This window comes from Lissotriton vulgaris, chromosome 8 (genome assembly GCF_964263255.1).
Source record: "Lissotriton vulgaris chromosome 8, aLisVul1.2, whole genome shotgun sequence".
NCBI classification, from domain to species: Eukaryota; Metazoa; Chordata; class Amphibia; order Caudata; family Salamandridae; genus Lissotriton; species Lissotriton vulgaris.
Window position 1 is genome coordinate 1,431,005,459 of NC_141696.1, and position 288,358 is coordinate 1,431,293,816.

The following is a 288,358-nucleotide window of genomic DNA, read 5'->3' on the forward strand; positions in this document are numbered from 1 at the left end:
TACCTTTAGGGTTTTAGTTATTAGGGGCGACAGGCACGCTGCTAGTGTGGTCAGGCTGTAGCCATTTGCAGGGGTGCAGGGTAGGGGGCTGGACAGGGTTTTTTATTTTGCCCTTTTTTATTTTCTATGGCCTTTCTTTTCCTTCTCTCTCTTTCCTTAAGGATCAGTATAGCTACGAATCATTCGGATTCTTATCGTGTGCTTGAATTTAGTGCTTATGCTTTTATGCTATCCTGATTTCTGGGTGGGCAGGCCCCGAGAACTGGCGCAACATGGAATGTATATTGTGTGTTCGTTTGCACCGATCTATATGCTTTGGCGCCAATGCTCCATTATAGTGGTTATTACATGCATGTCCCGTCTCTTACCCTGTCCCCCGCATTCTTCTGTTTGATTGTATGGCACCTGATCCTCTCTTATACAATATAAAATGAAACCTCGGTCTCATCCTGGAACCCAGTTGTGCATTCTAATACAAGTTTTATCCTGAATCGCTGCCGGACCTCTGGGTTGACGGCTGATGAGCTGTGTTGTACTGTAATATCGGCGGTCTTAATTTGTATAGCGGCCGGCCCCCGCGGTTGTAGGCCCATGCTTGTATTTTTATTGAATGCTAAAATAAAGGTTTTAAAAAAAAAAAAAATTAAAAAAAATACTTCACAAGGTGGTTAAACCAGCTAACCTGAAACGGAACCACTTCTTCACAATTAACATGTTGTACTGGACCCCTCAGAAACTTGCAAAGTTTGTATTAGCTACAACTCCAAGATGTTATAGATGCGGTATGTTAAGCACCGATCTACATATATTTTTCGAGTGCCCAAAATTTCAGTAGTATTGGCATACTGTCGAGAAAGTGGCCAATTATATTTTTCAGGTCAATGTAACAATGAGTTTAAAGTTGATACTGATGGGGCTGGAGGCTAGCCTACTCAGCCCCTCTCGACAAATAGGAGGGATCTTCTTTTTTATGATGCTCCTTGCCAGGAGAGAGATCTGCAAGAGATGGACAGACCCCACTCCATCTCGGGGCTTTGACTGGCTTCAGGCAGTAAAACTATTTGTAAAATAGACACTGGTGTTGAGGGAGGCCCTCACAGTAGGATCTGGGACGATTGTTTGAGCTGGTGTGGAACAATAAGAACTTAATGGAGATGTCCTATGTTTGCACCTGCTTGAAACCAGTAACCAGTTAACTGGATGGACTGGATCGCAGGGCTAGATGTTTAATTACAAATAGCCTGAGGCAGGTACCAGGCTTGGCTTTGCAAACACTGGTGATATGAGGACAAAAAACAGAAAAAAAGGCAGCTTGACTTTTTGTAATGATTTCAAAAGGTAGCAGTTTTACATAATGAATCAAAACCTAGACTTCTAATTTGAAGCCCAATGTTTTTCTTATGAGAACTGAAGTGTTTCGTTAAAGTGTGATTTATATGTTAACTCCACACAAGGTATTTGTTGTAAATGAATCCAGACGTGTAGAGGATCTTTAGATGTTTATTTGTAGTTATCAGTCATCCAGTTAAATCCAATTCAAGACCCCACCAGGAGCAGCCAACATGCTGCTCAGCCCTTCTCAACTGACATCTCTGGCTCCCAATATTCTGAAACACATCATCCATTGAACATTCCACTGGCAGAGCAAGAGATTGCATGAATAACATCAATACCAGGATATAACAGTATTATCTTGCATTAAAAATATAAAAGAAGTACACAAGTAAAGGGTCATTCTTAAAAACAAATTCTAAAGAAAAATTGGTGTTATGTTGTCCTCAGTGTCGCAAGTAGAACGATCATAGTGTTGCAAGAATGTAGCAGAAGGGGGAGTGTAATGCACATGGCAAGTCTGAATATTCTGTGTGCTAGAGTAAAAACCGATAGGGTTGAAAATATTGTTGATACTATTTATGACCAGGAAGGTACTTGTGACATTGCATGATTTTTGGCATTGTATATTTCTAATACTGGGTCTTTCTCATAATGATAAATGTATCTTGGGTTTTCATCATGTGTGCCAGATTAATATGCTATTTAACTGTTTAGATACACACAGCAGAATAACCAATGTATATGGATTTCTGGGTAATTCAATGAATGCAGACCTTGGTGATGAATTATAGTGAGAAAATATCAGAAATATCATCACAAGAAAATAAGGACAATTTAATGGAATGGTTTTATCCCATGGACAAATGGTTTCAAGATTGGTGACTGAAATTGAATGAATGGATTGGTGCCAACAGGAAAGACCATATTTGGAAAGCAAGTGGGGGGTGGGGGGCTTTCTGAGATCCTTAAATAAAACTTTGATGGCACTAACACAAACTAGGAGCCAATCTACTGTTGTGTAGTACCTATATAGAATCTGCACGTTAGGTCAACATACACTGTAGGATTGATGTCCAGACTTATTCTATAGACCCCTACCGGGTATGTTAGCCTGTATACCAGCTACCTCATAGTGCCACTAGAAACCCCTCTTACCAAGGAGAAAAATAGTTCTTGGCAACTATCTAACAGGACAACCCTGATCCCTCCGAATCGTGGAAACGGTGCTATTTGTCGCAGTCACTCGTGCTCACTTTGGGGATATTTTTCACTAAGCATTAATTGAACCAGCGTCATTCTAGTGTAAAATAGGTGTGTTCAAACATCCATTAGACAGTAACAGATATAAATGATTATAAGCACTAACAGAGTAAAAGGATGGTAGATTCCTACCATCGTGCTAAAACAATAAATACAGGCAAGTATATAAAATACATGACAGTAATAAATGTGTACTCCTACGATGCGACCTAAACTAGATGTATCTAAATGTACCTAGCATGTATGTGGGTGTAAAGGCCAAGTATCCCTCTAGGATAAAGTGAGAGACGGTGGGACCCCATCTTGGGCTCGAGATGGACACCCCGCAAGGGATGTCAGACCACTGCGAGCTGGAATGTCTGCATGCAGGAGCCTCAGCGTCTCGTGTGAGTGTGTCGGCAATGAAGTCCTGGTCTCCTCTGTCTATCTCAGCAAGAGATGATGTATATATACCCAAAGTGGTACCGCCTGGGGTTATACCTGGCTGTGTAATGTCAGGCTAGGATGACGGAAGGAATGACCCTTGTACATAGTTATTATGCAGGAGATGGTAGGCCTGCTGTCCTACTGCGATTCCAAGAATCCTCATACATAATTAATGAGGCTTAAACCTTTTGGAGCAAACCCCATGTCATCTCTGGACATTACTGTAACTAGGTAAAAGTTCAGTTCTCGGGAACCATTATGTAGTGTAATGGTACAAAGAATATAGGTGAAAGGTTAGGGGACTAACTGAGCCTATATTGGGGTACCTATACGGAACATAACACTACAAAGTTTTAGGTAGTCACATATTTGAGATGAGGTAGCATGGAATGCATTTATACCGTTAGATGGTTAGAAAGCAACAATTGATGGACGAATGCTGGACAATGCAAACATTCACCCCCCAGTCACAAGGATCTGTGTTAAATCCATCATTGTTTTGCTCACCACACCACCCCAGTTTGGACTCAGCCATATGCAAATCAGTCTTGACCCTGTTCCTTGTGGGAACAGTCCAGCGGAACTGCCATGCCAGGTCCTCCCTGGACTGGAAACAAACATCCTGGGACTGGTTTCTAGGCATCACCCTTCTTTTGTCAGGCTAGCTTAAATCCTGTGGTGTAGTGAGCACGGGACCTATGTCTGGGCATACCCTTTCCACTTAGGGCAACATATGCAAAAGAAACAATTGATGGACGGAATGCTGGGCACAGCAAATATTCACCCCAAGTCACAAGGATCTGGGTTAAATAAATCATTCTTTTTCTCACCACACCACCCCAGATTGGACCCAGTCATATGCAAATTAGTCTTGACCCTGTTCTTTATAGGAAAAAGTCCAGCCCGAACTGCCAAGCCAGATCCTCCTTGGACGGGAAAAAGGCATCCTGGGACCAGTTTCAGGGCATCACCCTTCATCAGCCAGGCTAGCTTGCATCCAGTGGTGTAGTGAGCACGGGACCCACGTCTGGGCATACCCTTTCCACTTAGGGCGATATATGCAAAAGAAACAAATGATGGACAGAATGATGGACAATGGAGATATTCACCCCCAGTCACAAGGATCTGGGTTAAAAACATTATTTTGATCACCACACCACCCCACTTTGGACTCAGTCACATTACAAATCAGTCTTGACCCTGTTACTTGTGGGAACAGTCCAGCCCGATCTGCCATGAAGTAGCTTGGACCATGCAGAAGTATTATGATTGACATTAGTGTAGCTCATTGATAAACTGAATGTGAAAGAGGATTAAGCTTCGTTATCGAGTGGTGAGAGGCCTCACTAGGACAACAGTACTCACTGGAATAAGGTAGTGAAAGAGGAGGGAATGACTAATCTCTACATGCCTGTGAACCAAGATGTTGGCAATTACAGAAAACATCCATATCCTAAACACACCACCAACTCATTAAAATCACCTTGATTTTTCACTAAGGGGGCTAAGGTGCTGCCTGTGATTGAGGCTGCAGTAGACTAATTCTAGTTGTGAGTATTATGTTAAAAACTGTATTTCACAAGAAAATTGATGAGCTTAAAAATCTCCTGGAATAAGTGAACAGGTAACTCCTGTTGCAGAGTTCCATAACTTCCATGAGAAATATATGAAATAATATGAAATATGAGCTTTTCACCATTTCACCTACATCGATTCAAGAAAATATAAGATGTTGGAAATTCATCTTCTCTTTGGAGAATTCATATGTGCTTAGACTGGTATCATCAACTCCATGTTTGGTAAAGATTCCCAGGAAGAAGTTGAAGGCATGAACAACATCGGCCTCACCCTAATTCACCAACCCCACACAACCGAGGACACATGCTCAACCCTATTTTCACAGCCAGCAACAGAGTCGAGTACAGCCATGTCACCAAGCTCACCTGGACAGACCACTCCATCGTCCATTTCACCATCAGAGTATCCTCCAGTACTGCCACCTAGCTGCCCAGCACCTCACACCGAAGCCGGAACATAGCATCTGAGAGCCAATGAACCAACGCCCTCAAAACCTCCCACCCGACAATACAATCACCCTCAAACAGGCAGTCAAGAACTTCTCCGCCTGGATCACCGATTGCACGGACAGTCTACCCCACCAAACCCACTATACTCAGGAGATCAACTAAACAAGCCAGCTGGTACAGCTCAGAATTGAGAAACATGAAATGCAACTGCAAGCGTTTATAAAGGAACTGGAGCAACAGCAAGGAGCCCACAGACCTTACCACCTCCAAGACATCCCTCAACCACTACCAACAACTCTAAAGGAGAAGAAAAGGAATGCCCGAGCCAACCACATCAAAGCCAGTTCTGACCACTGCAAAGAACTCTTCAGCATCGTCAGGGAGTTCTCCAACCCCTCAGCTAGAGAAAACATCTCTACCATGGCGGACTTCTCCACCATCTACAAACACTTTGAACCCTAACACGCCGCAGCCGACATCCTCAGCATCCCTGCTCGCAAAGACAAATGTTCACCACCGGATCACCGCTTGGGACAAACTCAATACTCAGATCACCACATGCACTCTGTCCTTTTAGGAGCACCCATGGACCCCTGGCACCATAGCATGTACAACCAACCCATCCATCACCTCCACCACTTTCCCAGAAGAACGGAAGCATGCAGAAGTAAAAACTCCTCAAGAAACCGTCAGTCGACCCCAATGAGCTCAAAAACTACAGACACATCTATCTGCTCCTCTTTCTCCCCAAAGTCTGTGAAAAGACCTTAAGTGGAGAAGTGTGGCTCACTGGTTAGAGGAGGCAGACCTGGAAGCAGAGGTCAGCCCGGGACCAGGATTCAATTCCCGGCTCGGCGGGGTCTTGAGTCCTAAAATGTCCATGGACTCGACAATTCTCGCTCCGGTGCCTACTCGATTCACGGGTTCACACTCTGCGACTCTGGGCAATAGCTTGCTTAATCTCCACAACGGCCCCTCGCGGCGGGATGCCTGGCTTTCACCTTGCGGATACCCTGCCGGGGTTATCTCACAGGGGAATACCAGGATGGGTTCCCTAAGCAAGCGCTTAGAAACCGCTCGGTGATTTGCACTATATAAATTCCTGTACATTTACATTTACAAAGGCCATCAACCAACAACTCATGGAATACCCAGAGAACAACAATCTTCTGGACTCATTCCAATCCAGATTCCTCATTAACCACAGCACTGAAACTGCCCTGATCGCTGTCACCGATTTCACCAGAACCCTCCTAGACCAGAGAGCAACAGTGGCCTTGATCCTTTTTGACCTCTCTGCAGCATTCAACAGTGTCTCACCAAACCCTTATCAAGAAGCTCCATCAGATCAGAATCCAAGCTGACAAACTCAATTGGGTACCATCCTTCCTCACCAGCAAAGCCCAGAGAATCCAGCTACCACCTTTCCCCTTAGAACCCAAGATCATCATCTGTGGCATTTCCTCAAGGTTCATCCTTCAGCCCTATATTGTTCAACGCCTACATGACCCCCCCAGCCAACATCATTAGAACCCACGACCAGAACATCATATTCTATGCAATCAACACCAAACTCATCCTTTCTCTATCTGAAGACCCATCCACCTTGATGGCCAACCTCCGCCTGTGCATGACCAGTGTCACCGACTAAATGCAAGACAACTGCCTCAAACGCAACACTGACAAAACAGAACCACTGATCTTCGGGACACCGCCTCCCGGTGGAACGACTCAGCGGCCTGCTAAAGTAGGACTCACAGACCACATCCGAAACCTTGGCATCATCCTGGAAAGCAAGCTCACCATGAAAAGCTAGATCAACTCAGTCTCCGCTGCCTGCTTCCTCACTCTTCGCATGCTTCAAAGGTTCTTCAAATGGCACCCGAAGACTACATAGGAATTACCACACTCCTCCTGAAGAGACTGCAGACCATACACAACTCATCCTCGACCTCCCCAAGTGGACCCAGAGCACCCCACACCTCAAGATACTCCAGAGTCCCCGTTCACAAGAGATGTGAATTTAAGATACTGAGCCACGCCTACAAAGCCCTGTACAATCAAGGACCAGAGTACATTAACCAACGCTTTAGCTTCCACCAACTTTCCAGACACCTGCGCTCAGTTTCCCTCTCCCTTGCTCACAACCATCGAAGCAACAAGGAAGGATCCTCCTTCTCCAACCTCATCGCTAAGTCCTGGAACAGCCTCCACCTCCGATCCTCACCCGCTCTTCAGGAATTCAGAGAGGGACTTAAGACTGGCTGTTCAACTTATTCCACCTTCAGCAGCAAGGCCCTCTGCACCTGTATACCCTCACAGGTGACGATCAGCCTGTTATAAATCCTATTGATTGATTGTCAACAGGTGCAGTTCTAATAAACAAACGACTGTCTTCTAAGTATCTGTGCAATTAATGCTACTGTGGTATCTTCTGCTCAACAATCTTAAGCAAGCATGCATTACTACATCTCTTTTTTGCCTAGGTGTCCAAGGTCATCATTATCACAATGTTTCCCAAGACGGCATTAAATGCGCAGGCAGAGGTCATGGAAGGTTGAAGAGAAACAATGCTTCTAATTCTAAATATTAAAAGATTTCCGTCATGATCTAAACCATTTACTTCAGCACAAAGCTAATAATGCAGTGTGGATAGATAATTTAACTATGAAGAACTTCAGATTTTCTTTTCAGTACTGAAAAACACAGAAAAATAAAGAGTTAACTGTGACGTCCTACCAACAGTAGCTCGAGTTACGGCTAATACTTATGATAACTACATGCATGTGCACTTTTGTGAACACGGTTGATGCTTCTAGGTACTGCCGGTAATCTTCTTTACTCTGAATTCAAGTCTTCCTTTCCACAGTAATCACTGAATGCGCAATAGCTTCTCCCAGAACCTTTCAAGCGTCACAAAACAGTCTAGTTGTCCTTATCCCTTGCCTAAGTTGACTGACTTCCTCTCCCCTTAGAATGGTCTACAAAAGTAAACTCCACCATTACCTCTGCCTGTTCCTTGCCACGCCTCCAAAAAAGTTATTGAAGCCAAAAAACAGAGGAATGGGAAGGATGGGAAACCTGATTGTGGCAAGGAAGACTTGGAGTAATGAAGATTACCGGTAAGTAAATGGGGCATTACTTCTTTGCCAGTCTTCCTTGCCACAGTAATCACTGAATTAGATGATACCCAAGCAAAAAAGGGCTTTAAGTACAGCTACAAAGCACAGGCATACTAAACTTGGTAATACCATCGCAATCCATAAATTTTAATGGGCAATGCACGTATTATCACACCAGGACATATGTTTATTCTTCACATATTGCAGGTATCTGCAGGCATGCAACACAGCTGAAGCCAATTCATTTGAGGCATCACCAGTATATAATGATTCATAAATGTGTGGCAGCATTACAGATGTTATCCATAGACACCCCTTTGAATGAGACCCAAGAAGTTGACCTATACTTTGTACATCTTGCCTGGACCTGGCCATCCAAGTCAGACCCTTGCATACAATAGCTAAATAGCTTGCATAAACCACATACTCAGACAGGAATTAGAAAGTTTTTGACCACTGCCAACTGGTCCAAACATCACAAAGATATCCAATTTTCTGAACGACTGTTCTGTGCAAATAGCATAAAACAGCTCTCCTCACATCTGACCGTCTAATCCACCGATTTGGGAAAACACTGTTAAGACCACCTCCTGTGATCTATTGACTACGGAGGGGATTTTAGGTGTAAAAAAAAAAAAATAGGGCTTCTGAATCTCAAAATAATCTTATCAGGAAAGATTCTCAGAAGCAGTTCACATTTAAAAAAAAAACAATTCTCTAATTTGATTGGCTGACAAAATAGCCACAAAAAATAAATCTTAATCACAAGACACTTCAACTCTACTGTATGGGGGCTCAAAAGGTGGGGGTTGGAGTGCTCTAAAAACTACAAGATCCCAAGCAGGAGAGGGACATAAAACTCTAAGTCTCTTTTGAAAGAAAAGTTTTAACAGTCTTGAGATCAAAGGATCCAGATGGTCAAGAGATAGACTATAGAAGAACCTAAGCACCGTCCACTGTGCCCTTAAGGTGGACGGGGCTAACCCTAATGAGAAACCATCTGACAAGAAATTCAGCACTCTAATAGGTTCAACTAAAACTGGGTCTATTTCTTTTCCAGTTCCCCATTTACAAAGCAAATACCAATGTCTGGAATAGGATCTCAATGTTTCAAGTCCTCGGGAATTTAGTAGTGAATCCATGACGTTGGATTTGGGCCCAGATCTTTGGACTGGGGTGAGTGTGTGACATTGATCCACATTCGGTCCATCACCTGTTGTGTTTGCATATTCCGCCCTAAGTGCGCTGGGGATGCCCAGACGTGGGTCCCAGGCACTCCACACCACTGGAGTCAAGCTAGCCGGGCTGATGAGGTGTTACCTCGAAACCGGTCTGGTCCTCGGATGCTTGATTCCGTTCTGGGAAGGACATGGCTTTTGTAGTTCGGACTGGACTGTTCCCATGGGGCACAGGGTCAGAGCTGATTTGCATATCGCCATTGTCTAACCCAGGGTGGTGTGGAGTGCAAAAAAAACGATGGATTTGGGCCCAGATCTTTGGACTGGGGTGAGTGTGTGACATTGATCCACATTCGGTCCATCACCTGTTGTGTTTGCATATTCCGCCCTAAGTGCGCTGGGGATGCCCAGACGTGGGTCCCAGGCACTCCACACCACTGGAGTCAAGCTAGCCGGGCTGATGAGAGGTGTTACCTCGAAACCGGTCCGGTCCTCGGATGCTTGATTCCGTTCTGGGAAGGACATGGCTTTTGTAGTTCGGACTGGACTGTTCCCATGGGGCACAGGGTCAGAGCCGATTTGCATATCGCCATTGTCTAACCCAGGGTGGTGTGGAGTGCAAAAAAACGATGGATTTGGGCCCAGATCTTTGGACTGGGGTGAGTGTGTGACATTGATCCACATTCGGTCCATCACCTGTTGTGTTTGCATTTAGTGATCACTGTGGCACGGAATACTGGCCAGGAAGTAATGTCCTAAGAACCAAGATGTCAGTGTTGAGGTCCGCATACACTAAAGACAGAGGTGGCTGGTGGCATTATCAAGCTCTGACTAGGTGTTACAGCTGTTGAAGGAATGTGTGAGAATGGGTTACTGCATGTGAAGTTATTTATACCATGCCATGTTTTAGAGCTGAAGTAATGATGCAGAGAAAAGTGGGGCTAGTGGAAGGGCATATTATGTATGTGTGCAAATATTAGGTTATGCACAAGAGGAATGGAGGATTGGGTCTGTCATTTGTTTGAGGGAAAGGTTGAATATCGAACCCTTACTCTTTTTTCTGGTAATTTTGAATGTGAGAGGAGCTAAAAGGTGGGCCCAAACCTGATAAGGGATACAAACAATAGAGCATTAGCTGCACCTAGTTGCTTTTTGTCGAGGGATTAATTGCACCTACCTTGTGTGGGGAAATATAGATTATCCACATGCTGGTGGGTAGAAAATCTGGATTTTATTAAAGACACGGAGGGTAAGATTATGCACTACCTCTTTTATTGTTCCACTCACAGCACGAACAATGGAAATAATTTTGTTTACAGAATATAAAGAAGGAACAAAACTGCATCCCATTGCTTAGACTAGGAATATGCTTACAGCAGAAATCCTTTTGCTCAAATAGTATTCCCAAATACTTCGATCGAGGTCCACCCATCTTGTTGACATACCTTACTGCCAACACATTGTCAATGTTAAGCATTACACAGCACTGCATCATTCCCTGAGAAAAAGCAACACATTGCAAAGGAGCCTGCCAACAATGGATATGCAAATTCTACACTTGTTCTGTCAAACGTCCAACCGTGGATACGTTTCTACATCCTACTCCCCATCCTTCTACTTTATGAGAATACACCCAACTCTGTTTCAAACACCTCATTTTACACCTCTGAAGGGCCCAGTTGTACAGGGGTCCAGCAAATACTGCCCGAATTGATTAAGATAATAGACCTAGAATCCTTATCAAAATCCTCAAAGATACTTCTTCCATCCTTATTACTCTTCTCAGCTCATTTCTTAACCTCTTCAGCTTCTCCGCTGGTAACCTCAACTCTGTCCAAAACATATCCAAATCAAAGTCTAGAAATTGAGCCTCCCTGACTCGGTATTAAACAAGATTTCTGCCTGCTATCCTAGCAACTACAACAGTTCCATAGCCATTGCTGTGTGTCCTAAAACAACCTCCTGGTCCTGATCCATCATTAAAATGTCATCCAAACATATAATCAATTTCCCTCCTCTCACCCATAGTCAAGCTGTTACCGTATGAAGCAGCTACGTAAAACACCTAGTTGCAGAGAAGAGACTGAATGGGAGTGTCCTGCATTTGCACAATTTTCCCATCCATTTGATCAGAAGGTATGTCTGAATTGGAACCGTCAAATATGCATCCTTCAGATCTAACTTTGTTAAAGAATATCCTTTACTTAACACATCTCTCAAAAGATGGATTCTTTCCATCTTGAAATGATGATGCACAACTCGCTCATTTAAATCTTGTAAACGTACCGCTGGGCGCATCCCTTTGTCTTTTTTCTCTACCAAAAATATGTAGGTTATAATACCCAGAACACCATCTTTCACTTTTGCTATTCTCTTCGCAGTCAAATCCTCCACTGATTGTGTTACCAGCCTCCTCTCTTCTTTCGAAAATTATTTCTTCTGAGGGGTGCTACTCTGTATTGGTGTATCTACAAATTTCAATCTGTATCCCCTGGCAGTCTCTAGAACCCATGGGTCTTGAGTCGCTTTCCTCCAGTCCCTAGAAAATAGGTGTAGTCTGCACCTAACTTTACCGGGATATCCAACTGTCCTTGTAAAATTCCTACATGTTAAAAATGTTCTTTGCCGCCTCCAAATACCTTCTTTATAGCTTTTTGTGATTTTTGTTTTCGAGTTAAAAACTCCAACATATATTGCCATAACTCTAATAGAATCGTACCAAAAAGACAACCCTGAAAGGTTGGACCATATACCTTAAAAAAGGATTGGCCTCTTTATTTGATACTGCTGTATTCACATTACCCAGTAAACAAAAGGCTCTCTGGACCCACTGGTATAACACTCCTGGATTTAAAGGGCTCTCATTTAGATGAGCCTCCTCACCAATTTCACAATTTCTTATTAAGGGCCCGACAACATCTGAAAGACGGGCCGGACTGGATCTTAATCCGCAACCTAGACCTTTTCAAGGAGCCTTTACATTTTTACTTATGAATACTTAGCATCCAAGTCCGGCAACCTTATATTGTAAAGATGGTTGCAGAAATTCTGATGTCAAACAAAATCTGACATCTTTCGGTATTTCCCCTCTCAACCAGAAGGTGATATAATTTGCCACATGTTGGAATGGTGCCCACTCAGGGGGCAGAGGATGTTCTTTCAACAGAGGATCAAACATTTCATCCCCTAATGGATCAAATATTGCTATCTTTGATCCTGAGGCCTTACTTGCCTTGTCTGCGGTACCCTTTTTCTTGACCTCTATTACGCCATGGTCAGAGTCAAAATCCGATGAGTACGACAAGTGAGTCTCTGCCTCTGAAACCACATCAGAATCAATTGTCTGTGAAACATCTTTCGGGGCTTTGTCGTGCCCATCCTCAGTGCCTTCTGCACTAACCATTTCATTCACATCATCTTTCAAAGTGCTTTCATCTCCTACATTTACCTTCTTTGGTTTTCGAAGGTATGCCTTCCCTGACGTTCTTTTCCTCTGAACGTTTCCTACCCAACCCGAACATTCTGCTACTTCACTACTTTGGCTTTCTTTTGAACCTGCTGCCTTAAAAATAAGTCTATTTTACGCTGGTACATAATGAATCAAACTTTTAATCAATGGTGTCTGATATCTATTCCCATTAAGCTTTGTTCACCATTCCCTCACATGTCTTTCTTTCTGCCCTCTAACTGCTCCTCCGACATCCTTTTCCAGTTGTAAAAAATTATAATTTATTATAGATCCTATAATACGTATCAAATCTCCCTCTAAACCATATTACTGTTCTGTTTCTAAATAGGACAACTGCCAATATTCATCTCACAAGCGGTTATCTTATTAACTTCTCCTCAAGCTATCCCAGTCTTCTAAAATGGTTGCCAAATTGTTTTGTTTGACTGTATACCAACCTTTTAAAATGGCTGACGTGCTGGTCACCTTCAGCAGTGCAAGTACCTTCTTTATTATACAGTTAATAAAAACCGTAATGTACAAACAGAGCAATGCATGTTAAATTAACATTTTAAAATATATAAAAAACATGATCAGGTTCTTAGTGCTGGGTGTTTATGCAGTGCAGTTAAAATAGTATTGACAAACTTCCCAGCACTTGCTAATGCCTGGGCTGAATTGTTGCTAAAACACAAAGTCGATGCTTCGCTGCAGTGTCTCAGTGATTGTTCCCGAAAGACGGGGATCAGTAGGCGACGTCGATCGGGGGCAAAGAATGGGCAACAGCAAAGCAGGTGGAGCCAGGACTCATGATTATAGTTACAAAACCTGCAAGTGGGCTGCTCATTCCACCGGGCCCACTGGGGGTTAAAGTCAAAGATTGGTAGGGCTAGAAGCCTCATGTATAGTATTTTGTTACGAGTCTGGGGGTTGAGGGAGTAGTTGAAGTATGTTTGAGGTTTTCCCTTGATATATGATTCGTTCAAGGCAGTAAAAAGTTCGTTTTTAGATAGCCCGGCAACGTCGGTCTGAAATGAGACTGAGATGATTTGTTTTGTTATTGTTTTTTTCCATGTTAGCAGAGGAATGGTTGGGTTAATGATAGAGGTTGGTTCAATCTTTAATGTAGAGATAGCAAGATGCAGCTGTTTGTGCAAAGGGGAATGTTCGTCTTTAAACACAGCTTGTAGTTGTTCTTTCAAGGATTGTCCTGGTGCTCGTAAGGTGTGTATATAGTATTTGATTAGGTCGCCCAGGCAATGGAGGTTTGCACATGTCAGGCCCAGCTCGAGTCTCATCCTCGACCTCCTCACGTGCTGCGGGACGGAGAAGATTTTCTTATAAGCTTTTATTTGTAGGTTTCCCAGAAATACGTCCATTTTCCCGGGAAAGGCCAAGTGGCCATAGGTCACTGCAGGTAATAGTTTGGCCCGCAGCACCCTTAGGATTGGTTCGGCTGAGGGACTGTGCAAGTGACGATTCAGACGCCTAAGGCTATGAATGATCCTCGTGCCCTTGAACCTTAAGTGTCCGAGGTGTACTGCTTGGTTTGCCCTGGCGTTGAACCAAACTCCTAAGTAGTTGTAGCTGGTGCAAGTCGTTATTTGTGATCCCCCTGCTCTCCAAGTGAGATTTTTCTTTTTGTAGCTCCCAAAGATCAAAATTTTGGTTTTTGATTCATTCATCACAAGATGGTTCTTTGTGTTGTATTTATTGAGAGCGGTGAGCGATCTTTGCAATCCTGTTTTCGTATGGTCCATGATGATGATGTCGTCGGCGTATTGCATTGTCTGTAGGGGGCAGCCAGGGCTGCGTCAGCCAGTTCCTTTGGTAGATCCGCGGTGTAAAGGTTGAATAATAGCGGAGCAAGTACACAGCCTTGTTTTAGGCCATTTTCAGTTGCAATTTTTTTAGATAATGTTTGTGCGCTGGTTTTAACTCTAACCCAGGTGTTATGGTGCAGGGATATCAAGGCTGAGAGAAGAGAAGATGGTATTCCCCAGGAGTTTAGTTTGTTCCACAACGTCCCTCAATTGACCCGGTCGAAGGCTGCGCTGTAATCCACGAAGCAGCAGAATAGAGGTAGTTGGCGAGCCAGGGTAGCTTTCCACGACAAGTAGGACAGTGCCATTATGTTGTCCATCGTGGAGCAACCTGCTCTGAAGCCTGACTGGGAGTGAGGAAGGATGTTGTTTTCGCTGGCCCAGTTTTCTAGTTCCGCCAGTAAGACCCGGGCGTATGCTTTGGCTTCGAAGTCTAGCAAGGCGATCAGTCTATAGTTGGCCGGATTTGAGAAGTTGCCCTTTTTATGAATTGGATGTATAATTGAGCCCTGCCAAGAAGGTGGAATTTTAGCTGTGAGAAAAGTGTGTGCGAAAAGGGGTGAGAGGAGTTCTGCCCAAAACTGCCGGAATTTTTTAAAGACTGCTGCAGGTATTCCGTTTGGGCCTGGTGCTCCGTCGTTCTTCATGCGACTAATGAGCTTACTTACTGCGTTCTCAAGTACGACCAGGCCGGAGGTATTTCCGTTGAGTGGGGCTGGGGGCGTAGGGGTGGTAGAGCGCTCCCGTGCCCCGACATTATAAAGTTGATTAATGTGCTCCACCCATACGTTTTCAGGGACTCCGTTTTCTCTGGTGTGGCCGTTGTTGCTAAGCTGATTGATATACCTCCAAAAATTGGCTGGATTTCTATCCTTTAAGAAGAAGAACATTTTTAACCAGGCTTCCTCTATGCGTTTGTTCCGTTGGGCCCATGCGCGTTTCTTGCGAGCTGCCCTGTATGGCCCTTTCGTGGATAGCTGGGCAGCTCTATCTGCTTTTTTCCTGCTATTTGGGCCATTTTCCCTCTTTCGTTTATTTTCAAGCATGTCCTCATTAGAGGGTTGATTAAGAGTCGTTGCATTCCGTTTTTTTAGAACGGCGGATGAGCCCCCCAGAGCCTGATGCAAGTCGCTCAAAAGAGTGGGCCAGTGATGCAAAATGGCTACTGGGCCGATAACGCTTTTTAGTTGGGCGTTTTTCGTTACCCAATCGGCCAATTTTGGATCTAGGTTAACGGACCATTTAATCCTGCGTGAAAATTGCTCGTTTTCCTCGCCTGTGGGTTTGCCTGTTGGTGTAAATCTGCAGGACGCGGTGGAGGAACGACCAAAGGAAGCTCTTAAAGGCCTTTGGTCGCTCTCGGTTCGATGATCGATGTTAAAGTCCGTTAGGTGGTGGGCAAGCGTGTTTCCAACTAACAGATAATCAATAGTGGAAATGTTTCTATAAGTTGGAAGGGGTGCCCATGTGTGGTCATTTGCTTTTCTTAGGCTGGAAGCAGATGATATAGAACTAGCTTTAAATAGGGCTTGTAGATGCGCGATCTTTGGCGGGAGTGTTTTCGTTTGATGGTTTATCGAGCGATCTGTTGTTAAAGTCCCCGGCTATAAGAGGGTTGTGGTTGGGGTATTTGATGAGAAAGTCTCCAATTGTGGCAGCCAGGGCGTCCAGAGCTTGGTTTCTCGGATGTAGGGCAGGATTGAAGTATTTTCCTTTAATGCTAATTGATCTCACAAAGTGGCTTCCATTCCCAAAATAAAGGGAAGCCTTCGCTCGCACATACCCACAAGGGCGGACTAGAGGGAGTGTAACAACTAACTGTACTCGCAGCTGTGAACGCTTCAAGTGTGAACACATTACTCTGCAAACCACCTTAGCATGAAGACGCGCTTGCCCATTTGAATGTGCAACAACTGAAAGGAAGCACAAGACCTACCGCCACCCTCTACCTAACCCTGCGTTTTCAGATTCACACCTCAGGAAAATTTTAAACAACAATTTATTTCTAACACAAACCCTTGTTAATAATGATATATAATTTTCAGACTGTTAACATTTCAATGCAATCTAATTAAATCTAATGCCCCTGAACGCAACGCTTGAAAAAACGTAACCAGTCATGCTGTTAATTAAACAAAATCATTAGCTACAATCCAATATCAAAACATACCCTTTTAAAAAATGTCTTATAAGTATTCTAAATAAAGAGTACTTAACTTGTGAGCAGCAGCAATACAAGGAGTTGTGTGTTCTTAGGCTTTACAGACTGTAAGAATGCTTAAAGATCTTAATTCTTTCTATTGTTGCATTGTGAGTGGAGCAATAAAAGAGGCACTGCTTAATGTTAGCCATTGTAGCTTGACATAAAATCTAAATGAAGGACTGAGACAAATGTAGCCACATAGGGGTACAAAAACAATATAAAAAGGTGAGAGGCATGAGAAATGTAATTACTATTGTGTCAAAAAATGACTGATAGTAAGAGCATAATTTCAGATGCAACAACTCCTTTTCACCAGTGCTTAACTGAGAGCTTACTTTTGTTTACTTTTAAGGTGAAGGTTGTTTTATTTTGCTCCACTTGGGAAGCCATTCCTGCTGGTCCTTATAAGTGGGTCAGTCTGGAGGGGAATCCAAGTGAGGATCTACGCGGGTAGAGGTGAAGTTAAGGTAAAGATCTGCAGAAAAGAAACATCAGATATGCATGTATATAGAAAAAGTGCAGAGGTTTATTGCTGCAATTTGTTTTAAAGGTAACAATGTTCACTGACGTTTAGCAAAAAAAATAGAGGTGAAATTGTGTTACTTTTGCTTAGTGTTGTAAGTGGCAAGGTCATTCACTTTGTAAGTGCAAGATGAGAATAGAAATTTAATGGTACCGACTAACACTACTTCTCTTCCTCATTGCTTTCATTACAGTAAGAATTTCTTCAGGTGAACAACCTACCAAGACAGGTCTGGTACCGAACCCAGTGGAAATTAAGTGGAACAGGTCTTTCTCTTTTTATAAAATTCACCTTACATGAAACTGTTTTACAGGACTGTATTTTACTCACTAACGCAGACTTTCCACAAAATTGACATTGAATGACACTAGCCATCTCTATCCTAACTCTAATGCTAGCTTTCTGCTTTCATCTGAGCTTCCATGACTTGTTAGAACCTTTATTTAAAGTAGGTTGTTGGCTCCTGTTACTTCCTGGATTTGTTTGGCACAAAATAATACTCGGCCTCAGCAAGTGACATCACCCAGTCAACATTCTCCAGACCAGTATCTGAGGAACCAAGGTGGCAACTGATGGGCATAGTGTAAATACAAGGGTCTGCTGGTCAGCCAAAATCAACAGACACAATTGGTGTGTGGGTCATACAAAAGCACCCTCAGACCCACTCACCATCAGTACAAATTAAAGACTGCATGATCAACTTTGCTTTTTCTTAAGGACAGTTCAATTTTCAAATCATGCCAACATTCTCAGCAGAATCTGAAAATTAAGCTATCTCTAATTAAGGAAAATGAATGCTCATACTGAGGTTAGCTTGGCTGAAATCAAGAGTACCTTAAACCATTCCGATTTACAAGTTCAAGATACCCTCCGTTTCGATATTTAGCAACATCCTGGAGGAACATAAGCTCATTCTTCTACGATGAATGAGGCCATAGAGATATGGACCCCTTGGAGGAGCCTATAAAATGCATAATGCTGCAGGCACATACGGTTGAGTTTAGGAAGGAGCATTCCGCATTTGTCACTTCTGAACCAGATGTGGTTGGAAAGGTCATCAGGTACTACTGGACCTCAAATCTTGCAACAGGTCATTTTCCTTACAGAAGTACTCCCCTCAAATGGCTCCAGAATTGGAAAGATGGCAAATTTCAATTATACACATGCAACAGCTTACCGTCCACCACCAAGTTGTTCGCAGCCCCCTTTGGGGGCAACCTTTCATTTGACAGTGACCAGAGATGGCCCCCTCAGCTCTAAAGTATTGAACTCCAGAAAAAACCCAAGAACTCCACTATGCGATACACTAGGCAGAAAAAGTACCCCAGCACAAAATGCACCTGCTGAAAACTATGTGCTGCATTAAATGTACTGCCTGACCTCCATTGTTAACAGCAAGTGCAGCAGTGAGAGGCGAGGTCTGTCAAACCAGTCACATCTAAACTAAAACAAAATCACACACCTTACAGGAAGAGTAAACACTGAAAAATAATGGAAGGTGCCAGAGAAGTAAATTCTTGTGTCCAGCCGGATAGAAAGAAAAAAGATGGGTGTAGCGGTTGTTGTTGCACAGGTGAGGGTGGTACTCTTGCAAATGTTAGAACATAGATCAGGACTGGCCATTCTGACACTCTGGAATTTCCTCAGTAGGTTAGACAGCTGTTTGCATAGCAGGATGGGTTGCCATGTGCCAACTATACACTTTGACCTCATTATAGTTGCAGCGGTGTGTGGCTGGTTTGAACATTGCTGCCAGACCTGAGGGATGCTCTCAAATAGAGGGCTCCAAGATCATTTTAAAGTGACAGTGCTTTTTTTTCTAAGAAGAGTTTTCTTGTCCTGGGAGACGTAGAAATTTCACGATTAGTTGGGAACCAGAGAACAGGGCAAAAAAGTACAGCTTGAAACAAAACTCCTCAAAGAAATCAGTTATCAAATATGTTTTCCATTAAAAAATGTTGCTGGAATACAAAATGGCCGCTTATATTTTTGTTTCTTCTTTGGTCACGTCTGGCTCGGAACAAATCTCTTGGTATTCTCTGGAGGTTAGGACGTACCCTGAGATGGCCCGCAGAAAGTCTTCCAGTGGGCAAAAAACAGATCTGCATCCTCTCACCCTTTGCTCCTAAACAGAAAATCAGAATAAAAACTTGAAAAACAGGATAAAAACTTGAAAAACAGAACAATCACCAGTGAAAGTAGTAACAGGTAGTATGTGAAAGGTTCCCATCTTTTGGGACAAGCTTTTGTTATTTGGTACAGATATTCATGTCACACACACAGAAGCTAGTAAGAAAATGTATACTGATGCCCTGGCCTCCTATCACAAAAACAAAGATGGCCAGGAGGAGGGGTCTTGCTTCACAACTGGCTGAAGCAGGCAACTCTTCCAGAGAACTCTATAAGATCCTACAGTCCTTTGTAAAGCCAGTGGCCTGTGAGAGCCCGGATGACTTTTCCCAAGCCCTGTGTGACAATATATCCTTGTTCTTCGAGAATAAAATAGAGCTTATCTATGAGAAAATTAAACAGGCAGTGATTGTTGGGAGCAATACCGTCCAGCAATACCGCCAGCTCCTCCCCATTATCACCTATTTCACCTTAGCTACCCGTGCGTGGTAATATTTTATTTACCACGTTCCCGGAGGTCAATCTTCCGGATGTCATCTACCTGGCCAGTCAAATTAAAACAGGATCCCCTATGGATCTTCTGCCAGCAAAGATGATGGGCTATCTAGGGAATCTGCTCCTACCTGGAATTCAAACTGTGATCAATCTCTCCCTTAGAGAAGGGCATGTGCCAGGTGAATCGAAGAAAGCGGTAGTGAACCCTATTCAAAAGGATGCAGCCCTGCTATGGTCAGACCTTTCCAATCTCCGTCCTATCTCCCTCCTTCCTCATATCAGCAAGATGACCGAGAAACATGTAAACACCCACCTGTCTAAGTTCATCAAGGCAGCAGGTGGTCTGGACCACTGTCAATCTGGGTTCAGACCTAACCACAGCACCGAGTCAACCCTCCTCTCCGTGACCAATAACATCAGGATGGCACAGGATAGAGGGGGTTCTATGATCTTGGTGCTGTTGGATTTGTCCACTGCCTTTGACACAGTGTCTCACGATATTCTTCTCGGTCGTCGGCGGAAGGTGGGGATAGGCGGCTCGGCTCAGGCCGATCACAAGCTGTCAGGTTGGGCTCCCATCAGTCGATCTCTAGGGAGCTCACTAAGGGGGTTCCACAGGGCTCATGCCTAATCCCCACACTCTTTAATGTGTTTCTGGCCCCCCTGGCGGACATTGTTAGAATATGGGTTCACTCCAGTATCGTATGCTGACGATACTCAGCTTTTGTTTCCCTTCCATACCCTGACACCGGCAATTAAACACGCATTTGCCACCGGTATGAGAGCAGTATCTGACTGGATGGCCTCCAATTGCCTACAATGTAATGTGGGCAAGACGGAGGTCATGCTTTGTGGAGGGGCCCCCCTCTTACGGTCACCTGATTGGTGGCCCCTGGATTTAGGATCTGCTCCCTGTCCTAAGCAGACAGTAAAAAAAACTTAGGGGTACGGCTTGACCAGGCGCTACTATTAAAGGAGCATGTGAATCAGGTCGCGGGAACCTGTTTCAGGATTATTGGACTCCTGAGGCGTATGTACCCGTTCCTGGATGATTGCTACAGGAAAACGCTGGTTCAGACACTGGTTGTCAGTAGATTGGATTACTGCAATGGACTGCTCTTATCTGCCAATGAGGAACAATTGAGCCGTCTGCAGGTGGTCCAGAATACTGCGGCCAGACTGGTTCTTGACGCTCCTCCTAGGTCCTCTTCACTCCCCCTTCTGTATAAACTCCATTGGCTGCCCATTCGCCAGCAGGTTGAGTTTAAAGTGTGTTGTGTAATCCATAGATAGCTCTATGGATCTGGCCCTAAATATCTGGTTGAACTATTTCAGTTGTATATTCAGACCAGCTCGCTGCGCTCTAGCAACCAATTATTGCTTCAGGTTCCTTGTATCAAGAAGGCAAGACAAGGGGGTCGTGCTCTGTCCTACAAGGGCCCTACCCTGTGGAACACTCTTTCCCTTATCTTGAGACAAATCACTAACCTTTATGCTTTCAGGAAATCCCTGAAGACACACCTGTTTCTGACTGCGTAAGATCTAGGGCACTCTAGGATTATGATTTTGATCTGACACCTTGGAAGATCACAAGCGCGGAGATACCCCTCCGGGGTCGATTCCTGCGCTATAGAAGCATATAAATAAACTTAATAAAATATCTTAGAAATCCTAAAGCATCCACAATCACTAGATCAAGGAGACAAATTTATGTTCCAATTACAGTAATCATACATTCTGCCCTGATATTTATACAAGCATTAGGATAGGTCTAGTCCATAATTCAGTTTTACGTGGGCAGCATTAGATGACATATGCAGACATCAGTCGCTGAGCAGGCCTCGAAAAATCAGACCTGCAGATCTAGTGACTTAAATAATCTACTTGACTTATTTGAAATGCTCTTGACCCATTAACTGGTTTCAAATGATGTAATCAAGGGCAAATAATGTAATTCATGGAGCCGCCATTTCCTTCATTATCGCATATGAGCGCACCATCAAATGTGCACGTTCAGCAGGTCTGCTGTACAAAAACTCTTGTTTGATTTAATAGACTAACTTTCTTTCCATATATAATACAAATCTAGCCACATATAGGATACAGGTGACCCCTGACTTGCCTCTTAGATCATTAACAATATTTTCATCAGGGCAGGCATGTTTCTCAAATCATGTTTAAAAACGATCACTTTTAATAAATACATAACGAAAGCATGAAGTGGTAGCACACTAATTTGTAATCAGATTTTACATTGAAATGGTCAACTGCATGCAGCTTTACTGATAAAACTATATGGTGTACAAACAATATTTGGAAATTGAGTTTCTACAAATATGTGTCTTTTGTACATCACCAAGTGTTCTGGTTTGTTTTGCTCCCGTTTAAATCTTTGTTTACTCACACTTCTTAATTACAAAAAACATTTGCTTTTGTAATTCCAGACATATTTTGAAATATTTGTAAAATTAGTTTACAGGCTATTTATTTAATGTGTGTTAGAGAAAAATAAGTGATATTTTCAGACAGCTCACTTGACAAAAACCTCTAACTCTACTAAGAGAGAAAAATAAACCTCATTTTCCAAGTAGCAATTAGTTAAAAGCAAACTGACATTTGACCTCTTTCCATGAACAGACATCAAAAGTGTCAAGATAAAAACAAGATTTAATGGCATCTTTATTGCTCATTCACTTTCTGAATGAACAGAACACCTGCTCCTTCCCAGCCTAGGTTTACTCGCCAGATGGGACTAATTAGGTGCTAAAAATAGCTCGACCTGATAAAAGTTTACCCGCAATTGCGAGGGGGTGAGTAGATATTTCGAGGCCTGCTAGGGCCGTATAACCTCAGCAGCTTGCACCCCATCTCCCAACCAAAGAACCCCGGAGCACTAGAAAGAACAGATCTAGGGGTGAGGAGCAGGCAATAATCCTACAATTTCAATCTGCATTATTACCCACATGTATCTTGATGAGAAAGACCTAGAACTGGAGGAAACAGTTATTGGCATATTGTGCCATACTTATTCACATATATCTTCTTGGTAATAAACAGTGCTCCCAATTTGATGAGTAAATGTAAAATCACATTGTTCAGCACCAGCTCAGAGATGAAACCTGTTAGACCAGACAGCCTTGGGGTGGTCTTGCCTCCAACTTTTTTACTTCTTCCTCTATTTTTTGACCTCATTTTTTGCTGATATTAGGACTCTAGCACTGGTTAGTAGGGGTAAAGTGTGCAAAGAACATGTTACTTCCCTTCGGTACCGCCTTATCTGGTAGAGATTATATCTAGCTGCAGATTCCTTATTTTTAAAAATTCCCAGGCATCAGACTGGATCCAGAAGATTTTTTGAGCAGTACCCTTGCACGCTGGTAGGTGTCTGTGTCCGTCGTCGTCCATGCCTGAATGACGTTGCAGTACCTATACAGCACAACCCAGGCGTGCTGACATCAGTTACTTTTTCACAACTTTCGATCAACCCTGACCCCAGAAATCGGTCCGCAGAGTGGTGAGGACTGATGGGTCGGTAAGGAATCTGCAGCTAGATATAGTCTCTACCAGATAAATTGTTACCTAAGGTAAGTAGCTTGTTGCTTTGATAGAGATTACTAGCTGCTGATTCCCTGCCTTTGAATAGATATAAGCAATAACATCTGTAGGACAGAACAGGTGAAGTGCCCATCCCTGCAGACCCGACTGTCCAGGCAATAATGTTTACTAAACATGTGCAGGGATACCCAAGTTTCTACCTGACAGATATCAAGGACCAGAACTCTGTGTGCTAATGCAATGGTCGCAGCTTTCAGCTCCAGAAGAATGAGCTCATATACCTTTAGGAGGTTGCTTCTATGCCAATGCGTAGCAGATCCTGATGCAGAGTATAACCGATCAATAGATGGTGTGCTTCAGCGCCCCTGACCTTTCTTTGCACCAACACACCCTACGAACAGTTGGTCGTCCACCAAGAACTCGTGAGCAGTCTAAGTAGAACGCCGCCGCTTCTTTTTGGGTCTAGACTGTGCAGACGCTCGTCTTCTTTGGAAGGATGTTAAGAAGCATAGAAGGTGGCCAAGGTGACCGACATGAAATGGTGTAACCACTTTTGAAAAGAAATAGGCCCTAGAGCAAACCGAAAAAAGGGAGACTTGGATGACAAAGCCTGCAGCTCACCCACACTCTGGGCAGATGTAATTGCCACAAAGAAGGGTGTTTGAATTGTGAGCAGTCAGAGGGAACAATTGTGAAAAGGCCAAATGTAGGGCCCACTAAGGCATATTAAAAGGATAAGGGGGAAACATATGTACAAGGCCCTTCAAAAATCTATTCACAATAGTGGACTTAAATAAAGAGTAGCCGGAAGAAGGCAGTCAGAGAAGAAAGATAACCTTAAGGAGTGCCCAAAGCAGAGTCCTGCTGGGCACGAGTAAGAATAAAAAGTTAAATATCAGAAAGAGAGACAAAGTGGGTCAATGGACTTTTCTGTACAATATGGTACAAATCGCTTCCAACAGCAGGAGTATACCGTCTCGGTGGAGGAACGCCTGGCTGCCAGAATAACACTGCAGACTTCGGGAGAAAGGTCAAAAGCTATCAACTGCCGCCACTCAATTTCCATGCAAAAAAGCAGATGACAGGTTCAGGTGGAGTACCCTCGCCCTCCCCTGTTGCTGCGCCAGAAGATCCTCCCGAACGGGCAGCCTGATAATATAATAATAATCCACATTTGTAAAGTGCACAATCACCCATAAGGGTCTCTAGGCGCTGGGGGCAGTCGGGAAGATTAAGCAAGCTATTGCCCAGAGACACATGGTGCTGGGCTAATCTGCCGCCGGGGATCGAACCGTGATCCCCAGATTCCGGATTCAGTCGCCCTAGCCGCGGCGCCACACCGATAGGAGTATCGACGGTCATGCTCAGTAGCTTAGGATACCAGACTTTCCTTGTCCAGTCAGTAACCACAAGTATTACCTGGGCCCGGTCATTCCTGATCTTCTTAAGAATTCTGGGTAGGAGTGGAATGTGTGGAAAGGCATACAGGAGGCTAAAGCTCCATTTGAGTAGAAAAGCATCTGCAAGCGAGAGCCACCTTGGAAACTCCAGCATGCAAAACTGCTGACATGACGCGTTCTCCGCGGCGGTGAACAGATCTAACCAAGGCTCTCCCCACTGCTGAAAGAGACCATGTGTCACTCCGGTTGGAGACGCCATTCGTGATCCACCAGGCATAGATGGCAGAGTTTGTCCACCCTGGCATTCAGGGAACCTGACAGGTTTTGAACCAACACAGAAAAGTCTTGCTGTGCCAGTCATGTCCAAAGACGCAGTACCTCTTAACAAAAAGTCCATGACCCCACCCGCACATGGCAGTGGTGTTGCCGTGAACACTTGTACCGGCTTCCCTTGATGGAGTGTAGAAAGGCTTTCAATGCCAAAAGGATCGCTCGGAGCTCCAACAGGTTGATGTGGATTTCGCATTCCGCCAGAGTACTCTGATCTCCACCTCTACCAGATTGCAGCCCCATTCCAGAAGTGACGCATCGGGCACTACTGATGTCTGGTTGGGTAAGGGAGAGGGGTCTGCTTTTGGCCCAATCGCGGTTCGTTAGCCACCACTGCAAATCCTTTGCAGCCCCTCCAAGATCTGCACCAGGTCAGAGAGATTCCCCGGATGCTGTGCCCCCTGGAACTTCCCAAAATACGTGCATATGCCATCTGGCATGTGTGACCAGCAGGATGCATGAGGCTGGGCAGCCACCGGATCAGTCTCACAAAAATCCAGGATAGAGGCTTAAAATCTGCATCATAATTAAGGCTCCCTGTTTTCAGTTTTTACAGATAAATACAGATAGAAAACATTTTATTTTCTTGTCTGTATTTATTTTTAAATGTGGATAAAAAAGGAAATTGGGTGCTTTTTGAGTGATTCTAAATACACTTAGTCATGACTGCCAGGCCAATAACTGTGTGGATTGATAGGTAAGGGTGTTAAAAATGAAAGGTATTTTAGTGGAAAAAAATCTCAAACAGCAGGAGAAATGCACAAGGCTGATATTGAAATGTGCATATTTTCATTTAAGTCCATAGATTTATCTTCTGCGGGTGTTCATATCACTATAACCTGGCAGGCATTCAAGCATGACTGCATATTTATTGGGTAAATAAATGTTGAAATTACCAGTCTCAGCTTTATTTTTTTCACAATGCCCATAATAAATATGGGTAAATGCAGATAAAGTTGACAAAAAAATAAATATTGATGAACACAGACGGAAATGACAAAAAACATAAATATCCTGAAACCGGGAGCCCTAATCATAATCTGAATATCTTGGCCGCTCTGGAGTTTAGCCGAAAACTGCACTGTGTCCAGAATAGCTCAGATAAAAGGGAGCATCTGAGAGGGAATCCAGTGCAACTTCAGCACGCTGATAGTGAACCCCAGAGAATGCAGGTGGTCAGTTGTAGTCTGGAGGTGGGAGACAACAGTCTGGGGCAAGCCAGCCTTCAACAGTCAGTTGTCGAGACCGGGGAAGGCTGACACCCCTGATCTCTGAAGATGAGCTGCAAACACCACCATCACTTTTTTGAATACTGGCAGGAAAAGTATCTGGAAATAAGTTTCCTGCTTGTCCAATGCTACCATCCAGTCTTCAGGATCCAAGGCAGACAAGAGCAGAGTTAGCGTCAGCATCTTGATTTGGTCTATTTGAGGAAGAGGTTGAGGCTTGAAGGTCTAGGATAGGAAGAAGGCTCTTGTCCTTTTTGAGGACCAGAACATAGCTGGAATAAGAACCACAGCCTACCTCTGGTCCTGGAACCCTCTCCATGACTCCCTTGGCCAAGAAAGCCATGACATCCTCACGGAGCAAGGACAAATGATCCCCCGTTAGCAGAAGATGGAGGCATGGAGGGAGGGGTGTTCTTGAAGAGGAGGGAGTAGTATCTACTGGATGCCCATTATATAATAGGGTAAGATTAGAAAGGTTTATAGGCCGTTGGAACCGGGCCCTCACAGAGGTAGCGAAACTTGCACGGCTCGGTGGCAGGGATAGGGTTGGCTCAGTTGAAAACCCCTTCCGTAGCCACGAAAGCAGCGAACAGCAGAAAGGGGATGACCTGACGCAGCCGAGAGGCCCAAGGATTTGGTCGCAGCCAACGAATCTTTGAAGCACTCAAGCACCAAGTCTGCCTGGTCTCTAATGAGACAGTGCCATTGAAGGGCATGTAGATAAGGAAAGCTTGTACATCCCTTGAGAAGCCAGTCGTTCTCCACCAGGTGTGGCGCCTCAGGGCCACCATCGAAGAAACCATTCTGCCCAGCGAATCAGTTCCGTCTAGACCCAACAGGTCATGAACTTTGCGGCATCTCTCCAATCAGCAACAGAGTGTGACAAAGTGGCCCGTGCCTCTGCCAGGACCTGCGGCAGCACTTGCGCAAACATATCCTACAGCGTGTGGGAATAACGGGCCAATAGAAATACTGTGTTCACAGACCACAAGCCCAGGCTGGCAAAAGAAAACCTTTCCATCCCCAAGGAGTTCTACCTCTTGGATTCCCTGCCCAGGGGTAAATGAGGGGAATGCGCCCTGCGATATGGAAGCATGGACCAACAAGCTCTTGGGGTAGGGTGATGGGAGGGGAACTTTGGGTCCCCAGAAGCGGGGCAGGGGCAATGAGCTGGGTTTGGGCCAGGCTCCCAGAAAGACGTCGGAGAGGGCCTCATCAAAAGGAGGAGACTCCCGGCTGCACCACCTCAGTCAAGAGATTAGTCTTGAAAGCAAACGAGGGCAGCTACATGTCAAGGACCTCAGCCGCCCTCCACACCACCATAGCTTAAGAAGCTCCCTTCTCCGTAGCCACAGTAGGGGGAAAAAGCATGCCTGGATCTGCAGAGGTATCCAGTCCGCTGGCATCATCCATCTCCTCACACCAGGCCACTTGAGGCTCATATGGCTGGTATTCTAGAGGGTCTAGCGGCTCCTCCCACTCCTCCCTAAGGCCTAGCTCGTAGGAATAGGGCTCTAAATCTGACATAGTTCCCAAAAGGCACTGTCGGCTTTGTCGGGCAACGCAGTTTGGGGATGAGAATGGGCTGCCATTGGCAGTGCTGGGAGCATCAGAAAGTGCGACAGGGAAGGTCAAAGTGGTACGACTGGCACCGACCTGGATTCATTATCAGAACCACAGGAGTCCACTAAAGCCTGGACCGGAGCCACCAGTGGGGAACCAGATGGCCCCCCCTTCCACCCCAAGGGTCAGACCACCCAAATATTACACACAGGGCCTCATAAAACTAAGTTGGGTGGGGTTCACTAGTAGCATTAATTAACCGGCCCTGGGCACAGGGATATTCGGGGAGGCGCGGAGCAGGTACAGGTACAGGTACAGGCTTCAAAGAACCAGGCCAACGGGCAAGGGGAAGCCAAAGAGCACTTCACCTTCTTAGTCTTCTTCTTGTAAATTTTACATGAATATCTCGACGATCTAGAATGGGATGAAGAGGACTTTGTACTCCGTGAACGATCCCCGGACCTTTTTCTCGTCCGGGACTTAGATTTCTGTGGAGTTGCATGCCTGGGTGCGAGCAGCTTCAAAGACCACTCCCTCAAAGCCTTCAGTACCATGGTCCAGCAGCCAGAGCATGACTTGGTGTCGTGGTCTCACTCTATGCACCACAAACAGACAAGGCGCGGATTTGTCACCGACACTGTCCAGTGACAAGCTCCTCAGGGCTTAAAATCGGTCATCGGCACACCATGAGGAAACCTAAAAAAACAGACAAAAAACAAAAATCACAAAATTCGTTAAAAAATATCGGAGGTGTAGCTCTTCTCCAGATGGCTGGTGCGGAAAGAAAACAGCCGTCAGCGCGCCTCAGGGTTATCTAGATAGGTACCACAATGTCATTCTCGTACGGACTACTCAGACGATGGCCTGATCAACACCACCTACAGGCACCCAGGGGTACTGCTTGAAAAAGATTCTAATGGAGTCCCACACCTGTGAAATTCAAAGATAAGGGATCTTCGGTTAGAAGTTTCTATCAGATGTGCTTGTGCTAAACATGGTAATATTGGCTCACACCCAATTGGCATATTGAATTTTCTTATACTACCCTAGAAAAAAGTGCACTACATGTGCCCAGGGCTGGGTAATTAATGTTACTATTAGGCCTGCAGAACTGCTTTTGCCACTCACCTAAGTAGCCCTTTAACCATATATCAGGCCTGCCATTTCAGAGCCTCTGTGTGCAGTTTACACTGCCATTTAAATCTGGCAAATAAGCCTTTTGAATGAAAAGTAATCAAGAGAACGCTCACTTGATACCCCGTGTGCACTACAGCGAAAGTGTCTGTGTGGTAAACATTTTTGACAATTTTATAATCCAACCAGTGTATCAAAGTACACAAAAAAATGTATTAACACAAATGCGATTAAACTTAAATTTTGTTATTAGCACAATGGATACATGAATATACTTGAAATCACGAAGTTAAATCATCAACATTGGTTTTTTTAATACATCGTATTTATACAGTTACATCTTTATGTTCGACCCCAAAACATTTCGAATGAGCCCGATGCATTTCGGGACCCCAGTCCCTTCTTCGGGGGCCACTGATATTCAAAACAAACATTATTTTGTTTCAAAAAATATCCAAGAAAACATCATAAGTTAATGCTACCAAATCGTAAGGTCCCAGGAAAGGGTTGCAATGTGCTTGAAGGATAGGCACGTACCTTAATCTCCTCAGCCATGTGGTAAAAAATTATAATATCGAACATGTGACACACCAATAAACAAGACGCACATATAACGTGAAAAATGTAGCAGCGTGAACCTGTGACAATAATAGAATACAAACAAGAGAGCAACCTGACGGAAACCACAGGACAACAAAAAATGAAAAAAAACGAAGAAACACGATCAGTTCAAACCACAAAGTACCTGGATGTTGAACGTATGTACCAATATGCTGCGAAAACCAACATGACAAGTAGTCAATACTAGATTGCTGACATGACCGTGATCTCCCGCCAAAACACACCAAACTACATGCATACCTGTTAGCGTTAAGAAATGTAGCCACGACAGCGGCTGATTAAATATCCGGTTTCCTGCAAAAAGACCGATAATTCTCAATAACCACACGCCACACTGCTTTAGTCTAACTGGATATCGTAACACCATAGAATAGAAAAAAGCTTACCAACAAATGCACGCAGAGCGTTGCACTCTGAGACGCTACACCAATCTCTGAAAAATAATTTAGAGCAACAAGACTACCGTTACAATCACGGACACATTCCCGCTCCATATTAGGAGTAAAAAATATGAGTAAAAAATATGCTACACAGCTTACTGATTAATCCCAAACGCTAGATGTCTTCTTAACCAAGGTCTGCACCATACTGATTGTTCAAACGTCAGCGTATCGACAAGAAAAACATACACAGGGGCGGTCATGTGACCGAAGCAGAGAAATAGACTGAAGACTACCGCGACTGCCCGGAAATGAAGCTACTCAACTCCAGTACTGTGTAAAGGCTATGAAAAACAGACTAAGAGTATCCCACTGCAAACGTTTAACACTAAAAAGTACGACATAAAAACCTTTGCACACATAGAGGGTTACAAAACGCATACTAGAAAATAATAATGAATAATAATCAGTGGTCGTGCACAAACCGATAGGTGAACAAAAAATAAATAAAGAGGTCATGAATAAACACTGTTGCCAATATATACACACATCATGGGCACAATATGTCATTTTACACATTTCTTCAAGTGGCTGCTCAACGTGAATGGCGTGTTCTGCGTTTTAGTGAACCTGTCACTATTTATCTGTGTTTTAGTGAACCTGTCACTATGTATCTGTATGAGTGTATATGACATGAAAGAAAAAAGGTAAAATGTGAGAGATAGATACGCGCTCTGCATATTGCCTCATATATTTACAAACAGCAACTTAAGTCTAATTTGTCATTCAGACCATCTGGCATCATAGTCTGTAGTTTACGTGTCCAGAAAACCTCTCTGTGAAAGCTTCTTGCTGTTGTCAACACCCTCCTTGGTGATCACTTTTTCTATGATTACGAATCTGAGTTGATCAACGTTGTGCCCTTGTTCCAACTAGTGAACTACGAAATTGGAATTCATATTTTTGTTTCTGATCGTACTTTTGTGCTCGCCTATGCGGGTTTTCACTTTTTTTCCGGTTTTGCTGACGTACATTAAGCCGCACGGGCATTTAATTCCGTAAATGACATTGGTAGTATTGCAATCGGAAGTGTGGTTGAGATGGATGTTTTCTCCGGTTGTGGGATGCGTTATGGATTTTTGTTGCATGACATTGTTACAATTGACACAGTTTTGAGACTTCCTCATGCCCAAATGGTTAAGTGTAGAGGTAGATTTTTTGGATGATAGTAGTTCCTTCAGATTTTGACTGAGAGTATAAGAAAATAATGGCTGCTGTGAAAAGGAAGTTCTAAAATCCGGTTCTTGGGATAACAATTCCCATCGCTTCTGAATGATCTTCTTGATGTTCTGCGAGTTTGTGGAGAAATTAGATACAAACACTTTTCTGGTATTTTTTGTTTAATCATTAACAGTGTATTTATTTCCATCTTAGAGATCCTGTTTTCAGCATCCTGGAATATGTTGCGAGGATATCCTCCTTGTGAAAATCTGTTATGTATCCTCACCAAATCTATCTCAAATTGTTCGTTTGTAGATGATATTCAGTGCGATGCTTGTGAATTTTCGGCAACATATAAATATGCGGCCGCTTGGGATTAGTTTGCCATAAGTAAACTTTGGTTCTTCCAGATATCCAATCCATGCTTTCAGCTTTATCCAGGATTTGTTGCAATATAGACAACATTTCCACAGTGGGATCATTGTCCAATTTCAGGTAAGTGTTTTTATCAGAGAGATGCTCCTGGACTTTACGAGGATAATACGCTGAGTCCATCATAACTAGTGCTCCTCCCTTGTCAGCTGATTGAAATGTCAAGGTATCATTGTTTGCCAATTCCTTGAGAAGATTCCTTTCTTTCCCGGTCAAATTGTGTTTTTTGTCAGGTCGATAGTTGAGTTTCAAAAGATCCTGTTTCCCTAAAGATTCAAAACAATCTAGTATTTTCTGGGAGACAGGAGCAACGAAGGTGCTTTTCGGTCTAAATTCCAAATATTTTTTCTCTTCCAAGGTGATAGGATTGGTGACCACATTATCAAAGAAATGCCTCAATCTGAGTGTACGCATAAAATCGGTAAAAAGCAACTTCCGTTTGATGAAAAGTAGTAAAGTGCGTAGGAACAAATGAAGTGCCTTTATTTAGCAGACGTATTTTTTTGTGAGTTGAGAGTCTGTGAGGAAAGGTTGATGATTATTTTCTCCGACTCCGTATGTTTTGCCTCTGTTTCTCTTTTGTTTTTTCTTTTTCCTCGCCTGGTTTTGATACATTTCTACTTGGTGGTGCTGTTTGTGGATCTGGTGGTTTCGATGGCGGTTAGCCCTTCAATAAAAAAAGCAACATTCATAGTAGAAAGATCTGTTAACTTCGTGCTAATGGTCTCGCTCCTTTCAATGTTTGAAGATAGTGGTGGCCTGGTTATTTGTGTCTCTCGATCTTAGACAACGCTTTCCTCAGATGAGGGGTTAGGATTTTCATGAAGATTTTTGTACAGTCTACGTTGTGCGTACATCTCAGCCCATGTATACACTTCGTTAAGGCGGCAATCGATTGTGTCCCTTTTAAATTTTCTTAATTTGCGTTCTTGAAGTTCTTTTCCGTAGTGATCTAATTTGGTGTTCAATTGCTCCAATGTTTGTGACCAATCCTCAGCTTCAATTCTCCTAGATAGATCTTGTTTTCATTGAATATTTCTTCCTCTATGTCTTTAATGGTTTTAGACAATTCTTCTATTAGTAAATAAGATCTAATGAGCATTTGTTTAGGACCGCACACCAGCAAATATGCTCATTAGATCTTATTTTACTAATAGAAGAATGGTCTAAAACCAAGGGGGCGTGGCTACGGCGCGAAGCGGAATGGCTGCCCTGTGAGGGAGCTCCGCTCGCCGGAACCTTACACTAGACAAATACCATCCTAACGGCGCTGAACACCGTCGCTGAACACGGCAGAGGATCCAGAGGGGCCAGCGGCGTGACTTGTGGCAATGTTATAGGTGTGGGCGCTATGTAATCGCCCTGAATATTGTGGTGCTACAGGCCGAGAGGCATCTGACAAAATGGCGGTGCTGTGCCCGGAGTGCTGAGGCGGACCGGGCGGCTCCATTACCTAGAGTGGAGGAAATTGGCGGCTAGGGCTGGAAGCGGGAGGCGACCGCTACTGGTGACCTGCGGGGCAGCGAGGTGCAGTTGGGGAAGTTGAGTGGTGCCCTGCCCGGAACCCTACCACGGATGCAGACCGGCTCCAGGCTTGGGCTCTGAGCACCAACGGGGTGACGATCCAGGCGCCGTGCACAGTCTCCTGGAAACAGCGGAGCGGAGGATCGCGGACGGACTACTAGGAGGCCGGCACCGGTGAGTGCGGCGCTGATCGTGGCTGGGCTCGCGGGGTTGGGTGGTGTGAGGCTGCCGGAGAGCGCTGCGGGCCCTAGGTGGCAACGCTCTGTGGGCCTTGCGCGGCAGGGCCCCTGAGGGAAGGTGGTTGGGTCGGCGCTGCCTGCGGCGCCCTGCAAGGTGCTGTGCTGGCTGCGGGGCCGGCGGGGCTCTGACTGCGAGCCACAGCGTTCCTTCCTTAGGTCGGTAGAGAACGTGAGAGAGTGGGTGGTCGCTGGACGGGGGCGGCAGTGGGAGGAGGGCCGGCGCGGTGCTGCGGGCGCCTACCGGAGGTGCCTGAGGTGGAGGTCTGCAGGAAAGAGGTGGAGTCCTGCTGGGCTGCGCCGTGCGGACGGGTCGCTGCAATCAGTAGCGCGGGCGGCGCTAACCACAGCGCTGGGTGGCGCAGTCGACAACTGTGCGAGTGACGACGCATGAGGATATTATAGTGAGATGCCTTCGCTGCCTGCTGCTTACCGGTCTGTTGGCATTGGGAGACTGTGGAGCAATATCATGGGAAAGTCCGAGCCCAAGCAGGCCAAGCTGGCCTTTGCGACTCAGAGGCAGTCACGAGCGGGAGAGAGCTAGAGAACCCAGAGCAAGACTAGAAGGTCATCCTCTACACCTGAGGATACTGAAGATGACACTTGCACCGCTCTCCTGGAGCTATGCGCTGGATGAAGTCTATTTATAGTAAAATAGACGCCCTGGCGACTGGTCTCGATGTTGTGAAGAAAAAGGTGGAGAAACATGAACACAGGCTGGATGTGTTGGAAGCCGAGAATCGCACGCAGCTTCTTCAAATTGAAAAACTCTTGGAGGTGATTAGCACGAAGAACGAAGACTTAAAAGCGTGCTCTCGGGTCATCAATGTGCGCATTCTTGGCCTATCGGAGACAACGCCCATATCCCGGATGGAACTGTTCATTGACTGCATGCTGCGCGAACTCTTCGGGACTGCTCTGTCCAGTGTGATGATAGTGGAGAGGGTGCACAGGTCGCTGGGGTCTAGGCCAAAACCGGGAGCGCCGCCGCGACCGATCATTGCCAGACTGCTTAACTATGCTGACAGGGATTCTATTCTCCAGGAAGCAAGGGCAAAAGAACCGGTGGTGTACAAGTGCGATACCCTCTCTTTCTTTCCGGACTACACCCCTACAGTCCAAGCTGCACGTCGGGAATTTGTCCCGTTAAAGAAGTTGCTGCGAGAGGCCGCGGTGCCCTATGCTATGTTATACCCTGCCAAGCTAAAAATTACACATGAAGAACAGTCTCATTTTTTTATGGACGCTAAATCTGCATTAAAGTTCACAAAACACATATGTAAAGTAAAGCCTCGGAAGCAGCGCGCAGATGAAGAGCAAGCGGAATCGGGGCTGGATGTCACGGACTGACAGACTGACTATAGCTCTGTTTTGCTCTTGAATACTACTGCACTGTTATGTCTCTTTGTGTAGCATGCGGAGCACTGGGGCTTGAATGGTGCATGGAGTAGGGATGGGCGTAGGGTTGTTGAGGTTATAGCTGCTCTCCTTGGGGCTCCTGATGGTGCGATGTAAGGATTCTGCATTGTTTGTTTAATTCAGAATCAGCCATAGAAGGATGGAAATAGTTCCGGCGGCCACACTTCGGTGTGTATACGCTGCTGTGCTTCTTCCCCCAGAGGGTATTACCCATATGGTTAGAGTTAGGTGGGTGGTGAGGGTGATGGTCTCAACCTAATTGGGAGGTTGGAGTGGGAGGGGGGTGGAGGGTGGCGGGGATTTTGTGTGTTGTGTTTGTTTGACCTTCACCTTTAAAAAACTGCAATCACAGACGCGACACGAGATGTTTGATGTGCTTAATATTGGAGGTGTTCTGCTGTGAATTGCATGTCTCCCGGGGTATTGTCGTTTGCGAGCTGCTATGTTTACCCTATTGACTGTTTAATGGCTACTGATTGTGCCCTATTGACTTGGAATGTTCGAGGCCTCAACTCTCCCAAGAAAGGGCGCCAGGTGCTTGCATATTTAAACAGACATGGAATACAGGTTGCGCTGTTGAAAGAGACGCATCTCGCTCCAAATGCGTCATGTGGGACGATCGACAGGTGGACGGGCTATCGTATGGCTGCCTCGTATTCTTCCTATGCATGGGGTGTGCTGATATTGATAAAGCGCGGGGTGGAGTGCCAGGTGTTGCATTCATATGCAGACGATGAGGGGAGATGCGCTATGGTATGCGGAAAGCTGTGTGGAAAATTGGTTGTCATTGTCTATATGTATGGTCGCATAGTGGACAATCCGGCATGTGTGGCGCGTGTTTGTGAGTGGCTGAGGGACTGGCCTGATGCCCCTGTCATTTGGGTGGGGTGGGGGGGGGGGGGGGGGGATCTGAATACGTATTTGAATGTACAGTTGGATAAATCGAACCCTGAAACGCACCGCACCCAAAGAGTAGCTGCAGATGTGCTGCGAGTTATGGAGGAATTTGGGTTATGTGATGTATGGCGGCTTCGCAATCCGGGAAGAAAAGAGGGTATGCATGCTACGCCCATGCATGGGAGTTGGTCACGACTGGATTACTGGTTGATTGGCGATGAGATTCTGGAATGGGTTGCTGAGGTGGCGCCTCTAGCTCGCACACTGTCTGATCATAATCCGGTGCGGCTGTTGTTGAAAATTCCGACCGGAGTCCGACGTCCTTTTACGTGGCGACTGCGCACTGAGGCACTTTTAGATCCTGTGTACGATAAAACTATACATGACGCCATCGAACAATATTTTACACTTAATAAGGGCACGGTTGATCAAGCTGCCACACTGTCGGAGGCCTTTAAGGTTACCATTAGAGGAGTGTGTATTGGGACAGCTGCGGGCATCCTTCGTGACATTTGGGCGCGCTTGCAGAGACTTGAGGCGGAACTGCGGGATCGGGAGAGGGATTACGATAGCCGCCCCGATTTATCCACGCTGGGAAGAATACAGGAATTACTGGTGGAATATGACTCGCAGGCGGAAGCGGAGATAACATACATGTCTTGCAGACCTGCAGCTAGGAGATACGGGGAGGCGGGCAGGACGTTGGCGTTCAAGATAAAAGCCAGGTTGGAGCACACACGCGTGGATAGAATAGTGGATGCTGACGGTGGTGATCATTACACTCCGGAGGCCATAACGGAGCAATTCTCAATTTTTTACAAGGATTTGTACAGCACGCGAGGGCCGTTGCCGACGGAAGAATTTGAAGCGTATCTGGACGCTATAGCGTGTGCTTGGTTGTCGGATGCGTGCAGCAGCGGTAAGTTGGCTATTGCGGCGTTGGCTAATGGCAAGGCGCCGGGCCCTGATGGGCTACCGGTGGAATTTTATAAGAAATATGCTGATCTTATTGCACCGCATCTGCTGGAGTTGTATGCTGAGGCATATGATGCAGGGGTGCTCCCCCCATCCATGAGAGAGGCACTCATAGTAACTTTACTCAAGAGAGATAAGCCCCCGGAGCGCTGTGATTCCTACCGTCCATTATCACTGATCAATATTGACGCTAAGATCCTAGCGAAAATAATAGCAACTAAGCTACAGCCCCTCATGCATGGTCTGATTCTTCCGGATCAATCCGGATTCGTGCCAGAAAGATCCACTTCGCATAATTTGCGCACATTATTCTCTATGTTCCATGTGCTGGAGCCAAAGCTGGAGGCGGAAGCAGAGTTACGGGATGCTGCCAAAGCGTTTGATTCTGTTGAGTGGCAGTACATGCATGGGGTCTTGCGGCGTATGGGGTTTCCTCCCCAGATTCTTCAGTGGATAGCTGTGCTGTATACGGCACCGACGGCACAGGTGCGAGTTGGCGGGTTGACTTCTGCCGCGTTATGTATTGAGCGTGGAACTCGGCAGGGATGCCCCCTATCACCTTTGCTATTCGCGATCATTCTTGAACCACTGGCCTGCGTAGTTCGGCAGCAACACAGAGAGACGGCCTTGAATTTTAACTATCGGCCGGTCTCGATTTCACTATACGCAGACGACATGGTCTTGTTTGTGCGTGAACCGTCGAGATATCTAGCGCAATTATTGCGGGATTATGTGGGATTTGGCCGCATATCTGGGCTGTACATCCACTGGGAGAAGTCGTTCATAATAACGCTGACGGCTGGGACTATATGTCCGGATCTGGAGGTTCCGCTGGTCTGGTCGGTAGACCCGGTGAAATATCTGGGAGTGTAGGTGCATCGTGATCCGGCTGTGGTGATTCGTGAACATTATGGCAGGGCGTGTTCAAAATTAGAAAGCGCGGTCGACACCTGGTTGAAGCTGCCGTTGTCGCTGGCGGATCGTATCGCACTCATTAAAATGGTAGTCTTACCCAGCTTCCTTTACCTTTTCGTCAATGTGCCCATAGTGCTCAATTTGTCTTTCTTTAAAGCAGTGGTTCCCAAACTTTTTTGACCCGTGGCTCCCTTCACCTAATTGGCAGTTGGCCGTGGCTCCCCCCCATTTTATTACCGGTGGACAGGTGGGTGGAGATTTAAGCCCGAACTCGGGAGTACTTCCTGTTGTCTTCCTTAAATTAATTGGGATGCAATGAAGGTATTTAATCATATTTGTAACAAAATAAAAAGATAACAGTTGTAAAATGGGGAAAACTTGTTTTATGTGCTGACATTTTTTCTCTCATCGAGAATGTAAATGCATTGTGAACTCAGGCGTTGGAGGCTGTATTGAAGCCAGTGACCATACTGATTTTTCAGTAATATTTGAATGCCTTCCCCTTTCAGGGACCATCCAAGAGTTCTACTGGGTTTGGTCTAGAAAACATTAGAAAAATGACGATGGCCCGTCTGTATACGCACATTTGAAGATGTTTTTTAAACAAAATACACTTTCTTTTTATTTAATTGTAAATGCATATTCCCTATTGAATATATGGAATATGCATTTACAATGAAATTTAAAAAAAAGTGTATTTTGTTTAAAAAACATCTTCAGCTGTGCGTTTACAGACAGGGCCATCGTCATTTTTCTAATCTATTCTAGACCAAACCCAGTAGAAATCTCGGTTAATCTGGAGATAAATTCCACCAAGTTAAGACGGAGGCACTCTGTGTTATCATTGCATACTGGAGGAACAAGTATTTACAATGCAATGGTTTCGCCTTTGTCAAAGTTTGAGCTTTTGGTATTGCTTTTGACAAATGGTCTTTTCTAACTTCTTTGAATTATATGTAAAACGTTGATGTGTTTTACTTTACACAGAAATATGGATTGCATTTATAATGAAATTAGTTGCAGATGCACAGTGAATTAGAATACACGTTATTTCATAAAGCATGTTAGCATGTTAGTGAAGCCAGGAGTGTGAGAGAAGACAGGAGAGAGAGGGCAAGAGGGAGAGAGATGGAGACTGAGTGCAAGAGAAGAAGTGATAGATATAGAAGTTAAGGAGTAAGAAGGAAGAAGGAAGAAGGAAGAGAGGTCTAAAGGAAGAGAGGGCAGGAGAGAGGGAGGGCAGGAAGGAAAAGAGGCAGAAAGGAGAGGGAGGCTATTCGTGCAGGTGCATGCATACATTTGCTCATTTAACTATATGCACTAGAATTTAGCTGTGGTGCATTGTGACAGCATCGTCCACACTCACTCTTTAGCTATTCTTAAGGGTCTCTTATCTGTAGAAGAGCAGAGGGAAGGCCTGAACTTCAGAACTTACTATGGCCAGCGGCAGAAAACTACTGCCAGACATCCGCTCCACCCCACAGCAATGTGGCTCATGTAAGATGTTCTATAGAAAAGGTGCTATAATGTAGTGCTAGCTCGCATACCAGTGTTCGCTCTATAATATGCTATAATGTGCCCATGGAAAGCAATACAAATCAACAAAATGTTCCAAATTCAAGTTTTGTACACAGCAGCTTTTAGGCCTCAGGTCGGGGGCGAGGGGGGGTGGGGGGGGGATTTGGGGGGGTACGCGAGGTATGGGAATATGATTTTAGGGCAGGAAGGGGGGGTTGGGGTAGTAGTCATCTTTACCAACCATATACATTTACCAATTGTGCCTTTACCACGAAATTGAAAGTGGTTTAGACGCTTTTGTGGTTAGGACAGCGTTGTAGAGGCCCGCGTGGTTCAACCATGCGTGCTTTGTCATACAACCGTGTAGTGCATGCACAAATGTTACACTCACACTTTGGCAGCATGGGTCTGAGGCAGTCACTGCTTGCTTGTGGTAACTGTATATGATGATTTATATGTGTGGACCGGTCGCAGTTGGTTGTTGTGTTAGACGTGAATATGTGCCAGTGATTGGCATCCTCTGCAGAGCCGTGACGTGTGTGATGGACGGCGTCTCTCCGTCTGAGAGTAAACGGCATCCGCTCTCGAGCAAAGCTTACTGCGTTTGACAGTCTCCCTCCGCCGTCACTGTGTTTGCTGGCAGCATTTGCTGTGCTTGGGAGACAGACTCACACTTAGCGCTTGCTCTGATAGACAGGCAGCCCTTGCTGTGTGTCACGCACAGACTTTAAGGCCTCACTCGCTCAGTGTGGCGTATATCAAGGAGGCGGCAGTCCGTGTGGGTAACGGGGAGCCTCGTGAAGTGTTCAGAATATGTGATGGACAACATGTTGGAGAATGCGGCTGCTCGCATACTTTTTGCCCTGGCCTCCCTAAGGACTGTCACGCCTTTCATCTTTTGCACCGTCTTCACTGGTTGCCTATTGAACGGTGAATTCAGTTTAAAACTCTGTAGCACCCATAAGACCCTACATGGCAAGAGAACACACATTTTATGTCCCAGCGCGAGCGCTCCGCTCCGCAGATCTGTACCTGGCGTGCACTACTCGGGTGCGTGGGAGCAGGGGGGAGGGGGTGCTCATTTAGGTCTTTGGCCCCCACCCTATAGAACTCCATTCCTCTTGCCATTCGTAGCACACAAGACCACTGGGCATTCAAAAAAACAGATCAAAATATAGTTGTTTGCGTCCATCTAGCTCCATGGTGTGAAGGCATGGTGCACACATGTCCCCTGGGCATTTAGAAACTGATTATACCTGGTCGACGTTTTAGCTGTCTAGCTTCTCCTTCCCTGACTTTCCGACCGCCAGCGCTGGGATGCCACGGTGTTGTGGCAGCCATGCAAAAATATATAACATAACGTACGCGGCACCTGCTGTGCGAAGGCCAGCCTCTCGCACGCAGCGCTCTCATGCAACACTCACGATATGTGACGCCCAGCCTTTCTAAAACAGGAAGTAGCCCCCGTGGGAAGAATAGCAGCTGTCAGGCAGCACTCACAGTATGTCAGTCAGCCCTCGCAATATCCGACTGAGGCTCTCAGCCAGCGCTTACATTATGTGACTGCCTGTCTGAGGCATTCAACACTCACTCACTGTGAGCGCAGTAGACTGTCTAAAACAGCACACTGTTGCTGGCAGACTCTTACCACTCTTGTGTGCCGGCTAGCCTAGTTAAAGCAGGTGCCGGCCTCTGTGTGAAGGACAGCTTCTTTCAGGCCGCACTGCTTGAGACGGAGCTCGCAGTATGTGAAAGAGAGATTCCCTCGAGCAGCATTTTGTGCGTGAGACGGACAGCCCCTTAGCCAGAGCGGTGTTTCTTGAACAGTCTCTGCGACCTTCACTCTCTGGAGTGCCACGTATTGCAGCAAGTGTGTGATGGGCAGCCTCACAAAGACTTCACTCGCGGTTCGTGACGGAGCCCCTCAGTGGCGGCTGGAGCTCGCTGCTTGTGATGGACAGCTCTTTAGGCAGGCGTCAGTCGCAGTATGTGACAGAGAGGCCCTCACAAGCAGGCAGCACTCCCTGTGCGCTAGACACGGATCTCCCTGTGTGACATGCACGCCGTTTCAGGCATGCAGAATTCGTGGTGTGGCGGGCAGCGTGAGTGTGGCGGGGAGGCGGCCCTCACCGTGTGCGACAGAAGCCGCTCTCGCAGTGTGTAGAGCAGTATGCCCCGGGGCCTCCTTTATTAAGTGTGCGCTGAGCGCTCCATGGAGCCGGCTTTCCCTGTAAAATGCATCACTTCCCGCAGCACATCTCAGGGCCTCTGCGGAGCCGGGAGCGTCACATCGAAAAACCCTTTAGCTCCTGAATTACAATCACCGGTGGGCCTGCTCTCTGCATGATTAACATGCTGCGAAGAAGGCGGCTGTGCGGCCGTGAGGACGGTAGCCAGCGCCTTCTGTTCCCGGGAGGAGACGGAGAGTTTCACAGGGCTGCACCGGCAGGGACGGGAATGCCTATCCAGAGGACTGGCCTGTATGCACATGGAGAGCGGGAGGGGGTCGGGCACACGGAGAGCGGGAGGGGGGGACGGGCACACGGAGAGCGGGAGGGGGGACGGGAACGACCAGCACTCACCTGGACCTGGACTTCCTCTGGCGAAGTTCTGCCGCACAATGACCAAACGGACTAAAAAAATAAAATAAACCCCGCCCACGGCCTTGATGACGATGCGAAAAGGCTGGAGATGGAAAAAATCTCGGGAACGCCCACGAATCTGGTCCGGCCATGACAGTCAGATCTCTGTTCCAATGGCTAGCCTCCATTTATGGAGCTAGCCAATGGAACAGAGGGCGGATTCAAGTCCCCCATACTGCAAAACTAAAGATTTCTCCTGGGGGCGGAGCTAGGAGCTCCGTGCCCCAGGCGAAACCTAAAAATGCACCCAACAGGCAATCACACATGCCGAAATTCATTTAATACACCCCTGTCAACCCTCTCCCCCGTCTGCCAGAACCCTGCCAACCCACTCCCCCCTGCCACCTTTCCCCCTGCCTGCCAGAACCCTGCCAACCCACTCCCCCCTGCCACCTTTCCCCCTGCCTGCCAGAACCCTGCCAACCCTCTCCCCCTGCCCCCGGGTGTCTCCCTTGCTTTGTGCCTTGTAGCTGGCTTTGCGCTAGGAGTGCCCGTTCTGCCCATGCTTGCACCCTTCGTGACCTCTCCTGCCCCCTCTACCCATGTCTGTCCCCTTCGTGCCTTGAGACTGTCACTTCTTTCCATGCCTGCTCCCTCCATGTCCTCGGACTGTGTCTTCTATCCATGCTGCACCCTTTGTGTCCTCAAACTACCCTACTCTTCATGCCTGCTCCCTTCACGCACTTAGTCTGCTCCTAGTGTCCATGCCTGCTTCTGTTGTGCCCTCAGACTACCCTTCTGTCACTGCGGATTGAAGATGTGTGAACGCAGGCACATGACTGCAGGTATTTTGAGACAGATGTATGACTGCAGGTGTATGATTGCAGATATATGACATCATTGAAGGGTCATAAGAAATGTGAGCTGAGTACGCATGACTAATCTAAAATCTACCACTGCAAGGAATGTGCAAGGTGTATCCTCAGACAAAGGGGAGGTAGTAAGGAAGTAAAACACAGCAAGTGATGGATTGCACCACCATCCACTGGGCATTCCTTTCAACCTGGGACCTTGTGGCAGGCAGCATATTATGGTGGTGTCAGAACACATTCAGAAAATACATTTTATATAGGAAATTACACAGACGGTGCGACAGATTTAGATGCAGAAAACAGCTCAGAAATTAAGCGGAATTCACAATATTGCATAGTGCAAGTAGTGCAAAATGCAAGTATGAGAAGCCAGTAATCAAGCAAGAATGTACCGGCCAGTCAGATTTCTTGGAACTCACATTCCGTGTTTTTGTGTATCAAAAAAGAAATGTGATGGAATCAATACGTGAATTAATCTCAGCTACATGTATTGCTTGTTTTTCATTACGAAAAACTGAGAGGTGGGAAGTGGATTGCATTAATTAATCTCAGTGACCGGTAATTATTCTAGCACATGTGCCTTACAGATTAGGCCGGATACTGTTCCATTGGGAGCAGTCCAGGTTGAAGTGTCAGACTAAGTATCTTCTGAATGATACGTGTCCTCTGAACGAGAACACAAGCAACCCCAGAAAGTATCAGCCTTGTCGGGCCTCGTTAGTGAGGTGCAGCTTAGGTACCATGGCACACTGACCTACTGGATCCACGTCTGGACACACTTTGGGGCATGACAGAAAACAACGGGATGAATGGAAGGCTTGAAAAAGTCTTGTCACAGGTAATTAGTCTGGGCAACATTCCAGTCCAGTTTTTCTTTGCTGACCCAGCCACTCTAGGTAGGAAGCATCCATGTGTAAATCAGCCTTGGCCCTACACTTAATGGAGCAGTGCCACCGGGACAGCGTGTGAAACAGATATATTCTCTGTGGCTGTTGGCAGTCCTCTTAGAAACCGTCTCTCTCGTGCTGCCTCGTGCATTATGCCCCTTCTAGTGGAATGTCTCCCATTAGGCTGCTTATTCTGCCTTTGAATCATTTGTTTATTCTACCATATTCTCTACAAGATTATGCAGGTGGCTTTTCTAGTGCTTCCACTGCAATTTCCCACATCGTGCCGCGGCGGCCCTGGCAACTCATAACGGCGCACCGGGGTGCCGCGGCGCACAGTTTGGGAACCACAGCTTTAAAGCGATCCGAGGCCATCTGCTCCGACTGGTGTGGGGAGGAAAGGCGGCAAGGGTGCAGTGGTCGGTGCTAACAAGGGGGTATGAGCAGGGAGGTTTTGTGGCGCCAGATTTGTATGCATATTACTTAAGCGCACAGGCTCAATACCTGTACTACTGGTATAGACCGCATGCTTTCACACCGCACGTCGAGGTGGAAAAGGGAGACACGGCTCCGATTCCTCTGCATAGTTTGGTCACTCATCATTCGAGGGGTACTCCGAAATCAGAGATCAATGTGGTGGACGCTACGGTGTCAGCCTGGCAGCGGATAGGGAAGCTGGCACAAAAGTTACCATTATATTCGCCGGACTTGCGTCTAGAGTATCATGCACACTTGTCAGTCACACACGAGGCCCCGTCTCTAAGGGTGATGAGGGAGGCAGGCATTTCTCATATGCGGGACGTGTACCCCAATGGCACGCTTATCAGCCAGGATGACCAGAGTCATATTGTGAATCAGTCTGCTCTTTCAATTTGCGATAAAATTGCTTGTGGCGCGCGAACATTACACTGCCTTTCCTGGTGAGACCCCTGCCCTGGTGTCGTTACAAACGGTCCTCACTGTGCCAAATAACAAGAGATTAATCTCCAAGCTCTATAAACTTATTAAAGATAAAACAGTGCTGGGCGAGGATAAGAGCTGGGAGTTTATCTGTGGGCTGACTGGCAGGTTATGTATGAATGGCAATTTCAAGATCATCCATTTTAAATATGTGCATCAGGTGTACTACTGAAGCACTGGCGAGAGGCGAGGTGCAAAATGGGATGGTAGCAGCTGGTGAGTCCATTGAGGGGAGCAACATGATTGCCGCAGGAATACGGGGTGTACAGACTGGCTCTGTGGCTGCATTCTGTGCAGGACAAAGCATTGTGATTGAGGATGTTCTTTCCTTATAATTTTTAAGTTATCATTTCTTATCCTTTTCTGTTGCATTGGGGTTTTTTCTTTATTATTCTCGGTTGTGGGGATGGCATCCCCTGTTTTGCATTTGCTCTGGATTGTTTTCATATTACTGGCATGTATTGCATTTACATGGGAAGTTTTTATGACTGACAGACTGTTGCTGTAGGGAATACTGAGATTTTTTTCCGTTTTGTATATGCTACACTACTGTTGTGGATGTATTTTTTTCTTTTTTGAAATATTTTTTTTTTTTTTAAAGAATGGTCTAAAACCATTAAAGAACTAGAGGAAGAAATATTCAAGGTAAAACTAGATTTATCTAGGAGAATTGAAGCTGAGGATTGGTCACAAACATTAGAGCAATTGAACACCAAATTAGATAACTACGGAAGAGAACTTCAAGAACGCAAATTAAAGAAATTAAAAAGGGACGCAATCGATTACCGCCTTATTGAAGTGTATACATGGGCTGAGATGTACGCACAACGTAGACCGTACAAAAATCTTCATAAAGATCCTAACACCTCATCTGAGGAAAGCGTTGTCTCGAGATACACAAAAAACCAGGCCACCGCTATCTTCAAACATTGAAAGGAGAGAGACCATTAGCACTAAGGAAACAACAGATCTTTCTACTACGAATGTTGCTTTTATATTGAAGGGCCAACCGCCATCGAAACCACCAGATCCACGACAGTACGACCAAGTGGAAATGTATCAAAACCAGGCGAGGAACAAGAAAAAACAAAAGAGAAACAACGGCATAACTTACGGAGTTCGGACAATAATAATCAACCTTTCCTCACAGACTCAACTCACAACAAATACGTCTGCTAAATAAAGGCACGTCATTTGTTCCTACGCCCTTTACTACTTTTCATCAAACGGAAGTTGCTTTTTACCGATTTATGCGTACTCAAATTGAGGAATTTCTTTGATAATGTGGTCACCAATCCAATCATCTTGGAAGAGAAAGAATATTTGGAATTTAGACCGAAAAGCACCTTCGTGGCTCCTGTCTCGCACAAAATACTAGATAGTTTTGAATCTTTAGTGAAACGGGATCTTTTGAAACTCAACTTTCAACCTGACAAAAAACACAATTTGATCGGGAAAGAAAGGAATCTTCAAGGAATTGGCAAACAATGATACCTTGACATTTCAATCAGCTGACAAGGGAGGAGCACTAGTTATGATGGACTCAGCGTATTATCATCGTAAAGTCCAGGAACATCTCTCTGATGAAAACACTTACCTGAAATTGAACCATGATCCCACTGTGGAAATTGTCTATATTGCAACAAATCCTGGATAAAGCATAAAGCATGGATTGGATATCTGGAAGAACCGAAGTTTACTTATGGCAAAATAATCCCAAGCGGCCACATTTGTTGCCGAAAATTCACATGCAAAAACCACAGGTGGACAGAATGCAGATCAATTCAACATTCACCCCAGTACAGAGATCTGGGCCTAAATCCATCGTTTTTTTTGCACTCCACACCACCCCAGTTCAGACATGGCCATATGCAAATCAGTCTGACCCTGTGCCTCATGGGAACAGTCCAGCCCGAACTGCCAAGCCATGCCTTCCCTGCACCGGAAACAAGCTTCCGAGGACCGGTTTCTGGCATTCCAGCAGTCTTCAGCCCGGCTTGCTTGAATCCAGTGGTGTGGAGTGCATGGGACTCACGTCTGAGCATACCCATCCCTCTCGGGGTGACAAATGCAAAAACCACAGGTGATGGACAGAATGCAGATCAATGTCAAACATTCACCCCAGTACAGAGATCTGGGCCTAAATCCATTGTTTTTTTGCACAAGCATCGCACTGACCCCCTATTCAGGCACATCGTGTCTGGGTGCGGGTCACTGTTTGAACCTTTGGGAAAGTATATTGACCATTTTTTCAACCAATTGTTCGCAATTGGAAAACATACATAAGGAACACTACTGATTTCTTGAACCAACTGAATCCGATAGATTTAGTCAACATTCCTGAGTTTCTGTTATGCACCATTGACGTGACCTCATTATATACATCCATACCTTTGCAAGAAGGCTTAGAAGCTGTAGAATGGGCCTCACTAAATCAACCTGAGATCCAAGCACACAAGGTATTTTTGATGGAGCTTTTGGAATTTTGTCTACAGCACAGCTACTTTCACTACAAAGATAACTACTTTTTGCAAAAATGGGTTTTGGGGGAGCACCTACATATGCCAATATGTATATGGCATTGTTTGAAGAAACCCATATTTTGAATAACCCTGATTGGAGGAACCATTTGAAAATGTATCGTCGTTATATCTACGACATTTTTCTTATTTGGTCTGACACAGAATAATCATTACAAAAACAGATTCAAATTCTGAATACGAGAAACAATCGCATTCAATTCACGTTCAACATCAGTTCCACTTGTCTATCATTTTTGGATGTAATGTTGGAAAAGACTGGTTCAACCATCAATACTAGGGTGTTTATTAAACCCACGGATCGGAATAACACTCTACTATTTCGAGTTTTCATCCTCCCAAACTCAAACAAAACCTGCCATATTCATTTATGGTTCCATTCAAAAGAATATCATCTACAAACGAACAATTTGAGATAGATTTGGAGAGGATACATAACAGATTTTCACAACGAGGATATCCTCGCAACATTGTCCAGGATGCTGAAAACAGGATCTCAAAGATGAAAAGAAATACACTGTTAATGATTAAACAAAAAACACCCACTACCAGAACAGTGTTTGTATCTAATTTCTCCACAAACTCGCGGAACATCAAGAAGATCATTCAGAAACTATGGGAATTGTTATCCCAAGAATCGGATTTGCCATTATTTGCTTATACTCTTAGTCAAAATCTGAAGGAAGTACTATCATCCAAAAAATCCACCTCTACACTTAACCATTTGGGCATGAGGAAGTGTCACAACTGTGTCAATTGTAACAATGTCATGCAACAAAAATCCAGAACGCATCCCAAAACCGGAGAAAACATCAATCTCAACCACACTTGCGATTGCAATACTACCAATGTCATTTACGGAATTAAATGCCCGTGCGGTTTAATGTACGTCGGCGAAACCGAAAGAAAAGTGAAAACCTGCATAGGCGAGCACAAAAGTATGATCAGAAACAAAAATATGAATTCCAATTTCGTAGTTCACTGGTTGGAACAAGGGCACAACATTGCTCAACTCAGATTCGTAATCATAGAAAAAGTGATCACCAAGGAGGGTGTTGACAACAGCAAGAAGCTTTCACAGAGAGAGGTTTTCTGGACACGTAAACTACAGACTATGATGCCAGATGGTCTTGATGACAAATTAGACTTAAGTTGCTTTTTGTAAATATATGAGGCAACATGCAGAGCGCGTATCTATCTCTCACATTTCACCTTTTTCCTTTCATGTCATATACACTCATACAGATACATAGTGACAGGTTCACTAAAACACAGAACACGTCATTCACATTGAGCAGTCACTTGAAGAAATGTGTAAAATGACATTGTGCCCATGATGTGTGTATATATTGGCAACAGTGTTCATTCATGACATCTTTATTTATTTTTTGTTCACTTATGGGTTCGTGCACGACCACTGATTATTATTCATGATTATTTTTTAGTATTTGTTTTGTAACCCTCTATGTGTGCAAAGTTTTTTATGTCGTACTTTTTAGTGTTAAATGTTTGCAGTGGGATACTCTTAGTCTGTTTTTCATAGCCTTTACACAGTACTGGAGTTCAGTAGTTTCATTTCCGGGCAGTCGCGGCCGTCTTCTGTCTATTTCTTTGCTTCGGTCACATGACCGCCCCTGTGTATGTTTTTCTTGTCGATACGCTGACGTTTGAACAATCAGTATGGTGCAGACCTTGGTTAAGAAGACATCTAGCATTTGGGATTAATCGGTAAGCTGTGTAGCATATTTTTTACTCATATTTTTTACTCCTAATATGGACCGGGAATGTGTCCGTGATTGTAACGGTAGTCTTGTTGCTCTAAACTATTTTTCAGAGATTGGTGTAGCGTCTCAGAGTGCAACGCTCCACATGCATTTGTTGGTAAGCCTTTTTCTACTCTATGGTGTTACGATATCAAGTTAGACTAAAGCAGTGTGGCGTGTGGTTATTGAGAATTATCGGTCTTTTTGCAGGAAACCGGATATTTAATCAGCCGCTGTAATGGCTACATTTCTTAACGCTAACAGGTATGCATGTTTGGTGTGTTTTGGCGGGAGTTCACGGTCATGTCACCAATCTAGTATGGACTACTGGTCAAGATGGTTTTCGCAGCATATTGGTACATATGTTCAACATCCAGGTACTTTGTGGTTTGAACTGATGGCGTTTCTTCGTTTTTTTCATTTTTTGTTGTCCTGTGGTTTCCGTGAGGTTGCTCTCTTGTTTGTATTCTATTATTGTCACAAGTTCACGCTGCTACATTTTTCCCATTATATGTGCGTCTTGTTTATTGGTGGGTCACATGTTCGATATTATCATTTTTTACCACATGGGGGGCTGATTAAGGTGCGTGCCTATCCTTCAAGCACATTGCAACCATTTCGTGGGATCTTACGATTTGGTAGCATTAATTTATGATGTTTTCTTGGATATTTTATGGAACGAAATATTGTGTTTGTTTTGAATTTCAGTGGCCCCCTAAGACGGGACTGAGGTCCCGAAATGCATCGGGCTCATTCGAAATGTTTTGGGGTTGAACCAAAAAATTTAACTGTATAAATACGATGTATTCAAAAAAACAATGTTGATGATTTAACTTCGTGATTTCAAGTATATTCATGTATACATTGTGCTAATAACTTGTGTTAATAATTATTTTTGTGTACTTTGTTACTCTGGTTGGATTATAAAATCGTTGAAAGTGTGTCAAAAATGTTTACCAGACAGACTTTTTCTGTAGTGCACACAGGTTATCAAGTAAGCGTTCTCTTGATTACTTTTCATTCATATCTAATGTGGATTAGGCAGCCCACATATACTGCGTAGCACACTTACAACACTTGTATTTTGACTAAATTGACTGCACAAAGATTGAGAATATATCAGATTTCATTTGCTAAAAAAGGTGTGCTCTGTTTACCTTTTTCTTTTTTACTACAAGTCAAAATAAGCCTTTTGCCAGGCGCAAATCTTCCCTTTTCATACATATAAGTCACCCCTATGGTAGGCTCCAGACAAACTAGAGGGCAGGGTGCCATGTATCTGAAAGGCAGGACATGTACTTTTTGGTTTAACGTGTCCTGGTAGAAAAAAACGTTTACATTTGTTTTTCACTACTGCCTCACACAGAATAACATTGGAAATACCTTCTACTTTTTATATGTGTAATTTCCAAAGGGGAAAAAATAACGGATTCAAGTTTACACTCTCTGGAATCGTCATTTAAAATTGCAAATGCTACTTACCAGTATGCATCTGTTCTTGGCATGTAGGGCTGCTGACATTCATATCTGTGCATAGATCGCCGCCTAGTGTTGGGTCCGGATGATTGCACATTGTTGTCCTGGAAGAGTCTTCGAAGTATCACGAGATAGGTGGCTCCTCCCCTGGACTACAGTGCGCATGGGCATCGACTCCATCCCCAGATTGTTTTTAGCCATTGTGGCCAAGATGGAGTGAAACTTCGTGAATGATGACCGTGCCATGAAATGATATGTGAACACTGCAGCTGCTACAGGCGCCGGGGAGGAGGGCGGGCGATATGAATGTCAGCAGCCCTACATGCCAAGAACAGATGCATACTGGTAAGTAGCATTTGCAGTTCGAGGCATGTGGGCTGCTGAATTCATATCTGTGCATAGAATACATAGCAGTCCCTCCATTAGCGGCGGCCGTCCGTGCCAGCTGCAGCAGTTTGGAAAAGTGTCTTGAGAACAGCCTGCCCTACAGCTGCCTGCTGTTTGGAGTGTACGTCTACACAGTAATGCTTGGTAAATGTGTGTGTGGTAGACCATGTGGCTGCTCTACATATGTCCTCTAAGGGAATGTTACCTAGAAAAGCCATAGAGGCCCCCAACTTTCTAGTGGAGTGGGCTCTTGGTGGAATGGTAAGAGTGCATTTGCCTTTGCATAGCAGATTTGAATACATTTCACAATCCACCTAGCAATACCAGCCTTTGAAATAGGGTTACCTTTGTGATGTGGCGCAAAGGCAACAAAAAGCTGCTTAGTCTTCCTAAAATCTTTGGTCCTATCAATGTAATACATTAGGGCCCGTTTAACGTCAAGGGTATGGAGCATCCGCTCCGCCAGTGACTCTGGATTCTGAAAGAACACTGACAACTCAATGGTTTGGTTGATGTGGAATTGAGACACAACTTTGGGTAGAAATTTAGGGTTAGTGCGGAGCACTACCCTGTTTGAATGAACTTGGAAGAAAGGCTCTTGGATTGTGAGGGCCTGAAGTTCACTAACCCTCCGTAGCGATGTAATTGCTACCAGGAAAGCCACTTTCCACGTTAAGAACTGGATCTCGCAGGAATGTAGTGGCTCAAAGGGAGGACCCATTAGTCTTGTAAGAACCACATTGAGGTTCCATTCAGGAGCTGGTTGAGTCCGTGGCGGAATGACTCTTTTGAGGCCTTCCAGAAAAGCTTTGATGGCAGGCACCTTGAAAAGTGAAAGGTGCTGTCTATTTTGGAGGTAAGCGGCCATCGCAGACAGGTGAATGCGAATGGAAGTATATGCCAAATTACACTTGTATAGATGGAACCGGTAACAGACGATGTTCTGAATAGAAGCATCTAGTGGATCAATGGTGTGGTTTGCGCAATAGATGACAAACCGCTTCCATTTTGCCGCATAACATGCTCTAGTAGTGGGCTTCCTAGCCTCCCGAATGATGTCCATACAATTGGGAGGAAGGTTGAGGTAGCCAAACTCTAGGACTTCAGGAGCCAGATCGCCAGGTTGAGCTGTTGCGGATCTGGGTGCTGAATGTCGCCATGGCTCTGCGTCAAAAGGCTGGGTGTGAGATGAAGCCTTTGATGCGGTACCACGGAAAGTTCCAGAAATGTGGTGTACCATGGTTGGCGAGCCCACGTTGGAGCAACTAGGATGAGAGTCATCGAGTGCTGCCTGAGCTTGCGCGCCACCAGCGGTATCAGAGGTGCTGGGGGAAAAGCGTACGCAAATCTGCCTGACCAGTTCATCCATATCGCATTGCCCTGCGATTGCGGGTGTGGGAACCTGGCGGCGAAGCTTTGGCATTTTGCGTTCTCCCTTGTGGCGAACAGGTCTATCTCTGGATGACCCCACCTTTGGAAGTACGGTTGGAGTACTGATGGATGTATCTCCCACTCGTGCATTTGGTGGCTGTGCCTGCTGAGCAGGTCCGCCATCTGATTGTCTTTGGCCGGGAGATGCTCTGCCATGAGGAAGATGTTCCTCTGAATGGCCCACTTCCACATGCTCTGAGCCAGATGAGACAGCTGTGGAGAGTGTGTTCCTCCCTGCTTCTGAATGTAGTACATGGCCGTCATGTTGCCGTCCGGATCAACACAACCTTGTTGCACAAATGTACTTTGAATGCCTTTAAGGCCATGAAGATCGCCATCAGTTCCAGTACATTGATGTGCATCTTCCTTTGCTGTAGCGTCCATAGTCCCTGCACCGTGTATTGGAGTACATGCGCTCCCCATCCCTGGAGAGAAGCGTCCGTCGTCAGGATAATCTGCGGTACAGGCTCTTGAAACAGTCGGCCCTTGCAAAGGTTTTGTGGATTCCACCAATACAGAGAGTTGTATGCCCGACCGCTCACCAACACTAGGTCTTTCAACTGCCCGTGAGCCTGAGTCCACTGACGTGCTAAGCACTCCTGAAGCGGACGCATATGTAGTCTCGCGTGTGGGACTATGGAGATGCAGGAGGCCATCATGCCCATCAACTGCATGAACACTCTTGCTGGAAGCGAGTGTTGAGGACTGAATCTTTGGATCAGCGATTGAATTCTGTTGATTCTCACTGAATTCGGCTGCGCTGTGGCCGCCAGAGTGTTTATGGTCGCACCCAGATACTGCCGTATGTGGGCGGGCTGGAGATGGGATTTCGGGTAATTCAGTGAGAACCCCAAATCGTGCAGAAGGTGAATGGTGTGGGACACGTGGTCGGCGCACTGCTGGGCCGACTTCGCCTGAATGAGCCAGTCGTCCAGATAGGGGTAGACGTGGATGTTTTGACGTCTCAGATGCGCCGCCACCGTCGCCAGGCACTTTGTGAAAACCCTGGGCGCCGTGGTGACCCCAAAAGGCAAAACCTTGAACTGGTGGTGCTGGTTTTGAATGGTGAATCTGAGGTACTTTCTGTGTGAAGGATGCAGTGGAATGTGGAAGAACGCATCCTTTAGGTCCAGAGTTGCTAGGAAGTCCCCCTACCGAAGCAGTGGGAGAACCTGCTGCAGCGTGAGCATATGGAAATGTTCTGACAGAATGTAAAAGTTGAGCGGTATGAGGTCTAGGATGGGCCCGAGGGATCCGTCCTTCTTTGGAATCAGAAAGTACAGGGAGTAAACTCCCGTACCTCTTTCCTGCAGGGGCACGAGCTCTATTGCCCCTTTTTGCAGCATGACGTTGACTTCTTGCTGCAACAAATGCAAGTGCTCGCCGGACATAGGACGGTTCTTTGGGGGTATGTTGGGTGGAGTGGATGTGAGCTCCAGACAATAACCGTATTGGATAAGAGATCTGACCCACCTGTCCGTGGTGATGGACTTCCACATGGGCAGGAACCGCTGGAGTCTCCCCCCAACCGGTGTTGTGTGGTCGGGGGGCAGTGACAAGGCGTCACTGTTTGTTGGCGGTGGAGGACCTGGAGCGGTTATTTCCACGTCCTCTGCCCTTGACGTTGTTGCCACGGTATCCACCCCGACCCTTGTTGGTATAGGAAGGTTGGGTGTTGCTCTTGTAGAATTGCGTTGACTGTGCCAGTTGACCCCTCGAGGTGCCTCTATTATTGGAGCGACGAAAGGAACCACCCCGAAACTGCTGGGACAACAAGGCACACATAGATTTTGCAGTGTCGGTGTCCTTTTTCAATTTCTCGAGGGTGGTATCAACCTCTGGGCCAAACAGGTGGTCTGGGTTGACAGTCTGGTAGTTTGAATGTTTGGCTTGAAACCGGATATTCTGAGCCATGCATGTCTACGAAGTAGAACGCTAGTGTTAATTGCTCTTGAGGCGGTGTCAGCCACGTCCAGAGCGCACTTAATTGAAGCATTGGTGATGAGCTTCCCCTCCTGTATCAACATTTCTGCTGCTTCCTTATATTGATCGGGTAAGTGCTGTAAAAGGGTCTCTAGAGTGTCATAGTGTGCCATGTCATATCGCGCCAGTAGCGTCTGTGTGTTGGATATGCGCCATATGTTGGCTGCCTGCGCAGCCACCCTTTTCCCCGAGGCCTCAAAAACTTTGGATTCCTTATCTGGGGGAGGAGCATCACCCGTAGTTTGTGAGTTGGCTCGTTTGCGTGCATTGGAGAAAAACAGGGAATCCAGAGGCAACTGTCCTTTGATGTAAGTAGGATCAGTGGGCGCTGCCTTGTACTTCTTGTCGATACGTGGGTTGATGACTCTTGCTCGGGTGGGCTCCTTGAAGACTTCTGCCGCATGTTTCAACACCCCTTTTAGCATTGGTAAAGTTTTTACAGTTTTTTCAGACACTGAAAAGGTGTCAAAAAGGAAGTCGACGTCCACTGGGTCAGCATGGAGATCGACGTCATGATTGGCTGCCGCCCTTTCAATGAGTGCATTGAAAGCTGCAGAGTCTTCTGTTGGGGAAGTTTTGGCTGAAAAAAGCTGAGGCTCCTGCCCTGACTGCGGGTCCCCAGGATCGCCACCAGCAGACCATGGCTCAGTCACATCTTCTGGGTCTGAGTAGACTGGATAGGTATACTCATCCTCGTCGTTGCCGTCACCCTCCTCCACATGGGAATGAGTGGGTGGAAGTTCATGTGCTTGTGGTGATACAGGCTCCATAGAGGCAGAGGCACCAGCAGAGTCCATCTTTTTCTTAAGTGGAATTTGGTAATGCTCCAATTGTGGTTCAGGGGTGATCTTTCTCTTAAGGAGAGAGAGCTTGCCCGTGTTGGCGTCGATGATCACCTCCTGACGCTCCTCTTCTGCTAGCGGCTGGCGCCGTGGGCTTGGGACCACTAACGATGCCTTCGGCGTCGAAGCGATCTTCACGGGCACTCCGGCCCCAGGTTTTGTTGTGAAAGCCTTCGGCGCCGTCTTCGGCGGCGGCGTGAACAGAATAGGCGCTGGCGTCTTTGCTGGTTTTTGAAGAGGCTTGGGCGGCACAGGGTCCTTCGGCTCGACTGCTGCGGCCCCCTCAATAATACGTTGAAGGGACTCCGTAACCTTCTTAGTGAACGAGGCGGAGGGACGCACCGGCTCGAGAGAGTCTTCTGAAGCTGGTTTCGGGACGGCGACCAATGACGCGGTCTTCGGAGCCGACGTCGTTGCCCCCTTGGCCTTGTCGAGTGGAAGCGAGGCAGTGAGAGACTTGGGGTCGTCCTGCCGCTTCTTCGGGTCGAGAGTGGCCTTCTTTTTTTTTTTTTTTTAATTTTTGAAAACCTTTATTGTGCATGAGAAGGAGAACAAATACGGGCCTACAACCATCAGGCCGGCCACGATACTGTAGGCACAGATGTAAGCAATGCGGTTCCCCAGCGGCATCAGGCAATATAGCATCAATTAGTAGCAGTTACACTATGTGGGAACATGTCGCCAAGGAAGGAGCAATGAAGGTTTAAGTTTTTTTAAATTTTGATCGAAATATAAGTCAGTGAAGAATAGGTTCGAGGAGAGCTGAGTCCATACATTAGCTTCACAACATGAGTAGGCAGCATAATTAAGAACAACAGTAGCGATAAACACCCCACCAGTATGGCCGTATAATGCAAAACAGCAGGAGTATCAGCACACATTTACGCACCACCTACAGCGCCACCCACTCCCTACTAATCCCATGACAGACCCAGAACAGAAAACAGAACAAGAAAGCGCAGAAATTTTAGAAAAATAAGGCCCATAGAAACTAAGAAGAAAAACTAAATCTACCCCCCCACCCTACAACAATCCGGAGGCTACGGCCTACCCCCCCCCCCGGTAAAGTGCCTGTCGCCCTTTAAAGAACCCGAAATATAGAGAAGAGAAAAGAAGAAACGAAAAGAAATAAAGATTCTCACTCTTGAAGAGGAGAAAAGGCAAAGAAAAACATTCACTAGTGATAAAGGGAGCAAGGAAGGACAGTCCCAGATCTCCCAGTAAAGAAGGTGGGGAGGAGCCAATACAATAACAGAACTCCCGGGCACCCAGCCAATATCGATTCCTACGCCATCGGAATCTAAAAGACAAAGGCCAAAAAAGCAAGGGGGGTACAAATGCAGGTATACCCAGAGCGTGGATCGGACCCGTAAATCACCACCCCACGTGTAAAGTAGACAACAGGATATGAGCAGCTCCAATCACAGTCGAAGGTGTCAGGATAGACAAGAAGCAAATTAGATGTGAGGAGCTGAAGCGTTGATACGCGCCAAAAAGGCGCCGCATTTATGAACCACGTCAAAGAGGCCAATACAAGTTGCCACCCGGAGCCCCCTAGCTCTATATAAGTCGTAAGCGATCATTACACCATGGTACCCGCCCCAGCCAGAACAAAGACTAAGATGGCCGCCCCAGGCATTGCAGAGACAAAGAGAAATAAAATGGACGCCACCCTTCACAGGCAACCCCCCGTCCCACCGAACGTTGCTGGCAAGTCAGGCACCCAAAAGAAAGTCAACAGAGCCGGCGGCTCACTAGGTACCAGGATAGCCTGTTGGAGCGCCGACTATGCCGTAAACAAGAGTGCAATGACACAAAGGATGCTCTGAGAGCGAGAGCTGAGCCATAGCCAATAACATCCAACCAGCTGGAAAAATCAAGTTACACCCTGCGTGTGGTCATACAGCCCCCCCACATAACATCCTAAACCCAACCCCCTTCAGGTATGAGAACCGTGCAGCAGAGAGACTGCCTAACCCTGGCCCGATTTCGGACGCCCTTCAGTACATAACCCTCCATGAGTGTCGATCCCCTCCACAACAAAGGAACAAGATGGAAGCAAAAAAGAAGGGGTAGACTCACGAATACAAAATGGACGGCGCCACATACCCATTAATGCATCGGTCACAATAAAAAGAGTCACAGAAGTACTCTGAGAAATCAGATACAACAGGGGAAAAGGCGGAGGCTCTGATGAAAGAATTTTCATGGGGGCCAGGAGTAGAACAGACAGCAGTCCCATCTTCAATAATAACAGCGAAGGTGATAAAACAGTAGCCGAATGTGGGAACAATGTATCACAGGCAGAGTCGGTGTTCGATCGTCCGCAAAAGCCAGTCATGGCAGAACGAAACTCAGTCCCACTGGAAACACTCGGCAACACAGTATCATTAGCAGGAACCATCCGGGGAGCGATCAGTGGTTGCTGAGAGCAGCCCTTCCGAATCTGCGCCAGGTCCGAGGCAATGTCGTCGAGCTTGGCACTAAGCCCCTGGGATTCTCGCAGTAGCGTCGCCCGCAGTTCACACAGGGCAAACAGGACATCTCCATAGGACAGGGTAGGCAGCTCGCCCCCCCCGCCCGTATCACCGGTGGGTGCAGGCAAGTCAATCTCCGGCCCGGCAACGGCATCACAGGCAAGGGGCAATGGCGGACGTCCATCTTCGTCCCACGGGTCAGCGGGGACATCCATAGCGCCCACAGGCCAGTCACAGGAGCCTGGGGGGTGCGACATGGGCCAGCTGTTGCTCCGTCTCCCACCGCTGCAAGTTACAATATAGCGTCGCCAGTGAGGAGCCCCCGTCAGCAGATTCAGGCAGGTAGGGCAAACGGGCGGTCAGCCAGAGTCGGGCGAGTCCCACAACGTAGGCGAGTTGTCCCCTCTCAGAACAAACAAAGGAGCCGGAGTGCCGTGCGGTCGTCCCTGCAGTCGCGTGCCGATCGCGATGTTTAGTACTCCACGGCACCCGGGACGCTGTTGACCACGTTCCAAGGAGAGCTGCCTCTTTCAGGGTGCGGGCGCTCTGCAGGCAGGATGCTCGTCCCCACTACGCCGAGGTCCGGTATTGAGCGGCGAGGAGCGCTGGGGCAATGGCGTCGGGACGGGCACCAGGTTATCTAAGCCTTCCGGACGAGCTGAGAGTCCGGAGGAACATGTACGACAGCAGCACTTCGCCCCCGTCAGAGCAGTCGATGAGTCGGGCAGGATGGTAGGCAGGATAGCTCGACGGGGCTCAAGGGCTGGCGGAGCCGGGAGCTTACGCGTCCGCTCCGATCGCCATCTTGGCTCCTCCTCCGAGAGTGGCCTTCTTATGTTAGTCGGCCTTCTTGGGATCGAGGCGACTCGTATGTGCGTCGACCGTCTTCGGCGCCGATGCAGCTGCGTCGGTCTTTTTAACCTTCGGCTTCGATACAGTAGCCTTCGGGTCGGCCATTTTGGCGTGGCCCTTGAGCTCGACGGCCATCTTAGATTTCTTTGGCGCCGAGGCCTCCGAAGTCTTCGATCCGACCAGTGTGACTAGCGCTTTCGGTTTCGATACGTCTGGCGACTGGCGTCGAGACCGATGGTTTCCCTTTCGGTTTCTGTACCGTGAGTGGTGCCGTACCAATGTCCGTGGCCGGGCCGGATGGCGGAGCCGTAGGACGGGAATCAAGGCTTTGGGTAAGGCCCGAAGGCGATCCCTCGACCTGGGCCTTAGAATGGTGGCTGGCCCTGGAGTCAGTCCGAGGAAGCTCCTCGTCCGAGCTATCCTCTACGGTGGCAAGGGCCCCGTCGTCGTCCCCTACCTCCTCGACGAGTTCATCGAAATCCTCATCTTCCGCGTCGTAGTCGTCCTTGACCTCCGACGCCGGGTTAGATTCTGTGATCTCCTGGATAGGGTCGTCGCCGACATCCTCCGTGTCGAAGATGTCTGTAGGAGGTGGTGCCGATCGCTGGGCCTCCAGGCGTGCAGCTCGGCGGAGCTTGAGTGTCTTCTTTGACCGGAACTTGGAGCAGGCCATTCACTTGGCCTCGTCGCGGTCCGGCGACAAACACTTATTGAACACCGGGTGTACGTCGATATGCGGATACTTCGAGGCACACACCGTGCACCGTTTAAATGGACTTCGTTCCATGATGGAAGTAGGTTGGAGCGTCGTGTAGGCCCGTCCGCGCCGAAAGCACGCGGAAGGGCAGTGTCGGTTCGGAGCCGAGGAAATACGAACCCGAACGATAGACAATACCAACGCAAGTCCTAAAGACATTTTGGTCTCGAGCAAAGTAAGTTAAACAACTATCGATTCCGACAGAGGGAACCGAAACACATCCGAACCCAATGGCGGAAAAAAACAATCTGGGGATGGAGTCGATGCCCATGCGCACTGTAGTCCAGGGGAGGAGCCACCTATCTCGTGATACTTCGAAGACTCTTCCAGGACAACAATGTGCAATCATCCGGACCCAACACTAGGCGGCGATCTATGCACAGATATGAATTCAGCAGCCCACATGCCTCGAACCCTAATTTATGGTAAAGTCGTATTTTAAATTACAATTCTGAAAATGCTACTTTTATAAAGTTCGCATTTTTTTGCTTTAGCCATTTGGTGCCTGACTCTGATCACATGACTGGGTGTAGTTGTGGGCTTTGTGTATTTCCTTAGACGTGTTTCAGTGTGCCATCTCCAGCAGGATAGTAGGGAGGAGCTGGGCAAAGCTTCACTTACACCTGAATAGGCTGTGTCCTGACCTCACACAAAGGGCTGCATACCCCCTGCAGTGGGTCTGGAAACAGGGCAGGACGGAATGACCGCTGAGCACGTCAAAGGCATGTCTTTGAAGACTTCCCCGTTTCAAAGGCACCACTGGGTAGAATTACTGGACCTCAGGCACCACCAATTCAGTACACTTCTGGACTAGTGGATACTCTGCCAGGAAGAAGGACTGCTCTGCTGCCAAAGGACTGTCACTCTGCTGGACTCCTGCTTTGCTGTGCTGATCTACTGCCCTCTAAGCTGGGTGAGAAGGACTGAGCCTGAATCTCTTGACTCCAAAACACAGAGTGACTACAAGAGATTTTTGCTGGCCTCCTGATCTGAAACCTCAGGGACTTTAAAGGCTTCCAACCACTGCACCTGGACTCTGCCTGCTGCCAGTCTCTTCTGACACATGGTGCCACCCCAGTCCTGGACCCTTGGAAGTGGGCATAAGTGCTTGCCAGCGGAACCAATGCATTTTCTCTGCTGAGCAATGCACCCGTGAGCAGAACTGATGCATCACTGTTGTTGCGTGTCACAGAAAGCTCATATCGTGGCTACCTCCCGCATCCTTGGACCTACACACTGCCTTTGGAACCGTCACTGCACGATGACGCAGAAACACTGAATTGCACCTTCACCACTCACTCATCAGAACTGATGCAACACCTCTGCTGCGCCTCACATGCTCAACACCGGACTTGACATCGCAAGCCCCATTAACAGAATTCACGATGTCGACGCAAGAGGACCTTGAACTGCACTCTCATTACATCTTGGTACCGAAGCATGGGGCATCTTCAACGCCGATCCATGCAAGGCTCCGGAACCAGGATTTAAGGTAGTCTGTTGAGTGGACCTAACTAGGTCCCTTTAGCTGACCCGCACTCCATCGCGGTCAGCCTCAACTTGTTACTTTGTCCTGGTCCGGCGCGACCAGATATCCCAAATAGCGTTTTCTGCTTTTTGGTGCTATTTTTCACTACAAACGTTAAAAATCAATTTTTTTTGTTCTACTAACTCGATTTTTGGCGTTTTGGTCTTGTTTTATTTAAGTCAGATCTATCTTCTTCTATCTATCTATCTTCTAACTTGGAATTATTTTGTGTGGTGATTTCCCTGTTTTACTGTTTGAAGTGTTGAACAAATACTTTACACATTGCCTCGAAGTGAAGCCTGACTGCTCTGTGCCAAGCTACCAGAGGGTGAGCACCGATTAGTTTTGGGATTGCCTGCCTCTGACCTCAACTAGGATTGCGATTGCTCCTTGACCAGGGTTCACCCTAGTCAAACAGTAACCCAATTTCTAACAAAATCTAAGTACTGAAACCAAGCAGCTGCTATGCAACCTTTACTTCTGTGGATCAGTTGTTAAGTGAGTTACTGGCATCTTTAGTATTTCATGTTCACTGAAGACCTGGCTAAATACTATGAAATCAAGCTGCTTGCCAAAAATGTAGACAATGGTAGCTTCATCCAAGAAGTAAGACTTGCAGGCATTGAAACAGCATGGATAAATAGTAAGCATCAGTAAATCATTTCATACCCAACATGCCAATTACATAAACTTGACAGGCCCTTAAACAGACACAGAAATAAAAAACTATCTTAATCAGCTGTGTAAACAGACAATATACAGTGGAATTTACAGACTTCAGTTTGTGACAGAAAGTTCAAATAACAGTTAAATTGAGCATCATTGGATATAAAAGTCTTCGTTCTTTACCTCTCCATTGTAACACAGCCGTGTAAACCACTCCTGCGAACGCTTGTGCTGGTACAACTCCAGGGTCAAGTCGGAGGCATATGGAGGCCATTTTTTGTCAAAAATTCCAAAGACCATAAGAATGGGGATGATGGTAACATCATGGACAGCAAAGAGGAACAGTTTTCTGCAGGGATAGAAAAGACCAACCGGGCTGTCATGGCTGCGAGTACTGTTCACATGAATATTTGTTAATACATTTATAAGGAGACTGATCATATTATGTTTTCATGCACAAAGCACTATTTTACATGCATCCACTATAGAGGGACAACAAAATAGCAGAACACCAGAACGCATTTCGATACAAAATAAAATGAAACAAGGTGTGAAGGAAGATATGGATCAACCAGATTCAGTTACTTGGTCAAGTTCCTTCACTACTTTAAACATATGCTGCAGTTTGATATCCAACCTTACGCCTTGTTAATCAGTGCCTATCCCTCTTCCATTCTGCATTTGTCCATTTTGAGCTTAGCAACAGAATTTCCCATCGACGTCTGTAGCAACATTAAGATTCATGCATTTACTGATTGTTTCTTTGAATATGAGAGGAATTTCAGATGTGTGGAAGGTCCACTCATAACTGAATGACTTCATAAAGCTGCAAACTTTTTGATGAATACAAAATACGTTTGGTAATTTTACACCAATGTCCTTCGCTCTTCACGAAATGCAAGAATACAAGAAAAACATAATGTTACTAAGGTCAAACAGACTTACTGAAGCTGGAAAAGCACACTGGAAGAGACTAGGAGCTGTGGAAAAACCTGGCAAACAATCTAGAATAGGAGGAAGGCCATATGGCTGATTTTTAGCTGCTACAGGCTGATCGCTGTACTCGTCGAGGATAATTTTAATTAGCAACCTTGCTGCCTTCATTAACTTAGGTGTGGGTTAGATCATACCCTCACTGAAAACACTATTCTCCTTGTGAGAATGTGCAACACACTAAACATATGATATACTTTAAGACGAGGAAACAAACACCCTTTTGTGAATAGGATTCAGCACCTATCCAGGTCTGATTTATATATATGTATATGAATATGTGTCCTAGCTAAAAGACAATGCTATTGCAGTATTATTTCTTTCTACTTGCTTACGCTGTAAATAATCTCACATACTGTCTTACGATTGTAACAGCTCATATCTCTTACACCCGAAACAATACTGTTCAATAAATCCTTTTATTGAAACGGCAGTCTATCTCCTGTGTAACTCTGAAGAAACTAAGCATGCACGATTGACTAAATGAAACTGTAATTAAGTTTAATGTACTCAATAGGGGCATACTGACCTCAGTTCTATGCCAAAACTATAGTGTATATTATTCGAATGCACAGAGCCTATTAGGGAAATAGGAACTACACTACAAGGCGCCCAGCGGTTTGGTAATGCACTAATTTAACAATAGAAACAGAAGTAACTCAGTCGTGCTTTTCTCAGAGACCCCTACTCATAAGACTCGATAAGACGTCTGGAGTGGGTAGGGTTAATATCCGCCAAAGCGGAGTCGGACGAAAATACTATGTATTAGCTGTTTGGTTTGTTCAATGTTGAAGGATACAGAGTTCCAAAATATTGTGCACTGTATCTTGGTTTCCTTGAAAACTTGTTCTACATTTTTCAAAAACAATGTCCCAGAACGGGGAAACTAACACCGAAAAGGTGTAGCTGCGGTTGACCAAGTGGTAACAGCTTTTAATCTTACAGGTTTAATTGAAACCGATGTGTTATAAACATCCATCCGAAATTAGGGAGAGCAATCACTCTAAAACGTATCATTATTAAAGAAGATGAACCACCTGAGGAATAGATTCCTTTCGAGGATATTGAAATTCCAATCACATACCAGGAGCATAATCTCTGGTTTAAAGGCGCCCTAAAACATTACCCTCACATTACCAGGTTCGGTCCACTAGGTAGAGCAGGAGCAACATGGCCGATTTTAGCCGGCTACACACCTCATTGAAGCAATGTCAGATGAGGAATTACTTAATCAAACACAAGAATTAATAGAATTACACAGTTGATTCCATAACTGTCTAGAGTTCCTGAGAAGGACTCTAATAAACAAAATCCTACTTCTTCTAAAAAGAAGTGGGAAAAAAACAAACACCATTCAAAAGAGAAATGTTCTCAATCCAGAGGTAGGTCTCCTCAAAGGGAGCCTTCGGAAATGAGGTTTAACCTCAGGAATAGGGATAATTAGAAAAAACGTGACAGGTATCAGGATACTGATACACTTTCCTCTTGTACTTTTCAGATATTGCCACAGACATACGAAAGAAAATGAACATTCAGACCACAAAGAAGAACGCGTGAAGCTACAAAGGCTATCAACACGAAAAATAAATAAAAACCTAAATTCACCAAGAAGGTAGCAGGTCTGAAGATCAGACAAGCCGAGAATTCTGAGAACACAACTAAAAAATGGAGAATGGGCTCAGACAACGCTGGACAGTGCAGCAGAAGTAACAATAGCTCACCAGAACCTGAAGGAACTTCTGGAGATAGTGGACTTGAATAAGTAAATCACAGTTGAGACTGCACACACCAGAGTTAGTTCTCCACAAAGGTTATATGAAATAACAATCGGGATGAGGGGAGACATACCAAGAACAGTAAGAGCACTTTTTGGGGAAAAACTTTCAAGGGGTTAGGATATACTTCGAGCAGAACAGGACTGGCCACCAACATTTGTCAGGGAGTACCCACATGGTGAAGACATCATCATGCCAGCTTTCTCCAACTATATTCCAATTCACTTAAAATATACTTATGCCAAGAACTGGGCAGTTGCCCAGGCCCCAGCATTATACAACAAGCATTTGCATTAGTGAAAGTTGGATTTATTGGTGTTGCAAATTTTTTTTTGTTTTAATCTATCCCAGCAATAGCAGAAGCAAGAAAGACAAATGCGCGAAGCAAGGAAAGGGTGCAGTAACATTGGCTAATAATATGGTATCCCTGTGTGGGCAGTGCCTTATGTGGTTAATAGGGGTTTGTTTACAACTCCACAGGGACACCGAGTAACAGCCTACGGTACTACATCCTTTCCTTGTTTTAGGGATGGGGAGAGGTAGCGCCAAAGCTGCAAGTAAAAGCTCGAAAACGTAGTGTTGGGTCAAAGGAAAGTCCTGGTATGTTATGAGCCTCTGGGTAGGTACTTTCCCATCTCACAATATTCTGTTTTTTCATTCATATGTTGCTGCTTTTCCCTCGTCTGCAGCCACTGTCTGTCTCGTTACTTGCCAGGGAGCCTTACACCCTTCGGGCCCCAAGGACATGGCACGAATTGGGAATTAACTTGGGGCCAAACCCCCTTGTCGCACAGAGGAGAGGGTGATAACAATGCTGGGTGTGTTCCATGCCCAGGTACCTAGAGGGCCCAGGTGAACACATACTTTTTCTGTCCCTTCCCACACAGCTGTGCAAGCTTACAAGTTTAACTAAGTTTCCCTCGTTCTCTGAAGACGTGGTGGGCACACTGAAAACAGCAACAAAAGCAGTGTCTCACGGCACAGTACCGCCCTGACCTATAACAAACTGAATGGACCGAGTTTATTTTAGTGATCCAGGGGGGTGAAAGGTTGAGTCAGGTTCTCATGGAAGAGAACTAGTGGCATACAGGCTACAGCCATCTGCAGCAACACACAAACCAGCTCAGCTATCTTACATAAATTAAATCTCCATGTGTACACCTGGTTGACCCTCGTGAAAAGTACTCTTCTCAAATGCACTAAACGCTGTTAAAAGTGCAGTTTACTGACAGGGTTACACCCTGCTGCTGTCACTCAGCTGCAGCCCCGCCCTGACGCTTTGTTTGGGACAAGGAATGAGTTTCCACCTGCCATGTCTCAGTTTCAGGCCTACCAAGCCTCGGTATTCGCACCTGCAAGAAGTCACTGCTGCCTCAAAAGCGTTTGCAGCAGCCAGATAGTGGTGTCCGTGTCCACACCGGCTAGAGATCTTGAAGTCAGACTCTTGTGTTTACAAACACCAAACCATGGCTTGCGCACACAGGCCTTAGCGGTTGCACCGGCCAGGCCTTGGCATTTTTCCCTTTCAGACCTCAATGGTGTAAACAGTTGGCACACTTCACCTATGCTAGCACCTGTCAGCAGTTAGTGACTGCACCAGCCGGGCAGGCCTCATTGTTTGCACGTCAGGCCTCTTTGCACCAGCCAGTCAGGCCACTGTGTTTGCACGTGCCATGCCTCTTTGCAGCAGCCAGTCAGGCCTCAGTGTTTGCACACATCAGGCCTCTGTATTTGCACAGGTAAGCCAGGTCTCAGTGTTTGCATATGTTAGAACTATTTTTCTGCACCAGCCAGTCAGTTCTCAGTGTCGGCACACATTAGGCCTCAGTGTTTACATATGTCAGTCAGGCCTCAGTGTTTGCATATATCAGTCAGGCCTAGTTGTTTGCACACTGTGCCTATTTAGGTGCACCAGCCAGTCAGGGCTCGGTGTGTGCACCAGCAAGTCACAGTCAGGCCTCGGTGTTTGCACACGTCAGGCCTCATGGTTTTTACATATGTCAGTCAGGCCTCAGTGTTTGAATATGTCAGTCAGGCTTAGTCATTTGCACAAGTCAGGCCTAGTCGCCTGCACACGTCAGGCCTAATTGCACAAGCCAGTTAGGCCTTGGTGTGGGCACCAGCTAGTCACAGTCAGGCCTCTGTGTTTGCACTGACAATGCCTCCGTGTTTTGCAGCTGTCAGGCCTCGGTACTTCCAGTGGCCTTCACTACCCCACAGGCTGGCAGATTAAACGCCAATCCGGCGCAGACCGGGGCTTGATCCATACAGATTAGTGCGCTTTGGGGCAGCTTTAACGATAATTCCGCTGCAGACGGGATCAAGTACATGTCAATAACCCAAGATGAAAGCAGCATCACCCGGGGGAGGCGGCTGACTCACAAAACATCTCAGGCCATCTTTCAAGGCCTGGGCAGGGATGCTTGGCGGCAGAGAGGCCGCTGGGCACTGCTGCTGTGTCACACACGATTGAGATTGCGGGATGTGCGAGTGCATGAGATGGGGCACAGGGGTGAGGGACAGTGCGTGAGAGACAAAGCCGCAGAAGGGTCACGGGGAGAGAGTCGTGAGTGACAAAGTGACATGAGTGTTGCGCGCGCCCCACAGCGAAATATGTAGTTTCGATTATCTCGCTCATGCCTGGGCTCGATAATTCAAACCACATGGCCTTTGGTGCGTGTAATAGACATCAATAGGCCTAAAGCGGAGCGATGCGCCCGCCTTTGGCCAATTGCGTGCAGTCTTTTATAAAAAGACGCACGCAAAGGCCAATCGCTTCGCACAAAAGGAAAAGCACACGCACGAGCGTGTGCGATTCCAAGGTTACTGCTGAAACACCATTTTTCACCTACTAAATGTCTTGTGTTGCACGAGCAATGCTGCGCACTGCACCGCTAGGGGCGAGACCTAAAAAGCACGTAGGATGGGATGAGGACTTACCTCACCACAAAATACAGTAAATAAAAATAAAAAATAAATCAACCTACTGCACAAAGGCAGTACCCAATTTAGCAAGACGCTAAAAAACAGGTCAAGGAGATCTTAGATCAACTTTAATACCAAGGGGTGATTGAAACATGCACCTCCTCAATGAACAATCCTTTGTTTCCTGTATCCAAACCAGACAATACATATTGACTAGTTTTGGAATACAGACACTTGAACACTTGTTCTAAAACATTTGCAGTGCAAAATGCACATAGTACAGCATTAATGACTAACATTGTGCGTAAAAAATATAAAACCACATTAGACATTTCAAATGGTTTCTTTTTCCAAAACATAGCACCTGAAAGCAGGTACCTAACAGCTTTCTCAATAATGGGAACCCAGCGTCACTTTTGTCGACTCCCTCAAGAGTTCAAAAACAGCCCAGGGTTATTCTCAGCAAGAGTAACTGAGTTACTACAAATTTATGATGACGAGGCATTGTCATATGTCGATGATATATATCCGACAGACGATGACCTAGATAGGCACTTGAACAGGGCGAATACCATTATACTGGGCTTCGTCTCTGAGGGCTGTATATTCAACTTTAAAATATCCAGAATTGCCCACCTCAATGTCCTTTTCCTAGGATATGAGCTTTCAAGTGAAGGTAAAAGCTTGGCAGCTAACTTTTTAGAAAAGTGTGCGCCGCTCCAACCTCCAAAAACACTGAAAAATGTACAGTCGATTCGAGGTTTTGTGAATTTTGGAAGAACTTGCATTCTAAATTACACAGAAAGGATTAAATCTCTCTACGAATTAATCAAACCTTGGTCTCAAGAACACACAGAAATATCCAAGCTAACATGTTAGCAACAAATCACTTACAAACACCGTAAATACACGCAAGTTAGTGATCCGAAAAATTTCGGGTCAATGTGGATTCACCCATTTAACTTTTAATGAAGGTGAAAAATTACCAATTGCATACAAATCACATTTGTATACACAAGCAGAAATGAGCTTCACTTTAACAGAAAACATTCTGACAGCAGTTCAAACCGCTGTAGCAAAAGAGCTCTAGCTCAGGGGTAACACATTTTTGTGACACCAGGACCAGCCTTAGTGGCAGTTACTAAAGCGAGCATTCCAAATGCAAAAGCTTTACATCCAAGATGGATACAATGGGTTAATTCTCTTGCTGCAACAGATGTTAAATATGTTTTTGATCCAGATTTAAAAACACAAGCATGTCTGCAATATGAACATGAATGTCCTCTGCCTATTGAGATTCTCCCTCTTGATCAGTACGAATTTATATTTTGTACTGACTGATCAGCACAACCCGATACGGAAAGTAAGCAAACTTACAGTGCAGCGTGCGCAATCGTTAAAAGGTTGCATGCGCGATGGTAAATTCCGACCTATGGTCACTAAAACTCAATCTCTAGGAGATTGAAAAGCTCAGCGAGCTGAACTACGAGGTTTCAAATTGGCACTTGAAAATACGGATCGCGTATTCCCCACACCTATAGTGTGCGATTCTTTACTGTGTTCAATCATATAATGAATATTTACAGAATGGGCTTCAAAATGGTTTCAAAGATGCAAAAGGTGGCACAATCAAGCATAAAACGCTTTGGGAATAAATAGTTCAGTTGCGAAACGGACTACAAAATACTCACGTGCTACACACGCCGAGTCATCAACGTGATGGCGTTCTACGTGGCAGTGAATTCATTTGCTGACGAAGCTGCGAAGGGGGCTGTGCAAACTGCTTCCGTAGCTGTGATCACTTGTTCCAAAACGAGAATAGACAGTGAGATATTGTTGGCTATCTATCCTTCAAGCAAAGGCAGTGGTGAAGCGTTACATAAAAAATTTCCACCCAAATACTCGTATGTAATTGATGCGAACATCATTCTGTTTGCTCGAATCCCTGGAATGGGGGAATAGGGTAATTCCAAACATGGAATGCAGATTAGGACTAATCCTAGCAGCGCATGAAGGGTTAGCCTCTGCCCATGCAGGTGTTTCCGCCACAGTATTTTTGCTAAAACAAAGATATTGGTGGCCTGGTATTAGGAAACAGACTAAAAACTATGTTTTGGAATGTGAAATATGCCAACAGATGAAAGTCTCCACAGTATAACGTCCTGCGCAGACGACCCTGTTTATTTCAGATAAACCATTAGCTTGTGTTTATCTGGACCACTGTGCTCCCTTGCAAAGGGATGGTAACTATAAATATATCATGGTCGCAGTGGATTCGTGCTCAAGATTCCTTTGGATGTGGCCTCAGCGCTCGGCTGACACTTGAACTGTTATAAAAGATTTGCAAGTCTTTATCAGTACATACGCAATTTGCACACTACATTCTGACCAGGGCCCTGCATTTAGCTTTCGGGCTTACAAAGAAGCCATGGTCATTCTGGGCGTAGCATTGGGGTACTACTCTCCATTCCATCCTGACGGAAACTCTGCTGTGAAGGAAAAACCGGGACATAAAGCCGTCTATAACAGCTACAGTATTAGGTTCGGGTGATGGGTGGGTCAAACATCTTTATGGGGTCCAATGCTCATTAAATAATTTGCCAAGAAGTTCTCTAGGGGAGGGGTCACTCCACTTGAGGTCCTATTTGGGACAAGCATGTGGGTTCCAGATCTTGAATGTTAAGGCACAGTTGTGGAAAATAAACTGTTTGACATCAAAGATAGTTTGGCTATTTTACAGGACTTAAACTAAGATCAAAACAAAGCTACGTGTTCCTGAAGCCAACCACCACTGGGGAAAAAAAAGCCGTCCCAGCAAGGCCTGTCTGGATCCCAAAGATTGGGATCTAGCCAGAGAGAAGATTGCGGAAAAGAAGGAATTTGGGCCTTCTTACAGACAACCAGTACCTGTCCTAGCAATCCACGGAACAAGAACAGTACTTCTGCCGCCCCTTGCTGGTAAACAGGAGAAAAGATTTGTGTCAATCGACCTCATCAAACCAAACTATGTGGCCAATACTAAGCAGTAGGCCTTGTGGACTCCGACCTAGTAGCAAACATACTCTTCTAGCTACTATCCAAGAGGTTCAGACTGAAAGACTCATCACCATTGAGAATTCAGCAGAAAGAAATGAAGGACTCAGCAACAATGCTATGGAACTAATTTCTCTTGAAACCCAAATAACAATTCGTCCTGATACACCTGTCTACGCAAATGTAACACGTGATCAACTGGCTATTTCATTAACTTTGATATGTTTTCCGAGAATCCAAGAGAACCTGAAACAACGGCAGCAAAAAGAACTTTCAAAGATCAAGTACAGTCTTTTTCAAGAACTTAAAGTCTTGATCTGGTTTCACCATGGATTGAACTATGGATAATTTCTGGAATATTTGTCTTTCTACTTTGGCTAGCTTTAGTAATGACTCTTTGCATGCTGATAAATGGAAGATATATTCACTTGGACACTGCAAGTAAAAATGTGAACTTACTTTTGAAACCACACAAATCCTCACATCACTGCTGACATCACAGCTGATATAGTTTGGGACAAAACGGATTAGGATATATTTGGCCCGTCTAACTTTTGAACATTCCACACTTGTTCAAAATGTCATTAAGTGACTTTATTACCTCTAGTACCTACTCTGATGATTGGGACTTATTCTGGGAATAACATGATGTCTGATCTAGAAAATCAGCTGCATTCTCGAACCATAAAAACTTAGAGGGTCCATCAGACTATGAACAGCTTTATTGTTATAACCACTATGGTCATAATTTCTTGCATAAATCTGCAACACCTACAAAAGTAATTATGTATAACCAATGGGAACACTGTCCTACAAAAAAAAGTATTTGGGGAGGGTCAAGAAAATATATTTAACGACCTACCATTTCATTTCCCAACAGCATAAACCAATAAACACAAGAAAATGGTCGGTCAAATGTGAGTTGCTGCACAGATAATCGTGAAAACTAGAGAGTGTGAACAATAAAGAGTATTCGAGCTGGCTGAGATATTCCCATCAGACCACCCTTTGGCGGAGATTCATCATATGGGATGTTTGTAACGATTATCTGTGCAGCAACACACATCTGACCGACCATTTTCTTGTGTTTATTGGTTAACACTGTCCTACACCACCAAGGGGAAACTCAAAAACGTTTGCGAACAAATTTTTATATTTTTCAGGGTAGAATACATCCAATCCAGAAACGTTTTACTTGAAAAATGTGAAGAAAACAGTTACAAAAAATGTTAGCCAATACAAAACAGATTTATTCTGCAGCCTTCATTGCCCAAATGTCTAGAGAAGGGTTCGACTTTTGGAAAGACACAATTGACACAAAATCTGTCTGGGGTTCAAAAGAGTGGCAAGTGCAGGGGATAGAAGTGTTTAGCGCCTGTATCATCCCACAGCAAATAATGGTTTTGAATGACACTGTCCAAAAAAAAGTCTTGCTTTGGATTAGCCAAGATCAAAGATATGAACACACCTTCTGTACCAAAACCTGCATGCAATTACACTACACCGGATGCGGTCTCAGTAGACACAATTTTACAAAACAACAAATCAGATCCTGAATTAGAAAAATGGTTGCTCTGGCCCACAGACACAAACAGGTGTCAAGAAAGATTCCTGAATAGAATTCAGGGTTTTACCATCAATAGGCCAGACCCTGATATGTTCAAAGACAACATCCGGGATAGTAACATACAGTGCAGAAAAATTATGCCTCGATCGGCTACAGAAATCTACACTCGAGGATGTGAAACAACACATATCTTGACTTGAAGAGGACACAGACCTTAGGGATTGCTTGCTAGGACCAAGGAAACTGCTTCAAAAAGGTTTCATATATGCAGACATCTATGCTGCTTATAATGAAATATAGAAAGTTACACAAGCAAAAGCCACAGACAGAATACGAGAAATTGATAGTGTTAATTTAGAGAAATCTCTCGCTGTGGTCGACAATGGGTTAAAGACTCGGCCATCCAGGATATATTCACTGAGAAACATTGTATCCTCTGCTAAAGACATACTGGAACAAGATTTGATCATGCTGCGACAAGGCCAGTCTCAAATTACGTTCTATTATGCTATTGGTCTGGACGCTACAAAACTTGCGTTCAGGCTATGTGCCTTGGCATTTTATCAACACGTCGTCTGTTTACTTAATGCAATCTCACTGATAAACTGATTATAGGTATTGGTTCAGAGACTACTAAAACACTGTTATAAGCTTACCACACACCCAAGGTGTACCTCAACACCTATATAATGTGATCCATGACTTGTGCAGTTTTATTACCTGTTCACCTGACTATATATATTGATTTGTTTATGTATGTTGTTTTCTTATTATCCTTCATGTTGTGACTACTACATTGCTCCCATTACCACTGTCCTTTCCTACTGCCACTACCCTGCCATTGTGAAGCGCTCTGATATCTGTAAGGATCTTGTTCGCGCTATATAAAACTTTGAATAAATAAATAAATAAATAAACAGATCGAACTGGGACAAAGGGGAGCGAAGTATACAGTGCTGAGCATTGAAAAACTGGAAAAATTGCCATTTACTGTAGCAGAAAAACCAGCTACAGAATGGAACATTCATGGCAAAATAACTCTGCCTGTTACAACTTTTTATTTTCAGTATTGCCTCAAACAAATGCCAGCAAGCAAATATGAAAAGTTGGGTAAAGAATACATTAAGACATCCTGGGATTTACCTTACACACATAGATATTGGAGTGAGGGGCGTGAAGGGTTTCTTTATCAGTACACACTGTGAAAATGCACCGAGCGGTTCACTCATATGTCGGGATATTAGTTTACCTGGGGCTTATAGACGGTCTGTGGCAAACCTCTCCTGCCACCTGCAAGGTTCACCAGCCACTGTGAATAAGAAAACAAGTTACTTACCTGTAACTTTGGTTCCCCAGTATTGGTAACTTTCATAGATTCCCATGCTTTATATCATTCCCCGTCGCCGGAATGGGAGCCTCGGTAAATACAAAATACCTTAGTAGTGAGCACAAAGTGAAAAAATAGGCCTAGGCCTCATCTCATTTTGTAGCTTATCCACCTCTTTTTGTAAAAGAGACCAAATTCTTGCAGTAGCCAATCAGAGGAGCCTCACCCCATAGAACCTTCCTGAGAGAGCCTCAGATTTTCGTAGCCGTTGTGAACAGCAACATCATAGGACAATAAGGCTGAGCTTTCCCATGGGAGGAGGGTGGGCGCATGGGAATCTATGAAAGTTACCAATACTGGGGAACCAAAGTTACAGGTAAGTAACTTGTTTTCTTGCCCCAGTATTGGAACTTTCATAGATTCCCATGCTTTGTATCAGAATAGCTAGCAGTAAAGAGAAAAGCATATTTTGTAATGTGTACCTGAAAATGTCATACATAATTCTGATAAGAAAACCAAATACACATTAGCATCACAAAGCAAAATAATAACAAGTAATACAAAATATGCAAACAGGAAGGCGGGATAGTAAGGAAAGCTCACCGACTTATTGGAAAAGGTTCCTCAAAACCGCCTGGCCCACTGCCGCATCCTCTTTCACAGAAGAATCCAAGCAGTAGTGGCGAGTGAAGGTGTGGACACTGCTCCATGTCACAGCTCTACATATGTTCTTGATCGGAACACCTGAGAATAGAGCCACTGATGAAGCCATTGATCTCGTAGAATGAGCACGAACTGCTCGTTGAAGTGGTTTCCCCGCTGCTTGATGGGAAAAAGTGTATTGCAGGGTTTAGAAACTGGACACCCCTTTCGAGGAGCGCTGAATGAAACAAAAAGCTGGGAAGATTTTCTGAATAGTCTTGTTCGCTCCAAGTAGAACTTAAGACATCTGTGAATGTCCAAAGAGTGCAAAGCCCTTTCAGCTGGCGTGGAGGGCCGCGGGAAGAAGGATTTTAAGACCACCGGCTCATTCAGATGAAATTCTGAGGGTACCTTCGGAATAAATGTAGGATTTGTCCTTAGGATGAGAACATCATTTTTGAATTGTAGAAAGGGTTCCTCAATTGTGAAAGCCTGGAGCTCACTAACTCTTCTAGCCGATGTCGGGGCCAAGAGAAGAGCCAGTTTCCATGAGAGAAACTTAAGGTCGGCCCTATGAATAGGTTAAATGGGGCCTTCATTAGATGTGACAGGACCAAATTAAGATGCCAGGCTGGTGGTGGAGGCCGGACTGGTGGAAAAACCCTGAATAAACCTTTCAGGAATTGTTTACTGATCCTTGCAGACCAAAGGGAAGGACCGGATGATGAACGTCTAAATCTAGAAATGGCCGCTAGATGTACCTTTACAGAAGAAGGAGGCAATCCAGATTTCGCAAGAGAAAGGATGTAAGGCAAGAGTTGGTGCGGTGCAGAAGTATATGGATGTAGACCTTCCCTCCGACACCAAAGGCAGAATCTTTTCCACTTAGCCCGATAGGTTTTGTTCGTACTAGGTGCTCGGGCCTGGGCCAAAATGTCTGTACATTCTCCTGAAAGATTTAAACCCTGGAACTCTCAACTCAGGAGCCATGCTGTCAATCGTAGGGACTTCAGGTCTGGATGCAGAACCTGCCCGTGAGCCATTGTCAACAGTGACAGAACAGGACGCAGGAGAATTGGTTGATCTTGGGAGAGGAGAAGAAGTTCTGTGTACCAAAACTGCCTGGGCCATGCTGGTGCGATCAGAATCATCCTGCACGGTTCCGACTTGAGCTTGCGGATCAGTCTCGGGATCAGTGGAATGGGAGGAAAGGCGTAAACAAATGCGCCGTACCAGGCAATCAAAAGCGCATTCCCCAAGGATTCCCGATGGTGAACCCTGCTTGCGTAGGACTGGCATTTGGAGTTCTGGGGAGTTGCAAACAGATCGATGGTTGGGGTCCCCCAACGTGCAAACAGTTCCTCTAGAATGGTCTGATCCAGTTCCCATTCGTGGCTGATCGTCTTTTGGCGACTCAAAGCATCCGCTGTGGCATTGAGTGTTCCCGCCAGATGTTCAGCTGACAGGGTGATGTGTTGGATCACCCAATTCCAAAGCCTCTGTGCTTCCTTCGAAAGGGTGCAAGATCTCGTTCCGCCTTGCTTGTTTATGTAGTGCATGGCTGTGGTGTTGTCTGTACAAACCAGCACTGAACGGTTGCGGATCCTTGGAAGGAAAGCCTGTAAGGCTAGACGAATGGCCATAAGTTCCAGTAGATTGATGTGGAACTTGACTTGGACTGGGCTCCAATGACCACTGACCTTTAGTTCTTGGAGGACCGCTCCCCATCCTTCCATTGAAGCATCTGTCGTCAATACCATGGGAGATGGTGGAAGTTGGAATGGTAAACCTATGGAAAGATTGTCTTTTAGCAACCACTAGCTGCTTGCCTTCCTAGTTTCCGGAGTGATGACAATCCTGTTGTCGAAGGAGCCTGTCACCTGACGCCATTGTTTGTCCAACTGTTCCTGCAGTGGACGCATTCGCAGCCTGCAGTGTGGTACCAATGGTATGCAGGATGATATCGATCCGAGAATCGATTTGTATTTGCGAACGGACAGAAACTTCTGTGTCTGTAGAAGGCGAGCCGAAAGAATTAGCTTGGACTGGCGCTCTTCCGAAGGAAAAGCCCGGCAGCACTCAGTGTCTAGGATCGCACCCAAAAACTTCGCTGTTTTGGAGGTGCGCAAAATCGATTTTTCTCTGTTGAGCCGAAGGCCCAGTTGCTCGAACAGCTGTCTGCAGCTCGTGACTCCCCTTAACGCCTTTAGGAACGAAGGAGCCTTTAGCAGCCAATCGTCCAGATATGGGAAGACTTCGAAAGACTGCTTTCTGAGAAAGGCTTCCACCAGAGCCAGTACCTTTGAAAAGATCCGGAGCGGACCGGAGACCAAAAGGCAGTACTTTGAATTGAAAATGGCTCTTGCCTACTGTAAATCGAAGATATTGCCTGTGAGCTGGATGAATGGGTACATGGAAGTAAGCGTCTTCCAAATCTAGGGTCGCCATGTAGTCCCCTGGATTGAGAAGGCGGAGGATGTCCTGAAGAGTAATCATCCTGAAGGACAACTTGATGAGATAAGTGTTGAGCTGCCATAGATCTAAAATGGGACGCCACTTGTCCTTTGTCTTCCAAACCAGGAAGAACCTGGAATAGAACCCTTTCCCCTTTTGGGAGAGAAGTACAGGTTCTATTGCCCCCTAGGTGAAGAGTTGGTGGGCCTCGAGATGAAGGAGTTTCAGATGTTTGGGTGTAAAGGCGTCTGGAGCTTTCGTTGGAGGAAGATCTTGGAACTCCAACGTGTGTCCTTTCTTGATGATGTTTAGGACCCACTGGTCTGTTATGACCATCCAGTTGTTGAGGCAATGGGCAATCCTGCCCCCACAGGTGTTAATGAGGGCAGAGGAATAGTAGAAAAAGCCACCTGGCCACTATTGTCTCTTGGTATTGTCCCTCCTCTGCTGCCCTTGTCGTCCTCTCGGCGGCTGACGAGAGAAAGAATCCCTCTGAGAATACTATGTTTGGCCAGGTTGTGAGCTGGAAGAGTAGCAGTGCTGATTGCCGCCTCTATAGGAGGAGAATCCTCTTCCTCTTTCTGCTCTGAAGGGCACTTTGCGATATTGTAAAGTTCCTAAGGACTTGGCCGTATCCATATCTTTCTTTATGCCCTGTAGGGCATCATCCACGTGTTTGCCAAATAACATCTCTCCATCTTATGGCAGATCTAGAATCTTATTTTGTACCTTCTTTCTGAACCACGTGGCTCTCAACCATCCCTGGTGTCTCAGAACCGCCGAGCCGGCTAGCGCTCGGAATGCCGTGGTCGCTATATCCATAGCACAGTCGATTACCTCCGAAGAGGCTTGCTCTCCCTCCAGTAAGATCTTTTTTACCTCGTCCTTAGATGTATCCTGAAGTTCTTCCACAAACAGAGAGGTCACACCACATCTGGCGATCGTATCTCCCCAGAATCGCCAAAGCATTAGCCGCCCTAACGATGAGGCTGGCCATTGCGGAGAATCTTTTTCCAACATTGTCCAAATGCCTGCCCTCTTTATCCGGAGGCGTCGTTAGCGGCGTGGATGGGTTTTTAGATTTGCTCTGTGCGGCCTGGGAAATGACCGAGTCCGGTTTTGGCTGACCTAGTAGACATGCCGGGCTGCCATCCGGCGCCTTATATTTTTTCTCCAGTCTGGGGAGCACCGGGAGGACTGTGGCCGGATTCTGCATAGCCTTTAGGCCTTCAGACCAAACATGTTCAATGATGGGGATTGAACGTACGGATTTCCGGAATGGTTCTTTGAAATCGTACAAAAAACATTCGGACTGAACTGTGGTAACCGGGAGACCAAATCTCTTGGAAGCTCGTTCCATCAAGTTGTGAAAGCCTCCGACATCTGCTGGAGGAGAGATTGCGTTATCAGGCCCTGTGACGTCTGGATCTCGAGGGTCATCCTGATTCCAGTCTACATTCTGGTCTTGGATGTTGATCCACATCTGATGATGCATTATCATCATCTGTATCGTCCTGAATGGGCACTACCTCTTGTGGATGCTCTACGGGCTCTGTGTCACGCCCTCTTGAAGGCAAAGAGTGCCCTGCCACAGGCTGTGATAACTGAGGCGGAGGTGTAGGAGGGCGCACCTGTTGAACCTCTTGAGGAGTAGGAAATCGCCTCCGATAGTCCTGCAACATTAGCTGTAGATCCGAGATGAGAGTGGATGGCATCGCCACCATCTCCTGCCGAGATTGACGTGAAGGTTTCTGCAAAGGAACTTGCATGCTTGGCATTTCCTGTTGTTCATAATAATCTTGTGGAACATATTGTTGTTGTTGTTCCATTTCTCCTTCCTCAGAACTGATGTCCTGAATTTTTACTTGTAAGTCAGAAGGGCTATAAGCCTGGCCAAAATCGCTATAAGCCTCCTCTTCAGAATCCTCATCCAGCAATAGGTTAGGAGGAAACTTTTGGACTTGCCGCGGAGATGTCATTTCCGGTGTTATTTTCCTCCTTCTGCGTGAAAAAACAATTTTTTCAGTCGTTGACGACGTCGTCGACAAAGTCGTCGTCGACGGTAGTGCCTTCATAGACTGTTTCGTCGACGGAGGCGCCGACGAAGAAACTGCGCTCGTCGTCGAGGATTTCGCCGTAGACGGGGAGAAGGTCATCCTTGACGATGGTTGGATCGTCGACGGGACCGTCGACGAAATCGTCGTAAGCAGCAAGGTCACAGGTGTCGTCGACATGGTCGTCGTCGACGTCGTCCTAGTCGTCGAAGCGACTCTCGTCGTCATCGTCGTCGACGTGGAGAAAGTCATTTTTGTCGACGACGAACAGGCATCAGGCGTCTTAAACATAGTCGACGGTGCAGGTGCCGTCATCGCAGCCGTCGTCGACGAGCCCGTCGACGAAGCTAATTTCACAGACAAGTCTTTTTCAATAGAAATCGTCGGCGTACCTGTGGTTTTCACCGTCGACGAACGCTGTTTCTTGTCTGAAACGACCTCCTGAGTCGTAGTAGAAGGCTTTTTCACCCCTCCATCCCGGTCAGAGGATGGTGAAGTCACAGGGACAACCTTCTTTGCCTTTTTTGAGGGTTGCGACTCCTCAAGCTTTCCCTGTCTCTCCTTTTCACCGTGGTGAGGAGATTTTTGGGAAGCAGGACTATCAGACCTATCAGATGTCCCTGGCAAGGCCTTGACAAAGGGGAGACCTACCCCTCTTTTTCGACCTTTTTGATGACACCATCGACGAGGAGCCCTCACTGTCAGAAGACATAAGTTCTTTGAGGTCTTTTATTTTCTGTAGCCAAGTGAGGAGACGTCCCTCTGTCCCTCAAGGTCTTGGTGGAGAAGGTTCTGCAAATCTTGCAGTCCGTGGCTTTATGATCAAGATATAAGCAGTATATGCAGTCTTCATGTTTGTCCTCGACAAACAACCTCTTCTTTGAGCAAGTAGCACAGGCTCCGAAAAGTGCTTTCTTCTCCTTGTCAGACATGACAAAAAAATAGACACAAGTTGAAGAAAATATACTAAGAATTGAAGAAAAATGAGCAGAGCTCAATGGAGACTCCCTTGCACAACGTGCGGTAGAAAATCTGAGGCTCTCAGGAAGGTTCTATGGGGTGAGGCTGCTCTGATTGGCTACTGCAAGAATTTGGTCTCTTTTACAAAAAGAGGTGAATAAGCTACAAAATGAGATGAAGCCTAGGCCTATTTTTTCACTTTGTGCTTACTACAAAGGTATTTTCTATTTACAGAGGCTACCATTCCGACGACTGGGAATGATACAAAGCATGGGAATCTATGAAAGTTCCAATACTGGGGCAATCCAATATTTGGCCAATTTTCGAATGGGAGTTACCACATGTTGAAGGATCAGAGCTGCTGTGGCATGTTGCCAGGCATCCCATATCTGTGAACGGTTAGTGCTAGGGTCCCTTGTTGTATGCAAGTTTTGTTCCCCCAACTAGACACAGTCAGGGAGTCGCTGTTATGGCCTTCACTGAACGTTTCTTCTACACGATTTGATACTTTAAGCAGAATGAAAGCCATTCTTTTACAACAAACCGTGCCTTTGACTTTGGCCAAAGAAACCTATGATCTACAAATTGCAAGGACTTCGGCTGAGATACAGGCTTTAATACATACAAAGTGCCCTATACATTTCACAGAAATGATGGGACGTATCTTAAACATGTCTGATATGAGTGGTATTGCGCATGTATTTAAGAGCATCTGTTCGGGACTGTTAACACCTTTTCAGGCAGTACTCGGATTCATTCCAAACTTTGTGCACTCTGTGTTTGGTGGTCTGACACTAATTCTAGCACTCTTTTTATTCCTACTGCTACGCTATGGCAAGCCAATCCACTCGCATCACTCCCAGCACCTTGGAGAAACCTCTCCTAGAACGGAAGTGTTGTGAGCACATAGTACAACTTTTGGCTTACCTCGTCTACGAAAATTAAATACAACATGGTTTCGGTCATTCAGACCAATCTGGCAAGAATGTGCGCTAGACATCTGTCTAACACTCCCATCAGTCATGCCAACAGGGCAACTACTCTGCTGGACCCGGTAACGGCCCATGCTCTGTGTTGTTTTTTATAACAAAGACTTCTTTACTAATGTTTTTAGCAACATATGATACTCAATTTTAAAGGTTTAGCATTTTATTGTTTAGCTTTTAGTATTATTGTTCATTCGTAAGTGGAGGGGGTGTTGAGTTATGTTCAGATGTCCGTATATAGGTTTTCCCGATACATGTCCTTATATAGGCACAATTCGTATTGCCATATAGGCACAAGATCACATCCCTTATTTAGGCATTAGCCATGCTCTCCAAATATGGCATGGTCACCTACATTCATCCACCCAGTCACAACGAGTTCTTAGAAACCAGACCCTTAAGCTATTGGAACTTTCGCTAGCCCAGCACTATTGATTTCTCCAAGAACTCATCTATTATGCATAAACCGCTATTCCCTAAGGGTTCATTCATGACTTCTTCCTCTGCCCGACTTTACGTCAATACAAACATTCCTATGCACCTTCCAGGTATAAATATACCTTCTCTTGCCACAGCACAGCTCGACTTGGCTGCACGGTTCGCCTCGGCAAGTTCAGAAGAGATCGTATCCCAGCCTGATGCACTGACAAGACGATGTCATCCCTGCTTGCAGAGAATGCAGCTTTCAGTGTTCCGACTCCCTTCGCAGGTTGTTAGAGTTTGAGACCCGGAAAGAGATTCCCACCTCTCTCATTCTAAGGTATGGAGTCGACTAGAACCTAGAGGGACTCTTGGCATACCAAACTATAGCTTACCATACTATAGAATACAGCACCTACTTCTTACCTTGTACTACACTTAGGTTAGGTACACTGGGGTAGAACTAATTAGAAGCATCAGGCGAGTATCCACATTTTTGTCTGCGTTATTTATGAATATGAATATCGGTCATAGCTAAAAGACAATGCTATTGCAGTATTATTTCTTTCTACTGCTTACGCTGTACTTAATATATCTTGCATACTGTCTTAAAATTGTAACAGCTCAGATCTCTTACACGAGAAACAAGACTGTTCAATAAATCCCTTTATTGAAACGCCCGTCTATCTGTGTAACTCTGAAGAAACTAAGCATGCACAATTGACTGAGTGAAACTTATCTATTGTTTCCACTAATCTGAGACATGTTCCGATTTTATAGGGAAACAAAGTTATGTTTATGCGGTTGCCAGAAACTACTCCCTTCTTGTTCTCCAAGGAGTTTCTAGTGACCTCTGAGTTAGCTGGCACACAAAGTAATTAATTTTAATGTACTCTATAGGGGCATACTGACCTCAGTCCTATGACAAAACTAGTGTATATCATTCCAATGCGCAGAGCCTATTAGAGAAATAGAACTAAACTAGGCAATATTTGGTTAAGTGGAAAGGGCTGAGAGAAAACTAAGCATTTTGAAACAGACCATTAATTAGAAGTAAGGACATTAAAGGCAACCCTAAATTTTACTGCCATGAAATCATCAGACTTAAAACATGCACATAAATAACAGTGGGCACTCAAATAGGTACATTGACTTCAGGACTCACTATCCAAGTTCAGATTCAAGCAACTCGCTCGGCCTTACATGGATCCCTTGGCCCCCTGAATTTTCATTCTACGAGATCACTGCTTGATCACAATAGTCCTGTTTAACAGTCTAAAAAGAGAGCAGATTTTAGTTCCACTTTTACCTGGACCGGTTGGGAGGATTGGAAGACTCTACAACATCCAATATATTCTGTTGCACAGTATGCAAAAACGGTCCCACGCTCATCTGGAGAAGTTCCCTGGAAGACATCAAACACACAGAAACTTTAAGCCACATTTTCATCATGGTGGTTCATGTACACTTAGCATTCCCAATGGCTTTCTTTGTTCACAACTTGAAGTGAAACATGAGTCTTGTTGTACTTGACCCTCTCTTCAGGGTCACCTCCAAACGTTTTGCCTTCACCCCTCCGGTTTTCTGAACTGGTTTCTGTTGGCTTTTAGGAGTTGGCTACTTTACCAGTGCTAACAAGTACTAGTGCTACCTCCTAATAACATGATACAATTGGCTTACACCGAATTAGAGCATTTAATTTTATTATAAGTCCCTTGTGAAGTGGTACTACCTGTACCCAGGGCCTGTAAACTAAATGCTACTTGTGCACCTGCAGCACGTATTGTGCCACTCTATAAGTAGCCCACATAACTTTCCTGCGATGTCAACGCTGCAGATCTAAAACATAAAAAGTTTAGAACTAAGAAGTGTATGTTATTTACTCTGCACAATAGCCTATGTTAACCAAATAGTCACCTATTTTCCATGATGTAGGACACAATATCAATGACTCTTTTCTCGGTTCGACGCAACAAGTTCTTCAGCATTGGTGTACCTGACAGACCGTGAACCTTGAAGTAACAGGTAAAGAGAAAAATATATCAGCATTAGACTTACTATTGCTACATTGTCACCAGTGCACAGATGCAAACATTCCAGGGAGCATTCTGTGCCATGCTTTACACCTTGGCATGTTCAAATTCATTCATCAAATATTCGGCGTATCCTACCAGGAGGCCAAGCGTTAGCATGTACAGCTAATATCAGTGCACAGGAGGCACTACAAGGAAACATAGTACGCTTTACCAGCGTAACAAAAGCTCTGATCTCCTAAGGGCCATAGAAGAGTGTCAATATGTAAACAAAAGAGAGAGGACATAAGGGAATCAGGTCCCCACAATAAATAGTAGAAGGACACAAGTCACATCAATAGAAGCCTGGTCATACTTAGGATTCATCCTCAAAAGTCTTTAGGTGTAAAGAACGTGTATATATATGTTGTATATATGTATTGTGGAATCATAGGCAAGTTACAGTGCCACACATTGTCCTAAATATTCTTACACAAATTATTTTGTATTGTCACAGTGCAGTATGTAAACACCCCATGTATATGTGAAAATGTGTATATAAAATCCCAAAGAAAAAAGATAAAGATCAAATTAGGCAAACTCCTGGCATGAGAGAGTTTATATAAAAAACATCACCCATGTTTCCATGCCGAAGTCCCAGTCAGGTCGCTATTGGTAATTCTATTGCGATAGCTCTGTTGCCGAACAGACAATAACAATCAGCAACATTTTGCGCAATGAACTTAGCCTTTGTACAAAATGTTCAAGGTATTTGATATGCCCACGAAGTGGAAATGTAAGCAAAGCATCTTTTAGAGAATATTATCCTGCACAGGCACGCAAACAAATGTGTGTCGAATGTCATAGTGTTTATGAAAAGAAGGCAACTTAAAAACGACAGCATGTAAAATGGTAGTGTTTCTACTCTGGCCTATAATGTGACCACATCACAAGTAGAGTAATCTTTTTAAACATGTACCCTTTTCGAGATCTCAATTTAATTTCCCACTTATAGAAAGTACCTCCACACCACATTTGAACGGTGGCCGAATCATCCCCTTGTATGCCATCAATAATCAGCGAAGACATCTAGCTTTCTCTGTAGAGCGATTTCTGTTCTATGATCACTAGATTGTTTGCATAGAAAAGACAGCTTATATGAGAACCGTTCATTATGGGACTAAGACGGTTAGGTAGAGCTAATATTTTTGGTAAATATGTTTAAAATATAGAGAACAATATGGGTTGTAGAATGCAGCCTGGTCTAAGGCCATTTCTAATCTTTATTCTCCGTGAGAGAGAGACCCATCGACATCCACTTCCACCTGGACCCAACTGTCTCCTGCAATGTCAAAAGCAAACCATGTGGGATATCATGCACTTAGTGCTTTCCATAACAGGATCCGGTCAACTGTATCAAATGTCTAGCAAAAATCAACAAAACTGCAATTCTCCCTCCACGTTGCTCTAGTGCTTTTTTAGCAACGGCCCATAAACTGAAGAATTGATCTGCTGTTAACTGTCCCCCCCCTTAAAGCCACCTAGCTCTATAGGGATTATTGAATTTACTTCTGTCCATTCTTTCAATAAACCCAGGAGGATTTTAGAGAAAACTTTTCCACCCACGTCCAACAAGTTTATTTGCCTATAGCTTCCTTGGGAAGACGTTTCACCTTTCTTATACATGGGTTTGATCACCGGCCCCTACTAACTGTCTGGGAACATGCCCAGCGAGAATATTCTGGAAAAATAGATTAAACATACTCAACTACCTGTCAATATTTGTGTTTATTATTACCGATAGAGTTAGACTTTACTACTCCTAAACTGAGAAAAATCCTAACTTTAAGACTTTCGGTATTCACAGAAGGCATTTAGGAGTCCTAAAGTTAGGACTCCTAACTTTTGTGAGTAGAGAAATGAGTGAGTGCCTTCTGTGAATACCAAAATGGTAGAAAGTTTAGGATTTTGTCTTAAGTTAGTTCTGTGAATCGGGCCCACCACCACTTGGTTTATTATATACTAAAGTCCGTGGATAGCTCATCTACTTTAAACTCCTTATACTTATATTGAAAAGCCTTTAACCAATTTAAGTACTTCTCCGATATCCTTGTACTGAAACGTCTCGCAAAGCCGATCTTTGTGGGGAGAACTTGATTTCTTTTACGGATAGTGCCTATGTTTATCGTTGTACTCCGTGGATAACGAGTATCATTTGTTTGAATATGTGCTGTTTTATTACCATTTTTAAGACCATGCATGTTCCAGGAAGACGTTGTGCATTGAACACCATCCCTAATTGAAGTCAGTCTAACTTAATTTATTTGAAGATCCCCATCGCACTGTAGAAAGCTCACACTGGGGAAGGTCTTAAGTTCAAGCGTTCTTAAGTTCATCCGTATAGATCGTTCTGCCCCGTTTTCAATTCTTTTCTGGCATTTTGAAGGGCATCTATAGTGCTGAAAATAATAAGACCCTTCCTGCTTTAGATCATTTGATGATATTGTGTGCAGGCTAGGCCATTTTAAAAATATCTTGAGTTACCTGGACCTAATTAAAGGGTTTCGTTTTCTGCGCCTTTTGCCACTAACTGTCTAGGTCAGGTTCCATAAACACCCATAGTCTGTGTGATTTTTTTTTGGGGCTTCTCCTTTTAATTTTTGCATACCACCTACTTCACAGCCCCTTGCAGTGTTAGGAATGGCCTACATCTTTGGTTCCAGACATTTCTAGCTATCTTATTAATAATCCTTCCTCCCGAGGCCCCTTCCACTTTGCCCCATCCGATTGCCATTCTGTTTTCTGATTATCCTTGGCTTTCTTAGCGTGTTAGTCCCTGCTCTTACCACATCCCTCCGCTTATTATAACATGCCTTCTTGGGCTTAGTAGTTACACTTTTAGTTGAGATATTTTCTACATCTATTCTCATGCATGTGAATAAGCCTGGGTCTGAGCCTGTGGCTAAATTATGGTTGGGTGTTCTTTTTGTGCTTTTAGTTATTCCTTCTTCTCCGATTCATCATAGATCACACTAAAGCATATGGAAAACAGGTGGGGTAACAACCCCACCTCTTCACATTGGGCATGCCGTACCAACTGCGGAATGCATCTATGTATCTGTTGAAATTCTGTCGCTATTGCCTGTAAATAGGTTTTATGGGACTGGAGTATCTGTATTCAATAATACGGCATCAAAAGCATCTTGAAGTGCTTTCTGCATCAAAACCATGTTATACAGCATGGAGGAGGAGCTGGGTGGTATATCCAAGTCAATATCCAAGTTAGAGGGTAAAGTTTTCTTGGTATTTGCGGGATGTTCGAATGATTTCATCTTCTCGTTCTACTGTGATCGATGCAGCCTCTGTTAAGACTCTAGTAACCTGTACCCCTGAAACGCCCTGCAATATATATGCAAGGCATTCAGACTTTTGACCCCACTAGACTTATACCCGAGGTGCCTCCTGTTAATCCTTTAGCTGGGCAAGGCGACAATGACAGTCTGGGCTCTAAATGTTGTAGACCAGCCTCCATTATGTCCAAGATCTCTGGCATGTCCAGGGATGAGAAGAATGAGTCTTTAGTTTTTGGGAAAGCAAGGGAAACCTCCGTATTTTCAATCCTTGCCTTTCTACTCTTGAAGTTCCTCCCCACAAAGTTTCTCAGAGTTTACCTGGGGGGGATGCCTTAGTTGTTCCCAGTACAGTATTTTCCAATCCCGTATTTAGTATACTTGCTTTTTCTAAACCACCATGGACTTTCGGGCTGAGCTTTGTCAGCTACATTCTGCAAACACTTCAGGCCAGGCAGGCCGTGGTTTTATCAGTTCAAATCTACAGCATTTCTTACCCCTACTACTGCGTCTGTTATTAAGTCCACCTCCAGATCCCTAAACTCTTGTATCAATTATCCTTGGGTATCTTTTTATTATGGCGTTATAACTTTATGGTTGTTATTATAGCAGCTGCCGCCACCACCGCCATAGGACCAAAGTAGCAGGATTCTCCCCTCACGAATCAATAATAAGCGTGATACAGGCCGAACAGATGGACTAAGTTGATCACGGTACTCCGGGAATCTCAGGAATAATCCAGGTACTGTTTAAATGCCATCCACTAGAAGCAGGGCTGGATCTACATCAGAAGGTCCATCCGGCCTACTATAAACTGGTTTACACTAGCTGGCTTATCTATTCCAGGGGCCTCAGCTGATAAAGCACTGCCAATTATTCACCTTTTTTAATACAGAGGGGGGAACCTAGGGGTGCTCGCTGCCGTACTGCCACATGTCAGAACCCCACCCCAACACCCCAGAGTGTGTTGGCCCGATTAAGACAGCCCACAAAAGTACATTCCCTCAGACAATAACAGTTCACTCAATGTACTTGATGGCTGATGACAGGCCTGGACAATACCTGCTTGCCTGCACGTCATTGAGGCGGAGGTCGTGGCCTGTCTGTATGAAATGAGTGTAGTTACACAGCTTCAATCAAGCAATCACACTGCCCGTGAGGTCTCCAGCCGAGGAAGGGTGGAGGGGCGAAGGGGGATGGGGATTTGTCAGGCCATTAATAGCCCTCTCAGGCTATCAAAAGTAAATTCGGAAGGGCAGTGATTCCACCCCCTTGGGTGAGCCTCTGGATGTGCTGCGCTCTCCCCAGAGCGGCGGCCGATGTACTGCAGAGACGCTGTCCTGTGGTAGGCATGAGCACGGCCTAGTAAGAGTGGGGGTGCACTCTCTCCATCTATGGTCACAAATGAGTTGTGTGCACACTGGTTACTCGTCAATCTTAACTGAGGCACCTCTTGTGGCCACAGTTATTGGAGTGGGTGATTTTAATGAGGTAATGGACAACCTCTTAACAGCCATTCTAGAGTGCTGACCCACCAAACATCCCAAACACTAAGATCCATTACAGGGCCCTATTGTTTGCTTCATGTGTGGTGAGTGCAACATTAACAAACTACACGTTCTTCTCAGGAGTACATTCATCTGCGTACTGCTTATATTTTTGTGTGCTTTCTATCGATCTTGAAGGAAATGTTCCGACATATATCCACATGAATGGTCTTCATATAATGCCCCGTTAGAGCTCAAAACTCTGTATGTAAGGTGCTGCAGTGACGGACTCTGACCATTAAAATAATGGTGGCTTACAAAAATAGAGTTCGGTGATCCTCTTTAAGGACAAGAGCAATATTTTAGGTTGAATACTGGGTCAGTTGACTCCTGTATGTTGGAGGCCTGCAAAACTGTAATATATGATGGGGCCAATAGAATATATTGTGAAACTCCAAAGCGAATAAATACATGACACTACAACAGCTAGAGACAACTCTCCTAATCTTGGACGAGCAATACCAAGATGAAGTGACAGAAGAGCTCCAGGAACTACAAACTACCAAACTGAAATATAAACAGTGTCCTAGAAGAAGAAAAAAATATGTAGAAGCATTGCAACAAATCAGGGAAGTACTCTACTTGTTGAAGTACGATGAACAAAAGGGGAAGGCAAATAAGGAAATTGACAAATTAGATGGGCAATAACAGACTCTTGGACCACAGCACAAGAATTTGCTACTACTAGAACAAGATATAAGGCCATTATTTGGTGGCTAATCTCTCAGCAGCCCATGTACCAGACCCAGACCAAGTCAACCTAGAGGGCTAGAGACAGATTACCGAAGCAGCTGATCAACCAAAGTAGGACAAAACACCAGGCCCCAATGGCTTCTCATTAGACTTTATTAAGCAATACTCAGACCACTTAGTAACGCATTTGCATACCATGTATGTAGCTTCTGGTCAAAAGGGAGCATTACCAAGGAGTATAAAACGAGGCAGTCATTAGTTTGATACTAAAATCGGGGCTGGGAGATGTGGTTTATTTAAGCTATTATCCCTACTCAATGTGGATGTAAAAATGTTATGTTATATTAGGGGTTTGGTAAAGCGCAACAGCTGCCATAGCAAAGAGGCGCCCCGGCGCTGCTAGATCAAAGAGACAGGTACCAAGGTAAGCCAGATGTAGACAACAGCCTATGATGATGAGGAGAGTTTTAATGGCTTTGCAAAAAGCCAACAGGTTCGCTATTCCACGGATGTGGGCCGGCAGGGAGTTCCATAGTGTAGCCGCCAACACCCGAAAGGAGCGCCCTCCAATGCGGCATAGTTTGGTTCGTGGAACATTCATCAGGGGTTGTCCCAGCGAGCGCAGGCTACGCCGGGGAACTTACCAGGTCAACAATGGGCGCAGTCAGACCGGTCTCCGGTTTTAAGGATCTTAAACGCCATGACGAGGGCTGTAAATTTAATCCGAGAGGCAATCGGGAGCCAATGGAGTCTTCCAATCGTTGCTCTGACAGGGCATCTGCGAGGGAGCGCAATCAGAGTTATCGCTGCCTGGTTTTGAACCCGTTGGAGTCACAGTACCTCAGCTTTATTAGCACCCAGGAGCAATACGCTGACATAGTCCAAACGAGAGATAATCATGGCTTGAACAATAAGCTGACGTACTCTTGGCTCAAAATACTTCAGGATAGGTTTTAGCCTCTCAGCAGGCCCACACAGGTAGCTGCGACTCTCTTTGTGCGAGTCTGAAAGCTAAGTGAGGAGTCCATCCACACTCCCAAGTTCTTAACTAGGGTCTTTGGCGTTGGCATCGTGCCCAGCGAAGCCGGCCACCAATGCTCATTCCAAAGGGCAGTGTTTTTCCCTGCTAGCTAGACCTCTGTTTTGCTAGCATTGAGCTGTAAACAATTGTCTGTCATCCACTGGGCAACAGCTGCCATACCATCTCTAAACCTAGTAGCTGATATAGATGGCCCTTCAGCTAGGGTGATGACGAGCTGGGTATCATCCGCGTATGACACCAGTGGCCAAAGTACTGGCAAACGGTGGTGGGAGTAACAAAGTCTCTTTTTCATCAGGGTCGAAGTTTCTTTTTGCCAGAACAGTCCACCAGACATAATATCAGATAGTCATTGCTTTGCCTTTAGTAGAGAAAAATCGTTGATCCATTAGAGACCCTGTGATTGGACTTAGACAAGGCCTTCGACATACTGTCATGGGATTATTTATTCCAAGTTCCGACCTAGATGAATATCTGGGCTATGTCTGTAGCGTTCATATATTTACTATGTAGAGAACTCAAGACAAGAGTGAGAGTAAATGGAGAGCTCTCAAAACCATTCACTATAAGTCGTAATACTGGACAGGGATGCCTACTGTTACCCCTGCTATTTGCCTTAGAGTGGGTGCCGTTGTCTGAATGGCTGTAGGAAGCGTAAAGTGAAGTGGGGGGGAGGTTCTGGTGAGCCCTTGATGTAATATGCGCCACAGATGGATGTGGATCTATTTGGGCCACCTCAACAACCCTGTCCAAGTTTGGCAGGAATCCTTTTAGAATGTGGTTGATATTCCAACCTCAATGTGAAATGAATGACAGGCTAAATCCTCCATACTCCTGCATCAAATTAAGAGAGAGTCTGAAGACTGACTATCGAGTTCTGCCCAGGCAGAGGTAAAAGACCAGCTTTAAATGCCCATCTGAAGCTAAGGTCTCGACAGAGTACCCTGTCTTAGGGAAGATCGCCTATTCAAGATGGTGACTCTGCCCAGGATTCTCTATCATGCAGAATTATCCAAATGGCCAAACCACCAGTTTTTGTCTGACACATAACATCCCTGCACTGCACGTTTATATGGAATAATGAGGAGGGTTAGGCTATTGCATAAATGAATAAATAAACAATGTATTAATTGCACAGCTACTCCATGAAGTGTCCAGGCACTAAATCTGCAGTGGAACCGCTACACAACCTGCTTACCGGGAAGCATAAAGAAAGGTTTAAGATCTCTCATGAAGGTGAATTCATGGGCAATGGCCCTCAATGAGCGCGACAGCCGAATCCACTCTTTTATTGATGGTCAAATGCTATAAAATGACTTCTAATGGAACCTTGCTCTACCACAGACCCTCCCACCTGGTGGCTGCAATTGACCATCTATGGCTCAGGCTTAGACCCGGCTTACAGGAGTAAGCAGTGGGCAATGAGTAAAGCATCCCCTCTTCACATATGGGCAGAACTCCACCTGGATTCCCCTAGCGAGGGAATCACAGACACAAATAGGATAGCACGGTAAAATGACTCTGGAAATATTCCATTATGGATGGAAATACAGCTAACGCAAGTAAGTTCAGGCCTGGAGGGCTTCCAAGGGTAAGACTCCTTAAGAATGTACACAGAAGGGTCTGTGACCACTGCGTCCCAAAACATATGCAGAGCCGTAGGAAAAATTTGGTCTGGCTGCTATACAATTCTTTTACTACCTACAACTTTAGGCACGCACGGGCACCCGACCTCACTTGAAAGAGGAAGATAGTTGAGTTTAATCTCATTGAGGCAACGCAAATGATGGGGAACCTACCCAATAAAAAGAGGTCAAGGATTTCCAAGACATTAATAAGGAATACCCCTGGCACTACGTTCTGCATGGGAGGCAGATGTAGGTGCACTGGAATATGACGACTGGTAAACTGCACTACTGGCCCATCAATCACTTCTCTCTTAAAACTCATTGAATTCAATTACTAACACTGGGAGACTTTTAGGAGATCTAGTATGTGGTGGGCGTGGCAGGACTCCTCATCAAATCCTTATATTTTGGGAGACTGATGGAAATTTTCGCCACATGGTGTGGGGATGCCGGGAAGGCCAGCAATCCGGGGAAGGGTGACTGACACATTCGGTGGTGTTGGAAGTGAACACATTCTGACCCTGTAAATAGTGTTAATACATAAACTAGAAATCGCTGTAGCAAGCCATGTAGGCATTAGGTCTAGTCTTAGTCACAAGGGATATCACACAACAGTGGTGATCAGCGGTGACACTCATGAAATGGAGGTAATGGAGGGCAGAACTAAACTACTGTAGGATGCTGGAGATACCAAGATATGAAGCTATAGGACGCCCAGGTGTGTAGGGTGATTAGACGTTTTGGATTTCCGCAGACAGTCCTGGTTTTCAGACGACTGTGCCGGTGTCCAGATAGTTTTCCTAATATTAAATACATGTGCTGGTTTTTGGGACAAAGGTCTGGTCCCTTTGGGAAGCATAAATAAAATGTATGCTCTCCTTTTACAGGCTCCTCTGAAGACTGAAAATATTTCAGTTATTTATTGGTTTCTGTCACGCAGGACATGAGGTCAGCCGCATGTATCCAACAGAGGGGAGACAGACTGGTGAGGAAGGCTAAGAGGGGCGTTGGGGGGTGGGAGTCCTGATACATATATATGCACATATTTACATATTTAAAAGGCACTGCAAAAAATGGGGCAGGCCAGGTATAGCAGTAAGGCTAAAGGCGTTAGTCCTACTTTTATGTCTGGCCTTACCTAGTTTTTACTTCTCAAAATGTGGTTACCCTACAGGTGTGTGGAGCATGGTTGGTATCCCTTGAGGTTGCACAGATTGGGTTACGTTTATAAGTACTAGCAAGAGGCTTGGGTTTCAGTGCAGGGGCTGGTAAATATTGTACTGGATGTATTTTAACTGGATTCTTATGAATGATTTGTATCAATGGGACAACATTCACATACTACTGCTGTTGGTTGATATTTTATATTGTCATTTCAAGAGTGCCAATAACATGTTTTATATAAACAAACATGCACTATTCTAGAGTTACAATTCTGACAGACAAGCTCACCAATGCACAGGCAAACTCACCTACATAGAGATGAAGTGGCTTCGAGACTGAAAAGATAACGCAAGTAATATATGTAATCTTCTGGAAAGGAAGATACACGCATACCCATTTGCTTGTTAATTAATTCAGTCTTCTCCATACTTGTGGGTACAAGACGAGGCTAAGGGTCTTGCGAGATGCACTGAAATAAAAGCAGAAAAGTACTCAAAAGATGAGCTTTATTTAGCAACTGCTGCCAAGCTGTGGGAACAATATTCTGCAAGGGGCTTGGAAACCCATGGGATAATGTGAAGATTGTGTTCATTGAAAAGACTGACTGTTCACCTTATCGTAGCGCTAGAGTCTGTGAATGAGCTCCCTCTCCTAAAGACAGACCGACCGTGGAACACTTCCTATCTAAGTGAAATTAAAGTGCAGGAGTCTGCAGCCCTGGGCTGTCCCTGGAGATAGGGCTGACTTGGAATACGAAAGTCACACAAGCTTCCTGCTGTTATTTACATCAATACCCAAAGCAATGATATTACTGCACAGTTAAAAGGTGTCTTTTGAAAAAGGAATGTGTAACAGCTAAAGTCGCCCTTGATGTAAAAGCATACTTAAGCACCGATATACGCCTATTACTGGAAATGCCTTAACTCTGCACTGGCTGTACTTTCACCCCATATTACTGCGCCATCTCAAAGTTCCACTCAAAACGACCAACAAAACACACAATTATCTGTCCGGAAAATTCATAAAGAAATCCAGCGCCCAATCATTTTAGAAACTGCAAGTCACACAGTGAAATGCGGTTCAAGTGGGCATCTCAAATGTTCACAATTTTGAAAACATGAACTACACAGGAACTAAATGAATCCAAGCAAGGTCCACTTAGGTTTGTCCCATTTTTCCACACATTCCCAATACACTTTTGTTGAATCCAAGGGCCTAATTATGATGGCAGTCGGATGAGCATCCGACCTCCGTCACCTCGGGCCGGTGTCTGACCGACTATATCTCAGCGGTCTCACCTGCCCGGTTATAATGCAACCGCCGTGCAGGCGGTTGAAACACTGCTCTCTTCCACTGCGGTTTGTGCTGCAGCCCCAAAAAAGATGCCGCACAAGCAAACAAACATCCATGCAAAAGCTTTTATCACAGGCATTTCCATTAATCTTTGTCATGTCGTAAATTGCAAATGTTTTTTTTTTAACCAAGCAATCAATAAAAAACATTATTATTATTATCAAATATCCATACACAGTGTGCCAGACACACAGTGAATAGATGTTTAGAGGGCACCACATGTGCCCCCCCCGAGCCCATAGTGGAGGCCCACTCGGGACAGGGGCCCTGCTTGGGACCCCAATGGGCCATTCTGTCTGACTTTGCATGACAATCACATGCCTTTGTAAAGGCAGAGGGAAAAGAGACATCGTAATCCTACTGTTGTGCCTCCGCAGGCACTGCCCCATTGTAAGGAAAGCACTCCGATCATTGCTCCGACGGGCTCCTTGAGCCTGTCAGAGACGTCAGTCAGTCCATCCCCCGCTGCGCCCCGACAGACCGCACCATTATGCGGAGGGCAGTCTGCAGCCTCAGATGTCAGATTGACCGATACCGACGGTCTGTCGGTAACAAAACCGCCCAACATCATAATCGGGTCGATAAGGCCAGGTTCCATTTCCAAAGTGGTCTGTCCCGCTCATTCGGCAGTCACCCACCGTCTGCTCTCCTTCTGAATCCTAATGCATTAACAGTGTGGCTTCAATAGTCAGGTTGGAGGGCACATTCATCCTGGAACTCTAGCTGCTACCCAACATTCACATCTGACAGATAATCGCGTATCCACCGTTGGCTGAGGTAACTAATAAACACTTTCAGTGGTCTATTCCAAATCGGATTTAAAGTTGCTCTGGCTTGAAAAGCCTAGAAACCAATAATTGTCCCTCATAACCTGCAAGAAACAAGCAATAGCATTATTCCTGGGTGCATAGCTGCTTCACTGGCAATTTCCTAAAGACCTCCAGGGCAGAGCCCATAGGGGTGATAGAATCAGGAAAGCCATCGGAGATTGCAGGAAATCACAAGAACAAACAGATCAGTAATTAACCACCAAAGAAACAAAGTGACCAACAATGTATCTCCATCCCCCAGAATACAGCGCAGCAACAACTCCCATATGGACAGCGGGCATGGAATGGGGAGGTTAAGTATAGATCCCATCTCATGGTGTTTTACTTATACAACAAGGTATACTGAGGGCACAAAAAGATTAAATCAGGATATCATATAATTAGTATGGACTATTCCAAAACTGGAGGCCACAATGGCACACGTTAGTATGCTGAATAATGAATCATGGGCCTTTAAACCTGGGTCACGATGAATTACCCTCAAGATGTTCAATTACATCAAAAAAGCAGAAAATACCTGCTGACATTTCGATGGGTACAGTTCCACAGGTACACAACCCTGCAAGCTTCACCCTTCCTTTTCACAAATGTACTACTCCATAGGTTTCATCCTCGGTCTTCATGAACTCCTTTGTGTGTGTAGAAAAGTAATACAACCTACCTTTCTTCCTGTTCTGACTCTTCCTATACAACACTGCGCGCCTGCTTATTCCGCACCATACTTCCTCTGTATGGCCTCCCACACTCCCTACCACATGTCCTCATCAAGATCCAGGATGCCCATAAATAGCAACCTACAGACACATACATAGTCAATCTAAACAAAATCAAAAATGACCAACAGCCAAAATATTTTTGGGGGTCTTAAGAGCACACAGTCCCACAGTAGTTCTTGCCACTGAAGCGAACTACTTTGTGTGTGGCTGTGCACCATGTGAACTGGTATATTACTGTCACTCAGAGTAACGTTAGCCTATGGCTGAAGTGGGCTGACCTGTCGACCCATGCAGTATGCTGTAGTGGGCAAGAAAAATATGTTAATGACAATAATGGCTGGCTGAAAACCCCTATAAATAATATTAGTAAATGGAAACGGTCATGGCTTATGCCAGACCTAAAAATGTATTTCCCCATAGGAAATACAATCTGTAAGAAACAAAAAACATATCAGGAATAATTTCGCAGAAGGCTGCCTTGGCACAAACGTAAAGAGAAGCCTAGTGCAAATTCATAGATGGCTTCGGAAAACACCATGCAAACAGACTAGCAATGTGTGGCAAGCTAGCATGGAGATTTAAGCACTCGCTATCTACATTTTTAGGTCGAGCCTATGCAGCGCGCAAGCGCTGCTTAGGAGATGACCTCTTGGAATTAGTCTGTACTTTTTGGAAAACCCGTGCATGTACTGCACTGTTTCCAATGAGCACTCGTGCATGTACGGCATCCACCTTGCGGGAGCGAGCAGCAGCGCCATTCGTTTGCAATTATCGCGCCCATGCTGGTTTACATTTCCCTGTCTCGAGGGCGGGTTACTAGGAAACAGATGGCGGGCGCGTTCACTTTTGCGGCCTCACGTTTCTTTTAAGGAGAGTGGCCTTCCACGAGTTCGGTTTTGCTTCAGTGGCATCTAAATGAGAGAGGCGCCTAGAAAAGGTCATCCACTGCAGGGACGGTTTGCTGTTCGGAAGCACCACAACGTGAAAGCAATGCAGAGACTTGTAAATATGGTGAAAACTTTTCAGCTAGCACTGGCAGATATAAGTGAGGAAAGTCAAACACCCATTTTCGAGCATTCATATGCTCAGATATCATCCAGTTAAGACCAAGGCACCAACAGTATGAATACTCTGTATTTTCATATAAATACTGACCCATTAAAGTTAATGCACCGGCCCCAAGGGAGCGTGAGGAAGGCGCGCAGACCTGCACTGACGTTTCTCTGGCACCCAGGTGAGGCGGATTATCTTTGTGCAGCTGCCACTATTGCGAATCTGGTGTCACACGTCCTCTTACATAAGCTGAAGCTACGAACCGGACCTATTTGCTTGCGATCGCAGGAGCAGTCGTTCGAACATTTATTGAAATCCAAAACACCACCTCCAGGTGGCAGCCAGTGGATTGAAATTCACATTTGGGCTACCCCCCATTCAACTGAGCCCTTCTGTTTCAATCGTGCCGAGAAAGTTTAAGGGGAGCAGAGTGTCTCTTTCAAAGGGAGTTAGTTGTGTTGACCAGAGGTCCCGGGTTTTGCAGGACAGTCCCGACAGATTTCAGAAAATGTGTCTGATGTCGCAATTTTCAGAGAGAGTCCGTTGAAAATAGAGGGGAGAACATTTCTCTGTGTGCCAAACCAGGACTACTTAGCAGCTGTTATCAGAAAGCTTTTTAAATAACTGGCATGAAACTGGGTTTAAAAATGTACTTCTGTTCCTTGCCTTACTATCTCGTATGTGATTCTATGTTGATAATCACCGTCACTCTGTACCTCTCGTGGATTAAAATTTTAGCATTTTATTTTTCGGAACAGTTTTTACATTTTCCATAGGGGATGTTTTAATTATACAGACCTCTCCCCAGTCGACTTCACATGTTTTTATTAATTTTAGGTGCACTACTGCTTGTATCCCACCTAGCTATACAGCGTGGGTCCCACATTAATCACTCCCCCCTCCCTAGCAGTTAAACATATACACAATACGCTTCGTTAAAGGGTTAGAGCAGGGCTGCAAGGTTACCTTTCTCTAAGCTAAGCTTACGTGTTGTTTTTCCAAGGGTTAAAATTTTAAAATGCGCTTAACCTTAGTCCACTCAGTATCTTTATTTCATGTTGACTTGAGCCTCTTTGGACGCAGCATCTTTTCTGCGTTGACAAATAGCCTCCCAGGTTTCCCTACAGTTAGTTCTGAAATCTTCTCATCAAACCAAACTATTTGAAATGCTAATGGCCCATTGGGGGTGGAGTAGGAGGTTGCATTCAAGCATTTTGTGTCAGCCAGCCCCACAGGCATGGTAAACGCTCTATTACTAAGGAGAGTTCACACGTCTGTGTTGGTTTTGGGAAGGTGCAACTAAATAGAGACAGACCTGCTGTGACTAGACACAGAGTTGCAATGCGGTCTCTGGCTTCCAGTCGGCTTTGTTATCCAAAGCAATAATATAAAGGTTAGCATATTACTCCCCTTTTTACAAACAAACCTCGACAGTTACAATCACTCCGTTTTTTTATTATTCCGGGGAACTTTTACTTATAATGCGCACAACTGCGTGGTTTAATGCCTCCTGGTCTCATCACTAATATTTTAAACCGAGGCATCTTTATTTATGCCTTTTTGGATGCTCAGTTTCCCTTTTGTTTACGGACACAAACCGTTCCCAACATTTCCTCACAGTTTATTTTATCATGCTTCGTGTGCATTTTAAATGTATTTATGATTGTAGGGCCGAGTAGTTTTTTCTTCCCAACCAATGGTTGCTCAGCTTAATGACTATTTCACATCCAGCTGTTTAAAGTGAAGTATTTAATCTCTATTCAACACATGTCACTGTAATAAAGAGTACAGTCTTTACTCTCAGGGCACTTGTACTTAGTGTCTGCTTTCAGTAGAAGTGCAATTAAAAGGCTACACCAACTCAGACTCTTTGTTTATTTGAAAAAATGGTAACAGTGCATTGTAAGCAGCTTTTATGGTACAACTAGTTGAAAGAACACATGGCACACAGTTGTGGTTATTTCAAACACTTCCTTATTACTAATTTAGTTTCTTATATAACTAAAGTATTTGGCGTTACCATGGGTTTTGCATTTTATCTTCCAACTGCACAATAGTTATCCTTTTTTTAATTAGTCTTACATTTTATTTCTATGTGCCTTTTTCCATCACACCTTCATAAACATTCATCTACAAAGGAGTGCTACAGTGTCTAAACTTACCAACAGAGGCACTGGTATTCAGCATCAGTGCAGCACCACATCAGCATCACTACACCAAAACAACTCATCACTGCACACTCCACTACACCTAAGCACCAGTACAGCACCAAAACCTCAGTATCACTAAGCATCATAGCTTAAAATCATTGCCAAAGCTGTGGCTAAACACTTATAAGGTCACAAAGGCGAGACCTATTGGCTATGGCAATGCTTGTTAACATCTGCAGTGAGCTGCAGATCTCGAGTTCGTAATCTGGGAATGCCAACTCGTTCTTTAAAACCCCCGAGATCGATAGACTGACTGCTGTTTTACAGAGCACCTGTTATTTACAGCTTGCGAAAGTAGCAAAACAGTGACGAGGAGCGTTATGTAAAAAAACAAGAACTGGCAAAGCCAAAAGGTCTCACCTATGCGAGATCTATTGTCTTTGTTAATGTTATTTAGCCACATTGTACAGCAACACAGCTGCTGCACAGAATGGCTGAAAGTAAAAAAGGAAAAGCACTATGACATGGTCAACATTGGCCGGTCAATGCTGGTACCATCTCAGTGTACAGCAAGCAGCGCAATGCGACAAACCTCGATACAGCATGCATACATTATTAAGATAGACCAGTAGGTAATGCACATGTTGCCAGGACCTGTGGAACCAGAGGTTCAAGATTTGAATATATCTGTGTGCCAAATATCTGTGATTCTAGTGTCTCCAGAGTTCCAGCATCTGCAACGTTCCTGCCCAGGGTTACACTGAAAGTCCACACGTTAAGGTACAACCATGTACACACTTTACTATGAGAGTGCAAATTACAGGATCACTACTTGCAACAGAAGTAGTGATGCCCCAGGTGGTATCTTCATAGCTCCTCAGGTAAAGCAATACAAGAGACTACAGGCACTCTGCAAGCAAGGAGCACAGACACACTCACACTGCAAATATAATCAGCACAAAGGTGCCAGGCTCTATCACAGACGGACAAACTCACAACACAGTACGTAACATATTTGCTTTGCTTCACAAAGAAACCAACAAAAGCAACAGAGAAAATATTGTGACAGCATTTAAGAGGATGGTAAGCAGCGCATTTGGCAGCAAGCTCCAATTGTGTAAAATATCAGCTGATGGAAGCCATTTAATCAGCATGATAAATTAAATAAAGACAATGAAGAGACTGTATACTTTGCTGAAAAGGTCACTCAAGCTGCAGATATCTCAACTCATCTAAGTGGCCTGAATTTGAAAGGAAAAAAAAAGTACAGTGAGTTCAAGAAGTGGAAGGACACCAATAAATCCATTAATCAGTAGTTGGCCCATACTCAACTGAAAAGACGAACACACGAAAAGGAAGTCGAGTCGGAATGCACTGACCAGGGAGTAGAAAGGAAATGATCAAGCCAACCAAAAGGTAAGTAAAGGGAAGGCTCTACTCTTTTATAGGGTCGAGCATGCAGACGATGCCCTCGCCACTGTCCCCCGCATCCGAAGAGTGATCGCCGACGGCAGATCATTCTCCCACCTCGCCACCAAGACATGGAACACCCTCCCATCCGCCTACGGCAGACCCAAGGCCTACTGACCTTCAGAAGACTCCTCAAAACCAGTCTCTTCCAACAGAAGCAGTTTTCTCCCACCCCATAGCGCCTTCAGACCCTCACGGGTAAGTAGTGCGCTTTACAAATGATTTGATTGATTGAGCATGCGCTGGCGCATTAGTCTCACTTGTGAGACACTCTTGTATACAGAAAATGGTTTGGAGCCCGCCCATTGCTTACCATTTTTTGGCTTGCATGGCACTCTTCTTTACAGCCTAGCAATTTGTCAAGAAAGTCCTCATATCATTTCCATTCCTCAATCTGGAGCAGGGACCAACCATGATTGAGTCAACGTAATCAGTGCCAGTCCTTTGCTCCTGATGTGATTGAGGTACTACTTTGTTCTTTTGAACTTTTAGTGCCCTGCAAATAGAAGATACTTGTCTGGCAAAAACGTGCCCAGCAGGACAAACAAAACTGGAAAGATTAATTTTCTATAGTTAACTTTCTAACATTCTACTAAGTTTTCTTTTCTCACTTTGCACCTCCAAAACGCTTTTCATCAAATCCTGCTTCCAATCCACACCAGATTACGCCCTTGACTCCAAGGAGAGAGAGGGTGTGGAAAATGGCCAAGCTGTCGACTTTGGAACTGGGGAACCAGTATTCAGTCTTCGTACTTCTGGTATGCGAGATCTAATGGCTTTGTCAATGTTTATTTTTAAAGCTATTTTGACAAGCATGGCTTAAAGTACAAAGAAATTCTATGATACAGAAATCGCTTGCTGCTTCATAGTGCTTTTTTGGTACTTTCAACCATGCTGAATTCAGTATTTTCTTTGCCATGTTGTGCCATGTGGCTAAAAGTAAAAAATAAATATAAAACGTTTAAAAAGCACACTAAAGTGGCTAGCATTGTGTGCATCATAGCATTTTTTTGTATGCTCATAGCATCATAGCATTTTTTTGTATTTTTAGCCATGTTACAATGCACCTACGCTAATATACAGCAGGTCTAAAAAATATTCACACCACCAATGGATCTGGTATAGGAGAGACGTACTGGCTTTGCCAAAGCTTATTTTTTTACGTTATGTTAACAGGCACACAAGTGACAGAGCAGGCGCTGAGTAGGAGCAGGTTGCCATGGATTAGCGTGGCACTACTGGAACCAGTAGGGAAGTTCCCGCTACATCTTTTTCCCGTTTTTATTTTGTTGAAAGCAAGCTCTTTCTTTCAGGATTTCTCTGGAAAATACACCTTTTGAATCATGCTTTTTGCTAGGTAACAATGAAAAAGAACACTGGGTATCAGATATAAGCGAGGTGCCCCTGGCATTTTCTGCCAAATCTTTTTGTGTTATTGGAGAAGATACGACAGAGGAGAACTGCTGAATTTAGTCTCTGAAACATGCGAGGATAAGGGGAAGACGACTCTGCAGAGACTGGACAGATGGGAAAGATTATCAGGCGTTGCATTGGCCTGCTTTCTTATATGTTGGTGTTTGGGAACGCCTCTACTCGCTTGACGTCTCCTCAGTCCTCTACCCTGCACATCTCCTAGTCTGTATAACGTATAGAAAAGAGAAACTTTGAGCTGTGCTCAAGAAAACATCAACCCAAGAGTGGCTCACCAGGGCAGAATGAGATTAGGGATTTACTGGCCAGTAACATCTAGAGCACACACAAGAGAGATTTTGGAACAAAGAGACAGGGAACCAAATTTGCTTGTTCACTACAACTATTACAGGTATAGGAAGTTTTATTTTTAATTTTTAAATCAGCCATTCACTGTATTATCTTAACCGAAAGGAGTGTAGTCATGCACAGGAATACATCACCTGTACATCTGATAGTAAGATTGCGCAATGGACTACTGCATCCACTGATGAGATCAGGAATAGCATAAAAGGTGTTTCAATGCCAGCAGGGCTCCCCCCCCAAGACTACCACCCTTCCAACTTTCCATATTGCCAATCAGACAACTGGTTACGGCACACAGGTATACAAAATCACTACGCAAAAAGCCAGATCTTGCCTCTAACTGGCAACCCATGCTGTTACAGCCACTCACAGCAGTGAGTCTGCATCAAGGCGCTACATGAGTGTACTGACTGGCCGTACGTTGTCATATACCAGCAGGCCATTTTGCTAAGCATCTTTTGCATTTCTGAGTTACTCTGCTCAAACTTCGAACCCCAACAAAGCAGCACTAGAAAAATTAACTTCCCTGTTTTGATAGCTGCAGTGCTGAAAAGAAAGGGATCCCACCAGATTTTGGTTTCAGCAACTGCTTCTAGGCCGGATCCGGCTGACCCAGGGAAACACGCTGAATTAGTCCTGGTACTATTTAACAACATGGTACATAGTTCAGCAACACCCACACACTCGGAGTAGCAGTGTAAAGGCAGGAAGGGTGGCTTTCATATTTTAACATCCAACTGGTCACAAAACAAAGGCCTGAATTAAAAGACCATCATCGTGCCTGGGAGAGACTGGAGCTTAAAACCTAGACGCCAATGGAAGGAAACGAAGGCGCAAAGCTTATGACTTCACAAGTACTTAAGAGAAACTATTGGAGACAGGTTATTAAGTTTGTTCAGCTCCCAATGTAAACGATATGCCTCCACTGCAATAATGCAAGATTAATCGGGCTGTATGTACAAATATTTATTTAAAAAGACACAGACTATTTTTTTTTTCTTAGACACACATCCCAGATTATGTTGCCAAAGCACATTGCATCAAGCACAGAAACACAAGTCATATCAGCGTATAGATCAATGTGCAGGAAATATTACATAAGACAATAAGGGTTATTACGTGTATGAATCAAATATCAACCATAGTTGTAGAATATGCCAAGCATGAACAGTTAGGAGAAACACAAAGTCAGGATATACAAAACATAGAATTCTCCCAGAACTGTGTTAACCACTAGAGTTATCACACCACTGTTATAATGCTCTCAAAATTGTTGGGCATATAAAGATCTCTGCAACTGATGTATTAACCCTGTACAATAGTTAAAATGCAGCCTCTTTGCGACCAAATTAGTAATCTAGAACAGAATTACTGTCAAGTATGTCCGTGTTGCTTATTTCTTTGCAGCACTTTAAAAAACCAAAAAAACATGTATAGAACATACTACCCCACTGGGTTTCAGTTCGGATCCCCGCCTACTAAGGGTGGCTACACAGATGTGTGGGACATGGAACGTAGCTCCTTCCCACTTAAATGTGGGGCAACCCTTTCCAGATCTTTGGCACCCATTTCTTTCCCTGTTGAACTCAGAGCTCCGTGAGCTTACCAGCCCGAAATAGCTACGCCTTCTATGGCTTGGAGGGGGGTTGCGGGGGTCTGAGGTTTGATGCAGGGGAACTATTGCATCACCATAAGACTGCACTTATGTATTTATTTATTTATTATTTATTTATAGCACTTGTAGAGCGCGAACGAAGGCCCTTGGGCATCTCTGCGCTAAAATATCTGCTGTGTTCAGCCAAAATGGGGGGAGGGGGGGGGGGGGGGGGGCTGGGGGGGGGGGGGGGAATCACTGATTAAAAAGCCAGGTTTTAAGTTGCTTTCGAAAAGACCAGAGAGATGAGCTGGTTTTAATGGCCAGTGGTAGAGTATTCCAGAGTTTGGGTGCTGACACGAGGAATCTTCTGTCACCCCATGACACCAGTTTGGTACGGGGTACCACTAACTCATGTGAGTTAGAAGATCGCAAAGATCTAAGGGGACGGTAGGGAATAAGATTTTGAGTAAGAAAGGCTGGTCCCTGGTTATGCAAGGCTTTATAAACAATGCAAAGGGTTTTGAATTTTATTCTATTCCTGATAGAAAGCCAATGGAGTTCTCTGATGGTTCCTGACACTGAGTGAAATTTGGGGACACCTCCCAAAAGCCTGGCAGCTGCATTTTGGATGGCTTGCATTTTATTAAGAACTCTTTCTTGTGTATCCAGGAATAGGGCATTGCAATAGTCCAGGGTGGACAATACCAGGGACATAATCAGAGTTTTGCCTGCTGAGGCCGGGAGGAAGGGGAGAATTTTTTTTATAAGTCGTAACTTATAAAAAGCAGAGGAGGTGATCTGATTGGCATGTGGGAGGAAAGTAAGACGGTCATCAAAAATGACTCCCAGATTCCTCACCCTACTTACGGGTGTGGGGGGGGGGGGGGGCCTAATGACAGCGGCCACCAGCGGGAGGACCATTCCGGGGGTCAAGTTTCCGAAGATAACTACTTCGGACTTATCAGAATTCAATTTCAGGCAGTTGGAGGCCATCAAGTTCCCTATGGCTTGCATGCCCAGATTGAATTCGTCAGCAATTTTTTGGCCATCATTCCTGATGGCAAAGACCAGCTGGGCATCGTCAGCGTAAGATGTAAGGCTCATCCCATGTGTTCGAATGATATTAGCAAGGTCCGACACGTATATGTTAAAAAGTGTCGGACTCAGGGATGAGCCTTGGGGTACTCCACATGGCAGTGATAGGGTGGAAGACTGGAAGGGTCCTATGGTAACCACCTGGGTCCTTTCTGCCAAAAAGGAGGCCAGGAGAGTCTTGTCCTTTTGCTGAACACCCATGCTTTCGACAAGGTCGATCAAGATGGTATGATCGACCGTGTCAAATGCTGCTGACAGGTCCAGCAGTATAAGAACTGCTGTTCCCCCAGCATCCCGAATGGCTCTAATATCCTCCGCAGCCTTGATCAGGGCCGTCTCCGTCCCATGATATTGACGAAAGCCAAACTGGGAATCACCCAATAAGTGATGTTCCTCTATAAAGGCTGAGAGTTGAAAATTCAAAGCCTTTTCGGCAATCTTCGCCAAGACTGGGAGGTTGGCAATGGGCCGACAGCTCTTAAGTTCATCCATGTCGAGATTCGGCTTTTTCAGCAAAGGTCTTATTAGAGTTTTTTTCAAAGTAAGTGGGTAAGTACCTGTGGTAATCATGATGTTACAAATGGTGGTAAAAACAGGAAGAACCACTTCAGTGACTGAAGATAAAACTTTGAAAGGACATGGGTCAAGGGCGGAGCCTGCTTTAATGGAGGACATAATATCCCTAATCTGGGCTGTGGAAACCTCCGCAAACTGGAGGAGCGATGGGCTAATCCTGGGGATACAAACCAACTCAGAGATGGTTTTAGGAGTGGTTTTAACACCGTTAGCGAAGGCTGCATAAATATCATTAGCTTTATTAAAAAAGAATTTTGCCAGCGCATCACAAAGTGGTTGGGAGGGGGGAGGATGTAAGTTGGGCGAGTCGCCTGCTAACTGTTTGGTGGTCTCATACAAGGCCTTGTTGGAGTTTTTAGAGAGTTCTATTCTCTCACAGTAAAACTTGTTCCGTACCTTCTACACAATTGTTTCTGTGTTCTTAAGGTCTCGGAGTACCAGGGGGCTGACGGGGAGGATCTGTTGCGAGAGCGTTGTTTGGCCTGAACCAAAGCGGAGGTCGAGGATCCCACCCACTCATTAAATTGAGTAATAGCAGTATTTGGGTCATGTGAAAGGAGTGGTTTGGAGGTGGTCAGGAGTGATTCTAGACTGTCGCTGTCGATGTCGTTCCAGGCCAGATACGTCTGGCGAGGGCTGGCACTTGCCATAGGTGCTCCAGTGTCATTGGTGATAAATGAAGCCATTACGACATAGTGATCTGACCAGGTGAGGGGGAGTACTTCGGTAACATGTTTGTCCTCCAAATTAGTAAAAATCCCATCAAGAATAGGACCTCCTTCGTGAGTAGGGAACTTTACCAGCGAGGAAAGGCCAAAGGTTGTCAGGTCTGCCAGGAGGGTAGCTGTATCATTATCTTCAATTTTATCAAAATGAAAGTTGAAGTGAATGAATGAATGAATGAAATGGCATTTGTAACGCGCAACTATGCCCAATGGGCGTCAAGGCGCCTAACTCAAATAACTAGCTGTCAGCAGTCAGAATCAGAGCTTACTGGTATGCTTTAATGAAAAGCCAAGTTTTCAACGATTTCCTAAAAAGGTCAAGAGAAGGCAATGACTTGATCTCAAGCTCATTCACCTAAGATGGTGAATGAGCTATCAAGGGCAGACACTTCCAGAACAGACCCAATGTCGGAAATGAATCCAGACCTATGCCCTGGTGGACGATAAAGGAGGATGCCTTTAAAATTCACCGAAGGAGTCAGTTTAATGGAGAATTAAAGAGCCTCACAGGAAAGGAGCGGTATCACATTGGTTCTTACCGCATATGAATCGCGAGCAATGATTGCTATCCCACCCCCTTTCTTGCGTTGTCTATCCAGTCTATAAATAGAGAAGCCGTGAGGAACAGCAATAACTAAGTCCGGGTCGGACGCGCTGTCCATCCAGGTCTCTGTCAAAAATAGTAGATCTAGTTTATTGTCCTCTATTAGTTCGAATATTTCCTGTCAGTGTTTGCCGAGCGATCGGACATTAATAAGGGCAATTGAATAAGAGCTCAGTGTATTGTTAGGGTTACATCGAGGGTGTTTCAGATATAAGGGTATTGATGCGGAGCAGTTCAAACAAGTTCAAACAACAGTGAGCTAAATTTCCAGTAAGGAGGCTAGGATCGAATATTGTACAAGATTGGTCTTGGGGGAGGCGCCAGTGCCGAAGCTGACTAGCTGTGTAAGTCCCTCCTGGGGGCAAGGGATGAAAACCAGGGGGAATGGCCCTAGGCTCGGTCCAGGCGCGGACGGGCGCAGACGGGCCCGCCTTCGGCACGCCGCCGGCGCACCCGCTGCGCCCGCCCGCTGCGCGCACCCGCTGCGCGGACGGGCGGTTCGGTGGTTTAAATACATCTAAAGGAGTGGGAGGAGGGTGGGAGGGACGGAGATCTGCAGCGGGAGCCTTCCCCAGCCCAAAATGGCGGCTCAAGTTAACATTCCACATTTCTTTACCGTGAGGTAGTGGTTGCACCCCAACACAGACTATACCCAAAATGGCTGCAGCAGCAGATCCTTCTGCTGTGACCCTGCACGTAGTGCTGCTGAAGGAGGCTGTGAGCCCTTGTGTCGTTTACACAACAAACTGGGCTGAGGCTTTATGTCTTTGCTTAGCCCCTTCAGTGCTGCGAACGTCCAACGGTCGTCGCGTGCACTACCTCCCCAGTGCTGCGCACGACCATTGGACGTCCATTCAGCACTAGTTCCAATGGACAGCGCAGCACTGGGGAGGGATATTTGCGCCGCATCAGAGGGGTTAAGGAGCTCGTACACCACATCAAACTCCCCAATCATTAAAGGTGCTATCCTACCCATACTTGTCCATGCATGACTCAACCACCGCATAGTCATCACACCTTTCAATGAAAAGTGGCCAAAATGGAGGAAAGCTGTACTGCAGACCACAACATCCTTCCCTCAATAAGACAGCACGTATGTCGCTAACCACACTAAACGGACATAGATCAAAGTAAGGGCAGCAAAAAAGCATGATCTAGAAGTGCTTTAACACAGTGAGACAGGGTCCCACTTCCACCCTCCTAATCATGCACAGGTTTCTACACATCATAAACATTGGATGTTTTAATTGCCTAAAGCAACTAGACTGCATGGGTTTGCACAACCTACGATGCATGGTGGAAGGGCAGCAAATATGACCATGACAGACCTTCATGAATGAGATGACAACGTGGATAACAGTCACATTATCGAGAATTTTCAGTGAGCTTGGACTGAGTGGCTCTTCCCCAGGAGATTCTCTGGGTTGTCAAATACCAATTGAAAAGGCAGGTCCTGAAGCACTGCAGGACTCCCAAGTGCCTCAAAATAAAAGAGCAGACCAAGCACTGGACTCAACATTGTGTCCGGTTAAATACAATAACTGGCAAAATATTTTAGGCCACAGGATGTTGAGACCATCTCTATACAACGGACCTTTAGATGAGCGGCCCAAACACACTTTTCAAAATACTGCAATTGTCTATCACATAGAGGACATGATGCAGTCGAAGATTAAATGCTCCAAAATATGAACCAAGCGTTGTGTTCTCATCTGTTAATAACAGGACATCCAATCTCAAGCACCCACAGCTCCATGGGTTCGGAATATGGACAAGATAGGCCACTGAGTTGTGCACTTTACCAGGAGGATTTGGTGACGTTGGTGGAAGGAATGAGGTAAAAGAAATATACAATATTGGCACCCCAATGAAAGAAAAATTGCCCCTTAAAGAATCTCTCCTAATTACCATCAATCGAGGCCGATCAGAGGGGTGTTCCAGGTACTCCCAGTCTGCATTTTTCTGAGGCCAGTAATGAAGCAATATCACCACCAGGTAAGTTGTAGCGTATAGCCCACACAAGACACCATTACACGATTACACATGTAGGAAGCCTCACTTCATACAGTTCAGTACCCACCACCAAAAGAGCTTATGTTTAAAAAAGAATCAAAAAGCAACAGGACTTCACCACGTATTGGCCAGGAAATCAGAATTCCATAATGAGCCTGGCATTTAAAATCGGCCTATCCGTTCATCAGAAATAGCTACATGCTCAGCAAGCCACAGTTGCCACACCATAAATATGGTAGAGATGCTAGAAAGCCACAGCTGCAAACACAACCTCCAACCTCATTGATTCAACACAGAAGTAATGTATTTACTACCATTAAATATTGTACAGTACGATTCTTCAAATAGGAGAAAGATCTTTTTCAACATGTATAGCTCCTTATAACGGATAAATATTACAACAAATGTTCTGTTTTCCAAAGTCAGCAAACAGTTGCACGTCAATGAGTGACAATGAATTGAAGGCCGATTAACATTATGAAAGGAACTTCTAAAAACTAATAGGAGAGGGGGGTGAGCTCGGTGCCATGTCTGTAAATATTGCAAGAACTCCAAGACTGCTAATGGTATAGAGCACTGTTCCTCACTAGAACATGGTAACACTGAAGAAAACATTGCAACTGTAAAGTAAGCACACAGCAAACCAAAGTCCTCAGGAGCCTACTGTGCGTTTTACAAGGAAACTGCTAAACTTACTCCAATGTATCTGCCTTAGACAGTGTTGTTAAAATAATTTCTTCTCATGTTTGATAGGACAGGGACCTATGGAACCTGCCAAAATACTCAGTTCAAAAAGACATGGACTACATCTACTAGTTTAACACAAAAGACAGATTTCCTTATGTAGCTCTAAACTTCCCTAGTTAAAAACAGTTCTGCATACGCCTGGTTAAAGAGAAATTTGGCTTCCTGATATACAAGTCAAATCTGAAAAAATCCTTTCTGTGATACTTTTACCTAAAGGCACCTAAAGTTTTTACGCTGTAAGGTGCATCACATTAGACTGAACGGTATGGGAAGAGCTTGAAAGTTTTTCTAAAAACTGTTGATGCTGCAATTATTAGAACAGCTAAATCCCTGCTTTACTTAAAAATGTGTACGCGCTCATTTACGGACATAAAGGAAATATCTTGGGTTCTAACCACATAGGCATGCAGCTTATCTGGTATGCCAACGGTCATGAGGAGGGCAGCTCAAAAGGCGAATTATGGTCTCCTCTACAATTGTTGTAATATCCAGAAAAAAAAGTAAATAAGATACCTGACATAATTGAACTTTTTTTTAAGTGGAATTATTTTCGGTTTTTCTAGCCACTACAATGCACTATGGATCTATGCACATTAAAAGTATGCTTTAAAAATCACCACTGTGCATTCAGAGTCCACCAGTGCTTTATGCAAATTGGAAAGGTGGAATTTCTGTCTTAATATCATTTTAGTACTGCTACTCACAGCACGAAGATAATGACAGGCTCGGATTACAAGTCTTAGGTTACTCACCTCTTGAGAATGAAGGTTGTCAAAAAGAAGAAAGAAGCCCGAGTTGTCATCAATGTCAATGCCCAATTCTCGTTGAATGTCCTTTAGCTCCTCCGACATTCCAGGTCGTGTGGATGCATGTAACATCCGATTACTGAAAAGAAATGGGAAACTCAGCTGAATATAAGGAGAACTTATAGCGATGGCACAGAAGTAATGAGTGTTGGATACAGCAACAATCGACATGTGAAAACCACACAAAAAAAAAATGACAAAAGGAATATTTTACAGAGATAAGAGGATCTGAAAATAAACCTGGTATAAGTGACAACCAATCACTTAGTAACTCACTGGGATGAGTGGGATGTTTAGTCTTCAGCTAGGAGAAAATGTTTAAAGTAAAAGAGGAAAACTAGTTCAAGATGTACTCCTTAGGAAATAAGGTAACATTACTGTGAACTGATCATGTACATGATGGTTATACATGTGCAGATTACATACTACACAATAATGAATACAAATCAATTAACACCATCTCGAGGAGGAGCTACGCGGGCGTCCATGGTGTAAGCAGAGGGCTCCCGAGACCCACGCCGCCCTTTCGCGACTATCCTCAAAATATCCTGGTTATTATTATGGGCTTTTGAAGATCTACTCTTGCTGACTACTATCCTTTCAAAATTTGAATTTGGACGTCGGGAGCGGATTCTACGTCAACTTCATCTTTCTGGCCTACCCCGACCAAGACAGGGGACTCAGCTACTTCGGGGGCCGGGGAGTAAGTCAACAACAACGGCCGGAGGGACGTCTCCACAGTCAGTCTCATTGTAGCTTTCGGTTTCGTTTTCTCCTCAGCCCCTTGAGTGACTATTCTACGAGCGGATCCCAAGTCGGTGCACCTCCGACCCGCTGTGATGTCCTGCCACGTCTTTCTATCCTTGATTTATCCCTTGGTCTGCACTCTATTGTTTTGGCCCTAAAATTTCTGATCCTGTATCCCATCAGCACCGGCCATTTTCACCAGGTCCAGAGGGCCCCTTCGGGGCACGGATTCCAATATGGCCTCCAAGCCTGAGTTCGAGAGGCGCAAGACAAAGACGCCGGTCCGTGGGGGACCTACTCAGACTAATGTTATGGACCGCTATACTCAACCGAGGGGTTCCCCCGGCGGTACCGGCCGTTCTCTTCCAGACCCCAGGACGGACTCTACTGCGCCATCGGAGGTTTTGCTCCAGGACCTTATGAGCGCCATTACTGGGATGAAAGCTGCCATGGGACAACAGTATGAAGCTCTTGCCTCCAAGATCGATACTGTGGCTATCGATGTTACACTTATCAGAGCTGATCTGGCCAAAACTAATGAGAGGGTCAAGGCCTTGGACTTAAAGACCTCTAGTCTTATCACTGATATGGCGGACGCACAGTCGGAAATCGGCAACCTACGATCGTCGCAAGACTTGATGGCCAAACGACTGGACGAACATGAAGATAGGGCTCGGCGGAACAACATACGCTTGGTGGGAGTGCCGGAAAATCTAGAGAACACCGCGCAGACCTTCTTGTAGAGGACTTGATCCTCAACCATCTTGCCCCCGCTGGACTCAGCAAATTCTTCGCTGTTTATCGTGCGTATCGCTTCACAGGTGGGAAGTTGCTGTCCTGGAACGTTAATGGGTTGGGGGACAAGATAAAATGTGGTGTTGTGTCTCAGTTCCTTCGACGCCAGTCCCCTCATATTGTTTTGTTGCAGGAGACCCATCTGATAGGAAATGCTTGCCGGGCTCTAGATAGACGTGGGTATAGGCTGGTTGCTCATGCTGGATTCACCTCCGGTTCCAGAGGGGTGGGCATTCTGATTACATCCTCTCTGCCCCTTGCAATAGAGGAGATAACGCTTGATGATAGAGGTCGATATGCTGCTATTTCAGGTAGATGCGGGTAGATGCGAGGGTAAGATGCTCTCTATAGTCAATATATATGTCCCTCCGGGTCTGCAGGCCACTACCTATGCCGACCTTGGTCGGCTTCTGCTGGGGCTTCTCGATGGTTTCCTTATTCTTGGGGGGGATTTTAATTCTGTGGTCTCTGGTAACTCTGATCGCTACCCGCCCAGAGACTTACCGAACTTCCAGAAGTGGCTTTCTGAACTGCTGGAAACTTTTGGGTTAGTGGATGCTTGGAGGATGCTACATCCCGAGCATTTACAATACACGTTCCATTCTGGGGCCCACGGTAGTCTCTCTAGAATTGATTATCTCTTACTGCTGTCGGCCCAATCTTCCTTTGTGCCGGAGGTTCGTCACCTCCCCAGGGGCATCTCTGATCATTCTCCCCTGTGGCTAAGAGTTGCGGCTGGGGTAGGTAGTGAGGGGAGAGTTGCTCCTGTTAACCCTTGGCATTTGCGAAACCCCAAGATGCGCTCTGAGCTGGTCAAGGCCATTGATTACTACTTTAATGAAAATGTGGGGTCTGTTTCTTCTTCTGTTTCATTGTGGGAAGCTTTCAAGACTGTTATTCGGGGTTGTTCACTGTCATTGATTGCTGCCGCCAAGAGAGTCAAACATGAAGAATTAGCGCGTCTTGAAGATGAGATAACTGTACTCGAGAATGACCTGGGCGGAAATGATACCCCTGCCATTTTACACTCCCTAGCTCGTAAGCAGGCTGACTATAGAGCCCTGGTGACTGACGCTGCTAAAGTCATGAATAGAGAGCAGCAGGGTAGACTCTACGATGTGGGTGATAAGGCGGGTAAGCTCATTGCGTGGTTGGATAAGTCAGAGAGAGCGAATCGAGTTGTGCGGTGATTGAAAAGCCGAATGGGGATCGTGTGACTGACCCGATTGGGAATGTTGATTGCTTTGTGGAACATTTCCAGACGGTCTATGCCTCGGTGAGCCATAGAGATAAGTGTGACTCCCGCCTGCTGTTGCGCGATATCGCGTTACCCTGCCTCTCTGATGAGGATAGGGCCATGATGGATGCGCCCATTACAGTGGATGAGGTCGCCGGTGCCATTCGCGCCCTTCGATCTGGTAAGGCAATGGGGCCCAATGGCTTGCCTATTGAGCTTTACAAATTACGACCCAACAAAATGGCGCCCTATCTGAGAAACATGTTTCTCGAGGCATTCGATACTGGTCTCCTCCCTATTGATCAGCGCCTGGCTACCATCGTTGTCATTCACAAGGACGGTAAGCCGCGCAACTGTTGTGCCTCGTACAGGCCTATTTCACTGCTTAATGCTGAGCCCAAAATACTTGCTAAATTACTGGCTAATCGACTTGATCCATCCGGATCAATCCGGTTTCATTCCGCACCGAAATACCGCCCTTAACCTCAGGAGTCTCCACGGAGTTCTCGCGAGAGCTGGAACTCTGACTGAGTCGGCCATTTTGGCTTCCCTCGATGCTACTATGGCTTTTGATACGATAGAATGGCCGTATCTCTGGGCAGCTCTCGCTAAGTTTGGTTTCGGCTCTAAATTCATCGCCTGGGTATGGCTCCTTTATGAACGACCACTTGCCCAGGTGGTTGTTAATGGCAGGGTGTCCGGTACTTTCACACTTGGACGGGGCACAAGTCAGGGTTGTCCGCTGTCTCCGTTGCGCTTTGCCCTCGCTCTGGAGCCGTTGGCAGAGTGGCTTCGCTGGGAGCCCTCAATAAAGGGTATCCAGTGGGCCCCTGACTTGGAAGATCGTGTCTCGCTATATGCAGATGACATTCTTCTTTATCTCACCTCCCCCCGGAAGTCTCTTAATGTGCTTTTCGATGTTCTTACCTCCTTTGGGAAGAACTCGGGACTTGTTATTAAATGGACCAAGTCCCGCGTCTACGTTCTGGCCGGGGATCTACCTCCGTTGCTCCGCAGATTTCCGATTCGGGTGGCTGAGACTGGTTTTAGGTACCTGGGGATTCATGTCTCGCTGGACCCCGCCGTCCGCTACAAGCGTAACCTTCATGCCCCTCTCCAGCGGCTTAAACTTGACGTCCCACGGTGGCGACGACTGCCCCTTTCCCCATTGGGGCGTGCGACTCTCTTTAAGATGATGTCGCTCCCTAGGTTCTTATATACCCTCCAGAACTTCTTTGATCCTATACCACCGGGGTATTTCCGTGAAGTTGAGGGCCTTCAGAGGCAACTGATTTGGGACGGGAGTGCTCGTATCTCCTTACCCAAACTCACTTTGCCTTGGTATGACGGTGGCATTGCCCTCCCTGACATCAGACGCTACTACTGGGCCTCACAGCTAAGCGCAGTTAATCATGCGACTTAAGCCCCTGGTCATACTCCCGCTTTTGCAATGGATAAACATCTTCTGCCAGGCGGGAATTTTAACAGGGCACTGTATTCTAAGAAACCGTTTGGCGGCCTGACTGGCCCCACAAAATGTACTGTACGAGTGTGGCGTGACGCGAATGCTGCTATGGGATGGAGTGATACGTTAACCCGAATGACACAGTTGTATGAATCTGACAGTTTGGGCAACCTGTGGAAAACGAAAGGATTTGATAAATGGGACATGATTGGTATAAGCAAGGTGGAGGATCTCTGGTCCAGAGGTAGTATTAAGACTTTTGAGGCGCTCAAAATGGAATATGAGCTTGATGATAAGGAATACTTCAGGTACATCCAGGTGTGACACGCCTTGACCTCCGTTTTCCCTCCGGGGACAAAGATTCCACAATCCTCGACGCTGGAGGATCGTATCCTTGACGGCCATGTGCCAGATAGTACAATATCACTGATTTACAAAAAGCTCATTAATAACAGGGCTGATTTGCTTGAGCGCCTCAGGGCTTCTTGGATCGCGGGCGGCTTGGAACTAGATGACGAGGATTGGCAATCAGCCGTCTCCTCCCCTAGGGAGGTGGCCATACCCGCCCGCCTCAGTTTCATACAGCTGAAGATCCTCCATCGTGTATATGTAACTGGTACGCGTCTGGTGCGAATGGGTTACTATCCTAATGGGCTATGTAAGCGCGGCTGCGGTATGAGTGGCACCTTCCTGCATATCATTTGGGAGTGTCCGGAGGTGGCTGCCTTCTGGTCTAGAGTACATGCGATTATGGAGAGAGTCACCGGGGTCTCTCTATTACCTGAGGCCAGACGATGCCTCCTTAATGTCTGGGAACCTACGGACTACAACACGGCCCAGACTTTTTGGGCGACTCTGGGTAACATGGTGGCCAAGAGGGATATTGCCCAACTCTGGGGTTCCCACAGACCACCTACGATAGCGGCATGGAAGGAGAACTTGGACTGGTGTATGTTCAGAAAAAAGACAGTCTATGTGGCCCGGGGCCGACCTAAGAAATGGGGTAGAATTTGGTCCCAATGGAACACTTACCGTGGAAATATAGCACTCCTCCACAGGACTACACTATTGATATCTCGCTGTCCCCTTAGTTGGTGTGCCAGGCTTAAGTTTGTAATTATATGTGCTGACCAATCTCCCTGCCGCCCTTCATCTCAAGACATATGCTCCATCATAGTATATTAGTCTGATTCTATTGCCCTCTCCCTTGATTCCCTGTAATTGATTGCCATGTGTCTGTGTTTTCTGTTAGTTCAGTTCATCAAAATTCCAAAACTAAACCTACAATACTTGTCTTTTGATTCTACGCCTTGTATATGACTATATTGCGGGTCTCTTAACCCCTAAACAGGATATCGGGGGGCCCGATTGTGAGACGTCAAAATGTTCCTGTGTTATAGCTGCCGGCCCGCTGGGTTGTAGGCTGACAGCAGTGTATTGTACATATATATAATAATGTTTTTTAAAAAAACAAAACAAAAAAAACAACAACAAAAAAATTAACACCATCTCCTTGTGTAAGTCAAAATAACAGTTGCAGGCCGAAGAAACAGGCTGGAAGAATAACATCATAGTTACTGGATGACAAATTCGCTCCTAGCTAGCAGAGAAGGGAGTTTAAGATTCAATGCCATGCGCACGGGCAATGACTACATGTCAAAAGCTCCTAAGAATTGAATAAAGTGAATAAACTCCACTTTTTAAGATGGATGTTTGGACTTGAACAATCTTTTAGAACGGGAGCTGTGCCCTGAAATTTTTGGAGCATAGATCTATGAACCCTTATCGAACAAGAGTCTGAAGTTTACTCTTTCATCAAGCCTTCTGTTTAATACTCTTTTGATCCACCTGCTCCCATTATCAACAATTTTCCTGCCTCCTGCCCCCTTCCTCCACGACACTGTGCCCTGAAGAAAACCTTGAGAACAGATGGAATTCCAAACATGCATATGAAAACTCAATAAAATAGTGCTTCCACATGCAGAATGTAAACACTGAAGAGAAATTATGGACTTCTGGACGGGAGTGAATTTGAATCTACAATAGGGAAAATAAACATCAGTACAGAAAAGTCAAGGTCGAACTGTAAAGCTTTATGTCTTAAACAAGAAGCAGAGCAGCCTGAACACAACCATCTGAACTTCGGTATCACCAGACTAATTTGCAGGGAAGATTATCTGTTAACAAATCACAACAGAATAGTTCCTCAGAGCAGGGAGAAACAATCCAGAATACGGGTAAAGGCTGTCCCCGAGAAGGAAAAACTTAACCAGATGCAGGGAGGCGATGGAGCGGGAAGATGACGGGGACCCCAGAATATCATAAATGAAACTAGTCCTGTGTGAGAGCGAAGGATATTAAGCATGAAAGTGGTTTTAATGACTTTTCATAAACCAAAGAGAGAGGTATGCGCTCTTAGTGGTAGCAGATGCAATGCTTAGCTCTAGAAATAAGAACGTTTGCTTTGTGAAAAGTACAAATTTCACATTTTTCGAAGGAGGTCTTATTGTCGTTGTCGGTCGGCTGGAGGCAACACCTTGTAGACAGGAGACTGCTTATGTGCCGGAATCAATTTCAGAAAGGAGGTGTCCTTAAGGTATGTGTTGTATTACATTACCTTATCATCCGAGAAATGACATTGTGCAATCTAAAAGAATTCTACAGAACTATGTACTCTACAGTCTTAGCCACAACATCCCTCACGAGAGAACAGAGGTCATGTTGCAGTGTCTTTCAGTCCTGTTCTATCGTAGACACCACAAAGAACCAATAAGCAAGCTGTGTCAGTTACTTAAAGGGTGACTTACTTAGTCAGTCGCTTCAGGCCCCGGCAGCCATCGTAGTTGGGAAAGAGGATCTCAGTTGCTGTCTCAGTAGTGAAAATAGTGACAGGTCCTACGGAAACAGCAAACATATACGCATAATTGAGAACACGTGTCTCAAGGAGGGACAAGGCTTTCATGCAAACAGGCTAGTTATATGAAAAAACAAGATTTTTGCCCAATCATCATGGCAATTTACACACAAGAAGCCAACATTAGCAGAAAGGCTGAAGGAAAAAAAGAGAAGGAAAAATAAAACGAGGCATACAGATGTGATGCATTTGTCTTTGAACGTGTAGAATGCTTATACTAAAGTCATATAAATACAGACAATCACTGGCCTGAGCAAGAGGACACACAATAGCTAAAAGCTTACATGTCACTGAACCCATGTAGACAAATCTTGTGGAGGTCTGTGGCCTGTGTAGTCAGGGAGTGAGAGATGCAATGCAAGCTTAGCATGAGAGAAAGCAGAGACAGAAGATGAGCATCAGGGGAGAAGGTTTGAGCCATAAAGTTAACAGTAGCATTGAAAGTTTCTGGTGCAGTGGACATTTGATGAAATGCTCCTCATTTTATCATTTTGGGAGACCCAGTATGTTTTCTTGTGCATCATCGAAGTGGTAGGCTCAATTGGGTGATAGGGTACATCTAAAGGTGGTACAGCCACTGCCCCTGGACCAGGCCATGACACTACTAGTGTTGGTGGCAGCTTCTATGGTACAAGGGTTTTTGCCAGTAATCAAGTGGGAGTCTGCCCCGGTACATCTGGGCCATATCTGGGCCATGGCTGGACTCCGACTCCCTTAATTGTATGTGGTGGTCATGAGAGGCACCTTTATGACCCCTAAATTGTAGGCAAGCCATGGGGTTTTGCGTATGTCAGTGCTATTGTCTTCCCTTCTCTGTGCTATTCTCCAGATTTGCTTACCCGGTAGAATATTTTGTAGAACCAAGTTCAAGTATCTGGCTTTGATTTCACATCATCACAATGAAAAAGAAAGTGGTTTCAGCAGGTCAACCTATGGTCTGACAGGAGCAATACCTGAACAAGGACTGTCAAAGGAAAGCTCAAGTACTGCAGACCTTAGACAAAGGGATGGACACTGACCATACTATTCAATGCCCTTCCTATTCTGCTGGAGAGAAAATTCCATGACCAGAAGGAGATTGGAATGAGAGTCTGTAAGCCAATACACACCAGAAAGTGACAGTTACCCTTCAGCCATGGCCCACTGAAAAGAAAATACACTTTATCATGGCTGGCTCCCTTGAAAGTTTGGGGCCAAATTTTTATCTGAGCGGACAGTTGGCTGTAGTCCAACTTGCACTACCCTGGATAGAAAGCGGACCAATTTGCTGGATTCAGTATTCACCTCTTACTTTAGGGTGCACTCTGCAATCTTTAGCCTTCACCCTTTTCAGGGATAGAACCTATACCCACAGGACAGAGGAAAAGACTTTGTGTTGCTACACAAACACAAGCAGGAGAGGAGGAAGTAGAAATCTCATCGACCAGAGCCCTTGCCCTAATCAATCAGCATCCAAGTCCAGAGTTCCAGTGTGCTGATTTGATTAGGACTGAGCATGCACTGATCGGAGGTCCCCAATGATTGCTTAACATGACTGTGGTTCCCCGTTAAGAGCGCTTCTGTCCCTTTGCTGCTCATGTGGAATCAGTCTTCAAAATGAGACTCTGTATGCCTGCATTGATGAACTGCCAATTACATCAGGTTTGTCAGCAACATGAGGGCCTTGTGCCTGTATCCACTGCAAAACTGTGTGCATTGGCGGGGACCGAATTAGGTGATAAACTGTGCAAATGAGAACACTAAAAGTAGACCTTTGTATTGGCTATAGTGTAAGCTTGAGCACTTTACGCAGCACCTCGAAGGCACTGAGAAGGTCCAGATTAACTCGATAAACATGCATAGGTATTAAATATGCCGTAAAACTACTTAATACTACTAAACATAATTCCTTCAAGTAAATAAAGACCTTTAGTTATTGTTTTAAAGGAATAGCACTTCTTCAACATTATATGTAATGAGAGAATACCATGTGTGACCGGAACTTCTTTGTCCTCCACTCTGCCCTCCAACAATAAGCTTTGTCTAGCAGATCTTGCCACCCCTGAAGTGGCAAACCTAAAGCCTAGGTGCTTGGTTTGGTAAAAGGTTCCTGTGTTTCCAAGGGTAGTGGCAATAACGGTCACAGGCAATGCTTACTTGCCACTAAGTCACACATGCCCGATATAATTGGTGTGATGGTATGTCAAGTTTTACATTTCAAGTTTATATTTACTTTTAAACCAGCCTTACAGAGTAGGGAAACAGCACAAGCGGTGAATTGGAGTCAGACTAGAATAGAACTTTTAAATAGAGGGCGAGTAAGATAGCTCTAAAGTTGAAGTCCTGCCAAAACAATCACATTTTAACAGAAAAGCACTTTGGGACAAGAGATCGAGCCACTTCAGTCAATTAATTTTTGAAAGAGACAACAGAGGCAAAAAACACAGCAACATTTTGTTCCACTTGGTAACTAGAACACACTGAAAAGAGTGCGAGGAGACTTTGAAAATAAAGGAATGGTGCCAGAAACAAAGGCACCTGAGCTTCAATTTTGCATAGCCAGTCATGGAAGAGAAGAAAATTGGCCAAAAGCAATTTAGTAAAAGCAATGAACTGAGGCCCAGAATAGGAAAGGCAATAGAGATCACAATTGGACTGGAAAGATTAAATATTAGAATAAAAAAGGTAAACCCTGCCAATGTATAGGAAAAAAATGAATTGAAGAGAAACTGCCAGTCCCGCATTACTCTTTTCTACAAACGTGTGTGATCATGCACTAAGCAAAAGAGGGAAGTCTCTGATTTCTAAATCATCTTGTCTAGCAAAGTGTCACATTTTTCTAAGAAGTATTGGCACAAGCAGGAGGATACTGAATGCCTGTCACCAAAGCATTAAACCAAAGAAAAATAGTTTTCAAAGGTAAGCAAAGGAACATAATCACATTCCATACTTAGGAGAATCTGAGATGACGAGAACAAAAAAGCATTCTTACCAAACACTCAAGCTGTGATATTAAACAGACAAATTATTTGCTACAAATATGTAATATCATTGAGGAGCAGGACATTCAGCTCCTGCATATTAATACCAACCGTCTTGCTGCTGCTGGAACAGTCCTGCCAAAAGACATCGCGTGGACTCCATATTCCGCACAACATTCGTAGAGCGAACACTAAATTACAAAGAAAGGAAAGGCTGGACATGAACCAGATTGGACGACATTTTAGAGACAACCTAAAAATCACAGAGGAAAGGTGACAGCTAACACCCCTCTAGTAACTCACATACCTATATAACTTTGTAATGTGTATGCAATTTAGTATATTTACCAGTCACCTTGCATTTTCACACTAAACCATGCCTGCCCTTCTGGTGGGCAGAAGGGAGTATAATCTACAGGTGAAATTGAAACTTTCATAAAGACTATTAGCTTGCTACAGAAACAGAGCTGGTTTCTGCCATTCAAGATCCAAGTTAGTGGAGCTGGAGTACCACAGACATTTATAAAATTAGCTGCAGATCCTGGGTTATAGCTGTGGATCTGTCCTAGTCTACTGAGAAGCAGCAACACTGAAATTGGAGGCATCATGCAACCTCCCAAGAGACTTTCCAATGCAAGTAAATTCAGGTTGCTTCCTGGAGCCAGCTTTAGGAAGGTAATCCATGAGCTGAAAGGGGAGAAACTGAGTTATGAGCAAGTGGTTCCCACAAAAGAGGCAGTTGGTATTATCTTAGCCTGAGAGTTGGGGTTCACAAACAGCATGCCAGTGAGTCAAGAGCCCTATGGTAGCGCAGGAGGAGCAAAACTGGTTCGACATTAATATTGCAGATCTATGAATTATTCTGTTAATCTCAGGAGATTAATCACAGAGCAATTAATTTCACAATCCTACACTTTTTTTTACATTTGCACAGATATGGCATAAAAAATGTGTTTCACTGAGACACTGTCATTTTGTTTTAGGTCTCACATAGAAGGCGCATGTGCTGCCCCTGCAAGACATTGTGTTCACAAACCGTGTGCTTACAGCCCACCCATAGCTTACCATTGACTAGCTACAGCATCTCTCATATTTGCTTCGCTCCCATTTATCATGGCATGTGTGGGTTATGTCTTCATTTGGTGTTTGGCCCTCCCCTGGAGCATAGACCAAGTACTTGCGCCCTTCCACTGCTGCTGTTTATAAAGCTACTTGCGTTTTGGGTTCAAGCACTCCATATGAGTGCATGTGTTTTCAATCAGTCTCCCGTAACCCCTCCAACCTGCACCCCTTACACGTTGCTTTTTTTCCCTCCCACCTACTGTCAACCAGTGTAAGCAAATCATCTCCTCTATGACAACGAATAGGTATGTCCTTTGGGCACAGAATATGCATATCCTTGTGCTGTAAAGTGTGACTGTGATTCTGCGTACCTTTCAAATAAAAGAAAATTGCAACATTATTTCTGGTCGTCAAAATATCATTTACAGAGTAAAGTATTGTTTCTGCTGCGTTCTTCTTCTTTGTTTCTAAAATGCATGTGCTCACCAGTGCAGTGCCTTCGGGAAACATTGACGAAACCCATGAAAGTGGCTTCTCTTCAGAGATTAAGGAACCCGTAGAACCTAAACTGTGGCTCTGGCAAAGACCTTTCAATACATTTCTCTAGGCCACAGCACTAAACTCTGCACCACTAAACTCTATGCCACTGCATCCTACATCACTGTACTCTGCACAGCTCTACACCACTACACTCTACTCCACTCAATTCTACTCTGCGCCACTCCACACCACTTCACTCTACTATGCACCACTCTACTCTACACCGTGGCACTCCAGGCAACTGAACTTTTCTCTACTCTACTCTGCATCACTCTAATTTATGCCTCTGAACTCTATGCCACTGTTCTCTACTCTGCACCACTCCAGGGCTGTTTTTTTTTAGTCTTTGGACCAAAATGGCCAAAATATAGAAAAGTGTTAACCATTCAAAGGATAACCAGCATTAAACACATTTCAAACTCCTCACACACACATATTCAAGGCGGTAAACCACCTAGGCCCCTCCTACATAAACAATTACATCTCCTTCCACCAACCACCAAGACAACTCCAGTACATAAGACTCTTACTTACAGACATCTCACAAATACACAGAACCGGATCAGAAGGACAGGAGTTCTAGTAAATCACTCCTTAACCTACGACGACCTCCAACTTCACACAAGAGACTCCATCACGGTGTTAATTTCTTAAGAAGCTGAAGACCTAGTTTTTCAATTATCCAACCTAGAATATGCAGAGATAGGCACATACACATGCTTAGCACCAGGATACCCCTGCTGGCAATTGTGTGTTTTACAAATACACTTAACATGATGATTTTTTTATATGTCAATAACAAAATCTTCTGAATAGATGAACACCAGTCAAAAAAAAGGCACTACTATCATGCCATGTAGGGTGTAAATTCATTCTGTACTTTTGACTGTAGGCGCAAGCAACATTTCTGGTGTCTTTTTGATCCGGTCCCTTAACTTTTTTCACCCATGCACAGAACTCAAAATCTGGCATGCCACGTCTTAACTGAGAAAGCTAAGCAAATGCCAAATTTGGTGAAGAACTGTCCGGAGGGAGGGGTGGGAGGGGAGTGGGGGGGGGGGGGAAGGGGGGGACGGAGGAAGGAAGCAAAGTTTTAGGCAGATCAAAAAATGCCTTTCCACTGAAAATAGCTCAACAATTTTCCAAAACAATTTGACGAATTTACTATCACTCATCCGCTACCTCTGGTAAAATGGCTTTTCAAAATTACATCCCTTTACCTGCAGATTGAAATAAATTAAGAAATGCTAGAGGACCATTCGCCAAGGAAATGGTGACATAACATAGGTCATAAAACTATGGATTTCAGGTGCATTTGTACAAATTAATGATGATCACCAATGAAATCAAATCAAGTAGCATGTACACAAGAGGGAAGGTGCATACACGGCAGTCTGTTAGCATCAGCTGTAAGATCACCTACTTTCCTGGTGGGAGGAAGCTGATGCGAGACTAAACCATTTGACATTGAAGTACTGTTGTTATTCTCCAAGTGGGTAAAATGGAAGGGCAAAGTCATGGGTTAATCTGGGGGCGCTAGAGGGCGCACTGCGGAATGGCCGCACTGTCGTGAGGCTCCCGCTGCCCGGAGCTATTATCCGCCTAGGTATCCTGATTACCATCGCTGCGCCCTGACCTGACCCCACGGTTCGGTTGGGATATCGGCTGTCCACCCACGGTCCAACTCCTGAGCCATTCGGAGGTTGCTGGCCGAAGTTACGAGGGTCCCGAGTTTCTCCGACTCGCGCTCTGGAAGTCTGATGCCCTCTTGCCCGGCGTCACTGTTCATGCCAGTCCGGGGCTCTGCACGTGGGGTGTAGGCCTAGCTCCGCCCTTCTCCGCCAGGTTCGGTCGCTGGCCGGGCGAGACGCTTGGCTCTCCCTTGTTAACGGACTTATCTCTCGGCTCTCCCATCTGCCTGCCCAGATACCATCGCCCACGGAGGTACAACAGATTTAATACTTGGATTTTGAGGGTTTGCCCCCCTTGGGCTGGGAACGGCGGCGGCCTTTACTCATCGGTGGGAGTGGCGGGGCGTGCTGGCCTGCTCGTGCCCCCACGATTTGAGCTGCTTACTGTTTGGCCGGGTCCCTTGTCCGAACTGTATCCTGACTCCCATTTGCCTCGTTTCCCTTCTGCACCGCCGTTATGGGGAAGCCGGACACTAAACAGTCCAAACTGTCCTTTGACTCTCGAGGGGCCAGGCGTGGGGCGCGTTCGCTCCAGGAAGCTGGGGCTTCGCGGTCGTCCCCCCCGAATGTCGCTGAGAGTGTCCCGCACCCACCTCCGCCGGACTTCGCCCAAATGATGCAGGAGATGAGGCAGGGGTTCGCCACTATAGTGGACAAAGTGGACAAGATATCGTCGCGCATGGATGCGGTCGTTCAGAAATTGGACGTGCATGAGGAGCGCTTGACGGCGGCAGAGCAGCGCATTTCGGACCATGATGACACGGCGGCCACCCATACCACCCAGCTGGCGAGAATGGACAATATCTTGCGTGTTATTGCCGCCAAGAACGAGGAGTTGGAGGCGAGGAGTAGGCGCAACAACGTGCGCATTGTAGGTGTGCCGGAGTCCACGAATGTGGGCAAAATGGAGACTTATGTGGAGAGGCTACTGGTGGGCGCCATCGGGACGGAAGTTTTCTCGTCCCAGTTCATCGTCGAGAGAGCGCATCGGACGTTGGGACCTCGTCCGGCCTCTGGGGCTGCACCGCGTCCCATCATTGCGCGCCTCTTGAACTATCGTGATCGAGACGCTGCTCTTCAGGCTGCCCGCACTAACAGGGCTCTCTCCTTCGAAGGGGTGTCTTTTACCATGTACCCCGACTTCACACCGATGGTGCAGGACCAGCGTCGGAAGTTCTTGGGGGTGAAAAGGAAGCTTCGGGACCTTCAAGTGGACTACGCCTTGCTTTATCCGGCTAAACTTAGGGTGACGCATCAGGCTAAACAACATTTCTTCACCAACCCACAGCATGCTGAGGACTTTGCGAAGCGCCTCCAGCGCGAGCGCGCTGCTGCGGATCGTGGTGACGATCGGGATCCGGAGGGTGCACATTCGGCTGCTGAGGAGGAGGTCGCCTGATTCTGGTGACTTTGGACTTTGTCTATTTTTTTCCCGGTTCTTGTAGTATTGTGGACATGTAACTTTTGTATTGAGACCTGCTGGCTGCCTTCTCAATATTGCGGCCTAGCTATTGTCCGTTTTTGATTTTCTCGCTGATGCGTGGGTTGTGTCTGTATTACGATGAGTGAGTGCGTTTTGCTGTTTATGTGGGGTTGGGATGGCACCGCAGGATGGTGTTATGGGATGTCGCGCTCTGGGCACCCACCCCCCCGCGCTGCGCCTGGGGCCGCCTGATACTCGTTGGCGCGGACACTGGCGTGGCGTGAGGGAGTGGCGTCGTGCACCTCTGGAAGGTTCCCCGGAGGGTGTGCCCCATGTTTACCTTTTGTTTGGATTCTAGTCCTATGTTGGTTGATTGGTTGTGTGTTGAGGGATGGGGGGGGAGGGTGTATGTGGCCTGATGGTTGGGGTAGTGTCAGGTGGGTGGATGGGGGGGGGGTTGACGCTGTCCATGTCTGATTGCCTGGGACTTTTGGTTCGCTTTGGTAGCTGCTACTGTTGTTTGAGTGCACGGAAATGTCGTTGCGCCCGCTATCCGGGCTGTTCCACTTTCCTATCTTACGGGACGGGTTCTGGGATCCGTGCTCCCGTCCATTTTGGGCCCGAGTGCGCTGGCCGCCATTTTAGGCTGCCACGTGCCAGGGCGCACTCTGCGCGCGTAGCGCGTGTGCGAGGTGTGAGACGTGTGGAATGGCTTGGCGGCGAGTGGCGCGTAGTCTGTCCTGAGTGCTTGCTGCGTGGATGGGCCGACTGGGGGGGGAGTTGTTGTGTTCTTGTTTGGTTGTTTTGGAGATGACTGGGAAATGTATGGAGTGTATGTGGAGGTCGGCCCGTGCCCTGGGGTGTGGACCTATCGTTGGCTGTTGCTGGTAGTTGGATGCCCTGTATTTGGTTATAGGGTCCTGTGGGGCCCTTACGTTATGTGATGTTAACTGCTGTTGTAGATCAGATCTCAATTCTGTCCTGGAATGTACGGGGCCTTAATGATGCCAGGAAGTGTCGCAATGTGATACAGTATTTGGACAGGCATGCTATTCATGTTGCTTTTCTCCAGGAGTCGCATCTGCGCCCTGCTCCCTCCCCCACTTTCGGGGGAAGGTGGGCTGCGGCCAGGGGGTTTGCTTCATACTCTTCTTATGCTCGTGGGGTTGTCACACTTGTTAAGAGGTCGCTTGCATTTCAGGAACTTGGATCTATGGGGGACCCTGAGGGGCGCTATGTGCTGCTGTGGGGACGGCTTGGGCAGAACACTATACTGTTTGTTAATTGCTACGCTCCCAATGTTGATACGCCAATCTTTTTCGTCACTCTGTGGGGTCATGTTCTTGCTGTGGATGCTACTCACATTGTGTGGGGGGGGAGACTTCAATTTTGCATTTCAGGCCCAGTTGGACAGATCGGAGGGTAGCCCTCAGTACAATGTACAGGCTAGGGATGTGCTGCGGGGGATAGTGGAGGAGGCTGGGATGGTTGACAGCTGGAGGTACACCCACCCTGCCACTAGGGAGGGCACCCATTACACCACACATGCTCGTTCGTGGGCAAGACTGGACTATGTATTTCTCTCTAGAGGGTTGATGGCTGGCCTAAGGGGGGCCACACATTTAGCTAGGACGTATTCAGACCACTGTCCGGTGAAGGTTGATTTGTCCGTCCCCGGGTTACACAGGCCGCGCCCGCCTTGGCGTTTGTTTCCGAGGGCTTTGCTTGACCCGGTGTTCAAGGAGGAACTCGGTGCGGAGGTGGAGGCGTTCTTCCCTAGAAACAAGGGCTCTGTGGAGAGCATTGAGGTCATTTGGGAGGCGTTCAAGGTCACGATCCGGGGTGTCACTATTTCTAAAAGTTGTGGAGTACTCCGTCTGATTGTTCGGACCCTCGAGAGGTTGGAGGCTGACTTGCGGGACTTGGAGCGCAGGATGCAGGTGACTTCGGACCCCGATCTTTTGGCACAGTTCCGCACTAAGCTCTCCGAGTATGAGGAGGAGGCTGCTCGAGAGGCTAAGCACAGGGGGAAATACTGGTCGGCGAGGCGATACTGCGAAGGGGAGCGGCCCGGTAAGGTCCTCGCTGCCCTTACTAGACATCCTAGGCATGGGTCGGACGTGTTGGAATTGGTGTCTCCGGATGGCACTCGCTGTCGAGACACCTCGGAGATTCAGCGCACTTTTATTGAACACTATGCACACCTTTACACGACACAGCAGACGGGTGAGACTCGATACGGTGGTTTCCTCGATGAGTTGGCGCTTTGTTGGCTTTCGGATGGTCATCGGGAGTTCTTAGGCAGGCCCCTGGAGGTGGAGGAGGTCAGGAATGCCATCATGTCTCTTTCTAATGGGAAGGCCGCCGGGCTGGATGGCCTTCCTGCTGAATTTTATAAGTGTTATATTGACATCATGGCCCCTGTGCTCCGTGAGGTGTTTGAGGAGTCTCTGGAGGAGGGACGCCTACCGGGCTCCATGCGTGAGGTCGCCATCACGTCGCTGCTCAAGCCGGGTAAGGATCCACTGGATGTGGGCTCCTACAGGCCCCTCTCATTGCTCAACTGCGATGTTAAAATTCTCGCGAAGGCCTTGGCGGTGAGATTAGCCGAACTCATGCCCGTTATCGTGTTGCCTGATCAATCGGGATTTGTGCCCGGTCGCGCCACCTCTCACAATCTTCGCACTTTGTTTTCGCTTGTGTCGACCATCGATCCCACTGTCCCGGTTGCCGCTATTTTTCTCGATGCCACTAAGGCGTTTGACTCTGTCGAATGGGGCTACCTTATTGATGTTCTTTGTCGGATGGGGTTCCCCAGGATTTTCATCTCTTGGGTTAAGCTTTTATATACTGATCCGATGGCGAGGGTAGTAGTGAATGGGGTGCTGTCCCCCTCGTTCCCTCTCACGAGAGGGACCCGACAGGGTTGCCCCCTCTCACCCCTCTTGTTTGCTATCGCCATTGAGCCGCTAGCCTGTAGGATACGTCAGTTTCATCAGCAGAGCACCTTTAATTGTCTTCAGCGGCAGGTCGGCATTTCTTTATACGCCGATGACGTCACACTCTATGTCAAGGACCCTGAGAACAACCTTAATTCGCTCCTGCGGGAGCTGGTCGCTTTTGGAGGTGTATCCGGGGTTCATATCAACTGGCGGAAATCTCAATTTTTCCCCCTCACGGCTGCGGTGGCCAGGTTTCCCCTTGACTACCCTTTGGAATGGTGTGACTCAGAGTTGCGGTATCTCGGTATTGTTGTATCCTTGGATAGGGGAGACGCGGTTCGGCTCAACTATGGTGTGGCCATTACTAAACTGGCGGATGATGTCACCAGATGGATGTCTTTACCTCTCTCCATGGCCGGCAGGGCATCTCTTATCAAGATGGTGGTTCTGCCCCGCTTTCTTTATCTCTTTCAAAACCTCCCATATCATCCTGGTGCTTATTTCTTTCGTAGACTTCGTTCTGAGCTTCTGCGGTTGTTCTGGGGGGGCAAGCAGCCACGGGTGGCCTGGGCCACCCTTACGTTGCCTTACGCTGATGGCGGTTTCGACGTCCCTGATTTTGAACTCTATTATCTCAGCGCTCAGGCGCATTATGCCTATCATTGGATGCGCCCCACGCCATTCATGCCCCAGATTGCTGCTGAGCATTGGGTCGCCCACCCGCTCCCACTGGAGGGGATGGTTTTGGGCAAGGTGTCAGATGTGGAAACGCCCCGCACGACGGTGACATGCACGGTGGATGCTTGGAAGCGGATGGCTCATTTGCTAGACGTTTCCTTTCTCTACTCGCCGGCCTTGCCTCTGTCTTATCATCCGGATCTGTCGCTGTTGTTGGAGACGGGGTTTCAGCGAATGTGCAAGCGGCTAGGTATCCTCACGTGGGGTGACTTGTTTCATGAAGGTGCCTTCCGCACGCAGGCTCATTTCTTCGGTTCGGCTGCTTGCTCCCCTCTAGACCTGTTCTACTTTGTCCGCCTGCGGCAGGGCATGCGGGCTCTGCTACCGGACTACCCTTCGGAGCCTGGGGTAACCCTCCCCCTCCATGTGCTGCTGGTTTCAGATGGGCGACACCTGGTGTCGAAGTTATACGGGGCTATTCGCCGACAGCGATCGGTCCCGACCAATCGGGTGCGCGAGCAGTGGGTTGCCGAATTGGGTGCACCTATTACAGACGAGCAGTGGAAATATTGTTGCGGGCTCACGGCCAATGTCTCTTCTAGTTGTCGCCTTAAAATTATCCATTACAAGTTTGTTCAGAGGTACTACTATACCCCGGCGAGGAAACTGCGGTTTCATTTGGCGGAGGATGACAGGTGTGCTAGGTGTCGAGCGGAAGGCGCTGATTTTTTGCATTTGGCTTGGAGCTGTGCGGGGGTTTTGGAATATTGGACTCAGGTTCATGAAGCCCTGCAGGTTATGGCGGAGGATGGGGTGGCGTTTGACCCCTTGGTGATGTTACTTGGCTTTTCTAAAGATGTACCTGCCTCTCACCGTAGATTTGTGGACGTGGCCCTGTTGTTGGCTAAGCGTAGGGTCGCTTGTTGCTGGGGTCGTGGTAGGGTGCCGCGCTTTCAAGACTGGGTGACTGACCTCATTTACTGTCAGGATCAGTACAATATCTATTCTGACTTGATGCCTGTTCGATGCAGACCAAAGGATTTTTGGAGTCCGCTCCAGGTGTACCTCCTGACCAGGGCGGCGCGGGACTCGGATTCTGAACTTGAGGACCGTGAGGGGATAGGCTGATGACAACGTGATGGGCTGGGATTTTACACGACACCTGCTGTTCTTCCGATATCGGGGGGGGGCTGACTGTCTCCTTTCCCTGCGAGCTATTGGGGGGTGGGAGTCTCCCTTCGGACAGGTAGTTTATCGGGAATCCAGATTGTATCCCTATGCGGCACCCTTCTATCCAGTGCTCCTCATACTTGTGTCCCCTCTGGCTCATGTGTTCTCCGCTAATGTACTGTATTCATATTGCATTGTCTTATTGGCTTGCCTGCCCATGCTGGATCATTGTCTTTTAATATCTCTTGCACATTTCGTTGTTGCTCCTTGTGTTGACTGATGTCCTGCCCTGTACTTCCTTGTGTCTCCTTATTTATTTATTTTTTTGTATGCTTTCTAGGCACTGACGTACCACTGTAATGGCCGAATGTGAATGTATGTTTTTGAATGTACACTTCCCTTGTACCTGCTTGTCTCCAAATAAAGGTTTAAAAAAAAAAAGTCATGGGTTAATCTGCTCCATAACATGGGCCATTGTAAACCTGGCTACTTATACTGGGCAGGACAACACAACGTTTGCCATCTACTTGTGTTTCTGCTTCAATGCTAACAAACCTTTTTCCATTCCTGTGCTCTACTTCAGATTCTTTTCCTTCTCTACCTAATCCACTTTTTGACATGTTGCATACAAGTTTACAATTCATTTCGTTTTCCCCTCATGTTGCTTTACTCTACCTAGCTAGGTTAACACAATGTGCAGTTGGTAAATAACATTTTAAATGGTGTATGGTCGATTTTCTGAAGCACAAAGGTCAAATTTGTTTCAGTGATTATATGTGTCATTAGACATACTTTATTAATCTATAATTAATATAACTCTATTCTCCCAGTCACATGATCCAAAAACCCTTGGCTACACCCATTGTGGTAGCATCAATAAACAGTATGAAAAGCCCCCCTTTCCTTCTGCTAGTTCAGGCACGTCTGGAGAGAAAGAAAAAAAACACAAGGCATTGTTCCTTCAATAACATTAAAAACTAAAATCTCAGAACAACTACTATGCAACTTACAACACCTCTGAAGGTTTAAAACCTGGAGAAAGAAAGTTCTGGTCCTCAACATAAGTCCGTCTCAGCCTTTCACCAAGCTTAAACATCTGCATCATTCCAACAGTTGTGAGCTGACCAGGAAATGTACCACCCTAGAGAAGAAACAAGATTAAAAAAACAACGTGTACACAAAGGGTGCAATTGTATGGATGAAGGTGCCAATACAAAGGCTTGTGTTGTGCTCACCTTGAGCGTGGTTGACCTGTATCGCTCCTCAAGGTTGGAGGTAGGCTGTGGCCCACCGGTTAAATTGGTGACTATATATTTGAACTGAGTGTGTTCAGGAGCATCTAATATGGAAGGAGTCCACTCCACCTGCCAAAAAAACAAAAGAATATACTCAGCAATGGAACCAGCTTGACAAAGAAACATGAGCACAGAACAGCTTCCTCATCTCTTCAATGTAACAGAGCACCGACGACAGGCCAGGTTTAAAGCATGGGACGTACAAGCCCCCAGCATTCAATACAGTTTCTACTATATCATATATGACTTTGCATCAGAGAAGCATTCTACTACAGCTAGTGTTCCTTCAACCAGAAAGTTAACATTCAGGGGGCAGAGTGAAGGTCTTCATGAGACTTCTCAGAAGAATCACTTCTAAATATTCTAGTTTATTGGTTTACGTTTCTTTAATTGTCAATTAGATCTTAGTGTTTCTGGGTCCTATGATTAATAATATGCTTCAGACATGGTCCTGGGGACTAGTCTGAAAAAGGGCCACTCACTGGTAAGTGAGTGTTAGGAGGGGACCCGGAGGGTCGGCCGGCCGAGTGCAGGGGGGAGAGGCCTCCGGCGAGGACCCTCTACGGTAATCGTACAGACAAGTAACTTCCCCCCCACAGATAGACACCACACAAAGATAAGTTCTGCACACTTTTATATAGATCTTTAGGAAAGGTGATGAGCGGTACAGTAGGACCAGGATATGAGGATCCCGTCAATTCTAGTCTCTTTGGGGTAAAGGGTAGCGGGACAGTATGAATACCGGTCTGATACAGGAGCAGCAAAAGGTGGAGCTCACAATCCTCGAGCTGGTGGGTTCGCAAGGAGGGGCCGCGGCAGCGCCAGCAGGCCTAGACGATGGTTCACGACGAGGAGGGCCGCGGCAGCGCCAGCCGGCCTTGAAGATGGTTCACGACGAGGAGGGCCGCGGCAGCGCCAGCAGGCCTTGCAGATGATTTACGACGAGGGTGAGCCGCGGCAGCGCCAGCAGGCCTTCAAAGGTGGTTCGCGAAGAGGAGCCGCGGCAGCGCCAGCAGGCCTCCAAGGATGAGTTCGTCTCGGTGTCTCTCGACTCCAGGATACAACTGCCTTCCTGCTCTGGAGCTGCCCCAGTTATAGGTCTGGTGCCCTTTGATGTCCGGACCCTCGCACTTGGAGGGCGGGAGGTCCGGGATGAGGGAGTCCAGACACCCAGCAGGGGGGTGGAGCCAGAGCCCGGGGAGGCTGGGGGCGATCGACACCTGGCGGAGGGGAGCCATCGACTCTCCTTCTCCTATTGGCCTGCCAAGTGGTCTCTTCACCCCCTGGGTGGGAGGTGGTGCCTCGATGTCGGGGCCTGGCTGGGCCCGAGGCCGAGGTCGACCCAAGGCCACGAGGCCTGGTCGTGTAGTGTCCAACATGGCGGCTGGGCCGGAGACCGGGGTTCTGGAAGGGACCCGGGCCAGCCGATGCGGTGGTGTGTAGGAGCCAGGGTTCCGTCGGGGAAGGGCCGGGGGTTGCCCCGGTGGGTTGCAAGGGTGGTTCCTGTCCGGGGAACAGGAGGAGCAGGGGTCCGTGACCCGCCATGCGGGGAGGGGACGGGCCTACCACGAGGCCTGTCCAATATGCGTCTCCCCCAGCTGAAGGCAGGGAGAGTCACCCATCCTCTTGGGTACTCTCCTCGCCGAGGCGGAAGAAGCGGGACAGGCCGTCTGCGTTGGCATGGTCTTAGCCGGGGCGATGCTCCACAGTGAAATCCATCCCCTGCAGGGAGATGGACCAACGCAACAGCTTCGGGTTTTCTCCCCGCATCTGCATCAGCCATTGCAGTGGTCGGTGATCTGTCTGCACCCGGAAGTGGGTACCGAAGAGATAGGGCCGGAGCTTCTTGAGGGCCCACACTACGGCGAAGGCCTCCCGCTCGATGGTGCTCCAGCGCTGTTCTCGGGCCAGCAGGCGTCGGCTGATGAAGGCCACTGGCTGATCGACTCCCTCGGTATTGAGTTGGAAGAGGACGGCCCCCACGCCATGATCTGAGGCGTCCGTCTGTACAATGAATTCCCGGCTGTAGTCAGGGGCCTGGAGCACGGGGGCGGTGCACATGGCAGACTTCAGGCTCTCAAAGGCCGCCTGACATTCCGGAGTCCAGTTGACTTTCAGGGGGTTCTTTTTGGACGTGAGTTCTGTGAGGGGCCCCACAATGCTGCCATAGTCTTTTACGAAGCGCCGGTAGTACCCGGTGAGCCCCAGGAAGGCTCGGACCTCTGTCTGGGTGACCGGGGGCTCCCAAGCCTGGATGGCAGCAATCTTGAGCTGGAGGGGGGCCACCAGGCCACTTCCCACCTGGTGTCCCAGGTAGGTCACGGACCCTTGGCCGATCTGGCACTTGCTGGCCTTGATGGTTAGCCCGGCCCGCCGGAGGGCATTCAGGACCTCCTGGAGGTGTTCTGGCCAGTGGCGGCTGTACACAGCAATATCGTCCAGGTAGGCGGCGCTGAACTCCTCGAGACCCGCCAGTACCTTGTTCACGAGTCTCTGGAAGGTGGCGGGTGCGTTTTTCATTCCGAATGGCATCACCTTGAAGTGGTAGTGGCCATCCGGGGTAGAGAAGGCGGATCGCTCCTGGGCACCTGGGGTGAGGCCGATCTACCAATAGCCCGCTGTCAAATCAAAGATGCTCAGGTAGCGGGTGGCCCCCATGCGGTCAATCAGTTCATCTGCCCGTGGGATGGGATGAGCGTCGGTCCTGGTGACGGCGTTCAGACCCCGATAGTCTACACAGAACATGAGCTCGGGGGCGACGCCCGGGGCGGCGGCCTTGGGGACCAGCACGACCGGGCTGGCCCAGGGGCTGTCGGACGGCTCGATCACTCCCAGAGCTAGCATCTTGGAGACTTCTGACTGGATGCAGGTGCGTACTCGATCAGGCACCCTGTACGCCCTGTGTCGGATAGGGGGGCTATCCCCGGTGTCAACGTCGTGGAGGCACCAGGGGGTGACCCCAGAGATGAGGGAGAATAGGTCGGCAAATTGTATTAGCAGTTCTTGGAAGTCTTGGCGTTGTGCTGGAGACAGGGCATCGGAGAGGTGGACTCCCTCCACGGAGCCGTCTGTCTCGAGCGTCTTCAGGAGATCGGGGAGGGGCTCGGAGTCTTCTTCAGCCCCACTGTCGGTAGCCATCAGGAGGCCAAGTTCAGAGCGCACAAAGTGGGGCTTGAGTCTGTTGGCATGGAGGACACGTAGGGGGTTTCGGGGTGACTCCGTGTCTACCAGGTAAGTGACGGGGCCCTTACGCTCCACCACTTTGAAGGGTCCCGTCCATTTGTCCTGGAGGGCGCAAGGTTCAACCGGGGACATCACCCAGACCTGTTGTCCCGGCTCGAACTCGATGGATGAGGCATTTTGATCATACCAGCGCTTCATGTCTTCTTGGCTGGCTTCGAGGTTGGCCTTGGCAAGTTCCCTGAACCGCCGGGTCTGGTTACGGAGGGTCAGGAGGTACTTGTATACATCCGGGGGAGTCTTCTGAGGGGCCACCTCCCACCCTTCTTTGACCAGGCTGAGGGGGCCCTGGACGGGGTGTCCATACAAGAGTTTGAATGGACTGAAGCCCAGGGATTTCTGGGGGACCTCCCTGTAAGCGAACAGGAGGCACGGGAGCAGCACGTCCCATTGGCGACGTAGGGGTTCTTCCAGGCCCATGATCATCCCCTTGAGGGTGCGGTTAAATCGTTCCACTAGTCCGTTCCCTTGCGAGTGATAGGGGGTCGTAAATTTGTAGGTGACCCCGCACTGGTGCCATAGGGACTTCATGTACCTGGAGATAAAGTTAGTGCCCCGGTCACTGACGACTTCTCGGGGGAAGCCCACCCGCAAGAAAATCCCCATCAAGGCTCGGCCTACCACGGGCGCCGTCACGGTCCGGAGCGGTATGGCCTCGGGATAGCGGGTGGCATGGTCCACCAGGACAAGGATGAATCGGTGTCCCTGTGCTGTCCGGGGCTCCAGGGGCCCCACAATGTCTATTCCCACCCGCTCAAAGGGAGTGGTGACGATGGGAAAGGGTTGCAGGGGGACTTTCAGTTTTCGGCCGCTTTTCCCGCTGGCCTGGCAGGTGGGGCAGGCCCGGCAGTGGTTCGCTACATCGTTCCACATCTTCGGCCAATAGAAGTGGGTCACCAGGCGGCTGTACGTCTTGTCCTGCCCCAGGTGCCCGGCAAGAGGCACATCGTGGGCCAAGTTCAATAGGAAGTCTCTGAATCGGAGGGGGACCACCAGCACCCGGCTGGCTCCCAGCTCGGCAATCTTTTGCTCACTGTAGAGCAGCTCGTTGTCCCAGTAGATCCAGTGGGCCCCCGAGGCATCCCCTGCGCTCTGGGCTATGGCTTGTTGTCGGAGTCCCTCGAGGGAGGGACACGCTCTTTGTTCCTGGCGGAACTGTTCCTGAGTGGGGCCACCTTCTTGGCGCCACTGGGCCAGCTCCGGGAGATCTTGGAGTTGCTCCGGTTCTTCGTTGCCGGACCCCGGAGGACCAGGCTCAGGGGCGGCTTCTTCTGTGACGATCGGCGGAAGAGGTTCGGGCCACTCCTGTTCCTCTGGGCTGGAGATGGCGCGGGTGGCCATGGATCGGGTTGTTACACAGACCCATTCAGGGAGACCAAGCATCCCCAGGTGCTCCCTCCGCTCCACGGCTGCCCAGGGGGAGCTCTCGAGGTCGTTCCCCAGAAGGCAGTCCACCGGGGCATCGTCGCAGACAGTTACTTTTAGCATGCCGGACACCCCTCCCCACTCGAAGGGGACGCGAGCCATCTGGCACAGGCTTTCGGAGTTGTCGGCCGACCGCACTGGACAAAGTACATTGGGTAGGATCTGGTCAGGGGTCACCATATGGCAGCGGACTGCGGTCACACTGGCCCCTGTGTCACGGAGGGCTTCAGCCCGGCGTCCATTGATGGTTACCCACTGGCCATATTTCTGCGTGTTGGCGGGGATGGGCGCCCGCGGGACCATGTCCCCCTCCCCTAGACAGACCAGGGACATGGCGGCTGGTTCCCACTCGGGCTGGTACTGCTCGTACTCTTCGGCGTCTTCTTGGCCCAGCTCTTCTCCCAGGGTGGCGGCGGTGATCTGGCGGTTCATGGGACTCTGATTTTTCGGGTAGTTTGGATCATTGGCGTAGTGGCCGGGTCGCTGGCATTTGTGGCAGGTATTGTTGGGGCGGAACCCTGGTCGCGTTGGAGGGCTTCCTCTTCCGGGCGGGGGGTTGCTAGTGGGGGGCACCGCGACGGTGTCCCGACCCTGGCCTCCTCCTCCCCCCGTGGGCGGTGGAGCCCTTGGGAGGCTCTGTTCTGTTCGCTGGGCCAGTTCCGAGGGACTCGGGTGCTCTCCCATCGGTCTGCTTCGATGGCGAGCTTCCGAGGTTCGGTCAGCTTAGTATCAAGGAGGTGCTGTCTTAGTTCGACTAAGCAATTATTGGAGAGGTGCTCCCATACCATGAGGTCGAATAATTGCTCGTAGGTGGTGGCCTGGCTGCCCTTGATCCACCCCTCGAAGGCTCGGCTAAAAAAGTTCACGTACTCCACCCAGGTTGTACCAGGGATTCGCTTGCAGTCTCGAAATCTCTGCCGGTACATTTCGGGCGTGAGCCCATAGCGAGTGAGGAGTGCGGCCTTCATGTGGTTGTAGAGTGCGGCCTTCATGTGGTTGTAGGATGTCATCTGGTGGTCGGGGAGTTGTAGCAGGGCGTCTCTTCCTTCGTTGACGAATTTCCCCCATAACCCGGCTCCCCAGTCGCTCCGCGGGATTCGGTGGGAGGTCATTGCTACCTCGTAGGCTTTAAACCATTGCTGGATATCATCGTTCCGGTAGTATTCCCTGAAGACGTCCTTGGGGATGTGGACCTTAGGGTCCGTAGGGGCAGTGGGGCTCTGGTGCCCGGAGACGCCGAGGTCTTTGTTCTGCCGTCGAATTTCTAGCTCCTTCAAGTTGCGCTAATGCTCGTATGCTAGTCTTTTTTCTTCCAGCTCCCTCTGGCTCTTTTTCTCTTCTCATTCTTCCCTGAGCCGCAAATGTTCGAGGGTTATTTTTTGTTCTGCCAATTTGAGTTCTCCATCTAAGCGGAGTCGAGCCAACTCCAATTCGTGGAGCCGGCTTTTCTCCCGTTCTCGGGCCTCTTCGGACGAGAGGCCCGATCTTCTTTCGTCCACAGGGGTGGTACTGGTTTCGGTGGTCTCGAGGCTTTGATTTTGGGGTGGGGATGTTTCCGTCTCCACCCAAGATTCGAAGGCGTGCTTGAGGTCATCTTTCGTGCTCAGTCCCGTGGTAGCAATGCCTAGTTCTATGCAGAATTGCTTTAGTTCTTTGTGGCTGTACTCTTCCAGCTTTTCCATCAGAAATGTTTCTGTTGTTCCAATCTCCTTTGTCGTCATGGTGGCTGTGTGTCGTGGGGTGAGTTACTCTCTGTATGATTATGCGTCGGCTCGGATCCCGGCGCTGCCACCAATGTTAGAAGGGGACCCGGAGGGTCGGCCGAGTGCAGGGGGGAGAGGCCTCCGGCGAGGGCCCTCTCCGGTAATCGTACAGACAAGTAACTTCCCCCCCACAGATAGACACCACACAAAGATAAGTTCTGCACACTTTTATATAGATCTTTAGGCAAGGTGATGAGCGGTACAGTAGGACCAGGATACGAGGATCCCGTCAATTCTAGTCTCTTTGGGGTAAAGGGTAGCGGGACAGTCTGAATACCGGTCTGATACAGGAGCAGCAAAAGGTGGAGCTCACAATCCTCGAGCTGGAGGGTTCGCAAGGAGGGGCCGCGGCAGCGCCAGCAGGCCTTGACGATGGTTCACGATGAGGAGGGCCGCGGCAGCACCAGCAGGCTTCGAAGATGATTCACGACGAGGAGGGGCGCGGCAGCGCCAGCAGGCCCTGAAGATGGTTCACGACGAGGAGGGCCGCAGCAGCGCCAGCCGGCCTTGAAGATGGTTCACGAAGAGGAGGGCCGCGGCAGCGCCAGCAGGCCTTGCAGATTTACGACGAGGGTGAGCCGCGGCAGCGCCAGCAGGCCTTCAAAGGTGGTTCGCGAAGAGGAGCCGCGGCAGCGCCAGCAGGCCACCAAGGATGAGTTTGTCTCGGTGTCTCTCGACTCCAGGATACAACAGCCTTCCTGCTCTGGAGCTGCCCCAGTTATAGGTCTGGTGCCCTTTGATGTCCGGACCCTCGCACTTGGAGGGCGGGAGGTCCGGGATGAGGGAGTCCAGACACCCAGCAGGGGGGTGGAGCCAGCGCCCGGGGAGGCTGGGGGCGATCGACACCTGGCGGAGGGGAGCCATCGACTCTCCTTCTCCCATTGACCTGCCAAGTGGTCTCTTCACCCCCTGGGTGGGAGGTGTTGCCTCGATGTCGGGGCCTAGCTGGGCCAGAGGCCGAGGTCGACCTGAGGCCACGAGGCCTGGTCGTGTAGTGTCCAACATGGCGGCTGGGCCGGAGACCGGGGTTCTGGAAGGGACCCGGGCCAGCCGATGCGGTGGTGTGCAGGAGCCAGGGTTCCGTCGGGGAAGGGCCGGGGGTTGCCCCGGTGGGTTGCAAGGGTGGTTCCTGTCCGGGGAACAGGAGGAGCAGGGGTCCGTGCCCCGCCAAGCGGGGAGGGGACGGGCCTACCACGAGGCCTGTCCAACAGTGAGAATATATGGGCAGCTTTCCTTTTTAAGATTGTAGTTTTTTAAACCCTAAAGAAGTGGTCGAAGGTGCGGCTCTGGAGATACATAGTATCCTTTCTCCTCTGTGGGGGTGAAACCTCCCCGGTAATTAAAATTTCATCCTTCAGACACTAGAAGGGGTCAGAAAAGAACCATCTTTCTTGTTTTTTATGGAAGCATATTATCTTTATATGAGGACGCAAAAAATAATAATAAAATAGAATCACTTCTGAGAAATGCTCCATATTTGCATATAAAGTAAAAGACCTCAGTAGATCCGGGGCCTCTTCAGTATGCATAACAAACCTGCATGAAAAACCCATAATCAAGGTACCGCATGTGCTTTCAGAGAGTGATGATTTTGGCTCATGGGTGAAACCTTTAATGATCAGAAGCCCCGGATAACCTGTTCCTGTGGCATTTGGGGTCTTCCTGTTTTGGGACCTTTAGTCTGTCATTTCGGGCCTCCAGTCTTTTTGTGCAATATTGGTGAAGCAGAAAAGGGACAACAGATGAAACTGAGCAGGTTATCACTTTGGGAGAGTCACATTATCCGAAGAAGCGAGCTGACATAAGGGGCAGAAGAGGATCAAGTGATGCGGCTGCAGTCTACATGAAAAGGAGTTCATTTTATGCCAGTGGTGGAATGATTACAAACCAGTGAATGGAAGCCTATGATGCTACAAGAACAGTTTGGCTGGAGCTTGCTAAGGACAGAAATGTAGCTAAGGCAAATCGGATTCTCCTTATCCCGGCTCGTTTTTAATATGTATCCTAAACCGCTACCTACACACTTCTGGGGGATTACCACATATACGCATGAACTTAAGATAGTTTCATAGTGTCTCAACTTTTCTGAACCAACTACACTGGTTATCCGAACACAAACAAATTAGGTTTAAAGCAACCTGTATATTTTATACAGCTCAGGATCTACTTTTCAGGTCAATAAATGTACTGGCCAGGAAAGCAGACCCAGTGACTAAGGCGTGCCCTGAGGTCCCAAACAGTGGCTCTGTTCACTATTCTGAAATGTAAAGTGAAGATAGCAGGATACAGAGCATTCAAGAGAACTATGGAACAGAATTCAGGTTAAGAGAAAATGAAAACGTGTCTCTTTACTATCGAGCTATAGCTTTGTTCCCTCATGCGGCTCAACTTACAGTTAACAGAGGATCTTCGAGAATGTGTATTTAACTTTACAAAAATCAATTAACACATCAATAAGAGAAAGAGGATTTACCCACATACATGTCTTATTACATACGCTTTTAGTAAGTAAATGCTAACACTTTCGTTTGCTTTAACATGTGCTGTAACATTTTATTAATCATTTGCTGAGTAATTTCTTTACTTTAGCTTGAAGAACATCAAAATCGTAATATTTCTGCAAATTTGCGTACACTTTCAACGCACTTTGGTGAGGAAAATACATACGACGTACATTAACTGAACTGTGTTAGTAATGCGTCACCTCTTTTCTGAGGTTGGCAAGACGAAGCCAGAATTTTAGACAGTATTGGAGTTATCTCCTGTTGGTGTTAACTTGTTTCACATTGTCAAGGACTTTTTACATTCCTTCCCATGAGAAGATCTCAGCACCTGTTCATCAGCTGTTACCTTCAAGTTCTTGTTTTATCACATGTCCTCGGACCTATTCACTTGCATTGATAGAACAAGCATTTGCAATGCAATATGTCTCGCATTATTAAAGTTAGAGCTATTGGCATTGTAAATGGCAATGCCTTTTATTTATGTTTTTGCCTTAAGCATTACAGTGCATATACTAGAGGTCTGCAAATGTCACATGCCCGAGCCAGAAATGTCCACTTGTGCAGGCTTCTGTTTGGTTGGTATATTATATGCGGCAAGTTGTGAAAGCCTATGCACATCATATGGGCAGCTGATATTTGCAGACTACCACATGCCTTTGGCTAATTCATATTAAATAGCCAGCTGATATTAGTCCAGTGCTTCAAACCTTTGGCAAATGCATTTTTTGTGGACAATGAATGCCCAGTAGTGCAGGCCTCAGGGATAGGCAAGTGATGTGATCAGGGAACATTCGTCCAAATTTTAAATGTGTTTACATCTAATATTGAAGGATTATGACTCATGTTTCCAACATTTAACACAGCAGCAGCATAGTAATATTGATGCAAATAATCTCTGTGATGTTTGAGAGGTACCGTTTTGGTCTAAAAGAAACTTTTTTATAGAAGTTACATGAAATATAAAAACAGCATGTCTCTCCAAAATGTCCATTATAGACTCTCAGATATCACCCACATTAAAAAGGAAAAACAGTATTTAAAACAATCCGTTTAAAAAACTAATTAGTCAAGTTAATCAGGGCAATACTCCGCTGCAGAACAGAGCTAGCTTTATAAGGAGGCCTCCTGAAAGGCTCTTTGCCCATGCCTTAACATGTCTCCACTGCTGGGTAGGCCAAAGGTTTCGGGCTCTCTAGGTGTAGTGCTGCTAAAAGATCTTCAGCAACATGTGCACCAGAAAGGGTACCTGAAAGTACAACTAATGTAAGAGGATACACAGATGTGCACTGCATCATTTTGGACCCTTTCCAAATCAGACACAAAGGCGATCTATAACAAGCAGTGCATGCGTGCTGCTGCTAGGCTCAACCTAAAAGGGTAAGTTACTGCAAAAGTGTAGTTTGTGAATACTGAAAAGTAGTAAACTTAATTAAAAAAATGTAAACTCCCTCAAAATGTAGCTTGTGAATCCGGCAGCTAATACCTTGTTCAGTGCGCCTAAGTATGTGTCTTGCATGTGTGTTATATTATACAAGTGAAAAACGTATAATCAAGTGTGAATGTGAGAGGTTCCAAAGCTTTTGACCCAAAAGTGGACAACACTACACAAAAGAACCAGTTGTTGTTGAATGGTTGCACAGATTGATGCTGTGGTGGCGCTGACTGATATTGTGGTGGCGGCGAGTGATGCTGTGGCGTTCAGTGATGCTGTGGTAGCGCATAGTGATGTTGTGGTGATGCGATAGATAGAGTGAGGGTGATAGATAGAGGGAGGACGACAGATATATAGAGTGTTATGTGGCATTGAGTGGTATTTGGAGTGTATGTTCCATTGCAGAGTGTGTGAGGGTGCGCAGGGTGTGAGGGTGCGCAGGGTGTGAGGGTGCGCAGGGTGTGAGGGTGCGCAGGGTGTGAGGGTGCGCAGGGTGTGAGGGTGCAGTGTGTGCAGTGTGTGATGGTGCAGTGTGTGCAGTGTGTGAGGGTGCAGTGTGTGTGAGGGTGCAGTGTGTGTGAGGGTGCAGTGTGTGTGAGGGTGCAGTGTGTGTGAGGGTGCAGTGTAGGCAGTGTGTGTGAGGGTGAAGTGTGTGTGAGGGTGCAGTGAGGGTGCAGTGAGGGTGCAGTGTGTGCAAGGGTGCAGTGTGTGCAAGGGTGCAGTGTGTGCAAGGGTGCAGTGTGGGCAGTCTGTGTGAGGGTGCAGTGTGTGTGAGGAGCTATGACAGAAGAGAATAAAGGATCTAAGAGGTGTGAAGACGAAGTGTTGAAGACCACACACACATAAAATCAATACAACTGCACAACCAAAACCCTTGCACACTAATCCTCACCTACTTGATGTGTATATACCAGAACTATGCAGCAACCCTCAGTACAGGCATCACAGAGTAGTGCTGCAAAACACATTGCAGATAGTTCAGAGCCAGACCACACAGAGCTCAAAAACCAAAAAACACAAGCATTTCCAATGCAATAGGTCTTGCATTTACGCGAGTTTGAGCTATTTACATTGGAAATAACAAGGCCTTTTATTTTTGTTTTCGTTTTAAAAACATAAATAAAAGGCATTGTCATTTACAATGCCAATAGCTTAAACTTGTGTAAACGCGAGACCTATTGCATTGCAAATGCTGGTTTGTTTTGGGTCTAGTCTAGAAATAGTATTAACAGTCTAGCGCTCCTCATGGTTAAAAAAAAAATGTGAAAAAAATACAACATTTATGTATACATAGAGCGCCTTTCAGACAGCCCTATTTGTTAATTGGTCAGTTCATGTGCCATCACATTTTGCTTCTGCCCACCACAACCTACCGCATATGGTGACGTGTCAGCCCACTTCAGCCATTTGCTCTCTTCATTGTGACAGCATTTTGCTCTAGCACATGTGCGGACAATGTAGTCCACTTCTTTCCAGGGTTGATAGGCCCATTTCTACTTTTATTTCAAATTTTTAAATCCCGTCTTCCTACAGTTCACTTTTGACTTTTTTCGGCAAACATATTTGCCACCTTTACATGGTAGTATTTTTACTTTTACATTTTTAATGCCTATTGAATATGTTAGTAAAAATAGATTTTTTTTTAAAAAGGTAGGACTATCAAGGACTGGCCTATTGACTTTGTATTGCGTTACAGTATAAATCATGCATACCAACTCTAATAATAATTGTCTTTTATGTAGCACACCATGTCACTGTTTATAAGTGCTGGTAAGAACATATGTTAAAATCACTAGACCATAGCTACTCAAATTAGCGACATAGTAAGGATGAAAGACCACTTGGCTTTGATGGAAAATAAATTGTAACCTGCATGTCGTTTATCCAGAGGGGACATACACCCTCCACATTGGAAAGCCTTAACCTTTTCCCATCCTCACTACCTACTGAATCGTGCTCCTGCAAAAACATAACCTTCCTATGGATTACCAACTGCTCAGACTCTTGCCTGCTTCCCCCAATCACATTGCAAGAAGAGCATAAGAGTGGAGCTGTTCCGGAGAAGTCTTATCCACACGTTTCTTCGTGCGTTGTCGGGGGCAGTTATTGTTCAAATAGTGTGCGTGGCGAAAAACGAGGTCGACAAACTAGCGCAGATTGTGTTGTTTTCTAAACACTGGACTGTATTTGTTATTTTTGTAATATACTGGAATCCACTTACTCGAACAGACCGAAACTGGGTGTGAACGTCAAATCCTTTGAGGAAAACGAGGCTCGGACTTGGGCAAACCTCACACATGCCGTGAATGAGTGGAAAAGGACACGGCCAGCCGAGGTGCCAGCCGCGCCGAGGCCAGGAAGCATTTATCAAACGGAGCGCCGAATGGACCGATCCGAGCGCGGGCATTATTCGCCCACAAAGGCAGGTGCGAACCGAACGCGCCCCTTCCTTAGCGGCGCTAGTGCACAGAGGGAGGCGCAGACGGGCGTATGACGACGGGTCCAGAACGCTGGAAAGAACATCAGAAAAATAAGGATCGTTAAAATACACCACGTTCTCCTGTACTAGTCTGGGGTAATGAAGCGTGGGCGGACAGAACTCATTATGAAGCAAACTGCTATACTCTGCATTATGGAGACTGTGTTCTTTGAAAAATAGTACTCCGTGATATAACCCCTTCGAGGCTGATGACGAGCTGGGCTCGTCATGGTGTAGCCTCCTCAAACACTGATGATGAGCCCAGCTCGTCATGAACAATGGGATTTACGATTTCTCAGCACAGCAGGGAAATGGCATCAGCATCAATGAGGTTAAATACCAGCAGTACCTTTGGTATGAATTTATCTCAAGCCTGGATCAATTTCTGATAATCTTCATAATCCATCACATGCTGCATAATATGAAGATTTTAACAAAAACATTTGGTTTGTAGGGTAAATGCCCAAAAGTTACTAAAAACGCAGCAATATGTGTTGGTGCACAGTGGTAGGTCCTTAAACAAGAAATTGGACAAACCGAACATCGCCGCCGGCCTGCGACCAGGAAGTCAGGCAGGCTGGACGGGACAACCGGAAACCGGAAGTAGGAGGGCGGGAGCCTACCCCGCCTCCCACGGAAGAGCCGCGGCTGTTTTGAGCACCGGAGCGTGGTAACCGGCATAGAGGAGCCCTGTAGCTGCCGATTAGAGGAGAGCCGCCGCGCCAAGGAAGCCGGTGAGTGGGGCTTTGCCTTGTTGCTGAGCTGCGGGGGGGGGGGCATGGGTGTGTGCGCGCGTGTGGCGGCCTGTGTATGTGTGTGAGTGTGCGTGCGTGTGTCTTGGAGTCTGTGTGTGTATGCGTGTGTGTTTAAAAGAGGCCGATGACTGTGGTGGGGGAGGTGGTGTGTGTGAGCGAGTGTCTGTCTGGCTGTGTTTGTATATGCGCACGCATGTGTGGCAACGTGAAGAAATCGGAGGGATGTGCGCGGCGCGGGAAAGCAATGAGCGAAAGCGATCGCGCTCTGAGAACGAAACCGAAGGGACGCTCACATAGACAAAGAAACATACTGAAGGAAACTGAAGGAAAAAGCACATGAACGCAGTGAAATCCAGCCGAAGAGAAGCGCGTGGCACTTTCTTGCCCTTCATTCCCCCCGAGTCAGCTAGCTATAAGTCTCCACCTGGATGCATCCTTCGGATGCTAATTCCAGGCTCGACCTAAAAAGTATAATATACATTAAAACCAATACCTAAAGGTATGGCCAATCTGCTGCACTCAGAGAGGCACACCACTCGCCCATGAACGCTGCATACCCTACACTCACACAGATAGACTGGTTACCTTACATTCAGGCCCACTCACATTACACACTGAAGTATACACTGAAATCCTGCACTCAGGCACATGACTCACCATTCACACACAGATATAATGCTCATCCTGTATTCACACGGGCAAGCTATTAACCACACACTCACACATGCATACCCTTGACCCTGTACTCACAATGCACACCATTCAACCCTGCACTCACGTCGCTAACCCACAAACACTTACTCTGCACTCAAAAGACGCCCCGTTCAACCTGCACTCCCAATACACAACACTCACCCTGCACACACAGAGGCACACTGCTAGCAATGTGATATTATACTTTCAGACTTTTGATTCGCCATGACTCAATATGTATAATACTATTTTTCTTTGATTTATTTCACCACTACTTATGTTGTAAAGTGCTCCAATACCTTCGGGTCTGGCTAGACTATATAAAACTCCTAAATAAATAAATAAATACTTATACAGACACCCTCCGCTCTGCATTCAAACCACACACCACTCACCCTACAAGCAGGCACATTGCTCACCCTGAGTCAAAGGCGTACCCATCACCCTGCACTCAAACAGACACTACTCTCAACATACACTACTATAGGCACATCTTGCAGTCTGCACACAGAGGCGCACAAGCCACCTTGGACTCACACATGGATACTGCTCATAAGCGCCCAGGCAGAGTCACTGGGGTGAGCGGGGCACCAAACAGGTCCTGCAAATCCCTACTGGGTGGAGTGGGAGGAGTCATGTAAACTACAGTGCCAGCTTGCTCATGTGTCCCTTTTAAGACAAAGGGATACAGAAGGAATTGAATTCAAGACACAAAAGTAACTCCTTTAGCAGTAAATGCAAATATAGGGCGTTTCTGAAATCACATGCAGCTAGGAAATGACAGGGTCAGTTACGAAAACAAGAACTTTGTAGCAAACCAACCAATCTATGGGAGAGATAACATTACAACAACAACAACAAAAAGAGAGAGAGTCTGCCCAGGGAGGGAAACTGCCAGGCGAGACAGAAATGATGGAGGAACTGGGGTTGGGAAATCTTTAACTGTGAGAGACTGCTAAGATAGGGGTGGTTACAAGGAAGATGGCAGTGACAGAGCAAGAACAGGAGCCGTGACACATAACCATGAGGCACCGCTGTGGAAAGAAGATACTACTCAGACATTAGGCCATCAGGAGAGACACCAGCTGATAGAAAGGGAACAGAATTGAGACACTGTTAAGAGTCGAAGGGAAAGAGAGTCATCCCAGTACAGCAATGTACCCACAACTGCAGTGCAAGGCACAGTGCCAAGTAAACAAGCAGTTCAGCAGTTCAGTGTAATGGAGCAGGTGCCAATTTATTTAGGATTTGATTTGTGTGGGTGTTTTGAAAAAAAGCCAATTGTGATCTTATGATTCCCGGAGAGCGTCACCTATGAGTGGTCAGGAGTTTCCATATTCTGCTGAAATCTTAGCTGCCCCAGCACTTAACACATACATAAGACATGCGCACCACCAGTGTCAAGCCACAGTGCACCGAACAATGAGGGCGGTGTGGAGGTCACACATGGAATTCTGTCACAATGCGAGCCATGTGATAATGGGCATGGATACCCTAGTGGGTGATTAGCCGCGCTTATTAAATCCCGATTGGCTGATTGAGAGAAAGACTCTCCCCATGGGGTGTGCACCCCACTCCCCTGTCAATGAACTGAGCGTCCCACTCGAGTAAACAACGCTGATATTCCTCTTTATTTTTAAAACTGTGTTTGTAAGGTAACGGGTGCTCTGAATTACTAATGCCATTTCGCAGAGAAGCGCTGCACTCGTGGCTGGCATCCGCTTTGATATACGGAAATGATTTAGTTTCATTTGGGACACGTTTGCATAGGACCCTGTGATGCTCTGATTTTGGCAAGTTGAAACCAACCCCATCTTCCTACTTTCTGTCTTCTGGTCTAGCACTGTCACTCTAGTCTGGTGCAGCATCTCATATCTGGACCAACAACACTTTACAACCAAGGCATCCTAAAATATAACTCTCAAACCTTCCCTCAAACTATCTGCACTACGCTGGTATTCTCTATGAACCCGGGGAGACCAATGAGTAGAAGCAATGGTCGGAATAATGCGTCTGAAAAAAAGCTAATTATCTGGTGTAATGCAGCATATTTTGTGATGCTATTATTTCATTATGTTGTCATTAGGTTACCCTCCAAATACAGCAGTAAGCAACTTAAAGAGAACCAGTGAAATGTGTTGAGCATTCACAGCAGCACGTGTTGCTACGTTTTTAGTAAATTTTGATCTGTTTCAGCCAGAATTTTTTTTTTGTTAAAATGGACAAATCATGCAGTAGATGATGGATCATGTGGCAAATTCAGCAGAGCCCTAAATATGTGGAAAACACCATAGCTGCAGATTCGCCTCATATGGCCTTAAGTATACCCTTCACCATTTGCCTAAACTGCATTACCTACACTTGGGTCTTATCCAATGTGATTAGCCATCCACCTGTTTTCCTGTTGAACAAGAATCTGTTCCAACTGGTTGTGCGGTCATGACCTACATCCAATAGCGGGGATGTTTAAAATTTCCTCCACCAGTTTCAATCTGTAGTAAACCAACAACATTGACACTGGCACGGGGCACCAAGGGACAACATTCAAATCCCTAATTCATGACACTACTGCCATCTGACCCCAAATGGATGTCATACCACCCTACATGCCAAACATATGTAACCCCTGTCAACTAACTCATTGGGTCATGTGTTTATCACTAAAATTAAGGGAGCTTCAGAACAAAGAAGGAAAGACTCATACTCACTGAATTAATTTCTATCGATGTTATATTTATCAAAATTGTAAATCAATGTACTAAGGACGCCTGTGACCATCCACCAGAAAATAAAGTGTGACCTACCAATGCTATTTAAACACCACACAATATGTACTTGTAACGATTGTACCTGCCCCACAAGAACCTGATAAAAAAAATGTTTTAACATGGTATGTGTTTATGGATCTTGGATGGTATAGGGCTAAATGCACGTGCTAGAATTCAAACCTGTATACATGCATTCAAACCCATATGATTTTGATACAGAGTATATATCCTAGTTTGGCAGACTGTTGTCAATTTTAGAAGTACCAGAACCATTGGACTGTTTTCAGGATTTATTTGTGCGCACGAGCTGCCACTTTGAAACCTGCCTAATGCCATGTCAGAATTCAGACTGTTCTTAGCAACTAATTGGGACTCATAAGGCTATAGATATACAGAACCATATAAAAGAGCATTTAGTTTGTGTTGCCTCCAAAAAATGATAAGGTGTAGTGGTCATAACTGTTTTATAGTATGCTTGTATGTTTAAGCTGCAAGTATGGATTTACACTGCAATTTTAACAGCCTCACGTCTTTTATTTTAGTCTAGGTGTACCAGTTGAAATGTTAAATGTCTAAAACATCCATATTTTTCCTCCAATCATAAATAGGACTGAAACATGTACAGCCCGCGTACATTTAATTTACATATTATGCTTTTTCTGCTGCAGAACACTCCTGAACAGTCCTTCGAAATACAACATACTACGTTTCTCTGCGCGCTTGATAAAGAAATGTATATTTGAATGTTAACATAGAAATATAAACACACACTAAGCAACCTTAGGAAAGGATCTTAATGAAGCCCGATGTTGCAAAGAGCGCGCGCTCTGTGCAAGAGTTATGCAGACACTTAGTGTCAGGAGCATGAGATACGGAGGCGGCTTATCTGTGGGATCAAATAAGATGCATGTTTCAGCATCTCTTGGAAAAAGTCCTGTTTGGCTACGTACTTTTGGTTTACATTAATTTATTCATTTAAGTTTAACACTACTTCATCCAGGTCGTGTTTACCCCGGCTGACCAAAGTTCTAAAAACTCAGTTATCTGAATGAATAAAAACAAGTATTGCATAGCCAATAGGTCTCGCCTTTGGGACCTTATAAGTGATCAGCCATGCAACACTTGATGTTGGTTGCACCAAGGATATTGTGCTGCAAAACTAAATACTTATAAGGTCCCAAAAGCGAGACCTATTGGTTATGCCAATGATTGTTTCTATGGCTGTATGTCTCCTTTGGGCTGCTGGTGCTTTCTGCTTCTGTGGTGCTGGTTCGTCCGGTCCTTAGTAATGACACCCTGTTGGTGTGGCCCTGGCTTCCTGGTGTTCTGGTCGCCTTGGGTCCTTCTTCAGTTTGAGGCCTCTTCCCTGCCCTTTTGTTGAGGGCAGTCTCTGTTGCTTCCTTGTCAGTGCTCCCTCCTCCGTTGTGGTTCGGGGGTGTTCTCAGTGTGGGGTTGGCAGCCATCTGGGTGGCAGCGCAGTGGGTTGGCAGCGTTTTTGTTCGCCTTGGTCGTCTCCTGCGTGTTTAGTGGAGGGTCCGACCCCTGTGGTTTGATTATTCGTTGCGGGCTGTGTGCTCCGGTCTGTGTTTTTTCCTGTGGTTCTCCTGTTGCTTCTTTGGGAATGCTGCTTTTCGGTGTGGTATCCTGGGATTCTTGGGGGTTCAGAAGGCCGGGTTTCTGGTTTTGGTATGCACCACGAGTAAGGAATGGGATGGGATGGGGGACTGGAGGGACCTGGGGGTAATACCCCATTACTTACTGGTAATCTTCATTACTTCTGGTCCAGCTGTCACGGTCCCATTCCTTATGCCCCTCCCACCCGGCCAGCCTTCCTGCTGGTGGCTTGGTTGCTCAAGCGGAATGCTGGGTAGGTACTGGTTATGTTCTCCCAGTGGGATAGGGGTGGGGTTAGGGGTTGCGACATTCTTATGTTCTTTTTTTTCTGTCAGGGAGATGGTCCATCTCCACGAGTAAATAATGGGATGGGGACAACTGCACCAGGAGTAATGAAGATTACCGGTAAGTAATAGGGCATTCTTCTGGTGCCTGCCTATGCAACCCCTAGGCTTCAACCCATCTACAGAGCAGGTATATGATCACCCTCTCCAGCACTAATGAGCAAAACCCTCACAAGCAAGTGTGAAACACCACGGGCACTGGTGAATTTTAAAAGGGGCAGCTTCATCTCTTCCCATCGCCTGGACCCTGCTCCCATCTAGACTGTACATTTTATTTTAAATGGTTAAGGTGGGTCTATGTTGGGGCGGAATCCGCAGGACACGAAGGGGCCGCTACTTTTTAAATTTCATAGAATCCATGCCCCTACTTTTTTATTTTATAAATGCATTCCAGGGACAACAGAAATAGCCATGGCCTATAAAGGCTTGGCCGTTCGGAAATTGGGTGGGGTGGGCAGAGAAGGAAAAGGACTCTGCCCTTGTCTTCTCTGGGAAAGAAGGACGGGACAGAGTTCACTTCTACTGCTCTGCTGCTGCCTGCTGTCCCCCTACCCCCACCCATCCCTCTCTTCCTCTTGTTCCATCTCTTTCGGTCTGTCTCACTCCTCCTCACTTGCTAAAAGAAAAACGTGACTTCAAGAACCGGGCTCTAGCCCTCACTTTACTCTCCTTTCCTTCATTTGTTTCTCTGTGGAAACTGATCCACAAAAGAAAGAAACACTTTTGCTGGAAATGTTGCCTTTTTCTGACTTTTTTCTATTCCAAAGTGCATCCTCGGGATGGAGAGAGAAAAAAAGGTTCAAAATATGAAGAATAAATAACTAAATAAAGAAAGACAGAGTGGTTGCAAAGTGCCCAGATTGGTAGTATTCACACCCAAGGCACAATTGGGATGTAGCTGAAGGCAATTCAAGTAGCTCTCCATGGGGCAGTATGGTGTTCAGTAGGGGAGAAGATGTAGGACTAAGGCCAGAGGTGCCAAATTTGGAACTGGGGAACCCGGTTCATCCTTCATGATCAGTTCACCAGACCACTCTCCTGAGGAGGCACATTGTCATGCTAGACCTTAGAAATCCCCTCTAAACCGTATACGCCCTGGTGTCTTAGCGTTAGCAGGTGGACCCTAGTGGTGGCAAGTGTGGGTTAACCTTAAAGGCCTGTCCACCACAATTCATACTGAAGTTCACATCAAGTCTTGCGGGCAGGCCTACGAAGTACAACAACCTAGAGGAACAGTGACTGTCACAGAACCCCTGAGGCCAGTCTTAATAATAATAATAATAATGTTTGATTGATTGATTGATTTAGTCCGCCTCACTCATTGGTACCTCCATTGGCCTTGTTCAGCAGTAGTAATGCAACTCACCAAGGATCAGCAATACAGGATTTGCAATCACACCAAACTACGTTTGCAAACCACACTTTTAACCTGTGCAGCCTGATTTGGGTCCACTGGAATTGTGCAGCAATGGAGGACAAAATTATGTCACAGTATTGACGAAATTATGTAGCAAACAATGGCTGCAACGGAAATGTGGTACATTTTCTGATACTTTATTATTTTGACATTTTTACACATACTGAAGAGTCTCGCCAAAAAAGTTGCCTCATTTGTAACAGAGTAACATACAAATGCAGCAGTGACATAGGTGACCAGCCAACCTTTGCAAAGGGCCGTCCGCTTCGCAGAAACCCAAGTCACATTTTTAAGTAACTTTTGATCTGTTTGAGCTACAAAAACTTTTCTTGTTAAAATCATAAGATTATGCAGCAGATGATGTATTATGGGCAAATATGGTAGAGACATAATTATGGTCGAAAAAATTAGCAAACTAGGATATTTTGCCATTCCGGTTTAAACTGCTCTTGTGGAAAAAGGGAGGGAAAGTGATGATGATAGAAACTGCATTGATCGGAGACAAATAGCTTGTATTTCCACTTTAAGGCGTATTTGGGACATTCTGCGATTGGAAATGTATCCCACTTTGTAAATGTATTTTAATGTCAATAACTCATATTAAACCTTAAATAAACATGTACATCCATTGGTTGAATCAAATAACGTAATAAGAACACCAAGAACATATGAAATATCTCATCAGTCAGAGAATTTTAGGGGAAACACGCCATTAACCATGTCACACTTGGCCCATCACAAGACTTCTACAAAGAACACCTCCCTAGCTGATGAAATGACACGAGACTCATTCAAGAGGAAAACTTCATGAAAGTCGCTGGCATTCACATGACTTTGATCATGGAAATCATCACATTGTGGAAAGTGATACTATGGATGTTAGTTCCCTGAATACTCAAAAAGGGCTTGCTGAATTGTTGCCAAGTTAGAGACCACCATCCCTGAACCTCCATCTGTAACACACATGAACCTCATCCGTGATAAAGTAATAGAGGAGACAAGCTCTCAGCATTGCTGTGGCGGGGCGGTGGATCGGCAGCCTTTGTAGTCAGATGCAGTGGCATAGACAAATGGTGGTGTGCGAGCGGCTTCCTTTCAAGTCTGATGGGAAGTGGGGGGCCATAATCCGCATTCCAAAGCCCTCTTGGTAGGATTTTCTGGTGCCCCGCTATATCTCTCGCCAGCAATGCTCGAGCGCATTGGCAGGAGACCTAAAGAAAAAGCATTCCATGGAAAATGCAGATAAACTCAGCAGGACAAGCGATAAAACAAACACTGTACTGGTAGAATACTACGTTCTTTAAAAAATAATAATTTTTCCGGCGAGCAACTGATGGCCATTCACTGTCAGGCTATGTCCTGAGTGCAGGTATCTGGAATTATTAGTTCATGGGAGTTTAAAAAACTCTTGCAGCTCAGTCCCTTGGTCTCTTCAAACAACTTGTTACTAATGCCGAATACAAAATTATTTTCAATGTTATTTTAGTTTATTCCCTACAAAACAAGAGAAAGTCTGTATGAATTTGAGAAACCCCAAATTAATTCAGTCTTTGGTTAGTTTAACATATACTGAATGCTTCAATATTTCATTTCCATCATGTGCCATCTCAGATACATGGAGACCAACATACGAAATGAGCATATAAGCTAGTAAAATAGTCACACCCACATGTACCACCTGCACAGAAACTAAAATGCAAGCAGGTGCCATTTTATTTTCTCTGCATACCACAACGCCAAAAGGTTAAAGCTCTGCTACTCTATCACTGCAAACTCCCACTTTTCTCTACTCCCCGCAGGTTCCCACTATCCAGACTTCTGAAAGTCTACAACTACCACAGTGCCACAATCATTCAATAGGCAACTCACTGCTCTCTCTAACGCATATTTATACCCTGCAATCCCAAATGTATTCAGTTTCAAAAAGCCTACATCTACATATGAAAAAAAGTACTGCTTAACTACTTGCCTATGTGCAAGCGGCAGTATGTACGGCATGTCAAGCACACAGCAACTGTACTCTGGAATAGGTTCTTAATCTAGGAGCAGTATAGCAACTGAAACAGGCCATAAGACATCCAGCTGGGCCTACCCCCAGAAACTGGCAGATGTATGTAGTAATTTACCATAGTAAAATAAAACAGCACATTCTTTCATGCGCAACAAAACTATAAAGTACATTTTTAACATATAACTGGCTGTACAGCAGTGCTTCGTGAAGAACAATAGCTGCTCAAAAACCTCCAGGCGCTGGAGGGCTGCATTCGAGAAAACGAGAGAAACAATATCAAGGCCTTTTCCCTATATTTTCCTTGGCACTATTTAACACTATGCCTCTGGGTCACTTGCCAAACCAGATATGGGTGTAGCTAGGTCTAGACAAGACACTTTAAGAACAGGTTCCTTTTGCACACTGAATAGAGAGAGGTCTGTTGAGACTCGAGAAAGTCTGAACCGTGAATATTAACTGCAACGTAGCAGCTACACTACAACCAGCACAACTAAATATGCATTTACTGTTAAATAACGGTTTTGATATGACTGAATATTTCCGCATATGTTGTGAATTTTTTGGTAGCTAAAGTGGAGCAAAAAGCAACGAGATATAACAAACAAACACGGTAATAAAAAACTACCTGAATGACTGGTTGAAGGGAATACAAGCAGTTAGTGTTCTACCCTCCAGAGTAAAAGGTCAAGTGAACATCCCAATAAACCGGCAAAACATTTTTGACCCATCAGATGCTTTACAAGAGCAACGATTTTTAACTCAGCAGTCATGAATGTTGTGAGAAGTTGGCCTGATACACAGTGATCACTAGAATAGTGAGCAATATATATCATACCAAACGACCCTTATTGATGATTGATTGTAAGTCAACCTTATAGACCAGCTATCCTAGTAGCATGGACAAGAGAAGTCTTTAGGCTAAACTCTAGAGGGCGTGTTAAGCCAGCTGTTATACCATCACATATACCCCTTGAACACCAAGTGAAATGACACCACACAAGTTGTTATGACAATAAAAGGATATTTATTTATAACAAGTCTACCCTGAACACTTTACGAGTCAGGGAGCTAAGCACAATACAAAACTCTTAAGAAAATACTTTAAGTCGCACAATTTACACAAATGCCCGAGGGGCACGAAAAACCATATACACTAAAAGTGGAATGCGAAATACTAGCAAGTAAGTAACAAGATCCAGAGGCTTCAGGATCGCTAGGACTACACTACTGAATCCTAAGGTTAGGAGCAGGAGGCCTAGGGAGATCAGGTGCAGAGTGTGCACTGTCACGCGGGATGCGGGACAAAGTCTATGGAGGCTAGTATTTGTAAAGTTACTGTTTCCGGACGAATCCGACTAGGTAGACTGAAAAAGAAAAAGGATCTGGACACTTAGATAGTGAACCTACGTTGGAGCACCGAAATGCTCAGGTTACCTAGCCCAGGGTCCGCGGCTGCATAGGGTTCAAAAGACGTCGGGAATCCTCGTTGTAGTTTATGGAGCCTGAAAGAAGAAGTTGCTGGCAGGCGACCAGTGATGATGTTCGGAGTGATCCAAGCCTGGATCGATGATGGAGATGACCTGAAAGCAGAGGGGACTCAGTTCTTAATCACTAGCCAGTGATTGTGTGGGCACCAGGATGGCACCGGATGTAGTCACCTCGACCAGGTGAGTGGGCGACGCTGGACTCTGCTGTCCCTCGGACCAGGAGGCGTTGTCGGCGACCAGGCTGGAGGTGCGAGCTGTCCCACGAATGTGTCTGCTGTCGGTGATGCTGGGACCAGGATTGGAGCAACAAGCTGCTCAGGGTTAGGGCTTCTCAAACCCCAAAGCACTCACTCTAGGATCCCTCGGCGGTCGTGCTGGTTAAGCGTCGTGCAGTTTTGAAGATGGCCGGTCCCTCAGGTCTTGTCACACCCACGAATCTCAGCTGGGCTGATGATGCAGGTAGAGGTCAGAGATGCCAGGGAATCCGGGTCTCGTCGAGCTGGGCAGTCTTGATCCGGAGGATGGACTTACAGCAAACCGCGATGCTTAGATGGTGCCTGCGGGTGCAGGGTGGCTACTCCTTAGCCACAAGGGAGAGTCTTCAGAAGGCATCAAGAGCTCCTTTCGTGGAAAGTAGTTCAAGATTCAGAATTATCTAATTTGGGAAGGGGGCCTGCTCCTACCTTTATCCTAAGAAAAGGGGCTGGCACGCGACTAGGTCCTGCCCATGGGTGGGAGCAGGAGGGGGGTGATTACACCCCTCTCCCTTGTCCGGACTTTCCCCAGCTCAGGGGCTGGTGTGCCCCTGGAACTGGTTTAAGCCGGCATATGCACAGTGAGCACCGGGGTGCCACTTGCAGTCACCTTCCTCTCAGCCCTGCCTACCTGGGATATACAAAACCCTGTCTGGGATGGTGCTAGCACCGCCCCTGACAGGAAACCCTTTGTCCAAGCTCTCCTCGCTGGAAGGACTCCCAGCAGCAGGAGGTCAGGCTTGTGTCTGTGGTGGCAGCATCCATTTTGTGATGCTGAGGCTCGAGTTAACTTTAACCGGGGTTCACAGTTACATACATGTCGTGTCCCTCTAGAAGGGTGGAATGCTAACCCCGGCGCCAGAATTGGCGAGGGGTTAGTATTCCAATTCGTATGACACCTTACTCGACATGTTTTGATAATGCGATACCAAAGTTGGCAAATAACCGCGAGGATTATAAGGCACTTAAGAGTATATGGTACGAGTTATCATGGAACAGCTATTTGGACTTGGTTCCACAAGCTGCAAACGGGCTCAGCTCATGCCAGAGCACCATCTAACATAATTCCAAGCACTCTGCCTTCAGGATTGATAAGGCCTGCCATAGGAGTGACTGATTGGAATACATGTGTCCATTTTAGGGTTAGATATAGGAATACTATATCTAAAGCAAAGGGTGATTACACCACCTTGCCCCAGCTGTCGTGCAGCCAGTTGTGTCAGATTTGGATGGCCAGCCAGGGGTGGCATAATACATGCTGCAGCCCCTGGTAGGCCCTGGGTACACCTATGCCCTGGGTACCTAAGGTACACTGTACAGGGACTGATAAGGTGACTCAGTATCCAATTAGATATGTACCTAAGGTACATGGAATCCATTTTACAGAGAGAGCAGTAGGCCTGGGGTCCTGAATAGCAAGGGCCCCAGGTCAACTAAGTTAAAAAAACAGCAAAACACCAGGCAAAAAGTTGGGGGCAACCAGTCAGATATCCAACTTCCTACATAAACCCCCCCCAAACGAAAGGAGATAAGGCTATCCTTGACCAGGTAAGCCTATATTGCCTGAGTGGCCATATGAGGTGGTATATGCACTGGCATGGTTACCCCCTATATCATGGTCCACTAAGCAATCCCTCACCCTAAGGGTATCTGAGGGTCTCCACCATAGGAATCTCTACCTGTGGTGTGTTTTGGCAAAGAAAAAGGCTGGTGTTGGGATGGAGTACTGAAGTGAGACTCCACTAAGGTTGGGCTCAACTTCCTCCAATCACTATCCACCATATGTGCCTTTCTTTCCAGGACTGAGTTGCTGTGACCTCTCAGGGTCAACCTCTGGCTACCTAAAGCTGGAGGCTGAGTCCCTCTTTTTGGCTTACTGGAGGGACAGGTCAGGTTTGGGGTTTTTAGGCCCCAAGTTTGGCTGTGCCCAACAGTGTCCATCTGGGGGAGGTCCCTAGCTAATTTTAAGGGGGATCCCTCAGGAGTTTGTTTTATTTTCACTTGGCTAGGATTAATAGCTTCAGTGCCCTTAATCTGCTGATTGGGGAGTGCTTTTGGACAGGGGGCCCTTTGGGGTCCACCACTGGCCTCCCTGACCTCTACAGCCCTGGGCTGACTAAGGGAGGGTAGAGAGGGGCAGGTTACCTGCTCCAGACTGGGTCCCACCTTGGAAGGGTCCACTGACATCAGGGGCTCTGTCAGGCTAGGCCTGACTACCTCTGGGGCGGTTTCTTCACAAGGGGTCAGATCAGTTCCCTGAGGAGGCTGATCCTTTCCTAAAGTCTGGTGGGAGGGAGATTTCTCTTCCTCCTCAATGCTCTCTGTCTGAGTGGAGTGATTCATAGTTTCAGGCTTCACAACACTATTATCTGTCTGAGTTTGGGCTGTGGCCATCACAACTCCACCAACCTTTTCAGGAAGGGACTCAGTTTGGGTATGGGCTGCGACCATCACAGCCTTGCCAACCTGTTCAGGGAAGGAATCTTTCTGAGATAGGGCTGTGACTGGCACAGCCCTCCTGACCTGTTCAGGGAGGACATCTTGGACTGGGGCTGTGGCTATCACTGCCCCACTAACCTTACCATGGAGGTTTACCATTTTAAAATGGGTTCTTGCTCTACCTCAGCCCAGGCTGAGATCTCTAAATCATTCCCCAGTAGGCAATCTACAGGCAAGTTTGGTGACACTGCGACTCTCTTGTGGCCAGTGACACCTCCCCAGCTGAGATTGACCACTGCTATGGGATGATCTCTCTGCACTCCATCAATGTTGGTTACCTGGTATGTGGCTCCAGGTATAAGTTGCCTTGAGGGGACTAGGCTCTCAGTCACCATGGTGATGCTAGCCCCTGTGTCTCTATAGGCCTCAACTTTTGAACCATTGATGAGGGGCTCCTGTCTGTACTTGCTCAAAGTGTTGGGACAAGTGGTGAAGTTGGCAAACCCCATGCCAGTCTCACAGACAAGAGTATCGAAGTCAGGGGACCTGGTTAGGCCAGAGTCCCCAGGGACTCCCAAAGTAAATGCACCCAGATTCTTGGGGGCACACCCACCACCTGGGGGATTACTACTAGTAGTAACAGAAGGCTTGGGAGTGTTACTTGGGGGTATGTTCTCCTAACTGCTGTCAGTTTTGTAATGGCCTACTTGTTTGCAGGTATGACAATAAGGTTTCTTTTGGGGATTGGAAGGATTTTGGGACCCACCCTTTTCAGAGGATTTTTGGGGCCCTGTGGTTTGATCAGAAGATTTATTCCCACCCTTCTCTTGAGGCTTGGTTGATTCCTTCTTTTGGTCACCGCCCTGGTTCTTAGGCCTAATCCTGGTTCTGACCCATTTGTCTGCCCTCTTACCCAATTCTTGTGGAGAGGTCAGATCAGTCTACCAGGTGCTGGTGTAATAACTGGTTCTGACAATTATTTAAGACTTTCTCTCTCATAATAAGATTATATAATCCTATGAAGTCAGTAACTTTACTACCCAATAGCCAGCCTTCTAGCGCCTTAGTGGCACAATCAACAAAGTCAGTCCAATCCAGAGACTGAGTTTTCTGGGTGTCCCTGAACAGCAACCTGTACTGCTCAGTTGTTAAGCCAAACCCATCAACCAGTGTATTCTTCAGGACTTGGTAATTGTTAGCATCCTCAGCTCTAGTAGTGAGGAGCTTATCTCTACCTTTGCCTTCAAAGGAGAGCCACAAGATAGCTGCCCACTGACTCTGGGGGACGCACTGGACAGTGCAGGCCCTCTCCAAAGCAGTCATCGATTTGTGGATGTCATCCCCTTGTTTAAAGGGGGGCACTATCTTACTCAGGTGTCTAGTGTCTAAACTCCTGTCTTTATCTCTAGGGATAATGCTGCCACCAGTGGGGTCTGCCCCACTCAATTTCTGCTCTCTAGCAAAGGCAAGTTCTTCCCTCTCAATCCTCAGATTGACTTCCCTCATCTTAGCTTCATGCTCTCTTCTCTGAGGGGATGTCATCCCTCTGTGAGAAGATGCCTGAGAGCCATTGGTACGAATGGATCTGTTAGAGCCTCTGGAGAGAGACCTAACTCGTCCATTCCCAATGTTAAGCCTGCCTGAGAGTGGGCCTGGGGGTCCCCCAGTTCCATTCTCATGCCTGCTTAAGTTGGTCCTGGTGAGCCTTCTGACTACTACCTGACCTTTGTCTGCCTCATCCCCTGACAACTCCTGATCCTCTTCCTCTCCTTCACTTCCTGTTCCATTGAGGTTGAGGTCAGGGTCCCCAAGGGTTCCCTCTAAGGGGGGCATGCTCCCATCTGGATTAGAAGGGCCTGTGTTAGAAGCTCTCCTGGCATCATAAGTCTCTAAGAGACCTATCAGAAATTGGATGGTAGGGTGAGAACCCTGTTTTAGCTTCCTGGAGGTACACAGTTGTCTCATCTCCTGGAAGCTAAGAGCTGCATATCTTGACATGACCTGTGGAGGGTCAATGACCACTAGGGGAGTCTGTGAAGATTCTCCTTGGTCAGACATGCTTCTAGTGAGGTGCAAGTGGTGCACTTACTTACACTATTTTTTTGCCTACTGATCCCTTGCTAAGAGTTGTAGTCAGGGTGTGCTAAGCCCTGTTACACTACAACAGCTGGTTCAGTAGAACTCTGAGTATTCTAAGCTAAGTTATATGTACCTTGGTACTTATGTGATCTTTCAAATGATATTCTTAGGATACGTGTGGTAAAACAACAGCAAGCTCAAATCCCAACCGCTGCACACCAATGTGAGAAGTTGGCCTGATATATAGTGCTCACTATTCTAGTGATCACTGTGCATCATACCAAACGACCCTTATTGATGATTGGTTGTACGTCAACCTTATAGACCAGCTATCCTAGTAGCATGGACAAGAGAAGTCTTTAGGCCAAACTCTAGAGGGCATGTTAAGCCAGCTGTTATACCATCACATGTACCCCTTGAACACCAAGTGAAAGGACACCACACAAGTTGTTATGAAAATAAAAGGATATTTATTTATAACAAGTCTACCCTTAAGTCTTTATGAGTCAGGGAGCTAAGCACAATACAAAACTCTTAAGAAAATACTTTAAGTCGCACAATTTACACAAATGCCCGAGGGGCACGAAAAACCATATACACTAAAAGTGGAATGCGAAATACTAGCAGGTAAGTAACAAGATCCAGAGGCTTCAGGATCGCTAGGACTACACTACTGAATCCTAAGGTTAGGAGCAGGAGGCCTAGGGAGATCGGGTGCAGAGTGTGCACTCTCACGCGGTATGCGGGACAAAGTCTATGGAGGCTAGTAGTTGTAAAGTTACTGTTTCCGGACGAATCCGACTAGGTAGACTGAAAACGAAAAAGGATCTGGACACTTGGATAGTGAACCTACGTTGGAGCACCGAAATGTTCAGGTTACCTAGCCCAGGGACCGCGGCTGCATAGGGTTCAAAAGACGTCGGGAATCCTCGTTGTAGTCTATGGAGCCTGAAAGAAGAAGTTGCTGGCAGGCGACCAGTGATGATGTTCGGAGTGATCCAAGCCTGGATCGATGATGGAGATGACCTGAAAGCAGAGGAGACTCAGTTCTTAAATCACTAGCCAGTGATTAGGTGGGCACCAGGATGGCACCGGATGAAGTCACCTCGACCAGGTGAGTGGGCGACGCTGGACTCTGCTGTCCCTCGGACCAGGAGGCGTTGTCGGCTACGAGGCTGGAGGTGCGAGCTGTCCCACGAAGGTGTCTGTTGTCGGCGATGCTGGGACCAGGATTGGAGCAACAAGCCTTGGCAAAGGCAAGCCCACGCGGTGGAGTCAAGATGGCGTCTGGAGTGGACCAGGAGGGTCCGGGGTGCCCCTCTTTTGTAAGGGAGCAAGGGCCAGCCTGGAGAAACCAGACCAGCGATGCAATCGTCGTGGTACGTCGTCAGGAGGGCCACTAGCCAGCAGGCAAGTGACTGGACAACGCAGTGAGCAGCAAAGAGCAGAAGGGCCCCACGGAGATCTCGTGGATGCTGGGGGGCTGGACTTCGGTGCTGGAGCTGCTCAGGATTAGGGCTTCTCAAACACCAAAGCACTCACTCGAGGATCCCTCGGCGGTCGTGCTGGTTAAGCGTCGTGCAGTTTTGAAGATGGCCGGTCCCTCAGGTCTCGTCACACCCACGAATCTCAGCTGGTCTGATGATCCAGGTAGAGGTCAGAGATGCCAGGGAATCAGGGTCTCGTGGAGCTGGGCAGTCTTGATCCGGAGGATGGACTTACAGCAAACCGCGATGCTTAGATGGTGCCTGCGGGTGCAGGGTGGCTACTCCTTAGCCACAAGGGAGAGTCTTCAGAAGGTATCAAGAGTTCCTTTCGTGGAAAGTAGTTCAAGATTCAGAATTATCTAATTTGGGAGGGGGCCTGCTCCTACCTTTATCCTAAGAAAAGGGGCTGGCACCCGACTAGGTCCTGCCCATGGGTGGGACCAGGAGGGGGGTGGTCCCACCCCTCTCCCTTGTCCGGACTTTCCCCAGCTCAGGGGCTGGTGTGCCCCTGGAACAGGTTTAAGCCGGCATATGCACAGTGAGCACCGGGGTGCCACTTGCAGTCACCTTCCTCTCAGCCCTGCCTACCTGGGATATACAAAACCCTGTCTGGGATGGTGCTAGCACCGCCCCTGACAAGAAACCCTTTGTCCAAGCTCCCCTCGCTGGAAGGACTCCCAGCTGCAGGGGGTCAGACTCGCGTCTGTGGTGGCAGCATCCATTTTGTGATGCTGAGGCTCGCGTTAACTTTAACCGGGGTTCACAGTTACATACATGTCGTGTCCCTCTAGAAGGGTGGAATGCTAACCCCGTCACCAGAATTGGCGAGGGGTTAGTATTCCAATTCGTATGACACCTTACTCGACATGTTTTGATAAAGCGATACCAAAGTTGGCATATAACCGCGAGGATAATAAGGCACTTAAGAGTATATGGTACGCGTTATCATGGAACAGCTATTAGGACTTGGTTCCTCAAGCTGCAAACGGGCTCAGCTCATGCCAGAACACCATCTCACATAATTCCAAGCACTCTGCCTTCAGGATTGATAAGGCCTGCCATAGGAGTGACTGATAGGAATACATGTGTCCATTTTAGGGTTAGATATAGGAATACTATATCTAAAGCAAAGGTTAATTACACCACCTTGCCCCAGCTGTCGTGCAGCCAGTTGTGTCAGATTTGGATGGCCAGCCAGGGGTGGCATAATACATGCTGCAGCCCCTGGTAGGCCCTGGGTACACCTATGCCCTGGGTACCTAAGGTACACTGTACAGGGACTGATAAGGTGACTCAGTATCCAATTAGATATGTACCTAGGGTACATGGAATCCATTTTACAGAGAGAGCAGTAGGCCTGGGGTCCTGAATAGCAGGGCCCCAGGTCAACTAAGTCGAAAAACCAGCAAAACACCAGGCAAAAAGTTGGGGTCAACCATAGTCAGATATCCACCTTCCTACAAATGTACATTAGGAACATAATGCAATTGCCTTAAAGGAAATTAAACCAAGCACACTTGATAAACATCTTGTAGAGCAGCCAAGGAAATATAACTCCTAATAGTGAGTAGGACAGACCCTCTAGTCCTCCGTCAAAGTGCACATGACTTCCGACAGCTGGCCATAAGGCAAGCCTAAGTGTTCTGATGAATTGTCCTGCTGGAGTTTTTCAGCAAGACATTTCACCCCGCAAGGTTTAACTTCACTGTCTTTAATTTCTATTTCAGAACTTATGTCTCACGCAGACAACGACAAAATGATGTGACAACATGACTGCATCAGTCCAGCTTTCCCTGCAGCTGGCTATGTTAAGGTTTCCCTCGTTTAGGAATTTCTTGCAGCAAACATAAGGTGCAGGAAACACAGATGTCAAAGGACAATTTTGCCATGTGAAGACCCAAGCTTTAAGACTCTTGTAGGCATCCAGCAAGGCAGAAAAATATCAATTTCCCAGAAAGGCTACTTTTTAGAAATGTGGAGCACTCTAGCTTAGTCCAGAGCTTCCTCATATGTGCCTATTTTAATACTAGACCAGGGAAAATAGGAAGCTATAATATTCATTGTTGCCAATTTGTTTGAAGATTATCAGTTAGGTCGTTTTTAGTGTAAATGTGTGCTTTTCAACCAAGGGTACAAGGGAGGAGAAACATTGTGGAACTGATGCAAGTAAATTGATGCAAGCGACCCCCGACTTGTATAGTTCAGGATGTGCAAACATTCCTTACCTAGCAGTGTGTGGGGGGAAAAAAAACAAATCTAGGGAAGAAGCAAAGTTACTTTATCATAGGCGATGCATCTCACCTGCTCTTTGTGTGGAATAGGTTTTAAGGGTGTCCTTGCTCCATGACGATACAGGACCTGTACTAGTTTAAGTTCATAGTCACGGCAACGGTTAGTGCCATCTCTCCAGTGGTCATCACGATCTCTTCTGCGCGTGTCCCGATCCCCAACATGCTCGGCGTACACCATCCTCTTCCTGTGCATGTAGTAAAACATGGAACCCAGTAGTCCAACTCGAGTCCAAATGCCCATGCTGTGCCAGACTTTGTAACACCACAAAGTTCCTACTAGATATCACACAAGTAGGAGTAATGTATGGACCGGATCACACTAAAAAAAAAAAAAGCAGAGAAACAAATATCACTGGAGAGGAAAAACATAAAGCCTCCGTATATGGATAACAAGATAGTGTGAGTAGGTTTACAGGAGTACAAAAAAGTTTGTTAGAAAATCAAAAACCGCAAACACCTTAAGGGATGGGAGGTGGCAGAGATAAGAGCAAAAGTTACATCTCCTATATCAGTAAAACTTAAGCAGAGATGAAGACTGCTTTGTGTAAGCAAGACCATAAAACCGGGAAGGAGGACCCGACTTTGCTAAAGGTATCATATGCGTATTAGATCCACCAGTACACAAGGCAAGGACTGTCTTACGCCAGGGAAGAAACTGGATGCAATACACACTAAACAGTAAAATTAGGATGCACTCTAAACTCCGCTCTTTCACCGGGGAGGAGAGAGGCAGGAGCAGAATGATACCAAGGAGTAGAAAGGGGGCTAGAAAGAAAGTGGTTTGACTTGGGAGGCGACTCAAAACCCTCACCTAGGACAGTGTCAGCATGGGGATGGTTACAAGTGCCGTCACCGGGGGGGGGGGGGAGGGGAGAGTAGTTTCACCGGTTACCAGAGAGAGCCCCCACTACAGTCAGTCCCTCGACTGAAGTAAACAGAGGAAGAGATCTCGTTCCCCAGTCAGAGACGAGTGGGTCTTTCACCGCGGAAAGTAAGCTAGGTATTTATACCCACCTTTCCTCGGAGAGGGCGGAGAGGAGCTGGACTGACCTTTCACCGGGCGTGTGCTCGCGGCGGTTGGGCTTTTACCCTAGCTGAGGGAAATGCAGACTAAGAAGCAGACAGAAGGACAGTATCATGGGAAGCGTACTTCTTGCACGGCGCGTCAGGTCGCACCCATCTCTGTAAGAGTTCACAGAGCCCGCCGCGCGCCGGGGACAACAGCGACACAGCTTGGCAACAGGCCAATGACTTTGAGCAGGAGCGACTTTCTTTTTTAACATTAGAGGAATGACCATTAGCAGCGAGGCAGTACCACGTGCACACGGTACGTAATATGTATGCGTCCACTGTCTGTGAGCTGCTGCCTGGTGCTGGGCGGGGACGTGTGAGGCAATCAATTTTATGTTTAAGGTTGCAGCCATATGATGTCGAACAAAAAGCTTTTCTCGCACGAAAGTATAGACATTCTATTCGGCCAGCATCTTATTCTAATGCTGAAGGAGTTAGCCTTTTCTTCGGCCAGCTTCTTATTCGCAGATTGAAGTTAGCCATTTCATACATGCCACCATTTTAGAAGCGGATAGAGGGAGATTTAAAAATTATAATTGGAAGAATGTATTTCCCCCACTCACTTCTAATAAACAAGAGGCAAAAGCAGGCGGCATATAGCCAAAAAAAGCAATTCTTGGCTTCAAAAAGCTGGGGTCTTCCAACTGAATCCGGTCTATGGCATGTATGTTCTTCATATTTGGCAATTTTTCTGTTTGCTTATGTGTGACAGTTCCATGTTTTTAGCGTGCTTATGTGCAGCATTCCATGCCTTATGTATCACACTTAGAGTTACATTTTATAATAAGAAGTACAAACCACTTGTAGTAATGTAATAAGTATCAGAAAGGACCGCTTCGTGGAATGTGACATCTGTTTAATATGTTATCATGATAATAACATATCTGAACCTGATTGCATTTATTCTAACATTTATTAATGTAGGCCTCGATTTCAAAATGGGTAACTACTTGCAGACATCTCTCAATACAGTTATTTTTGCACTTCTGTTTTACCCAGCATGCACAGGGAAGTCATTTGGTGGTCTCAGTTGCAACCCCTTGCTTGCTCTTTACTACCCCTGGCCCTGCTTTTGCGACCCTTGGCCTCAGGGAAAACATTGTTTGCTTACAAACTCCAAAGTGTGAAGCTATTCTGGAGCAACATGTAAAAACAACAGTAGAACATGTAAACAATACAAACATCACAACTATAAACAAACATTTTCAATGCAATAGGACTCACATTTTTTAGAGTTGTTAACATCATACATGGTAATGTTTTATACGCATGTGTTTTGTTTGTTAGTGTAGTGTATGTATGTATGTGTTGTGTAGAGGAATTAAGTGTGTTGTTTTGTATTTGTTAGTTGTGTACTTGTGTGTGGTGTGTATTGTATTTGTGTAGTGAAATTATGTTGGAGGTTGTTTAGTGGAAAAAGATTATGGGATTAATAGATAGTGTAGATATCGAAATGTAAGTGGCTAAAGTTAAGTGAGAGAGGACAGAAGGAATGTGTAGGTAGACTTAGCAAGAAAGGGAATTTAATGTGATTAATCAAGAAGAATGTACCTTTGTTAGGTCGAGCATCCGCGCGCATTCGCTGTCTGCAATACCTGCTCTAATCACTCATACTGAGTGTAATCTCGCCTGTTGCTTGCCATTGCTTTATTCCTGTGTCACTTTTATTTCCTGGTTCCTTATTGGCTGGTGCTCCCAATACATCACTTCCATTTTGAGGGCGGGAGCACCGGCCAACTACAGTTTACTTACACTGTAGGTCTTTATGTATTTTTGAGGGGACTGTTTATTTAAACCATGGCGCCCGCTTTACTCACAGCAACACACATACGTTTTATATACACTGCCGCCAACGACTTATTTATTACCATTGCGCAAGCTTCACGCTAACGCACATAGGTTTTAGGTTCCCGGGCGCCAACTACTTATTGATTACCATGGCGCCCACTTCAGTCGGAATTACGCACATTCATTTGCCGACTACTCATTTATTCCTATGACGCCCGCCTCAGTCGGAGTCACGCACATTAATTTTATATACACAGCGCTGCACTTTCTTTCAGAACAGCACCCGCTTTCAGGTTAAAACAACACGAGTATGCCCATCTTACATGTCGCTGGTTTTGAGTGTTTTGTAATGAAAGTGTTACTTTGATTACGGCATCCCAAGATTCCAGAGGTTCCTTTGGGCAGTCGGAAGGGAAGAGTTTCAGCCCAACAGCAGGAAGGGCTTAGAATGCATTTGGTGAACAAAACTGGTTGCCAGTACTGTGCAACGATTCAATACATAGTCAGGTGAATGAGCTAACAATTGCTCATTCCAAAAGACCACTCTTTCAGTCAAAAAGTCAAGTAGAAAAATACATTTTAATTTTTGTTTTTAGTTCAGAGAACAGGATTATTTTTATTCTTGTTTTCATCAGTCAACATTGAGCAATTTAAACATTAAGGAGGAGTAGAAAATATTCAGAAAGGGGGGAAGTGATTGCGGGAATTGTGTACTTGGAAATAAACTCAACAAACATAAGACGTTGTGTTAGACAACATGAATTGACAACAAACAATGTACAAACATAGATTGGTAGTGGGGGTGACGGTGGGGGTTGGTGGTGTGGCAATTTCTGAGTGGAAGAACTTCTTAATTAGTTCTATATGGTAGGCTCTGCGCTAGTCCTATTTATAATCACAGATATAACCTACTACACTAAATGAAAAAATACATCAGTACAGTTGCATTGACCATTTAGACCATCAATAATTTGTTAATTACAACTCGTATTTGCCAAGGTAAAGATTGGTCTAAGCACTCAAAAATAACACCACGGTCAACTGACACCTCGGTCGACGCGTTTCGAATCCTTTACAAGTCAAAAGATTCTCTTCAGGACCATACACATTCAATCTGGAAGACACAAATACAATAAGAATCTGTCAGTCATCGCCGTGAGAAACTCTCGACTTTTACTCGATTCAGCACACACACTCAGGTTTTTACCTGTGTAGCTTTATGTAGACTTGGGACTCTGTTAGCTGCAGGACTATCTGCTGATGCCTATTCACTTCCTGGCATTGCACGTCTTCTGTGCCGTACCTGTACACTACCTCTCAACATGGCAGCCTGCAGCAGCGGCGCTGGCCTTCTGCCACAGTGTAGCATACTAAGACTCAGACCTAACAACATGTCATTTCAAGATAATTCTTTTTAACAATGAAAAAAATATACACCCAACAACTTGTTCTTCATTTGTTTTGCAATGGCTCTCAGCCTTTCACTCTCGCTTATCATACCTCGTCCCAGCTCCCCACTCTACCTTCTATGCTCTCTGCAGATGTTTTATTTGAGCAAGGTCCTTCTTTGGGATCTGTGGAATCTGGCACCATGTCCTGGAGTCGGACAGCAGTACAAAGGTTAGGTTTTCGGTTTTCAGTGGTGGGTCTGTGCGGTCCTTGCACACCCTGTACTTATTATTATTTTTAAAATGAAGCACAGCAGCACCCTTCCCTCGCATACAATATTCCCGATATACCTTGTCAGCAAGAGAGCTCCAGTGGTGCCGACAATGAACAGGGAGGGGTATCGCCAGGGCCCAATACAAACTACTCACAAGTGTTCGCTCTATCCTTCGTAGCCTCATGTTTTACTTTTCATCCTAACATGTTTCCTCTAGTCTTTTTCTTGCCAGATTTCGCTGCCACTTCTCTTTTTTCTGCTTCTCACCGGCCCCCTGCAGAAAATATCCCTTTGTCCATTCTTTCATCATCACAAATTCACTCTGGCATCTCCCCATCACTTTCACCCATTGCCCAGTTTTAAATGTGTCCCCCCTTATTCAGTCTGGAATCTCACATTATCTATTCACTCACTACCTCATCATTCTCTCTACAGCTACAACTGCTAGCTTTACTGTCTTACCTCTGTCATCTCCCCTTACCCCTGTACCACTTCCCCAAAGCCATAGTCCTATTACTCTCCCTCAGCCCCACTACTGGTCCCTCCCAGCTCACTTAAGCTACCCTCCCATTCCTACTTCCATTCTGTCATCTTTTGTTATCGCACCCACCACATCCCCCTTATTCACTCTGGCACCTCCTACTATTGACTCCCCCTTCTCTCCATATGTAAAGAAAGCTGAGTTGAACCATTGTAATGGCAACATATGACTATCGTGGTCAAGCACAAATCCCTATTGTGGAAGCATTCGTCCACTGAGACACCAGATCTGGCATCCAATCGCTACGTCTTTATAACCCCTCATCCCTCTGCCATTTCCAAAAGCCTCTCTTCCCTACTATCACATTCAGCCCACCTGACTCGCCTTGATGTTCTTCCATATCCATTTCTAGGCCTGGTACAAGGAAGCCCCGAACACTTTTTCCAATCAAAACCCTGTCAGGGCATCTCAAACCGGAGCTTCCCTTCAACCCAGCAGACAGTTCAAAAAATAAACATAAGCTGCCAATAAACCTTTAATGGAATGCAAATGAAGGACCAGCTGCAAATGTTGGATTTGGCAAAACCGTTTTCAGCCCAAAAAATAGCAAACGTGTAATTTGTAAAACTGCTTATGAAGGGGAGTGGGCAAAGGCAGAGGGGAGGACTCTTATTGTGCACAGAATACAAAAACAACGGTATGGTTTTAAGTCCTGACATGATCGTCCACTATATTGAAAAATGCCTCTCTGTCGGTTAGTTGAAACAAACTAATTGGTTTGCTAAAACTTAGAGGAAAATTAAAGCTTTATTTTAGTTATTTATAGTTTATACTGGTCTAAAACATAAAACTCAGTTATATTTTAAAAGTCAACTAGAAAAGTTATTTTTTAAATGTCAATTTATTTCTAGATGTGTTATTTCACAAATTAATTTTATAAAGGCAGATACTCATTATATTGAACTTGTATGCAGGGTCTAGAGCATCTACGTACATATCAGATGCGTAATCCTTGACGTCTAGTGCCTCGATAGCCAGGACTTACTTCATTAGACACGATGAATTTGCAATGCAATAGGTCTCGCGTTTCCGAGAGTTAACAACCATAAGTACAAAGTGAGTGTTAAGGCACAGCTTGCAGGTTTTCAAAACGCATAAATTAAACGCATTGTCATTTACAATGCCAATCGCTCAAACTCTCGCAAATGCACGACCTATTGCATTGCAAATGCTTGTTTTTTGTAAAGCACAGACTGGATGGAGTCATGTTGTGAATTGAAAAGATGTGTAAAGTAGGCTAGCTAGGTGTGAAAATACCTTGTATTGTAATTGCTTGTGAAACAAGTTGGGTGTGTTTAATGTAGATTGCTAAAAATTGGTAAAGTAGATAGGATGTTATTGAGATAGTAACTTTGATTAGTTAAGGGAATATTTTGTAGAGCAGCGCCAGCACAGAGCAGCGCCAGCACAGAGCAGCGCCAGCACAGAGCAGCACAAGAGCAGCTGGGGACTGCATCCCCCACCTTCCATAGCGCCAGGAGGCACGCGCATCATCTCCTATACGCCAGAGGCACATAAAAGCACGCTTGGGCTCCCGCGTGGCGGGAGCCTGATTTCCAGAGCAGCCCCAGCACAGGGCAGAACCAGCACAGAGCAGCATGGGGGCAGCCGGGGACTGCATCCCCCACCTTCCATAGCACCAGGAGTCGCACGCATCATCTTGTACAAGCACCAGTCCGGCCCTGTGTACACGCCTACAGGCGCAGAAAGGCATGCTTGGGCACGCTTGGGCTCCCGTGGAGCTGGACCCGACCGGGCACAGCCCGGGCCAAGTGCAGGCCCGTCTGCACCCATCAGAGCCCGTAGGAGGCTGGGCTGGACCTCTTGGCTAAACCAGTCTATACGTTAGGTCAAAGGAGTCAAGCCCTAGCTGGGAGGGTCCGTTAAGGTAAAAGCTTTAAAGTTTTTTAACTGTGTACATATAAGGTTCCTTTTACCATGGAGAAACAGAAAGCCTTGCCTGGTGCTAAAAGCACTGACGCTACCCTAGATGGCTTCCTGCAAAAAACGGTGGGGGCTATCAATAAGGAAACTGAACTTGCAGAACGTAGACTCTCAGTAGCCCCACCCTCTGATTTGTCCGCCCAACCCATACCCGCCACTGGGGTTCTTAACCCAGGTACAGCTGAAACAGTTAACAATATAGTGGCATAACCCCCACTCTCACCCACCATTATAATCTTGAGTCAGGGTGACCTAGGTATTCCGCATAAGGGAGAGGATATTTCAACTAGACCATCCACAGGGAAATCTGGACTCCAGAGCGCAATAGGAGGGAAAAGCAAGCACATTGAAGTGGCAGGGATTGACCATCGAGCAAGGGGCCACTCTTCAAGGGACAAGAGTACCAAACAAACTCACCCACCAGGAAACGTTGGTAGATCCCGTAATGGCGGAGGAAACCTTATTGTACAGACTGAAATGGACACATTACTGACAAAATTAGTAAAGTGGTGTTAGAGGCCTTAGAACCTATTTTATCCTGCCTAGTCTGCATAGCGGAGCATCTTGACTGACTATTACAGGCCACAGGGAAACCAGTGGTACAAAAAAGCAAAATGGATTGACCATTCCACCTAGCTGCACGGACGAAAGGGTAGTCGATGCTCTCTCTAGTTTACATGTGGTAGTGCTGGCCTCAACAAGTTGGCCATCAAACATACATAATCAGATAGCATCTCATGAGTTCCCTCTTACTTCCAATAATTTAAATAAACATTTAACAGTACTGCCAGCAAGGGCATTTGGATCTGATGGGATTTCCAATGGGGACAATCATTGGTCGGGGCAAGGAGCCCCTAATCAGTCAAGATTTGGCCTCCGTAGTGGGGGAAATCAGTTACAAGAAAACACCCACACAAATGGCCTCGCGCCTGGTCTTTTAAGCGGTTGGGGAGGGATAACATCTTAAACTTACCCCAGAGTGCACACCTTATACACTGATCTTGACAGGGATCCCTTATCTCCCCCCCTGGCCAACAAGAAAGTTTCCAGAGCCTCATTATTAAGTCAGCCCATTGGTGCACTAGGAAAATCCATTCTCAGATAAACTGACCTGAACACATTATTATTGCAAGGCGGGTGAGCTGGTTGGATAAAACAGTTAAAAGTAGTGATGGGGATTGTGTAGTGCTGAATTTTAATAATATGATGTGCATGCATCTGCTTTGAAATACTTTAGAGATTCTCCCACTGATCAGATACAGGCTTGTCCCTTGGGCTTTTTTATCCCCGTCAACAGGGGTTTTTTAAGATACAACAGATCTGGTAGCCGGCTCAGAGTAGATACTTCCGTTACCAGCCTCTCTCATTCAATCACCCTCACCGCTTTGAGGTGCTCTCTGGTCTACCAGAAATAGACTGACTACATGCGCGACCTGGCAGACCAGTCGACTTGAAGAGAACACGTTTTCAGGGTATCGACCAGGGGTGAGACTCAAATGCATTTGATAGTATAACTGGGAATAGGTTTTTTGCTAATTTATCGGGTACTTTTTCGCAGAACACCCTTAATATTGGTGCTAACACAAATAAATCTGGGACCTGTATCTGCCCGCCTATTTCACCTCCCATTCATAATCTAGGAGGGGTGGGGCTTGATCCTGCTACAACACCTACTAGACCTGCCACTAACAGCATTGGGGTGACACAGGGATCCAGGGTTATATAAAATTACCATTTAGAATTATCTCCTGGAAAATTAAATCACCCTGGTACCAACTTATTATGATCTCCAACCTGATTCAGGTTAAGTTATTACTGGTCAACTGGTATTACAACATTTTTTACCAAAAACCCTTCTTGAAACCCTACAAGCGGAAATCAATAAGTTAGCCGGGAAATGGCAGCCTCTGTGTATCCTTAGGGTGGGGGATTTTAACTGTACCTCCTGCTTGTATAGTACCAAACACGTTTTTGGGCTGCTGGATAGAAAGGGCTAGCTGCAGACGCATTTTATTCATACACCAGGGGGTGAGGTTCTAAATGCAAATATTATTGAAAATGAACAACGTCCGACTGATACTCTGGTCAGTAGCCCCTTAATACAGTGCCCCACTTATGTTGGAGGAGGTAGGGAAAGATGTATTGATTTTATATTTATATCGAGAAAGTTTGCCTCACCAGACAAGGTTAAATAGGGTTTTGGATCAATCTGGATGGATGTAGCCAAAAGATTAACAAGATCAGCACAGAGAAGGGAAGTCCAGGAGTCAAGGTGGTTTAATGCAGAGTGTTCAAGATCCCAAAAGAAACTCAAAATGGCTCTGCATGCAATCCCTTGGGATAAAATTCAAATTAAATGTGCTAGACAGGCTTAGAAAAATACCATCAACCAAAGGAAAGAAGAACTGAGGAGGAGGTTAGCATGGGAAGACCTGGAGAGAGCCAGTGCGCTTAAAGACACCAAGAGCTTTTGGGAGGTCATAAATCGCCCCCTTTTCTCGGCTGATGCTGGGTGTATGGACTCATTGTTACTGGGGGAAGTTTGGCAATCACATTTCTTGGCCATATTTAACCCAAATTATATTTCACCACAGGAGATAAGAGAGGATGTGACACAAGACACAATATTTGCCTCCCAACTCAGAGCTTCCCTTACAGTGATGGAGGTCGAGGATGCCCTGGCAAAGGGCATCTGTTTGAATGCCCCAGGCCTTGATGGGGTCCCATTAGACCTGTTCAAAAGCAATCTTAATCTTTGGGCACACCCTGCTGACTAACGTGTTTAAAGCAGCGGTGTTTGGTCCTATCCCAACATCCTGGAAGGAGGCCTTCGTGGTTCCAGTGTCTAAAAAGTGTAACAAAATGCTCCAGGCCAATCTCCTTAATTGATGCCACATAAAGGTATTGGGGAGGGTTATTCCTGCACGTCTTGAGACCTGGGCAAGTAACTCTGGCATTATGTCACAAACGCAATATGGATTTAGGAGGGGGATGGGTGCCAATGAACAGTGCCTCAATTGATCTCTGATTATGGGTAAGTACATGAAGGCCAGGAGGGGGGTCTATCCACCTGGACTTATCCAGTACCCTTGACACTGTCAATCGAGAGAAATTGTGGGGACAGCTGGAGAAAATGGGTATTGAAGAAGCTCTTATCTCCCTCCTGCGTAGGCTGGATGCGTCTACCACTGTTGCCATATGATATGGCCCCCAGGGGAGAAGACTAAGCCTATCGTCTCCACAGAAGGTGTTCGTCAGATGTGCATCCTAGCTCTATTTTTAGGTCTCGCCCTGGAATTCGCATCCAAAGGATGCGTCCAGCGTCGGAGACTTATAGCTATCGGACACGGGGGAATGGAGGACAAGAAACTGTCACGAGCAGATTTGGGTGCGCGAACGCGCACGTTCCGTCCTGCGTCGCGCCGTGCACTTCCCTCCCATACTCCCAGCAAGTCAGCCTAACGCGCATGCATGCACACAAACGCGCACACGCATTTACACTTGCACAGACACGCAGGCACCCAGCCAGGCAACCCCCCCCACAGTCACACACACACGCATACACACAGACTCCAAGACACATACACACACACACGCACGCTCACACACATACACAGCCCGCCGCGCGCGCGCGCACACACATGCCCCCCGCCCTCGCAGCCCAGCAACAAGGCGAAGCCCCACTCACCGGCTTCCTTGGTGCAGCGGCTCTCACCGGCAGCAGGACTCTTCCTCCCTTCTTCGGCACCGGGGCGCAGGGTAGGCTCCTGCCTGCTCCGGTGCTCCAAACAATCGCGGCTCTTGGGTGGGAGGCGGGGTAGGCTCCCGCCCTCCTACTTCCTGTTTCCGGTTGTCCCGCCCGGCCTGCCTGACTTCCTGGTCGCAGGCCGGCGGCGGACTGCAGCACCGGATGGGACTGTAAATATATCACACCATTTTTTTTAGCGTCTGCGATTTTTCTCCCTACTATATTCATTTTCACACCAATCTCGGGCATGTATTTCGTGCCTTGGACATTTCAGCATTTTGGTTTAATTCGGGTAAAACGGCTTGACGCGTCGTAATCAAATTTTCTTTACCTTATCACAGAAAACAATATAAAACATTACAGAAACCACCAAACGGAATGTCTTTCCTAGGAAAATAAAGACCTTCACGTGCGGCCTCTGTAAAGCGGTGCCGCCTTAACCCTTTTAGTACATTGCCGAAGTGAAATATTTAGAAAAGTGCTCGAGTTTCGTGAATGGCGTACATCTCTCAGTGAAACACGCTAGTACGTCATCGCTGTCCTGTAAATATATCACACCATTTTTTTTAGCGTCTGCGATTTTTCTCCCTACTATATTCATTTTCACACCAATCTCGGGCATGTATTTCGTGCCTTGGACATTTCAGCATTTTGGTTTAATTCGGGTAAAACGGCTTGACGCGTTGTAATCACATTTTTTTACCTTATCACAGAAAACAATACAAAACATTACAGAAACCACCAAACGGAATGTCTTTCCTAGGAAAATAAAGACCTTCACGTGCGGCCTCTGTAAAGCAGTGCCGCCTTAACCCTTTTAGTACATTGCCAAAGTGAAATATTTAGAAAAGTGCTCGAGTTTCGTGAATGGCGTACATCTCTCAGTGAAACACGCTAGTACGTCATTGCTGTGCTATTTTTTTTATTGCATCCTTCTTACATAACACGCAGGGTGACTGGCAACGTTTTCTTCCAAATTGGCCAGTAGCGTACATCTTAAATAGCATCTCTCTCTGCACTATCATGCGAGGCCCAACATGAATCGTTTTGTACATATATCAATTTGTCTAACGTGTCAAATGTTATTAGACAGCTAGACACATTGGCCCCTTCCAACTTTGGGCACGGATGGTCTTAAGAGACCTTTGCAGATATGATTCGCCTCGGATTGCTCATCTTTATACATTCCATTTTCGCCTAAAGAGGATGTATTTGTTTCTTTTTTTTTATTTTAAGAGTGCATAACTGACAAGCTCCTCCATGGCATGTGGCCTTTTCGGCAAGAGCAGCTTTGCAGTGGTTTAGCATCATATATTTCCATTATAAATCCCTGCGTGTAAAGTGATGGCTGAAAAGCGATCACGCCACGGGAAGGCGGCGTCACGCATGACCTGCAGCCACTTCCCAGCTATGCCTTAAAGTGAAAGTAAGAAGTTTTAATACTAATTAACTTGGGCTGCATTTTTCCTGAAATGTGAATTATAGCATCAAATATATATGTACTTTTATCTCAATTGAGAACATGTTAAATAGCTATGTAATGTAAATGTAAATCTGTATTCAGCCCGGCATCTTCGGCCCAGTACAAGAGACAGCATGCATCAGCACATTTGCTTCAGAACGTCTCCCCTGGTAAATTCTGAATCTTATCCAGTCGAGTTGTGTTCTGTGCATTATGGTACATGCAGTCTTGAATTAATGACCCAAGCAGTGACTACAATCAGGAGGCAAAGAAAAAACCTGGCCTGGCTAAGCTACTTACGAATGCAACCTAACAATTGTTGGTCCTCAGTAGAGATCAATGAAAACAATAAACTGAAATCAGCACTCCAAGAAAAATTCCCTGGTTCATTGTATGTCCCTACAAATCACCATACAACACGGACCGACGGTGGACATTTACATCTGGCGCCCCATGCCACGCAATGATCTGATACGGAGCGGAGACCAGACAGGGAGAAAGGCGCGTTCCTTAAATTCTGCTCGTCGGCTTCCAATAAAACCCACCCCCAGCAACGGAAACAGCTGAGCGGCGGCGCTTACTCACTCCCTCTGTGAGTGAACTCTGCTCTTCCTGTCCATTTCTGACAGACTCCTCGGTCGTAACTAGGGGCAGGGAAGCCGCGGCGCCAGTACCAAAGCCGGCAGCGTCCTCCCGCCGGCGGGCGCTCCTGAGCCACGGCTCTCCAGGGAAGCAAGAACGCACTGCCATGGCGTCTCTGGCAGGGGCACGACGGCTCAGCTGCCACCTGTTCAACACAGTGAGGCAAAGGCTTCATTCAGCTTTTTTCCCTCAAATAAAAGCAACCAAGCTCACTGTGCGCGAGCTTCATGCTTATTGCATAAACCGTAGTATGCATAAACCATTGTTGATGCCTCGATCCAAAATGCAGAGCCCTTATATAGGTCCATTCTGAGTAAAAGCCTGTCAGTCCAGATATTGAGACTCTGCATTGTGGGAGGTGTCCAGATTTAATAAGGCAATAAGCAGGAATACAAGTCCCATAAAGTAAATCAAACACCTAGACGGCATGCGCTATTCACGATTTTTCCTTGAAATTTGAGAGGTCTGAAAATACTCGAAACAATTAGTCTTGTCAGGTTTCCCAGTTCCATGGGTGACAGACGACTCATCACGAGGGAGGCTGCATGGCCTCAGTAGGCCCCGGTATTCCCATCCCCGAGGCCGTATCTTATTTTAATTGAGAGAGCCCCCCCAAGCCCATTATGACCCTATCACCCAGAGCCTGGCTTCAATATAGGTGAGTGCCCCGGTGCCCACTACGGTCACCCACAAACATGTTGGGGGCTGCAGGGGGAACCCCGCGGCCTCAGCCGGCTCCCTGCATGGTGTGGCAGCCCGTATTGCTCCTGCCCGGAGGGAGCAGGTAATTATGTTGCTCCCGCCACGCACAAGCAACTGTGGGTTTGTTTTGAAGCAGGCAGGGAAACGGAACACAAATCTGCCCCCAGCATTTGGGGGCATTTTAAAATCTCAAACTTACTGCTTTCTTCCGTTTGGATGGAGATTGAAAAATGCTCCCGTCACATGGAAGCAAACACATGTTTTGAAAACTACTGTGTCCCAGGGATGGTTACCAGGACACAGTAAGAGAGCCAGTCCCGAGGGATGGGGCCCCTGGGGCCTTTTTAGGTCTCGCCCTGGAATTCGCATCCGAAGGATGCGTCCAGGGTCGGAGACTTATAGCTATCGGACACGGGGGAATGAGGAGATAAACTGCCCGAGGCCCTCCTTCAGTTTTCAGACCCCCCCCCCACCCCATCCGTTTGCAAATCGAATGTACATATAAAAATTATTTGGACACATCATTAAAATGTTTAACTTTTCTACAAGAAATATTGTATATGTACTTTTTTTATGCAAAGAAAATTTAAATACTGCATAAATGACTTCTCTACAACACATATTTTATATGTACCTTTTTATGCAAAGAAAATTAAAATAGCGCATAAATAAAAACATTGCCATTTACAGTACTAATAGCTCAAACTTAAATAATGCGAGACCTATTGCATTGCAAATGCTTGTTTCTATTGTACACAAATGGCCTAGAGGCATTCCTCATTGAGAAGGCACTTGGCTTTCCCGGAATAGGAGGCAATCCAGTCCCATTTTTGTCATATGCGGATGACACTGTTTTAATGGCCTTAACAGCCAATACTCTACAAAAATCTTTGAATGCTTTTACCGATTTTATGTCAGCACTGGACTCAAAAGTTAATTTTATCAAATCATATATCATGGTGTGTGGCCCCACATTAACCAAAACAAGAACATTTACTGTAAAGGATGAGTCCATTGATAAGCTGTCCAATTTCACATATTCGGGGAAATTGGGACTCTCGACACCGTAAGGGTACAACATACTATCCGGATAGTGGAAGGCTTATTCTGGTTTGCTTGTTAATTAGGCCACGTAAGCCCGTAACAGAGTTGATTACCTTATATAAAGCTAAAAGCTTATCTGTTGCATCATGCGGGGCAGGAGTGTGGGGACACCATAAAAACAGTCACTTACACATTTTAGAAAATACATTTATAAACAGACCAAAGAGTGCCACCACACTTTTATGTCACTCTGAGGTAGGGCTAGATTATATAGAGGACCAAATGAATATTGCCCCATTGCTTCTCTGGGCTAAACTTTAGACGTCTGAGGACTTAATGTTCTCACAGGAAGTCATCATGGATTGTATAAACCTTGAAAATGCTTTAGCGATCCCATGACTACGATTTGTGAGAGAAAAATTCAATATGATTGGTCTGGGGCACTACTATTATAATCCTGCTAGCATCCATACAAATGCGAAAACAATCATAAAAGAAGCACACTACTCTGAGGCAATTTTGCACCGCCAACATTTGGGAGCGCAGTGCCACCCAGGTCTGGCCCCCACACAACAGCAATTTTACTTATCTTTTGCTATTAATGCACAGACTCGATGTTTTATGAGCAGACTTCGCCTACGCACTTTGCACTTTTTAGAGGCAGTCCCCACTCAGTCAGGATGGGTTAATAAACTCACTGCTTGCCCATGTGACAATTTAGCAGCGCAGAGCACTTTGCACTTTATGCTGTTTTTCCCCCTTTACAAAGTGCAGAGGGCACTAGTCTTAATCCCACTTTTGAGAGGAATCCGCCCCTGTACCTACATGGATGGTTTTAATCTTTTACACTCTTTGTCTACTATTCCTATCTGCACTGCTGTCTCTAACTACATTAGAAAGACCAGGTCAAAAGGAAAACGTTATGAGTCACAATAGATAAATGTGTGTTTTAATTCATTAAATTTTTTAGATATAATAATAATTGATATTGATGAAATTTGGCTATGGATATTAAACCCTGTAGTCCAGGGTATTGAGCACGTGGGATTAGTTTTCTTTGTAAATTGCAAACTGCCTAAAATATATGTAATCTGGGGTTTTAGTGATTTTATTCAAATTACTGTATACACTGGATATGATATGCCTCTTTAAAGTTTTATATATGCATGTCAAACTTTTATGGTCCATTGAACCGAATAAAGTTATTTTTGATTTGATTTAACCCCTTCGCTTCTAAGACTTTTCCCCCCTCATGCTAAGCCTTTTTTGGGCTATTTGGGGTAGTGCGTGCTTAGGCCCCTGTAACTTTTTGACCACATAAGGTATCCATGCCAAATCTGCATCCTTTTTTTCCAACATCATGGGGATTCTAAAGGTACCCACGGTTTGTGGATTCCCCTGGAGGGGTCCCAGAAATTAGCTGAAATACAGCAACAGTTTTTTTTGGGGGGGGATGGGAAAAACGGGCTGCAAATTAAAGCGTCTGGGATTTCCCTGCAAATGTTACCAAAAAAGGGGTTGTGGGGCTGAAATTCCCATGTCCCCAGCTTTTAGGGAATGACAGACTTTTGTCAAAAAGCCAACATTTTTTTAAACAGTTTTGGCATTTTTCTGGGACATACCCTATTTTAGCTATTTTTTGTGCTTTCAACCTCCTTCCATTTAATGGTAGAAATGGGTATAAAAGTAATAATGGATCCTGAAAAGCTATACATTTTAGGAAAGTATGAAACATTTTGAATTCAGAAAGGGGTCATTTGTGTGGATCCATCAACGTTTCTTTATAGAAACTAACAGTTAAATTTAGGAAATATTGAAAAGTAGTTGAAAAAAACAGCCTTTTGTGTCAACGTTTTCACTTGTAACTTCAAATTATAACAGCTCTTTGAAAGCAATATACTGTTACATCCACTGGAACTTCCTGTTTGTGGGGATATATAGGACTGGTAGGTTCACCAAGAACCCGACGAACCAAAAACAGAGCAGCAATTTGCAATGGCTTCTTATTATGTACAGGGTATATAGCAATTATTGTGGGAAAATGTATACATGGAAATATCGGTATGAAAGACACCTATGTATTTCTGAAATGGGAGCAAATTATAGAGTTTAGAAACAGTACATATTTGGACATTATCAAAATTGGGAATAGTCATACTAGCATGAGAATTATCATTCATTTTCAAAATGACTTCATTTTTACACAATGTCTTTCATTTGGAAGGCAGAAATACATCAAAAATCAATAGGTAATAACAGTTGCTTTACAAATCTGAATTACCCTAAAGCTCCCGAAAACAATGGTACCTCACTTGTGTGGTATAGTGCCCACGACAGGAAATGGGTCAAAACCCAACGTGAACACACCACATTTTCACAATGAAAATGTACCCTTTTTTTGCAAAGTGTCTAGATGTAGTTTTTGAACGCTAGCTTTGCCGTCACCTATGGAAACCTAGAAAACCTATACATTTTTGAAAACTAGACACCAAGGGGAACCCAGGATGGGGTGATTTGACTGCCTCCCACCAGGTTCTGTTACCCAGAATCCCTTGCAAACCTTAAAAAATGTTTAAAAAAACAAATTTGACCCACATTTCTGTGGTGGAAAGTTCTGGAATCTGCGTGGATCCACAAATGTCCACCCACCCCGCATTCCCCAAAGTCTTCAGAGAAAAATGGTATCTCACTTGTGTGGGTTGGCCTAGTGCCTGCAACAGGAAATGGCGCAAAACACAACGTGGTCACACCTCAATTTCGCAGTGAAAAATGACCCTTTTTTGGCAAAGTGCCTAGCTGTAGTTTTTTAACCCTAGCTCTGCCGGCACCCATGGAAACCTTGCAAACCTATACATTTCTGAAAACTAGACACCGAGGGGAATCCAGGATGGGGTGATTTGACTGCCTCCCACCAGGTTCATTTACCCAGAATCCCTTGCAAACCTAAAAAAGGTTATACAATGGTAAGAGCGTAGAAAAAGCAACCTCCTACAAGTACCTGGGGGTCCACATGGACAGAAGGGGCTCCTTCTCCAAAAATGGAGATGAGGTAGAAGCCAAAGCTCTGTCAATCCAGGTTGATTTCAAGACACTCGCCAGATAACTTTCTGGGCCATCCCTGACCCCGCTCATAACCGTCATGAAGACAAAAATCACTGGCTTTCTCACCTATGGCCAGGAGATCATGCAAGGGAAGGACAACAGTCTTGTGAATAAAATAACAACAAGAACATTCAAACAAGCGTTGAATCTGCCGAAATCCTCATCCCCTGCTCAAATACGCCTTGAGTTCGGCCTTCTAGACCACCATGCGGTAGGGGCTGGAGCATTCATTAGGGTGTGCAACAAGCTGCGTAGTTCAAGAAAAGGAAGCCTGGAGGCCCTCCTGTGGCAGGAAATCTGGCGGTCAGCTTGGTGGAACATACCGGCGCCATTTGCATGATTCATTAAAACTTCTGGATTCCGATGACATTTGGAATCTGAATCCATCACAGCAGGCACTCAAAATTTATATCAAGAGGAATGTTCGCCTCTGGTCCTTTCACTCGGACAGAGCTCAACTTGCTAAACGTAAGCACGCTTGGACAATCATTCCATGGTTCAAGCCAGGGGTCATGGCTCAATACCTGTCATGTACCTACTCCGTATTATGGAAAAAAAGATTCATGGCCCTCAGAATGGGCAAATGGCCACTCTTGTACCACCTGCCGAGTTGGAAGCGTGCAAAAACCGAGGTAGAGTGCAGGGGGTATGTAGTGACAAGGAATCAATCGAGCATGTGGCATGTCACTGTCCAGTACTTCTCGACGACCGGAAGACCATGTTAAAAAGCGAATGAAACAAACTGGGTATACGTACATTCAGACAAGCCATACTCGCATCAATGAATCCGGACAACCCAATGCTTAACATTCGGTTTACCAAGTTCATGACTAGGGCAGCAATAAGATTTACAACCGGGAATGCCAACAAGTAAACAATGGTCAACATTAAATGGCATGATCTACCCCTTTGTACCGTGAAATAGCAGCCGATCGAGGCTGTATTCTTTACATAGACAATTTACGGACACCACGTGTCTCAGGACCATTAAGTCATCATACGTAGTGTTCCTACTGTTTTAACAGATTTGTGTTTTTAGCCTCGCCCTCGCCCTGCTGTCATATGTAATGTGAGCATCTCCTGAAGGAAAGTAAAAAAAAACACTGAAATGTGCCCACGAAAAAAGCCCCAACGTGAATGTGAAGAAAATGTACAGGGACACTGCACAGCCTCGTCATAGTTGTAATGAGTCAGCAGTCTAGCTGGACTCAGTCGGCCCACGCCAAATATGTGACACCCATGCGCACACGCCGAAAGGGCTGCACTCGCTAATAAATGGGTGGGCATTACGCACGGGGTCAGTCCACACTTACAGCAACGGCGTGTGTCATCTGTTTTATGCTGCGCACACCAGGGCCCAGTTAGCGCATCACACGAGACCCGGGGTGCCCCCGGGGTCATCACACTGGCGACGAGGAGTGGTTTTCCCCCGCAACCAAGGGGAACTGCCATTTCGCCCAGGCAGGGCGCTTTTGACTGCCATTCAGCCCAGGCAGAGCAAAAATTGTCAGCAGCTGTGCCGAGTGACGCATCATTCAGCATAGCCCCAACGTGAATGCGAAGAAAATTGTGGTGTTTTGGTATTCTCTATGCTATCCTTCTCTACCTCTAATGGAATGTTCATATGATGCATCTATCAGAATGTTGGTGTTCTGCCTGAGAGATTACAGTTGGCTGGGCTGAGCACCTTGCTGGATGCTCCTGGTGGGGTCTCTCTCTACATAACTTGGAATAAAGCATCTCTGAAATCACTTGTGGACATTTCATCATTACATATTGACGACGATTTTAAGGAAGAACCTACATCTGTCAAGTCTAGAAGTACTTCAGACTACTTCAAGTTTAAGAAAGAAAACTACAATTTAAGAAAGTACCTCCTGCAACAAGAAAAGCTACCCCAACTGCCAGCATAACCCCACCAGTGACCTACAATCGGCCGCCCACAGCAGTCTGGCAGTTGTCCTGTGTACCAGTGAGTCTACAAATTTTAAGTTAGAGCTGTGCCCTCGCGCTGGGTAAGACTGTTTGTTTTGACTTTGGGACTCACGCTGTATCCTCACATGAGGGTAAGCATTTTATTGGCCAACTCTGCATGTTGTCCTATTTACAAGGAGAGTCTTCTTTATGCTGTGTTGGAGCTGTGCCCTCTAATGAGTTAAACCTGAATCGTTTTTGCTCCTGGCTCATCCTTTGTTATGCTTTAACATGAGAATAGGCATTGACTTTCTTCATCTACGCTGTTTGGGGAAGAATTGTGTCTGATCTAGTATGGATACATGTCCAGCAGTGACTTTTCTCGATTTAAAATTGTTTTATTTAAAGTTTTTCTTTGCCCAGAGGAAACTTTTCGCTGCAGTAATGGCCCCTTGTTTTTTAATGACGTTCTGACACTTTCATCGGTTTATCACCATTCTTGCCAAAGCTTAAATACTTTTGTGGAGATTCTTTTTTTTATGTACATTATTTTGCTTTAATTTGAGCAAAATTGAGCGTAAATCGAGCCACTGAAGCTGTCTACAGTTCAACTGCTTTTCCTCATTTAAAATTGCTGCGTGTGTCTTTCACCGTGCACGCTCTCACCTGCTGTCTTCATCGGAGTTTCTGTGACGCTGCCTTCTTCGGAGCTTCTGTGATGCGCCGTCCTCTCTGCCGGATCTCCCGATGTGGTTTGGTGTTAAGAAGCGCGTGAGCCACCCTGCTTTGCGTCACTGTGCGTGCCGCTGGGAGTCCAAACCAGCGTTGTTTACGTTATTTACTTCAACGTCGTTCGGAGTTCTGATGCCTACTTTTCTGGCCGTTTTATACTATTTCTCAGCAGACTGCAAGACATGTGAATTTTTTTCCTCATTTATAATGGGGCTCCGTCATGAATCTAAGGTACTGTGCATTTCTCTTCATGAAAACAACAGAGTTTTACGAAGCGCTATCTTGAATCTTTGTGTGTCATCATTTTAAATAAGCATATTTTTCGGGGGCAAGGATCGAACTCCGGCGTCTAGTTTTAATTGAATGCCTATTTGTGTACTATTTAGTGACTTGTGTGCCATGTTTTTCCGATGGGTTTAATGCCATATTGTTTCGTTTTGCACACAACACACATGTATGTCATGTTTCCCACTTGTGCACAACAGTGTTTTGTCTTTTGCACTTGCAGTGGGTTTTAGTCCCAGCTGCTCTATTGATCACATGTTTAGGTAAAATGTTTTTGGGATGGTTCCCGTCTTCTTTTCTTTGCAGTGGGTTTTAGTCCCACCTGTGTAATTTTAATGTTTTTGCAATGGGTAACAGTCCCATTTACTTGCAGTGGGTTTTAGTCCCATCTGTTTTATTTAAATGTCTTTTGCCATGGGTCTCAGTCCCATTTGCTTACTGTGGGTTTCAGTCCCACCTGTTTAATTTGCAATGGGTCCCAGTCCCATTTGCTTACTGTGGGTTCCAGTCCCATTTGTTTGCTGTGGGTTTTAGTCCCACTTGTTTATTTTCTACTGTTTTGCGATGGGTTCAAGTCCCATTTGCTTGCAGTGGGATTTAGTCCTACTTGCGCAATTTCTATGTATTTGCGATGGGTTACAGTCCCATTTGTTTGTAGTGGGTTTTAGTCCCATCTACTTTATTTAAATGTTTTTGCTATGGGGTTCAAGTCCCATTTGCTTGCAGTGGGTTTTAGTCCTACTTGCGCAATTTCTATGTATTTGCGATGGGTTACCATCCCATTTGTTTGTAGTGGGTTTTAGTCCCTTCTACTTTATTTAAATGTTTTTGCTATGGGGTTTAAGTCCCATTTTACTCTAGTGGGTTTTAGTCCCACCTGGCACCACGTCAGTTGTCCACACGGATCTCGTCTACTTTTGTTTTCTGCCCTGTTGGGTGTGCGTATTTTTGTCTCCTTCAGAGGAGCTATGCTAGGGTTACAGTCCTATAGCATTAGTGTTTTGAACATTTTATGTGTTTTTATTCACATATGCTAGTTTACCAGTTACTTTTGGAGTCTAGGTTTTACATCCACATATTTAGCTTATGTTTTCTCTATTTATGTGCTTTTATGCTTTCTATGCTAAATATGTTCAGATTTGATGTATTTTTATTGCAACTTTTTGCACTGTTATCTCTTGCATTACGTAATTGTATTTTGCTTAGAGGTAATTGTGTTTAGATGAGGTTTCACCTCTACTCTTCCTCATCTTCCTTGTTCTTGAAATGAAGGTTTCTTTTGTTCTTTCTCTTTTCTTATTGCCTTCCATCGTTTCCTTCCTTTTAAAGTTCTGTAAGAAGAGAGGATGGTTTATATGGTGTAAGAAGGGAGGATGGTTTATACGTTTTTTCCATTCTTCTTTCTTTGTCCTCTTTTCATGGGTGTTTTCTCTTTACTGTTCCTTTTTCCGCTTTTGCTCAATTTACTTGCTTTCATTTCCTCCTGTTCTCCGTTGCTGTTTTTAGCTTTTTGTTTTCTGTTTAAGAAGAGAGGATAATGTGGTGTCTTGGTATTCTCTATGCTATCCTTCTCTACCTCTAATGGAATGTTCATGTGATGCATCTATCAGAATGTTGGTGTTCTGCCTGAGAGATTACAGTTGGCTGGGTTTAGCACCTTGCTGGGTGCTCCTGGTGGGGTCTCTCTCTACATAACTTGGAATAAAGCATCTCAGAAATACATCATCACTTGTGGACATTTCATCATTACAAAAATGTACAGGGGCACTGCACAGCCTTGTCATAGTTGTAATGAGTCAGCGGTCTAGCTGGACTCAGTTGGCCCACGCCAAATATGTGACACCCATGCGCACTTGCCGAAAGGGCTGCACTCGCTAATAAATGGGTGGGCATTACTCACGGGGTCAGTCCTCACCTACAGCAACAGCGTGTGTCATCTGTTTTATGCTGCGCGCACCAGGGCCCATTTAGCGCATCACACGAGACCTGGGGTGCCCCCGGGGTCATCACACTGGCGATGAGGAGTGGAGCCGCATCCAAGCTCCGGTTTTCCCCCGCAACCAAGGGGAACTGCCATTTTGCCCAGGCAGGGCGCTTTTGACTGCCATTCAGCCCAGGCAGAGCGAAAATTGTCAGCAGCTGTGCTGAGTGACTCATCATTCAGCATAGCCCCAACGTGAATGCGAAGAAAATGTACAGGGACACTGCACAGCCTCATCATTGTTGTAATGAGTCAGCGGTCTAGCTGGACTCAGTCGTCCCACGCCAAATATGTGACACCCATGCGCACACGCCGAAGGGGGTTTGGGGGGGGGGCAGCCGACCGGGCGATTTGGGAGGGCTCCGGGGGGTGGGGGGGTGGGATTCTTTTGGCAGAACATTCCCGAATTCAAGTTGGGCTGCCTTTTGGTAGGTTTTTGCAGCCCAACTAATAAACCCCCTTGTCCCTGCCTCCCAGCCACCATTTTAGGTTTGGTGACCAGGTGGCCTGGAGGTTAGCTGCGAATTTTTGTGGTAATTGCATAGTTTATTTATTTGGTGCGGCGGAGGGCGGGGAGGTTGTAGGCATGTTGTGCGATACTCCGCGTGAGGCGTCTACAGAGGGGGTCGCGCCGGTATCTCTGGCGGGAAAGCGGGCGGATTTGGAGGCCCGTCCCGAGGTGCAGCCTGCTTTAATTGTAGTCGCGGGCAAAGTGGGGGCCAAGCGGGGAGGACGGAAAGCGTCTGAGAAGCGCTCAAGTTCAAGTTTAAATTTGTATAGCGCACTACTCACCCAGAGGGTCTCAAGGCGCTTGAGGGAGGGGGGGAACTTTACTTATCGAATATCCAAGCTTTTAGTTGTTTTCTGAAGGAGAGGTGGTTCTGTGTAAGGCGGAGGTGGGTGGGAAGAGAATTCCAGGTCTTGGCCGCTAAGTAGGAGAAGGATATTCCTCCCATGGTGGATCTTTGGATGCGTGGAATTGCGGCGAGGGCTTGATTGGACGATCGTAGTTGGCGGGTGGGGGTGTAAAAGGACAGGCGCGTGTTGAGGTATTCGGGTCCTAGGTCGTAGAGGGCTTTGTGTGCATGGGTGAGGAGACGGAACGTTATTCTCTTGTTGACTGGGAGCCAGTGGAGGTCTTTCAGGTGACCGGAAATGTGAGCTTGGCGGGGGATGTCTAGGATGAGTCTGGCTGAGGCGTTTTGGATGCGTTGGAGTTTTTTCTGTAGTTTGGCTGTGGTTCCGGCGTAAAGGGTGTTTCCGTAGTCCAGTCGGCTTGTGACCAGTGCACCTTGTTTCGGTGGGGATCCAACAGAAGATTTTTTTGAGCATACGTAGGATGTTGAATCAAGATGATGAGACGGCATTGACTTGTCTGGTCATCGAGAGGGAGGAGTCCAGGATGAAGCCCAGGTTACGTGCGTGGTCCGTTGGTATGGGTGTGGATCCCAGGGCCGGTGGCCACCATGAGTAGTCCCAGGCGGAGGGGGATGATCCTAAGATGAGGACTTCCGTTTTGTCCGAGTTCAGTTTTAAACGGCTGTTCTTCATCCACTCGGCTACTTCTTTCATCCCTTCGTGTAGGTTGGTTTTGGCGGTGTTTGGGTCTATGGTGAGGGAGACGATCAGCTGGGTGTCGTCTGCGTAGGAGATAATGTTAAGGTTGTGTTGGCGCGCGATGGATGCGAGGGGACTCATGTATACGGTGAAGAGGGTGGGACTGAGTGAAGATCCTTGTGGTACGCTGCAGATGACTTCGGTGGCCTCTGATCTAAAAGGAGGGAGGCCTCTTCCGGCGAGGAACGAGATGATCCAGTCCAATGCTTTTCCTTGTATTCCAACGTTGCTGAGGCGTTGTATAAGGGTGCTATGACAGACTGTGTCGAAGGCTGCGGAGAGGTCAAGTAGGATGAGGGCAGCTGTTTCTCCGTTGTCCAGTAGAGTTCGAATGTCGTCTGTTGCTGCGATGAGGGCGGTCTCGGTGCTGTGTTTGGCTCGGAAGCCGGACTGTGAAGGGTCGAGGGATTTGTTGGATTCGAGGAAGGCGGCGAGTTGACTGTTGACGGCTTTCTCAATGACTTTGGCAGGGAATGGGAGGAGCAAAATGGGGCGGTAGTTCTTAAGTTCAGTGGGGTCTGCTGTGGGTTTCTTCAAGAGGGTGCTGAGTTCGGAATGTTTCCAGCTTTCCGGGAAGGTAGCGGAGTTGAGGGAGCAGTTGATGATGTCTCAGAGATGGGGTGCGATAATGGAGTCTGCTTTGTTGAAAATGTGGTGGGGACATGAGTCGGTTGGTGATCCTGAGTGGATGGTGTTCATCAGGCGGATGGTGTCTTCAGTGGTGATTGGGTTCCAGGTGCAAAGGTTGTTGGAGGGGGGTTTTAATTCGGAGATGGGTGGGGTGGACTCGTCTCCAAAGCCGTTATGTATGTCAGCGGTTTTGTTGTGGAAGAATGAGGCTAGAGAGTCGCAGAGGTCTTGGGAGGGAGTGGTGTCGTTGGTGCCGGCGGTGGGGTCGGTAAACTCTTTGACGATGTTGAATAGTTCCTTGCTGTTGTGGGCGTTGTTGTCGAGTCGATCCTTGAATGCTGATTTCTTGGTGGATCGGATCAGTTGGTGGTGTCTGCGGGTGGCGCTCTTGAAGGTGGCCAGGTTGTCAATGGTTGGGTTTTTTCGCCAGGCTTTCTCGAGGGTGCGACAGATCTTCTTGGATTTCTTAAGGTCATCATTAAACCAGGGGGCTTTTTTGCTGCCTTGCTTGATTTGATGGTTTTTCAAGGGTGCTAATTCGTCAGCGCTGCAGGTGATCCATTGTGTGAGGTTGGTGGCTGCTTGGTTTGGGTCCGATGATTTTGCAGGAGGGTTTTGGTGAAGCGATGTGAAGAGCTGGTCGGTGGTAATTTTGTTCCAGTTTCTCCGGGGAAATGGTTGTGTGTGGTTGTGGGTCATAGTCTTTTTGTAGTTGAAGTGAACGCAGCTGTGGTCCGTCCAATGGAGAGCTGTGGTGTGAATAAAGGAGATGTGCTTGCTGGAGGTGAAGATTGGGTCAAGCGTGTGCCCGGCATAGTGGGTGGGGGTGTCAACAAGTTGTTTGAGTCCGAGATTGGCAAGGTTGTCCAGAAGGGTGGTGGTGGTGGTGTTGCTGTCGTTGTTCTTTTCCAGGTGGAAGTTGAGGTCTCCCAGTAGAATGTAGTCCTCGGAGGGGAGGGCGTGTGGGCTGATGAAGTCAGTGATGTCTTCGCTGAATTGTGTGCGGGGTCCGGGTGGTCTATAGATGAGGGTGCCTCTGAGTGTGGTCTTAGAGTCTGTGTGAATCTGGAAGTGAAGATGTTTGGCAGTTGTGAGGTTGTCATCGGAACTGGTCGTGATGCGGATGGTGTTCTTATGGACGATGGCGATGCCTCCTCCTGTTTCGTTGATGTGGTCCTTTTGGATGATCTTGTAGCCGTCTGGGATGGCTATGGCGATGTCGGGCGTTGATGAGGCGTTCATCCAGGTTTCTGTAAGAAAGGCGACGTCCGGCTATGTGGTGTCGAGTAGGTCCTAAAGTTCAATGGCGTGTCTGTGGACCGAGCGGGTGTTGAGCAGGATGCACTTCAGCTGGTTAGTGTCGGAGCTCTGTTTGGAGTCTATGGATTTGGTGTGGGTCCTGATGCAGTCGAACATGCAGGAGTGGCAGGTCAAGGGTCCATGGGTGTGTCCTGGGGCGGCTTGGTAGCAGTTTGGGAGTCGGCCGGGGTTAAGTGCTGAGAGGGTTGCGGCATCGTACATTATGCGGGTGAAGTGGATTTTGCGGGGGCCAGGGGGTCTGGCGCTGGGCGCGGTCCAGGCGCGGACGGGCGTAGACGGGCTTACCTTTGGCACACCTTCGGCGCGCATAGGGCGCGTCCGCTGCGCGTGAACGCTGCGCGCAAAAGCATCTGTCATAAGTGGATAGTGGAGGGGGGTGGAGCGAGGGAGGAGCAGCTGAGAGGCGGGAGCGGGGTGGAGAGACGGGCTAGGAGTCACAACAACAAAATGGCAGCACAAACAAAAAGCGAAACAGGACGCGATTGGGGCACAACCGGAATAACGCTATGATCTGGGCAGTGGTACCAGCACAATCAGGCACAAATAATTTTGCAGGCAATGCGAGCAGTGCAACAATTACTAATTAACAGCAGTGAGCAGTAAGCAGTATGGCGCTACGATACCAAGCACAAATAATGTTACAGGCAATGCGAGCAATTAATAATTAGCAGCAATGAGCGGTGAGCAGTAAGCGATACGATACCAGGCAGCAATGAGGAGTATAGCGCTACGAAGTCAGGATGATCAGGGAGCGTGAGGAGCGACCGCTTCTGAGCAAGCCAGGACGGTCATAGCGCTAGACCAGATGGGTCAATCCTTATCTATCAGTGGGAGGGAGGAGCAGCTGGGAGGCGGGAGCGGGGTGGAGAGACGGGCTAGGAGTCACAACAACAAAATGGCAGCACAAACAAAAAGCGAAACAGGACGAGATTGGAGCACAACCGAATAACGCTGTGATCTGGGCACTGGTACCGGCAAAATCAGGCACAAATAATTTTGCAGGCAATGCGAGCAGTGCAACAATTACTAATTAACAGCAGTGAGCAGTAAGCAGTATGGGGCTACGATACCAAGCACAAATAATGTTACAGGCAATGCCAGCAGTGCTCAATTAATAATTAGCAGCAATGAGCGGTGAGCAGTAAGCGCTACGATACCAGGCAGCGATGAGGAGTATAGCGCTACGAAGTCAGGATGATCAGGGAGCGCTGCCTCAGAGCGTGTGTTTGTCAGGCCGCGTAGAGGCTCTATTCAGCTGGGGGAGGGGTGTGGAGCTTTTTTGTCAGAAGCGGAGCGTGTGGGGGCATGGGTGTCGCCTGGTGGGCAAATTTTGGGGGCTCGTAGTTCTCATCTCTGTACAGTTACACAGGCTGTTAATTCGGGTGGTTTAGGGGAGAGTGGGGCATTTGTATAGCGGCATGCTCATAAGTTTGATTTGGAAAGTCCTGTGGCTGAGCAGTTTGGGGAGAGGAGGTTTTTGGGCAGTCCTTTACTTTTTTCTACGCCAGCCTCTCTTCAAGGAGAGCCCCTGTCAAGTGTGGGGAGTTCTAGAGGCGAAGGGGAATGGGCTCAAGTCGGCATTGGGGGTGCCAGTACTGGGGTTGCTTTTGATGTGGGGGTTGCGCAGTCGGGGGCTGGGGGGTCGGTGGTAGATCTGCCCACGGAGACTGGTTTTCATGGATTGGCCGTTGGTGTGGGTAATTTTGTACCCTCTACTTTTCCTCGATATGGTAGTTTTTTGGGGTGAGCAGGAGGTTTTGGGGTCCAGCAGCCTGGTTGGGAGCGTTTTGGGAGTGTGTGTATGGATCAGGGTGCGGTTCAGTGGGGGGTGCGGAGCAGGGTGTGTTTCAGATTTTTGGGGGTGCAGGTTCTTCTAAGGCGGTGGCAGCAGCAGAATTGGTTAGGAGGGCTGAGGAGGATGTGGTAGGTGATTCTCCTGTGAGAGGAGTGCCTTTGAGGAGTACAGGTCAGTTTTTGTCTTTGGATAGGTCAAAAAGGGGGTCGGTTGGTTCAGTTGTTTTGCAGCGGCCAGGGCTTGTGTCAGGTGTTTTTACTGGGGATCCCAGCACACCAGTCCAAACTTTTTCTTTTCAAGGGGTGGATCGGTGCGGCGGTCCGGACTCGGTAGGGCATAGTTCAGCCCAATTTCGCCGAGGTGAAGTGAGGAGGGAGCCTAGCGCTGCGCTTTCCGTACCACCGAGGGAGCCCGTCGCGGTCAGCGAACGAAGTTCTTGTGCGTCCTCGCTGGCCCCAACGAATAGCAGGTCTAGGTGGTCTACCTTACCGTCGGCTATGGAGCTGCAGAGTCAACGCATGGGGAGGTACAGGCGTGTACAGTCTGCTCCCCCTTCAGGAGGACTTTCTACTCATTTTAAATCTAATATTGCTGATGACGGGTTGGGTAAGACCCGAGGTGTTGCCTTTCAGGCCAGAAGTGGAGCCGGTACTGTTGGACTATGATGAGGATAGTCCTGAAGAGGGCGAATTGCAAGCTGGTGAGGAGGGGAGCCCTCTCATGTGTCTCATAGTGTTTTGCAGGTTTCCACAGTAGCACGGCCATCAAGGGAGATTCGAGAGAGCGCGGCCCATCAGTCAGGGCTCCTCAAAGACAGAATAGGTTGGATGTGTCAGCACCACGAGCGGAGTCTGTGAGGGCGCCTTCTTTGGAGCCAGGTGAGAGCCCAGTTACACAGGCCAGACCTAGAATGGTGTCTGTGGGGACAGCGGTGGAGGGGGTTGGCGGGGTGGTTGAAGGGAGATTGCTCAAAGGAAAGTAGGTTAAAGATTCAAGTGTTGGCACGGATGATGGCTGAGGCAGCAGGAAGTAAGGTGGAAGGCGGTACAACCACTGAGGCTGCTGGGAGTGTTAAGGAGCCTCTTGCCAATCAAGAGTTGAAAATTAAAAAGCTTCCGTATATGGGGGTCACTAAACCTTTGGGAGCTCAGTTGGCAACAAAGGAGCGCATTTGGAAAGGTGAATATGTGGAAATTTTGAAGCTCCTCCACCGTGAGGTACGGTCCAAAGAAGGTTCTAAGGAGGAGGAGTATGAATTAGCGAAGCGCCCTAAGGTTCCATTGACTATAGAGAATTGGACGGCGGCGTTTTTAATATATGCAAGTGTTTACTGTGAGAAATTCCCAGAGCGCAGCGTTTCTATATTTAAATATATGGATGTGATCAGGAAGGCGCAGCTTACGGGAGGGGGGTATGCTTGGGCTCAGTATGATGAAGAATTTAGGGCTCAGATGGCATGGGATCCAGAGGCAAAGTGGGGGGAGTTGGATACTGATCTCTGGCAGCATACATTGGGAGCAGCCTCGGGGGGAAAGACTATTTTTACAGCTAGCGGTTTGCCTTTGATCTATCGGCCCTTTCAAACTAAGCTCACCCGTGGTGGGGTGGGAAGTAGTTCAAATACACAGTCAGGAAATGGTACCTGCTGGGACTTTAATAAGGGGTCGTGCGCTAGGGAATACAGTAGATATAGGCATGAATGCTCAAGCTGCGGTAGGTGACACCCTCTGTTTAAATGTTGGGGCCCCAAACCGCCAGGTGGACGACAAGGGAGTCAGACAGGTACAGGGGTGTCAAGATCAGCTCAGCAGTTTCAGGGGGGTCAGGGAGGTAGAGGAGCGCAAGGTTCTGGTCCTAAAGGCTCATTCACCGGTTAAGCTGCCACAGTTACAATGGGCCCTCCAGGATTATGAGGATGACGGTGTGAAACAAAAACTTTGAGGGTTTTCAATTTGGTTTTCGTTTGGCTATTTTGGGCCAAGGCAGAGGCGTTGGGCTGACAACTTGAAGTCTGCATCCGAACACAGTGCAGTGGTGAGAGAGAAATTGAGCAAAGAAGTGCGTGAAGGACGGATGGCAGGCCCTTTTCATGACTGGCCGATCCATGATTTGATAATTTCACCCATTGGAGTGGTGCCTAAAAAAGAGCAAGGGCAGTTCAGACTTATTCAACATTTGTCATGGCCTGAGGGGTCTTCTGTAAATGATTTCATTGATGAAGAGGCTGCTTCGGTATCATATTCCTCGGTTGACGTGGCCATGTCACTTGTTGTGACTGCGGGCGCAACTGCAGAGATGGCTAAGTGTGACATTAAGTCTGCTTTTCGGCTGCTTCCAGTCCATCCAGATGATTGGAGTCTTCTGGGCATCCATTTTGAAGGAAAATGGTACGTGGACAAAGCATTGCCGATGGGTTGCTCCATTTCATGTGCTCTATTTGAATGTTTCAGCACTTTTTTTGCAGTGGCATTTCACCCACCTTTCTGGTCATGTACTGGTAACGCACTATTTAGATGATTTCTTTTTTGTTGGTTCCCCGGGCTCCGCGGAGTGCCAGGCAGCTCTGGACACTTTCCATGGGCTCATGGAGGATTTGGGTGTGCCTTTGGCTCCTGAGAAAACAATGGGTCCTGCCACAGTATTGTCATTCTTGGGCATTGAAATTGATTCCGGGGCAATGCGGGCTCGCTTGCCGGTGGATAAGAAGTTGAAGATGCTGGAATTGTTGAGTGGTATGTTGTCAAAACAGAAAGTGAAGGTGAAAGAAATTCAAGTTTTACTGGGGCACCTTAACTTTGCGTGCAGGGTGGTGAGAGCAGGAAGAACTTTTTGTAGAAGATTGGGAAGGTCTCTTTCTGGACAGCATTTGCCTCACCATTGTGTACGTCGGTCAGCGGGTGTCAAAGAAGACTTGCGGATGTGGGCATTTTTCCTCACTTCCTTTAATAGTGTTCAATTGGTCAGAGATGTGGATTTTAAGTGGGATGTGCAGATGTTTTCAGATGCTGCAGGCAGTGCAGGTTTTGGCCTGTACTGGAATGGGAGATGGTGTGCGGAGCAATGGCTTGCAGATTGGTTGGATGGTAGGAGGAGTATCACATTTCTAGAGTTTTTTTCCTTTACTGGTGGCCTTGACACTTTGGGGGGACGTTCTAGCGCACAAAAAAGTCCTTTTCCGTGTTGACAACATGGCAGTGGTTGAGATTGTTAATCAGCAGTCGGCCAGAGATGAGCAGGTATTGAAACTGATGAGTCTTTGTGTTGGGTTGCTTGAAGCATGACATCACTTTTCGAGCCTTGCACATTCCCGGTGTGGACAATAACATAGCGGATGCTTTGTCTCGTTCGCAGTGGGGGAGATTCCGTGGACTGGCCAGGGAGGCGGACCGATCACCCACCCCAATGCCGAGACCAGCAGTGGTGCGTCCATAGGGGCGTAGGGGCGTAGCCCCACTAAGTCCGTAGCCCCACTAAGCCCCACTAAAATTATTTTTATTTTACTGAAATAAAAATTGATCGCAAGCGTTACAGGAGACACCTGACTGACTTTTCCGGAGCGCAGGGGGAGGGGTTGGGGGGTGGGCTGGGCCTGCTGCAGCTTGAGTGACAGCCCACTCAGCTGCAGCATTCTACGCAAGCGAATTTCAGGGTAGCACCTAGCGCAAGCATGCGCAGATGCAGCCCCTGCTGAAGTTCCCCTTAGAGAAAGTACCAGGGGACGGGCCGCAGCCCCGGGGTTTCAAAGGGAGAAAGGGCGAGCAGTCTGGTGCCCCCTTAGCCGCCAGGATTGGCTGGTCCAGTGCAGGACAGTCCCCCCTAGCCGCCAGGATTGGCTGGTCCAGTGCAGGCCAATCACTGTCTGACTTTGACTCCCGCCGCTGTGACGTGTAGCCTGGCGTGCGCAGGCAGCAGCAGACCGTGTGTGACTCCTCCCGCCTCACAGTACAGTACAGGTAAGGAAAGTTTACATTTTGTCTCTTTCTATGTTGTGTACTGTGTAAATAAAATACTTGATCTGCCAGCCTCAGCCTGGGGTTAAAGACTAGACACTTAAATAGAGCCATACTTTTGGTGCATGAACCCTTAACTCCTCTGGGCCTTGGGGCCACTGCTCCTGCTGCACTATTGCGAGCCACCAGTAACCCCGCCATGCAGCATGCAGCCAAAATGAAACGCACTGGGCTTTTGTTGCTGCTGCCTGCCGCTGTCGTTTTCGGTGCTAGTAGTATCCACCCCATGTGGAGCTGCTCGCAGCTGGACACACCCCCGCTCGCTCTCCCTGCCCACCCCTAATTTGCACGTGGTGTTGTCAGATTTGGAGTGTGTAGCGGGTCACTGGAAAAGTTTCTGGAGGTAGAGAAGCTGTAATTTATTTTCGGAACTGAATGCACCGACGGTTTATTTGTGTGAATTATTCCTCGTCGGGATGACCTCGTACACGGTGACCGTGGCCACAGGGAGCCAGCGGCTGGCAGGCACGGACAACAGCATTTATTTAAGTCTGGTTGGATCCCAGGGAAGCAGTGAGAAGCGTCTCCTCGACAAGCCCCTGCACATTGATTTTGAAAGGGGAGCGGTAAGTTTGCAACTTCTGCAAAGTCTGTCGCATTCTCACAGCAGGATCACACTTTCAAGCACCGTTTATTGTAACCTTCATCCACTGACATGAAAGATGTTTTTGCCAATACTGCTAGGTTGCAGAAAAGTTCCCTTGTTATTTAATTAGATGACCGCAGTTGCAAAGAGCACACAGGCGCTATACAAACACCGTTGGTACTGTGCACAGTCCGGACCGCATCTGTGTTAAAAGGCTGCGTTTGGTCTGGGGAAAGACCTCTCTTGCTGTTGTCAAAACATACACTGAAGGCTCCTTTGGGTCATCCACCTTCAGCTATTAGTGCCATTTTGTCAGATCCCTTCAGCCACTGTGTGATTCACATTTGGGATCTGGGAAGAGGAATATTTTGGTCGCTCCTTCAGCTGTTGACAATCGAGTGTGTCAGTCAGTTCCTTATAGAGCACATCTGCATCAACAGTTAAGAGTCGAGTCTGCGCGCTGCAGCGCAGGTGCATTTGTTTTCCTGTCATAGTTTCCTACTTCTGGTAATAACCCCCCCCCCCCCCCCCCCCCCCCCCCGGCAGGGATTTTGCACCTTAATGTGATTATCACCTACATGTGTTTTCCTCCAAATTGTTATTTAAGCTCCTGAAAGTGTTTACAATGCCTAGTCACTCTACACAAAGGGTGCTGATTCACCTTACTGTGACTTTTGCACCTAAACCTGATTTGACCTCTTAAATGTGATACCACAATGCTACTTACTTTTTATCAAGGGTGAATTTGCACCTTAAAATTGTTGGCCACCTACATGTGATTTGTGCGTCTATATGTTGTTCACACACAGGCAGGTGTTACACTAAAATCATTTGGGGTTTAACACGCTCTTTTACCTCCAACTCTTAGTAGTAGAACATTTATTCAAACGCTTCTATCTGACGCAGGGGTGGAAGGTAGGGAGAGTAGAGGAGTGAAGGAGAGTATAAGCACTAGCAGGGAGGGACATTGAAAGCTCTCTGATGCCAGAGAAAAATGCCTGGGGGGAGAGGTGGATAAGGCTTACCCTATGTAGCAGCCAAATCCTTGTCGAATTTTACCAGCTGCAATTATCGTCCCAGGTGCGGCAACAGTGGGCCAGTTGTGTTCAGGGGAAGCAGTATCCCACCTGGTGATGCCACTCTGCTTTACTCTTAATCAGGTTCAGGCGTGCAACGCCCATCTTGCACAAAGGGCTTCAACCCCCATCCCGCGCCCCCCCCCCCCCTCCCATCCATCGTGTGTGGCACCCCGGGCTGAGACATCTTCCCGGGCACACAAAGAGCCGCACCGAGTACTTCTCAGGTCTTTAAAATACCATTTACGTGTTAATTGGACTTTGTTACTTTTCACCCCTTCTTAAGAGCCCCTGCATCTGCACTCTGCATATAACTGTAAGAGTTACCCTCCCCCTCCCACCGAAAGTTTTCGTAGCCCCTCCCGCTGATCAGGTTCATAGATGTGATTACTGCTTCCAAACGCTTTTCCAGTCATGCTGATGTTATACCAAGTGTTATTATGCATGTAATTGAACTGGCAACCAAATGTGACCTCACAGGCCGGTAAGGAAGTCTCGGCGATCAGACTGTCTGCCTGTGACAGTGTTCCAGAGTCAAAACCGCCCTTTGCAGATTAACCAAATGCACACGTTTACCTTTCTTTCAGGTAGCAGGCACCCTGGCCCAAAGGTTTGTTTCTTGGTCAGCAGTCTGCCCCTTCCTCAGCTTCACAGCACAGGCCACCCCACTTCAACTGATGCATTTCAAATTCAGAATGTATGCCTTTTAACGTGAAGTTGGGAAACCTTTTTGCCAAACTAAAGTATGAGCAAGTCGTGCCCCTCAGATCTCGCCCACTTTGACCTCTGCTCTTCGTGAACAGCTTGCCTAGGCGCAAATAATTATCAATGCAGAACTTTTGCGAAGAAACATGTATATCATATGTGTTTTGTATGCATTCCTTGTACGTCTCTGTGATTGTGTGTTTATGTTTATTAATGAATCTGCGTAGGCATGCATGCAAAGTGAATGCGCATAGGTACCGGTGCTGACAGTTTGTATAAATGCATGTGGACTTCTCGTTCAAACTGCAGTTTGAGTTTTGCACAGATCATACATCACTGATCGGTAGTGCATAGCTTTTCACGGTTAGAATATGATTGTGACTATCCATGTGTAGTGTGGGGTTTTCAGATATAGTTGGAACACAGATGTATACGCAAAGGGTATCAATGTATGGAGGGCGTATGAATCATGAGTTGGTATTTAGGCTACTGTTTATTCATGTATTGGTGTTATCTGTTAATTTGCTCGGGAATGTGTATTCTTGAAAAACACAGTTCTAGTTTGTGCATGTCGAAGTATGCGTGACTGTGCATGGAAAGAGGAAGGTGTTGTAAATCATGTACCTACGTTACCTACGTCATGTACCTAGGTTATCTATAACGGTATAATACCTTGCCTCACAAGGTTGGCAGAGGACAAGCTAGGTTTTTAAGTCTAGACAGCTACGAGAGCTCCGGCATAAAACAGGGAGAGAACATGCATTTCATGGTAATTACGTCCCCATTACACAAGGGGAGGAAGGCCTAGTAGGGTGGGCGAGAAGCATTTAACTCTACAGCCTGATCTGAGTGTATTTCCTTATGCAAAAGGTACGGTAGAGCGCCATCTGAGGCAGGCTAACTCCAAATGGCAGGCGAGCTAATTCTTTGCCGCCTCGCAACCACCGATTCTTCACCATGTTATGCTCACTGGCATTTTCCCTAGAAAGCTTGCAGGAGGCAGGAATATTTACGCTGGAGCTCCTGCGCAGAGGATAGCCCAGTGCCGCAGGACCCATCTTGCCTTCTGCAAGAGAAGCAGACTGTTACACTTAATTTAAAAACACACAGTATTTATTAATTTGTGTGCATTGTCAGCGTCCGGTGGTTTACCGTCACAACAGGCCACAGAGGAAGGGTGTCCTAAAAGGGTGGGGAGAGCGGCCCATTAGCTGTCTCCCCACGCCAGGTCTGTTAACACCTCTATAACACCGCTGTAAAAGGGTGTCACATCGCAAGCCACGAGTCATCATCACGTGTTCAATATAGATACATCCAATATTCAGGATGGCTGCGGCCCTCGATATTGTGTAGTACCACAAGCGAATTCGAAACGGGTTTATGGCCAGGTCTGCATCTTTAGTTTTAACTGTTTTCCTCTTTGGAGTGATATGCTAGTTGTTACCTGCTCTTGATGTGTGCACGACTATCCCCAATTTTGTGGTATTGGGGTCTAGTTCGGTCTAATTACAAACAACTTGTTTATTCAAAGGTTTTTTTAGAAATCTGAAGAGGTCGCGTCAGTGCACTTCACATAAAACATAGCGCCAAGGACAACCGGAGGCGCTTTAAAAGAAATCTTTACAGTACTGATGTGTGTCACAGCAATGCCTGGCATCGAGGCATGGTGCTTACAACATACATGTGCCAGGCATGCATGGTCGGGGGTCATGCCAGCAGGAGAAGGACGGGTGCCGCCTAGCCCTAGACACAACTCGCAGAGGTGGGTTCCGGGGTTCCTGGGGGAGGGAGGGGGGTCTTTCAATTCGATTCTGGGGAGTTCTGGGCGGTTTTAGCCGTCGCACTGATGGCTTGGTCTGTACTGTGACTGTCTGAGCTTGTGAGATTCTGAACTTGGGGTTCGCGATGCAGGAACGTCTGCTCCTAAGGCCTCTGCCCTCCCGAGAGGGTGAACAGCTCAGACAGGTAAATGCCTGTGCCATCCTGTGGTAAAGGAAAATCCTTCCACAACTCTAGGCTCCTACACTGTCCAAAGACATGCCCCAGAGGTTGGTAACCCTGACGGATGACTCACTTCACATTGGCCACTTACTGCCTACAGAAGGAATTCAGAGGTTTAGGTGTGGCAACACCTCCCTGTCCTTAGCACTTTGGTGCAACTTGTGAGTTCTTGCTCGGTGACTGACATAGGCAACCTACGCTATATTCTACCAACTGATCACTACTCTGAGGCCCACAGTATCAATCTCAATTAAAGCTGCATCTCGCGACTAGGTGACCTCAGGAGAGGGGGTAAAATCGTCACTTTTGCCCATCTACAAGAACATTACAAAATGGCGCCCACTGAACTGTTTCACTATATACAGATTAAACACGCACTGGTGGTGGTCATTCCACGTGATACGACTCTCCCAGAGGCCTCCTCATTAGAGGACAGACGCCTGACGGAGTATATAGATAAACAAGCATTTGCAATGCAATAGGTCTCGCATTAGGAAAGTTTGAGCTATTGGTATTGCAAATGACAAATTTTTTATTTATGTGTTGGTTTTGAAAATAGCTAAATTAATAGTTTTGTCATTTATAATGCCAATAGTTTTAACTTTCGCAAATGTGACACCTATAGCATTTGTAATGCAATATGTGTTGTATTTACGTGACTTAGATGTATTGATATTACAAATAGCAATGACTTTTAATTTTTTTATAATTAATACGTTAATAAAAGTTATTGTAATTTATAATGGCAATAGCTTAAACTTTTGTAAATAACTTTTGTGAAGGTTATGTTCAGTGTATTTTATTGTGACACAAATCCAAGAACAGAAGTGAAATATTAACATCTTTTGGTGACATTTGTAATATAGCTTGAAACATTGAGAGAACATATTTGAACCAGTTGTTGTTGAATGGTTGCACAGATTGATGCTGTGGTGGCACTTGAGTCTTGGTTACCTGGTAGCGCCTTAGTTTGCAGCTCTGCAGCATTACTCAGGCCAGGAGTAAACGCCCCAGCTCGTCTGCTGCAGCTTTGGCAGACTTGTCAGACCGCATGAAATTTATATGTAAATAATTAAGGGAGAGGTGCTTTGGTGGAGCACCTTCACTCGTTTTTTGGTCCAGTCTACAATTACAATACATAAATACAGATTTCTAAGTATGCTTTCACCAAATTAGCTTGTTGTTTTCACAAGGTTTAAAACACCTGTGCCCTGTAAATGGTTTGAAATAAAGGAGATGAAAGAAGTTAATTTGTTTGTTGTGTTTTGCTCGGCCCATCACTAAATAGGTTTTCCATACGCTCTGCTCCCTTAATTATCACACTGAATGAGTTGCTATTTTCATTATGTGGCTGAACCTGTAATCTGTGTGTAGCAAAGGGGTGCTATGCTGTTGGAAACCTTGCTGAAGCTGATAAGCTGGAGGGTACTTTTAATGCCAATATCGGAGTCTGTAATAGGACGGAATGTATGAAGCTCTGTGGTTATACTGAATAAGCAGCTACCTATGTTATGCCATCTATTAATGTAATAACTGCACTTTCACAATTGCTTTATTAACCTTCCTGCTTTCTCAAATTTGCTTGAACATGCACGATGTTTCCCCTTTTAACTAGCTGGAGACCCTTGTGGTTGTTTAAAGATTTAAGATCAGCCTGTAACTCAGTCTTGAGCTGGGTGGGTGACCTCGATTACAAAGTGGCTGTGCCAGATGTCCCATTATGACCCCTTTTGCCTGTCTCCCCTTCAGACGCAGAGGGCATAAAACTGGGGGCTGCTCAACCCTGCCAAAAAACTGAGGGGTGACCCTAAGAGCACAGCTGCCACCCAATCAGGGGTGGGATGCTTTGGTGTGCTGGTCTGGTTTTCTGGGTGCATTGGCTCAAGTTTTTCCCATGTAATTGATTGGGTGTCTTGGTAAGTTGCTTTTATGTGAATGTCTGACTTATGACTGTGCATTCCTTTCAGTGTGCACTTGCTTCAGTTTACTTTTTGAGTCACTGTCTAGTTTGCTGGATGTATTGCTTTCATTTTTCTTTCATTAAACTGTTTGACTTGCTTGGTGCTTTTATGTTGGTGCCTGCATGCTGAAGTGTACTCTTCTTCAGTTTAAATGAATGTGACTGGCCTGTTGACTAGCACCCTGCTTTCAAAGTGAAGGTTCACAGGTTCACACTTGCTTTAGTTTACTTTTGTATGGTTGACTGCATGCACTGTTTTGCTGGATGCATTGCTTTAAGTTACTACTTGATGCATTGCTTTCAGTTTGCTTTCAAGTAATTGCCTCTCATTTTCCTAATGCTTTGTGAAGGCTGTTTCCCAACTGCTGTGCAACTTCTTCTACTCTTAGAGCTGAGATTTTCATGAAAGTCTTATAGTCTGAATTCAGCACCTGAGCGTAATAGGACGAAATGTATGAAGCTCTGTGGTTATACTGAATAAGCAGCTACCTATGTTATGCCATCTATTAATGTAATAACTGCACTTTCACAATTGCTTTATTAACCTTCCTGCTTTCTCAAATTTGCTTGAAAATGCACGATTTTTCTTCTTTTTTTTCAAAATTTTCTTGGGGGGGATAATCCCGACAAACCACCCTTTTGGGGTTCGGCTCGCTCGCTGCGCTCGCTCGCAACGGTGCTGCATGCAAATCACTTTGCGCCCCACCACTTGAAAATGTCACCCACCGCCCCTGGCCGAGATATCTGTGGCACGTAGGCAACGTTGGGTATTACAACTGGTGGTAGGTTCTTTGTCTGTGACCACACGTTCAGCTTATTTTTTGGCATGGAAGGAATTTTTGGATTCAGGCGCATGCAGGCGTGACGAGGTTTGGCGCCGTTCCGGGGATGTCATTCAGTTCATCCTAGACCTCATGGACAAGGGTTTTTCTAGAGTTACCATTGCAGGAAAGTTGGCAGAGATATCCTTTATCTCTTTTATCTTGGCAGACACTGGCTCGTATCTTGGCGATTCTGCCCTGAGTTCGTAGGGACGATTTTGAAGATTGTTTGTTCTCCATGCTGATGGCTTTCATGTTCTTTGGGGCTTTTCAAGTTTCGGAATTGTTGGGTTTTAAATCTAAGAGAGGAATTTGTTGGCGAGATGTTCTCTGTTCAGAGCAGGGTGTGCATGAGTGGCTTTCCAGCTCAAAGACTGATCAAAGGCAGTTGGGTAAAGGGGTGTGGTTAGAGGCGCGTTCACCAACAATTACTTGTCCATTGCTGCTGGCTCGCCGCTGGCGCATACTTCGGGGGGTTGCGATTGTGATCTGGTTTTTCAGCATATTAATAAAGCGCCTGTGACAGCATATCAGTTGCGCATGGTTTTGCATAAGGCTTTGCAGCATATTGGTTTGGATGGGGATCAATACGGAACACACTCTTTTAGGATCAGTGCTGCAACTGAAGCGTTTAATAGGGGCTGGTCTCAAGGGGACATCATGAGGTTGGGGAGCTGGTCGTCTAACTGCTTTCAGCGCTATGTGCGGAGCAATGCGGGGGAGGCGCATGCGTCATCCTCCTTTTCTTGAGTATTCATTGTTTTTTCTTTTACAGGTTCAGTTGCTGGGCCCCGTTCTGAAGTGGTGACGATTTATATAGTGGGGCATTCGTTCGTCAAGTGGGCACGGGTTCAGGCGGCTCAAAGTTAATTTGGAGAAATGTTGGGTTTCAATGGCAAAATGTTCAACATTGTTTGGAAAGGAAAGGGTGGGATGCTTTGGAGGGAACTAGTTCCATGCCTTAATACAGGAATGGCTGGGGGTTTCTGTCCGGATATTTTAGTCATCCACTTGGGGGAGAATGATCTTGGTGCGACTAAAGGAGTGGTTTTGTGGCGGGCAATTAAGAGAGACAGCTTTCATTAAGGAGCGTTGGGCTGGTTGCCATGTTTTTTGGACGGAATTGATTCCGCGTCGGATCTGGAGAGGAGCGGAGCAGTGAATCCTAGAGTGATTGATAGGGCCAGGAAGAAGGTGAATGCTGAGGTTTCCAGATTCTGTCATCAGCTGGGCTTTGGAAGAGTGTCTCATAGAGAGATACGGTTTGAATCAATTGAATTCTGTAGAGATGATGGGGTTTCACTTATCTAGAGTAGGCATGGACCTTTATTTGTTGGAATTGAGGGAAGTATTGGCTAGGTCTTTGACAGTCCGGCAGTGAGTACTTTTCGGATCCCTTCCTTTTTTCCTACTGGGGGGCAGAAAGAGGGGGGTAGTGTTGCTCCCCCCCTCCTTCCTGGGTGGCGGGATCTATTTGTTTCGGGGCAGTTTGTGTCAGATTTTGGTGATTAATGGTCAGGTTGGTGTTCCTAATAAAGCGGCCTTTTCCACACTCAAATTTTTTCTTTGTCTGCATATATCCACCCCCCCTCGCCCTCCCTCCCAAGAGGGGGTGGGGGGAGGGGCAGCCGACCGCAGGCAGGTGTCCCCCCCCCGGCGATTTGGAAGGGCCGCGGGGGGGGGTTGGGATTCTTTTGGCAGAACATTCCAGAATTCAAGTTGGGATTGCTTTTGGTAGGTTTTTGCAGCCCAACTAATAAACCCCCTTGTCCCTGCCTCCCAGCCACCATTTTAGGTTTGGTGACCTGGTGGCTGGTAGGTTAGCTGCAAATTTTTGTCCCCCCCCCCTCCCTCCCTAATGTTCTTTAGCTTTTCCTCATTTGGGTGTTAACCCTTTTTTCTCCTCTTTTTTGGTTCTTTTTTTTTTTATTTTTACATCTGGCAGTTTTATTTGGAGCAGAGGTGCAGGTTTTTTTTCTGTTGTACTTTGTCGCTTGGAGCAGGTGCAGTGCGGGGTCTAGTTGTTTCGGGGCAGTTTGTGTCAGATTTTGGTGATTAATGGTCAGGTTGGTGTTATCGACAGGGAAAGAATAAGTTGGTCATTGGTTGACCGTTTATACGTTTTTGGGGTTGGACAGAGGTGAAGGGGCAGGCATGTGATTGGTTAATGGAGGGCCTGGTATTTATAAGTTATTGGGGTTGATATTATGACGTAATATTTATATTGATGATGTAATGTTTTATAATGTTTTATAATGCTTTTGTAATGTTTGAAATGTTGTGTATATGGGTGGGGAAGGGGCTATGAAATTTTAGGGGAGGGGGTGGGGAAGGGGTCAGGATTATTTAATTATTTAGTGAGGTTTAGTTTTGGACGGCTTTGCCAAAGTTTTATATAATTTGTGATGCGCACCTGTTCCTAAAAAAGCGGCCTTTTCCACACTCAAATATTTTCTTGGTCTGCATATATCCACCCCCCCTCGTCCTCCCTCCCAAAGGGCTGCACTCGCTAATAAATTGGTGGGCATTACGCACGGGGTCAGTCCACACCTACAGCAACAGCGTGTGTCATCTGTTTTATGCTGCGCGCACCAGGGCCCAGTTAGCGCATCACAAGAGACCCGGGGTGCCCCCGGGGTCTTCACACTGGCGACGAGGAGTGGAGCCGCATCCAAGCTCCGGTTTTCCCCAGCAACCAAGGGGAACTGCCATTTCGCCCAGGCAGGGCGCTTTTGACTGCCATTCAGCCCAGGCAGAGCGAAAATTGTCAGCAGCTGTGCCGAGTGATGCATCATTCAGCATGTGTCACCAATGCAGGAGCCCCCCACGGCCCGAACTCAGGCACCCGAGACCGGCATACCGCTGTGCCCTATCTCAGACAGGTGAGTCGGTAAGCCGCGCTGTGCTAGCCACGCCCTCTGAAGTGCAAGACGCGCAGTGAACAGCCTACGCTGCTGCTCCAGGGGGAAATCAGCCCCCTCCCTCTCTGGCTTTGGGCCCAACACATCCTGCATGCCCCCTCCCCCCATGGGCACATGGGCCCCAACAGAGCAAAGAGACTGGATAAGCCACTCCCTGGTTTTATAGTAAAAAACAGACACTAACTAAGGTGAAGCGGCTAAGTCGCGGGGTCCTGGTGCCACTGCACCTGCTGCACTCTTACATATCCCTTACATATCTTACATATCCCACTCCATGTTCAACTGAACCGAATCCCGGCTTCACTAAAAGCCCACGAGGCCGTCTTGTGCCCCTGTGACCTGCAAAGCTTTAGATTGAAATACATATTTTAAGTTTGAAAATACACAAGGCGCAATAAAGGGCGGCTCTGGAAACTAGTGAAGGGGCGATAGAGAGTCTCATCGATAGTTATAACTCAAAAAAATGTGTACCTACTCGAGTCTGCAAGGGGATCCCTAGGCTAGCCAAGGGGTTGCAGTGACAGTTTATTCTAAGGACAGACAGCATAACAAAGGCCGTAAGTGCCGATCTACAGAGAATAATATGTACTATATGGTCGTTAATGAGGGAGAGGAGGGGCGTTTCATTCTCATGAATCATATAACAAGGAAAGACAGACTAACAAAGGCCATGTATGCTGATTCATAAGGAATAATATGTACTTTATTGTCATTAATGAGGGAGGGGCATCTTATTCTAATGAACCATAACAAGGAAAGCCAGCATAACAAAGGGCACGTATGCTGATCCTCAAAAGGGGCCATTGTTTTACTGCTCCGTAGCCTCCCTCTTACAGGATCTTCGTCTCCTTGAGGAGGGGGGCTGCTCACTGGGCTCTGGGGCGCACAGCCCTGTGTGTTCCACCCTCCAGGGGGTTCTGCGGCCTCTATCCCCACAAGTAGGCACCTTCGGGGACAGAGGTTCACTCGAAAGGCACGGAGCCCTTTAAATAAAGAACCTTTACCATTGTTCCCACTTCTGAAGGTCACACACCCAGTCATTTTCCTCTTGTGCATCAACCTCTAATATTTTTTGGCCTGGGTCACCTCGGCTACGAAGGAGGTGGTTTTGTAGAAGAGTGATTGATGCAGCTTTGCGATTCAGAAAAGGGGGTGGTGATGAACAGAGTGTCTGAATTAAGCAGACCACTCTTACCCAGTCCAAAGATCAGGGCTTGATCCATCACCGTTATTTATCTCACTGCCCCATCCCAGCTCAGAACCTGGCTATATGCAAAAAATCTGTCTGTCCCTGGCCCAGTGCATCATGGGAACAGGGCAGACTAAACTACCAAGCCAATTCTTCACCAGAAAGGAGACAAGCTACCGGGGACCGGTTTCTGGCATTTCAGCCGTCTTCGGCCCGGCTTGCTTGAATCCTGATGGAGCAGTGAGAAAGGGACTCATGTCTGAGTATACCCTGCCACACCTATAGTGGCCAAAAACGATTCAGAAAAGGGGGTGGTGATGAACAGAGTGTCTGAATTAAGCAGACCACTCTTACCCAGTCCAAAGATCAGGGCTTGATCCATCACCGTTATTTATCTCACTGCCCCATCCCAGCTCAGAACCTGACTATGTGCAAAAAATCAGTCTGTCCCTGGCCCAGTGCATCATGGGAACAGGGCAGACTAAACTACCAAGCCAATTCTTCACCAGAAAGGAGACAAGCTACCGGGGACCGGTTTCTGGCATTTCAGCCGTCTTCGGCCCGGCTTGCTTGAATCCTGATGGAGCAGTGAGAAAGGGACTCATGTCTGAGTATACCCTGCCACACCTATAGTGGCCAAAAACGATTCAGAAAAGGGGGTGGTGATGAACAGAGTGTCTGAATTAAGCAGACCACTCTTACCCAGTCCAAAGATCAGGGCTTGATCCATCACCGTTATTTATCTCACTGCCCCATCCCAGCTCAGAACCTGGCTATGTGCAAAAAATCAGTCTGTCCCTGGCCCAGTGCATCATGGGAACAGGGCAGACTAAACTACCAAGCCAATTCTTCACCAGAAAGGAGACAAGCTACCGGGGACCGGTTTCTGGCATTTCAGCCGTCTTCGGCCCGGCTTGCTTGAATCCTGATGGAGCAGTGAGAAAGGGACTCATGTCTGAGTATACCCTGCCACACCTATAGTGGCCAAAAACGATTCAGAAAAGGGGGTGGTGATGAACAGAGTGTCTGAATTAAGCAGACCACTCTTACCCAGTCCAAAGATCAGGGCTTGATCCATCACCGTTATTTATCTCACTGCCCCATCCCAGCTCAGAACCTGGCTATATGCAAATCAGTCTGTCCCTGGCCCAGTGCATCTTGGGAACAGGGCAGACTAAACTACCAAGCCAATTCTTCACCAGAAAGGAGACAAGCTACCGGGGACCGGTTTCTGGCATTTCAGCCGTCTTCTGCCCGGCTTGTTTGAATCCTGATGGAGCAGTGAGAAAGGGACTCATGTCTGAGTATACCCTGCCACACCTATAGTGGCCAAAAACGATTCAGAAAAGGGGGTGGTGATGAACAGAATGTCAGGATTCAAGCAAGCCGGGCCGAAGACGGCTGAAATGCCAGAAACCGGTCCCCAGAAGCTTGTTTCCTTCCCAGTATAAGAATTGGCTTGGTAGTTTGGTCTGCCCTGTTCCCATGATGCACTGGGCCAGGGTCAGACTAATTTGCAAATAGCCAAGTTCTGAGCTGGGATGGTGCAGTGAGCTAAAAAACGGTGATGGATCAAGCCCTGATCTTTGGACTGGGTAAGAGTGGTCTGCTTAATTCAGACACTCTGTTCATCACCACCCCCTTTTCTGAATCATTGATGCAGCTTTGCGGCACTATAATTGTACGCCCCTCATAGGCGCCTGGACCGTTCCTGCCTCTGTGCCTCTCTGTGGTGTGCACAAGGGTGCCTCGGACCCCCGTGCAGGCGAGGGAAGAGGGCCTTTCCCTCAGCCATGAGCAGGGGGAGGGTGAGGACGGGCAGTGGGTCCATCACACCTCACAGCCTAGAACAGGTGGGTGTACGCTCAGAGGGCTCTATTGAAGGGGGCACTGAGGGTGAAACACAGCCCCCTCTAGTCCGATGCACCCCTTGCTTCTGACGTGAACCCACAGACCACAAACCTTGTAGAAGCACCAACTGCCTCAGAAGCAGACCTGCAGACAGTGGCGTAGCCAGACCTTTAGCCTAGCCCCACCCCTCCCAAGACATCCTGCAGGGGGGGCCCCTCAAGGTTTGTTACGCGAACTGCCCAGCGCATGTGCTCCACTGTGCTAATTGCAGCTTTGGGAGCCTTGTAATGCTGGAACGGCGCAGTTGTGAGTGGCCACGAAGTAAAATGATCCTGCTCGACTGCTAGATGTGGTTGGAACAGGGTGGGATGGAGCCAATCGTGCAAAAACTGCGCTTTGGTGCATAGTGCATATAACTGCATAAAAGTATCTACAATGACCGTCATTCGGGCTACATTGCCTAAAAGGGCAACTTGATATTATGTGTGAAAATCAGGAAGAGCAAGTCCCCGTTGTAATTTATCTAATAGTAGTACTGCTATTCTAGTCCTGGGCTGCTTATTATTCCAGTTACATTTTTCGAATAGTTGTTCAAGTTCCTTAGAAAATGATCTATTCATTATGATAGGGACCATGGTAAATAAAAATAGCACCAGCGGCATGAATCAACATCTTTATCAAGGAAGAGAACTCCATCTGTCCAAAAGAGTTTTGATCTTTCGAGAAGTCGCTTTACAATTTAAAGCAAACAATTGAAAATAATTGTTTGTTAAATGAATGCCAAAATATCTAATTGAGCATTGTAGTGAATATTGATTCCGAGGATTGCAAGGAGGATCCTCAGGGGAGTATCGAACAGAAGATCTAAGTTGTGCTTTAGTTAACCTAGTCACCCCTTCCCCCATACCCCTGTAAATTCTGAAAATGTGTTTCACATGTTCAGGATGTTAGCCGTGTTGGGTTTTAAGTAGAATATAATGTCATCAGCAAAGAGCTTGATTTTGGCCATCCCAATTAATGGTGGAATTATTGTGGCATCACCTCAAATTGTAATTGCTAGTGGTTCAATAAAGATAGTAAACAGTATTGGGGACATTGTGCAGCCCTGGAGTGTACCCTGGTTAATTTGAACCACTCCTGCCTCCTTTCTGTTGACGATCACTTTAGTCGTTGCCTCTTGATAAAGATTCTATCACATTGTTAGAAATTGTTCAGGAAATCAAAATTTCCTAAGAATAAAAAACTGTGCACCCAAATTAACCAAATTGAATGCATTTTAGGTGTCCATCATTAAAATGGCAGCATTATCCTTGTTGTTAAAAAAGCAATCAATGGTTTGAATCAAAAAACTGTTATTGATAGAAATGTGTCTACCTGGTAAGAAGCAGCGCTGATCTTTATGTATTAGGCTATTGGCTAGCAGATTAATGCGTAAAGTCTATATTTTCATAATTAATGTATAGTTAGAGTTCAGGAGACTAATTGATCTGTAAGAATTGACATTTGTGACACTCCTATCCTTTATAAGGAAGCTAACAATTATTGAAGCCATAAAGGATTAGGGGATAGCTTTCCCACTCCTAAACTGATTAAACATGCTAACTAGGAAGGGTAGCAACTGTTTGGCAAAAACCTTAAGCAAACCTTGCACAGAGTCTGTGGTTACAGAGCCTGCAGGGGTTGAAGTAGGCAATAACTCTGATAAATCAACTTCGGAGCCCATAACAGCACCTTAAGTTGAAGAAGGGTAACACCTCTTTCCAGCCCTTAATTCACTTAGTAGAAGACTCAGCTTCATCTCTGCCTAGGCCTTCATTGAAACTAGTCTGTGAGCAACAATGGCATGATGTGACAACGGCTCACCACCAGACTGAGCGAAAAATTGATCAGGGCATTCCTCCGACTATGTCGCATGTGCAGGGCCTTGATTCAAGTGAGGCAAATTATTCCACAACTGTCAGTTTCAATATCTATTCGAGACCATCCTGCATAAATCAGAGATTTTAAGATGAGATCCAGGCTCAAGAAATTGCGGCAATACATCAGAGACTAGACAAAATAGACTAGATAACGCAACGTGCCGGTGCGACTTAAGGCAGTCGAGCAGACGGTACCTGATCTTGAGGATCGCTCCCTTGTTTGGGACAAAGATATTGATGCAAACACAACAGGATGATGGGCAGAGGGCTGAAACCATTCAACTACTGGATTCAGGCTAGCCTGGCTGATGAAGGGTGATACCTCAAAACCGGTCCCAGGATGGCTTGTTTCCGGTCACGGGAGGACCTGGCCTGGCAGTTCGTGCTGGACTGTTCCCATGAAGTGCAGGGTCAAGACTGATTTGCATATGGCTAGCCATAAACAGGGGTGGCATGGGGAGAAAAAGAACAATGGATTTAACCCAGATCTCTTGACTGGGGGTGAGTGTTTGAAAAGTTTCAGCACTCCGTCCATCATCTTGTTGTGTTTGCTACAAAGATAAGGATGGCGTTCAAAAAAAAGCTACAGGCATCTCAGAACAAAACTGATTAAATGGAAAATTATGCAAGAAGATCAAATCTGCATTTTGTGGGAATCCCCAGAGGGGGCAGAAATTATGGGGAGCCGCGAAAGCCCACTCGGTTTTATGGAAACACTAATTAGAACAAATTATTGAGCATGCCTTGGTTGATCTTACTATCATGTGAGCACACTGGGTCCCCGCTCAACACATGCCCAATGCTAAGTACCCCATAACAATGATTGCCAACAGGTACGGAAAAGGAAAATAGCATTGGATCGAAGGAGTGCTGAAGATGAAAAATGGGTTAGACTTCGAGAAGTGGCTCTATCTGGGGATACTAGGAAATATTGGGCATTGATTGCAAAATGTTGTGATGGGAGAGAAAAATCAGAATCCATTTTAATCCCAGAAGCAGAATGGTCCATATACATCTCCCAGCTCTATGCTCTAAATCTCACGGTTGGACAGATCCAAGAGGTCATTAACGTTCCATCTACGGGGGTTGATCATGGAGCACCAACATGCATGGAGATTGAAGGTACCATCAAAGGGGCAAGATACTCTAGTGCAATGGGCCCAGATGATGTACCACTAGCCATAATAAAACAGGATTGTGAAGAATGGGCAACATTTTTGCATCCGTTGTTTGTCCATTGTTATACTCATGGGGATATTCCACAATCCTGGAAGGGAAGTATACTAGTTCTGTTATATAAGAAGGGCCCAAAGAATTCCCTGGCCAGTTTTAGACAGATTTCACTCCTGGACGCAACCGGGAAATTGTTTGGAGGAGACGTAGTGGAAGCTTCCCTTCCTAGATACCCCCCACGACATGCAAATGACACTTCCACTTCCTTTCCTGGGAGGCGATGGACTTTGGTTCTGATACATTCTGCACACCTGATGGGGGGGGATGGGGTGGAGGCGAGGGCAAGAGGGAAGATGGTTCGAAGGGCGGGGGTAGGGCTGCAGGCTGGGGTTGGGGTAGGAGACACACTGGCTTGGAGGTAGACCGTCAATATACCCGCCAATGACTGATATGATGTGATTTTCTATAATGTAAGCAGCATTGCACTTTCACTGCTCCATGATGTGTCATGTGATGGAACTGTTTCTTTCAATAAAAAGATGTTTAAAAAAAAATAATTGCTCTCCATTCTTCGACCTGGACAAAGGTTCTATTGGGGGGAACACAAGGTCTCTCGAAGAAAATAATAACATATAATGGGTTGAAGCAGGGGTGCCTCTAGGCCCCTCTACTCTTTTCCATTTACATCAATGATCTGCCGCCAGATTGGGGCCGAGTAAAGGAGATCCCCTCAATTAGGAAACTTAAAGTTGAGCTGTCTGTTATATGCAGATGATGTAATAATAATGGATTTAACTCCAATTGGGTTGAAAAGATGACTTTCTGAGTTAGTTAGGTACACAGAAGAGTATTATTTTAAAATAAATATTTTAAAAAGCAAAGTTATGATTTTTAGCCATCAAGGTTGTAAGATCAGAAAAAATCTGAATTGGTTCTTGGGAAAAGAAAAACTGGAAGTAGGAACATCTTACCCATATCTAGGAAAAATATTTACAAATAGGTGTTCAGATAATAGACATATGGATCATTGCAAAGGTAAAGCGATTTTACAAGCCTTTGCAATTAATCGTCTGTACACACATTGTGGGAAAAGAGATTTCTCACACATTATTTCAGTTTATAAAATAAAGATCCCACCAACCCTGAGCTATGCCAGTAAAACAATAGATGCACTAGAGTGGGCCAAATTCGAGAAAGTGGAACCAAATTCGAGAAAGTGGAAGGAAAGATTTGGCGCCAAATATGTATCTTGCATTGCGCGGCACCGATTGCAGCGCTTAGACTCGAATTTGGTCTCCTATCTACATATGTGCTACCAATGGCCGCGTGCTTAAGATGGTGTAATGTGCTGATAAATGGTACTGACAATTTGCTAAGGGTAGCGTTGCACGGATAAATAATTGTAAATATGACGGAAAAAAGGAATTATTTAAAAGCATTATCAATGTTTGGTTTAGATATGGATGAGGCAGCAGTTCTTTGCAAAACAGCCTTGAAGAGGATAATTAAGAAAACAATATACGCAGTTTCTCGGGAAAGAGATATTAAAATGTGCTCAGAGAACAGAAGCATCGATTGTATTGTTGGGAGTAGTATTGTTAAAAATCCTCAACCTTATGTCTTATGGAACCATAAACATGGAGTGCGTAGGGTGATTTTGCTACTGAGATTGAATTTACTCCCCCTAAGAATCGTAACTGGATCTTGGGAAGGTATTCCTAGAAATGAAAGATATTGTCAGTTATATAATTTTTGTATACAAGATTTGAATCATGTTGTATTTATTTGTCCCGCACTACACTTAATACGTCGTAGACATTTAAGTATTTCTTTTTTGCTGCTAGTTATTGGTTGGTAAAGACCTTCTTAAAAAGGATGCACAGAGCACTTGCACTTTTTTTTTCTTTTCTCGACCGTCTAGTCCTCTTTTGAGATATGTAGGTTTACAGCACCTGCACTTTATCTGGACCCTTCAGTCATTATGACCAATTAGTTATGTTTACAACTGTGTACGTGCCCTTTACAAAAATGTTTCTGCTGCTAGTTATTGGTTGGGAAAGATCTTCAAAAAAAGGATGCACAGAGCACTTGCACTTTTTTTCTCGACCTTTCTGTCCTGGTGACCGAGTTATTGAGTTTACAACTAAGCATGTGCACTTTTTCAAATGTTTTTCGCTGCTAGTTGTGAATTAAGCATGGGCTCATCATAAACTTTGTCTTTTAGTTACTGACCTTTAGGATCTGATGTACCTTACTAAATCCTTGTTTTGCTGCTAAACCATTGTGTACTGTATATTGAAATAGGCGAGTATGTTAGTGAACTATTTTGCATTGTTAGTAAGCTGCCGGTTACACAGTATAGTTTAGTGAATAGATAAACCATTGTTATAATGTCCATGATTCAGTACTGTATAGTAAATTTTATATTTTGATATTTTATAGGCAGTTTTATTATCAAATGTTTTTAGGATAGAATTAAGATAAGAAACTTGTATAATTGGTAAGAATTCATGTATGACAATTCTATTATTTAAAAATTCAAGCCTTTTTGACTTTGCAAATTCTAGGATCGACTGCTACTGCTATGTTCATTCTTGTTTTTAAATGAAAATGATAACTTGTAATTATATTGGAGATTTTATGGTGGAATGAATTGTGTTTAAAAAATGTATTTTATGTGGAATTCTGCGGAATTCTAAATCATAATAAAATAATTAGAGATACACAGATTGGGGTCTTTTCAGATATGGCAACGGTGGTAGCACACCTTCGGAGAGACTTTCAAGGATTGATTTTTCAATTAAAAAATGCTGGAAAACAGGCCTCCATGGTCCAGCAATATAAACTGAAAATGCTGTCCAAAGGTCAATTTTACTTCTGTGTTACCCTAGAAGAGGTGCAAAATGTTCTTCAAAAGGTTCTAATAGCAGGCAGTGAGAACTTTGGAGGTTTAACAAGATATTTTTCCTTGCTAAATAGTTGTGTTTGCATTTTTCAGTAACAGCTGTGTATGTTTTATGCAGATGCAAAACTTCCGACACTTGTGGCATATATCACATTAGCAACCCTATTGACAAATATAGAGATAGCTTTTTTTTCTCTCACACTTTGCAATTGACACTCGGCATTTTGCACTTTATAGAGGGACAAGAGCTGCTAGGGACTGTGGAGGCTTAATAGGCTATTTCTCCCCGCTAAACAGCTCTATGTTGGCATGCAGATGTAAAACTTTGGAGGTTTAACAGGTTATTTTTAACTGCTAAATAGTTCATTGTTTGTATTTCATAGTAACAGCTATATATTATTTATGTAGATGGAAAGCTATTTTGCACTTAGCATTTCGTATTCCGTACTTGTGGCCTATTACATATTGGAATCTTTATTGACAAATACAGCAGTTGGCCTTTTTTTGCAATTTTTAGCGGGTACAAGCAACGAAAATGTATGTTTTGTCTTTTCCCTGGGGAATCCTGTCCTGTTGATCTTCGGTCCGGATGGGGGGCGGGTCACTGGGAGCATAGGTAGGTGAAATGGCAGAGCATCTCAGTAGTCAGGCTGAGCTGATTGGGAGGAGAGATGGCAGACCTCCCCTTCAGCTAGCTGAGGCAATGTGTGCTCTTCAAAACATGACAAATGGCAAGGCCTGTGTCAGCGACGGAATCCCCACGAAATCGTGCGATTCTGGGCAAATCACACTCTCCTCGTGCCTAACCAAAAAAAAATATATATATATATATTTGCAATGCAATAAGTCTCACATTTGCAAGAGTTAGATTTCTTGGCTTTGAAAATGACTGTTTTTTACCTTTTTTGTATGCAACGGAGAAATGTTTGCATAGAACTATTCCCATTCGTAAGACCTTGCGGTGCTGGAGAACCAAAAAATGGGAAATAGGTTATGAGGGAGGGAAGACCAGAGTAATAGGCAGGCTGGAAAAAAAACAACATGCAAGATTAACTAAAGCACGTGAAATGCAAGTAGGAACAAGATAGTTAAGGAGGACCCTACCACCTTTGACAGCACCTGAACTGTTACGAAGCTATTCACTGCTGGAAAACCCTTGAGGAGAGCGCATTCCTTGCCATTCTGTGCCTTTAACCGCCCGCCTCCCGCCGCCAGACCCCAGCTCCACCACCGGGTCCGGCCGCCGAGCGGAGCGCGGTGCTGGTTCTCGCCAACAACTACAAATCCCAGCATTCCTGGAGACGCATTCCGCGTCAATCACGCGCCAGGCGGCGCATAAATCTGCTGTCACCCCCGTCTCGCGGGACGCGAGCGGGACGCCGGGCGAAGCCTGGGCCAAGGGCGGGCCCGTTTCAGCCCGTTCCAGACCAAACCAGGCTGGCCTGGGCCACCCCTCTTGTCACTTTTATATGGACATTGCCTAAAGGTACTGTTTTCACTCATTGACATCGGACATTTGTTTAACCTACTGTGAGATCATAAATTGCTATAACCATGACTAGGGGTTTAAAAAGTAAAACAGCTCTTAAAGCTGCCTCATTTACAGGTCCTATCGATCTATTTATCTCTAAAACAACTGAGGCCATTCATCAGAACATTGCTGTTTTAGAACGTAGGGTCTCCCAGGACCTTGCGATTGCCCGGAGATCCTCATTGGGTCCCATAGCAACTGCCTTAACCCCATTGCCATCAGTTACCCCAATCCCAATCCTAATACAATCAGGCACCACAGCACAAGTTCATTCCATCCCTAGTGCGGTGGATTTATCAGCCACTAATCTGTCACTGGAATTGGATTTAACGGAGAACCTTGAGATAACCCCTGACCTTGAGCATATTATATCTGAAGATCCGGTTCAGGATCCTGCACAAACCAACAAGCTTAGGGGGGTCAGAGAAGGCGCCGTCCCAAAGCAGCCCGAACAGCACAAAAAGGGGAACACCAAATCAAATTCCCATACTACCAGCAAAAAGAAAGGGCCAACTGTCCCACTATCCAAAAATGTCTCTCCCAGTAAAACTTCAGTTGCATCAGACCCATCTAGCCTACAATGTCCCACCTTGGTCAACGTCCAAGAAGGCAGCCATAACCCGCCGGACAGTGACACATCACAACTCCTTGCTACTTTCAGGGACCTACTAAAACTCCACCTCCAACCCTTGGAGAAGAGTATCATGGCAATAGAAAAGCAACTTGCCATACTCCTCACTAAAATACCTAACCAGACCAGGGCGGGTATCACTAAAACTGGAGGGGGACCTATTACCATCAATTCGGGGACTACACCGGCTAATCCACCCAGACCGCCGGTCACACCTAAAGTACAGGTAAAAAATAAAGAGCTTTTAACTACTTCCTTACCTGCACCAAACAAGAGTGTATCTTCTAAACCCAATGCCAAATCTTCATCACAACCTGTATCGCAGCCACATCCAACTAGTCAACAAAACCCTATCCAACTGTCCCCTGCAATTCTACCCCCTGCTGCTAATACCACCGCTGCACAGGGGTCACTGCAGCCACCCCAAGATAAACCCCCGGTCACTCAAAAATCTCATCATATAGATGCTAAGAGGGGGCCCAGGCCTAAACGCCCAGTTCATCTTCCACCAGAGGTTTCACCATTCACGGTAATCCTAACGGGAGTCCGGAACTTCCAGTAGGTACTGATGAACCCTCCTGGTCCCTTTTGAATAAAATCCTTCAATGGCTTAGCATCAACAGGCCACTACAGCCTACTAATACCTGTAGAATATCTTCTGTCCGTAGGGTTCCATGGGTAGGGGCGAGTCCCAAGAGTGTTCAGGGGGATTGCATCATTGTTACCTGCGAAGACGCATCCTCGGTGAATCATATTTGTTCTTGGCCAGAGTTGGAGAAGAAAGGGGGAATCGATACTCAGCGGCTCTCCTTTTTCTATCCACCAGTATTCAATTTCCACACTCCAATATTAGCCCCCAATTGGGTTATCCCCCAAGAACAGCCCTGGAATTTTGGAGGCCCCTGGCTGACACAAAAGAGCAGGAATAGGGATTGGCTACCCCGTCCCTGGTATCCCAACAAAGGCCAACACATGGGGAATGGATGGCAAGGTATCCATACTAGCAACAGATTTGACTGTCTGGAGATGGTCGACTGACGTAGTGCCCCATTACCCTTTAGCGAGCTTGCCACCAAGGTATCTGCCTATGATAAAGTTACGGCACCCCGTATGTCGGACTGCGTACCCGCTGCTGTACGGGTGGGCATACGGTAAAAGAGGGAAGCCCTAACGAACAATCTACATTTTATACCACTTCGAGTAACAATCCAAATACTCATCCCTTTAAAGGTACCCATTGTATTAGTCCTGATGCGAGTACACCTATTGACGCCCCTAGACCAGGCTTAGTTGCCAGCACCCAGGAAATTAGTCCAACTATACCCTGTGTTACCCAGCCGGGAGCTGCCATTCATGATACCATCAAGTTAACCGGTCTTACCCTTATCTCCTGGCGCATCGCTGGTATTGCAGGGAAACTAGACTCACCCTTTTGGACCAGGTTTATTGGGGAAGGATTTGATATAATCCTTCTCCAGGAAACCTGGTGCCAGGAACAAGTTAATATTGAAGGATACTCATCCCATTGCCTTAAAGCTACCAAATCCAGCTCGGGTAGGGCTAAGGGGGGTCTTCTGCTGCTCCTGTCAAACAAGTTAAACAACTGTGTAGTTAGAAGTAGTACGACTGTGGGAACCCACAGCCAGGTAGTGAGGGTTGAGTGCAGTAAGGGGATCGATCTGGTTATAGTAAATTTCTATAACAATATCTTCGATGCCTCTAGAGGGAACATTTTATACCCCCTTGAAAAGGAAATTGTAAGGGTCATGGGCATTTCGAATAGAAAGGCAGAGGTTATATGGGCAGGGGACTTTAACCTACAGCCATGCCATTTGTCTAATGGGAATCCCTGTGGTCTAGGAGCAGTAACGCCTAACCAATGGGGGGGACCGGAAGAGAGGGAGGAATTCCTCCACTTCCCACACTGTCATTATGGCACATTACTTAACAAAATGTTAACTAAGTTAGACGAGTACCTGTTAAACTGTAATAAAAACACACAGGCAGTCACATGTCCTACCTTTACAGGAAGGGATGCTGGGACATTTATAGATCATATCTTGCTGTCTAGTACCGGAGACTTCTCTAACTTATATATTAAAGAAGAAAGCCTCAGTGACCATAATAGTATTTGCATTACACTCCTGGGTCACGGTACATCATCATCAGTGTTGGGAGAAAAGTGTTCTACTGATCTAGCACCCATCAGACCAAATGGTCTAAGGATCAGATGGTCTGGAACTAATTCAAAGGCCAAACAGAAGGAAGTTATAACTAGCTGTAAATCCCAAATAAGCTATTGTTTAAGCAATGTAATTAACCCTGAGTCCCTATTGTTACATTTTATCAATATCAATACTACTATCGAAGGTATTTTCACTAGGGCACCTTCATCCGCCAGAGGTGTAAAGCAGGGGTGGTTTGATAAACCTTGTATGTTTGCACTTCGGGAATTAAAGAAGGCATTAGGCACCAAACCACGTGACAGGGATGGAATAAAACATCTTAGGGCCAACTATAAAATGGCAATCACCAATAGAAAAAAGCTCCTACAGTGTGAGGCATGGGACAAGCTAAAGGAAGCTGCAGAGACCAAAAACTGCAAATTATATTGGGAAACAATTAACAGCCCCTTTCTCAATAATGATGACATCCCGGAACTAACTTCCTATGTCGCATGCAATGACTGGATTACCCACTTTTCCAACATCTTTAACCCGGAAGGGATACCCCTCGAGGTACTAACTACCGAGGCTACACCTTGGATACCCCTATCTTTGGGAGTAACGTTGGAGGAAGTTTATGATGGGCTCTCCAATAGTAAAGGAGGAAAAGCTCCAGGCCCGGATGGGGTCCCGATCGACTTGCTAAAAGCCGAACCTCATCTGTGGGTCCCCATCCTGGTGAGGATCTTTAATTGCGCGGCAGAAGATAATTTTCCCCCTTCTTGGGGCCAATCAGTTATAATTCCCCTATTCAAGAAAGGCAGCAAATCTGAGGCGTCCAACTATCGCCCGATTTCTCTGCTGGATGCCTCAGTAAAGGTTATGAGTCGGATTCTGCTAAAAAGGTTAGAAACCTGGGCAACTGATTCGAACATTTTAACTAAAGTACAATATGGGTTCCGTAAAGGTATGGGCACCCTGGAACAATGTGTTAATTTGGACCTTATTATTAACAAATATACTGTGGCCAAAAATGGCAACCTCTTTTTATGTTTTGCTGATTTGAGCAGCGCGTTTGATTTAGTTAACCATGCTATCCTTTGGGAGGTTTTGCTTGAGTCCGGGGCACCGAAGGAAATAGTCCACTTTTTAGCCAGGCTTTATGAAAAACTTTCATGTAAGGTCCGTTATGGCACCCTAGGCGAATGTACACCATTTTTCAAAGTTTCACGGGGAATTCGCCAGGGATGCGTTTTGGCTCCTCTTTTATTTTCCCTTTTTATTAATGGCGTTGACCGTACCCTGGTTGATATCCCCGCAGATGCCCCTTTGATTGGAGGAAAACCTATCCCACTTTTACTTTATGCGGACGGCGCTGTTCTTTTATCCCGCACACAGATTGGCCTCCAGCGCCTAATTGATAGTTTTATGTTGTTCATCCAAAACAGGAGGCTCTGTGTGAACAAATCCAAGACGTATGTTATGTCATGCGGGCAGGCTGCAAATAAGACGAAGCATAGCTTTTTCCTGGACAAAGGTAAAATGACACACGTGAAAACATTCTGTTATCTGGGAATCACTTATAATAACAGTGGGTCTTGGATTTCTGAATTTGATAACATTAGACTGAAAATGTTGCGGACAACTAGCAGCATATTCCGATTTGCCACTTAACTTGGCTCTAGAAGTATCCCAGATATGATTAACATATATAACGTTCGCTGTGTCTCTTCTGCACTGTATGGGGCAGGTGTATGGGGCCATAGTGAAGGCCCCTCGCTCCAATCTGATGAAAATACATTTTTAAAGAGATTGTTATGTGTTCCTTCCTCCGCCTCTGTACAATTGATCCATGACGAGGTAGGGATCGAGTTTATATCTGACTTAGCAGCCGTTCGGCCACTCTTATTGTGGCGTTCTATTTGGGCTAAGCCAGAGACTCGATTCACTCAAGAGATTATTCTTTCTCACTCATTACGTATACAGTGGATGAGATACATTCATTTCTGGTATGACCTTCTATTTGACATCGATGTTTTTCTTGACCCAGAGCAGGCAGCTGCCATTTCCAAAAAAGAAATCAAGTTAACGTTTCTAAACTTTAAAAAGGTTGAGCGTGACAAAGTGCATGGTAAGCTAGCCACCGTGAAGTTCTATAAAGACCTGAATTTAACTCCGGGGCTACAATCTTACCTTGTGAACGTGACCCGTCCATCCCACCAATTTGTACTAACCCGTGTTAGATTGGGTATCGTACACCACCTTGTTGCGTTCCCAACCCAGAAAGCCAGATCAGAGACTCCCTGCCCGTGCGACAATACTTCACGCCAGAGCTGTTGCCACTTTTTACTTTTTTGTAAATGTTACCATTTTCTCAGGTTAAAATACCTTAAGCCTATTTTTATAAAATATAATACTCGAACCACAAAGACTGCATTAATGTTACTATTCTCAATGGAGAATGTGGATATTTGCTTTTTTGTGGCTACCTATATTTTGAAATGTACAGCTGCCAGGAAAAGTATAGTACTGTAACCCTTTTATACTTACCTGTCTGTACCGAATGACCTGTATATACCATATACAAAATATCTTTAAAATTGTATTATATTAGTTTTATACTCTTTTGAGACGTACAGCTGCCAGGAAATGTATAGTGCTGCTATTATTTTATACATTCCTGTCTGTACATAAAAGTTTTTATTAGTTGTAAATATGGAATGGTTACCCATGTTTTATGTCCACAGTATGTATTATAAAGTTCCTCTTTACACCCCAAAATTCATTCTTTTATGCCCATTTGAGCGGTCCGGATTTTGTTTGTTTCCATGTACAGCTGCCAGGAAACTCCACTTGTGTGATAAATATACTGATTTCCTGTCTGTACATATTTGTATATATTCCCATATCGCTTCTATTTTTAAACTACTAACTGCTGCCCAACAATTGTTGTATATGCTTCTTATTTTCCCTTTTCCGCACTATTAATGTGAATATTGAGAATTACTTGTATATTTATGGTGCTGTATTTTTTAATGTCGCTTGTATGATTTGTATTTTCAAATCGAATAAAAGCTTATGAAATTGAAATTGACAGCACCTTTTAAAATTAAAATGGACAAGTATGTCATGCACTGAGAAGACCCAAAAGGTTGAAAATGAAAAAAAATTTATATTAGTAATAGGTGTTTGGTACAAGGCTGCCAAGGTACTTAGACAGCGGGTTGACAGAATCACAGGGGTCCCTCACCACATATTGAGGGGTACCATTATTTATGACATCACCAATGCTTCTAAGTCCTGTGTTAACATTCTTAAAGTAACAAGGACTATGCAAATGTTTGATATTGAGCTATATAAATGTGTAAAACAATAAAACGATGCTTGAAAATGCCAGCAACTAAGAAATCACCTGAAAGCCCTGAAATCATTATGGAGGGGGAACGTTGTATCCCCAACTTAAAAGAAGCTGGTGGACTATTTGGCTGAACATCAATCAACATGTGATTTACTAGAGTCATTAATTATCCTGCTGTGGAGATTTAATCCTTCCACATATGTCATGCGGAAGTCATCTAGCAACTGAAAACATGTCCACAGTCAGTGCCAAGAGTTAACACACAGGTGAGCGAAGACAGGAACATCCCAGTGGTGCCTTTAGTCTTCTACGTGAACTTTGCCGGGTGCGACAGGTTGTTTATGAGAATGAAGTTTGGCAGGGCTAGTGCGTTTTACACGGAGGCTGACAGCGCACTCAGTTTTCTGAGGAAAGCTTTTGTTGTCACTTCATTTACAGAAAGAGAAGAGTGACACGAGAGATATTTCAAGCTAGAAGCTACTATTTGAATAATGAAGTGGGCGAGAAAGGGTTGTTTGTCCCCTGAGGTGTACCATCGCGCTACAAATAACCACAGACACTGGGTTATGATTTCACTGGAGCTTTATTATCTACGTCCAGCATTCACCCTGTCCCTAACTCTAACTAACCCTCATCCTGTACTGACTCCTCCTCTTCCCCTCAACCCAACTGGCTCCGCCCCCCCAACTACTAGACTGGTAACTATATTACATGAGGTATGTGTTGTTTTTCTTACTTCACTGGTTAGCTCCTTCACTCCTTACCATCCCGGTCTGTCGATCGTAGAATTTCCTCCACCTATGGGTACTTACATATTTGTTTGCATTTGTGTAGGTATCCCTGGATTGAGTACCCAGACTGTCCTGTCCCTGTACAACAAGGGACCAGTGAGTGCTCCTGCACCAGTGTTTAAGGTATTCAGAGAAGATTGTTCTCCTTTATAGTGTTGTTCGTTCCCTGTCCTCCCCTTTCTCTGGCCACTCCATGTCATACGTTGATGCATGCTTGGTTGTGGATTACACATTTTTAAGTTTGATGGGTGTTTTCTTAGCTTCACCCTCACTTTATTGGCTTTTTAGTCTTTTGTTACCCTCTTGTGTCTTCCTTTTGGATTCACAAATCTTGTTCTGGCACTGCATAGTCACGCACGGGATAGTGTGCTTTTGGCAGATCTAATTGTTGTGTTGTAAATATATGTCATTATCATTGTTTTAGTGTATTCATGCCCTTGTCCTGATGAAGCCCATAGAAACGAGTGGCTGAAACGCGACTGTCTCAACACTCTAAGAAGGAGTTCGACCTAAAGTTTATGTTGGTTTACACTCCAATATAAGCGCCTTTACAAATAATCAGTTAGGGGCGATATACCTCTGGCGCTGCTTAGGACTTCCTAGAAGTGTATCACTTTGATGTAAGAGTGTACACGGTGATATTGTCTTATATTTGTTTAGGGTATATATGTTCTGTATACGTTTTGTAGATATTGTATATGTGATGTATATATTTTGTATATTGTTTTGTATATAGAGATGGATGCAAACTAGGGTGTTTCATTGTTGTATAGTCTTTTGTTGATATTTCTTTTGTGTCCCACATTGTCTATTGATACGTATATATGATATTGTGATTTGTGAATATAATTTTTTCTAAAAATCATTTTGAAACATCAGGGTTATTAGTTTATCCCTGTATGAAAATAAATATTGAATCGATCCCTCTGTACTTCTTCTTGTGTATACACATCTCCTGATGTATTTTGCTCATGTATAGGAGGGTAATTTGGGCATAACCACTGTTTTTTCCTAGCATCCATAGCATGCAAGCCACAGAAATCCTGAGTGAAGCACCAGTCACAGCTGCAATTTGTTTGTCCTCCACCGTGCAAAACCATATTTAAAAAGAAAATGAACCATAGCAGCAGTGGAATTACTCCCTAAAGAACAGTTTTACTCCTCCTCAAAAACACAATGCATTGCGGCTGTGCACTGTAACACGTCAACACAGACATTCTGGTAAGAACACTTACATGTTAAATAAGCCTTGGAAATGCATTCGGTCTGATCCTGCCGCCGTATATGCACTCTGCAAGGCTGGGGAGGGGGTGAGTGGGCCCTGAGCACAGGTGGGTTGAAGCGAGGAGAGACACCCTGAGCGGACATTAGGAGTGTGCAAGCAACCTAAAAAACACAAGCAGCCTCTGCCTGAGGAAGTGTGTGCAAAGAGCGGGCTGCCAGTGCAGAGTCTGCTTCCTTTTGAAATGAAAAGGAAAGCATAGCAGCAGTGATGTTACTCCCTAAAGGAAGAAAAAAACACTTTACTCTCCCTCATAAAAACATACTGCATCGCTGCCCGCAGCGCTGCCTAGTAACACATTAACTCCGATATTCTGGTAAGAATGCTTACATGTTAAATTAGCATTGTAAATGCAATCAGTCTGGTACACACGTGCTTAGAAGGCTGTGGGGGTGGTCTGCTGAAGCAAGGAAAGGCACCCCGGGTGGCCATTATCAGTATGTAAGCAACAACAAATAACCGGCCAGCGCGCCTGTCTAGCTACCGATGTGGTTAACAAACTGTAACTTCGCTAATGGAACAACACCGAGCGCACCTCCGGCCAGCGTGCCTGTCTGGCCACCAATGTGGGAAGCAGCTCCGCTGCTGAGCAGGGTGCGACCGAAACAAAATAGTGCTTACCGCGTACATATTGTGGACAGTGTAACGCCACAAGCAAACAATCCAGTCCGGATGGACAGTCTAAATGGGAGACAGGATGGTAACAAAGAAGCCTCATTTTCAATCGGAGGCCACCGTTTGGTATAAACGATGACGCCAGCCAGTGAGAATGATGGGCGGGGCTTCAACCCTACTTCTTAAATCTCCTCGATTACAAAAAGCCTTGCAGAGCGAGCAATGAATGCTAGCTGCAACACAGGTCTGCGAGATCTAAAAAGTAATGTGTCAGTCTGTAACGCAACTGGTGCTCATGTAGAGCACTCTGATACCTTCGGGTCTAGTTTGCGCTATATAAAATTAAATTAAAAAAAATCTTTAATATTTTTGTCACTTACTGATTGATACTCGAAGTGACAGCACTGTCTTCCTAAAGGTGGTGAAATGGGAAAAGTTTTTTTTTTTTTTTACACGCACTCCTTCTTCCACTTGCCATGGCATTGCATGCACATGCTTCGGAGTCGGAGCCACCCCTATCAAGTTTCCCGAATCCATGAGTGACGTGCTGCTCCAGTCCAAGTTTTTAGGTCTCGGCTAGCGTGGGCTGCACACATGCGCAGTCTCGCTGGTGAGATTTAACGATTTTGAGGAAATTTCAGTTTCGTGCTTTAAGCCCCGCCCCTCTCTCCCATTGGCTGGCGTCACCGTTTATGCTAAACGGTGTCCAGCCATTGGGAAAGAGCTTTTAGTAACGTGGACTTTTCTCTTTTACAGACGGCCCACTTGGACGGGCTTGTCTGCCTTCCTTCTGACATAAAAGCTTTCTAATCTTTATGGAGCCATGTGTTTCAAACACATGGCCCCATAAAGATAAGCTCCGGCATGATCCTCTTTCTTATACCTTCTGCCATTTTCAGCGCTGGGCCGGGGCTGTGAATGCTTTGTGCCACTTTCACTGCTGTGGCCCGCCGTGAATACTTGCTGCCAGTTGCACCACCGCGGCCTTGGGAGCGGTGAATACCTTCTGCCAGTTTCACCACTGCGGCCCGTGAGCCGTGAAAACTTGCTGCTAGTTGCACCACCGCGGCCCGGGAGCCGTCAAGTCAATTTTAAATTTGTATAGCGCACTACTCACCAAGAGGGTCTCAAGGCGCTTGAGGGAGGGGGGGAGCTTTACTTATCAAATATCCAAGTTTTTATTTGTTTTCTGAAGGAGAGGTGGTTCTGTGTGAGGCGGAGGTGGGTGGGTAGGGAATTCCAGGTCTTGGCCGCTATGTAGGAGAAGGATCTTCCTCCCATGGTGGATCTTTGGATGCGTGGAATTTCGGCGAGGGCTTGATTGGCCGATCGAAGTTGGCGGGTGGGGGGTGTAGAAGTACAGGCGCGTGTTGAGGTATTCGGGTCCTAGGTCGTAGAGGGCTTTGTGTGCGTGGGTGAGGAGGCGGAACATTATTCTCTTGTTGACGGGGAGCCAGTGGAGGTCTTTCAGGTGACCGGAGATGTGAGCTTGGCGGGGGATGTCTAGGATGAGTCTGGCTGAGGTGTTTTGGATGCGTTGGAGTTTTTTCTGTAGTTTGGCTGTGGTTCCGGCGTAAAGGGTGTTTCCGTAGTCCAGTCGGCTTGTGACCAGTGCATGGGTGACCGTCTTTTTTGTTTCGGTGGGGATCCAACTGAAGATTTTTTTGAGCATACGTAGGATGTTGAAGCATGATGATGAGACGGCGTTGACTTGTCTGGTCATCGAGAGGGAGGAGTCCAGGATGAAGCCCGGGTTACGTGCGTGGTCCGTTGGTATGGGGGCGGGTCCCAGGGCCGATGGCCACCATGAGTCGTACCAGGCGGAGGGGGAAGATCCTAAGATGAGGACTTCCGTTTTGTCCGAGTTAAGTTTTAGACGGCTGTTCTTCATCCACTGGGCTACTTCTTTCATCCCTTCGTGTAGGTTGGTTTTGGCGGTGTTTGGGTCTTTGGTGAGGGATAGGATCAGCTGAGTGTCGTCTGCGGAGGAGAAAATGTTGAGGTTGTGTTGGCGCGCAATGGATGCGAGGGGAATCATGTATACGTTGAAGAGGGTGGGACTGAGTGAAGATCCTTGAGGTACGCCACAGATGACTTCGGTGGCCTCTGATCTGAAAGGAGGGAGGCGGACTCACTGGGTTCTTCCGGCGAGGAACGAGATTATCCAGTCCAATGCTTTTCCTTGTATTCCGACGTCGCTGAGGCGTTGTATAAGGGTGTTATGACAGACTGTGTCGAAGGCTGCGGAGAGGTCGAGTAGGATGAGGGCAGCAGTTTCTCCGTGTCCAGTAGAGTTCGAATGTCGTCTGTTGCCGCGATGAGGGCACTTTCGGTGCTGTGTTTCGCTCGGAAGCCGGACTGTGAAGGGTCGAGGGATTTGTTGGATTCGAGGAAGGCGGCGAGTTGACTGTTGACCGCTTTCTCAATGACTTTGGCAGGGAATGGGAGGAGCGAAATGGGGCGGTAGTTCTTAAGTTCGGTGGGGTCTGCTGTAGGTTTCTTCAAGAGGGCGCTGAGTTCGGCGTGTTTCCAGCTTTCCGGGAAGGTGGCGGAGTTGAGGGAGCAGTTGATGACATCTCGGAGATGGGGTGCAATAATGGAGTCTGCTTTGTTGAAAATGTGGTGGGGACATGGGCCTGTTGGCGATCCTGAGTGAATGGTGTTCATCAGGCGGATGGTGTCTTCAGTGGTGATTGGGTTCCAGGCGTAAAGGTTGTTGGAGGGGGGTTTTAGTTCGGAGGTAGGTGGGGGGGGCTTGTCTCCAAAGCTGTTATGTATGTCAGCGATTTTGTTGTGGAAGAACGAGGCTAGAGAGTCGCAGAGGTCTTGGGATGGAGTGATGTCGTTGGTGCCGGCGGTGGGGTTGGTAAACTCTTTGACTATGTTGAATAGTTCTTTGCTGTTGTGGGCGTTGTTGTCGAGTCGATCCTTGAATGCTGATTTCTTGGTGGATCGGATAAGTTGGTGGTGTTTTCGGGTGGCGTTCTTGAAGGTGGTCAGGTTGTCAGTGGTTGGGTTTTTTCGCCAGGCTTTCTTGAGGGTGCGACAGATCTTCTTGGATTTCTTAAGGTCATCATTAAACCAGGGGGCTTTTTTGCTGCCTTGCTTGATTTGATGGTTTTTCAAGGGTGCTTATTCGTCAGCGCTATGGGTGATCCAATGTGTGAGGTTGGTGGCTGCTTGGTTTGGGTCCGATGATTTTGCTGGAGGGTTTTGGTGAAGCGATGTGAAGAGCTGGTCGTGATGATTTTATTCCAGTTTCTCCGGGGAATTGGTTGTGGGTAGTTGTGGGTTGTAGTCTTTTTGTAGTTGAAGTGAACGCAGCTGTGGTCCGTCCAATGGAGGGCTGTGGTGTGATTAAAGGAGATGTGCTTGCTGGAGGTGAAGATTGGGTCGAGCGTGTGCCCGGCATGGTGGGTGGGGTGTCAACAATTTGTTTGAGTCCGAGATTGGCGAGGTTGTCCAGAAGGGTGGTGGTGTTGCTGTCGTTGTTCTTTTCCAGGTGGAAGTTGAGGTCTCCCAGTAGGATGTAGGGGAGGGCGTGAGGGCTGATGAAGTCAGTGATGTCTTCGCTGAATTGCGTGCGGGGTCCGGGTGGTCTATAGATGAGGGTGCCTCTGAGTGTGGTCTTCGGGTCGGTGTGGATCTGGAAGCGAAGGTGTTCGGCGGTTGTGAGGTTGTCATCGGAGCTGGTTGTGATGTGGATGGTGTTCTTGTGGACGATGGCGATTCCTCCTCCTGTTCGCTTGGTGCGGTCCTTTCGGATGATTTTGTAGCCGTCCGGGATGGCTATGGCGATGTCTGGCGTTGATGAGGTGTTCATCCAGGTTTCTGTAAAGAAGGCGACGTCCGGCGATGTGGTGTCTAGTAGGTTCCAGAGTTCAATGGCGTGTCTGTGGACCGAGCGGGTGTTGAGCAGTGAGCACCTCAGGTGGTTAGTGTTGGAGCACTGTTTGTAGTTTGTGGATTTGCTGTGTGTCTTAGTGAAGTCGAAATTGCAGGAGTGGCAGGAGAAGGGTCCATGGGTGTGTCCTGGGGCGGCTTGGTAGCAGTTTGGGAGTCGGCCGGGGTTAAGTGCAGAGAGGGTAGCGGCGTTGTACGTTATGAGGGCGGGGTGGATTTTGCGGGGACCAGGGGGTCTAGCGCTGGGCGCGGTCCAGGCGTGGACGGGCGTAGACGGGCTTACCTTTGGCGCATCTTCGGCACGCTTAGGGCGCGTCCGCAGCGCGTGACCGCTGCCCGTGTGTTGCTCTGACATATGTAGATAGTGGAGAGGGGGCGGAGCGAGGGAGGAGCAGCTGGGAGGCGGGAGCGGGGTGGAGAGACAGGCTGGGACGGCACAACAACAAAATGGCAGCAATAACAACAAAGCCAAGCTGGGTGAGATTGGGGCACGATGTGTAGCGTCGCAATGGGCAGTGGCACCGACACAATCAGGCACTGATTCCAATGCGAGCAATAGAGCACTATGAAAAGTTTTTAAAGCACAAGCAGCAGCAGAGTGATAGATCGCTATGAATACTTTAAAAAGCACAAGCAGCAGCAGAGTGAATAGATCGCTATGAATACCTTAAAAAGCACAAGCAGCAGCAGAGTGATAGATCGCTATGAATGCTTTACAAAGCACAGGCAGCAGCAGAGTGATAGATCGCTATGAATATTTTAAAAAGCACCAGCAGAGCGCTACGATACCCAGGAGATCAGGGGGTGAGAGGAGCGGCCGCTTCTGCACGGTACAGGACGGTCACAGCGCTGCACGCGAACAGGATTAACCTGTACTATCCATGGGAGGGAGGAGCAGCTGGGAGGCGGGAGCGGGGTGGAGAGACGGGCTGGGACGGCACAACAACAAAATGGCAGCAATAACAACAAAGCCAAGCTGGGTGAGATTGGGGCACGATGTGTAGCGTCGCAATGGGCAGTGGCACCGACACAATCAGGCACTGATTCCAATGCGAGCAATAGAGCGCTATGAAATGTTTTTAAAGCACAAACAGCAGCAGAGTGATAGATCGCTATGAATGCTTTAAAAAGCACAAGCAGCAGCAGAGTGATAGATCGCTATGAATACTTTACAAAGCACAGGCAGCAGCAGAGTGATAGATCGCTATGAATACTTTAAAAAGCACAAGCAGCAGAGCGCTACGATACCCAGGAGATCAGGGGGTGAGAGGAGCGACCGCTTCTGCACGGGACAGGACGGTCACAGCGCTGCACGCGAACAGGATTAACCTGTACTATCCGTGGGAGGGAGGAGCAGCTGGGAGGCGGTAGCGGGGTGGAGAGACGGGCTGGGACGGCACAACAACAAAATGGCAGCAATAACAACAAAGCCAAGCCGTCAATACTGCTTGCAGACTTCACCGCTGCGTGACGGGGGTCGGCACGATCCCTTTTGCCCTAATAAAAATCATCGCTACCGCAATCACCGCTGTGGCCCGGAGTCCGCCGACGTCATCGCAGGGCCGTGCAGGGATTGGCACAAGCGCTCAAGCGTCCCCTGGCAATGAAGGAGAGCGTCCAGGAGGAGCCGCGCTGGGATTGGCCCCAGTGCCGACACGTCTCTCGGCCACCGAGGGATTCCAGGAAGAGCAAGGCATCCCCAGCAACCCGACGAGCAGCTGTCGCCTACCCGGAGAGACGCGAGAGACCGCCTTGCTCCAGGTACACTCGCTCTCAATCCCCACGTGTGGGCCTGTTGGGGGACTGTTCTGTTCACATCCAGGATGGGAAAGCCATCCAAATTGTGCTTTAATCCCAAGGACCCGGAGTTAAACGGGAAGCTAGGTCTGACACAAGCAGAAAACAAATTGGAAAATGCTTAACATTAACAGTCTTCAAAACACTACTAGTTCCAAAACAAATGATAATTTGCTTAGACGGGCCCCCGTAACAGGTTTTTGCGCACACACACACAAAAAAAGTAACGTGATCGAGCCAGTTGCTGCCAAGGTTGTGACTTAATTGCCCCACAGCTTCTATTAATTCTAAACTTCAGGTTGTCAGTACCGGGGAAATAAATCTAATCAAAGCCGGCCCATCCAGTCAAATGTAGCAGCCAAGGCTCGTTAAACCTCTAAACATTTGTGAACTCGATAACCTTGATATTATTCTTTAATTGACTTTTAATATACATTTTACATGATTTTATCTTCCTTTTTTTGTAACGGTTTTAATTAACCACACACAATAATGTTTACTACTAGTACAATCATGACAAAGGATGCTTTATGCGTGGTTTATAGACAATAGGTCTTTGACAACTGATAAAACAAGCATTGAAAATGCAACAGGTCTCGCCTTTGGTTAAGTTAAAGCCATTTGCTTTGCTAATGGTATTGTATAGCAAAGCAAATGGCTTTATCGTAATCAAAGGCGAGACCTAATGCACTTTCAGTGCTTGTTTTACTTTCATACTGGGACATGTAGTCTTGTTTATTCCAATATAAAACGGAACTACAAGTCCCAGAATTCAAATACAAAACCTGGACTGGAGCACCACATGACACATGGACCTGGGAAACTTGACAGCTATGAGGAGTAAGTGGCATGTTTCACGGGGATCCGTTATCCCTTGTATATTCAGGTCAGATGCATGCCATACCATAGCGATACCATGACAAGTGGAAGAGCGGGAGTCAAAAAAAGTGACTTTCCCCATCTAAAATCCTTTGGAGCAGACCGTGATGATGTCACTTCGGGAATCCGTGAGTGGCTTCACAATACCCAGAAAGCATCACTCCTCCAGGGTGGCCGAGCATGCAGAAAAGACGTCGGTCGGTTTAGTAATTACATTGATCCAGGGACGTGTTTGTTATGAGCATCTACTTTCTGCTCTGAAATGCAATGCTGCCCTCTTGTGGCATACTGTAGGCGCGCAGCTGTACAAAAATTATAAAATGGACTACGAATCCGGAAGAAAGGAGCAGATAGATAGATCGTGGCCAGGGTTGAGGAACCAGGCTTGGGATCTTGAGCTTTGCAAGAATCAATGTTCAAGTGGTAGCAACGATAGCCAGCTGTACTGGGGCTCCTAACGGGTCTCGCGCAGGCTGGGCGGCTAGCTGCGCGCGTCATGACACGGGACGCGGTGCGATAGCGCACTCGGCTGGCTGGCCTCGCAGTTTCCGCCGCCGTATTTTATTTCAGCGTCCACTTCTGCCCGTGGACCAAACTATTAACTACACGCATGCCGGCTGTGATCATGGTGCCCTGACGTCGGGTTACAACCCATTGGTGATGGTTAAAAGGAAGCTGGAAATTGCTGCCAGGGAACCGATCTTTCAGAAATACTTTGTCACCTGGGAGCAGATCCGACATTTGGGCCCCTCGTCGGATGCTTGCCCTATGGTTTGCAGGGCCGGCCCTAGGCATGTGCAAAGTGTGCACCTGCACAGGGCCGCCAAACCCCAGGGGCCGCCACGACGACGGCGGCCCCCTGACAGGATTTGGCGGCCTCCGGGCAATGGCAGCGACACGTGAGCGTTGTTGTTTTAAGCAGTGACTAAAAGTGAGAGCCTGTGGCAGCACTGCCTGGCAGTGGTTTACACACGTTGCTCCAGCAGGATTGAGGTTCGCAGCTGCTCTAACGCAGCATTAGCACAACTGAAACAATGTTTCAACATTACAACGGCCGCGGCGCAGCTCTTCCTGTCAACCTGACGTCATTGTGGGGGGCGTCATATCCTGCTTGCTGCCTGGGCGCCAGGAGAATTCGTTTTGGGTGTTAGAAATAAAGGCGGCTGGCTAGTTTGTGGGGCAGCGCGGCACGTAATCGTGCACATAATCATGCCCGGAGGGAGCACTGCAGTTAATTAAAGAGGCGGCCGTGAGTTCGCACTGGTCCGGACCACCTCGTGGCTGCATACCAGCTGTTGATACTAACCCCTACCCACCTTCCCTGAATTCAGTATTTTACCGCAGCAGAAGACGGATTTAGTATATCAGAGGCCGTCAGGACAGACCGTCTGACACTGGATGCCCCCACCTCCATGGGGCACACAACTGGTAAGCAATAAGCACGCTCCAAGCCCTTTTTTAAGATAATATGTCTTGCATTCGCATGTCCCGGAAGAGAAAAACTGATTATGATCAGCTAGTGCTGAGATGAACCTAATGTTAACAAGCTCAATATTAATGAAAATGCACAGGCCATCTCGCAGACCCCGCCCACTTGTGAGCGCAAGCTGTGCCGTGTTGCCTGTGAGGTGTCCGCGTGTGTTTACAAGATGACTCGGGCAGGGCCTGCAGCACACATGGTGCCCACAAAATACAGCTTTAGAGGCGCTAATAAGCACAGTAAAGGAAAAGACCACAAATGCCCCGAAACCATGAATGCAGCTTGGTCCACAGGCATAAACCAGATTACGTTAAAGGACAGTTCAACGCAGAATCTGACTTTATACGTTCCCTCTGAACGCGTTCAAAGATCAGAAACAGCCGTCGACAGCCGCCTGTATGCATCCGTCCCACATTTGGGGCAGATTGTTTTCGAGATTTTTTTTCTCGGAAATTCTAAAATCAACATCTCCTGGCAATTCCACAAACAGCCAGACTGCTTAAGTTTAGAGGTCTGACTTTAGTCTGCTTGCTGCTGAATGAAGATAATGGTCAGACTGCATCAATCCCATGCCCTTCCTTCTCATTCGAAATGACTTCCGAATATGTGCTCTAGATAAGAAGGAACGTGGAAAAAACCGCTGCAACGTCGGACTAACGTCAGTAAGAGATAAGTCTTGAAGACCGGCCCCCCATTTTCTCGAGGGGCTATGAAAGGAAGTGACGCGGCTCCTTGTTATGATGAATTAATGTAAACAGCATTTTATAAAGCACTTCAGACATTTTGAAGAGCTCCAACTTCGCAGCAGAAGAGATTTAGGTAGATTTGTAAACTGCCCAGGATCACAGGGTGGGTGGTGCTGGATCCGGATGCAGGATTCTTGGGGTCCTGTCAGAAGTGTAGAGCACCACATCATATGAGACAACCCCCCCGAGCTTTGCACAGTTGAAGGCGCACTATTTCCACGAGCAGTATATACAGTGAATTTGATTTTGCACCTGTGCAGCTTCACTCTGCCCTTTAGGCCAGGTCCGTGCTATACAAATAATAGACTCGCATATCCATCGCTCAAATAACTTTCACATTTCACTACACTAACTCACGACTAATCCTTTATGGGTTCCGCCTCGTCAGGGGTAGTAAGCGCTATATAAATGCAATTACAATACAATACAATACATGTATACAAACGTACATACAGGCTCGTACTGGCCGTTAGGGCAAAATGGCAGTGCCAGAAGGTCTGGGCTCGCACATCAGTGCACGGGCTGGCTTTGTGGCTGTTTCTGGTTGAGTCAGTCTCCCACACCTTATACATCACTAATGCAGCTTATCTTTACAACTGCCCTGATTTGCAAATCGGATAAATGTTTGTTAGCTGATTTGTTAATGGAGGACACTTTTTTTTGTGCCCAGTCCTATTTTTTATTCTTTTTTGCATTTTAATATAGCAAGAAATCCACCCGATGGTATTGGAGCGCTTTACATGAGCCCAGGTACATCACACAAGGACACATGCTTTTTTCGGTAGGCACGGGGAGACTACGTCATTTGCCCCAAATCACAGGATGTTGAGTCAACACCGAGACTCGAACCTGGTTGCCTAGCTCCATAGTTGGGTGTTCTGGCAGTTACGCCATATCCAGTCCGACACTGCATACATACACCAAAAGAAAATGTCAACGTTAAACGCTTCAAAGCCTCGTCAGGGGTCGTCCGCACTATATAAAGACAGTTTATGATTATAATCCTTGTATCTCCTTGTGCTACCCAAGTGTAGCTGTCAGTTGCTCAAGTCATTCTAGAAACTTTTAATCCATCCTGTTTTTTCAGCAAACCGTACTCTGTTTTCTTTGACCTGTTCTAGGCAATATGAACATGTAGGACAGAGAACGCTTACTGCCAATGGCTGAAAAACCAGAATTGGCTGAAATACCTCTACATGCTACTGGGCACGTTGACAGCCATGACAGTCATGGCTAAGCCATGTCAGACCTCAAGCATGACAGGACTGCGGGCAGGCTTGGATGTTATCACAGGAGGCGGGCCGGGCGGCAAACTCTAATTGCCACGACCTCCGCAGTAGCTCGCAGCCTAAGCCTGCCTTCAGCCAGCCTTGCAGACCAAAGTTGCGGCCTGTAAATACGGAGCGCAGCCAGAAAGTTCAGCATTTGGTTCAAAGGGTTTAGGAGCTCGGCAACTAATCTTCTGCTTCTGAAGGTGTCCAGGGTCGTTAGCGGGCACTTGACATGAAGCATACCTGCATGATGGTAAGAGAATTTCTTCACAAGTAGTCAATATTGTAATGCGGATACTGAGATGTGCTAACCTTGAGCTTTACGAAGAAAATGCTGGTGTTTTGCTTGAAGAGGTGCCAAGTACAGTGGCTGTTTTCTAAATTAATTTAAAGCAAGTTCTGTATTATATTTAGCGTTTCAGCTTTTGAATTCACAATCCCGAAGCACTATAGCACTCAAAATGCTAACCTGCATTAGTGTTGTTGAGTGATATAAATGAAAAGCAATTCTTGCTAGATAAATGTGGAAGAAACGATTTAAAACAGTCCTTGTTATGTTCTTATGCCCCGGGAACCGCTGTAGCCCTGCATCAACCCACAGACCTGCAGGTACCAGAACTCACTCTTTTAAGATCTGCTTAGAGTTTCTCGTTGTTCAAATGGTTGTAATTGTTTATATATATATATGTTTCCATCGTCTTAATTGTTTGATTTTGCTCGGAGACAGTGTGTGTCACTAATAGTCGTTGAAATATCACTATAATTGCACCAAAATTATATAAATGTCACACATAGCAATCTGAAACCTTGGCAGCTATGTTCGTTTTTGTGGAGAGAGTATCTTCTGATCTAATCATAGTATCAATGCAGGCCCACGCTGCAGCCGGCTTCCTTATTTGATCCAGGGCCGAGACAGCAGATAGAGGTGGTCTGCTCCCAGACTCCTAGGCGCGAGACCCCGGGGAGTTCGGGGCAGTGAATTTATTTAGACAGAGGGTCACTGAGAGCCAATGAGACACTGGTATGAACTGCCAACCATGTGCTTACTTCTGTTCAAAACAGAGGTCTGGTCACGGGAGCCCTGATTCCACCCAGGTATGTGTAATGTAGGGCAGGAATAACTTCATTTATTTTGGGCTCGGCGGGAACACCCGATATTTAAAGTGGTGCTTGTGCTAACAGCGTTGCTCATCAAACTCTTTCTGTGCGCATAATGCAGTCTCATTCCTTTACGTGTGTATCGGTTCTCCTTACCCATCCCAGAGTTTTGTCTATTTTGCAGAATATCCACAAATCCATCATGCATTTTCATGCCCTGGTAGAGCTGAGCTTCTAAAAGGGCAGTAGTCTTAAGTATATGTATTCATTTTTTGCCTAGCCCAAAACACTACTTCCAAGAATATCTGCTGCATTAAATCATTACAGGGTCGGTTCAAGGATTCTGGGGGCCCTGGGCAGAAAGCAAATTTGCGAGGCACCTAATAATTTGCACAGACATCCACATTCAGGGCTGCCTGCATCTCAATAGATGCCCCAGCTCCTCTAGCTGCAGCCCCTGCCTCTCCTTAAGTGCCTCTTAACAGCTCATAACGGGCTGGAGGTGTGAGGGTTGGTTATCTGCAGAAAGTGTTAATACTGCCAGGGAGCTAAACAGGGGGACAATAACCATCCCGCTGTGCCACAGCGCTTGTGGGGGGTGGAGGCCTAGTTGCTAGACACACCGGAGGAAAGTGTTCTCTTGCAACTGGGACTACCCTTACCCCAGTGCCGACGTATTATTATTAAAACATCTTCCTGAGCTCCGCCCCATCCGGACCCCCTCTTCCGGGGCCCCCACCTACGCTCCCTGCACAGGGCCACCATGAGCCTAGAGCCGGCCCTGTGGTTTGTGTTCCTTCTTTGCAATGTCAAAGCATCGTCAATGGCCAGGTTTCCTCTCCGGGTGGTGGGGGATGTTGTCGGCTATTACTCACCCCATGCTGGCGTGTCCCGGGGCCTGTCCATGGTCGAATGTGGAGTTTGCCAGTATTTCCATAGGTGAAATGCATATCTCGCCACAAGCATTGCAATGACTGGGCCTCTTACAACGATTGCTCTGGGCACGTTTAATTTGTATTTTTTAACCTGCCAGCAATGGAAGTGTTTTTATAGTTAAGTTGAAATTGTATCACTGTGAACTAAACTTTATACATGGTTTCATTTTTTGCACGTATTGCAATGGTTTTAAGTAACTCTACAAAATAAAATCAACTGAAACAAATATCGCCACCTCTAGGGGTTGGTGGCTGGCGTGCGTTATGCAAATGACAATTAAGCACGTGCATAAGGCGCTCTGCCTCCCATTAGCGTGAGGCCACCAAGGTATACATGTTTGTGTATGATGCTCTACAATTGTAGACACGCCGTAAACTCCTGAGATTGAAATGGGGGGCTAATATCTGTTCGGAGCTCCTTCGTGTCCCTTGCAGGGCCATCATCTTCTCAAGTTTGGGATGCCAACATTTCCACCTCCAGATGTTTTGTGTAATTGTCAATCAAAACAAGTGTGTCGCTCATCAGAGAGGCATCTGAATTCTCGGCGGCGAGCGCCCGAGGGCCACTGATGGAGAGGGTGGGATTGGGTTGTGTGTCGCTCATCAGAGAGGCATCTGAATTCTCGGCGGCGAGCGCCCGAGTGCCACTGATGGAGAGGGTGGGATTAGGTTGCCGGCACCGGAGCCCTGAGGCAGAGTCGGCTGAGCTGCTGTGATGTGCTGCACCGGAGGCACAGAGAGCCAAGCGGAGGCATTCCCCGGGATTCCCCAGTACGAGGAGTCCTGCAAACGCCTGGGCTTTGTGGCAAAAAAGATGCTTGGCCCCAACCCTCCAGATTCAACACTCAATTCAAAACAACGCAGATAGCGCGTTCAAGGGTTATGTTTTCCTGCCGGCTGACAAAAGGTTCTACTTAACTTTATAAGATAGGAAAACTCTCTTTTGTGGCCACGACTACATGGATCTATAGCCCTCTCCAAACACAAGGGGCTGGACTAGATTAATTGAGCAGTACGAGTATGCCCAATAGGAACGACCTCAACTCAGACCTGTCAAGGTAAAGACACCTTTGTGACATTTAACCCAACTTCTACCTCGCTTTATGCACCCTCATGTTATTTGTTATATACTTTAAGATGGCTTTGACCAGGGGCTCTTCTGGTCTAAAATGGCCGAGGTCATAAATAACACTGCAAATGGGCCTACCCCTAACACCAGTCACTTCCATTGCAGTTTAAATTCATCTCCCCTAACTGCAACTCACCACAACTGAAATAGGACTACCTTCTCTCCACAGTCCCACGAACAAAGAAACAGGACTACTCAGGATGTCCTATAGATCCCCCCCCCCACAGTCCTAATGAACAGTGAAATAGGACTACATCGATGCTCCCACATTCAATGGAACCAGATAATGGACTACATAATTGGTCAATAAGTTCTCTCCCAATGAGTCGGCCATCTTAGACTGGAGGGGCTGCAAGATGGCGTCCGGAGGATTGTGAAAGTGCTGGAGACGAGCGGCTGAGGTACTGCGAGGCTGCGGGTTCTGAGTCTGGCAGCTGTGGTGTGCAAACGAGATACTAACGGGGACATTGGCATCATTATAGGGGTGCAAGAGTAGGGGGGTGCATAGACTTAAATAAGCGCCTTGCCAAATGTTTTGCGCCCCACCACCCATGCAATGCTGGGGCCCTGGAAGTGTGGAGACGCGAACAGTGAAGGCGTGCAGTTTGGGATATTCCGCTGGTGCTAGGGCGCACAAACTGAGAGGCGACTGCTCGGACCCACGAGCAACTAGCGGATGGCGTGTGCATTGGAAGGCTCAAAGAGACACGCAGTCGGGTTCAAAAAGAAAAAAAAGGGACGCTGAGGTGCTGCGAGACTGTGGGGATTGCACCTGGAAGCTGCAGATTGGAAGAATTCTTGATGGGACACTGGCATCATTGTAAAAGCACGGAGGTGGGGTGATGTGCAGGCTGCAAGGCGCACTGTACTGTCTGACTTGTGCCCTTCCCCCTTTGCAATATTGATGCCCTGGTATTGTGCTGACCACGGGTGGTGTATGATTGCAGACTGGAGCTCTACTGCTGGACTTGGGGCATACGACTTGAGGGGCCACCTGCATACTTTTGCATGATGCCCGGTGGAGATACCTCGCTAGCTATGGGGGAGATTGCCTATGGGCTCCCTCCTTTGACTATCACCTACCCAGCCGGACTTCGGGCTAATGCTCCTGCGTCTCTACTGACCTTACCTTCCCCCTCTCCCTTCCCCCAACACTCCCCTCTCTCTGCTCCTACTCTTTCCAGCTTCTGTCCTCTGGCCTCACATGCCCTTTGTCCCCACCCTGTTTTTCTGTGAACCTCTTCCCTCGCCACTTGAGACTGAGCTATTTTGTCTGATGCCCGATGGATCTACCTGGTTTAGCTATAGGGGAGATGGGCCGTGGATTCCCTCCTTGATCGTCACCCACCCAGTCGGTCTTTAGATAGACTTCCTTTCGTCCCTACGGTTGTATCGTTAAAGGCCATATCTTGGACCAGATCTGGACCTCTTCCTTAGACATCTCTACACCCCTTATTCTTCCCTGCCTCTGGTCAGATCACTCTCTAATCACTTTTTCCTTAGCCAAGCCCCCCCCCTGTCATTACTGCCCGAGAATCCAACTTCCTGGCACGTAACTGGAACAAGGCCGACCTCAATAAATTCACCTCCCTATTGAGTTCATCCGCCCCTCTCACCACGGGACCCACTATTTCCAACGACTCTCAGTCCGAGAATCTCACCCAATGGCTTATCTCCGCTGCTGACTCGGTGGCACCTTTAAAACCAGTCAAGACGAGGCGCAGTCACGACGCCCACAGGTGGTTCACCGAGGACCTTAAAGCACTAAAACTCAGTCTCCGTCAGGCCGAGAGGCGCTGGCGCCGGGGATGTGCCCCCGAGACAAAAGCGATTTTTTCCTCTCAGCTGAGAGAGTATAAGTCTGCTATAGCCCGGGCTAAATCTAGCTATTTTTCTAACAAAATCTTGGACTCCACCAACAAGTCCAAAGACATATTCTCTATTGTTGAGGAATTGTCCAACCCGGCGAGAGTCACCATTGCTCCCCTCCCCTCCCAGCCTCTGTGTGATTCCCTAAATCAATTCTTTGTGGAGAAGATTACCAAGATCAAAACCAGCATCTCTGCTCACGCCTTACCCGTTCCCCCCCCTCCAAGTGCCCCCTACCACTCCAATACTCACACCCTAACCCAGATCCCCCTCATTTCTAAAGACAATTTCCTCCCACTTTTGCTTACAGTTTCCTCTGGTTCTCCCAGCGACTGTTGCCCCCCCTCGGCCCTCCGGGAAGCTTTCACTTCCTGTCCGGATCCCCCCCTAGCCCTCTTAAACAACTCTTTGACTACAGGAGTGGTCCCGGGATCCTTTAAACGGGCCGAGGTGGTTGCCATTCTGAAAAAACCCTCAGCATACCAGTCCATCATGAGCAACTACCGCCCTATTTCCCTCCTTCCTTTCCTTAGCAAAGTCCTGGAGTCACATGTCACTCAAACCCTCACCTCTTTTGTGGAAGACTCGTGTGTTTTGGACCCCCAGCAGGCTGGGTTTAGACCTGCGCATTCCACAGAAGCAGTCATCCTCTCTGTGATGGACGAACTGCGCAGGGGAGCCGACACCAACACCTGTCAGGCTCTGGTCCTCCTGGATCTGTCGGCCGCCTTTTTTTAACACGTTCGACCATGACATTTTGGTCGACCGTGTCAGAGAGGCTGGCATCCAGGGTACCGCCCTGGACTGGGTTCGGTCTTTCCTGACCCAACGCCATCAAGCTGTCAGGCTGTCCCAGTTTTCTGCTACTCAAGTCGAGTTGACTTGCGGTGTCCCACAGGGCTCTTCTTTATCCCCTCTCCTTTTTAATTTATACTTGGCCCCGTTAATCCGCTCCCTCCGCAGATTTAATGTCTCCGCGTTCAATTACGCGGATGACATTCAACTGGTTTTCACCATCGACTCCGGGGATGAATCTATCATCACCTTTCAAAACACCCTCTGTTTCATCAGCGATTGGATGGGCTCAAACCATCTGAAGCTCAACCCCGACAAGACCGAGCTGGTTCTTGTCGGGGGACTCTCCAATCCCTGGCACTCTTCCTTTTGGCCTGCCAGCCTTGGCAGCCCCCCCTGTCCTGTCAACTCAGCTAAAAGCCTGGGAGTTGTCATAAGCAACGATCTTTCTATGACGCCCCAGATAAGCGCTGTAGTTTCCTCAAGCCACTTCCAACTCAGGAAAATACGCAAAATCTCTCGCCTACTTACCACCAACGCCCTGATTCTGGCCCTGCTTGCGCTAGTCATGTCTAGGCTTGACTACGCCAATGCATTATACGTAGGCATTCCTGCATATCAACTTAGGAGACTCCAGTTGATCCAAAATCAGGCTTCCCGCCTGATCTACCACCAACCCAGAGATCAACATGTTCGCCCCCTCCTAAAAAGTCTCCACTGGCTTCCGGTCTCTGCCCGCTGTAAATTTAAGCTTGGTTGCATCATTTCCAAATCCCTTACAGGCCACAGCCCCCTTTTCATTTCCTCCCTACTTCACCCGTATGTCCTCCCCTGTACCCTTCGGTCATCTCAAATGGCCCTGCTATCTGTTCCTAGATTCAAGCGGAAGAAACACGGTGGCCTCAGGTTTTCATTTATAGCCCCGTCGTTTTGGAACTCCTTACCCCTTTCTCTTAGGTTGTCTTCCCCTTACGCCAGGTTTAGATCTTCCCTTAAAACGTACCTCTTCACTGAGGCTTATAATTAGCTGTTACCAACTGTTATGTTATTTCCTGTCTCTTCTCCCTGCTCCCTCTGTATAGCGCCAAGGAACCTAAAGGTGTTAGTGCGCTCAAAAAGTTCATTTAACATAACATAACATAACATCTTCCCTTATCCTCACTTTCCCTCCTCCCCTACCCCCCCACTACTCTCGCTCTCCTTTCTCTCCTCCCCTAATGTATTGCTGATTGTTTGATATATTGTTTACTTCTTGATCTTTTTCTGGTATATTGTTGAAACACATTGTTGCACTTCCCTTCGTCTCTCCTGCCGTTTCCTACCGCATCCTCCCTCTATTTATGTCTCTCCTCCCCTCCTCTCTCAATGTATTGAGACTAAACAATTTTGTCTGATGGAGCTACCTGATTTAGCTATAGGGGAGATGGACCGTGGATTCCCTCCTTGGTCGTCACCTACCCAGTCGGTCTTTAGGCAGGCTTCTTTTCATCTCTCCTTATTGTCTCTCCCCCTGCCTGATACTCAGCCTACCCCCTGTCCTTTGTGCCCTTTGACTAAGCACTCCTCCTCCCCTTGTTGCGGAAAGATCCAATATTTATACTCTGCAGTCTCAGCGAACCCGCTGAGTGAGTCCACTGCGCCAATGGAGCCACTCCCACTTGAGGTATGGTATGGCACCCCTTGCCAAAGCACTCTCTCTCCCCTTTTTGGGATAGGATCCAGTGTGTAGGCCTTGGAGTCTCAGAGACCCCTCTGAGAGAGTCCACTGCGTAAATGGAGCCTCTCGGAACAGAGATAGGGAAGTGATACCACTTCCCCAGGGATCACAGCTTACTGGACTTTGGACGTTGGCTTGACTAGTCTACCGGTTTGTGTCCCCGTCACCCTTCCACTCCTCTGCCCATGCTGTGTCTCTCACCCTCCCCTCCTCTTTCCCACCTTCATTACCTGTCTACTTCCCCTGCTCCAACCCCCTCTCCCCTGAATCTCACCTTGCCTGCCGTTTCCCCTTACGTATTTGAACTTATTGTTTATCTCTACCTTACAAGTAACTATGTTGCCATGCTCTAAGACTGTGTAACCTTTGTAACGATGTAACCTGTAACTATGATCTGATGCTCATGTAAAGCGCTCTGATACCTCCGGGTCTAAATAAATAAATATCCACAGATGCTCGGGGCCTCGTTCTGTCATCATTGGGAGTGGGGTGTCTGGCTGACCGGTGACTTGGCACCACCAACAGAACCCCACTTTATTCTCTTTGATGAGTGGGAACCAGATTATTCTCGAGGCAGATCTTCATCTTCAACATTCATTGTCCGTTGTGTGCCAGATGTACCATTTGCGTTGTAAAGCTGCGGGAATCACGATTCGGTGTCCTCATAGTAGTCACCATTCCGTGTCAGCCACTAGTTCGTGGTGCACGTGATAGAGTGAGTCTTAAGATTCTTATGGTTTCTGGTGTTCGGTATGCCTGATACTCTTTGAGGGAATCCCATTTCCCTGATGGTATTGCTGCCAGGGGTAGCAGTAGGTACTTCTCCTGCGCCATTGCACTGGGGATCATGTCCAAGCTGGGGGCAGTGGATGGGACCATTCCACCACACATATCTCACATATTCCTTGGTGTCCTTGGCTTCCTCCACTCCTTTGCTTGTCACCTTGCACATGTAGTCGGATAAGTAGTCTGCCAGGTCGCTGGCTCTGGGCCGGTATTCTACCAGTCAGTCGTACTCATGTAGCTGTAGCATTGACTTCTCAATGCGGTGCTGCTTGGAGAACGTGCCCTGGAATAGCAGAATATGCAGTTTGTGGTCTGTAGTTACCACAAAGGGATGGCTGTAGATGTACTAGTGAAAGTGCCTGCAGGCCCAGTGGATGGCGATGGCTTGAGTTTGAGTTTTAAAATACTTGTAAAGCGCTCGTACACCTGCGGTTTCTTGGCGCTATTGCTAACCAGATCCAGGGCTAGAAAAATGGGGGAGACTACTGGGGATTTAATCAAAGGATTTTGTGAACAAATGGGTTTTGAGATGTTTGCGAAATTGCGGGTACAGGGTGATGGATCGGAGATCCAGGGGAAGGGAGTTCCAGAGGATCGGGGCAAGGGTAGCAAATTTCGAACCTCCCCACTTCTTTGTCCGGTAGCGTGGGATAGTGAGGAGGGACTGGGAGGACGAGCGGAGTTCCCTAGTGGGTACATAGGGAGTGATCTTAGAGGAGATAAATGCTGGAGCTAGGTCCAGTCGGGCCAAGAAGGTGATGGAGGCGAGCTTGAATTGGATTCGAGCTCGCACAGGGAGCCAGTGCAGGGATTTCAAGAGGGGGGAGGAACGGTGAAATTTGGGAAGATTGAAGACCAGGCGGGTCGCCTGGTTTTGTATCTGCTGCAGACGCCGTAAACTATATGCAGGGATACCTGCATAAAGGGCGTTGCCGTAGTCCAGGCGGGACACCACCATGGCTAAGGTGATGAGTTTGAGAGCTGAGAAGGTGAAGAAACGGGACACCCTACGTATAGTGCGCAGTGAAAGGAAAGAGGAAGAGACCACAGAGCTAACCTGGGAGTGAAGGGTGAGTTGGGAGTTGAGTTTTATGCCGAGGGTTTTAACAGAGGTAGAGGGTTCCGGAGAGGGGCCAAGAGAAGGGGGCCAGAAGAGAGGGGACCAGGGGCTGGATGAACCACCCGTCAAAACCAGCTCGGTCTTGTCGGGGTTGAGTTTAAGGTGATTGTGGTTCATCCAGTCCCGGATGTGGAGCATGACAGATTGAAAATTAAGGACAGAAGAGGGAGAAGAGGAGAGGTTAAAGACCAGCTGGAGGTCATCCGCATAATTAAATACGGCGACCTCCATTTGTTGAAGAGAAAAGATAAGAGGAGCAATATAGAGATTGAACAAGAGGGGGGAAAGGGAGGAGCCTTGGGGAACCCCGCACTGGACTTTTCGGACGTCCGCTGTAAAGTCACCCAGGCGAACGGCCTGGGTGCGGTCGCTCAGGAAGGATGATAGCCAGACCAAGGCGGCCCCCGATCCCGGCCGCCCTGACACGGAAAGCAAGATGGTATGATCCACCGTGTCAAAGGCGGCTGAGAGAACGAGGAGCACGAGGGCCTGGCGCTGGTTAGTATCCATGCCCTCCCTGAGGTTGTCCAAGACCGAAATAACAACGGACTCCGTGGAGTGTGCGGGGCGGAAGCCAGCCTGGCGGGGAGCGAGAGCTCCATGAGTCTTTACAAAGGAGCTCAGAGCGCCGGTGACATGGCGCTCGAGCACCTTTGCCAGAAAAGGTAAGAGGGAGATGGGGCGGAAATTGGCAGGGACAGAGGGGTCTGCCCCAGGTTTTTTTAGAATCGGCACAATAACCGCAGACTTAAAGGGGGAAGGAACCACACCGTTAGCCAGAGAACTGTTGAGGAGGTGAAGGGGGGGGGTCCGGGCAGGAAACAAAAATGTGACGGAGAATGTGAGCAGGACAAGGGTCGAGTGGAGAGCCAGATTTGACCAAAGGTACCAAGGAGGACAGGGCGTCCTTAGATATGGGGGGGAGGGCAGTGAGTTGTCCCTTGGGAGGGGGGCTTTGGGGGTCAACAAAGGAGGGAGAAGGGGGCGGGATGTTGGCTTTAATAGTAGAGATTTTATGGATGAAGTAGTTGTTGAGGGAGTGGCAGAGTTCCTCGGAGGGGGGGGGCTTCAAAGTTGTTCTGTCAGAGAACGCCAGGTTATGGACAATCGTGAAAATCTCCTTAGGCTGGTTTTCTGCATCAAGGATTTTGGAGGAGAAGTAGGCGGTTTTGGCCTCCAAGATGTCTTTTTTGTACTGGGTAAGGATGTTGGTATACTCCAGTCTTAAAGTGGGGCAATAACTTCTCCTCCAAGCCCGCTCCGCGCGGCGTACAGTAAGTTTGGTGGCCTTGAGCTCTGCGTTGAACCACCGGTTGGCATCCTTATCACGCTTGGAGGTAATGCGTTTGAGCGGGACAACAGAGTCACTGCCGGCAGAGAGCCACTGATCTATGGCCTCAACCTGGGAGAGGGTAGAGAGGCCCTGCAGGGAAGGGAGGGAAGTGGTAAGAAGGGAGGAGAGGTTTTCCGGGTTGACACGGCCCAATGCTCGAACCCAGATGTTTTTGGGACGAGGGAGTTTGGCTGGGGGGTGAATGGGTAGGGAAAAAGAAATAAGGTGGTGGTCGGACCAGGTGCAAGGCGAAATAGAGAGGGATTCCACGGGACAGTTTAGGGACCAGATCTGGTCAAGCGTGTGACCCTTGATGTGGGTGGGGGAGTGGACATGGGGGGTGAAGTTGAGGGATTGGAGGGTTTCAGAGAATTCCTTAGAGGACGAACATTCAGCTGGGTCGGAGGGCCAGAAGTTGAAGTCGCCTAGGAGTAGGATAGAAGAGTTGTTAACTGTAATGGTAGCCAGGACTTCCAAGAAGTCAGAGAGGAACTGTAAAGGGGATTGAGGAGGACGGTAGGTGAGAAAACAGGTCAGAGGAGGAGTAGTGGAGGTAGTGCGAATAACCAAGTATTCGGTGGTCGCGATATCCGGCAGGGACAGAATTTGAAAGGGGAGATCGGTGCGTGCGATGACCGCCACGCCGCCTCCAGCTCTGCCGGAAGGGCGATCAGCCCGAAGGGCGTAGTAGGAGGCCGGTAAGGTGGCTAATAGGGCGGGGAGGGAGTCGTCGCCGAACCAGGTCTCCGTTAGGAAAAGAAGATCAGGGGCTTGAAGATCCAGCAGGACTGAGAGTTCGTGTGCATGGGCGACTGCTGACCGGGTGTTGAGATAGAAAGCCGTGAGGGATTTAGGGGTAGTGGGAGGAGTGATGCTACTGTGCGAGAGAGAGGGGACGTCTGTGGGAAGGGGAGTGTGAGGGGGAGCGGCAGGCTTCCCTTTCTATCTGCGAATACCACTGTTCCAAGGGGGTGAGTAATCAACTGGCATAGGCAAAGAGGGCTCAGTCTCCATGGACCGGTTGCTGGATGAGGGCCACTGCCGGTCCGCTGGGTGACAACCGCTCCCAGTACTTTTGGGCTGGCATCCACTGCAATGGTCGTGGGTTTGGAGGGGTTCAACACCAGCCTTGTGTCGGCTGAGAGGGCTTCCTTGGTCACTTGGAAGGACTGCCCTGTTTGTCGCCCAAGGTCCAAGAGATCATAGCTTTCAGGCCGGGTATAAAACAGCCAAATTGGTTCACTATTCCCAGAAAACTCACCTCCGACACGTTCTGGGCTGACACTTCTGATGTCTTGTACTTTTTCTTGATACAGAGCTATGCCGGCCGCTTAGAAGGTGTGCCCAAAGAAGTTGATCAGTTGCCTCAGGAATTAGCACTTCTCCCTGTAGAGGGTGAGTCCAGCTTCTTTAATTCGGTGCAACACCTGCTTCCGGAGTTATTCATGGTGCTCTTAATTGGAGTTTGCAAAGATGAGGGTGTCGTCACTTGGAGAGCATGACTCACCTCGCGGCATGATCACTGCTGGTGCCCATGCGATACCGGGGAGGTGATACTGGCCCCCAGCCACCTGCGGCACAAGGACACCAGCCTGGCCTTGTCTCCATGCATGGAGTGCTTTGTCTCCGGCTGTAGAAAGGCTTGGTGACTCCCTCCTTGTAGCAACAGCACGGCTGGCCAAAGCTTGTGCCAGCCGGCTGCCCCACTGATGGTATGGGGGACAGGAAAAGTTCTTGCTGAGGGGAGGAGCATGGTCCATGTTTAGGGCTTCCCCTCATTGCCAGTATACTGGGGCTCCTTATTGAGTCACGGGCAGGCTGATCATCGAGGCCTAGCTGTGTGCACGGGACATGGTGTAATTGCTCACTGGGCTGGATAGGGACTGCCTTTGCAGTTTCCCCCACCATTTCTTTGTTCAACACCCATTCTGTGCATGGGCCATTAACTACTTGCATGCAAGGGAGTAGTTTCTGTCCTGTAACTCCAGTTCTGTAGTGGGGATATCTCTGTGTATAGTCATAATCTAGTGAATAGTCCCGATCATGTGCGTGGACCCCGGCAATCAAAAATAATCTCTTAAGTTGTCAAATCATGCAGAACTGCAAAGACACTTAAGAGAGAATTTAAAGACAAATAATGCAGCCTATATCCACAGGATACACTGTCCAGTACTTCAACTAGAAATTCCAACAAACAAAACCACACACAACACAGCCTGCCCAGTTTCTTCCATAGAGAAACTTGCCTCTACCAGTAAAAGACTCTGGAATGATAGAGAGGAAGGCATGGACAGACAAGCCCCATAGGCTGCCATTATGTGGCTTAAATATGATACTGTGCCTTTAAGAGAACTTTCCAGAACTTCTCCCAGTATCCCAGAATGCACAGCAGGTCCCTTTTACTTTCAGTTCTTTTTGAAGGCGTAGCACGCCAGACCTGTAGCATTCCTTACATGAATATCTTTCTCCACCAGGGAGGAGGTCGGGCGCTTATGACTATAACAGAGATACCCCCACTACAGAACTCTAGTTACAGGACAGAAACTACTCCTTCTGTAGTAGGGGATCTCTGTGTATAGTCATAATCTAGTGAATAGAATGGCAAGTCCATCCCCACACCAAAGCGGCGGTGGAGAGAAGAAACCAACACCACTATTGTGCAAACAAATTCCGCAGCGAAGCCTGCCCAACCTGAGCATCTGCACTGGCATCAGTGTCCAGACAGTAATGCTTAGCAAAGGTATGAACCGACTTCCAAGTGGCCGCCTTGCAGATCTCTGCAATCGGAACATTACGGAGTCAGGCTGTGGTGGCAGCTTTTCCCCTGGTGGAATGAGCCTTAGGTTTACCCCCTAAGGTCTTAATAGCTTTTTGGGAACACAACTGTATGCAGGACACAATCCACCTAGAGATGGACTGTTTAGAGGTAGCAAGACCCGTCCTGACCGATCCATAATTGACAAATAATTGGTCTGACCTACGAATATCTTTGGTTTTATCCAGATAAAATTTCAACACCCTCCTAACATCCAGGGAATGTAGAGACCTTTCCGCTGGAGATGAAGGATTCTGAAAAAACATAGGCAACGTTATGGTCTGGTTGACATGAAAATCAGAAATAACCTTTGGAATAAATTTAGGGTGAGTACGCATAACAACCTTAGCAGCATGAAATACAGTATAAGGTTCTTGGCAACACAACGCCTGAATTTCACTCACCCTGCGGGCGGATGTAATGGCCACGAGGAACACCACCTTCCAGGACAGGTGCTGCAACGAAACCTTATGAATAGGTTCAAAAGGCTCCTTCATCAATCTGGAGAGCACCACATTCAATTCCCATGAAGGCGAAGGAAGCCTGACAGGAGGGAACACTTTCTTCAAGCCTTCCAAAAAATCTTTGATCACAGGGATCTGGAAGAAGGAAGTCTGTGAAGGGCATTTCCTGTAGGCAGTCAATGCAGCAAGATGAACCTTAATGGAATGAACATTAAGTCCAGACCGCGCCAAATGCAGAAGGTAAGGAAGGATGACGTCTTCCTTGCACGTCGTCGGGTCATAGTTCTTGGACTGGCACCAGATACAGAACCTCTTCCACTTGTAAGCATAGGAGGTCCGAGTGGAAGGTCTCTTAGACTCCTTCAGGATGTCCATACAATCTTCAGGCAGATTCAAATGGCCATATTGCACTATCTTAGGAGCCATGCCGCCAAACTCAAAGACGAGAGGTTGGGGTGCAACATCTGCCCCCCAAACTTCGTGAGAAGGTCCGGCCTGCACGGCAGCCGTATGTGAGGAAGGAGAGACCGGTGAAGCAGGTCCGTGAACCACCACTGTCTGTGCCATTCCGGGGCAATGAGTATCATCCCAGCCTTGGACCGGGCCAGCTTGATGAGTACTGCCGGTAGCAGGGGAATGGGTGGAAAAGCGTACAGAAAGCTGTTCGACCAGTTGATCCATAATGCATTCCCCAGCATCCCCTGCTGGTAGTACCTGGAGGCGAAGTCTCGGCATTTGCTGTTTTCGGCGGTGGCGAACAGATCTACGTCTGGAGTCCCCCACCTTGCAAAGACTTCTCCTAGTACTGCGTCGTTTATGACCCATTCGTGGTTTTCCTGAATCAGTTTGCTCAGTGCGTCCGCCTGAACATTCTGCACACCTGGCAGATGGGTAGCCTTTATCGTCAGTCCTCTGGCCAGAAGCCAGTGCCAGATCGCCTGCGCCTCCTGTGACAGAGTGCGTGATCTCGAACCCCCCTGCTTGTTGAGGTAATACATCGTGGTTGTATTGTCCATCTGTACAAGCAGAGAGTTGGTCTGAAAGGACGGAAGAAAGGCCTTCAGCGCCAAGTGAACAGCTCCGAGTTCCAGGACATTGATGTGATACGTGGCCTCCATCGGGCACCACATTCCTTGAATCTGTAGGTCTCCGGAGTGCGCCCCCCACCCGTGAAGAGAAGCATCCGTCACAACAGTCTGCATGGGAATGTCTTTGTGGAAGGGAACCCCTCTGAGGAGATTCTCCACTGAACACCACCACTTCAGTGACTGAAGAGCATGCAGAGACAGTCGTATCCTGTCGTCCCAAGATCCTTCCTCTGATCCCACTGGTCCTCCAAGCACTCTTGCAATGGTCTCATGTGCAGACGTGCGTGTGGCGTCAGGAAGATACAAGAGGCCATCGATCCCAGTAGAGAAGACACCGTCCTCACTGTCGTAGATGGAGTGGTCATAAGAGCCTGAGCCTTCCGAAGGAGTGATAATCGTCGCTCCTCTGAAGGAGACACGCTTGCTGACAGCGTATTGATGTAGGCTCACAAGTACTGTATGCATTGGACCGGAGTCGGGACAGATTTGGACATGTTGATGTGCAACCCCAGCTTGTTCAAGAGAACACACGTCTTCTGGAAGTTTGTTCGAGCTTCCGAGAAGGAGGAGGCCTTGATCAACCAATCGTCCAGGTACGGGTAGACGAACACCTTGTTCTTCCTCAGGTGTGCTGCTACCACCGCCATGCACTTCGAGAACGTTCTCGGCGCAGACTTTAGTCCGAATGGGAGTACTGTGTATTGATAATGATTGGCGCCGACTTGGAATCGCAGGAACTTCCTGTGTTTGTGTGCAATGTGTAGGAGAGTAGGGTCTGCAATCCTATGATCACCCAGACTTTTTGCTTTTGTTTCACTGGTTTACGACTTTCTCGGGCTGTGGGCCTGCTAATCAGACCCACAGCCTAGCTGTTCTCTCACTAAATTGATGCGTGTACCTTAGGTGCATTACCCAATTGGAACTGGGCCACCTTGTCAGACCCTGTAACTCAGGGCATCGGTGTACCCAGGGCCTACCAGGGGCTGAAGCATGTATTATGCCACCCCTGGATGGCCATCTAAATCTGACACAACTGGCTGCACGACAGCTGGGGCAACGTAGCGTACTCGCTCGTTGCTTTAGGTATAGTATCCCTATATCTAACCTCACAATGGACACCCGGGTTCTTATCAGTCACTCCTATGGTCACTCCTTGACAATCCTGAAGGCAGAGTGCATGGAACCGTGTGAATTGGGCTCTGGCACGAGCCGAGCCCGGTTGCAGCTTGCGGAACCAAGACCCAATGGCTGTTCCATGATAACGCGTATCATATCGGTAACTTCGGTATAGCGTTATCAAGACATGTCGAGTAAGGTGTCATACGAATCGGGATGCTGCTCCCTCACCAATTCTGGCGACGAGGTTAGCATTCCGCCCTTCTAGAGGGACACGACATGTACGTAACTGTGAACCCCGGTTAAAGTTAACTGAAGCCTCAGCTCCACAAAATGGATGCTGCCACCACAGACACGAGTCTGACCTCCTGCTGCTGGGAGTCCTTCCAGCGAGGAGAGCTTGGACAAAGGGTTTCCTGTCCAGGGCGGTGTTCGCACCGTCCCAGACAGGGTTTGTGTATTCTGGGTAGGTAGGGCTTTGCGAGAAGGTGACTGCGGAGTGGCACCCCAGCGCTCACTACGCATCTGCCGGTTAGAACCAGTTCCAGGGGCGCGCAGCCCCTGACCTGGGGAAAGTCCGGCAGGGGAGAGGGGTGTAACTACCCCCCTTCCTGGTCCCACCCCTAGGGCAGGACCTAGTCATGTACCTACCCCTTTCTTTAGGATAAAGGCCAGAGCGGGGACCCTTCCAAATTAGATCATCTTTGAATCAAGAATACTTTCTACGAAAGGACTTTGAGACTCTTCTCAAGATTTCTCCCTTGTGGCTAAGGAGTAGTCACCCTGCATCCGCAGGCACCATCTAAGAACTCTGCGGTTTGCTGCAAGTCCTTCCTCAGGAATCCGACTGCCCAGCTCGACGAGAACCGGCTTCCCTGGCACCTCTGACCTCTACCCACGTCGTCAGCTCAGCTGAGATCTGTGGGTGCGACGAGACCTCGAGGGACCGGCCATCATCAAAACTTGCACGCTTTCTTAACCAGCACGACCACCGAAGGAATCCTCTGGTGAGTGCTCTGGGGTCCGAGAAGCCCCGACCCTGAGCAGCTCCAGCACCGAAGTGCAGCCTCCCAGCATCTCCACAATCTGCGTGGGGCCCTTCTGCTCTTTGCTGTTCAGCACGTTGTCTGGTCACTAGCCGCTGGCTTGTGCCCTTCTTGATGACACCCGACAAATCAACGCTGCTGGTCTGGTTGCTCCAGACTGGCCTTTGCTCCCTTCTGCGAGAGGAGCACCCCGGACCCTCCTGGTCCACTCCAGACGCCATTTTAGGCCCACCACGTGGCCCTGAAATCTGCCAAGGCTTGTTGCCCCAATCCTGGGCCCAGCGACGCCGACAGCATGAACCTTCGTGGGACAGCTCGCACCTCCATCCTGGTCGCCGACATCGCCTCCTGGTCCGTGAGACTGCAGAGCCTAGCGTCGCCCACTCACCTAGTCGAGGTGACGGCCATCCGGTGCCTTCCTGGTACCCTGTGACTACTGGCTAGTAGTACGAACTTGGTCCCCTCTGCTTTCAGGTATCATCGATCTCTGATCCAGGCTTGGATCTCACAAACTATTCATCACTGGTCGCCGGCCAGCAACTCCTTTCTTCCGGCTCCTGGCTCGTCAGTGAAGACCCCCGACGCCTGTAAGACTTGTGCAGCCGCAGCCCTCGTGGCTAGGTAACTTCGGCATTTCGGTGCCTGCATAGCCTCCTTACTTAAGGGTCCTGAGTCCCTCGCTTCCGACTTGCCTTATCGGGTCCGCCCGAGACCATTAGAACTTTCCGTGCCCTCCGGCACTTGTTTTAATTGTGCACTTGAAGTATTTTCCTAAGAGTTTTGTTCTGTGCTTAGTACCCTGTCCTCACAAAGAGTACAGGGCTGTTGTGATTCTAATAAATATACTGTTTATTTTCATAACACTTGTGTGGTGTCCTTTCACTTGGTGTTCAAGGGGTATGTGATGGTATGACAGCTGGCTTAACACGCCCTCTAGAGTTTAGCCCGAAGACTGCTCGTATCCACGCTACTAGGATAGCTGGTCTAAGGTTGACTTACAACCAATCACCATAAGGGTCGTTTGGACCGATGCATAGTGGTCGCTAGAATAGCGAACGCTGCATATCGGGCCAACTTCTCACATTGGTGAGCAGCGGTTGGGATTTGAGCTTGCTGTTGTTCTACCACGCGTATCCTAAGAATATCTTGTGAAAAATCACATAAGTACTCCAGGTACATATAACTTAGCTTAGAATACTCTGAGTTCTACTGAACCAGCTGTTGTAGCTCCTCAAGGCTTAGCACACCTTGGCTACAACTCTTAGCAAGGGATCAGTAGGTAAACATATAGTGTAGGTAGGTGCATCACTTACACCACACTAGAAGCAGCATGTCAGACAAAGGAGGAAACTCTGAGTCTCCCCTTGTGTCAGTCGACCTTCCACAGGTCACCTCCAGATATGCTGCACTTAGCTTCCACGAGATGCGACAGATCTGTACGTCGCGGAAGCTAAAACAGGGTGCAAACCCTACCATTCCGTTTCTGATTGGTCTCTTGGAGACTTATGATGCAAGGAGGGCGGGTAACACCGACCCTTCTCATCCAGAAGTGGATATGCCCCCCCTCGAGGGAACCCGAGGTGACCCTGACCTTATCCATCTCTCCGCGGAAGGCGAAGAGGAGGACGAGGAGCCAGAGACATCTGGGGACGAGGCAGACAAAGGTCCAGTCATAGTTAGCCAGCTAACCCAGGACAACTTAAGCCGGCACGAGAATGGTACTAGGAGACCCCTGGGGCCGCTCTCGGGCCAGCTTAACATTGGGAACGGACGAGTTAGATCTCTGTCGAGAGGCTCTAACAGATCCGTTCGAACCAATGGCTCTCGAGGCTCTGCTCGAAGAGGGATGACATCCCCCCAGAGGAGAGTGTACGAAGCGAAGGAGCGGGAAGTCAATCTGCGGATCGAAAGGGAAGAACTTGCCCTAGCCAAAGAAAGACTCGCCTTTGCTAGAGAGCAAGAATTGAGTGGGACAATTCCCACTGGTGGCAGCATTCCCCCACGGGAACCCAGGAGTTTAGACACTAAGCACCTGAATAAGATAGTGCCCCCCTTTAAGCAAGGGGACGACATCCACAAATGGATTACTGCTTTGGAGCGGGCCTGCACTGTACAGTGCGTCCCCCAGAGTCAGTGGGCAGCTATCTTGTGGCTCTCCTTTGAAGGTAAAGGTAGAGATAAGCTCCTCACTACTAGGGTCGAGGATGCTAACAATTACCAGGTCCTGAAGAACACACTGATTGATGGGTTCGGCCTAACCACTGAGCAGTACAGGTTGCTGTTCAGGGATACCCAGAAAACTCAGTCTCAGGACTGGTCTGATTTCGTTGATTGTGCCACTAAGGCTTTGGAGGGCTGGTTGCTGGGCAGTAAGGTTACTGATTACACAGGATTGTATAATTTGATCATGCGAGAACAGATTTTAAACAATTGTCAGAACCAGTTGTTGCATCAGCACCTTGTCGACTCGGATCTGACCTCTCCCCAAGAATTGGGAAAGAAGGCAGACAGATGGGTCAGAACAAGGGTTAAGCAAAACCAGGGCCAGAACCAGGGTGGTCAGAAGAAAGCAGACCAGAAGGGTAAAGATTCGAAAGGGGAACAAACTGACCAGAAGTCTTCGACAGGTCCCCAACAACCCAAAGAGGGGGGTGGGGGGGGTTCAGGCTTCCCAGAAAAAGAAGAACCAAGAAGGCCAATCGAAAAGGTGGTGCCAATACTGTAAAAGTAAAACTCACTGGTTCAGTGAGTGCACCAAGAAAGGAGGGCAGACTCCTGCTACTGCAGCCCCTAAGGCACCTGTGCCCCCTAGTACAGCCAGCAGTAGTAGTGCGCCTCCCAAGGGACTAGTTGGGTTAACCTTGGGTTCTGAGGGGTGTGACAACTTAGTTGGTACGCTCACTCAGGCTGTCCTTGTCTGTACGGGGGATGTGGATGTATCCCCTGATGTCAGTCCCAATACTTTGGGCAAATACCGACAGACGCCTTTAATTAATGGAAGAATGGCTCAGGCCTATAGGGACACGGGTGCCAGCGTCACCATGGTGACGCCTAACTTTGTGGACCCTGGACAGATCATGCCAGGTACAGATTTCCTGGTGACCAATGCCAACAACGTCACTACCAGTCATAGTTTGGTGATTGTTGCTTTCTCCTGGGGAGGGGTAAATGGCCAGAAAAAGGTTGTTGTTAGTTCAGACCTCCCAGTGGATTGTTTGTTGGGCAATGATTTGGAGTCATCACAATGGTCGGAAGTGGAGCAAAGGACTCACATGGAGATGTTAGGCTTGCCAGCACATGTGTTTGCTGTGACCAGGTCACAGGTCAGACGATGCCCCACTGAACAGGTGCTGGATCCTGGAACAACGGACCAGACACCTCCCAAGAAGAAGAGCAGTCTGGTTAAGGCCTCGCCTTCCCCCTTGCCCCAGGTCGAGGATCAAGTCTCAGAGGAGGCTGACCTCCAGGAATTGCGGGAAACAAACCTAAAGAACTCGAACTTGATCAAGTTGAGTTTCTGGGCTCAGGGGGACCCACACGAGAGGACCTGGGGAAGGACCAGTTAGGCTGCCCTTCTCTTGAACCCCTCAGACAGCAGGCTGCTGCTGAGGCTGCTGGGAACGCCACAGGTACCCACAAGGTATACTGGGAAGATGGACTCCTGTACACTGAGGCAAGAGACCCCAAGCCTGGCATGACCAGGAGGCTGGTTATCCCCTTGTCTCAGCGTGGTTTCCTCCTTACCTTGGCCCACGAGATTCCCTTAGCAGGACACTTAGGCCAGACGAAGACGTGGGACAGGCTTGTCTCGCACTTTATATCACAACAGATGATATCTGGGGGTCAAAAAAGGAAAAGAGAGTTCAACAGTAAGAACCACAATACCGAAGTGCACAGGCTAGTATCAGTGAGAAATAATAGTTAAAGAATGGTCAAGTCAAGACTCAAGAGTACTAGGAGAAAAATATAGTTCCCATCAGAAGCCACACTGTACCGCCCTTGTTGTCATCATATGGGATCTCCTTACCCAGGAGACAAGACGGCCGGTAAGCATTACCGTGACCGAAATGTGGTATGAGGGCAGATCAGAGGAGTGTGGTGGTGGCTAATGAAAAAAGCAGTGTGAGGTGATGTGGAGAAGTGAAGGGTACTAAAATTAGGTGAATGGGTGGAAAAAAGCAGTTTATTAGTAACCCCCAAACCCAGGCAGTCTTCAGTACTGCTCGGGGGTGCCCCCCCGAGCAGTACTGAAGACTGCCTGGAGACGCCGACGGTTAGAGCGGCGCTCCCTTTTACCTGCGCTGCAGCCAGGTGGGGTGAAGCTCCTCAGCCTACACGAAAGGTATATGGTTGAGTACGCCTGGATTTCCAGGTGATATTTTCCTAATTTTTCTACAAGCAGTAGTGTATTATTTATAGGTCCTGAGGAATGCATTAAGAAAATCTTACAATATGCTGAAACATGTCGACCACCTATAAGTGCGGTTATTATTTAAAACCTGCACCCACACCTGCCTTTTTAACCTTAGGGTTTGGGGGTTACTAATAAACTGCTTTTTTCCACCCATTCACCTAATTTTAGTACCCTTCACTTCTCCACATCACCTCACACTGCTTTTTTCATTAGCCACCACCACACTCCTCTGATCTGCCCTCATACCACATTTCGGTCACGGTAATGCTTACCGGCCGTCTTGTCTCCTGGGTAAGGAGATCCCATATGATGACAACAAGGGCGGTACAGTGTGGCTTCTGATGGGAACTATATTTTTCTCCTAGTACTCTTGAGTCTTGACTTGACCATTCTTTAACTATTATTTCTCACTGATACTAGCCTGTGCACTTCGGTATTGTGGTTCTTACTGTTGAACTCTCTTTTCCTTTTTTGACCCCCAGATATCATCTGTTGTGATATATTGTGTCAGGGGCGTATATCTGGCCGGTCGGTAAACCTGCCCTTAGACCCTCCTCACTTGTTGTTGTTGTGTTGTCTCGCACTTTCACTGGCCTCACATGAACGAAGATACCAAGGAGTTTTGTCGCTCCTGTGTCACTTGCCAAGCCAGTGGTAAGTCATGTGGCACGACAAAGGCCCCCCTTATACCAATGCCTGTGATGGGGGTGCCCTTTGAACGGGTGGGGATTGACATCGTCGGTCCCATGGAACCACCAACAGCATCAGGGCACAAGTTTATACTGGTGGTAGTGGATCATGCCACCAGGTATCCTGAAGCTATTCCCCTTAGGACCACTACAGCCCCTGTGGTGGCAAGAGCCCTAGTTGGAGTATTCTCCAGAGTGGGCTTCCCTAAGGAGGTTGTCTCCGACAGAGGTGCAAACTTCATGTCGAGCTACTTAACTGCTATGTGGAAGGAATGTGGTGTCAACTACAAGTTCACTACGCCCTATCATCCACAATGCAATGGGCTTGTTGAGAGATTCAACAGGACCCTAAAAGGGATGATTCATGGACTACCTGAAAAGCTTCGGCGTAGATGGGACGTCCTGATTCCCTGCCTTTTATTCGCTTACAGAGAAGTCCCACAGAAGGGGGTTGGCTACAGCCCTTTTGAACTTTTGTACGGGCATCCTGTAAGAGGACCCCTGTGTTTAGTGAAGGAAGGATAGGAGAGACCTCTCAAAAAGCCTGCAACCAGCATAGTGGACTATGTGCTTGGTCTCTGCTCGCGGATGGCTGAGTACATGGAGAAGGCATCCGAAAACCTTAAGGCCAGCCAAGAACTCCAGAAAGCTTGGCATGACCAAAAGGCTGTCTTGACTGTTTATCAGCCCGGACAGAAGGTGTGGGTGTTGGAGCCAGTGGCCCCAGCAGCACTCAAGGACAAATGGTCCGGGCCCTACACCATCCTGGAAAAAAAGGGAGAGGTCACCTACCTGGTAGACCTTGGAACTCCCCGGAGCCCCCACAGGGTGCTCCATGTCAACAGGCTCAAAGCATATGTCGACAGGAAGGACATGAGTTTGCTCATGGCCATAGATGAGGGACAGGAGGAGGAGTGACCCTCTCCCCGACCTGCTCACTCAGAATCCTGACGATGGATCGGTAGACGGTGTTGTCTTTTGTGGCAGCCTCTCCGAACATCAACAGGAGGATTGTAAACAGGTTCTTCAATCCTTCCGGCATATGTTCTCTCTAACACCCAGTCAGACCAATTGGTGTACCCATGAGGTCGACACTGGTGACAGCTTGCCCGTCAAGAGTAAAATCTACAGGCAGCCCGATCACGTTAGAGACTGCATCAATAGTGAAGTGCAGAAAATGTTGGAGCTGGGAGTCATTGAACCCTCGGACAGCCCCTGGGCTAGTCCCGTAGTTCTAGTGCCGAACCCTCACACCCCGGGCGGTAAGAAAGAGATGAGGTTCTGCGTAGACTACAGGGGTCTCAATGCAGTCACTAAGACTGATGCCCACCCAATACCAAGGGCAGACGAGCTTATCGATAGATTGGCTTCGGCCAACTACTTAAGTACGTTTGACCTGACAGCTGGGTATTGGCAAATCAGGTTAGCTGAGGACGCCAAGCCTAAGACCGCATTTTCTACCCCTGGTGGGCATTATCAGTTCGTGGTGATGCCCTTTGGTTTGAAAAATGCACCTGCCACCTTCCAACGGTTGGTGAATCACGTTCTCACTGGGCTGGACGACTTCTGTGCGGCGTATCTAGACGATATCGCTGTCCTTAGCTCCACCTGGGAGGATCACCTAGTCCACCTGCGGAAAGTGTTAGAGGCTCTGCAAGCAGCAGGCCTCACTATCAAGGCTACCAAGTGCCAGATAGGGCAGACACAGGTTGTATACTTGGGCCACCTTGTCGGTGGAGGCCAAGTTCAACCACTGGAGAGCAAGATACAGTCAATCAGGGACTGGGCTCCTCCAACCACCCAGACTCAGGTTCGAGCTTTCTTGGGCCTGACTGGTTACTACCGAAAGTTCGTCAGAAATTACGGATCGATTGTGACTCCGCTTAATGAGCTGACGAGTAAGAAAATGCCAAAAAAGGTTCAGTGGACAGCGAGCTGTCAAAAAGCATTTGATGACCTAAAACAGGCCATGTGCACGGCACCTATCCTCAAGAGTCCAGACTACTCCAAACCATTCATTGTCCAAACAGATGCGTCTGAGTTGGGTGTGGGAGCTGTTCTATCTCAACTGAATTTCGATGGTAATGACCAGCCCATTGCGTTTATAAGCAGACGGCTGACCCCCAGAGAGAAAAATTGGTCAGCTATAGAGAGGGAGGCCTTCGCTGTGGTGTGGGCCCTGGAGAAACTGAGGCCATACTTGTTTGGCACACATTTCAAGATTCAGACCGACCATAAGCCCCTCCTATGGCTAAATCAGATGAAGGGTGAAAACCCCAAACTGCTTAGGTGGTCCATTTCCCTACAGGGGATGGACTTCACAGTGGAGCATAGACCTGGCACTGATCATGGCAAGTAGATAATCAGAAGGTAGGGAGGAGGATAGAGGGTCCATTCATTACCCCAGTAACAGTAATCCAGTAATCAAAGAGAATGGACACTTGATACTACTTAACCATTGGTTAAGATGGAACACTCTCATAAACGCGGTGTTGTTCGTGCGGTGTATATCTTTCTTCCGCCCCTCACACGCGTTAAGGCATTTGTCATTGAGTGTTCCAAAGACGTGCTATATGCCAAGCCTCACCCAGAGGCAACCTCTGGCCCAAGTAGCAGTGTCCAGAGATAAAAAAGGGGGAGGGAGGGGCACCCAAATTTTTTTTGTAAAAAACAAATACTGCACCAATAGGAAATTTTTTTAATGAGAAGGTGAAGTATAGTTATTAAAAAGGGGGAGTTGCGGTATCACTGGAGGTCGAGTTAATGAATCTCCTTATACCTTGGTATTTACAACGTCAACATGTTTCTGCTCCATATCGCCCAGCCGGGTCTACGGAGCATTCGTCAGTGTAGGAGAGTAGGGTCTGCAATCCTATGATCACCCAGATTTTTTGCTTTTGTTTCACTGGTTTACGACTTTCTCTGGCTGTGGGCCTGCCAATCAGACCCACAGCCTGGCTGTTCTCTTTCTAAATTACCTCATGTACCCTAGGTGCATCTACCAATTGGTACTGGGCCACCTTATCAGACTCTGTAACTCAGGGCATAGGTGTACCCAGGGCTACCAGGGGCTGCAGCACGTATTGTGCCACCCCTGGCTGGCCTCCTAAATTTGACACAACTGGCTGCCTGACAGCTGGGGCAAAGTCGTGTAATCACCCTTTGCTGTAGGTGTAGTATACCTATACCTAACCCTAAAATGGACACACAGATTCCTATCAGTCACTCCTATGGCAGGCCTTGACAATCCTGAAGGCAGAGTGCTTGGAATCGTGTGAGATGGTGCTCTGGCATGAGCTGAGCCTGTCTGCGGCTTGCGGAATCAAGTCCTAATAGCTGCTCCATGATATCGCATACCATATACTCTTAAGTGCATTATAATCCTCGCGGTTAAATGCTATCTTTGGTATTGCTTTATCAAAACATGTCGAGTAAGGTGTCATACGAATTGGAATACTAACCCCTCGCCAATTCTGGCGACGGGGTTAGCATTCCACCCTTCTAGAGGGACACGACATGTATGTAGCTGTGAACCCCGGTTAAAGTTAACTGAAGCCTCAGCTCCACAAAATGGATGCTGCCACCACAGACACGAGTCTGACCCCCTGCAGCTGGAAGTCCTTCCAGCGAGGGGAGCCTGGACAAAGGGTTTCCTGTCAGGGGCGGTGCTAGCACCGTCCCAGACATGGTTTTGTGTATCCTGGGTAGGCAGGGCTTTACAGGAAGGTGACTGCTGAGTGGCACCCCGGTGCTCACTACGCATAGGCCGGTCTGAACCAGTTCCAGGGGCACACCAGCCCCTGGCCTGGGGAAGTCCGGCATGGCTGAGGGGTGTAACCACCCCCCACCTAGTCCCACCCATAGGCAGGACCTAGTCACCGGGTCAGCCCCTTTTTTAGTATAAAGATGGGAGCGGGCCCCCTGTTAAAATTAGATCATCTTTGGAATCAAGATACCACTTTCTTCGAAAGGACTTCACGATTTCTTCTTCAAGATTCTCCCTTGTGGCTAAGGAGTAGTCACCCTGCATCCGCAGGCACCATCCTAAAGAACACTGCGGTCTGCTGCAAGTCCTTCATCACGAATCCGACGACCCAGCTCGACGAGACCCGGCTTCCCTGGCACCTCTGACCTCTACTCACCTCTACAGCCCAGCTGAGAACCGTGAGTGCGACGAGACCTCAAGGGACCGACGATCGCCAAGACTGCACGACATCTTTACTGCAAGCCCACCGTGTCCTCCACTGGTGAGTGCTTTGGGGTCCGAGAAGCCCCGACCCTGCGCAGCTCCAGCACCCAAGATCAGCCCCCCTGCATCTCCACGATCTGCGTGGGGCCCTTCTGCTGTTTGCTGTGCACCGCGTTGTTTGGCTACTAGCCGGCTGGCTTGTGGCCCTCTGAACGACGCCCAACGACTTCACGACTGCTGGTCTGGTTGCTCCAGGCTGGCCCTTGCTTCCTTGTTCAAGAGAGGCACCCCGGACCCTCCTGGTCCACTCCAGACGCCATTTTAGGTCCACCGCGTGGGCTTGAATTTGCCAAGGCTTTGTTGCCCAATCCTGGGTCCAGCGACGCCGACAGCTTCTAACTTCGTGGGACAGCTCGATCCTCCATCCTGGTCGCCGACAACGCCTCCTGGTCCGCGAGATCTTCGAGCTACAGCGTCACCCACTCACCTTGTCGAGGTGGCTACCATCCGGTGCCCTCCTGGTGCCCACTGACTACTGGCTAGTAGTCTCGAACTTGGTCCCCTCTGCTTTCAGGTGTCATCTATCTTCAAGATCCAGGCTTGGATCCGACTGAACTTTCTTCACTGGTCACCGGCCAGCATCTTTTCTTCCGGCTCCTGGTCCGTCTACGAGGATTCCCGACGTCTTTTCAGACCTATGCAGCTGCAGCCCCTGGGCTAGGTAACTTCGGCATTTCGGTGCCCCAGCATAGCCTCACTATCCAAGGGTCAGAATCTACTTTCGTTTTCTCCCTACCAGGTCGGGTTCGCCCGAGAACACTAACTTTCTAATTCCTAGCTACCATAGACTGTTGTCCCGCATCTCGCGTGAGAGTGCACACACTGCACCCGAGTCCCCTAGGCCTCCTAGACATAATCTAACGATTCCCTAGTCAAGTCCTAGCGATTCCAAAAGCTATTAGTACTGTACTTACCTGCTAGGAATTTCGCATTCCACTTTCAGAGTATATGGTTTTCCGTGCCCCTCGGGCATTTGTATATACTGTGCTAACTTAAGTATTTTTGTAAGAGTTTTGGTTTGTGCTTAGTACCCTGTCCTCATAAAGAGTACAGGGCTGTTGTGATCTTTAAATAAATAACTGTTTATTTTCATAACACTTGTGTGGTGTCCTTTCACTTGGTATTCAAGGGGTATATGTGTGGTAAACAGCTGGCTTAACACGCCCTCTCGAGTCTTTAGCCTTAGACTGCTCGTATCCATGCTACTAGGATAGCTGGTCTATAAGGTTGACTTACAACCAATCATCAATAAGGGTTGCTGGACTGATACATAGTGGGCACTAGAATAGTGACCACTGCATATCAGGCCACCTTCTCACATTGGTGGCAGCGGTGGGATTTGAGCTTGCTGTTGTTTTACCACACGTATCCTAAGAATATCTTGTTGAAAGATCACATAAGTACTGTTAGGTACACATACTCACAGTCAGGACAGTACAAAAAAACACATAACAAAAATATTACTTGCACAATTTGTGTAGTAATGTTGTTCCAAATGTAGCTTTTTCGGAAATTTTCTCCTGAAGTAACTGTATTTAGCTTCAACAGGCGGCAACAGGACTCTCTGGTCCCAGACAGCACGAGGGAAGTTCCCGGGACTGTGCTGTCTCTGCCCCTGGATGGACTTCACAGTGGAGCATAGACTTGGCACTGATCATGGCAATGCAGATGGGCTCTCCAGGTATTTCCACTTAGAACAAGAAGACTCACCTGGTCAAGGTTAGCTTATTGTCCCAACGTTTGGGGGGGGGGGGGGGGTCATGTAGGAGAGTAGGGTCTGCAATCCTATGATCACCCGGACTTTTTGCTTTTGTTTCACTGGTTTACGACTTTCTCGGGCTGTGGGCCTGCTAATCAGACCCACAGCCTAGCTGTTCTCTCACTAATTGATGCGTGTACCTTAGGTGCATTACCCAATTGGAACTGGGCCACCTTGTCAGACCCTGTAACTCAGGGCATCGGTGTATCCAGGGCCTACCAGGGGCTGAAGCATGTATTATGCCACCCCTGGATGGCCATCTAAATCTGACACAACTGGCTGCACGACAGCTGGGGCAACGTAGCGTACTCGCTCGTTGCTTTAGGTATAGTATCCCTATATCTAACCTCACAATGGACACCCGGGTTCCTATCAGTCACTCCTATGGCAGGCCTTGACAATCCTGAAGGCAGAGTGCATGGAACCGTGTGAATTGGGCTCTGGCACGAGCCGAGCCCGGTTGCAGCTTGCGGAACCAAGACCCAATGGCTGTTCCATGATAACGCGTATCATATCAGTAACTTCGGTATAGCGTTATCAAGACATGTCGAGTAAGGTGTCATACGAATCGGGATGCTGCCCCCTCACCAATTCTGGCGACGAGGTTAGCATTCCGCCCTTCTAGAGGGACACGACATGTACGTAACTGTGAACCCCGGTTAAAGTTAACTGAAGCCTCAGCTCCACAAAATGGATGCTGCCACCACAGACACAAGTCTGACCTCCTGCTGCTGGGAGTCCTTCCAGCGAGGAGAGCTTGGACAAAGGGTTTCCTGTCCAGGGCGGTGTTCGCACCGTCCCAGACAGGGTTTGTGTATTCTGGGTAGGTAGGGCTTTGCGAGAAGGTGACTGCGGAGTGGCACCCCGGCGCTCACTACGCATCTGCCGGTTAGAACCAGTTCCAGGGGCGCGCAGCCCCTGACCTGGGGAAAGTCCGGCAGGGGAGAGGGGTGTAACTACCCCCCTTCCTGGTCCCACCCCTAGGGCAGGACCTAGTCATGTACCCACCCCTTTCTTTAGGATAAAGGCCGGAGCGGGGACCCTTCCAAATTAGATCATCTTTGAATCAAGAATACTTTCTACGAAAGGACTTCGAGACTCTTCTCAAGATTTCTCCCTTGTGGCTAAGGAGTAGTCACCCTGCATCCGCAGGCACCATCTAAGAACTCTGCGGTTTGCTGCAAGTCCTTCCCCAGGAATCCGACTGCCCAGCTCGACGAGAACCGGCTTCCCTGGCACCTCTGACCTCTACCCACGTCGTCAGCTCAGCTGAGATCTGTGGGTGCGACGAGACCTCGAGGGACCGGCCATCATCAAAACCTGCACGCTTTCTTAACCAGCACGACCACCGAAGGAATCCTCTGGTGAGTGCTCTGGGGTCCGAGAAGCCCCGACCCGGAGCAGCTCCAGCACCGAAGTGCAGCCTCCCAGCATCTCCACGATCTGCGTGGGGCCCTTCTGCTCTTTGCTGTTCAGCACGTTGTCTGGTCACTAGCCGCTGGCTTGTGCCCTTCTTGACGACACCCGACAAATCAACGCTGCTGGTCTGGTTGCTCCAGACTGGCCTTTGCTCCCTTCTGCGAGAGGAGCACCCCGGACCCTCCTGGTCCACTCCAGACGCCATTTTAGGCCCACGACGTGGCCCTGAAATCTGCCAAGGCTTGTTGCCCCAATCCTGGGCCCAGCGACGCCGACAGCATCAACCTTCGTGGGACAGCTCGCATCTCCATACTGGTCGCCAACAACGCCTCCTGGTCCGTGAGACTGCAGAGCCTAGCGTCGCCCACTCACCTAGTCGAGGTGACGGCCATCCGGTGCCTTCCTGGTACCCTCTGACTACTGGCTAGTAGTACGAACTTGGTCCCCTCTGCTTTCAGGTATCATCGATCTCTGATCCAAGCTTGGATCTCTACGAACTATTCATCACTGGTCGCCGGCCAGCAACTCCTTTCTTCCGGCTCCTGGCTCATCAGTGAAGACCCCCGACGCCTGTAAGACTTGTGCAGCCGCAGCCCTCGTGGCTAGGTAACTTCGGCATTTCGGTGCCTGCATAGCCTCCTTACTTAAGGGTCCTGAGTCCCTCGCTTCCGACTTGCCTTATCGGGTCCGGCCGAGACCATTAGAACTTTCCGTGCCCTCGGGCACTTGTTTTAATTGTGCACTTGAAGTATTTTCCTACGAGTTTTGTTCTGTGCTAAGTACCCTGTCCTCACAAAGAGTACAGGGCTGTTGTGATTCTAATAAATATACTGTTTATTTTCATAACACTTGTGTGGTGTCCTTTCACTTGGTGTTCAAGGGGTATGTGATGGTATAACAGCTGGCTTAACACGCCCTCTAGAGTTTAGCCCGAAGACTGCTCGTATCCACGCTACTAGGATAGCTGGTCTAAGGTTGACTTACAACCAATCACCATAAGGGTCGTTTGGACCGATGCATAGTGATCGCTAGAATAGCGAACGCTGCATATCGGGCCAACTTCTCACACAATGGGCACATGGAAGTACGCATCCTGTAGGTCTATATCACATAGCCAGTCTCCCTGTTGCAACTGAGGATAAATCTGATGCAATGACAGCATGCAAAACTTCTCCCTGCGATTCCACTTGTTTGCTTGTCGCAAGTCCAGAATGGGCCTGAACTCGTTCTTGTGCTTCTTGTGAACCAGAAAGAACCGTGAGTACAGACCTCTTCCTCTCTGAGACAGAGGTACATCTTCTATCCCCCTTTTCCTTAACAGGGTATCGGCCTCCACCTGCAGCTCGCGCAGTTGAAACTGTGAGCTGACCGGAGGAATCGCTGGAGGCGGGCTGGTGAACCGAAGACTGTATCCATTGCAAACAATATTCAGCACCCACTTGTCCTGAGTAATTTTTCTCCACTCTGCCAGAAAAAATTGAATGCTTTCCCCTACCGTAATGGGTAACGGATCCGGGGGAAGTAAGGGCTCAGGGCCTAGACCCGGCCGGGCCTTTGGTCGCTGGTGCCAACGGTTGGCCGACTCTGCCCTTCGGGCATTTCTGGAACGGCTATCGGAACTGCTGTTGTTGCTGTGACTGTCCCGAAGCTTGGCCACGCCCTCTGCCCTGTCCACCAAACCGTCTTTGGAACGGGCGGTACGATTTCTTAGTCTCTTTGGGCTTCTCTAGACCCACAGCCGTAAGTGTTTCAGCCTCCGCCTTCATGCGGGCCATTTCATCATCCGCATGCTTCCCAAATAGGGTTTCGCCCGAGAATGGAAGATTGGCAACCCTTCGCTGTGCGTCAGGTTTCAGTGACGTAAGGCGGAGCCAGGCATGTCGTCGCTGGTTAATCCCATGGCAAAAGCCATGTGCCGCCAAGAGGGACGAATCGGCTGCTGCGCTGATAATCTGATTCGCCACCAGCATTCCCTCATTTACCACTTCCTGGAAATCTTCCCTCTTCTCACGAGGCAAGTGTTCCGCAAACTGCTGGAGGGTGTCCCAGAGGGCACGGTCATAGCGTCCCAACAAAGCTGTGGCACTCGCAGCCTTCATCGAGGTCGCCGATGTTCCACACACTTTCCTTCCAGCCGAATCCATCCATCTAGCCTCTTTGTCTGTGGGGACCGTGAATGACGGGGGGGTAGCATGTTGTTTGCGTCACTATCACCGAATCTGGAGGAGGTTCCACCCTTAGAAAAGCCGGATCCGAATCGGGAGCCCGGTATTATTTCTGTAGTCTCGAGGGGGCCGCCTTAGTCACCGCCGGGGTGAGAAAAAGGTCCATGGCTGGTTCCTCCAGGCCCGGCACCAGTGGCAGTAATGGACGAGACAAGTGTTTCTGGTGCAGTGTCTCGAAAATTACCGATGTCTTGGGCGTGGGCACCGTCAAGGAGATGCCCAATTTTGCTGCGCCTCTTAACAGGACATCGTGAAAAGCCACCAGATGATCAACTGGAGTCACCCATGTGTCCGGTGACCCCGACAAAATCGGAGAGTAGTCCCTGGGGACTCCTATGGCGGCGTCTCGACCGAGTGGATGACCTGTTGCGTGACGGTTCCCTCCCCCTGGAGCGAGAGCGTGACCTCCCAGTTCGTGGGCGCTCCTCTGGTTTCCTTGGAGGCGTCTTCCGTGGCCTATACTGGGGTCTTGGTCTAGGAGTCCCCTTAGGTGGTGTAGGAAGAGGAGGCAGTGACACCGACCTTGGCGGAGGAACAGGAGGGATCTCCGGCCGAGGGGCGGGCCCATGCGGTGGGAGCGGTGGTGGTGGTGGTTGTCCTGAGGGAGGAAGTGGTGGAAGAGTAGGGTTGATGAGAGGATCCTCCCTAGGTACAGGGGGAGGCGGTGCCTTCGGCTGAGGTGGTGTATATACCACCGAGTACACCGAGCCCGGTGACTTCTTCGGAGGAGGGGACTGCGAACCAGCCCCTCCAGTAGGTGATCGCCATCTCCGTTGCCCTCCACCAGATTAAGCGTGACTTCTGGCGCCAGAACTCCTTCTGCGCCGCTTAGGGGAGTAGGAACAACTCCTCGACGCCGATCTCTTTCTCCTCGACACCGAGCGTCGCTTTTCCAGTGTCGAACGTCGCCTCCGCGACGTCGACCTCTCCTTCTTCGACGCCGAACGCCGCCTCCGCGACGTCGACCTCTCCTTCTCCGACGCCGAACGCCGCCTCCGACCTTTCCATTCTAGACGACGAGCGTCGACTCCTCCTCGACACCGTCTGCTTTCTCGAGGTCCTAGATGCCGAGGATCCCCTCGACGCCGACTGTCTTCTCGACGGCGACCGGCGGTATCGCTTCGACGGCGAGCGCCGACGCCTGTCGCTTCTCCGACGCCGATAGCTCGACGCTGACGTCGACGGCACCGACGAAGACGCCGTCGACAGTGGTTTTGACGGAGGCCTACCTAGGCTCTTCGACGTCGAATCTTCATGCCGTCTCGACCCGGAGCCCCGGGGAGATGGGGAACACACCGCCGTCATCCCTCTCGACGTCGTCGTCGATGCAATCGCCGCCAACGGAGACCGGGACCGCTTGCTAGTCTTCCTGCCTCTGGGGAGCCCCTCAAAGGCCTCAGCAGAGGCAGAGGGAACCTTCCCAGCCTGCCCAGACCCACCTGCAGCCTGCAGTCGTCTCTCTTCTAGGCCTTGAAGCCTAATCTTCAGCCTATCCCTCAGGGTCCTTGCTGAAAGGTTCTGGCAGATGTCACATTCTTCAGGGACATGTGCTTCAGGGAGTCAGATAATGCAGACGTCGTGTGGATCAGTCTTGGACTTCTTCCTTCCACATGCTGGGCATTTGTCGAAAAGAGCAGGCATTTTAGAGCCCTAAAAAGCCTGAACAAACACACAGGAGTGAAGGGAAACACCAAGAAATATAAACTGCAAACACTTTTATCAAAAAGTGAACAAAAATCCAATATAAACAAAAAGGGAGAGCTCAATGCCAGGGTCCTGTTAGCAGGAGCCGGAAAAAAGTACTGAAAGTAAAAGGGACCTGCTGTGCATTCTGGGATACTGGGAGAAGTTCTGGAAAGTTCTCTTGAAGGCACAGTATCCTATTTAAGCCACATAATGGCAGCCTATGGGGCTTGTCTGTCAATGCCTTCCTCGCTATCATTCCAGAGTCTTTTACTGGTAGAGGCAAGTTTCTCTATGGAAGAAACTGGGCAGGCTGTGTTGTGTGTGGTTTTGTTTGGTGGAATTTCTAGTTGAAGTACTGGACAGTGTAGCCTGTGGATATAGGCTGCATTATTTGTCTTTAAATTCTCTCTTAAGTGTCTTTGCAGTTCTGCATGATTTGACAACTTAAGAGATTATTTTTGATTGCCGGGGTCCACGCACATGGGCGGGACTATTCACTAGATTATGACTATACACAGAGATCCCCTACTACAGAAGTACATTAGTCCATTGAAAAACGCTATGGGCATAAGCGGGTCACATCATACAAAATAATAATAATATGCCAGGAAAAGTTGTATCCAAGCGAGGACACCCCTAGGATCCCCGAGCATAGAAGGGAGACTCATTGGTAATCCACTCTATGATTTAATTTGGCCGGGGTTTCTCCTAAGCATATTCTATAAAAAAAAAACCTGAAGGATTGTGTCCCAACAACCCTGTCATAGACCCCATTTCTCCGTAGCGCGGTGTCCTCTGCCTGCACCCATTTTAGAGCCTCAGGCCTCCACTATATGATCAAAGAATGTGTAAAACAAAGGTCAACAATAAAGTATTGTTTTTAATACAATAGATGTAATTTACAGATGATAGAACTGCACATCCTGCAAAGAAGTGTATATTGGAGTTGAGTATAGAACCTGATAGTTTTCCGAAACTGTAAAGTATGATAATACCTTTGATGTAGAATGGATATAGGCAGGAATCTGTCGAAATAGAAATCCCTGGATGTGATACAAGATAATATCAAGTTAATATTTGCTTTGACATCAGTTGGTTTTTTGCAGCAACAGATCTATGTGTACAAATGATTTTTATTGAATGTTTTTATAATGTGTTTTTAACTGAATGGTCTCGAAACGCTATGCTCTGACTGATAAAGTGATAAATAAAGTCAATAGTGGGCAAAAGAATTACGTTGTGTGATAATAATAGGAATTAAAATGTATAACTGTTGGTTCAGTGCAAACTAATTTAGACTTCCACATTAGAAATATACTACGACAGAAGGGAATTTTGTTTTTCACTAGTGTGATCTGACCCGGTCCCTTTTGGTTTAACCTGGGTAACGCTCTAATTTTTTTATCTGATCGAAGAATGTGTACACAGCTTCCATTTAATCACTACTGCTTGTTTAGCAAGAAATAGGGCTAGATCCACAAATCTTGTCTTGACTTGTTTCTTCTGGGGGAAAAGGGTATATGCCCAGAAGGCAATGTTGTGCTGGGGGGATCTCTGGGCGCTCTATGGTGGGTTTTAAAAAATATATATGTTTATAGATTCCAACCAACATAATGACAGCCATTAAATGCAAGTTTGATACAGAGTGCCAATAATGAACAAACCTCCCCGCCCCACTCCACCCACCAGGCAGAACGAACATCAAGTTATGGTACATTCAGGAACAACCTGTGCATCATTAGACAGGCATATACAGAGTAATACAAGCAAAGGCATTAATTGAAGTCCTGCAGTAAAGCCTCTAGCGCAAACAAATAACGAGAACATACGGAACCACAGGCTACGCATTTGAAGCAGCAAAGACAAGGACAGTGGGTGAGTTCTCGTAGGAAAGCTGGTTACAAACATATGAGGAATTTATACATTTCCATAGATTACAGCAAATCAGGGTGAGACATCAGGTATGCAGAGAGCTGGGCCCAAAAATCTTTAGGACGGGAAGTCTCTGGTAACTCCTCATAAATCAACAACTGATCCCTACAGTAAAGCAAATCCCGAAGCCACTTCTTCTCCATGGGAATGGTCTTAGCACCCCAACATTGTGCAACAGCCCTCTTTACAAATAAAGTGAAAACCGCAACTATGCGTCTGTTACAAGGCTTAAAACGTTTAACATACCCAAGAAGGCAAATCTCATGGGTGGCACAGGTTCTAGCACAATATCAGTAAGCACGTCGTTCCAGAAAGCAAACACACCCTCTCACAACCATGCCACATGTAGGAAGTCTGCATCAGCTCTCCCACACCTCACGCAGTTAGCAGACTCGCGCAACCCATACCTATAGAGTTGTAAAGGGGTATAATATAATTGGTGTAAAAATTTGAAGTGAATTATTCTGAGATTGCAGTTTGCTGTGAGGAGACTAGTAAGGTCGCAACACGCCTTCCAAACGTCCGGTGTGAGGGTGATCCCCAATGCTGCCTGCCATCTGTAACAGGAGGGATGATCGCTCTGCTCTTTCAAGGAAGCGTTATAAAGTCAAGTAATTAAGCCCTACGCCCCTCTCCCTCCAGCAATGCCTGCGATGCCTGTAGAGTAGTAGGTTCCGTCGGCTATTCCGGATAAGCAGTTGTTCATGGCATTCTTACTGTCTATTGTAACTAACCAGATGAAAATCTAGTTGCTATGTCACAAGGGGAGGGTCTCACATCCTATGTTCCCTCCTCCACTCAGGTCCCAAAGTTGGGAGCCGAGTAGAGAAATGACAGTTTAGTGCCTCCCCCTTTTTCTCCACCTCTCTTCTCTCTGCAGACTTCAGGGTTGCCGGAGAATGCGAGGGGCACTTTCCCACTATGAAACAGGTGCGGCCTGTGCAGGTAAGAGCTGTAGCGCAATGGGTCGGGAGGGGGGAGATTCAACAAACGACGATGAGGGATTTTTTTTATTTTTTATTTTCCCTCCACGTCTGTCGAATCCCCCACACTGCCCCACCGCTCTTACCTGCACGGGCCGCTCTTGCTATGAACACAGTCTTTACCTCACAGTGTGGGGCGCCTGCACTGATGACTGCAGTGCCTGCTCTCCACGTTGTATGTGACGACAGAGAATGCAGTTTCAGTGGGAAGGGTGTTGGAGTGATACTGAGGGTGGTGAGGGCCAGGCTTTTTTTCTATTTTGCCGGAGGCTGGGAGTTAAATGTGGAGGGTGGTGTGGGGAGGGGGTGTTGAGTATTAACATAGACATCGAGCTTTGCTCTCATTATCTATGTGATGTCACTCAGAACCCCTAAGTGAAAAATATCTCCATTATTCACAGTTGCCTATCTACAATTCTATATGTTATGTATGGGTCTTATTCCTATCCACTATCCCGAATACAGCAATTAAAATGTTATTTGCTGCAATTATTTAACAGTAGTGAGGAGCAAAGGTGTTCCCCACTGCTGTGACGAAACAACACCCAGGCTGCCTCCTTCAGTCCGTGTTTATTCCATGTTTAAAATACCATAATTGACAAAGCATGTTGACAATATTGGTTTCAAAGCACTATTCAACATAAACTTATGGTATATGTCCAAGAAGAAGAAATAAGGTCCAGGCTACTGGCCCTTTACATCAAACGATGAAAGCAGTGAAGATGAGGGTCCATACAGGACAGTTGAATAGTAATGCATTTACCGGCTCACTAGGTTTCATTTCCGCCTGGCTTAATAGACCTTTTTAGGTCGAGTTTACTCGAACCTATTGCTGTCCATCCAAAAAATTCCTAACAGGCGGATTTCAAACAGTTCATAAGAAAAGAATCACGTGACAAGCTCCTCATGCACGAGCTTGCCGGAGCCTTCCCCCTGCCAGCAGCATTTCTCCTGCACTCGGCCCACCCCCCTCCCTCTCCATATGGTGCGCTCTGCCTCAGGCCAGCATCTCTCCTCCCATAATTCACTCTTGTCACCCTTCCTCCCAGTCCCCACAAGCAGGCAGCAGCTTCAAAGGGATCTGCTTCCCCGCCCACTGCTTCACACTTCACGGCCTGGCGGCCGTGACTCTCATTTCTCCTTCCCCCTCCCCACAGCAATGCCAAGAGCTTGTTATCTGTGCTATTAATTAGTTTTCTTTCTCCCCCCGACCCTGGACTGTACGTCTCTTATCCAAAGTGTAAGAAAGGAAACTTTCTGTGGGGAGACTCAGTTCAAGCTGGGGGTGCTTCGGTAAAATCCGCTAATCTGCCGCATTACCGACCTTACTCTATTTGTTTGCGTCGTTCTCCATCCTTCTCTGTAGAATGTCGCATCTTTCAGCAAAGCTGCCCCCACCCCAATACTGATGTAGTGTTATGTTTCCATTCCAGTATTCGACTAATCGTACAGGAAAGGAATGAATCTGGATAGATGCTTTCCCGGAGTTTTTGTTGTTCACGAAGAGTCCAACCGGCTGGGCTGTGCGTAAAATGTTAGAGCTTTGGTGTAAGTGGACAGGGCTCGTTCGATGGACCTGACATATTTATTTATTATAGGTTTTGTATAGCGCTAGCTCGACCCGAGGGTATCAGAGCGCTTCACATCAGGTAAAACAATGTGCCTTGATGGCGAAGAAAGATTGATAGCTGTACAGTTCAAGAGGATAACAAAACAACAAGAACATACACATCATAATAACTACAAGGGTTAGGGGAACTATGAGCATCCCCTTACAGTTCAGGTGTCCTCCAGGAAGAGGGCTTTGAGTAAAGTCTTGAATTTTGGGAAGTGGGATGTCATTCTGATGTGGGAAGGGATGGCGTTCCATATCCTGGGAGCATTACCTGCAAAGCATTTGCTTAGAGTTTTGCGTTTTCGCGATTTCAACGGGATGAGAAGAAGCGTGTTGGAGCTTCTGAGGGTCCTGGACTGGCCAGCCCTTTTGAGTTTCGCAGCCAGGTATTCTGGTTTGCCTGTGTGGAGGGCTTTGTGTGTAAGGCATGCTGTTTGAAAGTTTGCTCGTTGTTCAATAGGGAGCCATTTCAGATCCTTGAGCGCGGGGGAAATGTGGTCGAATTTCTTGGTTCCTGTGACCATTCTAGCCGCGGCATTGAGGGTGGTTTTCAGGGGGCCAAGGTGTGATTTGGCTGAGCCGGTCAGGGTTGCGATTCCATAGTCAATTCTGGAGAGCACCAGAGCTTGAGTGGCCTGTTGAAGGTCCTTGGGAGGCAGGAATGGTTTTATTTTGTAGAGAAGTTTCAGATTGAGGAAAGCGCTTTTGGCGGAGTTAGCAATGTGTTTTTTCATGTTTAGTTTGGGGTCTAAGGTGATTCCTAGGGATTTGACCGAGTCTTTTGGCTTGAGGGTGACATTGATGGCATCAATGGCTTTGAGCCATTCTTCAATTTGGGGGTTTTCGTCTGTTGGAGATGAGAAGAACTTCAGTTTTTTCTTGATTGAGCTTTAAGTGATTTTGTGAGAGCCATTGTTGAACGTCTTTGAGCGTGTTGTTAAGTTTGAGAATGTCATCCATACAGGTGGTTTCCAGATAGAGTTGTGTGTCATCAGCGTAGAGGTGGAAGGAGATGTTGGAATTCCTGAGTATTGTGGTAAGCGGTTCCATGTAGATATTGAAGAGTTGGGGGGAGAGTACTGACCCTTGAGGGACACCTCTACTGACGGGTAGGGGGTCGGATTCAAGGATTCAAAGTTTTTCATTTTTACTCTTTGGTAGCGATTGTGTAGAAAGGAGGAGAACCAATGCAATACCGTCAGTTCCAGGCCTGCTCTTTCTTGAAGGGCTTTTAGGAGCAGTGTGTGATCAACAGTATCAAAGGCGGCCGAAAGGTCAAGGAGAATGAGAAGGCAGCATTGGTCTGAGTCAAGTGATTTGTGGAGATCGTCTATGACATTGAGGATGGCAGTTTCAGTACTGCATCCTTTCCCGAAACCCGATTGGTGGGGGTCAAGGAGCTTGATCTCTAAGTGTTGGGTTAGCTGTGGGAGCACACATTTTTCTAGTGTTTTGGATAAGAGAGGGAGATTTGACACAGATCTAAAGTTGTTCATATCTTCTGTTTCTAACCCTGTTTTTTTTTAGTAGCGGCGTGACTTGGCCGACCTTGAGGCAGTCTGGGATGGTTCCTGAGCTCAGCGAGCTGTTGATGATTTTGCACCAGATTGGAGCTAGGGTGTGTTTCAAGGCTTTGGTCAAGTTTATAGGAAGCTGGTCCAGGGAGTGGGATGACGGTTTGGCTTTGGAGATCAAGTTGATGATCTCTGTTTCCTGAATCGGCGTGAAGACGGACCATTGAGTGGGTGGGATCGATGAGGTGGTGTCAGTCAGTATTGGGGTGATATTCTCCTTGGGAAAGGAAGGGGCAGTGCTGAGAGAAAAGTCGATCTTGATGATTTTTTCGTTAAAAAAGTTGGCGAAGTTGTCGCATTGTTTTTTTGGAGGCCACTGAGACGGATTTGCTAGGTTCGGATGTTTGACTTCTGATGATGTTGAAGAGCTCTTTAGGGCGTTTCTTTGCGTTATCTAGAGCGGAGCAGAAGAAGGAAGATTTTTTTTCCTTGATGAGTTTGTTGTATGCCGTCTTGAGTTGTTCATGGTGAAGGGAGGATGGATTGGACCTGCACGCATATAAGGGTTGGGAGACCGAGTCTGTGCGTATTTTATTGCAGTTTACAAAAGAAGCAATTTTATGCCCACGTCTGGTGCAGCTCGTGGCGCAATGCAAGCAGACGTCACCTTTATTATATGTCATCTTGCTGCACTTTCTTATGAACATATAAGGTATCTCTGTAGGTACTGTGTGGACAGCAGTGCGGCACAGCACATTTTGTTATCTTCACTGATCTATCCAGATCTCAGCAAGGAATCTGTATCCCTTCCTGATGCGCAGCGGGACAATTGCGCCCCTCCCAGCGCTCGCACTCCTGTTTGACGAACACACTAGCTGGCTACCAAGAGAAATATGTGTCACAGCTTTTGTGGGTGTGCTGGTCTGCCCAGCCCGCGTAACAGCTTCTTCTAACTCCATAAAAATAAAAAAGCCAGGACACTTCTCTTCTTTCCCTCCACTGCCTCATGCACTCTCCAACGCATGTCTCTGGCACCTCACAGCAGAACCGAGGCTGATACAGGCATGATGTGCCCCAACCCCCGCTCTGCCGTGGCCAGCAGGAGGCCCCGCGCCCTCCCCTCCGAGCATTCAAAAGCATTTTATAAGGCATTGTGTTCCCCGTCTTTTCTCCTGCAGAGACCAGCGCCGTGTGTCCAATGGCGCACAATAGCGCTGCCAATAATGACGGTCTTTAGCGCCGGCGCACGAGACGCGCGCTCTGTCCGTGAATTAAACCTCAAGGCAACGCTTGACTTCTTGAACCCTACGTAGCAACTCTAAGAAGCAAATAGTGTCCTTGGTGGCTTTGATCACACTCAATCTACAGGAATATACACTTACGTCACCGTCCGAACCCCCAGCACCCCACCCTGCCACAAATAAAGTTTTCCTCTTCCCTGTCTGTCCAGTACTCTAACATTGCAGGGGTCATCGCTTCAAAAGTGAAGAGTTCTCTGCTTGAATGGAATCTCTGAATTAGGGACTGTTGGTTGCTTCTCTGAGTAACATCTCTGTGTAATTGACGGTGCGGGCGTGTGCTGTTTACCTCTGCGAGTGAAAAGGGAGCTCCCTCCGCAGGGCCTCAGAGGAGCGAAGTCATCTTTAGGCACAATGAAGGAACACAAGCTAATTACGCATTTCCCACAAGACTGCAGCAACCGCAGTCCCTAAAGAATTAACAAACAACATTACAGACATTATTGTTTGCTGCAGTGGCGTGTTCTTCATAGTTCACCCTTGGATTCAAAACTGCTGCCCTATGCCCACCCCACAAGCGGAAACCGAGCGTTAAGGGCGCAATACAGCCCCGTGGCTCAGGGCCCCTCTCCCTTTCAGGGTTCTCATTCGGCCAAACGCATTAGAACATGTGTGAGATACATGGGTGATTCGCAGGGGCCCCTCATCATATTCTGCTGGAGGACACGTCATTCTGTTCTGCGTCACCCCCCCCCCGCATCCCTTTGCACGTGCACACCATGTGGGTCAAGCCCCATTCTGCAGCAAGTGCCCCCTCCCCACCGCCCCCAGTAGCCCACAAAGGTCACCCCACCTCTCTCCTCTGTGTCCGGTCAGGTGGCAGGACCTCGCCATTTCCCAGATGCTGCGAAGAAATATCTCCGGACCCCACGCACTGCTCTGGCCCAGCCGGTGAGATGAGGCATAGCCGGCATCAAATATGACCTAGCAACTATGAAGCTGATAAATGGCCATGGATGCTACCAGCTGGAGGTTTGAGCTTGTGTGAGACAGAGTGAGCCCTCGTGCCAACATATGACTGTTGCAGGGAGCCTCCTTTACTTTCCCTTTTTATGCAAGTAGAAGCATATTACAGCAGCCTCGTGCTTTCAATGACGTCACTTCGTATTTTAGAGATATGTTTTGATTGGTAAGTGTTGGCATTCAGTATTTGTATGCAGTGAGCGCTGTGTGTGGATGCAAGTACAGTGCTTGATTTGTAAAAGAATAAACGCCAGTGCAGTGCACCACAGTTTTCGTCAGAAGCTCTTGGCCGGCTCCGTCAAAGGTCGGGGCGCCCTTTACCAGGCGTGCCTGGTCTAGCTTCCACCTCTTTAATCCACCACCAGCTGCCCCCTGCCTCTTTATCTCAATCTTTGTTGTTCTTTTCTATCTGATTTCCCCTTTTGTAACGTTTCCTCATCCTTCCTCTTGTTGTTGGCCTTTTTAGGTCTCCGCCTATTCCCATTTCGCAGGAATGAGGATTTCCACGAGTGCATGTGCTCTCGTGCACTAGCTTGCCCGAGCCTTCTGCCTGCCTCCTGCCTTGAAGGCAATCTGCTTCTCCGCCCCCCCTGGTGTTTCTGGCTTTTCTCGCTCGCTAATCAGTTTTTTTCCCCTCCCACCTTTCCTATGATGTCCGCCGAGCGTGGCCTCTGCCTGTCCCCTAACACGGTCGTTGGCAGTGGCGGCTGGTGAGGTTTGAGAGTGGTGTGGCTGGGCTTGTTCGGCAGGGGTCAGGGTGCACAGCATTTATTTGGGGGGGGGGGGGGGGGGGGTGTTAGTCGCCATTGCAAATCTAATTGACCAAAAATGCAATAAAAAGATGCATTTTCCGTCTCATTTTTAAAAATAAAAGAAAAACAATGCTTCAATTGGACTGGCTTGTTGGCAAGCCTGACTTCCATCTTCCTGACTTCCTACTTCCAAATGTGCGCTCTATCCCTGGCCAGGCTCAAAGCACATGCGCTTCATCAGATCCACTATCTAGACAACCTACCAGCAAGGTGCATGGCCAAGCCTCCCGCTTCTTGTGGGATGAACCTCCTGCCAACGTCCTCACTGAGCACCTCTTGAAATGAGGAATCCTCAAATTTCTCTTTGCTCCTACTCTCTTTTACAGCTTTGGAAACCAATAAATGTATCTAGTTGAGAGAGGCTGCATTAAAGGCTTGACTTCATAGACACCAAGTGAGTCAAGAGGAAGACGTTTCATAACTCCCAGAAGATCTTCCTGCCCTGCACTAGTATCTCTTGAAAGGTGTGCAACCACCCCCATCTTGCACCTCTTCCCCTCTCTTGCTTTCTCTTCCCAATACATCCCTTGTTCCCCACTTCCTTCCTGATAGCCAGATGCCCAAGAAGTAGCTGCCCATAGTTCACTTCTGCCCTGCCCTCTACTGTATGAGTGCTTTGGTGGAAGACCACAAACTCTTCAAGGCTCCTTCCTCATTGGGACTACATGTTTGTCTTCCTTACTCTTAGTCCCTCATTTCCATCTCTGGCTCTTTCCCATCACTTGATATCTATCCCCACTCACCTCGTCCCTCTGTGGTGACACAATGGTGATGTAAAGCACTGAGTAAATAAGGACTATATTATAACATTACACATGCTCATATACAGAAAGTCCCATATGTAAACAGAAAGAACATGAGCTTATGCTAATAAACCTACACATCTAAACACAGAGAGACAGATAGATATGGCAAAACACACATTTGTATTTAAGTGTGTTGGCTATGCATGCATGCACATTTATATGCATGGCACACACATGCATTAATGCACATGTGTATATACAATAAGGGATTCGTGTACTGATGGGGCAGCCAAGTGTATGTGCGTGTCAGTGTTCATCTGAAAGGGAGTCTCAGAAATACTGCATGCACATTTGCATACATTAAGTGCTACCAACCATTCCTGCTGCAGTCTCATAAAGCATCTGCTCTGGGAGTGATGCACGCTACTCCACTACACATTAGAATGGTGTTAAAAACAAGTTCAGCATTTCTCAGCTTGCACCAAGTAAATCATTTTATGTGGTACAATAGTACCATTCAACACCGCTCTTAACCAGCTGCCTAGATCACAAGTGGCATAGTATTCGCGCACTCTGCATAACACATTCCACCTCACAATCCACGTACTCATGCATCCAACACACAACAAATACCTCACACCCACATACCACACATGTGCCACAAGCACATATACTGACTTTCTGCAGCTTTTTCTTGCAAGAACACATATGTGCGACCTCGTTGTAAACTTCACACTACTAAGTGCCTCATCTGGGTATTTACTATTTACCTCAGAAACAAGAAACAGGGCGACGCTGCAGGTATGCAGATTTCTAATATGGGGTGCACCCTGACACAGGGTGTAAAGGAGACCCTACAATAAAATGTGCAAGCCCCAACCTCATTCACTGTCATTTCTTTATTTATTTCTTTATTTATTTTATTGTATTCATGCAACACATGCAGGAGAGTAGCACACAGAGGCAGGGTGCTATACAACAGGATAGCAATATTAGCACAGAGCAGGGGAATAACCAATTTCCATTCTCATACGGAGTTATGAATACATTTCCTGGGGGTGAAAAAATTGTATACCAGCATTGACAAAGATATAATTTCACGTTGTGCTGAAGTAGAAGATGTGACTTATATAGTCAGGAGTTTTTGAGTGGGATCGCTTTAATGTGATGCATAGGCATACCGTTTTCTATGAAAAGTTAAGTCCTTTCAGAACAGAAGGCAACCTAGGACAATTTATAGCTAATATCAGCTGGTTTAGAATTGCCCACTACCCCTAAACATAATCACAACATTTCATTCAGAGGCAGACGGCCCTACTGGAATTTTTTAACTCACCTCGACTGTGTAATATATACGCTGTCCCTGTTCCTGGCCTCCCAATAAAACTCCTCATGCGTTGTGTGTAAAAAACATTCTGCTTTTGGAGCGTCCCAAGCCAATTATTTTTAAAGGAAGGAATCGTGATATTTGTCCATGACGTCTATGTCTCACTGACCTTGCTCCCCACTGGCACTGTCGCCACCTTAGCTGGCCTGGCTGTAAACAAATCAGGTGTCTCAACAGACACACGCATGCTGATGCTGCAATGGAGTCCAGGATTAATACAGGCGGGAAGTATTCAGAGACACATCAAGTCGAGTCTGCGCAAAGTGTTTTACCCCACCCTTTCCCACCTCGTCACAGGGTGAGTCCCACCCCACCCTGTGACGAGTTGGGGAAGGGTGGGGGTGACAATGCTCTCCACTCCCTCATTGACGTGGAGGCGCAGAGCTACAGGGCTTGCATCTGAAACGCCCGGGGCTCACTTCACCTTCACGTCATCAGGGGGTGGAGACTGTGCCTTGTTGGTATGTGTTTGCCGAGCTGATGACCTCACAGACCTCAGGGCTGAGAGGTTACCTGCCCGGCAAATACTTTCTAAACTCTGAGCCCACCTCGCAAGTTTAAGAAAAACCGTGCAGCGCGCCGAGTCCCATCAGGGTCAGAGTATTACAGTGAGTGGCAATTAAGTTTCTTTTATATGTACAAATACACAGTTTTAAAAGAATGCAGATTTAGCATGCACATTTCTTTCTTTTTCTTCGTGAAAGTAAAGGGGGCGCTGCCCCTACGCCCTGGCACAGAAACCGCCACTAGTCGTTGGTGCTACCACCTCTCACAAAGCTGCATTTACAATTCTTGAATCTTTCCTATCTGTGCTTGTTTCAGGTTGTAAACTAACCAGTTTCGTTTCAAAAACTTTATTTCGATTTCATGTAGAAACCATAAAAGTATACATAGACAATTTTAAAAAAAACATTTGAATTAATCAACCATAAAATCACAATACATGTTTACATAATTTTTTAAAACCAAATTCCATCAGTATCTATTTCTAATCACCAAAGCTGATCTAATAAAGTTTAAAAAGGCATTACAAATACGTGCAGTTGACAAGGATAACAAGCAATCATACGCTTCTTTATAATAACGCGTTTCAAATGATTCTAATAATGGTTTAAGGAAAGTGTTTCTTGGCACTTTATACAAAGTGCAAAAAAGCAGAAGGTGGAGAGTATTTTGTGAGACCCTATTGTTACAAGGGCAGTAGGGTAACTTCTCCCACCAACCCCCCTGCTTTGGGAAGGCAAACAAAAAGTGTAAGGTGCCAAGGCGAAATCTTGTAAGATAAAAACGCCATTGCGTGTTCGTAATATATGACAAATAAAACTGGGGAACTAGTTTTCCCCTTACACTTAACACAGTAAACTAACCCATGAGAGAAACTTATTGGGGAGAGAAGAGACAGGTTTTAAGATGCTTGCGGAACAGTCAGAACAACAATTACAGTAGTCTAAACTTGATATTATCAGGGCAAGGACTACTGATACTCCAAGTTCTGTGGGGATTAAAGAAAAGATTTTCTTCATAGTCCCGATGATATAAGTACTGGTGGTGCGACTGGCCTGCATGTCAAAATTGAGCAAGCTGTCAAAGATGATTCCCAGGTCTTTCACTGATTCAACCGGGGCTGGTAAAGGCCCACAGGTCTCCAGCCACCATAACTGGTAACAAATCGAGTGCTGAGCCCTAAAGACATGGGCATCCGTTTTCTCTTCCTTCCTTTTTAAGCAGTCATCTTTTATCCAGAGACTGATGCCGTTCATACACTGTTTGAATTTATCTGCCACCAGCTGTAGATTGTCCAAGATAGAGAAAATAATTTGTTTTTCGTCTGCATAGGACAGCACTTGAAAACTGAACAAACGCACCAGCTCAGCAAGGGGATGGGGGATGATGTACAGATTAAAAAGAGTGGGGAAGACCCCTGCGGTACCCTACAGGGGAGCCTAAAGACCACTGCTCTAAGTCTCCACAACTTACTGTTTAGACCCTATCCATTAGTAAGGAGTGAAGAAGGTCCAAGGCAGAGGCCCTGACCCCCCCAACCTGTTGGAGACATTGGACCAGGCGTAGCTGTGATATAGTATTGAATGCTGGAGACAAATCAAGCATCACCAAGATAACAGCGCCACACTGGTCAACCTGGCCACGGAAGGAATCAGCTGCAGCAAGCGCAGATTCCGTACTGTGTCCATTCCTAAAACCATTCTGGGAGGGATCCAGGAAAGCGTGTGTATTAATGAATTTAACTAGCTTCTGGTTGATGTACTTTCCGAACCTTTTTGCCGGTGTAGGCAACAATGAAATGGGACAAAGGTTTTTTAAGCCATCCATGTCCCGGTTTGGTTTCTTCTGCAAAGGAATGACTATGGCTTCCTTCCATAACCTGGAATACATTCCTTTTTTCATTTCAGTATATGGTTGAAGACTTTTTGCAGAAATATTGCAATATGGTCAGGAGCGAGTTTCAGAATTGTAGGGGGACAGGCATCAGTCGGAGACCCCGATTTCATGATCACAAGATAGTCTTTGACTTTGCAAAGCAGAAATAGGAGGGGGAAGTACTGAGAGTACTGTGGTACGAGTAGGATAAAAAAAAAAAGGCTTCTAAAGGGACGACCATCCAACTTCATTAATGTTGAATTCTGAGTCCATTTCACAGATTTTTACCTCTAAAATATACACCTACTTTGTTACAAAGCCCTTGTGAATTTTTCATTAGTTGTTGGACAGGAGGATTGGTGAACTCATCCACCACCTTAAAGAGTTCATTAGAGGAATTAATAGCTGATGTTACTTTATTAACAAAGAAAGAGGATTTTGCTCCGCCAGTATTGTAAGTAAGTCTTTATGCTCCTATTTAGCGTCAGGGCATCAATTTGCCCTCCCTTTGTGATCCTGCCTGCAACATTGGTGTTTGAGATCTTTAAGTTCATCTGAGAACAATGAGGCAGATGCTATAGACCTAGTGCAAATCTTTGCTTTCAGTGGTGCCACTTTATCAACCGTTAACTTGACTCATCCTACAAAATCTTCCACAGTATGATCCTGCAAATGGTCATTCTCCAAAAAGGAAATATTGAGGGCCATATCCATGTGTGCCGGCATAATCCTGCTGCAATTTCTGTGAGCCACAGATTTCCGCTACACCTGTGCAGCACTAGCATGAGAGGCGGGCACTGAGATCCGGAAAGTCCATACCTGATGATGAGCCCAACTCAGAGAGAAGACATCCCGCACAACAAAATCCAAATAGTTCTCAAAGATCGCATCTAAATAGTGACCAGCAATATGCATGGGAGATTTAAATACCGGAGTAAATCTGAGATGAGCCATAAACCAGAGAAAGGAGTTTGATTTGTAACAGGAGTTACCTTCAAAATGAGAATTAATCATCCAGTTTTATAAAGTTAGTGTTGGCAAGAAAAGGTCCCAAGACTTGACCGCAGTCCTCGGAAATATAGGTTTGAGGGCCTGGAATACGATATACCAGAAACCTGGAAAAATGTTTTTTGGTATGGTTTTTAATCTGATCTAGCCAGGTTGCATGCGTATTTATGGCTTATACTGGTTCTAAGGTACAATTAATCAAGTCTCTTCATATTGTCCATCGGGAAATTCTAGCACAGAAATAGTGTAGCCTGGAAGGACCGCTACGACAAAATCTGGCCCAGGTTTCTGTAATGAGTAACAAACTAGAAGTAGGGATTGAATGAAACCTCAGATTTAGAGTTTGTGTTTAATCAGTGAGCACGCGATGAATAAAGAACACAATCTCGATCTGTTTGTCGATTCCCTTCGCAGTGGCTTCCACCCCTTCTTTTATAATAGAAGTAGGCAGCCACGGGCCATCAGATAAATTAGCATGACAAGTATAATTAGAACCCCAGACTTACTATTTTATTGTCTAAATTGAGGTTGATACACCCTCACTCCTACCTTTAGGATGCAACTCTAGCAGTTCTGACCAAATCATGTATGAATGTCAGCTTTTAGTGTTAATTCCGTACCAGCAGCATTCTTGGCTCCTGGCACTGTCCAGGCGCAGACAGGCTTGCCTTTGGTGCGACCTCACTTTGGCCACCTTTTTATGGCCGGTCGGGCACATCACAGTTTACATCAATTAGAGTGCTGACCTGCTCTCTCTCAGTGGGCGAGGCAAAATGGCTGCTGATGAGAGAAATTCGCCCGGATAAGTGCTATGTGTAGAGAAGTAAACACGATCTGAAAGTAAACACACCTTACAGCCAACAGTCAAATTGATTTACAGCAGATTATTAATGCAAGTTCAAGATCAATTAGTAGCAATGAGTATATGTAAATAGAGGGTAAAATTCTGTAAAAAAAAAAAGTGCAAGTTTGAGTTCTGTTGGCAGCACTGAGTGTTTTTTTAAGAGAGAGTAAGATTCTGTAAAAAACATTTTGGAATCCTATTGGCATCGGATGTTGCTAGAAATGCATCTGCGCATGAGCTGCCTTTTTATGACGAGCAGGGACATCCCAGGTTACAGCAACTAAGGCGCTGACCTGCTCTTCTCCGAGCAGGTGAAAAACGAAGCTAGGGGAGCTGAGAAAGAGGATGACGTCACAGAAGAAGACGAGATAGATGATACAGAAGAAAACCGAGAGATGATAGCGTACGTAGGTAGAGCGAGACTTCCTAAACAATATTCTTTTGACAGACCTTTTGACAGACCCATTCGTCTAGAAAGCAAGAAACGTTTCCTTTCTCCCATACCAGAACAATGTTCTCTTGAACATGTATTTCAAGACACCGATAAAATACTGAAAGAAAGAATAGGTTACAATGAACTTAGTACAATGCGTGATCAGGAATTAGCACGGTCAGCAGTCCAATGGGCTGGAAATGATAGCATATATAAAGATGATTCAGTAGCGCAAACGTTTTTGACTCTTTGCCCAGACGAACAGCGATTAGCTGGTATGTACATGATCCAGCATCTCATCACGCTATATGAAAGTCAGCATTCTGACCCAGGTCCCCTATATAATATACTGGAAGAATTACTGCTAAAAAGATGGAGAGGCCTAGGTACCGATTTAATCAATATCATACTAGAACAACGACACAAATACAGAACTTTCCTGACTCCACATTTCGTTCCTGTTCCACCCCCAGTTAGACAACCATTTCACATAGACAGACAGAATCCCTTACGAGAAGTTCATCCCGTCCAGACCACAGGGGGGTGTGCTACAGCGAGTATTCGTATACACCCCCCTGACCAAAATGGAATTATTGGAAATGAAGAAATTAGTGCCTTGTCATGATAAAGATCCAGCAGGGTTTCACCGTGAATTAAAAGACATGTTACTGATGGGAGATTATACATATTCCGACATTCTGAAAATGTTAAAAGTATTGTTGCCCGCCGGTATTTACGAAAAGCTTAAAGAAAAAGAATGGGAGGTGGGAGATGAAAAGATTAATTGGACTGAATTAGAAGACGAAGAAAATGGACGAGTCCCAGGTACAGGTCTTGGGGACAAAGCTAAAGCACTACCAGGATTATTAGTACAGGTCTTGCCGAGGTTATTGGCAATTAAAAAGGAAGACTGGGATGCAATCTCAGCCTGCAAACAGAAACAAGACGAAGACACTAGTGACTTTTATGCTAGATTCGAGAAATGTTTTATCATTAATAGCGGTTTGAAAACAAGTAGCGAATCATATCCACATCTTTTTGTGACCAAATTAGTCGAGAATTCCTTACCACAAGTCAAAAATAGAGTATTGAAAGTCGAAAGCACATGGCAAGCAAATACCCCTTCCCAAATGTTACAGTACCACCAGAACCGAATTAGAGAGGAACACGAACATCATTAATAGCGGTTTGAAAACAAGTAGCGAATCATATCCACATCTTTTTGTGACCAAATTAGTCGAGAATTCCTTACCACAAGTCAAAAATAGAGTATTGAAAGTCGAAAGCACATGGCAAGCAAATACCCCTTCCCCAATGTTACAAATGTTACAGTACCACCAGAACCGAATTAGAGAGGAACACGAACATGAACAGAGACGTATGAAAGATACGAAAATGAAAGTACTAGTTGCCCAGTCCGTCCCAGCAGATGGTCAGAAGAGGGGTACCACACAGACTAGTCATCCTGCAGCTCCTGTTAAAGGGAACTGCAACTACTGTAAACAACCAGGTCACTATATAAATGAATGTTTGGTTCTGAAACACAATATTGCTACAGGCAAAACGAAAGAAAGACCGCGACCACCTAGACCAGAACACGTTCCACAGAATATTCCACAGAATACGCAACCTCCACAGAATACACTACAACAGACAGTAGCTGTACCCCAACCCCAGCCTATTGCTGCCACGCAACATGTCACACAGCAAATGTACCAGTATGCACAGTCAGATTACCCCGATTATCAGCAGTATACATGAAACAGCCTAGAGAGGGAGGTTGGCTTGCCTCTTATCGAGGTTCCTGTAGATCAAGATGGTCCCTATGTACATAGATAGTTATTGGGGAAAGACAGAAGATTTTTGATTGACACAGGGGCAAGCAGAACTACCATCAGTCATGACGAGGTTCCAGGGGCACCCCTCTCAGGCTCACAGAATGTTTCCCTGGGTTTTTCAGGAAAGCCTATTGTTAACGAAGTTTCAAAGCCAGTTCCCCTTGCAGTTGGTCCATTGTCTCGTACTACAGATTTGTTGCTTACGAAATCATGTCCTGAAAATCTGCTTGGTATTAAAACGTTGAAAGCATTAGGAGCTGTAATATGTTGTTCTCCGGAAGGAGTGAGATTATTTTTACGTGATTTCAAAGGTCATTATGTGTTGAGAGATTTTGATCCCAGATTGCAAAAAGTACCACAGCATTTATGGGCGCAAGGTCCAACTGATGTAGGTTGTATGCACATTACACCTTATCGTGTCACTCTCAAGCAAGGAGTTGTACTACCCCGAATCCGACAATACAAATTGCCCCCTGAGGCTGTAACAGCCTTACTGAAAATCATTGACGAGCTCATTGCTCAAGGAGTAGTTGTAGAAACTGACTCCAATGTATGTAATTCTCCAATCATTCCAATTCTTAAACGAACTGACCCAAACGCACCACCAGTCTATCGATTGGTGATTGACCTCCGAGAACTGAATAAATGCATCGTTCCCCAGTACCCAGTAGTACCAGACATTTCTTCCTTATTGACTGCCATTGATTCCGAAGCTGCGTTCTTTACTGTAATCGACCTCAAGAACGCCTTCTTTAGTGTCCCCATTCATCCAGAAAGCCAGTACCTTTTCGGATTCTCTTTAAATGGCCGAAGCTTCAAATTTGCACGTGCACCTCAAGGGTTCACGGAAAGTCCTAGCATTTACAGCCAGGCCTTGAAACGACAACTAGACAGTATCCACATGCCTACTGACACTGCTCTGCTCCAATATGTTGATGACTTGTTAATCACTGCACGGACCGAACGTGACTGCGAGCGCGCGTCACTGACTGTCTTGTATTTTCTGGCCGAAAAGGGGCATAAGGTGTCCCCTTCGAAGCTGCAATTCTGTGCCCAGCACAGCAAGTGGTATACCTTGGACACTTGCTGTCCAAGAGGGGTAGACAGTTGACACCAGATCGTATCCAGTTAATTGCACATCTGCCACAACCCAAGACACAAAAGGAGGTACGGGCCTTCATTGGCCTCACTTCTTACTGCAGACAATGGATTCTCCAGTATGCATATCTAGCAAAGCCACTCATACAGTTGACAACACAGGAGGCAGCGACTTCGACTGTCCTCCCTTGGACTCAGGAACATACACAAGCTTTTGACGAGTTAAAGAAAGCCTTATGTCAAGCACCAGTTTTAGCGACACCATGTTATAGCAAACCTTTCACACTTTTCGTCACTGAACGCAATGGCACAGCATTATCTGTTCTTACACAAGATCAAGCAGGACGCCACAAGCCTTGTGCTTATTTTTCTAGTACATTGGATCCAGTAGCCCAGGCTCTGCCTGCGTGCCTGAAATCAGTTGCAGCAACAGCTCTAGCTATCAGACAAAGCGACTCAATAGTGTTAGGACATCCCTTGACAGTACAGGTTCCACACGCAGTGGAAGTTCTTCTGAATCGAACCCAGACTCAACACTTGACTATAGCACGACTGACAGGTTACGAACTGACATTGTTCCAGCCACACATAGAAATCAGACGATGCAACATACTTAACCCTGCCACATTGTTACCCTCGAGCACAATTGACCCGACACCACATGACTGCGTAGAAGTCATTAATACCGTGACAAAGCCCAGACAAGACTTGACAGACATCGCATTGCCCGATCCAGACCTGACACTTTACGTGGATGGTTCATGTATGAGAACAAGCACTGGAGAGTTAGTGGCCGCATATGCCGTGACCACTGAAACTGAAGTCATAGAAACACACCGTATTGACACATTATCTGCCCAAGCAGCAGAGCTCGTCGCTCTGACCCAAGCCTGTATACTAGCCAAGAACAAGAAAGTAAACATATACACAGATTCGCAGTATGCATTCGGAGTCGTTCACGACTTCGGTGTTCTTTGGGAAGAAAGAGGTTTTCTAACTTCTCACGGCGCCAAGATACAACACGGTCCCCTCATTCAAGCCCTGTTAGAAGCAATACATTTGCCTACAGCCATAGCTGTCATGAAGTGCAAAGCACATACTAAAGTCACTGACACCATTTCCCATTTAGCTGGCCGATCGGACAGCTAAACTCACAGCCCAGACTCAAACAGACATTCCAATGGACATGACAAAGACTGAAGTATTATCACAGACACATTGTATGACAGTCAAGGATCCCACACTAGATGTACTCGACATACAGACACATTCAACCCCAGATGAAATCAAGAAATGGACTGAACAAGGAGGGATCCAGACAGATCAGGGATGGATGACGAAGGGTAGAGCCACATGGTTCCTCCCCGACTCTATGGTTCAAGTAATCATTAACACAGCACATAGTC

At 46.8% G+C, this 288,358-nt stretch overlaps 1 protein-coding gene across 5 annotated transcripts; it reads right to left on the reverse strand.

Annotated features, from left to right (window-relative positions):
* Nucleotides 1-16,601: 16,601 nt before the first annotated feature.
* On the reverse strand, nucleotides 16,602-164,095 carry ACP6 (acid phosphatase 6, lysophosphatidic). Of its 5 annotated transcripts, none has more exons than XM_086935492.1 (11): nucleotides 163,954-164,095; nucleotides 162,814-163,122; nucleotides 130,262-130,390; nucleotides 130,037-130,167; nucleotides 119,632-119,711; nucleotides 116,454-116,541; nucleotides 109,349-109,481; nucleotides 82,376-82,470; nucleotides 81,768-81,863; nucleotides 61,506-61,671; nucleotides 16,602-19,470 (listed from the first exon to the last, which is right to left on the reverse strand). In XM_086935492.1, exons 2-11 carry the CDS (start codon nucleotides 163,042-163,044, stop codon nucleotides 19,327-19,329), a joined length of 1,293 nt encoding a protein of 430 aa, XP_086791618.1. In that variant the 5' UTR covers nucleotides 163,045-163,122; nucleotides 163,954-164,095; the 3' UTR covers nucleotides 16,602-19,326. The 5 variants fall into 5 exon arrangements, with proteins under 5 accessions (XP_086791618.1, XP_086791622.1, XP_086791619.1 ...); XM_086935496.1 differs by having other exon boundaries at nucleotides 17,329-19,470; nucleotides 163,854-164,025; XM_086935493.1 differs by having other exon boundaries at nucleotides 17,329-19,470; nucleotides 163,818-163,987.
* Between the last annotated feature and the right edge of the window lie 124,263 nt (nucleotides 164,096-288,358).

Coding starts and splice junctions, on each gene's coding strand:
- ACP6 (XM_086935492.1), bottom strand. CDS start 163,044: ATGGGCATTTGGACTCGAGTTGGACTACTGGGTTCCATGTTTTACTAC. Junction 119,712..130,036: donor TTTAAACCTTCAGAGGTGTT/GTAAGTTGCATA, acceptor TTTGTAATTTAG/TGTTCGCTCTACGAATGTTG. Junction 109,482..116,453: donor GGCCTGAAGCGACTGACTAA/GTAAGTCACCCT, acceptor ATTTCTTTTCAG/TAATCGGATGTTACATGCAT.